Consider the following 288,358-nt stretch of genomic DNA (forward strand, 5'->3'; position numbering starts at 1 on the left):
GTTTGAAAGAGCTTTTTGTGATCTTTAAATTGCAAGAAACTTATAAGAAGTACTACGTCCATAGTCTGTCTTTAGCCACAAGCATAAATTGAAACAGAAATGTCCATCTGGGCCACTGTATCCAAGACACAAAACAGTGTCTGCTCTTATGGTTTGGGGGGTTTTTTAAGGATAAATTCTAAGTTTTTCGCATCAGTTTGCTGACAGACACAGTTAACTATATGTTTATGAGTACAGCATAAATACATTCTTTTTTCTATTAAATAACCTCAGAAAAAGCACTTACCTCCTCTTTAAAATGGGGAAACTTTATGCAAAGGTGCACTGGAGCCTACAGTAAATGACAAGTTTAATCTTTAGCTGTATTAGACATGTTGATTGCCATGTTTTGGTTAAGTATTTTCTTTAGGATACTAATTGCATACCATCTGTTACCCCAATAATCCACAATCAAACTTCCATCCGACTCAGTTGTTTGGTGTTGGCTAAACTTCAGTTCAATTTTCCAAAAACTTGGAACATAAAACCACAGATGTTTAAGTTACATCTTTGTGAACAGCGTGAGGTAGCTTTCAAGCAGACATAATATAAGAGAATTTGTGTAGCAGAAGTCACAAGGAGAGAGAGCGAGAGCCTTGACAGTCAGGAATGGGCTGTGGGATGCGGAATGAGAGGTGGTATAATCAATCCTGGGGGATCAACCTAATGGACTGAAATCTTCTGTTTCCTGATATTAACTGCAATCAGTAATCAACCTGCACAGCAATTTTTGACCTTATAAAAACATGTTTCAATGAAGAATCTGTTAGACAAGTATGATAAACACTACCAATCTTGAAAATAAAATAAATTAAAAAAAAAAAAAAACAGATTTAAAATACCAGAAAACAAAAAAACCCAAAAGAAAATCTTGCTCATTAACCGAGAATACAAATGAAGTAAGAAATTAATGTCAGAGTTAATTTCTGTTCTTAGCACATGAAGGCCTGAAACTGAGTATGGATGGAGGGGAACCATGGAAAATCAGCTGCCACATTTTTTAATGTGTGACTGGATTCATTTTCCCATGGCTTTTCCAGCACCACCTTGGAATCTATACCTTTTTTTTTATTAATTCCCACAATATAGGTACTGGCGGAAGCATGCAGGAAAAGGTACGCCTCTGAAAGCATGTGAGCTGTGAAGTAATCACCCAAATACGCCTTGTTAACTCGAGTCCAGTTGACACTCACTGGGCTTTTATGCAAGCTAAAAATATTTCTCCTTTTCTTTCATCTCCCCTCCTTTTTATTCTGCACGTGAGAGCTTTACTGGGTGCTGCTGGTCCATCGCCTAACTGAGCCCTACAGCCGCCCTCCTGTAAAGTAGTGGGATGCCAAACATCCCCTGATTTACAGCTTGGAGCACACGCTATGCGTTTGCTCCTATGGGCTATAAAAGGCAAATGAGAGCGAGATGTCCAGATCCCACTTGCTATATTAACCTAAATTCTTTCCAATAGAGTAGAGTGGTTGCATGAACTGACTATTACCACATGCTGAAAAGAGGAAAACCTTCCAGGCCCCAACAGAGAGCTCACGTGAAGGGCGGCTGAAGGGAAGGGTCTGATAAAATCAGCTGCTGACCTTCTCATGCATACTAGGGCAGTCAATAACATGCCTTTTCTCCTACACAACCCTGCTCCACAGCCTTGTCTGGCCTCAGACTCTTTTACTCTCTGAAATATGACAAATATCACAAGAAACTCAGTGTCGGGATGTGAGGATTTTCTATTTTGCTTTTGTTTATCATTTCTAACCTAATTTTTGAGGGTTTTGGACTGATATTCTGAAAAATCAGATCATCTCAAGATGCCACCTTGAGACTTTCTGATAATATTTAAATTGAGATGTAAATGATGAATCCAAAAAACCCAGTGCAATCTGGCAAGAAATCAAAGAGGCATGTAATGTTTAGAACTAAACCTAAACAAGACCGAGAAGAATACAAACTCCAAGCTTTACTAAGTCTTAGCCTAAATAAAGAGTCGGGATTGCCAAGTTATTGCAATTCATCATCAGAGGAACACGACTGTCTCTGTCAGATTCTGCAGCAACATTTCACTCATGACCGAAGTTCTGGTCTGGCTGACAGCGTCATCCATCGACCCATGCTGCTAACACGGCTCAGGATCAGGAGACTAGCAGAGCCAATAGAAATCCAAGGTAACATGAAAGGGGATGAATCTATCAAGTTCACATACTTCTCTGAATTCCAGGACCTTTTGACCAGTGTGAGCATGTCCTTGTTGAGGTTGGCTCCAGGACCCTCAACTGCCTTTACCCCAGTCATTCCTCTCAGGATTAGCTTTGCTATGATTTGGCGCTGATTCTCACTGGCCTCTGGAATGCGACGGATGACGGATCTATTTTCCTACATTGTTTCACCTGCTCTAAATGGAACCACATGCTGCACAAGACCGCCTCTCCTTTGTCTGTAATTGGAAGCACATGCACTCTGAAGTCAAAAGTAAAGCGAAGCCGACACAGCCGACAAGGCTCCCTTCCTCTGCTCCCGCCCCACATCCCCTCCCTTTGGGTCTCGGGTGCCACTTTTTGGTCCAGGCCAAGTGGGAGAGCACTTATTGAACTAACTGACCTGACATTACACGTCAGACTCAGTTCAGTGGGACGACTGTATCACATGTCCTTTGTGGCACTCGAACCTAAGACTTAAATGTGAGTGACAGTTACGAGTTTGCTGAGGAGGGAGACCTTGACATTGGGTCTGACATGTTTTCAGAACACAAGCAGCATACTGTACTATTCATTGGCTACGGTCTGTGATGTCTAAACGGGACAGGCCATGGATGCAAGAAACAAGCATCATCAGCTCTTACATAATGTCTTTGTGTCAGAACAGGATTGCATAAGAGAGGAATTTATGATATTTGCTGAAATCAAAAGTCACAATGATGCAGCATATCTATCACAAATGTAAGGGGACAAAAATAGCACTCTGTATTGCACATAAAGCTCTTTGGCAAGTCTAAAGCCAGGTTTTTTTTAATGATTTAAAAATAAATAGCTCCAACACAAGGAATAGACAAATATATATAGATTCAAATTATTGGCACCTTTGCAAAAACATGAAGGTTTAAAAATGAAGGTTTAAATATTTTCCTCCTTCACACAAAATCACAAAGGTCTGCAGACAGCACTGTGACTATTCCAACTTCAGTTGGATGTTTAACACTAAGTTGAAAGAACTGCTTTCACACCTCACCATCTCAGGTTGAGATTTGCCTCCAATATTTGGAATATTACAGGAGAACATAAGGCCTTGACAGGGATTTTTAAAAAAGAATCAAAGACCAGGTAGCTGTTCGCCCGGCCCCCCATTTTAGAGTTTAAAACTTAACATAATAAAAAACTTTGAAATTCTAGATTGATCTTAAAACTGGCTGTATACACTTCAGGTTAAACTCGGGGGTATGTAATTGGCCTCACTGCCCTGAAAGCTGGTACGACCCCCCCCCCCTTCTGCAACCAAAACAGTAATTTGCACCCTGTTGCATGTACTGGGCTTGTTTAGCAACTTTGGTGCCAAGATTAGTGCAAACCTCTCAATTTAAATGAATAAGATTGTTAGAACTGATAGCTGGCTTTAATGATTTTGTCTCTTTGTAGATCTCAAAGAAGCTGCAGAGGCCTTGAGGGCGGGAAGACATACCTCTCATTTTTCATGGCTATTACAGAGGGAAAGATTTTAGACAAAAGTACTGTGAGAGTGCACAAGATTTTTGCTGCTGTTGCCACAATTGAAGCTAACGCTGTGCAGCAGTGACATCTACTGGTAAAAAGGATGAATTACAAATACAATTTCAAATAGGTGGCAAAGTAATATTTTTTTTGTCTGAATAATAATTCAGCAGTGCCAAAACAGTGCATAATATTTAATCGAATATGGCTGTTTACTGCATTTGTCCTTTAAGATAAGGGAGACTTTGAAAGGAGACAAGTCTAATGGACCATTTTACTAATAAATCACTGTCTTCGTTTTTATTGAGGATCACAAAAAAACAGTCAAAGAAAGAAAAGGAATTAAAAATTCTAAGGTTTTATATATCAGGACAAGTGTGAGGACCTCAGTTAAAGAAGACGTTTTTGCAGCTTCCTGGAACATTCAGGAGTTCATTAACACAGTGCCAAGGTGGAAAACAGCAGGAATGACTTTAAGCAACCAACTGCTGCTCTCCATCAGTCTTGTAGGGTTATAAGGTGATTTTCAAACAATTTGAAGTCCATCATTCTACAGTGAGAAAGATTATTCACACTTGAAGAACATTCAGAACAATTGCAAATGTTGCCAGGAGCAGACAGCTGAGCAAATTCACCCCAAGGTCAGACCATGCAATGCAACGAATGAAACGAAATGAAGCTGCAAAAAAAAAAGAAAAATATCAAAGGCTACATCTCAGTTTCTACAGGCTTGCTCTCCCTGGTGGCCCTATACACATCTTAAGATATCCTTTCTTCATGAATTTGTTTATAACATACTGTACTATGTCCATCGTCTATGCCGTGAGCCAAAATAGTTGTAACAACGAACCAATGTTTGGTCCTGTGCAGCTGCTCAGTGGCTATGAGAACAAAAAATGGTCAAATTAAATATACTTAAAAAACACTTGATTTTCAAGTGTGCCATTGATGCTGTTGCTATCCTCTACTGCCCTGCTGTGCAAAGCACAAAGAAAATGAAGAGGCTGTTGCAGCAAAATTAAATTAACACTGTTAGGTCCAGGGTTAGGTCTGATGCTAGCCTTATGCGATTTAGAGAAATTTAAAAAATGACATTTTTGGAATAAATGTCAATAGTTTCTGTGTGTCACTTAGTGCTCTATGATTGCCAAGGCAAAAAGGATATATTTTGATACCACAAGGTTAGACTTTAGGCATGTTAGAGTTGCAGTTGGGTTGCAGTTTAGAAGTTGCGATTATGATTTGTCAGAGGTATTTCTTTTAATATTCACAATATATCAAAAATGCATTTTGAATTTCTCTTTGATATTTGGGCTGATTGGGGCCCAATGAATGTAAAAACAAAGAATTACCAGATTTTTTTTTCACCTTATTTTTGTTTTTAAGAAAAATAAGAGCCACAAATGAGGATACTCATTTAAAATTTTGATAGAACAGTGGCAGTATAATGTCCTCGTCAGTGGATATCAGGCCCCAAAATTGAGTATTTTGGTCTAAATAACCCAAAATGTGATGTCCACATATGTGGATGCCAGGTCCTAGGCGGATAATATTTCCTTTTTTAAACAAGCAAGTAGGTGTGAGTAATTATGCTATGAAGTGAAAGGCAGACGCCAGTGTTTACTAAAAAATGTAAGCTTGAGAAAGAACAGCTGCTATTTCATGGTGGGCCAGATGCACAGATGATATGATTAAGGACCTGCTCTCAATCACGTACCTCTCACTGTTCACACAGAGTCAGATCTCTATCTGTGCGTGATACATATACATGATTACCTCAACACAAAGACGGGAGCAATTTTGTTCAAACCTTTTTGTTGTGTTTGATGTTGGTGTTCTGTTGAGTGGGACGTTTCACTCAGCTTGTTCACTTATATTACCAAATACAGACTACGGTATTTTTTTTCTCCTGTCTCTCATGGTGCCTAGTCTTGTAGGTGGCCTTGCTTTTAATTGTCAGTGCTGAGATTTCTCTGACTGAAATTCTAGTCTCAGAACAATTTAAGTACTGAATAGATTTTTTTTATTTGATTTCGTTCATCTTAAAGTTAAAAAATGCAAGGTAATTAGTCTGTGACGTAACACAAAGGACACATTTTTCAATAGACAGAGTTCGAAAGTTCAGTAAATACTAGAACTTATCATTTTTGCCCTTTGTAATTTGGAAGAAATAACTCTTTAGCAGAGCTTGTGTAACAAAGTATTTCAGCTAACACTGCATGTCACAGAGAACCACATCTGCTTCTTTGGGATGTTTTATATGTGAATGAAGGCTATTATGTATATGACAATATATGAGAAAAATGGAATATATGATAAAAAAAAAAATTATTCATATGTGAGTCAGTCCTATATGCTGCAGATATATGTCCCTTGATTACTTATTAGGGAAGTTCTGTTTTTTTCTTTTTCACGCACAGCTTATATTTTCTAATTTCTGCACCGGGAGCAGAACATGATATGTGATCAGTGGAGAGGCTCAAACTGTTTGCATGCAGTAGAAGAGGGGACAGTGAACCCAGCCTGCTCTTCTTTACCTCTCCTCATGCGATCTCAGCACAGCCAATTATCAAGATGAACTTGCAATTGATCTTATTGCACAAAGGCCCACGGCAGTTAGCAAATCTTATTCTATTTCTTCATGTCTGGAATATTTACTAAGAACACTTTTAATCCCTCAAGTCTGAAACCTATTGATTACAGGAGGCAGATACGTTCCAGCAAAGACCACAATCAATAAACACAGCTGTGTGCGGACGATATAAAAGTCTTTAATTGTTGATAATTCAATCAGAAAATTGTGGATTTGTTGCACAGAGGCAGTCACATTTTTTTAATCTTCAGCATCATTGATAGATTAGGTTTAGAAAGGAGTGATGAGTAAATATTATTTTTGCGTGAAAGACAGACATGATAAATATCCCATAAAATGGTTTTTAAGCATAGAACATCATTGAACAACCCAAGAACCTCACTTATTACCTCTTGATTCATAAAATTTTACAGTGGTCAAAACCATGAAGTGACATTGGTGGGGGGGTGGAGGGTTTTCTATGACTACTTTAGGTCTTTTCTAGTGTTGGAATAAATAAATTATTTAACAGCTACTTTGACTCCAGGTGGTGTCCAGAATTTTCAGCATCATTATACAACTAAACCGTAAGAATTTTATTTAATACACAAAAGGAATAGTATTACAGTTTGAAGAAAGGCATTTCATTCCTTTCTTGCTTGTATCAACAGACGTGTCCTTTTAAATCTTACTTTTGATGTTACGTGTTAAATGGTGACCTTTAAAGATAGGCTGTTTCCAAAGTTTACGCTAAGCTAACAGGTTGCTGGTAGCTAGCTTTGCTTAGCATTTAACATCCATAGCAGTTCCTCCCCCCAAAAATCTTCTATAAGCACAGCCCACCCCTACTACATTCAACACGCTGTACTGCAGCAACTACAGCAGCATTTTAATGTAGAGGACATCAGACGGTTATATTCATCCACATTCTGCCCCCTTGTCCCTGTTAAGCTAACTGAATAGGGCAAAGGCAGTGACATTCATCATATACAGGAGGAACAACCATAAAGGGCAACGTGAGGCTGATAGAAGAGGGAGAGGCAGGCAGCACAACACGCTGTAAAAGCCAAAGGCCACCGGTGGGGACAGCAGTAGGGAAAAAATGTAGACATCAAAGAAAAGGGACAGCAAAAATGCAACGTCTCAGGTGGGTTTGCTGATCAAATTTATGATCTGGCACTGTAGGCACACTTCAGCTCCTTTTATTATTTGCCATTAACTACAAAGTACATGAAGCAGCTCTTTGTATCTGCAGTATAATCTGTCTCTACAACAGGTGAACAATGCACACACTGCAACAATGTGAGTAGACAAATGGCTCGCAATTAAAAGACACTACACGAAATCCCTTGGTATCAGCTCGACTGATAACTGGCGACGCAGCTTGGCAGCTAGTGGGCGTCAATGTGAAGCGCCACCCGCAAGAAAAACTGATCAAACAGTAAACAGTAAGCTTGTGTGCTGGCAGGGTGAAACAAGTCCTCATTTTTATGAGGCTGGTCAGTTGAGGCTGTCAGAGCTACACAGACAGGCGTATAAAGAGCTTTGTGTAGCTCAGACAGAACATCTCTTGAATCTCAAGTGTTTAAAGTTGGCCTATTTCCACCCTCCCCTAAAGTCTTGGTCAGTGGAAGATGTTGTACATTCATTAGAGGAGAGAACTGTCAAGAGTCTGGCTGACAAATGACCTTAGACCTTAATGCTCGACCAGCTGTAATGTGTTTTTTCTTTTCTGGGAACATCGTAGTGCTTGATGAGGTTTTACTGTTAAAGTATAAGGCTGATTATATTGTGTATTTTTTTCTCGAGGTCAACAAACTTCACAAATGGACCGATCCCAACAACGAATTGATCTACTAATACACCATCTATTAGAATTCATTTGTTCCTGCAATGCCCAAGTTCTTTAAAAAGAAATCTCTTAACAATATGGTGGAGAAACACATAGACCCTGCCTACACTTGATTATAAATTGCACCTTCTGCGATCAAATTACACACGGACAGTGCTAAAGATAAAGAACAATCAATATCATGCAATCTGATCCACTTACTCAAAGCGCTTTCTGTGTTGGTTTGAGCCACATATTTATTGTAAGGTCAATGCTTTCATTTTCTGAATTGCCTAAAACAAGAAACAACCTGGAAAATTGTTATGAAGCATTATCCTTGTTGCAGACAGAACATTTCCTTCATTTTTTCTCACAAATTACAATATCAATAGCCGGAATAACTCTTACACAAATATTAGTTTTCGTTCTCTTTGCTAACCTAAAGTAAATCTGGCACTTGAGTGGGAATGAAACATCTGTGTTCAACAGTAGCAAAGACAGCTGGAGACACATGATTGTCACAGATTCGCAGATATAAAACAGCAACGTGTCTCTGTAGTCCAATCTTGATCCAATCGCCTGAGAAGCATTTTAGCATTAAGTGTGAACAGGGTCGCAGAGTTTATCTCAACCTTAGAGTGGACTGAGCAAAGCCTAAGTTAGACACAAGAATCTTTGATTTCATTTTTTTTTCCATTAGGACTTGTTGACAGTCTAAAAAAATACATAATAACACATTTCATATAAAGATAACAAAAAGCAAACAAACATAAAACAACTATGCTTATACAGTATAAAGGAGAATTATAATAAATTCAATGGAGTTGCTACAACAGCAGTTTCACAAAAGAGAAAAGAATTCACTTTTTTGGGCGGCTGTCTCTATTCTTCACATTTTTTTGTTATTTTTATTTTTTTTTTGCAAATGAATATGAAATATTAAGACGTGTTTTTTTTCTCTTTTTTCAGTTGAGTGTAACATACATGGATGTTGTGAGATTTGAAGAAACTGTGTCAGTTCTACATCTGGAGCGAAATTATTATAAGAATTATGTGAATGAGCCAAAGGCAGTATAAACAGGGGGAACAGGAAAATACAATCCTGCAGACAATTGAGAAGGACGCAAAGAGAGAGAGAGAGACGGGTGGACGGGGAGAGCTCCTCTAAGTATCATGACTCATATGTTGTGGTTACATAATCAGTCTGGGGCCAAGATAAGTGATAACATCAGGTACGACCTGCCTGCTGCACTCGGGACATTTAGGAACATCATCTGTGAAACCCTCGACTTGACTCATCGCTGTTATTAACATTTAGAGCCATTGTTAAAATCAGTGTCATTTCAGACTTTTCTGTTGCAGCAGCAGGACCCTGATTGCAATCAGCACTATTTTCAACAACACTGAGATGTTCCATTATTATACATTAACAGGAATGTGCTTGCTGCTTTTGTGTGTGTGTGTGTGTGTGTGTGTGTGTGTGTGTGTGTGTGTGTGTGTGTGTGTGTGTGTGTGTGTGTGTGTGTGTGTGTGTGTGTGAAACTCTGGTTTATCTCTGTCTCTCTATAACTCTATCCCTGCCACACAATGAATCATTGATGGCGTTTTAGAGAAATAACTGAGCAGTGATTATTATTGCAGAGGGCTGTTGGGAGTGTGTCAGCCCCCACCCAGTTATTTAGTAAGTTGGCTGGATCATCTGTCTCCTCCTGAGAAAGAGAAATTTCCAGTGAATTGACCGAGAAATCCAGATGACTGTCGATAAGTCCGGTGCCGCTGTCCATAGCTGCTAGTCCCAGATTGAGTGCTTTCCTAGTATTTGCAAAGTAAAGGGCGATGATACAATCCACTTGCAGGCCTCTGATGTGCACCTCTGTTTCACTTTGCCACCCATTACTCTGTGAGGGAACATCCCCCCAGCCCCTGTAGGCCGTCCACATCTTCGTAGAGTACTAGTGCCTGAGACTTTATTCAGTCTGTGGTGGAGCAGAATCAGAGGGCTTACATGCTCTTTGCTTGTAATGTGACAAGGTATAGCGGTGACTGTTTGTACGTAAATTAATATGCAGGATCCTGTCGAGATGAGAGAAAAAAATGGAGTCAGCGGCCTTCACATGAGTCTTTTGCACTGAATAAGCAATGTTAAAAGCCGAACAAACAGGCTTCATATTTCAGGTACCTCTTGTGCGTTTCCTTGAATGGTTGCTAGTCTGCAAGAAGGAAGAAACAACTGAGTCAGTGTTCAGATATTTATAGGACAATTATTTGACAAAATTTTTTTTATTCTTCTCTGGTGTTTTTGTCTCACAGTCAAGACTGTGTTGAAAAACACCCACACACTCCACCCAGCAGTTTGAACATCTTGGCTTCAATAAAAACAAGAGCCAATACTTCTCATGCCAGAGGATACAAAACTGAATCAATCCATTATTATATTTAACCTCAATGAGCACAAGGACATGTATGCGAGAAGGAAGCCCTCAGGGCCGCAAAACGCAAGAGCGATGTGAGTTTACTCTAAACTCTTAATTCAGGAGGCATGGCAGTTTATCACTTATATTTCTCCATCAGAAAGTCATTTACATACATAAAGACGTTTTACTTTGTAAACAGAGAAAATGAATAACATTTAAAATATGCACAAAAATGTGGCTCTCTGTAAAGCCCATGTTGATTAAAAATACAATTTTTGGACAGAATAATTGTCGTCAACTATATTTAACTTTGCAAATATCAGTACCCTGTTGGGTATAGCAAAGTAAATGTTTCTCATTAATATTCAGTAAAAATAAAGGTCAAATAAAACCGAAGACGCTGCTGGCAACGTGGTTCCACGTGGTGGCGTGGTTTCATGTGGTGAGATGCCTGAGAGGCTGCCAGATGTCAGCGGTATAACAGTTCACTGTTCGCCACACCGAGTTCTGCTTCTAAATGTGAGAGATTCGTGTACGTAATGCGTGCTGCAGTTCACCTTTACGTGTAGCTTTGGACTGGCTGGCAGCCACAGTCGTTAGGTCTGCTGGCAAACCTACATACACACCACCATAGTTCCTGAGAGGAGAGAGGAGGAGAGGTTTTAAAGACCAAGTAGCAATTAAAAACCATAGATGGCATTGATTTTTGTTTTAGTGGATGTTTTTAATAGCATTACCAGTATCCCATCAAACTTACAGACCTCTAAATGAAATTCATTTATCATTTTATTCATTTATTTTTTGAGTTATTGTTCATTTACTTGTTTAAACCTTGCACTTTATTATGAGAATACTGCAAAACAAACTATTTGACATTTTTGCGATCAAAAATTTCAAGTATATTTCATTTCAAGTATAGCCGTCTTAGCAAAGTGCACTCAAGGGCGCTGCAAAGTACCTTCTTTTCTCATCTTCTGCTGAGGGATCTTCTGTCCTGATTGAGAGAATGGGCACAGGTCAGGTCATATGGGAGCAGAGAGGAAATAAAAAAAAATCACAAATATACAAAATAGAGAGAAAGTGCAAACATTGTTCTTTTGCTTAGCCTCAGAAATCTTCAGTATGCTGCTCAAGCCCTGTAGGGAATACTTCTCTGTCAGGAACTTCTATAGACCAAACCTCCAGTTTTATTTCAGGCCTGCTGAACAACAAACTTAAAGTGGTCTCAGGTTTGATGTGGTGGCTGAGCATTAAGATCAAACATGGTAACAACATGAAGCCGATGTGAAGGTTTATTCACTGTGTGCACTATCCCTATGCAAGCCAAGCTGTATCACACTTTTCAGTTTTGTGAGTATATTATTCCCTTAACAGTGTGTCTTGCTCTGTGAGTGTGTGTGCATGAGCTTTTGTGTGGTAGTTTGCTGTGTAGTACAGACATAGATAGCTGTGATTAGCTTCACTGAGTCAATGCTTTACTGTCAGCTCTCATGGGTCCTGTGCTGGCTGTTCAGATGGCTATGAAGGGGAATACACACACTTACACACACAAACACAAACTACAATAAAGCACAAACACACATACACAGTGTTTCCAGGAAATGCTTTGGAAAAAGCTGCCCCTCCCAAAGCTTTTTACTGTATTCTAGATAGCAAAGAAAAGTATATCTTCTGTATTTCAATTAGAATTTAAAAAAAAAAAAAAAAACAAAGAACAGAACACAAAACTATTTGGGAGCCAAAATAAATTATTTTTAACCAAAAGTATATACAACAAAAGCAGAGTGGTTCGTCTGAAATTAAAATATTTCTGTCACTGTCAACTGGGACAATCCACTACGCAGGAGTATTAGGGCCACATTAGAGGGAAAAATCATTTTAAGAATAAAGTCGTAATTCTATTTTGAGAAAAAAAGTCCAGATTACAGTTATTGTTTGACGACAAACTGTCAAATGTGCTATAAACCTCTACAAAATGCCTTGTGTAAATGACCTAATGAAACAAACTGATCAGCTGTCTTGTGATACAACGTGCATCCTCTTTATTGCACAACGGTGTAACCAACCATACTTTACATTATGCTGCCTAAGATTTTGTTAACTGTTCATCTTTGACTGTAGGAGGAACCCACACAAAAACAGGGAGAACATGTGAAGTCAACACAAAAGGCTCCAGCCAGATGGCAGAGTCAATCTCAGGACCTTATTGTTGTGAGACAACATTGCTAACTACCACACCACTGTGGTGCCCAACTTCACATGTCACATGTAAATCTCCAAAGGTTGATTCTGTTCATCTGGACGTAGCGTTTTCAGTGGGAGACACGCTTTGTCACTCATCCAAGTGACTTCTTCAGTCTCAGCTGACTGCAGGGTTCCCTAATCTTATAAACAGTCAGCTGAGACTGAAGAAGTCACTTGGATGAGTGACAAAACGTGTCTCCCACTGAAAACGTTACGTCCAGATGAACAGAATCAACCTTTGGAAATTTTCTTACCTGTAAGATTGAGCATGCATCAAGACACGTAAATTAAAAAATGTTAACAATGATGATCTTTACTGTCAAACCCTTGCATATTTACCATTGTTAAATGACCCTAAGTGTCAGTGTTAATATACAGCATTGAGGTATAAAGCTAATTTTGTACAGTGTAAAATTTGATGCAAACCTTCAAGGCCTGGAGCCTGCAGAGTTTTAGAAATACTTTAAATAATTAGAAAATGGCTTAAGTACTTACACATCTTTGGAGGCTTCTGCTGGCCCTGAGAACAGATGACAAGCCAGAAGTTAATTTCATTCCATTATGAAATGTACAAGTGGTCAAAGCAGGTGTGTTTCACCAAACTGATAATTAATTTCTTTGCATTTACGATCAGTGAACTGCACAGCAGGTTTTTAATCTACAGTCACTGAATTTGAACTACACACTCACTGAGCACTTTATTAGGAACACCTATGCACCAGCGTCATTCATACATCATTCTCCAATCTGTCAGTCTTGCTGCAAGAGTGCAGTGCAATGTCTCAAGGGTAAAAATCCATGCACCCAATGTGCTACAATGTATTGATTCCTTTATGCTCCCATAAAATATGACAGAACACCACATCACAAACATTGTCTCACACTGGTCTCATGGCAAGTCTGGTGGACCTGAGAGTATCTCAAGTCAGCAGATCTGCATTCAGCATAATACTGCTAATATGTCCAGTAGCACAAAGGGAGCATGAATGTGCAGCTGACGATTCTACAAGAGTGATGTAATGCAAATATGTCATTCGAGGAATCCACGCCACAAAGAATAGAGGCTGTTTTGTGAGCAAAACAAGGCCTTGCCTAGTATACTGGCAACTATATTTTTAGATACTTCAATGTGCATAAATAATGCCTACACTACTTCTGTATCTGCCACACTTATCAGACTTACCTTACAAAAATTCAACACTTTATTGGCTTCTTTAATTGCTAGGGTGACGAAAGTGAACCGTTAACTGGCAATATTTTCGGAAGGTGTAGAACGAACCCCTCCCAGCGTAATTATCACGTGCGGTTTCGACAAACGTGAAATTCAACCAGGCATTACAATTGTTATTTGTTGAAGCTGAATGAACTGTTAACCAAAACCACAACTTCTGCCAACTATATTCAAAATGCTTTTGTTGCTTAAACTCAAGTAAACACTGCTGACTACCTAACTGCAATTCCCCTCAGTCACAGCAGATACATTTCCTGTACTGAGAAATGTTGCTGCTGAACAACAGGATGGACCCAATTTAGTGCACCCTGCAGTGACTATGATACAGGATTTACAGAGACGTGGTAATTTTCGGAAATGCTTGAAAAACACACACACACACACACACACACACACACACACACACACACACACACACACACACACACTCAACTCATATCTGTCCATTAAAATAAAAAGCTGCACGATACAGAAGGCACTTAGCTTCATGCAAGGTGAGACAGTTTATTTGTTTGTTTGCTAGTTTTTAAAGGCAACAAAATCCACCTAATTAAAATGTCTAATGTTCAATAATGAACTCAATAAATACAATTTCTTTATAATGTTAATAATTGCACATTTTAATTAGGTGGATTTAATTATCCCAGCCTTTATTTTAAACTAGATTTAGTCTAGTCTAAATTTTGCAAATGAGACAACCTTTTAAGGGACAAGAGACGTTTTTATTTAAAGTCGTTATTTGTTATCAGATGCTTTTAATTTTTTCACTGCATTTCAAAAGGTAATATTTGATATTCATTTCTAATGCCTTAGAACATTTTTCAGCAGCTAACATTTTACAGATCACACATTAAACCTTATACGCAATGTACAACGTTTAAGTACTGGGACAATAACATATATCCAGGAAATGATAGGATATCTCAGAAACACCTGGTTGGAAGTGTGTTAAATCTGGGATACAAGGATCAACTGATTAGAATCTGGTGGTCAAAGATCCTCACTCAACATATTTTTGACTTCCACTCAAATTCATGTGCAAATTGTGACAAATAGAAATGCCTAATATGATCAAATAGAGGTGATGACCGGTGAACTTCTGTGACCTTATAATGTTCTGTAAAAATGCTTTTCTGGCCATTACTCAGGACCATAATTCAGCAACAGAAGATGAGATATTGGCCTTATTTCACATTTAGTCGGATACTGAATTGGTGACACTAATCTTTGGTGCTCACAATAATATTCACAACATCACTGCAAGCTGGTGTTTTATTTATTTACTTACTGAAATCTTTTTGTGGAGGTAGTTGCACACCACCTCAAAGACTTAGTGACCAAAGTTATAACTAATGCTGGATTTATTCATTCATTTTTTTATAACGGCAAATACACAGCATGAACATTCCCAATTTAACAGCATTTACAGCCTATGTTTGAGATGCCTGTGATTCTCATAGCCTTTAAATGAGCTGTTCCAGAAACCAGTTTGGGATGATCTGAGCTTTGTGACATGGCACGTTTACCGGTTGATAACAACCATCGTGATGACTTGATCTACAAAGAGGAACATATTGTAAAACACTTTGTGCTTTGCCAAACTGCAGGCAGTCAACTGAGCTTGATTTGAATTGTAATAACATCATAATGCATTCTGCAGGAGGATAATCGGACTTTTTTCTTGAATGTACAGTCGCACTTTGACAACAGCGGTGGAACAAAAGCCTCAGTTGCGTCCTCCAATTGCTTTTTCATGTTATACCTTATTTTATAAGAGTAGAAATGTACCTTGAAAAGAACACCACAAGAATCACTTGCAATAGTAGAAAATTGGATAATCTACATTACACACAAATAGGCAACAGCACATTTTATCCTCGTAGAGGGAATGCTGACATGACACAGGGGCCTATTCAGTGGCCTGACAAAAGCTCATTCATATCCAAGGCAGCACATCAGGGTGCATAAGACTAGGGACAGGCAATGTGATATAGAACCACTAAAGCCGTCATTTTGAGTTTTGTAAGCAAAATAACAGCTGCACATCAGAGTTCTTAAACTTTATACCTGAAAATGTGCATTTGTAGGTTTGACGTTGTCCCTCACTAAAATCAAAGCAAAGCAAAGTTAATTTTATTGAACTTAATGTTCTCTGTGATGAATACTTGCAGGCTAACGTTCCAGTTACAGGTATATGTGTGTATATATGCAACTTATCACTAACAGAACAAATTATAGGGACAAAATAATTGTTCATAGATTGAAATAATAGGAAATGTAAACAAGAAATGCTTTTATCTTTATTTACAGAAAGCGAAACACTTGATTCTGACCTGGTGTCAGCCTCTATGGACAAATGAGTACAGCCACTAGTCGAAATTGCTAGTGTACTGATTAGGTACCTGCAAACACACACGCACATTTGCAGAAGCACAAACACACACCGTGCTTTAATAGGTAGTGGTGGGTGAGGTCATCCTGCAGATACTTCAGGAAAATAGTTACCTCAATTTGACTCTGGAGCCCAGAGATTTACTTCGCGAAACTTGAAACATGTCTAAAATCAGCCTACATCGACTAAGAAAGGTGTTTTATGAGGAAAATAACAAACGGAAAAGCACGATAGCCCAGTGAGAGTTGGTAAAATCACGCGATACAGGATTTTTTTTTTCCATTCAAATATGTCCTCCAGGCTTTATGAATGAACCTGGCTGTTGATTAGGCATTTTTAGTGCCGCCTGCTTATAGGGCACAACCAACATCAGTCAAGCGGGAAGACAAAGATGGATGGATGTCAGTGAAATTGCTTGTCTTCCATCCTCAGTGAACCCTTTCAAACAAGCACTAAGATGCTAAGAGAGAAGCTGCTCACTTAGATGTTAACGCCACATTTATGGTGTCAGGAGCCGCGATCTGCATCAAAGCGGCGCATTCTTCAGACCCAGGTGCCTCAGACGTGGGAGATCCTTCGTGATCGATCTGCCACCCATGGCTTCGAGAGACCACCATGGGCATACACACACACAACCCCGCCCCCAAACAAACACACACACACATTCTTTTAAACGCAAGGGCAACCCCGACACACTTCATTGACATTCAAGACATCTTCTCCCATCGCTGCAGATACAGTGGCAACTCTTTCTTTCAAACCCCTCCAACCCCCTCGCCCACCTCACACACACACACGCTCACCCAGTATCGCACACACAAACGGATGTACACAGAGATTCCTGAAACACTCACCCCCTCCTGTGGTGCTGGTGGCTGAGGAATTGCCACAACCCATTTTGCATCGATGCAGCCACCGTCCAAGCTGAGCGGACACGTTTAATGAGTGGATGGACGGGGAGGACAGGAGGGGAATGTACAACACATTGGGAGAAGAGGGGAAAGTGGGCAGGAGAGGTGACAGAGGCACAAAGGGAGGGAAGGTCAAAGGAAATGCCTAGCAGGGACCTCCATTGGTTGTATCCCCCCCTGTCTTCAACCCTTGCGCCTGCCTAATGCGATGCAATGAAGAGCTCAGAGTGAAGTGACAGCATGGCGAGAGAGGCTTTTATACACACACACCACACTCACTGACAAGAGAGAACGAGGGAGAGGGGGGAATGAGGGGGGAGAGAGAGAGAAAGATGCTTTACCCTCACATGATTTGCTCTTTTCCTCCACCCTGACAAGGTTGCCCGGGAAACCAGGGGAAAAGGGGCGGAGGGTGGAGTGAGAGCCAACCAATAAGGAGCTTCCTTTATATATAAAGGTGTAAAATAAAAAACTGGAATACATTGAATGGCATCAATATATCAGCATGTTTGTGTGGCATACTGTAAAATTCCCAAAGTGCTCTGTGTATGCTAAAATATAGAGAAGCAATACTTGTGCTTTTTTTACAGAGGCGACACACACGTTCATGCTCACTCGTGACCTAAAGCTTATATACTTGAGCTGCTGGCAATCAGTGAGAATGAGAATATGGAAAAACCTTGGACAGTGAACAAGTGGACCCACAAAGGGTCGTGCATAGGCCTCTTTATAGCCCCGAGTGATTCTCAGAGCATCTCTGTTCTTCATTTCACTCACGATGTATGCGCTTAAAATGCAAGAACAGTCACATGAGTAGAGTATGATGGCAAGAAGCATTACATTAGCACTCTGCACCAGTCAAACCAATTCACACTTTCTGTTAGCGGTGTTATCTATATTATAATGGGAGTCGAGATGTTTAAAATTCAAATGAGAAGTTCCCAGAGGAAAAAAAAAGACATCATGAATTCCCTTTCTGTTTTATGCTAGATGGACTCATTTCCAAAGGCCCTTAAACAGGCCTGAGATGCTTCTTATGTGTAGATGAATTGATGTGTGAGACTAATTTTATTCAAATTTCTCATATACAATTACAGGTGTCTAGAACAATAAGAAGACTTTGTGTGGAGTAAAGTCAGTCTTAAACTGTTGTGCACAATCCATTGCAATCTGAAGTAAAATACATTATAGGAAAAATGCTTTTTTGCCTCATGCTTGCTTTTCATGTGCGCTGTGAGAGGACTGATGACACTGCCATCTGTCAGTTCATTGTAAAACTGGCAGCTGGTTAGCTTAACACACTGACTGAAAACGGGAGGAAACAACTATACTGGGGCTCTATCCAAAAGTGGGCTGCAAAAATCAGCTTTGGACCTGATTCACCTCCTTACACAGCAAGAGCTGATGGCGTTTGTGAGGACGCAGGGCGTAAGAGATCCCGGGGAAGTCAGCGGTCACTTGGAATGGTTTGCTGCTACCACAATGAAGGAGTGCAGAATGCCACGGAGCCCCCCCACAGCAGCTTCCACCTGCTTGGATGTACTTCCAAGCTTTGGTGAGCTACTATCAGTTGCAGCTCAGATTGTGCTAATGAACAACTTTTCTCTCTAAAAGATCATCTTTCTGTACCTGTCACTGTTAGCCACCCACACAGAGAATCATAAAAAAGTGACCTTGAGTGGTAAAGCATCTGCATGAAATTCACCACATCCAGTCTTTGTGGCACACAAGAGCAGGACAGAAGGCACATTTTAAACGTCTGGGGGTGAACTGTCAGAAAAGGTCTCAACACAATCTGATCAAGAGATCATCATGGATGGTTGACCTTAGGCCATGTAAATAAGTAAGCATTGTCTAGTTATATTGCAGTGTTCAAGATCAAAAGTCACAAAATAAGACATAACAATTAAAACAGTATAAACTGATTAAACTAATTAAAGGTGATTGCGGGCAGGTGGGTCCTAATCTCCTCTTGTCTTTAACTTAGATCTAGGTGCAGCCAGCAAGCTGATCTCAGAGACCTAGCAATTGCATGTGGATGATGTAGAAGAAATAAATAAATCCAAATCCAGGACATCTGATTATGAAGCGTTCTAAATGTGATAACCAAAACTGAACCCTAAATTTTACCAGCATGAAGAAGATCAAATCGGCGTCACAATGGACCTTATAGAGGACCCGGTGAGTAGTTTCGTAGTAACATTGAGAACCGATTCAGGAATAATTTCCTCAGGCAAAGCAATAATGAATTACATTAATCGAGGTGTGAGAAACAAAAGAATAAACGGCCATTTCCAAATCACACTGAGACACAATATATGTGTCAATCAGTGAGACACAATATATATTAACACCCAGGCGTTAGCTAAGCAATCTGCTTTCTTAACAGCTGTTTTAAATGTATATGAAAGGATCTATATGACTAGTCTGTGGGATTATATGGTTACTGGGCAGAGGTACGAGTTGAAAGCAGAAGATCTTCTGGATAAAAATGTGTCAGTATTTCAAAAGATGTCTGTCATCCCCTTTGTGTTCGTAGAAGAAGTTCTAAAAGTTTTGGTGCTCGTCTGACTTTTGCTTTGGCACCTTGACAAGGTTTATAACTGCATTATCTGTGAGAGAGGTTGACAGAGGGATAGTGATCACATTTACCTCATGAACATGAGTGTAATTATTTTATATCAACAAGACTGAGATATTCTCAGTCTATTTTGCATTTACACTTTGTACTTAGCACTATTTAGGAACTGTTAGAAGGCTAACATGCTAAAATTAGAATGACTTAGTATGACTTTTAAGGTATGTTTTGACTAGGTGGGCTTTACTTTAGCCCTAGAAAAGCAAAAATTATTAACTGTACGCCAGATAATCAGTGGCAATGCAGCTTGCTCCTTTCAGGGTGGTCTTTGGTTAGCTGAATCACTCTTTCATTTAAAAGAGGCTATCCAGACATTATCCATTGCTGTTTTACCAGACTTCAAGCATAGTTCATTATCAAAGTTAGAGCTGAAAAGCTATGTCTGATTTACAGCCACAACTACACCAATTAAACAAGGCAAGTCCACTGGGGAGCGAAGAATGATCTCCCACTCAGGCTGCCTGGAAGCTTGATGAAGAGGCTGTGCTTGTCACAGCTTGCCTAGATTATCGAGGCACAACACAACATGACATGGCCATCCTAACAAGTCAACAAGACAGTTATTCACATTGGAAAAAAATGTAAAATACTACATGAGTGCATATTACATGCTGTCTTCTTACTGTGCCACAGCCTAATATAGCTGGATTTGTTTTAGGTTTTTAAGTTTTAGGGCTGATGTTAATACAGATTTTTACAGAGAGAAAAAAAATAGTGAGTACTCTCATATTCATTATATCAAAGTTATATAAAGGTTTAACTTTGCAAAGGTTTATTTCTCAAACTACCTGTTAGGACAAAACAGTACATATGTTTTAGTTGTTTTTGTTTTACTTTGTATAGCCTTTTGCAGTAAGTGAGATTTAATTAGAGAGCCAGAAACTCAGCACATCACATGCTCAGCCAATTTGTCAGTTGCGATTGATGCAAATCAAGACAAGAGCTTCTGGTCCTGATTACTTACCAGACTAAAATGTAATTTTAAAAGGTTTGTGCAACTTATCACCATCCATCGGTCTACATCCATTTATCTCTCAATAAATACTAACTGCTGCCTCATATCAATCAATCTTTTTGTTTTGTGCTTGTTTTTTGTTGTTTCACAAAGTAAAGGAACATTTTATTTTGTCATGAGTGGAGTGAGCTTTTCCAGGGTAATAGTGCCACTAAATGGATTGATGAGTATAAATTTTATAGAAATGTTATGTTATCTATACCCAGCTGAGCATCTATGGAAGACATTGGTCCAATAAATCAGACAGTGCCTTCTCCCAACACTTAAACAGGACTCCAGTAGAATTCAGTGGCGCACTAATGTTTTTCTACTGGCACATGATGATCCATCCAGAGGTTGGTGGATGGGATAGGTATCAGATTAGTACTTTGTTCCTATCCTCTAAGTTCGAGCATAATGAATTGGGATACATTATTTATGTTTTGTTTTGTTTTTTCTTTGGGGTTTTTTTTTTTCTTTTTTGGAAATGAAAAAAATATCCACTATGAAAAATGTCTGAACCCTTTTGTGTTGACTGTCAAATCAATTTTTATAGCCTATAGCACATTTAAACAACAGTAAATAGAGAGGAACATTTAGAATTCTGAAAAACCAAATTTCAAAATACATGAAAAACTGAAATGTGTGTTTGTTTTATTAAACTCATTAAAATGTGTTCAGAATTTGTCAATTAAGGAGGCTTTATCTCATACAACATGACACTGTTCTCCACTCCGTAAGCTTTATAGCTTTAAATCGTGGCTGTCAATATTGGTATCGGCAGTAGTGGCCCTTTATTTACTTGATATTGCATCTAAAAAGTGTAGTACTCCACAGCACTACATTCCGTCACCTCACGAAGAAACTTTGTGTTTTTCCTTTAATTAAATTTGAAAAATTTGAAAAATCAATGCTGCAATTCTTTATGTGACCACACGGGGTCACTGTTGACATTAAAATCTCCTAGGATACATGGCCATTATTGCCGACTCTTTGCCGTAAATAATTCAGAGGACAAAATCAACTTAAACACTGAACTATATATATAGATATATATAGATATACATATATATATCTCTATATGTCTTTAAACAACTTCAGAGTTTGAGAATGTTTACTCTTACTGGTCACCGGCTGTTAGATGACATCATGACTGGGCCTGCTACCAATTGCATACGGCTTCTCTTTCGCGCAGTAGTTTCTGGGAAATTGAGTCCGTACTCTAAATAATTCAAGCCCTCGTTCCCTTCTCCTGCACAGCTAACAAGATGCCGGCCGTACATCACAAACTGCTCCTGGAGGACGCTTTACAGGACAGTCCTCAGGTAGGCCTGCGTCTCTTTTCTCATGTTTGCGTACCCAGCTGTCTCATTAAAGGCGTTACGAGCGCCGAAGTTAGCTTAGCCCAGACAGTATCCAGTACCCGTTGTAGTCTGTTTCCACTGGTCGATGACAGTTCTCAATTGACACATTGTTACAAGAATTGTAATCCCCCTGTGAGCAGTAGCTGCACTTTCCAGTCATTACTACAGCATGTCACGGTTATCTGTTTTTTGTGTCTCTGTTGTATTTACAAAGCTACCGCCCTTCTTAGGGATTCCATCTCTCTGCCAGAGATGATTTATCTGCTGTACATCTAGACCTGTGTCAGTCACAGCCATAAAGGTCCACCAGACTCGGTGTCCTGCAATCGTTTTATTTTCTAATGCCGTCAAGTTATTTTGATCTAAATTCTGTTCTGTAGCCCTTCTGGGCCTGATTCCCAGGATGTGGGAGGGGTTTCCATTATCGGACTCCCCTGGAATCAGTCAACAGTCTGCAAACAGGGCAGTGTTACTGCAAAAATAAGATGCCAAATTTTTACAGGGTACAAAACGCTTACACTGTGTACAAGTTATTCACCAAGTTCGGCATTCATTTTCATGCATGACCGTGGGTGATGAATTCCGTCCTTGCTACAGCTAATGCATCCTGTTTTCTGTAGTCTGTTGCATCACTCTCTCCTAAAGAGGGCTGACCTCTTCGGAGGTTCTGCTTAAGTGTAGCCCACGCTGGAGGGTCACCGTCTGCTTAGTGGTTTGCTTCCTCAAAACAAGAAATGGACCTGGCATCTTTGTACAGTAACACACATACAGCCAAACGTCATGATGTCTTGTTGGTGTGAAATGAATCATGGTCCTTTTATTGGATAAGTCGGTTTGAGTGAACTATAAACAGACTTCACTCTCTGGGTGTGTTCCGTTCTGCTTGAACTGCCCTACCTTGCTGCACCTGTTTATGGAAAACACTTCACCAGACAGGATTTTGTCTGTTTGCATATCCACCCTGCAGTAAAACACGTATGCCTTTTAGTTTAACTAGTTTTAAGTTTTTAAGTTAAGTTTTGCTTGAGTATAATCCGGCTACCCACATTTCTTGAGCTCAGTGACTTGTGTAGATTTTTATCTGACTTAAGGTTAAGACCAGTATTTATCATCGGAAGTACTTGTTTATTTACAGTATATCTGTTCTTCAAAGTTTATTTTTCTTCTTTTTTTTTTCTCATTGGTCAGAAAACAGTTTTAAAAGTTTCCATTACAATATTCCAGGATGCTGGGCTTTCATATGGGGTTTCATGCAAATCCACCACAACAAAAAAGCCACAGTGATATTTTTCACCTTGTGAAGTAACTGAGATCAGTTATCAGAATATTTAAGTTCTGTAAGTTAGTGGGATAATTGTTGGATAAGGTTTTTCACTTCGTGTTCAGCTATTCATGCCATTATAGTCATCAGAAGAGTCTGTAATGTTTTTGTTTTTTCCCCGTACCCACAGACTCGCTCTTTGCTCAGTGTGTTTGAGGAAGATGTGGGAATGCTTACAGACTACACCAACCAGCTGCTACAATCAATGCAGCGGGTGTTCGGAGCACAGGTACCAAAACAAATTACTGTCAGGCGCATGCTTGCACTCCTTTCCATTTGCTGTTTGGAACAGAGCCACATGTTCAAACACATAATAGGAGATCAAATCAAATCAAATCACTTTTTATTGTCACATCACATGTGCAGGCACACTGGCACAGCACATGCGAGTGAAATTCTTGTGTGCGAGCCCCACAAGCAACAGAGATGTGCAAACACAACAACACAAACGAGCAAAATTTCCCCCCCCCTTATGTTTGTAGATGAACATGAGTTCTAATTTAACTTGCTGATTCTGGGGTTTTGCATCACTGAACAGCAGCAGAGTGTTGTGTTTGATTTGATTTAGGATGCCATTTGAGCTGTTTTTGATGAGAAACGTACCAAACTGCAACACCATACTCTCAGCCCCACACAGAAAATTTGTCTCCTGTAGAAATGGAGGAGAAAACATTTGATGTACAAGTTTGTTTTTGACCTATATTTACATTGTGGTTTAAACGCTGTGTTATTAATGTAACCCTGGTTCTCTGAGGTATCTCATTATTGAAGGTGCCCTCTGGTGTTTTTGCCAGCTTTTCAACAGATATTGAATCACATTGCACCCAAAAAACGTTTTTGTTTTTTGTTTTTTTTTTAAATGTTCTCAGTAGGTGAAAAAAAATGCATGATGTTTGAGCTTGAAGGAGTAATCAGTCCTTTTTAACATGTATTTATTTTCCTTCTTTCGTTCCACCACAGAGTGAGATGGGACTGGCCACAGAGCAGCTCTCAAAGCAACTTTTGGAATACGAAAAGAAAGTAAGTAGGGTTCATATGCTTACTTAATCGTGTGATTCCACAAAAAAGACAGCAGTCTGTGTTATGAGTAGTATCTATGTGGGCTATAGAGACTTTTTTATCATTTTGAAATGAACTTTCTGTCTGTGTGTGAGTTTGCATGTGTCCTTCCTCCTGTGTGCAGCAAAAAAACCCCACAAATCTGTTAATTCATTTAGAGAAACATATGTGGATAGTTGACCTTTGTTGGTAGACTTTGTTCTGGATTGCAGGGTGAATGTGAACACTTTAAAAAAACAAAAACAGCAGTGATCTGTAACTGCAGAACTTTCTTAGCACTCTTATGATTAAAACTCAGCATCTTGACATTAACTACTGGCTTTATTACCATCTTTGACCTTGTCTGTGTTTTCTACCATGACCCTGATGACCGAGAACCTACACAGATATCTTTGGCCTTGTTTAATGAAAGGGATGTGCCAGAAATCCTGGCAGAACAGGGCGGTTATTTAAAATGTGTCTCACAGCGAGAAGATTCTGGGTTTGAACCCCAGCTGGGGTCTTTCTAAGCGCAGTCTGCATGTTCTCCTTGTGTCTTCAAGGCTAAGGCTTTCTCTCAAAATCAAAAGACATATGTGTTAGGTGAATTGGCGATTCGATGTAAGGTAGCTAAAGTGCTTAGAGTGTTTTAATGTTTGGTTAAATGTGGCTTGTGGTCTAAAGCACTTTGAGTGCTCTATAGGAGCAGAAAAGTGCAATATAAATGCCAGCCCATTCCATTTCCTACACATTAAATAAATCTATGGCAAATTTCACAGTTTCATGGTCTAAACTCACTGCTCTTTCTTTTTTTTCTGTCTAGAATTTTGCCCTTGGAAGAGGTGATGAGGAGGTAATCACCACGCTGCAAAACTTCGCCAAAACTGTAGGGGAGGTAAGGCCCGTGCTTGCAGTTTTCTTGCTCTATGAGTATTTTTACGCGGGGTGTGTGCGTGCACAGCAAAAGAGTGAGATGATGAACTATCCCGGAGTCTGTAGTTGCTTTTTTATCATGTTACAAAGGGTATTGCACCTGCGTTCCCCTAGCATGGCAGAGAAAATGAGCTCAATGAAAAGGGCAGAGGACTTTTAAGACTGTGCGACCGGAACTGATTGATCAGTGTATCTCACTGGATGGAGGAATACAGGGAAACAGCAGTGGGCGGGTGGATGGATGAGTAGATGATGGAGTGGTGTGCCGGCTCACGTATATAGACAAAACAGATGGGCCTGTCACTGTCAGCCATGGGGGTCCACAAGCCTTGCCCAGTCAGCACTCATGACACACACCCATATGCTCAGAGGACACACGTTGATTGTTTGCTTGACCTTTTACCTTGTCATGCACAGGAAACAAATTTCACACTGAGATTAGGCTTAAACTGCACCTAATCTTGTGAACTTTAGAACTTGCTAAATCGTCATGTGGCTTGTTGATAACCACAGGGAATAATAGCTGAATTTGTCTGATATGCAGCCCTGTTTCCAGTATCAGAGTAAACACTAAGCTTTATTATTCTCTTTATGAAATGTACTCTTCCACAGTATGGCTTTATTATGATGTAGGGGGAGGCATTGTCTGCCACAATGCCCCTATTTCACTGAAAATGCAATTTTCCAGCTTGCTGGCAAGAAATTTTACTGTAAATATTAAACCGAAATCCCTCAAGATGTTTGGGGGAGGCTCATCTTCTGTTTGTGTCCTTGCACGGCGCCTCATATGTGTAATCTGTTTTGTATCGTCCAGCTGAATGCACTCCACTCCGAGCTAGCTAACCAGATGGCTGACAGCATGGTCTTCCCCTTGATCCAGTTCCGAGAGAAAGACCTCACAGGTAGCTTCTGACAGACTTGGATTTTTTTAAAAAGCCCTCCTCATAAAAACATAAGCAAAACCTAGGTGATAATGCATTTTTAAATACCTGTTGTAGATGTAGCTCTAATAATATTTGTCAATTTTGCAGAGATAAGCACACTGAAGGAAATATTTGCCATTGGAACTGATGGTAAGCACATTCTTTTGCCAGTCTGAGAAAAGAAAATGACAGGAAATAGTTACTATCTGATGCTCACGGTCTTTCCTCTGTTCTGTGCAGAGCATGAGGCGGCTATGGTCAAGTACAGTCGATTGCCCAAGAAGAAGGAAAATGAGAAGGTAGAGTAACTGCCAAGTGCTTTCTTAGCTTCTCTTTCTCATTGATCACAAGCTGTAAAACGAGCACGCAACACTGTAATGCTCTCATTAATGCAGTGGGAGTCTTTTAAAAGCATTTGAAGTACAAATGGATTAAACTAAATAATCCTCTGCTGCCGTGCCTCCTCGTGGGAGTATGACTGTAACCACAATACAGTGTATGCATTATAATGGGTGCAAAGATGAGACTCTTTTTGCTATGCTGAACATATCAACGTGTTTTCTTGGATGTACAAGATTGTGCTGCTGTGCTGCTTATTTGCATGTCCCTCTCCTGTCTGAATAGTTGAAGGCGGACTTGGTGAAGGAGGTGGCTTACACCAGAAGAAAGCAGCACCAGGCCTCACTGCAGTATTATTGTGCCCTCAATGCCCTGCAGTATCGCAAGAGAGTAGCTATGCTTGAACCAATGCTAGGCTACACTCAGGCACAGGTACTCACTGTCATCATATCAGCATTCAAATTAAGTGCTTAAAAAAGAGGGAAATGATTCCTCATTAGACCAGATTTAGCTTTAAAGAGATGTACAATTTCATCCTTTTAAATAAATGCCCAATCTATGGGCATGTGAGCTGCAACATGCATGTGCAGTATGGTACAAAGTGGCTCAGTGTTATCTTTGATTTTGCAGATCAGCTTCTTTAAGAAAGGCTTTGAGCTGGTGTCAAAGAAGATGGACTGTTTTCTCGCTTCTGTTTCCAACATGACACAAAGGTAAGTCCAATCCCATTCACAACTGTTTTGGTTTTGGGTGGTGAGGTGATGAAATATGGCTTTGGAGCAAGTATTATGGGGTATTGATGCTTGTGTGTGACTGGAAAAAGACATAATGTTACTATGATTTTTTTTTTTTTTTTTTTTTTGTGTGTGTGTGTGTGTGTGTGCTCTACATCAGCGGTCCCCAACCCCCGGGCCTGTCCGTGAGTCATTTGGTACCGGGCCGCGAGAGTGAGACTCGGGTGTGAAGTGTATGGTTTTCAGGGTTTTTATCGGCTTTTAGTGTTATTTTGTTATCGTTTTTTTTTCATTAATTCGGTTTTCCTGGGTCTTTTCACGTGTGTTATGAATAAATCTTCTTTTTTTCGGTACCGGTATTGGTTTTATTTTGTTGTATTTATCCGCGACACCTTAAAGGTCGGTCCGTGAAAATATTGTCGGCCACAAACCGGTCTGTGGCGCAAAAAAGGTTGGGGACCGCTGCTCTACATAATAGTATTGAATGATTTTTTTTTAATGTCTTTGTATTTAAATGCTCTGTAGGGGGGGGGAGAAAAAAAAATTCTGGAGCGAGTTTAGATTGATTTCGGTTTTCCATCTCAGCATCCAGGCCCAGCTGGACTCAGAGGCGGAGGCCATGCGAGTGTCCCACAGGGAGCTTCTGTCTGTGGAAGACACTGTCTACATGCCAGATAAGGACACAGAGCCTGTCAATCGCACGCTTATCCAGAAGGCTGGCTACCTCAACATTCGGAAGTAAGATTAATTACACTCATTATGGCCCTATCTGAAAATCTAAGGACACTTCCTACTTACTACCAAGTCAATATGTTAAAGGATGCCATGAAAGGAAACAAACTGAAGTGGCATTTCCAATTTTGTCAGGAAATTAAATGCAGTTCAGTAGATGGTGCCATTGATCCACAGTGGCTCCGGGAGATTTCGAATGCCTAAATTACCAAACACAACCAGGAAATGATTTTTTTGCTTCTCTCTCTCTCAGCAAATACATTTAAAAATAAGCCAAACACAGTAAACAGTAAGTCTGTCACAGCAGACAAGGTATGTCCGGTAACATGTTGACAGTGTGCGTTGTCAGCTTATACTAGACTAGATGTATGGCAAAGGAAACTTCCTTAATGGCTTCAAGGGATAAAACTGCTGCGTAGCTCGCATTGTGATTTAGTGAAATGTCAAAGCTGTCAAACTCTGTCTCTCCCTCATATACATCCAAAGTCTGACAAATGTCTGTGACACCGGAGAAAAGGTTTCCACAGAATGCCATTCTGTTTAATGACACACACTGCCAACAGCCTCAAACACTTGTCAAATAGAGCTGAGGCCAGAAAACATTTTCTGTTTCAAATGGTTTCTCAGTATTAAGGGTCTGAGTCACCCAGGGCAAAACGAGCCATACACTTAAGTATTTATCAAAGGACATTTATTTGGGAATATTTGTTGAACAGAGCGTACAAAATTGAAGGTTTACAGATGCGCAGTTGAAATGAGTCACGCATGTATAGATCAGAAATGGGGTGACTCAGAGTTGAGTTACATCCTAGCTTCGTTATAATTGCATATACAACATTAATAGCCAAAACAAATTTAGAGCCAAAATAAAACAACCCAAAAATAAAAAAAAGAAGACAACTCAGGATCTACTTGTGGAATCAAATGATGAGCGGGGGAAAATTGTTGGTGTGAAAATGTTATTAAAATAGTTAATCATGGTTTCAACAATGGATGTGCAGTTCGTGTTTTAGATTCTCAATAAAAATTCTTCACATTACCGAAGACGAGACATTAAGTGCAAGCTAAAAAGATGACCTCTGTACAATTACCCGAACTCTAAGGAATATAGCAGACCACAGCAGATACGTGCAGTTTTGTTCTAATCAGTTATTGCTTTTAAGTGCTTTTTTTGGAGATGGATAAGAAGATTTCTGCCTATTAAAAACAAAAAATGTAAACAGTAAAAAGAAAAAAATACCAAAATGACAGGAAAATTGAGTTCTGTGAAACTTTCAGGTAACAGCATTCATGAATATATAATAATAATCAGTAATGAACATTATCCTGTTTGTATTACCACAGCAATATTCCATAAAATGAATGGATGAAGTATTTAAGTGTCTATCATGTAGGAGATGTTATCTTTCTGTGAGCTTTGCATAAATGTGTTTTACGAGTCATTATTAAAATGTGAGCTCAGGTGGGCTGTAAGCGACTCATAATTAAAGCTTTATCAACAGCTTTAAGCTGCATGGATTAAAAATTAAAACAAGGTGAATCTTTATTATTCAGAGAAGGTTACCCGCCTGTCAGATCTTAGCTCAAGTAATGCCAGGAATTAAGTAGTAGGTGCCCTGTTTGTGTGCTCATATATCTGGTTATTAAATATTACTAATGTTTCAATGCAGGAAATAGCACCAGCTAATAGATGAGCACACAGTGTCTTTTTTTAAATCAGAAATCTGTCATGTTTTCTAGTTTTCCAAAGGTATGCAAAATCACTATCCATCATGATGGCTTTTGAGCAGTGATTCTAATCATCGGGTGTGTTTTGAGGGCCCACTGTTTGTGCTGTATAATATGAGCTCGTGCAAGGCTTCTGTCTGGCTGCTGAATACACATCCTCCATTGTTTGTAAGTGGGAAACTTGTCTGTAAACATCTATAGATCTGCTGCTACAAGCATAACATCTGTTTATTTCTTTCAGAGTAGACAACAGGCGATACAGACAACAACTACACGTATAGCATATTTATATTTATATATGCGGTGGTGCAAGATGTTGGAATAAAATATGGAATAAATAGGGGATGAATGGATAAAGTTAACCTACCGCTGCACGTGCATCTCAGTTATAATAACATTATGAATTGCAGACTAGTTTCAGTGTTCAATATATTTTCCAGGAGACGTTTTTACAGGACTAGTTCATCTATATGTGTTTTTAAAGCGGCTCATATAAATTTGTCCTGTGGCAAATATTACTGTAGCCATACAACCACTGGGAGTTGTTGCACTGAATCATGTCTTGCCTTTGTCTTTGTACAGATGGGATAGAGGTCCTCTGGGGCCTATATGTTGACATATATCATTGATTTGTGAAGGCTGTTTAATAACGAGCTGTGTTTGCTCTTTCATACAGATAAGTCTGACACACTAATTTTACTTCTAGAATGTAAGGTCACTAAAAAGACTAGGAGATCCCTCTGAGGCGCAGATTAAGAGACTAATCTCAGAGGTCACTGGGTCATTATGACCTTTGAGAAATTACCAGATGGAGAGACCTGCTGTAAAGAAAAAATAAAAATCGTCCACTTTGTTGTTCAAATCACCTCGAAGCTAATTGCATACATGCATACAAATAGTATCCATTATCTTACTTTACACTTACGATCTGGATCTACATTTATGGCTTTGATTCAAACGCTGTTTCTTCTGTTTCTTCTTTTTCTTCCCCAGTAAAACAGGCCTAGTGACCACAGCCTGGGATCGTCTGTATTTCTTCACCCAGGGAGGGAATCTCATGTGCCAGCCGCGGGGGGCTGTAGCAGGAGGCATGGTGCTGGACCTGGATAACAGCTCTGTCATGGCGGTGGATTGTGAGGACAGACGTTACTGTTTTCAGATAACTTCCCCTTCAGGAAAAACGTATGTACTTTTTTTTTTTTTTTAGTTTCTCCATGCTCAGCAGTGAGAATAATACATAAACATTGTGTCTCTGCAGGTCAATGATTCTACAAGCCGAGAGCAAAAAAGAGTATGAAGAAGTGAGTGAAGGGGCAGCTCAAACAGCTCCATTTGACCTTCGTTTTTGTTTTACATCCACTTCACGAAGCTATCCGCTGCTACGAGTATCTGTCATAGAACAATGGAGAGACTGTCAAGACTCATTTGTGTGTTTTCGTATTAAGTTTTGTGCTGTGACTGGCCTGTCACAGCTGGTATCAGTCAAGGGATTTCACGCTGTGCCTGAGCTAGATGAAGCCTTAATGTAGTAATTTCTGTTTCTTTCTCAGTGGATTTGCACTGTGAACAACATCTCCAGACAGATCTACCTGACTGACAACCCAGAGGTAAAAATTTCATACTAACCAGCACAGATACACACTGTTTAAATTTAAAAAAATAAAAATAAGATAAAAGACGATTAACCAGTCATTTAAGGATAACATTTTAAGACATTAACACACATCCAGTTAACACATTAACTGGCGAATGTTTAATCTATTTAAGTAACATAACAAGTAAAGATTAACAAACCTTTACTCTGTCACGCCCTCACAGTATCTCAGTTGTCTTTGCCTTGAGAGGTATTCAGTCCCAGAATCTTGTATATTTGCTTTGCAAATGTTTATTCTTCACATTCTCTAATAATGAAATAACTGCATCCAAAACTGCCCTCACTCTTATGCGCTTACTTTTCATCCGTGGTAATCGTTTGGGGGGTTTCACATAGATTTCAGACACCGTTAACAGGTGCGCTGTTATAGACCTGGAAATTATGGTTTTATCACCTCAAGAGCAAGATTTCAGGATTTCTAGTGAATAGCTGTTGGACTGAGTGAGGTTTTTTGTTTGTTTGTTTTTTCCGAGTTTGAGAATTTTTGAGTGGGCTGGATAGAATTACCAGAAGAGCTGGTAATGAAGTTTAGCGCGCCAGGCAGCAGATGGAGAATGATTTTCGACGCAGCTTCTCTTGTTTATCTAATTGTTAAAGTTGTGCAATTTGCCTCCGTTCTCTCTCCCAACTCAAGTGTTCGTGGAGAGCTGCGTGACCTCACCCTCATTTGTCTCGTCAGTGATGTGACTTTTGTTAATTGTTTGGTGGATTTTTCTTAATTAGAGTGAAACCTCTTAGTACAGTGAATAAACCTGCTCTCCAGTATATCATTTACGTAAAACATTCTCGACAGAATTTGGTCAGGTTTTCTTTTCAGATTTACTAAAGCAGGATTTCTAATTATTATTCTGTGATTGGTTTCTTTTTCCAGTTAGCATTCCACATTACTGTAAATAATTACATCCCTCAAATCCTAGACGTAATTATATATGAACTAAACAACAAATAGAAACCAGGAAACCATCTGCTGTTTTTTAGGGATGCCACTAAATAAACTGCTTATGGTACACAGAGCAAACATGAGGTTGAGAAAATACACTGAAGACAATGAAACAAGTACTTGGAAAGTACTTGTTTTTAGGATCATTTATATTCCCTAAATGACTCAAACTACGAGTATGTGAGATACTGAAAAGTCCCTGATTTCTTTGATATTAGGCTGTGGCTATCCGACTGAACCAAACCGCCATCCAGGCAGTGACTCCCATCACCAGCTTTGAGAAGAGACAAGACGGCTCACCCAACCCCGACAGGTCAGGCATGTAGCTTATGTGAGAGTGTGTTCAGAATCCTACATTCAGTACTGCATAACAATCCAAAGCTTGTAATGTAATGTTTCGTGTCATGGTGAAAGGGCAAACAAACAAACAAACAAACATGCAATTTTCTTAGTTCTGTGCTACAAAAGCTCCTGCAAATGAAGTCGGGTAACGTTAAAAAATAAAAAAGTGCCACTGAGCTTTGGAAATGTGGCCAAAGCCAAACATCTTATGCATCCCTGTAAATACCCTTTGTTGAACAGGGTTCTTTCCCTCAGATTAAGCTTTGTGTTTTCTTTTAAACGGAGGAGGGTGGGTTTTGTTTGCTGTAATCTTTCCTTCTGTTCATGTTTTTAAAGCAAGTTTAAGAATTGGTGGAAGACCAGAAATACACTTTGAAGTCTGCCTTAAGTAGTTATCTTTCATTGTTAGGATTTTCAGTGTGAAATCCTCTCTTGAGGATTGTAGATTTTTGCCCCCTCACTGACACTCCATGAATCATTTCACGGCTGCTGCTGACTGAAGTATTAGGTTCACATTTTTCCAATCTGTCTTATCCTTTATTGGTGGGGGTGGGTGGGTGTGTTCTTGGTTTATTCATTAGAACTCATCTTTATTTTGTCTAATTTCTGCAGAGCTAAGCCAGGAGGTGTTCATACTACCAGCAGTGGTTCTCAGAAAACAGGAGTTGCCCCAGAACCAGAGGACCTAATAGCCCCAGGGACACCCATTCAGTTTGACATCATGCTGCCTGCGTCCGAATTTCAGGACCAGAACAGAACTGGGGGGAGGTGAGAGCCCAGCTGAGACAGGAAGTTTGTGTGGGTGCTTGTTTGTGTTTTTGCAAAAGACAGGGGCGAGTTACTGGTGGGCGATGACACTAATTTCCTAAATGTTGGTCTCATTGTGGTTCTCACGTCATTTCCAGGAAGCAAATAGCTTCGTAATTGTGTAGCGCAGTGCTTTAATTGTTTTTTTCTTGCTGGTGTTTGCTCCCATCCCGACAGACGCACAAACCCATTTGGAGAAACAGAAGACGACTGTTCGACAGATACTGATGGTAACAATTTCCTGTTCTAAGTGCACTTTAATAGTCCACTCTCTTTTAAGTACTTTTTAAGTTCACCTTAACCTCAGTGTGTGGTTGTCATCGGTCAACTTCTTTGTTCACTGTCCTTGTGCTTTTTTTCTGCTGACATATTTAGCTTGCGCATGATGTTTGTCTGTCTCTGCAGACTCCCTGCTTCAGCAGGTATTCGCTGTGCGCTTCCTGGGCTCCATGGCGGTTCGCTGCGGCGACAATCAGGAAGTGATCTACGAGGCCATGAGGCAGGTGCTGGCTGCCCGAGCCATTCACAACATCTTCAGGACCACAGAGGCCCACCTCATGGTCACCAGCAGTAGCCTCAGGTAGACTTTCAGCACAATTTTAATAAGTTTTACATCAATATGAACCTGCTGGAGACAGATATGGGGACTTGTTTTGAGGCACTTGGAAATATCTCGTTGATATAGAAACAAAGTTCTTTTCAGTGGTGCAGGTACATGTGCAAAAAGGTCAAAAAAAATATTCATAGTGTTTTTCTTTCAACTCATGGTTACCTTGATTCTTCCAATAGTTTCATTTTTATTTTATAAAATAAAATAATACTTTAATTTTAGTTTTTATTACACCTCAGCTGCAAAAGGTTGACAATGTATTGTTGTTAATCTGCTGTGTGGGCAGCCAGACGGGCAGTGTGGACACCCAATTTTGTGAACACGAAAAGTCAAGAGCGCAACGATGTAGGATTGTCAAGTTGATAGTAAAAATCCATTTCAAATCGCAGGTCAGGTTTTCTGAAAATCTTGTAAACACATAAAACAGAAAGATGCGACCTAGGTCTGTGCATCTACTGGGAGGCTGAGGCTAAGCTGAGTGTTTTTTATATTTACATTTACTGCATTAAAGCCTGAGTGACATAGTCTGGTTTGGACCTTGATCACAGCTACGTCTGTTTCCTGTAGCCAAGCACGCCATGCAAAGCACTTATGGAGAACTTGAAGTTCGTTCATCTTGTGTACGCAAATCCAAGTTGTCTGTAGCACCAAGGCAGCACAAGTCATTTACATAACTTTAAATGTATTGAAGTTAAGTGAGAGCCATTGAAAAAATAACAAACAAACAAAAGAATGTCAAGATGCCACAGGAACACAATCTTAAAGTTGGCAAGTTGCCGTAGGTCATTGCCTGAGGTAAACGACAAAAAGAAGCTTGAAGCAGGAACCCTGTGAAGCATGAATATTGGCAGCATAGAACAAACTTTGTGATGTTGAATTGCTACGTAACCCACGGTTTCTTTTTTTAACACTCTCAGAATAGAAATCCTGAGTATGACTTCAGTGTTTTTGTGGTTTGTTTTGTTTTCCTGAACAGGTTGATAGACCCACAGACTCAAGTTACAAGACTAAGTGTAAGTATCACAACAGGTATCACAGCTGCTCTTTTATTGAGCTCTGTCAGGTTTTCTGTATTTGAACTTCTTTAAAAGACACTTCTCAGTTTTTATTTTATTTATTCTCAGTTCCAGCTTGGAGAAGTGTGTCAATTCGCAGCCCACCAGGAGAATGGGAGGCTGATGGGATTTGTGGTTGAAAGCAGAGACTGGAGCGATGGAGACGAGGAGGGAGAACCATCGTTTAGCGCCTTCGTCTTTGAGAGCAACACGGAGGGCGAAAAGGTTCACAACCCAGAACCAACAACTCGGTTTCAAGTAGAAGAACATGTTAAATGTAATATAATATCAACACACTATATGTGATTGTCTATTCACAGATATGTTACACCATAAACCTGGCAAAGGAGATTACAGAAGCTAAGAAGGTAACGTCTTAAAAAATGTAAAACTTTAGATCTTTTTGCTTTGAGCTTTAAAAACAACCAATATATGTTTTGATTAAGATTATTTTTTCTTGCTATCAAACATCAAACCATGATCCTGAGTAACTGTAGCCAACAAAGCTGATGAAAGTTGGGGAAAAAATGGTATAAAATAAATTAAGGATATTGTTCCTCAGCAAATCTGTTTAACATTTTTAAGGACCCGGAAGCTCTGGCCCAGCTAATGAAGAACATGCCTCTAACTAATGATGGCAAGTTCCTGCTGCTTGAGCCTGAGACGGGTGACACGACCGAAGGAGCAGGACAAGAAGATCTGGAGTCTGAAGCCTAGTTCCGGTTAGATTATTCTCCCACCTAACCACCCCCAAAAAAGATGAGCCAGTCAAAACCAGGGCCACAGTTCTGCTTTTGCCCCAGAGGTTTCATTCTGATGCCCAGCCCTAACTCTGGTACTGTGACATCAATATTAGATAGGCCACATCCACCAACCCTCAGTAACTACATCTCTCTCTCTCTCTCTTTTGCTGTGCTAAAATCTTAAGATGTTGACATGGGTTTGACCACACACACACACACACACACACACACACACACACACACACACACACACACACACACACACACATTAAAAAGAAAAATTGAAAAAAGAACTTATTTTCGCCCGTGCTCAGACTGCAACATGAGTCTTTGCATGTGGAGTTTGTCTTTGCACCACTGTAGGTGGTGCGCACATCAAAAGGGACACCACATAGATACTGGATGCGTTTTCATCGTCTCCTAAAATCCCGAGCCATTTAACAGAGTGGTGACTCATTTTCTTTCAGTTTAGGTTTACATTTATTTTTAGGTTTACATAGTTTGAAGTGGTTTTTTGTGTTTGGAGAATTTAATCCCTTTACCTTACTTTGCTTGTTAACACGTATGTGAGGCTCTTACGCAAATACTTTGGCATTCATTCCTTGATTATTTATGAAAGAAAACGTTACTGCACTTTGAGGTTTGTGTTTGTGTAACACCATCAAATTACCACAGAATGTAATAATTGATAGGATTGGAGACTTTTATGATAGTGTAGGATAGTTGAAATGACATCAGCTCCTTTTATCCTTAGAACAGCCACTCTTGCCTAGTTTAATATTTTTATCCTTTTAGCCTCGTAATGTGTGTCTCAAAGCAGGGTACACACTTGGCAAAACATTTTCTTCTCGGCTCTCTTGCCACTGTGAAGTTAGACTTGGCACCCTGGCTATCTTAAGCCTTCCCACTAAACTGAATTACTTTTATGCTCGACATTTTCCTCGGCTACCTATGTAAACAAGTTCTAAGATGATTTGTATGTCAGCGGGAAACGGCCCAGAAACGACTTCACGCTCGTTTCCCCAAAAGCCCGTGTAAATATGATCTGTCTATGTATGTTTAACCAGAGTCAATATGCTAGGATCTATTGCAGTGCATGATTAAATAATGGCATTCAATCTAGTTCCCTCTGCAGAAGATTAAAGCTTATACTATGAGCACTGAGCCGTAACGCTAAAAGAGAATCAACTCAACTGTCACAGTCCACAGTGCACTTGTGTGTGGGGGGGGAAAGCAATTTGCTCTTCTTTACATATGAATGCTAATCAGAGCAGAACAACTAATGGTAACGCAACCTGTGAAATTCATCGCCCCCTCTGGATGCCGCCGCAGTTTTGTTCATTTTCAGTCCGTTTGAGCTGCGACACAAATCTTGATGGACAGCGGCAGCCTATGCAGTGTCAGTGTGTGACCGTGTTTAGAAAAGGCAAAGGTGAAAAGAAACTGGCTGGAAGTAGAACTTGAAAGTTGCAGCGTGGTGACCAGTGCAGTCAGTTTGTGCCAGAATCGCCGTGCCAGAAGCAGAAACATGTCACACATTTTATTTAGAACTTGGAGCTGCACTAACAAAAATTGTTCGACTGCTCATCACCCTACGCATCGGAATTACAAGTTTGATTTGCAAAGAGAATTTCTTTTTGTTTTCTTAGAGGAAGTTTAAAAAAAGACCATCCTGGTTTACTTAACCGACAAGGTAGATCTTGTTTGTATACAAAAATCAACACCCATGTAGCAGATGGTAATTGACAGACTAATGCTTCCTTTCATTCAGGTCAGAAATCTCTAAATTGAACATTTTAAACTCGAGCTGGCGACGTTCCACACTGATGTCAGGCGTAAATACTCAGCTTCTTACAGCAGGCAGCATTTTAATATTTATGTCATGGATACATTCGAGAAGAGGAAGATATAAAAAGTCTGTTAAGAACATTATATACAAACTAGTGTCCAATCAAGTACATGTTTAAGATGGCTTATGACACTTACTAACCCAGGCAACGTGTAAATAGGACCAAAGGCAGATTAGAGCTTCCCAGCTTCCAGGATCTATACCCCGCCCCCGCTATCTCATAATCATGAGATTCTCTCATAATTTAAACCCATCTAAATAAAAGTGGGCTGCACCAAACAAAAATGTTAATTGGGTTAAATATACCAACCAAATGAAGAAGTGCATGTTTGGATTCACTGGGAGAGAGATAATTGATTAGTTGGTGTGGATGTTTATGGCATGTATTGATTCAGGCAGTAAACTGGTAATGAGGATTACAGATCACCTGTCAGAAATGTGCAGTAGTCAGAAGCACATTCAAGCTCACCAGAGCATTAGAAGAGCGAGTCTCGCACTTCCAAGGGAACAACTGCTATCTGGGCAATTTGTCAGAATAGCTTTTTTTTTTTTTTTTTCCCCCTTTTTCTTTTAATGGCTGAGTTCCCAGAGTTGACTCATGAACTCGTGGTGCCGCTTGTAGCCAGAAGAATACACACGTAAACACCGACTCTGTTCCAGGAAACCAAGCACATTTCCCTAAACGTCGACTAACTTTGTGGCCTGATTGGAAACTCCAAACTGGCAGGCTGTTTGATGCGGCATAGATAAAGCAGTTTATCCAATATCCTCCTTTCTCAGGGGACGGCAGAGGCACTTTAATTACACCTTTACTAAAATTGTGCTTAGTGCAGTGGCCAACAGTGAGTAGTTTGGGGTTTGATGATTCACATATAAGCGGGTGCCTGTGCTTTTGCTGAGCAGTGGCTTAATTGGTGAGATTTGCTCTAAATGCTTCTACCCAGTCACAAAAAGAAATCTTAGTGTATAGAGGCTGATGCAGCCCATTACGCTCATTACAGCTGTGCTGCATAGTCTTGACATATTCTCTTGTAAGTAATGCACAGTCAGTAAAAATGTGGGTTATGAAGTTGTAGAAAATAAATTTCTGTAATATAGCAAGGATGGCATTTTCTCCCTTTTTCCTGTCTTTTTGTAAAAGGCTGAAGTTGCCACTACCCGTACAGCTTTGCACTTAATTTGTCCTAATTTTCTAGAACTGTGTAAACATGCATCCTTTAATAAACATGAGTCATTTTTCTTACTTGTGTAAATGTTGTATTTTCTTTATCCCACAAAAGAACTTTAAAAAGTATAACACAGAGACACACACATCCAGAGAATAGAGATTTTATTTAGAAAAGCATCTGCTGTAGCATGTACATTTACCTGACACTTATAGTTTTTAAAAATATACACAGCTGTGTGCACACCTCAGCAAGTGATGTATTACAATAGTGTCATCTCAGTCTTGCTCACACTCTCTCTCTCTCTTTCTCACACACACACGCAGGCAGGCAGCACAGATTTATTCAAAAGCTGTTTTTAATTATTCAAGTACATATTAAATTCTGCACACTGATTCAGGACGAATGCCTAAAAACTTTTGAGTGTCACAGCTATGTCCTATAATATACTGCAGGCAGGATTTAAAAGTATTTTGGTCATGAAATGAAGGTGTAAAAAAATAATTACAGACATATTAAACCCACTTTTTAGAAGAAAGGATTCCTTTAAGATCATGAGTCTTTGTAGTAGTTGTTGAAGTTGATGCGAAGCAGGAAATCTTCTAAATGTGGTTGATAGCCTCTGTTCACCAGCTTGGTCACCACTGAGAGAAGAAAGGAAGAGACATTTTTTTTAATGCTTTACACTCAATGAAACCAGTTTTTCAGCAAAGTCAAAAATACTAAGACTGCACAGACTAACTTATTTATTGATGCCTCACGTGAACCCCTAACAAACCTCTTTGAGCTTAGAAGGAAGATAAACAAGCTGAACTTTCATTCATACAGACAAAACAACATTCCCTGGCCTTACCTTTGAAAAGAAAGTGAGAGTAATACTTGAAGGTATTGTACGACTGCTGCATGGCAATGAAGCTTGGGTGCACTGCCTCCCCCTGCTGTTTGTCCCAGGGCTGTGCAATTAGCTGGGCCCGAAACTTGAGGATCAGGCTGAAGATGCTGTGGATGATGTTCATGACCGGAGCTGCTTTCTCCGTCAGCAAACCCCTGGAGAGGCGACGAGTGCAAAGTTTAAGAGACATGACAAGAAACTTCGGAATGACTTTCAGATGGGCTGAAGTTCGACAAATACGAGTGTGATACTGACAACCTCTCCTAATGAGATTAAATCTTTCATGGAGTTCGAGTTAGCCTCAGATTCAGCTGGAATTTTAATTAACTTGTTACGTGGAGGTTTAATTAATTTTAGATGAAATTATGGGAGCTAAATGCTACTTTGACATGCTTTGCCCGTACAGAGCCTCAAGAAATGTTGTTAATCTGCTGAACTGCAGCTGTGATCACTCAAAAGGCTGATTTTTGTTGTTGAAAAATGTATTTCATTCAGAATTTTTGATCTTGTTTTAAATTATTTCTTGACCTCTTAAAATAAATAAATTCGCCCAAAAACTAGTACCTAATCTATGCATAGTCAACAGAAAAATCAAACGGCAATAATTACTTAAGCGGCATTTCCCCATTTGCAGTTCCAGCACTCACCTGAAGATGGCTCTGTTGAGGTAGTCTGCATGTGTACGGTGGATGGCATCTAGGTCGTTGGCAGTGGCCAATTTGGCTGTGAACTCACTCCAGGACACTTGCAGGATTTGATTAGCGATGTATCCCTGTATCACCTTGACAAAATGCTGCATCTCGTGTCTGTACAGCTGCAGCTGACGGAACTGCACCGAGCGACCTGCGCCTTTCACCAGCGCTGAGAGACACAAAGGCCATCAGAACAAGTTATGCTCAGTGCTGCAAGGACCTAGAACATAAACATCTGCTGGTTACAGACTCTGACACGCAAGGATTTGTGGCTGGTATCAAATCAATGCAATAATCAAAGCCTCCAGGCTCTCTGTATTCTCTTAGTGTAACAAAAGGCTATTACAGCTGACTTTGGGCTCTGGGAACTTGTAGCAATCATCTTTTTTTGTTGTTTTGTTTTGACTTTTTGACAAAAAGTCAATATATATAAATCATTACAGAAAATAACTGATAGCTGAAACTACATTTATGAAACAGACTTTGGTGGATTGTATTTCCTGCATGTGGGACATTCACCCAGTTTACAGATGAAAACTACTAAAGGATCTGCCTGAGTCATAATATTATTTCTGTATTATTAATATTAATTCATTTAGGGGTTTTTTTTTATCCATCCTATCAGGACCTCCATTTATGTAGTCTACACTGACTTTAACTGATCAATATCACCTAACCCAGGGATGCACACGGTTTTACAACAATCCCACAGGTCTGAGGTTTGCTTTGTATAAATAAATAAAAAAATCTCAACATTCTCTTCCATGTATATTTTATAAACCACAGCAGCACAACAGGGGAGATTCTGAACTCTTGCTTCTCAGAGGTAACCTGGAGTTCAAGCTGGGTTCTGAATCAGCAGCTCTGTCCTCTCACCTGTTCTCTTGAGGTGAAACCAGACATCACGGAGGCTCCACACCATGTGTTTGAGCTGCAGCAGGAACGAAAACAGGCGGTTGTACTTGTTCATGCAGCTGTCTGTGATGATGATATTCAACGGCCAGTCGACCTGGGAGATGTTGCGAGAAAAAAAAGAAGAAAAAAATGTAACTGCTGTAAGGAAGAACGGCACGTGGAGCTTTGAGTGTGAAGGAAAAAGGAGCTGAGAAAAACAGGTAAAGAGAGAGTGATGGATGATGTGGGGGAGGAGAGGAAAAAGGTGTGAGTGCAGAGACGTTGACAGAGGAGGTGAGAGGATTGTGAAGTTAAGCCAGAGTGGTGAGAGAGAGGAGTTAGAGGTAGAAGAAAAATTGGGTGGAGAAATGTGCGGAAACAAAGCGAGATTGACGAGGAGGGGAAGTGGGCCAGGACAGTTAAGACTGAGATCCACCAAAAACAGGAAGAGTCTGAGAGCCAAAGGAGGGAACGAACACTCAGGGCAATATGTGCAGCATTAGTCATTGTGCATGTCACCTAAAAGACGCGACTCCAATCGATCTATGAAGTTGAACCATTTAAGTGTGTGATAAGCTCATTTTCCACACCCAAAGCAGTTTGTCAAAACATGACAGGCTGTCACAGTCAAGCTGCCACTCAGGCTGAGACAAGCACACCCATGCAAGGGTACTCGCTCATTTACCCCATTAAAACACTCAGCCTCACCTTGTAGCGCAGCTCCAAGCAGTTAAGAGAGTCCGGGGCATGTGGGTGGAAGGTCTCGGGGAGGAAGCGAAGTGCGAAGGTGAAGTTTCCAGCCAAAGGCGTGTCCCCGTGTAAGCTATACTGCAGGGCCTTGCTGAGGATGGAATTCAGGACTAAGGGAGTTAGGAGCTCGCCTGGGGTTTGGCCACTGGCCAGCTGGGTGGGAGATGGGGGAAAGAAGAAAAAAAAGTAATGTGTTGTTGGGGCGCATGTTCATATTTAGAAAGAGCTGATTGACTCATTTAGGGTAAAAAGGAGTGATAATAAGTGAAATCTGCATTTAAGCTGGATAAACAAAACCTTCTGTCTCGTGAGCGTCAAGAGACAGGTGTACCTGATCATTTCATCAGAAAGGCAAGAAGGTGTTAGCAAAGGCTGTGCTTGTTAATTCCTGGCAGGAAGAGGTTGAAGTAAAGAGTCTAGAAATATCACACTGATGCTTCGTGTGCTTCAAAACAAGCAAACAGGGATGGAATTGGATACAAATTGCTTACAAGGTTAAAAGTTAAACCTGCTTCTCTTTATGAACGAGCCCTAAAAGCTCTAAACAGAAAAGCACAACAGCATCACCGCTGTGATATTCTTGAGATTGATGAAATATTAAATATTTTGCAAACCTAATTTTGTATTCGGATGTTTGAAAATGGTTCGCAGTACTGCACGGCCACCTTTATAAAGATTTGTACAACTTTGCTCACAGCAGATGAGCAGAACTTCAGCATTAGTGTTCAAGGTAAATCCTAATAGACGCTCCACTTTTGTGCAGAATCGTCTTTTTCATTTAAGTCCATTAGAGATCTTAACAAGCTCCCGACCAATTTGAAAAATGTAGGTTTTTAATATCTCTTCTCATCATCCAAAAAACTGTCCACACGAATCACCGAGCGCTCATCTTTTTAAAACCTTTTACAGCTTTTTCAGCCACGTAAGTACTGAGAGCATAGTCTGGCTTTGAATGTAAAGTGGACATGAAGATTTTATAATGTGTATGTGTTTTGTTGGTGGTGTGGTGCTGGACAGTTTTTAAGATTTCATGAATATAATATTATTTTGTTGTGCTTTTATTTAACGTTTATAGTTTATTTGTTATTGTGTCCACCTGTCCAGAGACTGCAGATGAACAAACACCAACTCCTAAAAAGAAATCTGGCTCTTTAACTGCTAAATACTCCAATAAATGTACTATCCACTTGCTATGTTAGCATGCAGTTAGCAAACAGTGGTATTTTAGACATTTTTAAAATAGAAAAAGCTCCCTCCAACCCCCATATATACATGTAGTCACCAAGTCTATTACTAATATCAAAATATTGATCTGATGCAGCTTTTTGGAAATTGGGTTATTGCAATTTACATGAGCGATGTTGTGAGATTATATGTGACAGAACCACAGTGCACACACAGGCTCCAGGGTACTAAATCACATTTGCAGGAGGACATACGAACCCTTAGAAACTGACCCTCTGGGTAATGAGGCAAGAAACGACTGCTATCTAACTGTGGCGTATACATTCTAAAACTGTGTTTAGAGTTATAAATGACCGGGGAATTTTCAAGGTTACCCGTGCCTGCTTTTTACAAGCAGACAACATTTAATACATGCAGCATAAATAAAACAAAATAAAAATAAAAATTCCCAAATGGAGACCGGGCATTTGACCTTGCTCTGAGATTCTCTTTCCTGTCCGCTGCTAGAATTCAACACCAGAGAGAAAGAGACAACCAGCCCATTTCAAATAAAGACAACAAAAAGATATGAAGCACAAAAGAGCGTCACCTTCTCAAACAGCAGATCGCTGAGGGACTGCGCAAATTCGCCGTCCTCCATCAGCAGGAAGTGGCGCAGCGCCTCGAAGTGTCTTTCCACACCGAGCTCCACAAAAAAGTAGTCCACCACGGCCTTGTTCACTAAAGATACACTGGGAATGGAAGGTGAGGAAAGGAATGACTAAGTTAAGTTGAGAAAAGTTTGTGCTGACTTGCAAATTTCATACAGGTTGTAGACAGTACAGGCATCAACCCTACTGAAGCTCGGAGAATATACCAGCATATTATTTTTCACCCCGTGGATGGCTTTCTATGTGGCATTACTTTAAATCGTCTCTCAGCAATTCACATTTATAAAACAGTCTGATTGTGAGAAGGTTCTCTTTCACTCAGAAGTTAGCAAGGAAGAGTCGAAAATAGATTTCTGTCAAACTCCACTGCATTGTCTATGCATGGAATAAAAATGTGTTAATAAAAATTACGAGCTAACACTAAATATTCGGCACTCTTTCTGTGTGCAGTGAGGGATGAGAAAGCCATTTCTTTTACACACAAAGGCTTGACTGCATGGGGTGCAGGAACACTGCAGGTGAAGACTGACAAGCTTGTCTGGAGTTCTGATGGAATCTTAAAATGGATGAAAGGCAATAAGAATTTAAACTATTCCTGCAGCTCCGAATATATACTCGACTACAGCTTAAGTGGCCTGAATAGAATCTATGAAAACTCACACTTGCATTTCTCTAAACATTGTATTTGGCTTTAAACACAGACACTCGGTACTCACTTGTTAAGGATGTTATTACCATTTTCTAACACAAACTCTTTTTTTTCCAGACACTCACTGTGTGATGAGCGGTGCAGTCACAGAGTGTTTTATAAGGACTGGCAGGGAAACCATCTCGCTGAGTTGGACAGCTGTGGTGTCTGTGGCTCTGTGGAGTGTGGGGTCCACAGGAAGGCCCCAGGGGCCCCGAGTTACCTGCTTCAGCAGCTGACACGTAGGGGAAGAAGCTGTGAGAGAGAGATGACAGGCATGCCGCTGAGGAAATATCACTCTGACGACTGCAAACAACAGTGCCGTGCCTCAAAGTGTAAAAAAAGACCCAGAGTCATTTAAGTAGGTGAAAATGGACTCAAGCAAAATGTATTTTTCAAACATTTAACCCTCTCAAGGCAGGCGTTGCTGATTTGCAACAGTTAAAAACTAAGAACCTGATTACCCCACATACATATTTTATGAGTTTTTTTTACTCAGAAGTACCACTGCAGGACTTGGTTGTGCATTAGCAACAAAAAGTTTAATTTGAGCCTGAGAGGGTTAAGCTGTTATGAACCAAATGATTAATCAACTTATTGAGAACCAAAGCCTATAAATGAATATTGCTTATACTTGTTTGTTACAGCCACTGAGCTACTACCTTAACTCTTTACCTATTGAAAGCCTCCTAGCAGTAACCTTTATATCTGTTTTCTGAACTGAGCTGTTTCTCTCATATTTCAGGCCTGCTTATGGACCAAAATGAGAAATCCAGAAACTATTCTAGTGGTCGTCAAACCACATTTTTATTGATATATACAGAGGTGTCAAAACCCATCATTAAGGATCCTGGGGAGGACATCAAATCTTCTTTATAGGGGTAAAGAGTTCAAGGTGCTCTGTAATGCTCATTTCCAGCTCCATATTAATAATATTGAAGTTGGTATCTTATACTGTGCCTCTGTCATCTTCTGAGAGAAACCTTAAGGCTGCTCTTTCAAAGAGCCTATTTTCTTCTGCCCGTTTGGCCATTACAAAGTTGGAAAAGCAGGTGAGTGGGGCTTCCACGGTCACAACCACCAGCTCCATCCCTCTGTGACATCACAAAGGTCCAGGAGTAGAAAAATGTGTCAGTAACTGAGTGTTGAAAGTTGTCTGAAGTTTAGCTTTTAGGCTTACTGGGATTATTTGCACATATGCTGACCTTATTATTTGAAACTTTTGGGAGTAACCATTTATTTGTACATATAGGATTAAAATGAAGGAAAAGTAAATTGGGTCTAATTAAAAATTATTCAGAATATATACAATTACCATCACTTTGATTTTCTTGAAAAGCTATAGCATTTACTGCAAGTTGATCCTGTCATTTTGGGGGTTTTCCGTAGCCTCATATCTTTCATAAAACTTCCTAAATTATTGCTCCTGACTTTGCTCAGTGGTGTGGAACACGTATTTGTCTGAGTAGATTTCCATGACTGATTTCACAGTAACTCCAGAAACAGGGATGAATAATAGCAGCATGACTGAATGTTGAACACAGAGTGAACAAGACAGGATATTACTCCACCGAGCCACGAGGCATCCCACCCGAGCATAAAGCAGACCTTTATGAAATATTACTGCTTTTTATGCAAACCTTTGCTTGCTGATGGAGCAAATATTCAACAGCCTCTGGATTTGCAACAGTCCTGAACATGTAAAAATAATTGTTTTAATTTACATCAAGTATGTACCACAAGACTAGGCTGTTACACATTTTCACTTCTTTGCAATTTGAAATGATGTTTTAAAAAGATGTGCCCAAGGCCTACTTGGCGTAGGCTGCAGCTATTTTAATTTCTACAAGAACAGATTAGCCTTAAAGTGCTTCATGTGCTGAGTTTCATCTCATTTTCAGCAAAAAGAAAAACATAGCAGTTTTAAAGGAATTATTTGTGGTTCGTTAATGGCACAAATTAATATAAATAGTATTAAAAATGGAGAGTAAAAAAAGCTCTCTTATAAAATGAAAAGACAAAAGTACATTCATTATTATAAATTGTTGATATTTACAGCACTTCTGTGAGTGCCGTTCATGTAAAATTTTGAAACGAACCTTTTTCAGCTACTCGCTAAGTATAGACAGATAGGCAGGCAGATTAGATACACAGATAGATAAGCTTATTATTTGAATGCACTGAAAATGCATTTGAAAAGGTTTTATAAAACAAAATCCTACAAGCCATAAATTGAAAATATTCTCTTGGGCACAAAAACATCAATGAGCCATTTAAATAGGAACAAACTGTTTCCGTTTTGCTGCTGTGCTGGATTTTGAATGCCAAGTACAAACTGATCAATTACACCATATGCACCTACATTATGTTACCTCTTATCCACAACACACAAAGGAGATGCCACGAGATGTGGCCAGAAATACTGTTCCACCCCACCCCTCCACCCCCACCCCTATACAAGTCGCACTTCACTTTGCCCTCAATAAACAAGTCCCAAAGGAGCCGTTCATTTCGAGCCCTTGATATTTTCAACTAACCCATTAGGTTGTAGCAGTCCTCATACTGTTCCACCTGGTATTGGGCAGCCAAAGCCAAGAGGTATTCCTGCTCGGACTTTTCTCCAGGGGACAACCCTAAACAGGTTGTCCAGGACCCCATGCCCTCAGCCAGCTGCTCACTGGGGCATTCTGACACAAAACCTAAGGAGAAGTGTAGACTAATTACTTTTTACAAAGAAAGAACATAATTTGCAGTGACGTCTCAATTTACACTACATGAAAAACACTTTACACTTCCAGCTTTTCACACCTTCATGCAAAGAGTCAGGTGACACAAATTTTGCCGTTACAATAAAACGGTGATTATGCTAAGCTTCACATGAAAATGCTAATGTGAAAACAGGGTTAACAGGGGTAATACACTTCAGATATACTACTTAATACCCCACTACAAGCCCCGAGACAACAACGTGGATACAAGGAATAATAATTTTGCAAATGAACACTAAAGAGCTTGGGTTCAATTTTATATCCTCAGAGTTTGTAACATCTTAAAAATTACTGAGTGTAACATGTGGTTAATTACATGAAAGTCACAACAGAATGTGTATGTGTATAACACAGGCTTTGTTTCGTACCTTTGTTGTATTCATTGCCCTTTACTTTCTGCTGATTTCCAGTTTCTTTGTCCTTCACCACACATCCAACACCAAGTGAAGAATCTGACGAGTGTCCATAAGTACTGCCTGGCAATGGGGCAGGTTGTGGCTCAGTCCCCAACACCACACAGCCTATCCCCAGTGTCGAATCAGACGAGTGTCCATAGCTGCTGCCTGGCAGCGGTGATGGAAGCGGTTCACTTTGAGAAACAACACATCCAACACCTAAATTTGAGTCTGAAGAATGGCCGTGGGCACTGCCGGGCAGAGGAGACCGCTTGGGCTCATCTCCTGAAACTACACACCCAACACCTAACGCTGAGTCTGATGAGTGTCCGTAAGAGCTTCCAGGCAAAGGCGACAAGGAAGGTTCTGCTCCAGATACCAGACAACCTGGCTGAAGGGTGCTGTCTGAAGCGTGCCCGTGCTTACTCCAACGAGGTTTTGCTTCGGGAACGTTGGACACAAACTCACCAACCTTTATATTTGCGTCAGAGGAATGACCGTGGATGCTGGGAGCAGGGAGTGGTACAACAATCTCCGATACATTTTCTCCAACTTGAATATGAGCATCTGAACTGTGCCCGTGAACACTGGGCGAAGGTAGAGGGGAAACTACATCTGGAATGAGTTCCCCAACTTTTATGTGGGCATCTGAGACGTGGCCGTGGACATTTGGAGTAGGAAGAGGAGCGACAAACTCTGAAACGTTTTCCCCAATTTTGACGTGAGCATCGGAAGCGTGACCATGGACGTTAGGAGAAGGTACAGGAGCATCGACTTCTGAAACATGACCTCCAATTTTGATGTGTGAATCTGATGCATGGCCGTGGATGTTCTGCGAGGGAAGTGCAGCAGTTACCTCTGATACATACTGTCCAATCTTTATGTGAGCATCAGAGGAATGTCCATGGATGGTGGGTGAAGTTTGACTGACATCTGAATGAGGACTGGAGAGAGGCCTGTGAAAGTCTGGCAAAGGAATATTTTTTCCATCTTTATTGTGTGTGTCTGAGCTTTGCTCTTTAGCGCCCGTCTCCTGTGGCTCCACGCCACCATCATCAGAAAGACTTGTCAGGACTTTGTGATCACCTTGGTCACCTTGCACAGTTGTAGTGGAAAGAGCCTTGTTAACCACGTCATCTTTGGATTGTCTGTCTTCTGGTTTACTTTCGAGAATCCCTGTTTCTGCATCCTGTTGGAGTATAGGTGTAGATTCCTTTTGTTCGTTGCCTGTATTTGAGCCACTCTCATCCACCTGCTGTGCTGAGGCTTGTGAAGGTTGCGCGCACACACTGCTCTTTTCAGACTCCTCTGGGGTGTGCAGGCCTAGAGAGCTGGACTGAGAGGCTCCGGCTAGCAGGCTAGTTTTGGTTACAGTTTCCTGGATTTGAGGAATTTTCTCTTCAGAGGAGATGTGAAAGGAGTGGTTTTGGATCATGTCAGGCAGGACTACAGGTCCCCAGCGGGGCCTGGGCTGGACTGACGCTTGGCCAGTGATACCCTCAAGTGGACTAAAGGGGGCACTGAAGTCATAGTCTACTAGTGGAGCTGTAGGACAGGCTTTGGGTAGGTCAGAGCCAATCTCCTGTAGAGCCATATCTACCTGCTGACTCTGAGACTTCGGAGACTTGGGAAGAAAGTCACCGATGTCAATTTCCTCAGAGATGAGGGCAGGGTCCGCTGTAACCTGTGCAATCTTTGGCGAAGGCAGATCGTGTGGTGGTGATACAGCTTCAGATTCTTGAGCCTTTGTTGTCTGCTGCTCTGACAGCTCCTGGGTGGGAAATTCCTGTCAAGATATGTTAACAATTCAATATTATGTTTCTGGAACACACATCAAGTGACATGAAGTGAAAAAAGACTGGATGTTCAAAAACTAGCTTGTTGTTTGTCGTGGAGGAATCTGTTGTGCTGAGGGAGCAGGTGACATTACTTCCAAATAAGGTCTCTCCTGACCCAAGGGATATTTTTCCAGTATGGCCTGGAAACAAATCACAAAAGGTTCGGTTACAAAGTTTTGGTTATATGTCTTTGTTTTCTATTCATTTGTAACAAACCTGAGTTTTTTGCCCGTCATCCCTGAAAAAGTGAGCACGAGCTTCATCGAGTCTCATTCGCTGCACTCTCCACATGGCTCGTCTCTCTCTGCGAGCTGCTTCCTCCGATAGACGGCTGTACTGAGCGATCAGCTCCTTCCTAGAATTAAATAAATGGAAAAAAGAATGTTAAAGTAGCTGAAGGTCTTATCCTCAGTCGCTTACTGAAGTCTGCAATAAATGCTTGTATAAATGGCCCTGCCATTCCCGAACTGACCATTAAGTGATTTTTTTTATATTTGTGCTAACGTTTTATTCATATTTGTGCATGACTGTGATGTATCCAAAATGTTTGCCCCACCTGAGCTTGTGGTTTAGAGGGACTCTGAGAGTACTGGTAACCTGTGTGCTTATAATACGTGTTGGCTTTAATTAGAACTAAATTCCTCAACAAACTACAGGCAATTAATCAGTAAGACCTGCAAAAACATGAAACCTGTGCTTTCCTTGACAAAAGCCTTATTTATCCACACATGAAAAGAATTTAGTTTTTTGCCTAGCACAGCAAGAACTGCACTACTTTTTTATTCTTCATCCTGCAGCTGAAACACAATAATTTCCCTTGTGGGATCAAAAAAGTATCCGTTTATCTATCTATCTATCTATGGACAGTTAGAAGGTATTTATATTTTGAATAATGCAAAGGTTGCACCAAGGGAGAAGTAAGGATGTGAACTGTTTGGAGGAAAAGCTGTAGATGACAGGTGTTTTTTTTTTAAGCTATGGTACCCTCTGATCTCGGCCATGTCATTGTAGTAAATAAAAGCTTAGTGTTCACATTATTTGCTCATGGTGCTGAATCAGTTATGGAAATTTGGCACATTAAAACACGGGACACAGAACTGATGTCCCATCATGTTTGCCTGAGTAGGTTGATATAGTTTTTTCAAATAAAATCTTAACAGCTGTAAAGGCAGTCAGACCTAGCTCTCTGCTCCAGCTGCTCCTCCAAAGCTTGAAGTCTCTTTTCTCTGTCCCTCAGCTCTCTGGCAAAGCTGAAGTCATCCTCCTCCTGCTTCTTCTTGGCTGCACTTCTCCACTGGCACCACACGCACATACATCATTACTGTTTATCACATGGTCTTTTCTTACTATCTGAGGATCACATGCAATACCTGACAATACACAGTTTAATCTAGGCACTCCTATTCACACACTTTTTTTTACCCTCTCTCTCTCTTTCATGTCTTACTACCTCTTGCTCCTGCTCCAGGTGCTGTTTCAGTTCCTCAAAACGCTCCCTCTTCTTGGCCTCCTCAGCCAGACGTTGTGACACCTGGCGCCCTACAGGAGGCGGGGGAGATAACAGTGAGCTGTTTACCCCTCCACACACACAGAAAAGTACATAACATTCTTGTCTGCCTCTCGCACACACTTAAACAAGACAACATCACCATCTGCCCCATATAAACAAACTCAAATATGCCCGTGCCAAGACACGCAAAGCGCATCAGGCTGAACACTCCCCCCCCCACCCAGCCACCACTGCCCCCCAACAGTGCCACACATCCTCTGAAGTAATAAATGATGTGAAGAGTGAGAGCTAAACTGTGCAAGTGATGATTAGATTTCACAACCCATGGTACTGGAAAGTATTCAAAGCCTTCCTCACTGCAATTGCCCCATGCATCTCCTCTGCTCTCCCGAGGGGTGGGAATGGAGCTGAAGGAAGCTCTCGCATTTAGCAATCAACAAGCGAATCAGGCTTATACTTAGAGTTGAGCCATTTGTTAAAGGTATACCCAGCAGGATGTGGGTTATGCATGTACGTCACGCAGTATATAAAATTCTACTTACAGTGTATGTATATGTGTGTGTGTGTGTGTGTGTGTGTGTGTATATAAATGTTACACTGACCGCGGATGCTCTCCAGGGTTTTGGCTGCTGACTCTCTGACCTGATTGATCAGCTCCTGGCGTGCCTGCTCTGCCCTCAGGGCCTAACAATAGACAGAAAAAAAAATATCATCATTAACAAAGATCTATGTCCCTGCCCTGTCTCTCACCTCTCCTCCCCCTCCTCAGCTAGAGGCTCACACAAGATCCGCCATACAAGCCAGGTTGTTACACTAAATCAAGTACAAGCTCGAGACTTCATCCACATCATTTTAATGACTGGCTGCTGAAATCCTCTGTACTTGAAGAGCAGTGCCACTTTGATGGATTGTGTAATGTAAAAAAAAAAAAAAAAGCGGAAAAAAAAAGTTCTCCTTTCTCTTTGACTTACAGGACAAGACCTGTAATCAAACACTGTATATAAAAGATGGACACACCCTCTGGATCTAAAAAGCATAGAAGGAATTTCTGTAAAAAGATCATTGTCTGGATATGAATTTGCTGAATCACAGAACAAGATTTTAAGCAGTGGAAGCGTCCTGGTTTCTGTTTTTCAGTCTGATTACTACTAACCAATCCTGGCTTTCTTGGCATGCAGGCTAACAGTCAGCAAAAACTTTGGACTGTATTTGCTTAACTGCAATCCTGAAACCATCAACTGCTATTTGACAGTAATCACAGTTTCCATAAGTTTAGTAAAACTAAATTACATTTTTTTTTAGTTTATTAGTGTAATCTGCCTAAGGAGGATGTATTAAGACTGAGTCAACTGCCTTCCCAAACTGTTGTGTTTGTATTGAAATATCTATTAAATTTACTCCAGCTGGTAGTGTAAGACTGCACACCTTTGGACCAAGAGTCGCAAGTTCAACTCCCGCCCGGCAGTGGTATCTAGTAAGGGTCCTGGCTATTCCCCCCATGCTAAAACCAAGCCCTGAAATGGTGCAGCCATGTCTGCAGCCTGTCTGCTTGGAACATTTCACTACATGTTGTACTCTGTATGATAGCGTATGTGACGAATAAAGGTTCTTTGTTGTTGTTGTCCAGAAATGGAAACCAAACTGAATTGAAACAAAAGGTAAATAAAGACTGAAATGAATTAATGAAACAAAAATACAAAACTAAACTGTGTTCACAGATTAATGTGAAAGAACCCTAAATCTGCATATACTGTTCATTTGGGAATAGACAGCCCCATGTAGTCCAGTGTAACTATTGTGTAAGTCTGCAGTATCCTCATTTTTTAGTCAGATACAACCCCCTGTTGTTGTATTCCGTTTCAAAAACCTAGCGAGACAACTGCCAAAACGCCAAACTTAGGCTTTAAATGCTAGTCCACAAACCAATGGATGGCATCTTGGTGGCTATGTCCATATAAATATGGACTACATATAGTCTATGGTAATGATTTGTCTTGTTAAAGTTCCTTTTTCACTGCCTCGACTCTAGGCTATATAGCTGAAAAGCTCTCATAAATGTAACTGATGATTTTGAGCAATGAGAAAATCTCAGACTCAGAAAAAAAGAAGAAGAAAAACACATCACAGACATCTAAGATGCACAAGAATATCCATGTGTGTCATTACTTGTTCCTCCCTGCTGATAGCACTGTGCTTTGCAATTCTCTCCATGCGTCCACGATACACTGCACAGTCTCTCTCAATCTCCTCCACCTCCTGGAGAGAGAAGGTGACAGCGATGCGGGGTACTGGCAGCTCTGACCAGCAGATGTAGTGCTGTGGACACACAGTTGACAGAATCTTAGTATCATAAAAAGAGGGAAAAAAAATTTCACGGATCAATTCGGATGACTCATTTGGTGGATTTTGACATATTTTATAACCCCAGAGTTTCTTTCATATTAAAATATGTGTTACCAGCTGTCTGAAAATGTAACTCATTTTTACAGCTACCAGCACAACACAAACTAGCAATGAATTTAGGATGATGTTGAAGACCGGTATGGGAATGAATTTGAAATAGAAGCTATGCAATGACCTGGTTATGGTGGTGCTGCTTCTAATTAAAAAAAAAAAATCAAAGTGTTCATTATTCCATCATACAAATCTGTTATACTGTGTTTAACGAAGAAAGCATAATGCAGACACTGTAACTGGCCTTGTTCCCGTTTATGATCTTATGACTAGGGGTGGGTTTTTATAATCGATTCATCGATTAAAATCGATTCTGGCTTGGATAACGTAAAATCGATTCATTAAAATCCTGAATCGATTTTTTAATATAAATTTATTTTGTCCGAAATGCCAGAATCTCTGGTGACATCTCACAAAATTTCAAGAACCACCAAACAGTAAATGAGAGCAGGTACAGGGATTCTGCACATAGACTTAAACACACAGCGCGACCCGCGGATCAGAATCAGTTAGATGTCGCCTTTCTCACAGTCGGGGCTGAAAGCCGACAGCTCGCTGATCCGGGTCCGCGCTTTGTGTTCACGCCCTTTATGCGCTGATTCTAAAGCTGTTAGTTTGATCTCTCTCCAAACAATATTGACCGAACCAGCAGCAAAAGAAGATCCAAACGCTTCACATAAACATCGTCATGAATTCACTCTGTTTTGCTTCCATTGCGATGCGCAGCTCTCTCTCTCTCCCTCTCTCCCTCCCCCCTCCCCTCCCCTCTCTCGAACAGTTTCGCTTTCTTCATTATTCGCTTGCTTGTTACGCACCAGTCTACCGTAGTTTACAGCGCTGTCGGCCGCTGTTTTTTTCCCTTTTACATTCTTCCGAAAAGAAAGCCTCATTTCTGCTGTTCAATACTGAACAAATTTAAACTTTTTAATATTATTCAAAATGCAAAATGCTTAGCCGTGTGTCTAATAAAACCGCTGTAACGTCAGAGGTAATGTTCATTAATTAATGGTTTTCTTTCGTTTTTGATGTACTGCAGAATATTTTTATAAAATCCCAGGCCAGGAAAACCTTCATGTTTTTCTGTGTTTTATCCTCAGCTACTTTGACACAAAGGCATCTGCTGTGATGCTCACACCTTGGATAAAGTCTTGCGAGTGTCAGCTTCCTTTTTATAGATACAAAAATATGTAAATGTTCTGATCTGAATTATACTTCTGACTGTCAAAATTTCCCAGATTTAAATCGAATCGAATCGAATTAAATCGAATCGTGGATCGAATCGATTTGGGACCTTGTGAATCGGAATTGAATCGATTCTAGAAATCAGTGACGATACCCAGCCCTACTTATGACTGCATGGGATTAAATCAGAGTCAAACCTTCAGAAACTGTATTAATTACTGCCAAAATTGAAAAACTAAAATGGATATCAAAAGATCCCCTGGCCCCAAGACTTCAGAAATGAATAATTACATTGCCTGTGACATAAGACACTTCACAAAATATGGAGAGTTGTTTTTTTGGGTTTTTTTGTTTTTTTATCTAAATCACACCGTGCCTCTTGTGCGTTTGATTGTTTCATGTAATTATGTTACCATGAATCAGTTTTTGTACTTCTATTCAAATATGTATGGTTTCCTTTGTGCGCTTGTTTTGCATATCGGTTTTATGCTGTACATTGCATTACGCATTTCATTCAGAAGATAACGGTAACAAAGTATTTCTTTAATTAAAGACATGGATTCATGTGCCATATCAGCTAGTAAGCACATTAATGCCCATCACTTCACTCTTGTGTTTTTAATCCATAAATTCTTCCTAGGTATTGATAACTACCCTGCAGGCTAGAAAGACTCAAGCATCAGGGGAAAGAACAGAGAGAGGAAAAGTTACAGAATGCCAATTAGAAACAAAGGTCCTACAGCTTAGGTCATGGAGGTCAGACTGTAAAAAACATCATGCTGGGCAATCAGCAGGTAGGGAAGTTATGCAAAATACATTTTCATGAAAACTTCACCACTTTACTGATTTTTCCCCTGGTTTGCTATATAAGTGATTCATTTACTTACAATTTTTTGGTCAAATGTGAAAACTTTCTACATTCTCTTGTTATGATACTAAAGTGAATGAATTTGAAGCTTCAACTCCTGGTTGACAAGAGGCGGACCAATTTACTGGCAGGCTAATCTTTTTCAATTTATCAGGATGTGTATTTATGATGGTTAATAAATGTAAGGAAGAGAAAGAACAACCACCCTTCAACCATGTTGACGGTGCATAGTTTGTCCACCAAAGAACACTCTGTCAGTGTACATACGACTAATGAAAACCATTGGAGAATATTTTTGACAACCAGCTGAGTGATTTAAAAAGTAATATTTCATGATACCTAGGACACCAATAGCAATATTATTCTTTCCAAAGCAGGAGTCAAACATGAGTATGGAAGATGAAAAATCTGCCTGACAATAACAGGAAATGTATCACAATTCTGATGACAGCATATTAATAAAGTTTCAAAGAGACCACGTTCCCATCTGTTGCAGTAATGATTGTTTTTTCCACTATTTCTGGCCAGTATGGAGTTTCAAGTGAATAGAATTTGTACTGTGGCATTTATAATCAAGCACATACAGCCAGTTCAATTGATATCAACAGCAATAACAGAGGAAAAATGGCTAGGTACTTTTAACCATTTCTCAACATGTTTTCTGTATTTACAAGACTCAAAAATTCTATACTGGGCAAATTAAGAAGGCTATCTACGTTATATGTATGTATATCTACATAAATGTGGATCTGTGAATGTGCAAAACAAACCTGTGGGCAGCAGATTTTGAGGAAGTTGATAGTCTTTCCACACACATACACATCATTGGCAATGTGTCTCAAGAAGACTGGCACACAATCCTCCACATCCTTTGAGATCAGAGTGTAGCCTTGGACCCAGAAGTGTTTGTCTGCAGGAATTCAAAGATGTCTATTACATGTTGTCCTACAATTTAGAGTAAGTAGTTTTCGTGGTCCATTATGCCTCTTATAACAGCACATCGTACCCGGCACTGAAACATCTTAAAAGCAATGGTGGTGGAGTAATACCCAGCCCATGCTGGGGCTGAAACTTTTCCTTATTAGTATGACTTACGGGGCATGGCAAAACTCTGGCTGCTTGAATTAACTCTTGGAAATTGTTAGCTCTTAGCTCAGTGATCCTCAGCAAAAAGTATAAGAGAACATGAATGCACGAGGCTTCCAGAGCTCTTTACAGAAAGCCCGCGGCTTGCCAAGAAAGCTTAGCTGCTGATTGCTTCCTTGGCCGATGGAGTTCGAGGAGAACAATGACATTTGTGTGTCCTCCAAAAAAGCAAGAGTGTGAAGTGCAGAGGTTCGCTGCAGGAGTTGATGAGGTGTAGCCGATGAGCAAATGGACCTGTTAGTCAGACAAAGCTGAGGTGGTGGTCTGACCTTGAATGGGGTGTTGCATGACGTACAATATTTGGACAGTCTTGATTCATGTAGCAGTATATATATGGAGTAACTGTCAAAATGGAAATAAAAAGAAATGTATACAAAAATGTTTACAAAAAACGAATAAACTAAAATGGGATGCTTTCACGTACAATTCTGCCTGGCTAACAATTTAAAAACCAGAGAACCAAAAATCAGCAAAATCCAAAAGTTGATACCATCAAACGGCAAACATTTTTTTCTTACCCGAATAATTAAATTATCAGCCAATTAACAAAAATATTTAGTGGTTAATCATCTGTTCAACTGACTAATCAATCACTCAGTGACTGGACTGACACACATATCTTCATACACGTCACTACCAAGCACAATCTCATACACACACTCACGCACACCTTCATGCACCAACGTACTTTTTGCACAATACTCACTCTTTTGCACATCTATTGCACTTTTGCGTCCTCACTGTCTTGTGTCTGTATCGTTGCGCTCTGTCTGGTGTTGCACTGTCTTTGTTATGTTTTTTTGCAATTTTTGCACATTGCACTTTATGTAGTCCTGCGTTGATTGTCTGTTATACATCATATGTAGCACCATGGTTTGGAGGAACGTTGTCTCGTTTCACTGTTTACTGTACCACTGCATGGTTGGCATGGTTGCCACTTGACTAATATTCAATTATTCTCAAATGATTCGGTGAGATTTGAACCCTGGCCTTTTTCTTTCTTTTTTTTTTTTTTTTATTGTTTTTTTTCTGATCCTTTAAGGACTACACCCAGGACTGTTAACAATAAAAAAATAATATATAGCTGTTCATCTTCTGATAATAGCAACAACAATCAAATGACAGATAAGCTACAACAACATTTGTATATAGTAAACAGCTATTGTAATGTTTATTTTTCAAGTTTTGATATTAATGAAATTAAAGCCATTACACAATACAGATAAGATGACCACAGATGAAAAATTAGACATGACAATGAAAAGCAGTGTGAGCAAAGCAACATACAGAGACACACAAAGTCCCTCAGATCCTGCAGAGTACAAACGAGTCTATTTTGGCCTCAAAGCCTCTTTGGTCTCTTCTGGTCTCCCCAAGGGATCAAGTCATTAATAAAGTCATTAATTTTTCTGGAAGCAAAAAATAAATTCAGCAGGTCCATGTGTGTCCATGGCAATTAAACCAGAACCAGAATAGTTGTACCAGCTAAAAAGAATAAAGGACCACTACTTATTTGTATGGCTTACTGAGTGAAGATATCTCTGATTCTTCCAGCTGGGGTATCTGATTCAGTTTCCCACTGATTATCGTGCAATAACGTCATGACAGCTTTTATAGACACAAGGACAAATCCTACTAGGCAACAAACGCTGTAATAAAATCTATTTTTTTCTGCTCAACTATGTATCTGGCAGGTTTTTCATTTTCAGAGCCTGGAGACCGAAGCCAAGGTTTTGATACGGCGACATGTGTGTATATGTGTGTGCAAGTACTGTGTCTCCTCACCTCTGTAGCTAAGGTATTCCTCATTGACCTGGATCATGAACTCTCCATAAACATCACGAAACACGCCACTGTACACCCAGTCAGACACAAACCTAAGTGAGGCACAGAAAAACAAAACAAAATAGTGGTGTCACTCTTAGACAGATTTATCAACCATTTAGCTATATCACTAAAATAATATAGGATATATTTTGCTGTTTTCAGGATGCCTGTCTGCACGGGGCGCATAGAAACTGACCGTGTATAAGGTTCACAGCTGCTCTTCAGCAACGAAAGAAGAACAGGGTAGTTCTCGTTGCTGCAGTTATTCTGTGCTTCATTGTACAGGTAGGACAGCAGTTTAACACCCTGAGGAGAGCCACACGGCACTAAGCTGACAACTCATCTGATAGGCTAAACACAACTGTGATAGAAGACATATTGCAGTTTGCAGATAAAAGAGCACTCACCACAGGGAAGGTGGCCTGGCCTGCACCCAAAGGCCCATCCACACAGCACAGTTCTGACAGGTATCTTAGATTAAAAGAAAGCAAAGCATTTTTGATTTGCTGATATTTACATCAAGGTCCTCTTTGAAAGGATATGGCTGTACTGTCAACTAAGTGAGGTGGAGGTTCAAAATGACAAAGTTAACACCAGAAAACCAGCGTGTAAAAAGCATTTGACCTCACCTGAGTTGGCGACCCACTTTGCGGAAGAGAAAGCCAATGGTCAGCAGGCTAAGAGTGGGTGGCGTACTAAGAACGCAAGCCCTGTAGTAATGCAGATACTTCCTCAAGCCACCGGTAAAAGCCTAAGAGATGGAATATATGTTCACAGATTAAAATGCATGTGGACTTCTTTCTGTGTTGGATTTTGTTGCCTGCTATGGACTGCTTCATTTAGGGCACTTTAATTTTTTTCTTTCCCTGTTTTTATATATTATATAATATTTTTAGACGTATTTATTTATTTTGCTGCGTACGCAAATAAGATGCTCATGTGTTTGTCTCAAAGTGCCCATTCAGGAAGATTATTTCCAATTTCTGAACACAACACTATTAACAACAGTACAATGCAAGCAGAGAACTTAGAGGAAATAATTTGCAGCGTTAGTGGTATTAACGATGCTTATGCAAACATACCTGGAAGACTAAGCCCTTCTTGTCAGCACTCTGCAGAGAAAAGCGGCTGAGCCTCAAATAATAGGTGCCGTACTGGGCCAATTCCCCCAAGAGACGAGACACGCTCTCTGGAGAGGCTCCTGACACACACACACCGGGCCTGACGTCAAACTGAACACTCTAAGAAGGGAAACGCATATTGACAGATGGTGGACAAAACACAATAAATAACTGTACAGTCTAATAAAATCCAATAAAACAGCCCGGCAGCAAAGACTGTCTTTAGTGCATTCGATATTGAATTTTGCCAAGGCTGTAGAAGAGTCACGTCCATGGTGATTTTTGAAGGCACGGCTTCTGCTGGTATTATTTTAGACTGCATCACATAATCTGCTGTGTGTTATTTTTGTTATTTTTTTCTTTCACATTGATTTTTTTTATAGAGATATTTACAGTACTTCAAGACAGCACACATCTGGGGGCCTTGATCCACAGCCTTGATTGCACTTGCAGTAAAGAAAACACCTATGTAACTATAGAAACAAAATTTGACCTCAAGGCAACCCAATGAAGGAGGCAGGACTCACTTAGATAACAATATACACATACACATATATACAATATATTCTTTATATAGTTTCAAAAAACCAAAAGTGGGCGAGGGTGATGATTATTTATTTGGTTTGCCAATTTTATGAGAATACATTTAATTTCCTTGCACTGCCATATGCCCCTAATGCATTCTGCCGTCATTTATAGCCATCCTTGTTTCTCTCCTCTGCTCCGGCTTCACTGTGTGTAAAACCACTCACCATAAGCACAGAGCAGGGCAATGAAGCAAAGTAAAGATTGCATTACTCGAGTTGAAGACAACTCGCCACATTACTGCAACTGCACAAAAAGCTTCCCAGCAAATGTTAATCTGCGTAAAACAACAGGGGCAAATGACTGAGATTTGTCGTTATAACAAAGAAGGAAGTGGGAAAAGCTATGTCTGCCCCGTACCCCCTGGGGCCCCACCAGCAGCAGTCAGCCAAAGGGAAACACTGATGTTAATCATAAAAATATGCCGGAGAGTCAAGATAAGGAATTGAGAAGTAAACAAGATAAGTAGGATGCACTTTATGTTGTAAAAATAAGTATAATCTTCCGACAAAAAATAAGAATTTAATGGGAAACAATAAACTACCAGCAGAGCTCCCCTGGGTTTTTGTGTTCAGAATTAGGAATATTTTATTTTATTTCATGATCATTTAATCAGGCAGCTGACTTAAGCATACACTTCACACTGTTACATTTTATGAGTCAGTACAGCTTGTTTATATGCACGAATTTCCCATTATATCACATTCCAGCTTCTCCTTTTAATCTGTTTTTCTATTTGTAGCATGTCACGGCGCTTTTAGTTACTTTTATCACTTCTGCCTGACAGACTACTAAAAAACAAAAAAAAACAAAAAACAAATAAAGTGCATTTTAGAGACTAATAAAAGATAACGAACTGCACCTGGTTGAGAGGAAAAGTAGTAGAAGCCACTCCAATCAGGACGTTAAGGAGATCAGACACCAGTTGCTTCTGGGAGTCCAGGGGTAAGGGGAGGACAGGAGACGGTGTGCTCGTGCTCACCACCCTCATTTCACCCTCCCAAAGCCGATAGAGCTGATCAAAGGCCTCCCTGCCTCCCTCTGTTAGATAGAAAGACTCCCTTTTTCCAGGTGGGCTAGTGAGACAAACGAGGCATTCAGTTCAGTTTTCCAGAGGGAAGAAAAATACAAAACCCAAAAAAACTAAGCAAGTGGGCCTCTCCAATACCTTGATGACTCTGTAGTTAATAGTGTATGTGTCATTATGTCATTTTCTAAACTAAAGGCTTTGGTTTTATTCAGGATACTCTTGAATTCAGTATCTACCAGCTAAAGTGGATTTCTGTTCATTTATATGTCACAGATTTTGTTGTCATTTAACATTTAGATGTTTATTTATATTAAACCTCACAACCCAAACACAGACTGGTTTATTTTTTTCAAAAATGCTTTTTTTCCACATTTTCATTAGTTTGGCATCTTCGGTCTTACAAAAACGTAAGCAAGCTTCTATGATTCAATCTATCATTATTTATATTTTTTTCAGCTTTTTCTGGCATTTTATAGACCCATCAATTATTTCAAAAAGGCAGAACAATAAAACTATGAAAAGAATCAGTAGTTGCTCTCATATTATAGTGAGGAACTAGATTTACAACTGTTAGTGGGTTACAGCTGTTTTTTTTTTAAATACGAAAAGAAGTTTGGCATGCTTACAGCATAATCAAATTGACACATCACTTACCAGCCAACAGACTCCCAGCAGCGGCGTCTTCCAGGCTCAAATGTGCGTAGAGCCTCCCAGATATCAAAGTCTGGAATGGGGCTAGGCTCTGACTGAGAGTCTGGGGTCAGGTTGGAGGCTGACTGGAAGCCCTCATCTTCACACTGATCTAAACAAGGAGGCACCTGCAGAGAACAACAAAGAGAGAGTGCATAAAGCAATGCAAAGATAAATTATTTAAATCAAACACTGTGCAAATATGAATACGCTGAGCTGCTGAAGTGGACATATGATAAAACAGCCTAAGCTAAACTAAATATATTACTTAAGGATATAATATGGTGTCTTACTCGTATCGCCAACCCTGTTACATCAATATTACTGGGGATTGGAGGCAGATCTAGTCTTATGTCCATGTCTGAGGTGCGAGTGTGCTGGAGTGCTCCAAACAGGGTCAGCCTGGTCTCCTTTTCAAATCTTTCTTCTGCTTCTAGTTTTGTTCTCAAAGTTAGCAGTCCTGTGCCAGGTGGAGCATCCATCAGCCTCTGAGTTCCATACAGACTCTCCAAAGTCCCCCATTCCTCCCCACACACCAGACCCCATGCCCGGGCCTCCAGCCTCTGCAAGTCCTCACTTTGGTAGCTCCATGGTTGAGGCATCCGCAGCACAGGCCTCTCTCTTCTCATATAGTCCCTGCTGAACGAGGTAGGGGGAGGAGGTGCCGACCCAGCAAGGTTCACAAGAAGGTCAAGGACTGCATCCACTTCCTTCAAACCAGAGTATTCTCCCTCCGGCAGCCTCCCGAGCTGCTCTTCCAGCCTTTCTGCTTCCTCTCGACAGCCAGCCACACGTAAATCAAAACATATCATCAAGACTTTATTTCTCGGTGGTGTATTAGCTGTGGCACTCAGTCCTGGTGCAGGTCCTTTGGTGCCATCTTGAAACAGGTTAGACAGGAGGGCACCGTAGGCACGTTTTTTAAGAGCCCTGTGGAAACTTTCTCTTGAGACTCCTCCCAGTGCTCTGCGCTTCCATGACACCCCAGAAAGGCTGCAGTCACACAGGGCACTCAGCAGTTCAGTGATGCTGCTGCTGGTACAGCTGGGCATCATGCAGTTGTTAAGGCTTGGGTTCATGGTAGCTCTCTTGCCTCAGCCTGTATGAGTAAAACAAACAAGTTTTAGGTGATTGCTTTTAGAACAACTGTAACTATAACAGACGTTTTCCTAACAACACATAGACATCAGACAATAACTCAGTCCAACCAACACTGGTAGACATATTACTGTTGAATACTTCCTTTATAAACCACAGTATACGTACGTGTGTGCGTATGTATCCTATACATAGTGCGCTTACTCTGGCTGTTTTTATATGTATACTGTGTCAGCTAACTAGCATCACCGTTAGCCTTATTAGCTAACGTTTGAGATATCAAACGGCATGTTTTTGTTTCTTTAGCAAGCCCTGTGCTGTTCCGAGCTAAAACTATATTTCCTTCTTGTAGTTTTCTATCTTCTTGGTATAGTATTATATGTATTAATTCACCTGAAAATTTGAACCTTGCATCCACCTCCAGCGACTCCTCCCGTGCATGCTACCGTTTGTTGTGACCAATGTACCTCTGCATCGATTAGCCTTCCAGCTACGTTTAAGCGCAATAACAGTCGGACCAATTATATATTTATTTCGATTTTGTTTTTGTTTTTTACTTCAGCTACAAATTAATATGCAGTGTTGCTGCACTTAGGAGCTAAAAGCAAGCTAGGCGCCTCATTCATCTTCCATCGTCCGCCGCAAGGAAACAAGAAACAGTAGATCTGCCTCCCCCTGTCTCTGATTGGACAATCAAGTTCTCCTCTGCAAACGACTGGCTAATGATACTGCAGAGGGCAGACTGATTGGTCCGTTTTGTTCGTCTGTCAGGGGATGAGAAAAGTGTCATTTGTAACCGCGCTTTTGCTGCATTCAGGTGTTACACGAAAAATGTACTTTTGTCTACTATGACAGGACACTTTTAAGTAATTGACGATAATTATTAATGAACAGAACTCTTAAAATGACAAAAAAGAGATATCCAGAGAAAACACTTTCAAAGCTACTGCAGCCAGTACTGCAGTTCTGCTTGTTTGAGAGTAAAATCGTTTATAAATAGACCATTTCAATGATTTATCAGCAAAACACCTAAGCGGTTTCCACTACTTATGGGTGAATACATTCTAATTACAGACCTGATGGTTGAATATGGTCTCCTCTTTTCGCTGATCAGATTCCTGAAAAAGTTGACAGGCACTCATGCAGCCTCCAACAAATATGCATTCCTAGTGTGAATGCAGTTAATGACCTGGGTCAAAACTGATAGGTTCAGTTTCCCAGAAATGGATCAGGCCTACTAACCATACCCCCGTCCCCAATGGAGGTCTTTGCTGAATTTATCTTTAAGTCTAAGACTAGGAGTAATCCCTGTCGGAAAAACCTGCCGATAGTTCTTGTTTTGCAGTACAGTCCAAGGATCACCTGCAGCTAAAGTTGTTTTAGATTTAAGTGGGCTTTGTCCCTCATGTTTGAGAAAAGAGTACCCCTTTAATGACCAGCATGAGCAGTAATCAGAAGAATTACATGTACTCGTGACTGTTATTTTCCTTTAATTATATTTTTCTTGCACACATATCTGACAAATGAAGTGGGAGGCGCTCTGTATGTACACCTAATTAAGTCGTTATAATTACATTTAAAAAAGCATGTAGTGATATTGATGGCTTTTTTTTAATTATTGCCTATAATAACTTGTATATCACACAATTAAAAACATTTTGAGGGTCTTTTTTATGTGTGTGATTTTTAAACATCAGTAAATCAGTTTTCTTGAGATACTGCCGCCCCTCACTACTCGTTAGACTCAATAGTTAAGTAGACTACAACCAATTTAAACTCAGACTAAGCTTAATAAAATCCCACATGTGAAAATCCAAGCTAACTCAACGAGATATTTTAATATGCTCACAGGATATGAGCTTAGAGAACCCTGGAGTCAGAAACTGCCTGCGCGGTTTTAAATTATTCATCAGAACAACTGTTTAGAATGACACCACACCATCATTGTTTTTATTTGCTCCAAGTTCTCCTCCTCCTCCTCCTCCTCCGTCCCTAAGGCAGAGAGAATCAAAGCCAAATCTCGTTAGGAGGTTTCAAACGTGGAGGTGAGACTTAACCTGCAGAAGGAGAGGCTGGCTGCATTGTGTGAAGAAGCATCCTATGCGGGAGAACAGAAGCCAGGAATCGTGCAGATTTTAACCCAATTTCTTGAAACCCGGCACAGAGGCTGACTGAAAAATAATTATTCTTAGTGTGCAGTATCATTGATTTCTAGACAGTGAAGGGCATGGTTATTTAGAAATCTTATCACAAGCGCTGTGCGCGGCAAATAATGTTGAATCCCAAAATGATGTAAGGCGCGTGTCCTAATAGGAATATAAAGTACTGTATCGCCTTTGATTTCTCACAAGTGATCAAGGATAGTGTACAAAATGCAGTGCTTGCGATAATCAAGTGTAATCACTCTTGCTTTGGCAGCAGCCCTTGAAGTTGCTCTATCTGTTGCTGCATCAGTGATCCGCCCGGTTCGAAGATGGCCCGTGCAGGCTCCTAGTCTGTCTTTGATATCTCCACCCCTGCGTCTGGGTTTGTTAAGCAGTCCGATGAGGCAATTTTGCCTTTCATCTTTCTTTTTTCCAATTTCATTCTTAGCTGTCAGTACTTAATTAATGTTTTTTGCCGCAATTTTTCCAACCTTCACCGCCGATGACAGAGATGCGGCGAGGCTATTTATATTATCAACTCATTTCATGAAGCCAGACCTTGGCTTCTAGTTTGTATTCCGAGCCTTGTGACAGGAACCTGATGTGGCATTTGGGGGAAAAAAGCATCAGCCATCATAGGATACACTGCATATGAAGACTGATGATATCAACTGATGTTATCAACAAAGTCGTTTGGGGTCATAATATGAAGGAATATGTGTGATAAGGGGGAAAAAACTGTCAGCTTTTGACACTTGGTCCTCTTCTTCATAAATAGGGCTATGGTGGTTTTAATTTTCAGAAACCCCACCATTACTCTTGCCTGTGCATGTTGTCTTCATAAGGTCATGCAGGAATACCAAAGACTTGCACAAAAGAGAGTTTCCTTCAGCAGTGGAAAAAGCTATTCTATCATCCAAGGTGATTGTTTCTCATGCATTATTCGTGAGAGGTGGGTGTCAAATTGAAGCAAATCAATATGCTGAAGGTGAAAGAAACACAGCAGATATGAAGAGCGTATATGTCTCTGAGTTTATTAACGGAGGAGTGTATGATGAAACCTGTAACCCTCCGTCCACACACAACTTTTGTAAAATTAAGTTCATCCAGTACAACCAGATCAGGTACAAGATCAAGAATCTTCTGAGCTGCCTCGGATGTGAAGGAAAACGTTGGCTTCCGTTAATGGTCCTGTACTGAAAATGGAGCGTCCCAGTTTCTTTTATCATCACAGCACATTCACAAGTTTCAAAATGGGGGGAAAAAAAAGGTCTCGACAACTGCACAAACAGGTTTTTTTTTTTTCACTTTTGTTATTTTTGTCCCAGGACTCAATGCATAGGATTATACAGTTAGAATACAGTATTTCAACGCGTTTTACAAAGATTTATATGATATAGGAAACGAGAAATAAAAATAATAACTGCACAGCAGTAAGAACGGTCATTTGTCGAGTATAGATAGTCATTTATCGTACACACTGTGGAACAGCTGAGAAACACAGGGCAAAAAATGAACACAACTGGAACAATTTTGCGCATATCCATCTACATAAGGATAACCTTTTGGCTTCAGACTAATTTAGGAATGCCAGACATTTTCAAGGGAAACCCAAATCACATTGGCCACTGTTTTACATTTAATCAGTTTGGCTTTTTTTTTTCTTTTTTTGCCTTACCCACCAAAGTCCTACTAAGCACACACCACAGACACCCAAAGGAAATGCACACGTCAAAATTGCAACCATAAAATAAATCTTACTGAAACATCTTCAGCCTATTGGCACGCAAATGGCTGCAGCAGGGCATCTAGCATTTGAGACAGCACACATAAGATCACAAGTCCAAATACATTGCTGTGTCTATATCACTATCATCATCATAGTCACCTAGGTTACCAGTAGAATAACTTAGAAACAATATATGTAATATCCTATATAAGGCACATTTTTGGTGAAAGAAAGGCTCTGAAAGAAGCTTCTTGCATCAACTCTGTCAGTAAGAAAGGACTCAGCAGTAAACAACACCGGAGACAAGGATGGAGCCTGCAGTTGGCATGCAATTAAGATCAAAAGCCTCCCCTGCTGATTCCATTATACAGAGTGCCACTCTGCACTGCGCTGAGTGGGCAGTGCCAAGTGCTGTTGGTCGGGATGCCAGGGTGCCATGCTGAGACAGCAGGCAGGCAAGCTCGAGGTCTGTGCACACCTCTCTCTAGCGAAGGCAGGAATCATTAACATTCTTGGGGCTGTGGAGAGCTTCATGCGCCGTCAAATCCACACACCCATGATCAGATACAGCGAGTACAATTAAATCATCTGTCAACAGCAAGGCCTACAATTTAGGGACGGCGTCTAATGGCCCAAGAAATAACCAACCTACCCTGGCGACACCTCGGTTCTGACACTGACATATCAATAACCCAATTAATATAACAATTATGTACACGACTGAACCAAACAACCCCCCTCCCTCCCCCGACATCATACAGAGGCTAAATCCACGATAATTGTTCAGAGCATGCCATTTAAGTACCGACTGAATCTCATCTAAATTATTAACATCAGCGACAGGCTATTTCATAGCTGTAGAGGCAGAATTCGTGATGACTATTTGGAACATTACAAGGGTAATACTAAAAATATGGTACAAAAATCATAAACATGAGCAATGCATAAAACAATTTGAATAGTCTTCTAACATATTGCTGAACTGCTACTTTAGTAAGCAAATGCAACTGTTGATTGTGGCTCATGGTATACTGACATTATTGCAGGGCTAATATGAGTGACACGAATCTGTGGCAGGAAAAATGGTTGCTTCTTGCTGATACATATATGTATATAAAAATAAAACAATATAGCAAAGGAAAAAAAACTTAAACACAGTCTTTAACTATAATATCTTTAAAACGTATTAAATGTCCTTCTGTGCTTTAGTTGAAGTGGAATGTTTCATGGCACTGTACAATAAAGGGAGACAGACTGTGCTATTATCGATTTCCACGAGCACAACAGGCAATCCAGCCGGAACCAAATCCGAGTCGAAAGAAAAAGAATATAACTCAAATGTTTCTGAAACGCCTGGTGATCTGTCATTCATATGAGCCTGTACATTGCTAGATTAACCAGCGTCCTTTTGAGGACCCTTTGGTCTCTGTCATAAAGCTCATTGAGAGCACAGGCTCCAGTGTGTTACTGAGTATGGGGGAATTAAAACGACAAAGCAGGCGTCCTGTCACCCTCGCGCCTGACAGTAGGCATCCCGTGTGTGCACGCACAATTTCACACATTCGCACACGTGCAATCCACCCAAACGCACACTTAAATTCAGCAGCACACACTCTTTTTTGTTTTTTCCACAAGTACTTCACACAGGCATCTACGCATACACAGGCTAATAAAAACACTATCCGCACCACAAGGTGATCCATTTAAAAAGATATTTTTTCTTATAAAGCTTTCCGCATAAAGACTGCACGATAAAAAAAATATATAATACAACTCTTAAAACCATTTTTTTTTTTTACACAGAGTGAAATTGAACATCTGATTATCTCCTATGCCAGTGCTCCACAGAGGGGCTTAAATCTCAGAGAGAGTTCTGCCGCACTGCATTGTGGGAGCAATATTCAGTGAAGCATGAATGAGTGCGCAGACCTTTAAGGTTTGGCAAGTGAGCTTTAAGGCGTACCTATGACAGTGTAACCCACCATTTTCTTCCTGTCTTCTCTCTTGCTGCATTTCATTAGTCTGTTACTTCACACAGAACAGAAAATTACCCCAGTACCAAGTTGTACAATAAACACGCCCATTTCTCACATTTCCTAATTTCTGGAATTTATTCACTAAAAAAAAAAAAAAAGAAAGAAATAAGCCCCTGTAGTCACTGGCGATATTCCCCCTTCCCTTGGTTCCTCCCTCCACTTAGTGGGTTAGAGATCAGTCACTTTGTTTTCCAGGGCGGCTGCTATCTGCTGGAGCCGCAGGGCTAGCTGTTTACTCTGGGCAGCTGGGTCCTCTTCCAGAGAAGCGATGATCTGGGAAAAAAAAAAAAAAAAAAAAGGAAGGTAAGAAGGACAGTAAAAAAAAAAAAGTGAGATGTCGGGTATAATAGGTGTAGAGGATAGAGAGGAGACAAAGAGTTGGACAGAGGATGGCATAAGGGTAATGTCGGAAAAGCAAAGAAACAAGGAGGAGGGGGATGGACAGAGAAGAAGCACAGGAAGAAGAAGAAGGGTGGAGAGTGGGAGGAGAAGATGGTGTTATTCGACATCAGCAATCGCGTCATATAAGCTGTTATTCTTTGCGAGTCCCACTTAGGGGAGACTGACAGCCCCATTTGTTTATCCAACTTGTTCATTAGGTTTTGTTTATCCCCTTTTCGTGACCTCAAGTGGCAATGCACAATGGACTCTTAAAAATCAATTCCCAGAGCAATTTTCCAATTCACATCCCACAGAAATGCTTTCAATTAAAATTTCATACAATCACTCTTCTGGCATATCAAGAGTGAAGAGAGAGAGAAAAAAAAGGAGAACCAATAATATAGTGGGCAGTAGTGCATTCAGTGGAATAGCCTCCTTCGGGTGTGATAGGAAAAAGAAGGGCCTCTTACCCCATCATAGTATTTGCTGGCGTACTGGTAAAGCTGATGGAGAGCCACGTGTGTGTTCAGTTTGTCTGTGTGAGACTGAAAAACATAAACAGAAATTTAAAGGTTAAAGTGGAAATCCAACCAAACCACGAACCTGGACCCAGCTGAATAAACTACACCCAGGCTTTAAAAACTGTGGCGGAGCAAATGAGAATTACTGCACACACATAAATAAGCCTCTGAACAATGCTGATATGTAATGCCACCGGGCATTAAAGTTATAATCCTAAAGATTTTCATAAACTCAAATCCTGTTTTTCATATTATAATATAAAGAAAGTCAATTATTGACATGCTTTTTGGTTAAAACCATTTGAGTTAATTCGGCAACAGTGCAAACAAATACACCAGTTCCTCTTTTGTTGTTTTCAGCAGCATGTAGTTGCAAAGTGCACCCTTGGCGCAGTAAGTAAAAAATACAATTTTCATACAGTCCTTCCTGTGGAAAATGTTATGTGGATGCCACATCAATGCAATATGATTCAATTATGACTTTCTCCATTGGTTTCCTGTGTCACCCTATCCTATCTGCTGACAATTAAAGACAAAAACACCCAAAATAAATGGAACAAAAAAAATATTTTAACATTATGGACTTGAAAGTGGACTATGAATCTCTCACAGTTGACATGCCAGTACAAAAGAGGCTTTAATAATAATAATAATAATAATAATGGATTGCATTTATAAAGCGCTTTTTGAGAACCTCAAAGCGCTGTACAATTCCACTATTCATTCACTCTCACATTCACACACTGGTGGAGGCAAGCTACAGTTGTAGCCACAGCTGCCCTGGGGCAGACTAACAGAGGCGAGGCTGCCATATTGCGCCATCGGCCCATCACCAGTAGGCGGTAGGTGAAGTGTCTTGGCCAAGGACACAACGACCAAGACTGTCCGAGCCAGGGCTCGAACCTTCCGATTACAAGACAAACTGCCAACTCTTGAGCCACGATCTTGGCACGATCGTGGCTCAAGAGTTGGCAGTTCGTCTTTAGAAAGGAAATACCTTTTTCTTAACTTATTATATCAATAACTAAGTCCCCGGGGGCATTTGGTTAAAAAAAACAAAACCAAAAAACCCAACAATCTTAAATGTGTTCAATACCCACACTCGAGGGATGTTAAAAAGCATGTTTTAGACTGAAACCTTATGGAATGCAACATTAACAGCAAGACAAGTATTTATCCCAGAGCTGTAAAAGCATTAAATGCTGCATTGTCCACATGATTGTGCTGTGTGCAATGGAGGGTTTTGCAGTTTAGGTGAATGGAGAAAAGTTGTTTTTTTTCCATCTCTTATATAGTTTAATGCAATTTACAGATTTAGTTTTATGACTGTTGTGAGTGATCTCTGCACTATAGACACTGCACTTATTAACTGCACATGTTACAGTGACAATGAAGATATTCTACTCTATTGTGTTCTATTCAAAAATGACAGATGTATTCCTTACCCGTGACACCTCTGCCAAGTGAGTGTTCATGTCCTGGTCGCTGACAGATACCATCTGCCTGATGCCCTTGTAGTAACTAAACACACAGACACACACATAAAGAGTAGACAAGAGGTGGTAATTGATCCATTATGTTAACTGATATTTAAAAAAAGGTATTACAGTCTCCAATAATAACAGATGGAAAGTGCTGCCAGTACTTACTCATCTACCATCTTCTTATAGGTGGAGATCTCCTTTGCATAGAGTAGTTTGTTACTTGGCGAGTCCTAAAGGGGGAGGGATACAACTCAGTGAAAATGGCACTTTAAATTAACGTGCCTATAACCTTTTCACATAATCAAATTTGTTCTCATCTTCTGTCCATCTTTTCACCCATCTTCCTTTTTTCCTCCTCACTCCTCCACCTCATATTCTCCCACCCCTCCCTCCTCTTGTCCATTCGTTTCCACTCACCCGGCTGAGTTTGTGCTCACTCTTGGTGCAAGCATCCATAAAAGTCTGGGCGATGACAGAGAGTGAGGCGTCCACCACTTCAGACACGTGGACGTCAAAGATGAAGTGGGGATTCTTGAGGATGTTCACCCAGAACCGCAGAGGCAGGCTGCACGGGTATTAAAAAGAGGGGCAAGAAATCAGTCTATCATCACTGGTTGTTATCGGTATTATTGTTTCAGAACAGGGGGGGGGGGGGTGTCTCATCAACCGCATTACATCCATGAATTAATTTAAGTCAGGGAGGCATTTCATTTCATGTGTGAGAGCACTTGCCTGAGGTGCAATTGAGTGCAGTACAAGATAATAACAGCGATGGAGAAAAGCCTTTCGTGTCGGTGTCAGTTTATTCAGAACAATACCCTTGACTGTCAGTTTATATTACTGTTTCACACGATGCTGACCTCTGTGAGAACTATTGCTGTTCACGGAAAATTAAATGAAAAAGAAAAAAAATGATCTCTGAAGACTTTTAACAACTAAAGGGATCTGCACAAAGCAACATCCAATGACGCTTGTCTACTCTAACAAACAATGATTAGAAATGATAAAGCAGCTGACCTCTGAGGTTCCTCTGCAGCCTAACAACTTAAAGCCCAGACTACATAATGCAATGCTCGAACGGTCTTGCTAATTTCCCCCCTGAATGGAAAAACAAACTCCACAGACTTTCTTCCAAACTCATATCAGCTTTTACATTCAAAAGAACAACCAAATACAATAGTTTAGGAAAAAACACTCCTCCCCAATCGGTGAGAACGTCTTCTGCCATCTGAGAGAAGAAATGCACCGCATAAAATTCATACTGGTTTGGTAATATCTCCAGGGAAGGCTGCCGTGAGAATACAATGGAAGCATAAAAATAGCAATGTTGTCATAATCACAGAATTAAATTAGCTTGGGACATAATTACCATGTTTGTTTGTTGTTATGCCTCATACACACATTCATATTTAGTACATGGCCCTCAGTTGATTTGATAAACAGAACGGGCGGATGCAGAGTGTGGTGTGGAGTGTAGTAAGTAATTAAATCGCTCATCTTCTGTCCTTGTGTGGCTGCTCTCTTGCCGGCCTTGCGTCAATCACCGGCATCTACATGCAACACGTCGTCTTGTATGCTTGAGCCTTAGCCGACGTGACACTAATTTATGCACTTAAATGTCACATGGGAGCAGGGGGATTGCAAATGCAAACTAAGTAAGTTGAAATTGGGCATTTGTATTCTGTCCATTCTGGGATAAGTAAGTTTTATTTCTTGGAGAGTTACAGTGTCTCAGGCAGTGGGATTTCTGTTGGTGGGAATGAAATCGGATAGCTGTGTTTGTGTGGACTGGTTGTGAAATTGTATACCACAGTCGTATCTAAATGAGAGGTCCTTGTATTTCATTCAAGATGCATTTTTTCATACTATGCCATACTTCTGCACCACTATAGTTAAGACGAAATTATCCTAGAAAGCTGCTCTTACTATTTTACATTTTCGGGAGTTATAGCTACTCATTGGTTTTCTGATTTAAATGAAAAAACAACAACCTGTATCTAATGGAAAGCATTAAGATTAACTGAATCAGCCAATCAGTTTAGTGCTCAGATGGTTCCGGTCTGAAGAGGAAAGAGGGGGAAAGCAAATACTTTCCCCCTCTCCCGGCAAAAATGGCAATAATACATGAACAGTCCAAATTTGGGAGAAAATATTGATTCAATTTTTTTATAATTAAACTGAAGATGAAAAGATTTCCCATAGTCCACTAATACAACATGTTACTTTAAACATTTAGGTAAAAGGTACTGTCAAAATGTATGAAACTATCTGCATAATTTCCTGTTCTATTAAGGAGGAGGGAACAAGATGTAGTAATTATACACATTTGGTTGAAATACCGTTAATAGCAAGTGGGGAAAAATGCCTCTCAGGGAAGGAAACATCAACAACAATGAACTAGCTGCTAATGACCATCTAACATCCCTTAATGGCAAAGGCTGATATCTATATTGACTACATGGAGCATAGAGCCACAGAGGAGCACTCTGTGATCGCCACCCTTTTCCATGCTCTGATTGCAAGGATTGGAAAACTTCTTTAGGACCTAAACCTATTTGATCAGTGTGTTACGTCCAAAATATTATACAGATAAAACCCTTGAGAATGACCCCAAATCCACTTTTTAAATTGTCCTCTAGTAAATAAAAAAAATAAATCCCAGGCACAGATTCTTCTGTTACTCTAAATCTTAGACAATAAATTGCTGCAGTGGAAAAACTGTGATATATTCTCTGATACTGATGCATAAAGTAGGTCATAGAAAAAAATCCTGGCAAATAAAAACAAGATTTTTATTTTACATTGCAACACTTGGAGTGGGTTCCTGTGTTTAAAAGAGCTTAAATTTGCTTTTCAGGTGAGAATAAAGTTTAAGTGGCTATCTCCTGTACTTATAAAGTTATGCGGGCCCATAAAATCTGGGGAAAAATAGTACTTTATATGTACTTTAGGGGACAGTAACACAGAAATAGTTATTGTCTGATGCTTATTCTGAGGGAGTCATGTGGACTGATTGATTTCATGGAATGAGGCCGGAAACAAATACTTTTGTACTTTTGATACTTGGAGTACATCCACATACTAACATACAGCATACAAAAAGGAACTCTGAGAGTGATCATTAGTGTACGCAGTCGACCTGTTGTTTTACCTATTCGTCTTCCAGATATGGATAGTCTCCTCATCCACATTGTTGTGTTTCAGCGCTTGCTCATCCAGGAAGTCGAAGAAATATTTGACAGCTGGTGGGACCACTGCCCCAGAGCACAGCACGCTGCGGAAGAAGTCATCCACAAACTGCTGCAGTGTTCCCTGAAAGGGGCCACAAATAATGTGAGACAGGGCAGAGACACAGAGCGCAGCCAGAAATACCAGAGGCACAACTATTTGCAAGGAGAGTATAGCTATTCAAGTTTTTACTGTGCATTTTCGGCTCTTTCCAAAATAGCTTTAACTTGGAAAAACCTTGGTTTGTAAAGCAGAATTTTACTGTTTAGTCAGTGTAACAGTGCCCTATTTACTGTAATAATTGCATAAATGTTTTTTTCTTGTACCTTTACGGAAAGGAGTCTTGTTAGATAGATCTCTGTAATGGCTTTGGTCATCGACTTGTCCTTTATGCTTCCTCGTTTAGATTTGGTCTCATCCAGTTCGTCTGTTGGCCTCACCAAGTGAAACACTTTATCATCTTCCAATAAAGCATTTCCTATTGGAGGAAAACACTGGTGTAAACTTTCTTTTGACAATTCTGCTTCTTATTTATTCATGCACATGCTTACAGAAAACATTCAGACGATTAAAATTAAAACATGAGAGGGTGTGTCTACTGAATTTGAATGAGACTATCCAAGAAGAAATGCTAAACCATCAAATACTCTCAAATGTACATAAAAAAGCTGAAGATAAAAGGACATACTATTTCTGCATAATCTCAAAGCGTGTTATACATAAAACAACATGTATTAGCATGTTAATTGGTCGTGGGAATATGGACAAAAACCCTGGAGAAACAAAACAAAGGCAGGAACTCTCAAGTACACATTTCATCTGTGTCCTTCTGGGTTCAACACGTGTGTGTTTATGTGCACGGCATGCGTGTACTTAGAGATACGTACGCTCCTCGTGGTTTTCCTGATTCTGGTCATAGTTCTGTTGCGTGTGCTGCACTTTGGACAAAACTAATGTGGCGTTATCCCGCACCTGGAATGTACAGTCAATCATTTTGTTAGATGACAACACACACAACGATGCAAACTTAACACACCTTTGAATTTAATAGCTACTGTGACTGTGGTCAGCAGTGCCTTTTAGCACCCAGATCTAATTCCTAATCAATGCGAATGAGCGGACACGAACAGTGAGTCTTTATTGGGATATTTACAGACCATTTTCTTTGGCGTCAACCTATTATTGACCCCACAAATACTGTGATAGCGCTACCCTGACACAGCCAATGAATCTATAGGAGCAGGTCTGTTGTCTAAGAACAACAGCGAGACAGCAGGTAGGATGAAAGAAACTCGAGCACCTTTAAAAGAGGCGGATTTAAGTGGCTGAAAAGCAGAACAGGTAGGGGATATTCACGAGTGACCTTTATTTTCTGTGGATCAATACAGTGCCAAGAAGATTTAGTGGCATTCTGTCATCACTGAGAGCCAACAAGACCAAACAAAGAGAAAGCTATGGGACTCGCAGGTAAGAAATTAAATTTTGTAGGTGATAAAAACAAAAAGTGAAGAATTTTATTACAGTGCTATTGTATAGCATATTCTTTGGGCCAACATTATCGTAAATGATCTATCTTGAACACCTATACACTCCATGAAAGTTAATGATGAAATCTTTAAGCAGCACTTTAAGGATAAAAGCTTTTTTTCTCTTAGCTTTTACACAGCTTAGTAGTTACTGGCATAGAAAGGAGAGTGAAAACTCTGTGATGGTTGTTGGACTTGAACTAAAGAGTCATATAAAAAGATAAAAGGAAGCTTCCAATGTTATCCTTGAGAACATATCGCACATTTACTTTCTCTTGCTATGGTATTTCATACATATTTTATAAAAAAGAAATCTTAATCTTGTTTCCTCAGGTAGGGTCACATGTGAGCTGTTGCATGACTGCAATTTTATATGGTTTGACAAAACAACACATTACAATGTGGCTTTGTAAGCAGAAAGCTGTGTCCTTGCCATACATCTTGCTAATTTTTTTTTATTGCAGAAAATACTTGGAAGAAAAAACTAAAATGGCTTAATGTAGGATTGCATAGAAAGACATAACCAAGAGAAGAGACTTCTAGTATGCAAAGATACAAGTATCAGCAATTTATTTTTACCTAAAGGTAAGTTTAAATGCTTATATATAAATAAGTATTTATAGGTATACTTATTTATACTGAGAGATTAGGTATAAATTGGTGGTAAAAAAGTAAGGTAAATAAACATTTTGTTATTGTGGAAAAAAAAGAAAAGAAATACATTTAGAAACTCTACATATAAATTACATTATACATTCGAACTGAATGCACATTAAATGGTCATTGATTTACATCAGATACTGAACCCCAGTCATTTGGTTTTGTAATTTCAATTCTTATTACTGCATAGTAAATTTTTGCAGTACTCACGTTGTAGTGTGCCAGAGTATTGATGCGTTTCCACCTGCCTTCTTTCTGGGAGGTCAAGTCCAGATCCGACAAAATCTGGCCCGTTGAGCCAGGGCGCCACTCTGTGATGAAGGCAGGATGAGACCGTTATTCAAAACGCAAGTTATCTCTGCTGTGGGAGTAAAACATTTCAAATAAAATACTTTTTTATATTATTTCAATTACTTTTATCCTGGGATGCGGCTGTCCTGTGGTTACACTGTAATAATGTGATCTTTAACGAATGCAGCTATCTGCTCAGTTATCTCTTGGGATTTAATGATGCATTTATTAAATTCGCCTGTTAGCTATATGGCTGAACTCGGGTGAAGAAGTCACATGTCAGTAGTTTCTGCATAATTGAAACATAATAGAAAAGTTTGCACCCAAACACATTCTGCATAACTGAGCCCACCACCGTCTGCATTTCATTTACAACTAAAACCAAATACAAGGCAGTTAGCCTGAAAGAAAATAGATCTCTGCTTATCTAAAATGTATAAAGGAATGAGATCTACAGCGTGCGTGGGAATAAAAAAATGACTTTGAAGTTAGAAAATGTCTGTGGAGCTTTAGCCTTTCAAGTCACTCCCCAAGGTTTCTGATTACAGTAGCGAGCATAGCTTTGTTTAGGGATGAACGATTTCTTCATGTTGCTGACAATGAATAAATTCTAAGCTAAGTTGGTTTCTTTTACTCCACAAACTGAAATAAAAAGCTGTTTTATTAAAATAATAAAATATACTGAATACATGTGAAATGAAATAATTATTCACCCTCTCAGATAACTCACTTCTCATTTAATTATGAATTAATTTCACTTAAGACTGAAATAACAGTTACATTATTTATCATTACTAGACGTTCCTGCTTTAGTTCATCTGCTTTTTTTTAGGTGGCCGTCATTTACTCACCCAGGGTGACGCTGTCGACTTTGGGCCGCTGGGAGTATGGCAGGTTCCTGTACACCTGCTCGATGATCTTCTCTTTCACCTGCGAGATGGTGTCACAGTTCAGCACCTTGACGGGCGTAACATCCGGCCCCTCGCCTTGAACCAGCACTTGCAAGGTCTGACAAACAGAATCGCACATTAATACCTCACGCTGATAACGCGCACCTACGTTAATAAAATACAAACATGCAGAAATATTCAAACATGGTCAGAGCACCCAGGCACCCACCCACGCCAAGTTCTATTTGGATGTTGTTGTCACAGCAACAGGGCTTTATAAGCACACAAGCACACACACACAGACACACATTGGTGACACCTGACAGGACTTTTGGCCAGCTAATGACCAAAGCTCAGCAGGAGCCAACTGACCCGCCTCGCCTCTCACATCCAATTCTGTTAGAAATAACTGACCATTCAACGCTTTCAAATGTGAGCCAGGGAATACACTCACAATGGCAACCCTATCAGCCCAGCTGCATATAAAGTGCATAAGAGTAGCACGCTGTAAATTTAAGCCAGTAGGAAGCAATGCATCTGCTTTTGAAATCTGTCAAGCGTTTTTTTTTTTTCCTCCTCCCTATGTAATTCAATCACAGAAAGCAATCCATCACAGAAGGAGACGTGTAACTCACGCTAATTTGATAATTGTCCTCGACAACGCCATTACCCATGGGTCTTTTTATTTGTGCTGACTTTAACAAAAAACAGCTGGGTTCATATTAGCTTCCATTACCGAGACACAATATCAAAACGAGACACACGGGCATTTCCTGACTCCTGAAAGCTGCCCAAATGGACGGAGAGCAGGTGTAGGCTGCGAGGTTGAGGGGAGGTTGTGGAGGTGGCTTGTACTCCATACTTGTTCCCACTTGTAGGACTTTAACCTAAGCCACACATTTCCCTGCTACGCTGGATTGTGTTGGCTGTGTCGTTTCTGAGCTGAGAACATTGACACTGAAAATGGATGTCACACAAAAGCGGGCAGTCGCCTCAGGGCTTTTTTTTTTTGTGTGGTGGTGGTGGTGGTGGTGGGGGGGGGGTGTGTGGTTACCACGGCAACTGCACAGTGTGTATGTATTGCTCACCAGGCACAAAACACCATGCAATCTTGAAGCAGAGTGTGCAGTTTTTATGACGCTGAGTTTCTGAATTTCTATGACTGACTGTGAGGGGTGCTCTGTGTGTGTTTGTGCATGTGCGTGTGTGTCTCTGTGTGTGTGTGTGAGAGAGAGTGAGTGAGTGTGTGTGCGTCGATCTCACCAGGACAGAGTACTCAACGTCGTCACCCAACAGGCCTGTGTCATTGAGGGTGTATTTGGCTTTCTTCACTCTGACATCCACGGGGCCTTTCTCAATCTGGTGCTTGATGGCTTTGAACAGTTTGTACAAGGGCTCGCCTGCAGAGTCCTGTTACACACACACACACACACACACACACACACACACACACACACACACACACAAAACCATTTAGCTTGACACAGCTGTTGTAAAGCAGCTAATTGTTGTGATTAGCAGCTTAAAAGTCAAATAAATTGGCACTTTCAACACGAGCACTAATGAAAGAAATGCAGAAATCCATAAAGCCCACAGTTTAATATTGAAGCATGTGATCATACTTTTTTTTAAAATAACTGATAAAGTATATTCACTCCTTAAAAAAATGTATTGAACAACATCTATATTTTTCAGACCACCAGTCTATACCATAAAGTTCACTGTAACACGGAACAGCTACTAAAATCAAAACATATCAGAGCTGCAACCAGAAAATATTCAAATCAAATCAATCTCCTGTCAGTCACTGCATCATTTCCAGTGACCCAAAACTTGCATTACCTTCAAAAACTGGTAAAGGCAGATTGACATCCAGTTACACAGCATCCGCTCCACCACTGTCTCTGACCTGAAAAACATATTTGTTGAGTTATTTTTACTCTTATTATGAAAATAAAATGTATTTATTTAGTGTAAAATACTGAATATCAAGAGACACGGCATGAAACAGACACCAGTATAAATAAAGGTATTGGGCCACACCTTTTAATCTTTGAATTCAGGTGTTTTTCCAGTTCCAATAAAATCAAGCCATGCAGTCATGTGTGTGAAAGAAAGAGTTCACTAAAATCAAGCATGGCACTGTAAGAGCATGCCACCTTTTCAATAAGTCACTTTGTGAAATTTCTTCCCTCTTTGACATTGCATGCAGTAATAAATGATAATATTGTAAAGTGGAAGCATTTAGGAACCACAGCAACTTAGCCACAATGTGGCAGACCGGAGCAGGGCTGCTGACTGCTAAGGTGCACGCTGACTCAATAACTGCAGACTTCCAAAATTCCTCTGGCATTAACATCAGCAAACCCTGTGCACAGCGAGCTTCCTGGCAGGATTTCCATGGTTGAGCGCCTCCTGTAGGTGTATCATGTATGCAGCCCAGTACTTTTGTCTATATAGTGTTTGTTGATAAGGGGAAAGTCTACACTACAGAGCCTCTGAAGTTGCATAAGGTGAGCTTATATATAGTGGTGTGGAAAAAGTGTTTGCCCCTTTCCTGATTTCCTATTTTTTTGTATGTTTGTCACACTAAAATGGTTCACATCACCAACCAAATTTAAATATTAGACAAACACGAGCAAACACAAAATGCAGTTTCTAAATGAAGAGGTTTATTATTAAGGGGAAAAAATTCCTGGGGCTGTTTTGCTGCCTCGGGACTTGGAGGACTTGCTGTGGTAAATGGAACCCAGAATTCTGCTATCCAGCAAAACATCCTGAAGGAGAATGTCCAGCCATCTGTTGGTGCCCTCAAGCCGAAGACAACTTGGGTTCTGCAGCAGGACAATGATCCAAAACACACCAGCAAGCCCACATGTGCATGGCTTAAGAAAAACAAAATGAAGACTTTGGAGTGGCCTAGTCAACGTCCTGACCTGAATCTGATTGAGATGCTGTGGCATGACCTTAAAAAGGTCATGCCACAGCAAGGTTGGCCCAACCTTGCTGTTAAGGTTGGCCCAACCAGTTATTAGGTTTAGGGGGCAATCACTTTTTCACGCAGGGCCATGTAGAGGTTTGGACCCCCCCCCCCAAATTATAAACACCTTAATTTAGAAACTGCATTTTGTGTTTATTTGTGTTACGTTTTTGTAGTATTTAATTTTGTTCAATGATGTGAAACATTTAAGTGCGACAAACGTATAAAAACTAGGAAATCAGGAAGGGGGCCAAGACTACTTCTTAGCGCAATATGAAAAGACCTTCTGACATTTATCATTTATTTACAGAATAAATAAAGGCTTTGATAAAAAGCATAGTATAAATAACTTGCATAACCATTATTATATTTTTTTAAATCATCTTGTGGGACTTTATGGGCCTCGAATTATATACAGCTTATCAGTGTCAAGATATTTTTATTCAGAACTCATGTCATTGGTCATTTGACAGATATCCCATCAAAATGTCAACTATCCACTGGTGATGCTCGCTGATGCACATAGCATGCCTAATTAGATATCTTGTATATAAGGAGGTCTGTTTTGGCACAATGGGCTAATCAGCATAATGAGCTTCTCCATTGGGGGATAATTAAGATGTGTACTTGCATAACAGTCAGTCACAGCGTGCCTAGGCACAGGGAATAGTTCAGATCACAAAACTGCCCCTCAGAAACGATAAGCAACTGTGCCGTCAGACAAGTGTGTCCTGCTGAGGGAGGGGAAGCAGCAGTCAATGGATCACTTGACCTTGACATGATCATTAAAAAGATCAAAGAACACCAAAATCTGGAAGCTTCGTTTCTTAAGGCTATTTACTTCAATCAGATTAATAAGCTGAATGTTTATGGACTCAAATTTCACAAAGAAATTCTGAAATTTTGCCCAGGAAGAATATAGCGAACGATTACTATTAAAACAATCAAATCAGTGACAGAAAATAACTCACCAGTATGTGGTCAGTTTTTAAAAATACTAATTATTGTTAGCAAAACAATAATTACTTATAATTTCACACCAACCCAAATTTTACAACCAGTCTCCACTTAGCTGGAAAGTCTAACTAATAAAATAGAATCTGGGTTAGGGTTACGCTGGCTCAAGCACTAAAGCTGATCTTTTTAGTTACAATCAGCAGGGATAAGAAGGTGAAGATGACAAAGACGAGATGAAAGAGAAGAAAGAAAATTGTCCAGCACATTTTACTTGGATTCCAATGAGGAAAAACAAAAAAAAGAGGAAAAAACAGAAGGATGAGCAGATGGAAGAAGACTGGAATAGATGGAGCAGCAGTCTGGCTCTTGATAATGGACTACAGTAAGTCTTTACAAAATTCAACAGAAAACATGGCAACAGAATGAAACAGTCCGCTGCATTCTGAACTGAATCCCAGTCTGCATCAACTGGTTCATATCAGTGCCAGAGTTGAGCGACTCTGCTTCAAAACTGCAGAAAGAGGACATTTTACAATCTCAGAGCAATTACTGCTAAACAAATCTAAGAGTCCACCCAGAAGAGTGGCACCGAGAGGCTAGACTGAGGCAGCAGCACACAGAGCTAAGTAGGTTAGCATGCAAAAAGCAGGTGTTTACTGTTACAGTTTTGACCTAGAAAGATCTAGAAAGAGGATATGAATGTTTGCACCAGATTTCAAGGCACTGAATGGGAAGCAAGCACCAAAACATTTTGGATTCATGCTATGTAAAAATGTTGTGCTAATTAAGCCTGAAAGCAATACAGGAGAACCATTAATAAGCAACAGAGAGTTGGACCACACTCACCTGCGCAGCATTAGTTTGGGGTTCTTGCTGTTGACATATTCCTCCATCAGCTCCAACAACAGTGTTCTCATAATGTCGGTGTAATATTCCAGCTTCCCATGCAGAGCTACTGTTAACAGGGAGGCAAAGTAAACCTTGGCCCTGGCGTTAAAGTCATGACTGCGCTCCAGGGTACGGATAAACTGCAAAAACACAAAAATCACACACATACACACACAGAAACAGGAGGCAAATGATGAGGTGAATTAATCATCGTGATGAAGCACACACAGAAGCAAATCCAACATAATATGCTTTTAAATTATCAAAAGACCAATGCTAGTGAAAATTATAATTATCAAGGTAAATTTAGTTCTGCCCTGTAAAATACTGTGGCTTAGAAATGATACCAATTAGTGGAAGAAGAATCACCCCACAAGTGCAGTTAGCACCTCAGAGGCTGTTTCTGTGCCAGCAATATTGGATTAACAGGAATCTTCACACGTCTCCCTCTGCTATGTCCTCTGCCTCTCGCTTGTATTACTGTAGATATGCCGCAAAACTGTAACACACTACAGTGCTCAATTCAAAGGAAGGGGGCGGCTTAAAGTTACAATAGATCCTTAATCTGTGAGGTATTCAGCCCATTTTAAAAACACCATCAATATAGTATCATACAAACATTTAGCTAAGTAGCTCAAGGTAATGGCTGGAGCTGACCTTCTCTTTTTCTTTTTTTCTTTTTCAAAAAAACAAAAACAAAAAACCCCACACACATATTATCAGAAATGCTAGTGAAAAAGAAAACCTCCCCTGCATTTATCCTGCTGCCTTTCAAGACTATTTTCTCCCGTCCTATTACCACAGCCACCTTGTGACTCCTTGTGCCACAAACCTCCACTGTCGTCTAAATACATATAAAAGAGCTGTATTGGTGCATTCAGTGATTTACCTCTTTCATTACACAAGGCCACTTTAGTTCATTCAGAAACAACTCCACAACTACATTTGTGATTTTCTCAGTAAATCAGCTTATGCCTAGAGAGTTTATGCAGTGGTGCAAATCTGGCAAGCTCAGAGGAAATTGTTGCAATGCTGCCACTTTTGCAAGTCAACTCCATTTATGGTATACAGTATGCTACATCTCATGAATTAATAGGCCAATCTTTATATCTGTCTGTCTGTTCTTCACCCTTCTCGACATCTGTTCACCCACTGTGCTTGAAACTTGATGCATAAGGACTCTGGTATTGATGGTGCTCTGATGGGTTTGGATTCACTTGGATGAGCAGTTGAAATAATGCAGTTTAGAAATAAGCCTCCAGTGACTGACATTTATATAACATATGAAGTAACATTAGTGATTACGTGTCTAAATTTAGACTGACTGATGTTTCATAAGAGTCTAAATCTGTGCTAGCTGCAAGCTGAGAGTCTTTACTGTGAGCTAAATGTTAAAGTCATAATGCCAAAATGATCCAAGCTGCATGATATTTAGCAGGTATAATAGTCTCACATTACTATCATCTCATGTAATGTTAATTAGCATTTGCCATTTAGCACTAAAAACAAACTACAGCTGAGGTTGATAGGAATGTCAATATTTTTTAAGTACTTCTTATTGTGTTAGCCCAAATTAGTTGAAATATTCTTTCTGAGCTGACTGTAGTTCAAGAGGAAAAGTCACTGGAACACCCAAGTTTTTCCAAATTATCCTGTGGGGTACAGTAATGTCTGTGCAGTCTCTCAAGCAACCGGCATCATTTCACTCAGACAAGCAAATCCCAGACTGCTGGTGGTATTATTAGAGAAGTTAGAGGGATCACCAAAGCCATCCATCATCCTAGAATCATAAATGTCTTTGTAAAACTTGATAGTGATCTATTTGAAGTGTACCAACTGACTCTGACATCCTCAGAGTCCTGGTCCCAGTGAAGCTAAAAAGAAAGCTTTGAAAATCTAGATGTATCCAGCATTGTTCAGTGTTTGGAGGTTTGATTTTGCACAGTTTTAAAGGACTGCAAACTCTCTGTAAGCAGGCATTATCGGTCCGAGCTCACAGCTGACAATTTGATGATGCGTGTGCAGTATAATTACATTAATGAGGAATGTCTTGGAGTTCAGGAGGTTGGAGAACTGGTTGAGAGACTGAATCACGGTGGCCTTGCGAGCCTCTGGTATATCTAGCTTCCCTGTGATCATCACATCATTGGCACCGTCCTTAGAGGGCAGGAAGAAGACTCGGTCTGTGTACGTCTTGTAGTCCAGGAAAGGGATTCGTCCCTCATTCAGGTCATTGGTGTGGTCCTCCATCTCAATCATTAGGTCTGCGAGAAAGAAACAAAAAACACCACATGGTTTCTTTTTAATAAGCAACTCTTGTCACTTTCACACTGCTCGTCTGACTCAATTACGATGCTGCAAGAGGCAGAAAATGGAGAGCATTGCCAGGAAAATGATTTCAACAGTGAAATATTGTTTTCTATTAATGTTACTGCAAAACTGCTTCTAATAATGATGATAAGATGACATTGAGTGGGAGAATTTATGCATTTAATCAGAGCTATGAACCAATTCATTACTTTACAGCTTCTTAGAAACACGGATCCTTAGAGGGACATTAGCAATATTGTGACGCTTCTGCACAGCTGCACAGCTTATACCTGTGAATTCCTTCTTGCAGCGGTCTCGTACACTCTCCTCCAGGTTCTCAAGCTGGTGTTTCACCTTCTCATACTCCCTCTCTGCCTGCTGACTCTTCCTCCTGAAAAGATTAAACACACACACAAAGAAAACGCATCATGAAAATAAGGTCAAACAGATGAATGTTAACTTGTTGCAAAGAGGTTCTTTTCTTTTGGCCATTAACTTAGCTGCAAGGTATCTATTAGTTCTTATTACGCAGTCGCTGTTGGTGCGCTCCTAATAATTTCTTATGAATATGAACATATTTCTTGGAACAGACACAAACAAACAAAGTCGTTTTTTTAAAAAAACAAACAAACTAGCAAACACAATGCAGAAAAAGCTGGGACTGACTGGAGAAGTATCTATACTCTTAAAAAAACACAATCAATTGTGTGCTCCTGCTGCATAAAGTTAACCTAAAATAGCTCAATTCACCTGTAGCAGTAGACAGAGATAGTGATGATGAGCAGCATGGGCACAATGACAGCAGGGATGATGATGTAGAGCGGGAAATCATTCTTCGTCTCGTATTGCACCGAGTCGACCACCCACTCCCCTTTCCCAAACTTGATCTGTAGAAAGAAAAAATCTTATTATTTGCACAAGCTCTCCACATTTTAGCCAAAGTCAAAAGCAAAGACCGGACGATACCGGGGAGGAAGTAGAAAGATTAAATCTAAATGTGAATAGTTTAGATTCCAACCGTCAACTCGGCTAAAGCAGCTCTAGGACCTTAAAAGTATTTTTAAAGTATGTATGTTCAGGTTGGTAGGGTTGCATAAAGAGGATAATTACATAAACGTACCAAGTCTGACACTTTATCAACAGCAGCAGATACCAATATAGAAAAAGCTGGATTACATGTATAGTCTAGCGGTGTCACTTCTTTAAGCAGTCGCTGACATATAACAATAAGAATTACCCAGGGAGAGGTATGGTATTCATCATAGTTGTGGCTTACCTATAATTACAGGCAATTATAGAGCCTGTAGCTACATGAAAATTGTTCAACCAGTGGAAAAAAAATTGGATCTCAAATTGTATAGACGATTTGCCGGGAGAAGAACAGTAAAGGTTCATGATGCATGCTCTCATCTTCAAGTCTGTGTATGGATCTGCAATGGTCCATTTACTCAAGTACTTTGCTGAAGTACACAGTTGAGGTACATGTACAAGGGATAAAGACCATGGGCACGAAAGATTTCTTTGCTCAGTTTTAATGCTGTATTTTACTCCACTATCCATTACCGTAATCTAATAGCCTGAGTAGTACCCAGTGTCCTCTGCCTTCATTCGTATCATTTCCTTATTTATTACAAACCAGACAATATCATTTTTTTAAAAAGAAAGAAAAGAGCCTACTAATTTGTCTATGATTCAAATAAATGGCTAAAAAGAAGCTTGCTTGTGTGTAACGCATGACATAGAGCAGTATAATTATAATAAACGATTACATAGAATCCAAAAGGAGCCTTTATCCATTACAGACCATTATTTTGAGTACTTAAAGTTCATTCTTGAGATATCTTTAAAACTTTAACATACTAAGATTTTGAGGCGAGTACTTTTATTTATGAAGCAGTGATCTTACAGTGTTGCATTAAAACGTTCACTGAAATAAGTGATCATCAGCCAGGACTCATCTGTTAGTGTGCTCTGACCATTAGCTCCAGATTCTCCGACCCCGTCTCTCTGTGCTGATGTTTGGAGCGAGTAGGAGCACGAGGCGTGGTGGAAGGTGGTTCCAAGAACAGCTTATCATCCTGAAGGGTGTTGACCACACACTGAACGTCGCCTACGAAGGCTTGTGCTTCTTTAGTTGTCATCGCTTTGGAGAATCCCCGACCCTGCAGGGGGAAGAGTGAATGCGAGGCTCTAAGGGCAGTGACTGAAGTACATGGGAGAGAAATTAATTAGACAGATCCTACGATGAGCACTGAAAACATTATCGGCAGCATTTTATGAGTAATGGGTAGGAAGTGTGCTGTACGACAGCTCCTTACTGCTCCAATATGAGCTAAAAGTAATTAAAAAGATAAAGATTGGAGTTATTGTAAGCACCTCACTCTCAGTAATTTCTTGAGATTTTGCAGCACACTTGTGGATCTACAGACATTTAATTATTCTAATATCGGCTGGAAGAAGGTGAAACCAGCTTAAATTAATCAGCGCCTGAGTAACTGAAAAGGTTTTACATGTTTTGCATATGACTTTCCCCACAAGTGAGTTTATCAACAGAAACTTTGAGGTGGTATACTCTGGGAGCTCAAAACAGCCATAAAAATAAGCTATAAGAAAAATCGATTCATTTTCTGGCTCAGGCTTCTCAGTCGTTTTTGTTTGTTGCATATCTTTGCCTTTTGTGACAATGCTCTATTGCACTTGTCAAACAAAACAAGCAATGTGAAAGTGTCACCTTGGACTTTTTAAAAAGAAGAAGTGGCACCCTTGAGAGGTAAAAATAATGCTACAAAACACGTGAGAAAATAAATCCATGATGATGAAAAGATTAAAAGTGAAAGAAACCGGGTTTTTATTTACTAGCTCATCTACATACTGTCTGATATCGAGAGCACAAAGTGTCAGATTAGCTATCGTAAAGATGAACATTCGTTATACTGTGGCTAAAACAATAATGTGTAGTCGTGGGTAGACTTGGAGGGCTTTTCAACCATTTGGCTTAACACCACTTAAAACTTAAGGTTATGTATATAACCCCGGTTCTCTGAGTAGCATGAGTGAGTGTCTCACTATGGGAACGCCTCCTGCGTGACCTCATCAGAAGCTCAAATACCATTACGCCAGCCCTTACAGGCTGGCTAGGTGACGCCCATGTCAGGAGGGGCCAGTGCCTCCCTATATAATAGGCTGACATAGCGTCAGATGTCATTCAAAACAAGCCCACCTCTTCCTCGCTTCCATAGCAAGGAGGGCGGTCTGGTGAGACACTCACTCATGCTACTCAGAGAACCGGGGTTAAATACATAACCTTAAGTTCTCTTTCATAGCATTCGTTTCATGTCTCACTATGGGAGAAATACTGACTCCCGGATTGCCAGACATGCCTGTTAAGAAGACAACTGTCCCCAACAGCACTTCACAGGGGAGAGGCCCCCACCCGGGAAGAACCTGCACTGAGGACTGAATGTGCTAGGTTAGGTGCTGTCACATCTAACCTGTAAAACCTAGCAAATGTATGAGGCGAGGTCCAGCATGCAGCTGCACACACCTCCTGAATAGAAACTCCCCCAAAGAGAGCCCATGAGGTTGCCAGACCTCTAGTGGAATGCGCACGTAAGCCAGCAGGGGGCTGAAGGCCCCCGCTAGTATAGGCCAAGGCAATTGCTCCCACTATCCAATGGGAGAGGCGCTGTTTAGACACAGGCTTTCCCATATGCGGTTTAGCCCAGGACACGAACAGCTGGTCACTTTGTCTGACACTCTGGGTTCGGTCCATGTAAATGCGCAGGGCACGGACTGGACACAAGGTATGCAGCCGCTGTTGCTCCTCTGAGGAGAAAGGCGGTGGGCAAAAGGCCGGCAGTTCTATAGGGGAACATGCGCCGACAACCTTCGGGACAAAGGCAGGGTTGAGCCGCATACAGACCCTCGTATTATCCGAGGAGAACTGAATGCATGACTGATGCACCGAGAGAGCGTGGATCTCTCCCACACGTTTAGCAGAAGCTAAAGCAATTAAAAGAGCAGTCTTCAAGGACAGAAATTTTAACCCAACCTGTTCCAGGGGTTCAAATGGGCAACAGGAGAGCGCAGCCAATACTGTGGGAAGGTCCCACGATGGAGCCAACGGCCTAGACGAAGGCAATTTACGGCGTGCACCCTTCATGAAACGGCATATTAAGGGATGCTGGCCAACAGTCTTTCCCTCAAAACCAATATGGCAGGCTGAAATTGCTGCCAAATACACATTGATGGTGGAGAAGGCTTTACCCTTATCAATCAGGGCCTGAAGAAATGACAGAATCACAGCCACCGAGCACTGAAAAGAGATGGCCTGTGATTCTAAGCACCAGCTTTCAAACACACGCCACTTGTGCTCATATAGCGTCCGAGTAGACGATGCTCTAGAACACTGAATAGTGTCGATAACACTATGAGGGAGCCCCACCGTGTTCAGGTTAAACCACTCACGGGCCAAGCCCATAGAGCTAGCCTCTCTGGGTGGGGGTGGAATATCTCCCCCTGTGCCTGAGACAGGAGGTCTCTGCGTAGTGGTAACGGCCAAGGGGGGCCGCACAGCTGCTGAAAAATCTCCGCCAGCCAGTGTTTCCCTGGCCAGTGCGGGGCTATCAGGACCATATAGTGACTTCTCTCCCTCACTCTGGCCAGAGTTGGAGAAATGAGGGCCACTGGGGGAAAAGCATAGAGGAGGGTTCTCGGCCACTCGTGAGCTAGAGCATCCACCCCGAGTGGAGCTCTCTGATCGTGCAGCGAGTAAAACAGGGGACACTGAGCATTCTCCCTGGATGCATAAACGTCCACGGTCGCCTGACCGAATCGCAGCCAGATCTGCTTCACCACCTCCGGGTGAAGCTTCCAGTCCCCATACAACGGGTTGCCCCTGGAGAGAAGATCTGCTCCAAAGTTCAAGATCCCCGGCACGTGAGTTGCTCTCAGTGACAGCAGGTGGACACTGCTCCAGACTATCAGTCTGTGTGCCAGCGTGTGTAACTTGGGGGACCCCAGACCCCCCTGTCTGTTGATGTAGGCCACAACGGTGGAATTGTCCGACCTCACTAAAACATGATGACCTCTCAGCCAAGGGAGAAAGTGTTTTAGCGACAGGTGAACCGCCAGCAGTTCCAGACAGTTTATGTGGGCGGAGCGCATGTGAGGGCCCCATTCCCCATTCACTGTTCTGCCCTCGTGGGTGGCCCCCCAGCCGGAAAGAGAGGCATCTGTGGAAATCACCTTCCTGGCTGAAACTGCCCCCATGGCAACGCCCTGAGACAAGAAACCTGGCCTCTTCCACTCGCGGAGAGCGAGTGAACAGTCTGCAGAGACTCTCACGCGACGGTGGCCGTCTCGGTGAGGGTCCAGTCCCCACGAGCCCACCCAGCGCTGAAAGCCTCTCATGTGCAGGCGTCCCAGTGTTATCGCCACTAGAGAAGAAGCCATCAGACCGAGCAGCCTCTGGCACTGTTTGAGGGTCACTGTGTTGCCTCTGCGAAAAAGTGCAAGGGATGACTGTATGGCCGCAGTTCTCTCCGGGGACAGAAAAGCCCTCACCCGAAGGGAGTCTAGGCTGAGCCCTATGAAAGTAATGCATTGAGTTGGCGTCAATGTGCTCTTTTCCACGTTTATCTGGAAACCCAAACTCTCCAGATGGTGTATGAGAGCATTTGTGTGACAAGTCGCTCCCTGGCGGGTTGGGGCTGCCACCAGCCAATCGTCGATGTACGTGGCCACCCGAATGCCCTTTTTCCTGAGCGGGGCCACTGCTGCCTCGGTGCATTTCACAAACACCCTTGGGCTCAGTGAGAGACCAAAAGGCAGGACTACAAACTCGTATGCCATCCCCTGGAAAGCAAATCTCAGATACTTTCGGTGTGGGGGATATATGGGGATGTGGAAATAAGCATCCCTCATGTCGATTGATGTGAACCAGTCGCCCGCTCGTACAAACCGTAGCAGCGAGGCATGCGTCAACATCCTGAACTTGTATGTCCTCAAATGCCGGTTCAGGGCACGGAGATCCAGAATGGCTCTCATCCCCCTCCCCCCTTTCTTTGGCACAAGGAAATACCTTGAATAAAATCCGCTGTGCATTTCCTCGGGAGGGACAACTCTTATAGCTCCTTTGTCTCTCAAGGTGGAAATTTCCTCCAGGAGAAAACTGGCAGACTCGCCCGGAGCACGAGAGTAAACAATTTCTTTGAATTGTGGTGGAGCGACACTGAATTGCAGCCTGTAGCCCTTTTTCAATGTCCTCAGCACCCATGCTGACTGAGTGCAGGTGGCCCAGCTCTTCATGTGGAGAGACAGAGCGCTCACTGGCCACTCCACCGAATATGGCGTTTTGGCGCCCCCTTGTGGTCGCAGCGCGAAACACACGCCATTTCGGCGTCCCGTCACCTCTGTCACAGGCGAGCGAGGTGACGGGCTCATCTGCATCATCACAGCTGTGGAAACGCGAGTCTCCACGGGCGGCGTTATGGCAGACGGTGCTCCGTTTTTCAGCATGTTTGATTTTCTCATGTGTTTTGCAACACTCGACAGCGCCCTCGGCAAATTGCCTGGATGCGCGTGTCGGGGCTTTTTTAATACAGAATGCATGAGGGAAGTGCTCGTGTGGAACATGTCCCGTTGAACTTGCTCTGGAACGGAGCTGGGAGGCGGCAGGGCGGCCCATGAAGGGGGGAAACTGGGTTCGCTCCCGCCTAGAGGAGAGGCTGTCAGGCCGGCCGCTTCTTCCTCCTCACGATCGCGGCAGCGGGGGGAGGAGGAGGGGCCACTTGAGGTCTGGCCTGGGGAGACTGCTTCCGAGTCCATGGATTCTTAGTGGCCCCGGCAGCCTGGGGGGCTGCCTGCGTCTTAGGCACTTTGGGAATCCTGAAAGCGGGGACCGGGCGAGACGCTGCCTGCGCGAATGACTGGCGCGGCGCTGCTGGGGTGGCGTGCTGGGCCCTCCTCGGCAGGCAGAGTTTCAGAGCCTCATCATCTGTGAATCCCAGGAAGGCGGCAGGTCCTGATGGAATACATGGAAAGGTTCTCAGAGCATGTGCTGACGAACTGACCGGAGTCTTCACTAAAATCTTCAACCTTTCCCTGTCATCAAACACCGTCCCGCCCTGCCTCAAAACCTCCACCATCATCCCCATCGCCAAGAAGACAGCTGTGGCCAGCCCAAATGACTACAGGCCTGTTGCACTTACGCCTGTAGTGATGAAGTGCTTTGAGAGACTGGTCTGTCAGCACATCAGGGCCGGTCTGCCTCCCACTCTGGACCCCCACCAATTTGCCTACAGGAAAAATCGTTCCACCGAGGACGCTATCACCATAGCGCTCCACACTGCGCTGAGTCACCTGGAGCACCGAGGAAGCTATGTGAGAATGCTCTTTCTGGACTTCAGCTCAGCATTCAATCATATCATCCCGGAGATCCTGGTCCAGAAACTGTCTCACCTGGGACTCTCCACCCCCATCTGCCTCTGGATCAAGGACTTCCTGACAAATAGACCACAGTCTGTCAGACTCGGCCCCCACCGGTCCAGCACCATCACACTCAGCACCGGGTCTCCACAAGGATGTGTTTTGAGTCCCCTCCTGTTTACGCTCTACACATCCGACTGCTCCCCTACCCATCTCTCAAACACCATCATAAAGTTCGCGGATGACACCACAGTGGTTGGACTCATCTCAAGGGGGGAGGAGTCGGACTACAGAGATGAGGTCAACAGACTGACTGAGTGGTGTTCAGTTAACAACCTCCAACTGAACACCACGAAAACTAAAGAACTTATCTTGGACTTCAGGAAGGGCAGAGCAGACCCGGCCCCACTTTACATTCACGGGAGCTGTGTGGAGAGGGTACACTCCATGAGGTTTCTGGGCGTGCAGATATCTGATGACCTCTCCTGGACTGCAAATACTACAGCGGTGGTTAAAAAGGCCCAGCAGCGTCTCCACTTTCTGAGAGTGCTCAGGAGGAACAACCTGGAGGAGAGGCTGCTGGTGACATTTTACAGAGCCACCATAGAGAGCATCCTAACGTACAGCATAACAACATGGTATGCAGGGTGCTCAGCTGCAGACAGGAAAGTACTGCAGAGGGTCATCAACACAGCCCAGAAGATCACTGGCTGCTCTCTGCCCAGCCTGGAGGTCACTGCAAACTCTCGGTACCTCAGCAGAGCTGGCAATATCATCAAGGACCACTCTCACCCCAGCAACCAACTGTTTGAACTATTACCGTCAGGCCGACGGTACAGGTCACATAAAACCAGGACAAACAGATTCAGGGATAGCTTCTTTCCCAGAGCTATCACCGTAGTAAATAAGCACAAAAACAATTGAACCTATTCCATACCGTCACTGTCATTATATTATGCTGCTATTCATACTGTCATTATATTAATGCTGCTATCCTGTATATATTGTACATACTATTGTTTGAGTACTTACGATTGTTTTTTTTGTACTTTTTATATTTTACATTTATATTTATTATTGAAACTTGCACCAAGGGAGTGGCACTCCAATTTCGTTGTACTCTGTACAATGACAATAAAGGCTATTCTATTCTCTCTCTCTTTTTCTCCTCACATCTCTTCTGCATGGATGTAACAGCCGCACCGAAGAGACCGTGAGGGACGACAGGGGTGTCGAGGAGTTCCTCTTTTTCCTTAGTCGTCAGGTTGGTGAGCCCGAGCCAGCGTGCTCGCTCCTGAAGAACCATGAGGCCCATGGCTCTCCCAGTAGCCTGTATGGCTACCTTGTGGAGGCGGAGGACGTGGTCAGTTATAACGCAGATTTCATCCCACACTGTGGTATCTGTGTTAGCTGTCATGTCCTCTTCTAGCTCAGCTTGGTAAGCCATTAGCATAGAAGAGGCGTTGTGGGCTCTTACTGACAGAGCCGCTGCCTTGTAGCACTTATCTGTAAGGCTAGACAGGAAGCGGTCTGTTTTGGAGGAGAGAGATGGGGCCGATGAGGACAGACACGTCTTCGGGTGAAGATGGCTCGCCACCAACGGCTCCACTTGTGGCATCCGGCGGAGGCCGATAGACTCCATCCCCTCACAATCCAGCAGGGAGCTCCCCTTGATGGGGTGTTTCTCGCTGTAAGGTTTTGCTTTCCACGTCACCGCTATCTCATCGAGTAGCTCAGGAAAAACAGGCAACACATGCTTCCCCGTCTTTTTCGCCTTCGGCAATTTCTTACCGTCAAAACGAGACTTTACAACCTCCGTTTGTATGGCGGGCCACAGGATGTTGAGCCTAGCGGCTGCGCGCTTGCACATGTCCTGCATGTCGAGATCCAGGGGAGACGGCGGTGTCGGTTTTTCAACCTCGCCGGTAGCCGAGGGCTTTGCAGCCCAGCTGATGCTAGCCAAGGAGGTGGAATCGTCCTCCTCGTTAGCATCTCCTCCCCAGGTGACTTCAGCATCGCGGAAAAACACACGATCTCCGTGTGCCTCCAGCGACGGGAAAGCGGTCGCGATGGGCTGAGGGTCTGCCTCTGCCCAGCTCGGCCCTGGCGTTGCGGCCAAATCATCGGGCATCTCAGTTTCTCCTTGCGCCGCAGCAGCCTCACACAGCAAAGGGTCACCGCCCGACAGGTTAGCCCGGCGAGCTAGCCTGCGGCGGAGTAGTTTGCGTGGGACAGCCGCGCAGTGGATACAGTCGTGTGCAGGTGTCAGGTCAGCCTGAGCGTGAGATAAGCCCAGGCATGCCGCACACACGGGGTGTGTATCCCAGGCAGAAATCTTCTTGCCGCAAGGACAAAGTTTTGCAACTTCGTTGGCCGTCGTAGCCATGGTTAGCTAGAGGGTTGCGCACGTTAGCGAGACTGACACTGAGTGCGGAGAATATTGCTATTCCTCGCTAGCGTGGGGTGAAAAGTGTTGCTACTTTTCTACAGGTATTGCTACCTAATGTGTAAAACCGCTAGCGTCGAAGGGTATTGCTACCTGATGGTGAAGCTAGGGGTACCTTTATTAGCAGAGTGTTGCTACTTCGCTTTCGGAAAGTATTGCTACTTCCCTGGGTGAAAGTATTGCTACTTGGCACCCGCACTAGCCACAGAACAGTATTGCTACTGCTTGTATGCTAGTGGACAACTGAAAGCTGGGAACAAAGCGCCCGGCGACCGAGTTGTTCACTCGAATCTGTGGACAGTTTAGCTTTAGCACCCAATAGCACAGTTGTCTACAGGCTTCTGTGAGAAGCGAGAAGAGGTTTTTGAATGACATCTGACGCTATGTCAGCCTATTATATAGGGAGGCACTGGCCCCTCCTGACATGGGCGTCACCTAGCCAGCCTGTAAGGGCTGGCGTAATGGTATTTGAGCTTCTGATGAGGTCACGCAGGAGGCGTTCCCATAGTGAGACACGAAACGAATGCTATGAAAGAGAACAAAGCTTTGTTTAATTGGGGCCCCTGCCCAAAAAACACTGCATGATTTCAGATAAGTGTTACGAAACTACTTTTTGTGTAAACACTTGCACGTGCGTTTTCTGGTGTTAATCTTTTTGTGACCCTGCAGTGTTTGTCATAAAACAGTTTTACAGCATTACACTAAAAGCGTGTTTATTATATCATAAAATGAACATTTTTTAAAAAAAATCTTTTTTGCTTCCAAGCCAAAGCGTTCACTGAGCTCAAATGACAAATGTGCAGCAAATGCAACTCAGCATCTTTTCCATTTTTATCCTCAAGTCAGATAATAAGACAGTTTGTCTTAATTAGGACACACAGCAGACACCGACTCTTCAGGGAAAAAAGGGAAAACATAGTACTGCAACTGCATTAAAGTGACCTCGTGGTTGTACTCACAGTAACGATAATCATGCTGTTCGCAGTGATGATCTTGTTTTGTAGATTATTGAAGCTGGGGTTAGGGTGGTAGTGAAAGGGCTTCAGCTCCTTCTCCCAGTTGTCCAGCTTGATGACTGTTTTCAAGTGCTGGTTTAAGGAGCCATTTACTGTTGGAGACTGAAACTGGATGACTGTGTCGTTCTTCTCATGGGCAAGCTGAGTTGGATAGAAGGACAGTAAAGCGTTTTACAAATACAAGCATGACAAAAAATGCAGGAAATTACAGCATGGAAAATATGGAGCAGCACTAAAAATAATAATGCAAACACTGGGCGTTACTGGAGTGAATATAATACATGGTAATAGACTGTGGGGGGGAAGAAAAAGCTTGTTTTGGTACAATGGGGAAGGTAAAATGATGTGCGTCTTTTCAGTCATTCTATTAAAATCTCAATCTTCAATCATAGAATGAGGCCTCTGATGAATCATAACTCACACTGAGTCACTCCTCCACTGCCTTTCTATGTTTGTTTGTGATTAACTGGACTGATGGTGATATTTCTGTCACTCTCATTGTTTCGACACTACGTGCATGACAGCTAAACTCCACGGTTCTACAAGTAGGTAAAGTTTTCCAACAGAACAAAGCAAAGGCGTCAAAATGTCATTATTAACACATAACAGAAAGACTGAGAACACACATTTTAAGTTTTCAGACATAATAGTACCGGTAATTCCTATGTTTTGGTATCTAGTGTGCAGTGTAACAATGTACAATATCCTGTGATTGGGACTCACCCTCTTTCTAAACATGTCAATAGGTGGTTAGGAAACATCTGGACTGTAATCAGGGTGTCATTGTAAATTCAAGTGCCAAACTTCAGAAAATAAGGCTAATAATTAAGTTAATAAAAGGTGTTAATTTGATATTTGTTATTTTTTCTGAAATATTTTGTCTTTTAAATAGTGATTCACACAGGGCTAAAATTGGTTTAGAAGTAGAATACAATAGAAATACGTGTAAAACTACCAATTTTAGACACACTCACACCTTTCCGCAGGGACCGGGTTCTCTAATGCTTATTGTGAGCAGCTGAAAGAAGAAGCACGTCACAGAAGTCTCTGGCATAATATCAAAACCAGAATTTCTTCAAATTCTCCCCTTCACCTTTTAAAAATCTTGCAAATTGCCCATTTGAAGGCATTTTGAATGTATATTTACACTCACTACTATAACATGCCAAATCTGTCCGTATACTCCTCCTACACAATCAGGATTCAGCATCCACATGTGGCACACAGCTACATGTTATCTGGATTAGATTTGACAACATTATGTTGCCTAGCAGCCACCTACAATCAAACTGCAAATGACCAACTTTTTGCATATATGCAAATATAAAACTTCATAAAAGCATTGTATCATTTTCATTTGACAGCAGTAGCATCTAATTTGCATCCACTTAATTTGACTATTATGGCATCTATTATGACAACATTACATTGCCTGGCAACCACCTGACCTGAACTACAATTACATTTATATAGTAGAGGAAAAGTAAAGAACTCCAGGGGACCCACAAAAATAGTTTACTCTATTTAGAGACTGTATCAAAAATTTAATGTTGAATAAATCACTGCATTAATGTACCTGAAACAATGAGATCTGAAGGTATGTGAATTAGTCCAGTCTTCAAAATAACTTTTGAATGTTATTAACATTATATAGATTTCTATTTGATGGAACAAATATAAATCCATACCAATCTTTCACTACACATTTAACATCGTGGGAAGGTGTCTGGCTGACTGTAGCACACTTTTGTTTTTTAGACAATGGAGGTCCCATAATCATACATACACATAAATGCATTTTGCTGTATATAAACATTAAATCAGTCCCATATTTATCTTCTAGATAAACAAGTTCTACCAACCCCTTTTTAAAGGAACTTTTCTCAGTGTGATTAGGTACATCACTTTGCCAACAGCACAAACAATACTGTACCATAGGTATGTGCTGGAACTTTAACATGATCCATCCATTAAAACGTTATTTTTGTTGCTTCCATTAGGTGTGCAACAGTCACATTTGGTATAAGTAAACATTTCGAAGCAACTATTTAGTAGGATTTTCTGCGGTCCAATCAACTGCGATTTAGAAGTCTATAAAAATCCATCTAGGTTGTAACTACAAACATATGCTGCACAGACTCAAGGACTCACAGGAAGTTTAAAATCCAAAATAAGAACTAGTTGGTCTTTACAGAGAATAAAACCACACACAATAAATAAAGTTCAGGTCAGCAACTTGACCTAGAAATCTACATGTTTTTAAATATATGTCAGCAGCCATAATGGGTCCTCATATTTGGGTCTGGCTCAGAGATGGACTTAAACCAAGAGAAGCTTGTGAGGCTGACCAACCAAGGTCTTTGAGATAACACTTTACATCTACTGCTAGTTTGTGGCAGCCAGAAAATTATTTTTCTGTCCCTTGGTAGCAGGGCCAGGGGACTTCGCTGGGACGGGAGTAAAATCGTGAAGAGTGAAAAGGGCACATAATCTTCAGTAACCCTGATTCTGGTTTAAAATCATTTCCTTTAAATTAAATGAACAAAACTGCTACTTCTTAAGACTGCCCAGTACACTGGAGGGCAGATGGTGGCAAGCTGTGTGCAGGTCCTTAAAGTTCCCTGGCACAGTCAGTCCTACCTGATTGAGCTGGACGAGGGCCATAGTTACATTCTGGGTGAGGGTGAAACATTGGTGGTAATATCTGCAATCCTACAGGTTTTAGGGATTTATGGCTCAGGAAGTGACATGAAGTATTATAAAATCTCACTGATCAGTGGCAGCAAGGAGGAGTGGACATGTGTGTTTTGTTTATTGTTGTGTGTTCGTTTAATTGCAATGCTTCACAGAGTTTGAATGAATCAAAACTAGAGTTGGGGTTCATGAGAAGTGGGGGAATTGAAGAGTGGTGGTACTGTGAGAGAGGGAAAACATGGGAGAAAAAGCAACATTTAGGAGAAAGGGTAAGAAGATCTAAGATAATGACTGTCAGAGATGCATCAGTGCATTGACTCAGATGAAGATACGGAAAATGAACAGGAACCTCTGAAGCCGACCAGTTGCCTCCCTGGACCTTCATGATTGCAGTCTGGATTATGTCAAATCCGGAGCCGGTTACCACAATGTTCCTCCCTCCACTAAAACACACAAACAAACATATCTATTCACACCAAAAACACAGGAAAATACATATTAATCAAATGTATTCCCAGCCAAACAAAGACGAGAGCACAAGCTCACAGGACGACAGACAGTTCTTAAAATGCACCTGGGGTAATTTTCACTGGAGATGAAAACAAACTGTCGTCTGTTGTTTTAGTCAGTGTACCTAATCGTGTGTCAGAATTGCAGCAGAAAAAGCAAGGGAACCATCAAATGCATCAATTTTCAGCAATTATCAAGCAGTTTGTTACAACACCAAAAGCAGCAATGGTTCAGCCAGTTTCAGCCAATCACTATTAAATGCACGCACGCACACTCAGCAACTCTTGGAGGAAAAAATCCTAGATCCTAGTTTTAAACACAAGAAGTTTAATGACATTATTAAGGTTTCCCAAAGCTTCAGACAGAAATCTGCAGGGCAAAGAACAAGGCAGGTAAGTTTCTAAGTGTTCAGTTTTCTACATACAGAACAATCCTATTTGCCTGTGTCACTAATGTCAACTTAGAAGCTTTTTTCTTTTTATTTTAAAGCACATATTCAAAAGTAAAAGTCAGCCTGTGTCTTATTCTCTTATTTTTGGCCATCAAGACAGTAATCAGAATGGCATTTTCACACTTCTGAGGTTTACAGGTTGGGGAAATTTGGACTCGCAAAATAACAGAGTTAGTCAAGTCAGAGAGGGAGAGTTTCTTATCCAACTATGAATTTTTGATCATACCTACTCAGTAAGACCATATGTATGTACAGAATGCATTTAGTACTTGGTCATATTGGTCTTATTAGGTAGATATTTCAGATACTTCAGAGTGAATATGAAAAGTAGATCCTTGGAACTCCCTTCAGCAAAAAAAAAAAAAAAAAAAAAAAGGTAAAAATACAACATGTAACAAACAGATAGAGTGAATGTCACAAACACCATGACTGCATACTGCTGTGTTAAACTGACCAGACAAAGCTTGCTTTGGGCTGGTGATCCTGCACAGTGGGGTTTTCAACAAACCGAAAGCTAGCCGGGATGCTTTTTATGGTTCTCTTTCCATACTTCATTACGACGTCGAGAGGGTCAGAGGGCACTTTATCCACGCGGTATTCTCCTGTCCTGCAGGTGATATTTTCTCCAAAGTGCTCCCTGCCAAGACAAGGACATACCTCAGTACTCGCTGTCTGAAGGAGTGGGGGTGGCACAAGGTCACTGTGCAGTGGAAGCCAACATGGCAGCAGGCTGACAGCTTGTTAAAATCTGTCTTTGCTGCTTCTCTTGCTCGTTATTTTTCCGTTACCTCTGCCTAAAATGTCACCGCGAATCGGTTTTGACAGAGCACTGGTGGTCACAACAGTACAGGAAAATTGTAAGAGAAAAAACTCCCTCCTCATTGTGACACTAAAGTTTAGGTCAATTCAATTTTTTGCTTCAAGAATATACACATATATTAAAAAAAATCAATTTATGGACTTCAAAATGTGCGCAAAGCAGAATTTGCATAGAATTAAATGTCTGAATAACAAGTAGCTCTATTAACTAAAGAGGCTGAATTGAAAAAGTTTGGTCTGAATGAGAATTATTGAAAAAAAGAAATCCTTACACACTGCAGTTCACCCCTCCGATGGTAACCTGGACATCTTCCTTACTGCCAGCATTCAGAAATAGTCCAGAGATTGTAATGAGGGTTCCCCCTGCTTTAGGACCTCTATTTGGCATCACCTCCTCAGGCATCGGGTCCTAATGAAGGGGAGAGGGTGTCACCAAATACCACCTTAATACACACTCATATTTCAAGTACACACTAACTACTGGCAGATGCTGGCACACACTAGAATAACACACACAGATACAGCTCCATGTCAGAAACATTGCTTCTCAGCCTGATCTAACCCGACCCACTCTTTCAGAAACATTCAGACACACAAACTCCCACAAGCACCACATCTGCCTCAATTTGCTGAGCAAACAGTTAGGAGGAGCACTCCCCTGTGGGGAAGCTTTAGCAGAGCCAGAGATATGAAAAGCCAGTTAAATAGCTACGCTGTAGCCTCTTAGAGTATTAAAGTGACAAAGGGAACTGCTGCACAGCATCTGGTTAAAGAGGAATGCCTGCACATTTTGACTTACTGTACAGTAAATTACCACAGCAATGTGCATCTAGGTGCCTAATTTACTGTTACATTTAGCATGTTTGGTCAGTCTTCTTAACTGTCATGCCCTTGGTATGTTTTGATAAGAGTTTCTCTGGAGCTAATAAATGGAAAACATAAAACAGTCCATAAAACAACAAAATCAGCTGAAAGCTTTTGGATGAGTTTAATTTCTCAATAAAAAGTTGTACAACTCAACAGAGGACGTGCAGCTGAGGACAGTGTATACGTGTGTGTTTGTGAGTGTGTTTGTGTGTATATGCATTTACCCTGTAGGTGAAGGAAACAGAGGAGGTTCCTCTCTTCCCTCCATTCACCTCGATCTCAACCTGTCCCCAGTCAGCTTTATCAGCAGGTCCAATCTCACACACAACTCTGATCAGAACAACAGAAAAAATAAATTAATAAATAAACAAAAATAAATGCTGGGACTTGACCTGGAAACTCAAAACTGGGTAAAGAATTATTTACTATTTACATATTAAGGCAAGTTTCAACTGTTTTATGATGGTAATGTCCACTCTACTGCTAACAAGTCATATTTTTAAAATGACTTTTTTTGTAGTGAGAAACAGAATTTTACGCTTTCGGTTCGGTACGCATATGTATCGAACAATACAAAATTTGTAATTTATTTTATCAACTTTCCTTCTGACGATGCTGTCTGTGTTGAGCGCTCAGTGAATCTGCGCTCGACTACTCCGCCTAGGCTGCACTGTCGAGCGCAGATCCACTGACACAGACAGCATCGTCAGAAGGAAGAGCGCAGGGCAAGCTAGCGAGACAGAAGTGGACCTCCCCACCCTCATTCAGATCTGGCGTTTGGAATTATTTTGGTTTTCATGTGATCAAAGGAGCTTGCAAAGAAAAGCGTCTGGACTTCTTTAAGTTGCTTGAAGACGTTTCACCTCTCATCCGAGAAGCTTCTTCAGTTCTAAGGTCAAATGGTGGAGAGTCCCAGATATAAACCTAGTGGGAGGGACCCCCCACAGAGGGACAAAAGGACCCCCTGATGATCCTCTAATCGCCTGAGCCAAGGTGGGAAACTGGGCGTGGGTCCCAATCAGCCAGAGTTTCGGGTGTGTTCATTGTGAAACCTGGCCCCACCTTATCATGCGAATTCCTGAGGTCAGATGGCCCAGGATGTGAGTGGGCGTTAAGGCGTCTGGGAAGGGATCTCAAAACTGGATTATAGATGGCAGAGAGTTGGTGTCGTAAACCCCCGCCTCTGTTCAAAGATGGTCGCTCACAGTGGACATAGATGGCTTCTTTTCACTCCTCTTTCAAACCATCTGTCCTCTCTGTCCAAAATGTGAACATTGGCATCCTCGAAAGAGCGTCCTTTATCCTTAAGATGCAGATGGACTGCTGAGTCTTGTCCTGTGGAGGTGGCTCTTCTGTGTTGTGCCATGCGCTTGTGAAGTGGCTGTTTGGTCTCTCCAATGTAGAGGTCTGAGCATTCCTCGCTGCACTGTATAGCATACACCACATTGTTAAGTTTGTGTTTTGGCGTTTTGTCTTTCGGGTGAACCAGTTTCTGTCTGAGCGTGTTGCTGGGTCTGAAATACACTGGGATGTCATGCTTGGAGAAAACTCTCCTGAGTTTCTCTGATACGCCGGCTACATAGGGGATGACAATGTTGTTGCGTCTGTCCTCCCTCGCTGGTGTCTGATCTTCTTTTCTGTGCCTCTTTGCTGACTTTAAGAACGCCCATTTAGGATAGCCGCACGTTTTGAGTGCTTCCTTTACATGTGTGTGTTCCTTCTTTTTCCCTTCAGGCTTAGAGGGAACATGTTCTGCCCGGTGGTGTAGGGTCCTGATTACTCCAAGTTTGTGTTCCAAAGGGTGATGGGAGTCAAAGAGGAGGTACTGGTCCGTGTGTGTGGGCTTCCGGTAAACTTCGATGTTGAGTTTGCCGTTCTCTTCAATGTGCACAGCGCAGTCCAGGAAAGGCAGACAGTTGTCCTTTGTGTCTTCCCTGGTGAACTTGATGTTCTTATCCACAGCGTTAATGTGCGCAGTGAAGGATTCCACTTCTTGTGTCTTGGAATCTTGTCTTGGAAAGAAGTCCAGACGCTTTTCTTTGCAAGCTCCTTTGACTACGATGACCTGGATGACTGAGAACCTTCACAGACGTTTTCATGTGATGTATGACCCTGAAGGTAAGCGCGTCATGGACTAAAGTAAAACAGTATGTTGGATGTGCCATGCAATGCTCAATTACATGGGTGGGAACTAGTGTGTTAGCTCAGTTAGCTCGTTAACATGTTGGCCGTCTAGCCCCATGCAGGGGTAGCTCGTTAACGGAGATTTGCCGTGTTGTGGCGTTAACGTCATTTCAACGAGATTAACGCTGACAGCACTAGTGGGAACACAACGAATATGACTGCACATTTACGCCGACATCATCCTAGTGCAAAGACAAGTGGAAGCAGACAAAAACAACAAGCATGCATGCTACAAACTTTACCCGAGTCATTTAGACAGCCGTTAGCACATGATTCTCCTTATGGGGACCTGATATGTTTAATATTGTGGCGAGCTCAGACAAGGAGGAGACGGAGGTATCGTTTGGTCTTGCTTCCCGTGAGCTAGCCAGGGAGCACAGCCGTTTATTGACATCTGCAGAAGAACACTGCGCTAGCTAACTGCTCAGCGTGGCAACCGCACAGCAACAACAACACACAGAGCGCCCTCTGACCCCGGAAGGACACACCGTCGCAGCGTCACCCGTCACTATGGCAACATAAACAAAACATTACTGTACAAACAGAACCCCGAACAGCGCTGACCCGCTACATAGCCCCCACCTAAGGGGTCAGTCGTCCCCGACGACCCCATTACCCCACACAAAGTCCTGCAAATGTCCAGGTGCCTTCTTTTGGCGCACCGGCCGGTCACGACCGGGGGCCCGTTCTTCGTACGTCGCTTACTACATCCAAGATCAAATGACACATCCAAGACCAAATCATCGCGCTAACCGTGAGCTCGCTAATCCGGTTCTCCGAACACACCTGCTGTTGACGATTAGTACAGCTGGATGAAGTAATGTGAGATCACTGGGTGTCGTAAAAGGGGCTACGCATCGATAGTAGAAACATTGATCGGCAACCCTCTGATTGGTCGGCGAAAATGTCGAAGGAGCGCGCTCGGTATTTTTCGGCAGCAGAGCAAGAACTCTTGAGTGAGGGATTTCAGGAGTTTCAGAGTTTAATTAAAACGCAAGGGAACACTGCAAAGGCTGCAAAAGCAAGGAGAGAGGGCTGGCAGAAAGTTGCTGACAAATTAAACTCGTAAGTAATTTAATAATAATATTAATAATAATAATAATAATGGAGTTGATTTATATAGCGCTTTTCAAGGCACCCAAAGCGCATGACAATGCCACTATTCATTCACTCTCACATTCACACACTGGTGGAGGCAGCTACGGTTGTAGCCACAGCTGCCCTGGGGCAGACTGACAGAAGCGAGGCTGCCATATCGCGCCATCGGCCCCTCTGGCCAACACCAGTAGGCGGTAGGGTAGATTTATCATATCACACTATATTATCCAATATTATATTACATTATATTATATCATGTTATATTATATCCCCTTTCACATTAGAGCCACAACAGGACCCACTAGAACATGGGAACAAGTAAAAGTGAAATATGAGAATATGCTACAGAATGGTAATATTTATCACTTATATTGCTTTTAGTCTCTTGCAAAGAAACCCTGAAATAATCTGTTTGTTTGTTCATAACAGCAACCAAGAAAAGGGCAGAGCAAAAAAAGACAGGTGGTGGTCCTGCACCCCCTCGTCAACAAGTTGGTTAAGTAAATAATATCCTCACGGGAAAATCGATATCTCTCTATGAGCACACTGTCGCGCTGAGCTAAAGGATCCTGTCTGTCCCGCAATATACGCTGGATTCTGAGGACTCTCCTTATCAATCTTGCACCTTCCGCAATGGGTTGCTCGCGTAAACGGACAGGACATGGCTGCGACAGGCTTCCCAAATCCACCTTCGCTTTTATAGCCGTGGTCTCTCATCTTGCTTACACGAAGTAATTTACTATTACTACTCTGAAATATGACTTACATCTGTAATAATCACATACATGTAATAGAATGTTAATAGTACATTTCCCTTTTTTAGGAAATGACCTGTATGTATCTGTGTGAAATCAATAAAAGGATCAAGTGCTGCATTATCTTTGGTTACATTGATGTTATTTATTTATGGTGAAACAGTGGTGGAATATCGCTGTTGCTTTCGTATAAATGAAGCGGACATACCTGCGTGGCCGCGATCTAATCCTGTTTACATAAAGTAAACCTGCTCCCGAGCAGGTTTACGCTTACGGCTCTGTTGCTATGACAGCAAGTCCCGGATGAGCTTCGGGGAACCGAACGATCCAAGATCACGCGAAATCGTCAACAATCAAATCCAGCTAACTTACTTAGCGAGGTACGGCGGGGGAAAAGTCACTCGGGTCAGAACATGGGGTGCCACCATCATCCCACTTCTGACACCAATGTGGCGAGCTCAGACAACGAGGAGACGGAAGTGTCGTTTGGTCTTGCTTCCCGTGAGCTAGCCAGGGAGCACAGCCGTTTATTGACATCTGCAGAAGAACACTGCCGCTAAGTAACTGCTCAGCGCGGCAACCGCACAGCAACAACAACAACAACAACACACAGGGCGCCCTCTGACCCCGGAAGGACACACCGTCGCAGCGAGAGGGCGTCACCCGTCACTATGGCAGCATAAACAAAACATAACTGTACAAACAGAACCCCGAACAGCCCTGACCCGCTACAATATGCTGCTGAGAATATAGCCCAGAAGAAGCGTATAGTATAGCTTTTATTTTGGAAAGAGCCATTTCTCTGTAATAAACTCTCTTTTCCAAAGATGAGTGTTTCCTCAATCAGATACAGGTGTTACCGCGCCAGATCCGCGGCCCCGAACCGTAGTAAGGAAACCTCTGGCAGTTACTTGAAGGTTCTGTAACTGACTCGTAGCCGGCAACAGCTTACTATACAGGTCAACTCCGCTAGCAAAAAGATCGAAGGAGGCGTAGGAAACTGCTTCACCGAACTTTATTTCTTCTCTAAGGCACGAACACCGCGTACAATGGGCTGAAACAGTTTACTCACAGCGAGCATCGCCGACACAACTCTGGCTGTCGAGGGAGTTATATTCCTTTTATTTATTTTCTTTTCGTCTCTTCTGTAGCTAACCATTACTTTCCCCCTTCTCCGCTCTCTCTCTTCACACACACACCAGGCAGTCCCGCTACACACATCCCGAATACATTTCCCATCAGGCTTCATCCTTAAAGGGCCATGCCTGTAACACAGGTCTTGCAAAATCGCTAGCCCGACGTCCCGGGGCTAGCGATTTTTCCAGTCGGGCTACCAAAATCTATCTCTGCCCTGCCCGTCGGGCTATTGTAGGAAGGAAAAATATATGTCAATGCTTTTGCATTCTTTCGGAAATGTAGCTGGGTAATTATGTCACTGGCATCGGTGAGCCACTGTCAATATGTGACATATTAAAATCGCGTTTGAATTTGCGCTTGTTTTTTGCTTTCACTTTGCAAATGTCCAGGTGCCTTCTTTTGGCGCACCGGCCGACCGGCCGGGGAAAAGTCACTCGGGTCAGAACATGGGGTGCCACTATCATCCCACTTCTGACACCAATGTGGCGAGCTCAGACAACGAGGAGACGGAGGTGTCGTTTGGTCTTGCTAGCCAGGGAGCACAGCCGTTTATTGACATCTGCAGAAGAACACTGCCGCTAGCTAACTGCTCAGCGCAGCAACCGCACAGCAACAACAACAACAACACCAACACACAGGGCGCCCTCTGACCCTGGAAGGACACACCGTCGCAGCGAGAGGGCGTCACCCGTCACTATGGCAACATAAACAAAACATAACTGTACAAACAGAACCCCGAACAGCCCTGACCCGCTACAATATGCTGCTGAGAATATAGCCCAGAAGAAGCGTATAGTATAGCTTTTATTTTGGAAAGAGCCATTTCTCTGTAATAAACTCTTTTCCAAAGATGAGTGATTCCTCAATCAGATACAGGGCTTGCAAAATCGCTAGCCCGACGTCCCGGGGCTAGCGATTTTTCCAGTCGGGCTACCAAAATCTATCTCTGCCCTGCCCGTCGGGCTATTGTAGGAAGGAAAAATATATGTCAATGCTTTTGCATTCTTTCAGAAATGTAGCTGGGTAATTATGTCATTGGCATCGGTGAGCCACTGTCAATATGTGACATATTGAAATCGCGTTTGAATTTGCGCTTGTTTTTTTGCTTTCACTTTGCAATCGCACGAACTGTGTATAGAGAGTGACAGCACTGATTGATGAGTGATGATAATTTGCGCACCAATTCCTCTGACATCATCTTATCAATCGTTAGCTTACTATGCAAACATGACAAGTGAAATCTCCCGCAGCAAGCTTAAACATGTGAGAGGTTGATCACGCAGAGAATTGCTGACCGTTATGTGTGTAAAAGCAGCAGGATATATATTTTAGTTCTGCTGAGCCAAATAAGACAGGTCAGGGTGAAGAAGTGACAGCCAAAGAAAAGCTTACCACAAAACGGAAAAGTTATGACAAATCAGACTATAAGGCAAAAAGAAAGTGCAGCTTTATGGTTTCTTGGACAAAAGAATTTCTGTGGCTGCAATATGACGAGCTATATAACCGGGGCTGCACATAAGTGGTCCGCAGGTGCGCATTCGCTGTCAAAAAAACAAAAAAAAAACAAAAAAAAAAACGCGCACAAGATATGAAGTTGCAACGCGTGCTTGCATACATAAGATTTTCTGGAGGAGGACAGACATTTGTTTAAAACTCTTAAAGATGTCGAAGAAGCTCCTTTAAGCAATTACTTTAGTGTTCCTCTACCTCCAAAGAAATGTCAGAAGGAGTCCGAACCACAAAAGAAGCGCGTATTCTCGGAAAAGTGGTTGCAGGAGGTGAGCTGGTTTCAAACAAATGATGAAAGCACAGAGATGTGGTGCGGAATGTGCCGTGAAAATCCCACTCTAGCGGACAAAAACAGTGCTTTTTATATGGACGCAAACGCGCGTTGCAACTTCTTATCTGGTGCGCGTCTTTTATTTTGACAGCGAATGCGCACATGCGGACCACTTATGTGCACCCGTGTAAATAACATAATGTTCTGCCGGGTGTGTTGTTGGTTTTCTCTCGATTTCTGAGTCGACAAGCGCCTTTGTTACTGGGACCAGTCATTTTAAGAAAGGCCCCCATTAGAAATGCAAGAAATGCATTATTGCTCAGTCTGCAATATCTTTCCCAGAACAAACACCAATTGCAAATAACATACTAAAAATAAACCTGAAAAATCTGTTTAGAACAGCGTACTATGTTGCAAAGAGTGAACTACCACTGGCAAAATTTAGCAGTCTTTGCAAACTTCAAAAAGCAAATGGCCTCGATCTTGGTTCCACATGCCTCTTACCCGTGACTTCAGTGGAAATTTCAAATTCAGGATCTGACACAGACTGATTCATGTCCTACACAGTTCTTACAAGTTCATAGAAATTTCTGTTCAATTAGAACCAAGTATTTGAGTTGATGATTGTAATTTTTATACAATGTTGTAATTTGTTTTTCAACAATTTTTTGATTAATGTTTTGTTTCCTTTACAATATTATACTTTAATGTATAATATTGTAAAGGAAACAAAACAGGAAACAAAACATCAATCAAAAAATTGCTCTCTTTTTTATTCGGGCCACTTACATTTATTTTGGGCTACCAAAAACTGAAGAGTCCCTGCCCGAAGGGCTACCAGGGATTTTGAAATTTTGAGAGCCCTGAGATATATTTATTTTTTAAATTACTTTTGTTTCAGCGACATTAAATGGAAAAACTGTACTTTTGAGTTAAAATATATATTTATAATTTTAATAAATGACAAATTAAAAAGGCATGAACATTTTTTTGTATCGAAAAAATATCGAACCGTGACACCAAAGTATCGAACCGAACCGAACCGTGAATTTTGTGTATCGTTGCACCCCTAATAAATTCATTTGTTTTCTTGTAACTCGTACTTGTTATTTCAAAGTTTGTGTTAAGCGCAGGAGCTTCATTGATGATTCTGTTATTTTCAAGTTTTCTTCTTTTTTAAATTTTTCTAATTCTTCTGATAATAATGTTGAGCTCCTTGCTGCCACCATTAATGAACACTACCTTGCCATTCTCAGTCAGGTCACTCCTTACAAAACTGGTAATAACTCTGAACTTGTGGCCTTGGACATTCCTTTTAAAAAGCAGAGTAGCTGTGGAAGTCCATGGGTTGGGTGGTCCATGGTAAATATTTCAGAGAATTTCTTCACTTTTATAATAAGGCAATAAAAAAGCTAGATCCTCTTATTTTAATAATAAACTGTAATAGAATAATCCAAGGGTATTATTTGAAACCGTCAACAGCACCTTTGCATGTTCTGTTACTTTCTGATTGTGATTGTTTTTTCAGTCATTTTGTAAATAAGATGATGGTCCTGAACTTCAAAAGCTCCTCGGGTTCCTCCGCCTGTAACAATGGTGCTCGGTGTCCTGAATCATTTACTTCTTGACTAGATGACTTGACTGCAGTAAAAGGCAAGATGAAACCCTCATCATGCTCATGGTGACCATACAGTTAGTTCCTCCTTCTGTCCTGTCTGGGACTCTCACAAGCATTGGTCCATCATTGCTTCATTAATAGCTCATTGAGGTAATCCTACTTTAAACATGCTGTTGTAACTTCTTTACAGAATAAGTCCAATTTTGATGCCAGCTCTATTGGTAATTTTGAATGATTAAAATGATTTTAGAAAGCCAGTTCAAATCTTTACTATGCAAATGACAGATTTTTGACCCTTTTCAGTCTGGCTTTAAAAAGCAGCACACCACTGGACCCCTATCTTTATCCATAAAGGTCTTTCAGTGGATTCTGCTGCAGGGGTTTGTTCTGTAATCATTTTACTTCATCTAAGTGTAACCTTTGATACCATTGACCATAACATTTTACTTAATAGGTTCTAGGTTTTGGGTTATATTTCTGGTGCTGTGTTGGTTTTCCTCCTTCTTATCAGACAGGATTTTCTCTATTAGGATGAGCAGGTTCATGTGTGGGGTTCCACAGGGTTCAGTCCAGGTCCACAGGGTTCATATTATATTATTTCCTTTCTTTGGCATCGTCCAATCTTTTACTGACATTTCTTATCATGTCTATGCAGATGACAGTCAGCTGTATGTGCCTTTTAGGTCTCATCATTTAGACAGGGTGTCCACCCTACACAACTATTGAACCTGGATTTGCCATTTAAGAGAACAAACTGGAAACACTGGAGAAGTCTGATTTTGTAATCTTTAGACCATCACTGACATAGTTAACAACTAAAACTCTTGTTTTAGTTTAGTAGATAAGGCAACAGTTAAAAAACTGCAGTCAGTTGTTTTTGTTTGTTCACATTCAGGTTCAACTGTTTAATTATTTGTTTGACTAAGCAGCTATGAGTGTAGCGTGATTTCTTCAGACAGTTTCTCTGCTTCTGTCCCTGTAGGGATTTTCTTTTATGAATGTCAATGTCTGGAGTTTAACAGAAACCATGTGATAAACAGTTCTGAGGGAAAATGCAGAGCTGATGAAATGGTCATCATTCATAGCACGCCTCCAACAGGAAGGTCATGACCAAACAACCAGCAGCTCCAACTAAGATGTGAAAGAGTGAAATAACACAATGCAAACTCTGCCCAGATTTTAGGCAAATGAGGAACAACCTGCTGCACAAACACGCAGGACAACTAACAGCAGGAGCACAGAGGCATTTAGCACCAAGAGTGGATGATTTAAGGGAGAAACACTTCCATCTGGTCTCATAAATCCTATTTTATGTCTCATCATGCAGATGGTGGGGCAAGATTTTGTCATAAATGTGGCTCCATCCTGCCAGGTGTCAACAGTTCTGGCCAGCGGCTGTGGGGCAATGATGTGGCCGTTTTCTCTTTTATAGACCATTTGTATGAAGTGAGCACTTTTTAAACACAGCTGTTATTGAAGTACAGTTTGCTTGACTTGACCTAAAGTTCATTCAATGTTTTTCACAGCGCTCAGTCCATTTAACACCTGAGGTAGAAGGATGAGGTAGTGCCTGAAGCATGAATAGACCACCAGAAGAAGTTGTGTGTGACACTATCAAATCACTGACATATACAGTACTTACAGGGAGTGCAGAATTATTAGGCAAATGAGTATTTTGTCCACATCATCCTCTTCATGCATCTTGTCTTACTCCAAGCTGTATAGGCTCGAAAGCCTACTACCAATTAAGCATATTAGGTGATGTGCATCTCTGTAATGAGAAGGGGTGTGGTCTAATGACATCAACACCCTATATCAGGTGTGCATAATTATTAGGCAACGTCCTTTCCTTTGGCAAAATGGGTCAAAAGAAGGACTTGACAGGCACAGAAAAGTCAAAAATAGTGAGATATCTTGCAGAGGGATGCAGCAGTCTCAAAATTGCAAAGCTTCTGAAGCGTGATCATCGAACAATCAAGCGTTTCATTCAAAATAGTCAACAGGGTCGCAAGAAGCGTGTGGAAAAACCAAGGCGCAAAATAACTGCCCATGAACTGAGAAAAGTCAAGCGTGCAGCTGCCAAGATGCCACTTGCCACCAGTTTGGCCATATTTCAGAGCTGCAACATCACTGGAGTGCCCAAAAGCACAAGGTGTGCAATACTCAGAGACATGGCCAAGGTAAGAAAGGCTGAAAGACGACCACCACTGAACAAGACACAAGCTGAAACGTCAAGACTGGGCCAAGAAATATCTCAAGACTGGTTTTTCTAAGGTTTTATGGACTGATGTAATGAGAGTGAGTCTTGATGGGCCAGATGGATGGGCCCGTGGCTGGATTGGTAAAGGGCAGAGAGCTCCAGTCCGACTCAGACGCCAGCAAGGTGGAGGTGGAGTACTGGTTTGGGCTGGTATCATCAAAGATGAGCTTGTGGGGCCTTTTCGGGTTGAGGATGGAGTCAAGCTCAACTCCCAGTCCTACTGCCAGTTCCTGGAAGACACCTTCTTCAAGCAGTGGTACAGGAAGAAGTCTGCATCCTTCAAGCAAAACATGATTTTCATGCAGGACAACGCTCCATCACACGCGTCCAAGTACTCCACAGCGTGGCTGGCAAGAAAGGGTATAAAAGAAGAAAAACTAATGACATGGCCACCTTGTTCACCTGATCTGAACCCCATTGAGAACCTGTGGTCCATCATCAAATGTGAGATTTACAAGGAGGGAAAACAGTACACCTCTCTGAACAGTGTCTGGGAGGCTGTGGTTGCTGCTGCACGTAATGTTGATGGTGAACAGATCAAAACACTGACAGAATCCATGGATGGCAGGCTTTTGAGTGTCCTTGCAAAGAAAGGTGGCTATATTGGTCGCTGATTTGTTTTTGTTTTGTTTTTGAATGTCAGAAATGTATATTTGTGAATGTGGAGATGTTATATTGGTTTCACTGGTAAAAATAAATAATTGACATGGGTATATATTTGTTTTTTGTTAAGTTGCCTAATAATTATGCACAGTAATAGTCACCTGCACACACAGATATCCCCCTAAAATAGCTAAAACTAAAAACAAACTAAAAACTACTTCCAAAAACATTCAGCTTTGATATTAATGAGTTTTTTAGGTTCATTGAGAACATGGTTGTTGTTCAATAATAACATTCCTCAAAAATACAACTTGCCTAATAATTCTGCACTGCCTGTACAGTGCTTTGATGAACACATGTATCTCAAAGGATGTGTGCAACATTAGGGCAAAAAAAAAGAAGACCCTCTCAATCAGCAGCCATGTGCAAGTGCTTGAGTGCCATTCAGTGGTGTAGTAGCAGCAGAAAGCAAATAAGTTCAGTACATTTATTTAAGTGCAGAACTTAAGTAAAATTTCCATGTACTTGTATTTTACTAAAGTGTTTCAATATTCTGCTGTTATACCTCACTATATTTTACATGCAAATATTATAGCTTTAATTTCACTTTAATCTGCGCCTTATGTTCCTATCCAGAAAATAACTTAAATATATTCAAATGATATGCTTAAAAACCAAAACATCATTAAAAGGCTGATTGGCCCACTCTTTATTTAGACTGACCCTGGCTTGAACGGTTATAAAAAGTTTACTGAACAATCAATCTGTAACGTGACTTTTTTACATTGTTGTCTTGCACATTTGTGAAAAGAAAAGGAAAAAAAGTGAATACTTCTACTACTGACATTTCCCTCTGGAAACTGTGACTGTCTCTAAATCAAACTGTGTCTGGAGACTCAGATCAATACAGTTGTAGAATGAGCTACCGTATTTCCCGGACTACAAAGCGCACCTGAATATTAGCCGCACAAGCTAAAATCAGGGGAAAATCCTGTTTTGTACATACATTAGCCGCACCTGACTAAAAGCCGCAGGTGTTTCAATGTTGACTCATCATATGTAAGAGAATATGCACAAAGGGAATTGTCAGGAAAGAGATGGCTGTTTGGAGACACACCCCTTTTATTAATATTTTGAAAAACAAGTTATGGGTACATATTTGCACATGTAGTACATAACAGTAACCTACAGCACACCAGAAAAATAGATTCGGCCTACCTTTTAGGCTCAGGTGCAGTGACACGGCTTTAACAAGAAGAAAAGTCAGTCATTCACCATCTTTCTCTTCTTCCTGCGCACTAAAACCACCAAAGTCCTCTTCTCCAATGTCGGAAACGAACAGGCTCAGGATGGCTTCGTCATCCACTCTCCGCTTCTCTCCTTCGTTGTCACTTTCAAAACCAAAGAAATCCTCGTTGTCAGTGTCAGAGTCGAACACCCTCAGAAGGGCCGTGGCGGTGTCCTCCTCTCCATCATGCAGCAGTCCAGCCCTTCAAAATCCGTTGGTGATCGTGGATGTTTTCGCACTTTTCCACGCTGTCAGAATCCACCGGTGGAGTTGGGCATAACTTGCTTTTCGCAAGTTTATCGCCGCTCGTCATCCACGCCTCCCGCTGAATGCGTAGCGCTACTTTGAAGTTTGTTTTTCGCGCTACTTCGTACGGCACTACGTTGCCTGGTGGACGGACATGTGACTAACATACCACTCTTGAACCCCGATCCTTCCGCCAGGCAACGTAGTGCGGAACAAACAAAACAAATCGTCTTACGATATCACAAAAATCATGGAAAATCCATAGAAAAGCCGCACCTGACTAAAAGCCGCAGGGTTCAAAGCTTGTGCAAAAAGGAGCGGCTTATAGCCCGACAATTACGGTAATTAAAACCTGTAGTCAGGTTATCCTGAGCAAAAGGAAAGTATTCCTAACACAGTTAAGTATACAACATTTAAAAAGAGACTTGATAAAACCTGTCCATATGCCATTTGAATGGCCTCCAGGTGGGTTACATTTCCTGTGCATAGTGCACAACTGCATGTGGGCAACTTTACCTTTTGGAGACGGAGTATTTTTCTGGCTCATGAATGCAGGGCTTCCCAGCCACCGTGATGCTTTTAATGTCTCCCTGATCGATGCCGAGGTTGGAACCGCTGATGGTGATGGAGATGCCTCCCAGCACGGGGCCGAAAAGAGGGCTGATCTGGATGTGGAGATGCAATAGGAGGGTGTTTATAGGAAGAAGGGATTGGAAATGGATTTAACCAGATTATTTGTGCAATAAGAACATACAAGAGATTTACACAGTCTGTTTAACCACTATTGAGCTGACTTAAGTATTTAACATTCAAGGCCAAGTGGAGAATTACATCAATACTGTATGAGTCACATCTGTATGCATGTCTGCATGTATTTGAACATGACCCATATTGTATTTGTAGGTCAGAAAATTTGACTAAAATATAAAAGCAGATGTTCTGGTAAATACAAAACAAAAACAAACATTTTTGTGACGAGATAAATTGAACATTTTATAGTAAAATATGAAATTTGAATATTTTTCCTGTAATTTTTTAATTTAAAAAATGTGAATTCAACTTCAAATAAAATACACTAATGCGAGACACACACAGTGTGCAGCATTCCTGCAAGGCTGTACTTAAAGAGATAATGGTGCTTCACACTGCACTGTAACATTAACATGCTCACAATGACAAAGCTAGCATGCTAATGTATAACAGGTATGATGTTTACTGCACTGTGTCCCTTATCATATGTTTAACCTGAACATGGGCACAAGTGTCTATGAATAATAAAACCATAAAGGTCAACACTGCAGACTCTCAACGTCTTCAGAAAATCTCACTGGAATCCTTTGTATAGTTGTTAAGTTGAAGCTCAACAACATACAAAGTCATGGTGATTTATCTGCAGTATCTCTGTCTGTCAGGCTGCAGCCGGTTAGGTGATAGCCTCTGTCAGAATGATATAAACACAATTACTGATGGATTTTTATCAATGACAAAGAGGCACGAACAATTAGGTGAACAAACAAAGAATTGATCCGATCGACATGTGCTAAGGAACAGCGCCGCACACTCTCAAGGAGAAACACACTCCCAACTCCTCTGTGGAAGAAAAATACACGGCCAGTGAAGACCTCAGTCCAATCACCACAGTCAATGTGTTTTTACATCCAATCACAAGATTTTAAAGAAGGTACAGTTTCCATTTCAAAGGTAAACATGAAGTCATGACAGCACTGTGACGACTCACATTGGTGATCTCAGGGTCAGGACACTCGGTGTTGCTGGGGAGAGGATCGCAGAGCTTCTCATACACACACGCCAGCTTCTTGCTGCACCACACACACTTGTACTTTGGGTCGGCGTTCTTACAAAGACTACAGTCGTTCCTCTCAACGGCACAGTTGTACAGTGTGACTGTAGAGATAATAGTGAGGAAACAAAAACAATATTATGTTATTGTACATTCAAAGAGCATATTCTTGCATCCTCAATGAAAAATTGATGGACAATCTAATTTCAAGTGACTCCTGCAGTAACATACATTTATCTGAATCCTTCATGTACAAAGCTGTTAGATTGTGCAGTAATGTTTTGTAATTTTCAAGTGCAGATTAAAGGTAGCTTCCTTAAATCCAGCTGAAGCCCCACAGTGGGACTTGCCGTGTACACACAGGGCATTAAAATGAAATCTCCTCATTAATATGTGAAGACACACCGTTCACCGTGCTGTCCATCTTCTCGCCAGACTCCTTGTCCTTCACGTAGAACAGAACATTGGTCTCCGGTGACTTATCATAGAAAAACTAAGAAATTGGAAGAAAATGAATTATTAATACAGAATCCTGTGATTAATGGCACTTAAGCTCTTCTCTGCAAACAGTGTGGGCTGCTGCTCCCCCACGCCAAGGGAAAATAAGAAAGAAAAAAGAATATATACCCAGTCTGGCAGATTTTCAGCTACAGAAATCAATGTTGGAAAAGAACATAGCTGGAGGCTAAGCACTGTTTGAGCTTCCCAATCACAAAGTTCACAATGTGGAGATGGTGTTTAACTCTCCAGCGAGGGGAGCATGTCCATTAGAGGGAGCTAGAGAATATCAAAGGGAATGTGAAAAAAGGCTAAAGGTTGACTTCTTTTATAAATGTGGAACATAAATACAGCTGTTCACAAACAGAAAGTCTTCACACAGTTTTTTTGCTGCAGAATATATACATTCACTCTTTCAGTGTATTTCTAGGTTGTACTTTGAATACTAGGACCACAAACCAGTCACAGTGCAAAGACCTGTGTTGAGTGTGTTGCATCAAGACAAATGTCAAACGAGGGGTCATGCTCACATTGAAGCCACTGAATGTGTAGAATGGTCCCCCCTCAAACGAGACATCTTCTTCCTTTGTCATCAGCTCACTGCCAATGGTGAAATGATGACCCTGCAGAACCACACAAACAAACACAAAAATGCTGATGTGTATTCATGCTGATCATACTTTTACAGTACTGTTCTCTGATGCTCTTCTTTGTATAGAGCATGGAAACAATTGCAGTTTCTCTGATCCTACTCAAGTGTGTAAAATCAAATCAGCAACACTGAACATATACACACAACAACCAAAAGGGAAACAGCCCAGAAAGCTGTGTGATTACAAAACCTTCACACAGGGCTTAAAAATGTAGATTTTCACAGCTGTAAAAGATCAGCTGTCAAAACCTTGATTGATGAAACATGAATGGATCCCCGGGAACCTGCACCAATAAAGTCCATCAGAACTCACACATTCAAAGAAAATGATCAAGATGTATGTTGTGACAACTAAGTGAACTGTTACAGCTTATATTGCTGTCTGATAGTAAGAATTGGGATTTGTAATGTTATTCATGTGGAAAGATACTCTGCATAATCATGACAAAAACAAAAATACTGACGGTCCCCAGTGCCACCCCTTAACTTCCTTGATTTGCCTATGGTAAGTTTAAACATCCAAGGAGACGTCCGTCTTGAGTTATTGTATTCACAAGATTTTTTGAGTAATTCTGTTCACAAAGTTGGGTGTCCTCACACCTGTTCGCTACGGTTGAATGGTAAAAAGTAAGTTTTAAGCCCTCTTCCAGCAGAACACTCCAGCCTTAACCCTCTCAAGGCAGGCGTTGCCGATTTGCAACAGTTAAAAACTAACAACCTGATTACCCCACATACATATTTTATGGGGTTTTTTTTTTACTCAGAAGTACCACTGCAGGACTTGGTTGTGCATTAGCAACAAAAAGTTTAATTTGAGCCTGAGAGGGTTAAAGGGGAACTATTATCATTACTTCAAATTCCAAAATCGAACTTTACCAGAGTAGCTTTGCATGATTCACAGACAAAATAATCCTTATTTATCTTATATTGGACTTTGGTGTGGCCCCCAAAGTTCATTCACTGTCTAAAGGAGCCATTTTTGCTTCCTTTCAATCTCTTTAAGTTAACTTTTTTTTTTTTTTTTGCAACATTTAAACAGTTGGTAAGAGTGCGGTATCATCACTTACAGATCACTAACAGATGCAAGAGTAGAAAAAACTGAAACAAGTTTGGCTCATTCTCCTTTCTTTTAGCCTAAAAATGAACCTGTTGTGTTTTTCCTTTTTTCTGTCAAAGGGATATCCACAAACAGAAAGAGAGTGTTTCTTTCCCTGGAACTCAGATGCATGTTGGGGGTGGAGTGGGGCCAGTTTACCTGGTAATGTTTCAGATTTATGCCTTCAAAGCTGATTCGAGTCTTGTAGCCCACAGGGATGAGCACAGGATCTGGATTCTCGAACCGAGGACAGTTTGCGCTCTGAAACAGAATGAAAACAAATTAGATACTTTAATAATTTACATTTTAAACATGCTAACCACTTAACGGACACCCTCATCTGTGGCGACAGATAACTATATCGCTGAAACATCCGCTGACTTGGAATCTGATATCCTCCACCCTGCAACGTTTGTCATGCAAGATGGTGGCAGCTGATAGTGGGATTTGTGTATTTATTAATTTTTCAGGAGGAGTTTGGACCACTCAGGCGGTGAATCACATGTAAAGTTTAGATGTGTCCTTTAAAACTTGTGGTATAGTCGTTCTCCACATCTATCACACACATACATGACAGAAAAGAGTCCTTGACCTGTCACTGAACTCACAGCTCTAGAAAGAACTAACCTGACGGTGCTTGATGATGTGGGAACCAACCACGCTGTTGTCCGCATCGCTGCAGGTGTGGTCCTGCGTGTTCCACTGACATCCCCACTGACTGCTTACACATGACATGCACCTGAAAACACAGAAATATGGACCAACTTGGATAAGGAAATACTTTCACATGCACAATCAGGGTAGAGCATGCACACACAAAAGCACACACAAACAACATCTAAAACATGCAAACTCATCAGAGAGCGTCCGGCACAAAAATCTATGTTGCTGACAATGAAATGGATCTCTGCAACTTCACATAAGCAAAGCTCGTTCATCACACGTTCCTCTGTGTGAAAGAAATGCAGAAAAAAATGAGGGGAAAAAAACAGCCAGGATCGACTTTCTTTTTTTGATTAATGAAAAGGAAACTGAGGCAATTTCCTCGGCTTGGTAATAGAAGCAGGAGCGAAAATGCAAGAGGTGCATTCAAAACCACCATGCATCACAATTTACAAACAGAGCCTTGATCTCTCATCTGCTCATGCACGGTGATACATTTACATCAAGGTTGTCAGATGATGCTGTGTTCCATGTCACTGTGTATTTTCACTGAGTGACAGAGCAGAACTGAAAGATTAACAGCCTGACTCACGGTGTGTTTTCAGATTTCCTCACTGTGGCAGCACAGTTGTAGAACATGAATTCCCGCGTGGCCAACTCCACAGTCTCATTCACAAAGATCCTGATAGCCACGGCCACAAAGTCTGAAGATACAGTAAAACAGTGGTTAAAATGTGATACACTAGCTGTTTATGTGAATACAAGTTTTATCATATAAAAGATGTGAAGTATGCTTGTACATTTAAAGACAAAAAACAGAGCGATTAAATATTTTGATAAATCTCCTCAGAATCAGTTCAGTGATTATTTAACTGCCTGAACTGCATATTAGTGTATAAAAGCCAAAACTTGAGCTGTATTTAAAAAAAGTTCCATGTTTTGTTTTATAAAGGACTTTTTTTATGGGACTCACTTTGTTTTGGGCAAGATGTTTGCTGACTACTGATACAAAAAACTATAAACTGAAATAATAAAGCTTAAATTAGATTAGTGTGTTGATTTCGTGCAATTTTCTGGTGCAAATTTGTTGGACACTGTAAGTTCTTCAACAAAATGATGGAGAATTTGCCAGCTGACATTAACTTAACCTCATGTTTTTTTCAGCCCATTTCCCACCTTGGCCAGTTAGTAATGCAGCGTTAACCATCATGGAGAAGCACAGACATTAGACCTTAAAGACGACAGAAACATGGCAGGGTAATTAAAGAGACCATACCTTGGCCCTCAGGTGTTTTCGGTATAAGCCCAGGCTGGGGCAGATCACAGGAGACCTCACCAGAGTCTGACATGATGCCGTTACTCTGGAAAGACTCAATCTTGCATTGCAGACGGTCAGAGTGTCCAATGGTAGGAAGGGAGGGAATATTGATGTTCACCTGGACAGACAAAAACATACTGACTGGAAACTGTGGCTTCTTAGCCCGTAACATCTCACTGAATTTGTATCTCTGTGTAACCAAAGTTATAATAAAGAAACTGTTTCTCTTTTTAAAGAAAGAAACTGAGAAAGAGAAAGGAGTGACATGCTGCTGATGGGAATTCATGTGTGAGTCAGACGGGCAGGAACACAGAAGAAGTAAAAAATGGGAGAATAGGAAGAGGCTCTCCATCTTCAGACAATCAGCCATGCAGGTTATAATAAGACAGTTTGGATTTTTCTGGGTGGATCAATACAGAGCTGGAAGACCTAGAGCTCGAGGTCTTTGATTCCCAGTTTATTACTCAGTCTCTGCATGTAAGTGGAGTTAGGTACTGCAGAGAAAAGAGGGACAATAAAAGAGAACAAAGGAAGTCAGAGACAGTTTGAGTGAGGAACAAACAGAGCTGTACCTTGCCGGTCTTTCTGCAGGAAAGGTTTGAAGGAGAGAAGGATACAATCTTGACACACTGCTGCTTGGGGCTCCACAACCAGCCATTCTTCTCCTCTGCCCGTCGGCACTCAGACCTCCTGGTACACCTTCAGACGAAGGATGAGAAAATCCCATCAGCCTGAGCTGCACATGCCATGAATGCTTTCACAAAAAGTCAGTTTGTAAATAACAACTCAATGCCTACGTGACTTCCAGCAGGGTCTGTGCACAAAATAAAGATTTATGTATCAAAAAGAAAAACATGCAAGGTCCTCAATGGTAACTACATTAGTAGGGTCATTTTAACTTATATATATATATATATATATATATAACCTTTAAGCAAAGTACTAAAAAAATACTCCTTTGTTCAAGCTTCCCAGCTGTGATCATCTAAGGTATTTGGTTAATAGGACATAATTTTAATGAAGCTATTCATATTATGTGATGATGCAAGAAATGAAACTGTTAAAGACAAAAAATGACTTTGCAATCAGACAAAATACACAGGAGCGATAAAAACATGTGACTTCTTTTTGATAAAATCAATCTAGCACTAAATGCAGCAAAGACTAAAATACATACTCTGAAGGAAATACAAACTAACATAGAGATGAACTGATATTGTGCACATAAACAGAAGTACAGGATATAATGCAACATCAAATTTGCACTGTAAATCACGCGGACTGAATTTTTTTCATAAATGAGAAGCAAACGAACTAAGCACTGCTTCAAATCATTTGGAGCAATTGAAGGAAAAGAAAAATTGCAGAATTATCCTATTCAAATGCTCAAATCATCGAATCGTTTGCCTGAGAAATGACTGAATTGATTAATTCTTTATGAAAAGTTGTTGATTCATATTCTGTCAATTGACTTATCAACTGATAAATAGATTTCAGCTCTAATACTAAATAGCATGCACAATGTTGCACAGTAAGAGCATCGGATATATCAGATAGTTCCAGAGGGACAGAGTTTGCTTCTTTTTCCTAGTCATGATCACATCGCTGTAAAACACATGATACATGCGCACTTTTCTACCCTCCAGACCCTGATAAATATAGACTGATGAGAGTAAATTGCACAGCCTGCCTTCGCCGTGTGGGGCTGACAAACAGCTTTAATTCCTTACGGCTGCACGGACAACAGGAGATGGAATATAAACACTGAGGGGTACTAAAAGTGTCTGCAATAAAACACTGAACAAATATCCTGCTGTGTTTTACAGATGGAATTGCATGTGTGGGTGTTTGTGTTAGTCTGTTGCTGTGTGCATGCATTTGTAAATGCATGTAAGAATGTACGTGTGTGTGTGTGTGTGTGTGTGTGTGTGTGTGTGTGTGTGTGATCCTTACCTGCCCTCCAAAACACACCAGCCACAGTAAGGGTCCCTCAGTCCCACGCATGATTGGCAGTCTTTCATTTCGAGGCACGTCTGCACTGGCACCTTGGTGATCTGGATTATTACAACGTGAAATATGATCAAAGGTGCACCTTACGGGAGACACTGGACAAAAATAACAAGTATTTAAAGTGTAGCTGTAAATGTTCCTTAGTATGTTGCAGGTGTGCAGAGTGGGAGCGAGTGGGGTCTCTCCTGTCTTCTCCCCATGTTTAATTACTTAGTTTATTCAACACAAAGCACTGAATGTTTACTGTAACCAGGGTGAAATTGTTTTCTTTTTTACATGTAAAAGCCAATCCATTAGATCTTATTTCAAGACATCAGTATTTTTCCGATAAAATCTGAATGTTTAACAGCATCAACATTAGAAACTCTTCCCCCTCTGCAGAAACAGATGTGAGTCAATATAATGAAAGCAAAACTTCTGAAATCGCAAACTTAAAAAAGCAATGGAGCAAATAATTTTGATTATTATATATTTATTTATTTTTTATAAAATGCTAATACTCGTGCTGTGATTGGTCAGCTGTGTGGATGTAAGAACAAAGCCATGATTCTGTATAGATCTGTTTATCTATTCTTAATGCAGCTAGCGTTGCTACTTTTGATTGTGATCTGTGAAGTCCATGTCTTCCCTTCTAAAAATACCATCTCAATATTTAAATGGTATTGTATGTGCCCGCTCTCTAAGACAGTGAGCTTTCCTCTCCACATTAGACTGAGGCTGCTCAGCAGAGCTATTAACACTTTGTTTTATATTATAAGACATTTTGAAAGCAACATCTCTCATTTTAATCAAGGCAGCTTTCTACAGTGGCACCATACAGGCTTTTCTCCGTGCATAACCACAGCATAGTTTTTGGGTTTGGATCAATTTTTTCTCTTTTAAATGAATACAGTCATTGTGGAGCTCAGTCTTAGCACCAGCAAGTACTCTGCCAGAATTTTAATGTATAATAAGTGTTAAATATACACACACACCCTTTTCTCTGTGGTAATGTAGAGGTGGCTCTGGCTTTGGTCAAGGAAAAGGTTCTTGTTGACCTTCTCTCCTATGTTGTTGCCAACATAGGAGTACGGCTCGTTGCCATATTCACCTGGTCTCAGGTGTACCTGGACAAAATAAACAAAAGACAAAAGGTAAGAGAAATTTGAGGTTTTAAATTCACTTGATACACCTTCCCTCAGATAAAAGTTTAAACTGAGGAAAAAAATATCCAACAAAAAAAAACCACAAGAGAACTCAACCTTGAAGACCTCTCCGTTGGCGCTGCCCAAAAAGGCGATCGTGTGGTCATTCTCCACAGCAACAGTTACAGCAGTCAGATGGACCGACATGGTCAACGCTGCATCTGCCTTTAAGGCAAATGCTGGCTTGCTTGCCAGAGGCGAAAGCAAATGTTCTGCACCACACTTGAAGTTTCCCAATGCATCCTTCTGTAAAGGGAAAGGATAACAAGAAGGGACGATCAGACATTGCTTGCTTTTCACTCCAATAACATTAACTGTCTTTGCAGTACTGTTCGTATCCTACTTAAACTTTATAACAGAGATGGGAAATGTGCTTTGAACACTCGACCATTTTAATCTACAATCTAAAATTGACTTTGTTTGACTGATCATTTCTTTGATTACAATAATGAATTAAAATAATGAATAAAAATTACAAGTAAGTATTTGCTTTAGAGTTGGAAGTCTGAGACGAGAACAATAGGAAAACTCGTGTTAACGATCACTTAACAAGAAACTACTAATACATGCAAGTAAAAAATGTAAAATAACCAGTTAAGTTGGGCCATAACTAAAAAAGTCTTTGGCATATTAAAATTGTTCATGGAATACTTCAAGTATTTCTGAGTAGGTACTGATCTCGGTATTAAGCTCAGTCTCTCTAAAGTAAATACCCTACAGCTGCAGACCCTATGGTGGGAGCTGGAGATGTGAAACAGCTAAAATATCAACCAGTGGTGCAGGGTAGCAGCGGTCTTGACATGTCAGAGGCAGCAAAGGGAAAATTTTAAAACATGAATAGACCGCCAAATTTGACAAGTGTATTTAGTACATGGAGAGAGGAGAGTGAGCCATATTAAAGTTCGGCCTATAACTTGAACAAAGGCGTAATTTTGGTGGTTTTATTTTTCTACACCACAAAGGCTGGTTCTAAATCAAACAATCAATAAGTGATTGAAGTTAAACTTTAAGCTTTAACTCAAGGCATTTTAGCAAATCTTTGCCAAAACTTCTTTGAGAATTTGAGCCATTTTTATACACAGTCCCCCTTTTTTAGAGGTTTAAAACCAACTGGATATTCGACTGACAAGTAGTTCCAGGTGAGGCCAGTTCCCTTGTTACTTCATGACAAATGAAGTGGACGTAATATTTGAAGGTGGTTTGAAGTGTCGAATTTACATTTTATAGCTTTTCTTTCTAATTGTAAATAAAAATCCCCAAATACATGTCAGTGCAAGTGAGATAGGCTAGCATTCAGCTGAAAAAATAAACCAGAATCTGGTGACCTGTCCACAGTGTACCCTGCCTCCCACCCTAAGACAGCTGGGATAGGCTCCAGACGCCCCTCACAACCCTGAAAAAGGATAAGCGGAAGCGAATAGATGGTTGGACAGAAATAATAAAAACTTCAGGAATAAAAAAAAATTAAAAATCTGGTACTTTCTTAGAAAATAAGGAATGAAATGGCCAGCTCAGCAACACATAAAGACCTGAGAAAAATTATTTCCATAGATAAGAAAAATGGCTTCATAACATCTAAGTCAAAAACACCCAGGGGTGGTAGACATATCACAACACCTCCATGAATGGGAATAGAACAAGGTTCAAACTATCGGTTACACTCAATAACAAGAGGATCAGATTAAACTTTGCCAAAGAAAATCTGAAAGAACCTTTACAGTTCTGAAATAAAAAAATCTTTGGATAGGTGAAACCAAGGGGGGCTCCTTTGCCTCCCTCCTGCTGTGTGCCCAGCCTGGAGGCTGCGGTCTGTGACCGGCTCCCGGTGCAGACAGCTCCCTGTTATAGTGTTTCCTCACTTGGCTCTTGCGAGCCCAGCCCAATTTTTACTCTTTAAGTGTGCGCGTGTGTGTATGTGTGTGTGTGTGTGTGTGTGGGGGGGGGGGGGGGGGGGGGAGATATGTGTGTATTCACATCATTTATGTTAATGAGAGTGTGGGGAGTGAGTTGGAGGGTGGGGTGGGCTGCTTTTAACTATGTAAAGCACTTTGTGCTACATTTTTTTTGTATGAAAAGTGCTTTATAAATAAAGATTGATTGATTGATTGAAGATAAACAGCATGTCTGTGAAGGTTCTCAGTCATCCATGTCATCGTAGTCTAAGGGGCTTGGAAAGAAAAGTGTCTGGACTTCTTTAAGTTGCTTGAAGACGTTTCACCTCTCATCCGAGAAGCTTCTTCAGTTCTAGGGTCAAATGGTGGAGAGTCCCAGATTTAAAGAGAAGTGAAAGAAGCCATCTATGTCCACTGTGGACAGCCATCTTTGAACAGAGGCGGTGGCTTACGACACCAACTGTCTGCTATCTATAATCAAGTTTTGAGATCCCTTCACGGCCACTTGCATCCTGGGCCATTTGACCTCAAGAAATCACATGATAGGGTGGGGCTAGGTTTCACAATGAGCTTATCCGAAACCTTGGCTGATTAGGACCTACACCCCTTTTTTTACACCTTGGCTTGTGTGATTAGGAAAAGAATATATTGTCCCTTTTGGGGGAATCCTCCCACAGGGCTTAAATCTGGAACTTTCCACCATTTGACCCTAGAACTGAAGGAGCTTCGCGGATGAGAGGTGAAACGTCTTCAAGCAACTTAAAGTCCAGACGCTTTTCTTTCCAACCTTCTTAGACCAAGATTAACAGCCTGAACCAGAATGATGGGTAGAGAAAAATATGGAGGGGTGAGAAGCAGCTCATGATCAGATTGGGCATATATAGCTGCCACTGAAACTGGGTCACTACTGTCTGATTACTGTGACTGCTGATCGAAACAGAAACAGAAGGATGAAATGTGAAGTGTACAGGGCTATACTCTCTGCTTAGATTCAGACAAATGCTAAACAAAAAACCCCAAAAAATACTGAAGCCCCCTAATTAAAGTAGAAAGTCTGCACTTTAGCCACGTCTTGATTGTGTGATTTAAAATCCACTGTGGTGGTGTACAGAGACTACAAGAATTGTGTCTTTCACAAATTCTCATTGGACACTGTTGCATTGTAAAGGAAGTGTATGAGCCTTGTTTTTTAAGACTTGGTCAGATTACAAGTTATCCAGGGAACGAATTAAATGTTGAGATTTTATAATAAAAAGTGATAACTGCATTAAAGATTATACTAATCTGAGTTTTTCAAAACATTCTTTTAAATTAGAGTCAGCTGACAAAGAAGCACTTACAGAAATTTTTGAAGTGCATGCTGTGTAGGTTTGAGATGAGTAGGGTACGTCCACAGCAGGAACCCCAGAAATCTCCCCAGAGTCACTGTAGCATGCACTGATTATATCCATCAGCTGCTGATTGATGGAGTTCAGCGGGTACATGCAGAGAGCAGAGTCGCTTTCGTCGTCATCTGGATGAGCCACCATGAAGAGGACTTTTGTGAATGAGGTGACCGTCCCATAATTACCAGATTGAGACATGACCCGTGCCAGCTCTTTTCCTGGAAAAGTCACATATGCAGCTTGGACTTTGTTGTACCGGTTGTTTGTACCGCAGGTTAACTGGAGCTCTGTGTACGAATAGTAATGTTGGTCATTTTCACAAAGACGAGACACAAAAGTCAAGTTTTTGTTATCTGTGCCATCGAGAGTCCGAGAAAAGAGGAAATACACAAAACCATCCTCTTTGAAGGCATGTTGGAAGTCGTGTAAGTACTTGAGGACAAATGGCGCCGTCTGTACCGCTGATGCCTCAATGATGTTCTCAAACACAACCCAGTCCTGGTAGTCCTCAAGGATTCGTGTGCTGATTAGTTTTGTACTGTCCAGGTTTCCATAGCCCTTTCCAACAAGGAACACTTTGAAGGTCCGGCCATTTTTTGTGTAGTTGGACATGACGCTCACCACGTTCACATTATCCTCTATGCTAGCCACGTAAGTCCTCTCTCCTTTGTTGTCATTGTAATACAACTCTTGTTCTACATTAGACAGGTTGAGGAGGGAACATATGCCTCTGTACCGACTGCCACATACTATTAGTGAACCATTGGATGGGTGGACCAGCAGAAGTTTGTTGCTGTTGGGCATGAGCACTGTGTCCTGACAGCCTGAAGCAGGAGGTGTACATGTTTTGGCATCTTTTTTTGGGCCCGTCTCAGTGCGGGCCTCCTTCTGGAGGGACGGGCTCAGCTGGAAGATATTGTTGACTGCTCCCAGGTAGATGCGACCAGTCTGTGGGTCCTGGACCACATTGTTAATCAGGGTTTCAGAGATGAATTCCACAGTGGGGATTTTTCCACTCCCCCCTTGGGCTTGAGAGACTGACAGCCAGAAGAGGAAGAGAAGGATGGAGACCCAGCTTGCCATCTCTGGAAGGAACAGAAAGGAAGAAGTGTTTTATTATTAATGAAGTTAAATGGAACTTTAAATGCACATTAACTATCAGCAACATGACACATCAACAAAGGGTTTGTGTGTAGTTAATATAACCCCACATACATACACATATACTCATACATAAAACTGAAGGTAAATCAGTTGTCTTTACACTGGTTCTAAGCAACAAGCCTGCTTCACTGGGAGGGGCTGAGGGTCAGTTTGAGGTCAGGACTGTGTGCAGGCCAGTCAAGTTCTTCTACATCAAACTCCGTCATCCATGTCTGTATGAACCTTGCTTTGTGCACTGGCACACAGTGTGCACTGGCACATTGGAATAGGAAACACCCACTGACTGTGACTGCGACTGCGGAATATTTAGTAGCGAGAAAATTTCACGACTGGACTTGCTGCACAGGTGACGTCCTATCAGGGTACCACACTGCAATTCCCTGAGTTCCTGAGAGTGACAAATTCTTTCACAAATGTTTGTAGAAGCAGTCTACATGCCTAGCTTCTTGATTATATTCAACTGGAAGTGATTGGAACACCTGGATTCAATGATTTGGATGGGTGAGTGAATACTTTTGGCAATATAGTGTATTTTTAGAAAATCTGCACATGGAGACATTAATAGGGTTGCACTAGGCTATACACCTGAAGTTATAGCCTAGTGTATATACAAAAGTAACAGGAAGTAATTTGAATGAACTGGGATTTTAAGGTGTACAACACATGAAGCATATCCCACTTTAGAGTCACAGATTTAAGTTATGGGGCTAAAACAATTTAAAAACTGCCTCGAGATGACAGCGCATGGCGTAGGTGTTTGTGTCTGACTCAACTCCCTGATCCAGTTATATTACGGGGGGGAGGGGGTTGAATTCAATTGACTTATCTCAAGCCATCACTGGTGAAAAAAATAAAACTGGTTTGTGTAGGGGTAAAAAAGACAAGGATAACAACTAGATCTCAACCCATAACACAATAAACAACTCTTTAAAAAGCTTGGATCACATCCAACTTCATTTACACTTGCTTTTTTTCCCGCCCTAACAGCTGCACAATGTGTTTAGGAAGTACACTGTTTTGTCTCAGGAAATATGATCACACAACATCCTTGTAAACTACAGACAGCTTCATGTACCGGCTAACAGCAGGTGCCTGCGGAGCCTTCGTTCACTGCTGTTTGCGCAGGCTGTGGTAAATATGGAACTGCAGGTGGCTTTGAAGCAGCCATTGCCCACACAGCAAATGTTAGTGTATGTTTGCATGTGGTTTCAGTCTTGCACACACTCAGTAGTATCCTCCTCCTCATATCATCTTGCCAGTCAAGTTCACAGACACATTTGTCAAAGTCACTTGCCAAAACTGTGTTTTATTATGTCAACCTGCCTTTGCTCACTGGACTAAGTGGGAAGACCACTGATTGGACATTTGCCGGGGGGGGGGGGGGGGGGGGGGGGGGGGGGGGGGGGGGCGCGCGCGCATGGCCGTTAATTTCACTGGCAACACTCATTTTCATTTAAGTAGACAATTCGATTTCTTGATTTTTTAGCCCCCCCCCCCCATTTACTGCCTCAAACTATCCACCCCCCCTTAACCCATTTCATTACATAAATGTATTGTGCCCTTTTCAATTCATAGTCTTAAATATTTCCATTAAAATGGGAATGGTGCAATAAAATCCCTCTCTCTGCTTATTCAGGACAGAAATGTGTGCGGCAGCTTTTTTTACAGCTTTAATTAAGGAGGGGCGGTAAGTGTTATGCCAAGATTTAACTGAGAGGAAAAGACCAAAAAAACAGAAAAGAAATCTTGAGTTTACGTGCACAGTACAGAGTGGACAAAATAAAGGGTATATTATGTAAACTATTATTTCAGCTCTAAAGTAACACAACTTCAATTTCAAAGGACATATCCATCGGCAATTACAAGCCCGTGTCAGCTTTAAGCGGCAGCACAATAACGCTTGTGCTTGAGTTTTCAGGGAAGCTTCACAGAAACTGCACGAGTTGCAAAACAGCTTCACAGCCTCAAAATGTTGACATCAAAAGCAAAACAGAGACAACTTTCACTGACAAAGTGAGGTGGCAAACTGCAAAAATGTCCACAGAGAAAAACTAAAAGGAAAAAATGGTATTAAAGGAAAAAAATCACCATAGGATGAAATCAGCAGCTCTGTGATCTGTAAACAAAAACTGTACTCTGAGCAAATTTAGGGTGACATTGCATGTAGTATGTAAGTTGGTATACTAATTTTATCATATAAAGGTGCCATCTGACTATTATTATGTTTTGACTAGACAGATTCAGGTAGTCTAACAAGCTACATGACCTTTAATGTGCATTTTTTCTGCTTAAGAACATACCTGTCAAAAACACTGTCAGCACACTCCTGTACATACAATTACACCTACTGCATATCTGCACACCTACAGAATGAAATTAAACAGCTGTTTGTATACTGCCACAATGTACAATTCCCACTTTTTAATGGATTGTCTACAGACATGGTGTAGATAGATGACTCTGTGTCTTTCACTAAAAACTATAATATCCCCTTTACTATCAATTTACCCTGATATGACATACCACACAGAAAAAAAGTGGATTATGTCAGTAGTATCCTGTGACAAAAAAAATTACTTGATTTCTTTTAACTCCCAATAAAACTTTCTCAGACCACAAATTCAAGGACAATCATCTCTGGACACTCATTTAGGTTTCAGAAAACTCCAGAATCACTTACAACTGCAACTTCAAAGGGTGCTTTTCCTATTCATGCAAATCCTATGGCCAGTCCCTGATCAGACAAAAAAATGTGTCACACAAATTTCCCTCAGATGTTGCATTGTGGGTCAGTGCAAACGAATTTCTTAACATATTTCAAAAGAGCCTGTTCTCTCCTAAGATGTCTCCTTCTGTCACTCTGTCACTTTTTATCCTTTTTTTTCATGGGCTTAATCCTTAACGCTGGAATTAAAGAGGCTTCAAAGAGCTGAGCAGATACAGACGCCTGGTGGGGGTGGCACAGGTGGAATGAGGCCCATTTCTCCCCAGACCAACCCACCTCTTTTTTCAACATGTCTGCTGTGAGAGAACATGACAACTGGGCATATCATCCAACACGCGGCTATTCTGAATAAATAAAAGCCTGCTAAATTTAGAGGCTGCGTGCTGCATCAGCCTACAGCTAATGAAGCCTCCAATGGCCTGGAATAAATAATAATGAAACACATCATGCACTAATGAAGCTGGCACATCTGAAAAATATGATCTGGTGAAAGTCAATTTTCAAATTCAAACAGCCTGAAGCCAGCACTGAATTGACCTTAAATTAGGCATTTCACCTCATTCCTTTTCACGTGATTGTTTGTGGTTACGGAAAGAAAAAAAATCTTTGAGCTTTAGAACTTCTTTAACTCTTCACACGAATGCTTAAATGGGCCAATTCTGGTCTTTAGCAGTTTTTACAATTATGTAAGTACAGCTTCAGGTTAACTACGAAACATATTATAATGTGTTATTTATTTAACAAGAATAAATAATGACACAGTCTAGAGTGTTGTGTTGTGTCTCAACACACAGGCTATTTTTCTGACAGGTAAAGTTTAGCTGAAACAGCAAATTTATAACAGAATGGCTGAAAAAGAAAAAAATTAAATTACGAAAACCTGATTGCTGTGTTGGGGCCTTAAGAGAGCTGTGCATAAATGAATGCCCACAACTGAAGCAACGTTTTAGAAGCTTCTCTACTTTTAGAAGACTAGTGGGAAAAGATTCCTTCATAGTGATGTGACAGAGTCATACAGAAAATGATTACTTTGGGTCCTTCGTGCTAAAGTCTTTTCTAAAAGCTACTGAACCATGGGGTGCACTTTTTTTCATGACTGTTTATAGTAGGTTGTATTTACTTTAAACACATGTAAAACTGTATCATTCTTCTTAACTATGCATATATTTACAAAGCTTGTAGAAACCTTGAGATGAAAAATTAATTCAGTCCCACCACAGGGTAGTCACCTCACTGTCACTCAGCAGTTTAACAGGTAGTTTGCACCTAGTTAAAACTAATGCTGTCTGTTACAGCGGTGCTTGAAAATTCTTCATGAATAAATCATTCAGAGAGGTTATAATGTTCAGTTTTTAGTATTCAGCTTTCATTCTTTTGGATTTGCTGATTTGTGTTGTTCTTGAATTTTAACACATTATAAAGAAAAATGCTGCAGTTATCCACCCTCTGATCTAAAAAAAAAGAATGGCATTGTAGCACAAATGTAGTAATTTTAATGCAAATGCTGTGAAAATATGAGCTACCAGTAGGTCTTGGGGCAGATCTCCAGAGAGCAATTTCTAGCACTCGGTATGTAAAACTAAGTGAAAATGAAACTAGGCAACAACAGAAAACTAAAGGAGCGGTGCAACTAATGCTTTTTTCCATTGTGGAAGAAAGTAGGAAGTACACATTTTGTTATTTGTTATAAATGAGATGTACAAACCTCAAATACCTAAACGCTCTGAACATTTTAAGGCTCAACAGTATCTGTAAGTTGTGTTGTCCAGTCCTTACAATATTAACTGGCATAAAGACCTGTGAAAACTGTTTTGTTCTCCTCAGACAAACTATATCAGTAGTGTTGTCAATAAACCGCATTTCCTAAACAGTACTTGTTTAAGCTAAGTTGACTACTCACCTCACCATAACGACACCAAACTGAAGATTCAGCTCAGAGTTGAATGAGCCATACGAACACGATGTGCTACACCGCTCTGATATGTAGTCTCCAATTCAAATGTACTCCTTCGGTTTGAGAGAAGCGAAGTAGGACAGCTAAACTGTTGAGGTATGGCATGCACAGGCTTGCCTGTAGCACATAGGTGTGGCTTTTTTGTTTCCTTGCTTATCATTTCACACATGCGCAAACACACACCTTTTATTGACAAATACAGAACCATTTCTTCCACCCTTCCTCCATAAGGTAGGCCATGTCTGGACAGGAGAAGCAGCTTTCAACAGAGAAAAAAAATGAAAGATATTAAATTGAAAAATGGAAGGTGTGTGCACCCTACACACACACAAATCCACAGGCTTAGAGATACATGTGCAAGCCCCAATACATGAAACCAGCTCAGCTTGAAGTGCTGACGAGGTAATCCTGCTCAGACCACACAAAGACACTCTTCTCTTCAAACTGCCATGCTGTGTTTCTTTGACACAGGGGCACTAAAACCCAGCATGGCAGTCAACATGCCTCTTGGCCAATCCTAAGGAGGAAGTCTGCAAGTGTGTCGTGGTAAGGGAGCAAAAGATCAGGAAGGAGATAGCAGAATTGAAATTCTGGAGAAATATGTCTCTGATGATTAGATTAGATCAGATGCACAAACGGTTACATAACTGCTGACCCGGCAAGTTTTGAAGCGGCATGAGTCCCCTCGCCCTTAAACAGACACCCTACCCAGAAAATCTAACAGGATATCACCCCATACTGCGATCATTCATATTCAGCACTTTCTTTACTGGAGAGCTGCCTTTGACAGCTCTGACACTGATGTGAAACCACTTTCCCTGTTATACACTGATATAAGTGAAGTACGATTAAATTAGCAGCCTGTCCCCAGAGAAGTCGACCCCGGGTAAAGAGAGGTGGACGCGGGGTTAATGCTCTGATTCAAACCTTACCATGTCTCTAACAACATGTAGCATGCTGAAAAAGCATGATAAAATGAGCCCAAGGAGATACAACAACCCAGGTTGAGAGCCATGACAAGGAACTGGAACTGAGGGGTGGATCCTTGTCCTTTATTTTCCTGCCACCACCAAGGAAACCACAGGCAGAACAGAAGCATTGTTAAAAGATGAAACATGAAGCGGGAGAGTGTGGAGAACTCTTTCTCTGCATGTCTTCCATTCCCCCACCACTTCCTTTTTTGACATGCAAAAAGTCTTGTCCCATGCTCGGAGTAAAATTGTTTCACAAGTTGTAAAGGAGGGCTGGTGTGACGATGGTAATCCAATTTCCATATGAACAATTACCCTGCCGTCAGGGCTGGCAGTTCATTTATTTCAATTTGACTGACTGGGAAAACCATGCTCACCAAAAGCAGCCAGCCCAGCCATTGTATTCAGGGCACCAGGCACAGAGGGGGTGGGGTTGATGGGGCTGGTCCATTTTAGCGGGATCCAGCTGCTCTGGCCTAAATTTGCTAACACCTTTAAAGTTGGCCCATGACCCAAGAGTGTGTGTATCACACGTTGCTCTCTTATTAGACCGTATGTGCCCCAATTCTCACATCTCTGGGTTTCTGCCTGTGTGTACGTGTGTGTCTACATGCATCTGTCCTCTTGTGTATGTTTGTCTGTTATGATGTATGACCATGAGTCAGCCGGTGCGAGCATAACCTGCGTGCACACATGCACACGATCCTTTTAGGCCCAGCAGTTTTCCTCATTAGGACTGATAGACTGTTTGTGTGTCTGTTTACCGCTCCGTCACCATTTTCAAGGCTCCTGCTATCTCCCTTCTGCCAGCTGGACACTTGAGCAGCAAGAGCGCAAAACCACAGGCTTGCACACACAAACTACTTGAGCAGAGTACACATTTAAATGTGCTTGTGTTCAGTGACACATACACACACACACTCACTCACTCACTACCAGGCTTCTCTGCCTCATACTGCCCGGCAGCTGACCTCTGTGTCTCTTGTAATCTCTCAATCTCTGTTTGTCTCTCAAACAAACACAGAAATTCAACCTCTTCTGTCTGGCCAACAGCAGCTTGGGCTAATCTCCCAATGCTAACTGGCCTCCCCAACCCCAGCTGGATGCTGCAACTCTCCAGTGGGACAGAGTGGCTGTTTGCAGTGTGGACACAGCTGGCAGATGCGGGAAACTTGATTAAACAGCCTGGCCTGGCAGAGAAAAGGTACTTTCAGGAGCCAGTGCCTCTTCCGACTGCCATTGCGGCCACATCCAGACATTTACTAATGCATACTAACAGCTGTAGGGTGCAGACAAGCATACCCGAACCCAAAACAAATGCAATTTTTGGGAAATAATAAACCTATATTTTAATATTAAAAAGTTTAGCACTGTGTAACATCCTCTATTCTTTTAATTACAGTCTGGAAACATATGGGAACTGAGACCAGTTGCTGGATTTTTGGGAGAGGACTCTTATCCCATTCCTGTCTGATATGGAATTCTCGATACTCGAGTCCTGGGTCGTCTTTTTCGTGTTGTTTGTTTCATGATAGTCCAAATGTTGTCAACTGGTCAAATGTCTGGACTCCAGGAGGGCCAATTCAGCTCCTGGACAGTTCCACTATGTAGCCATGATCTTATAATAGAGACATGTGTCATTCAGCATTGTCTTGCTGAAATATGCAAGGTCAAAAGTCAATGGGTGCTTGTGTTGCTCTAATCTGCTTATACACCTTTCATACACCGTGATGTACAGGCTGCCAGTTCCACTAATGTACCCCCCATACCATCAGAGATGCAGGCTTTTGAGGCATCAAGCTGGATGTTCCCTCTCCGTTTTAGTCTAGAGGACATTACATCCATTTTTTTCCCCAAAAAGACATTAAACTTTCCACTTTGCCTCAATCCATTTTAATTTAGTTTTGTCCCATTGAAGATGTTTCTAGTTCATGTTCATTTATGGTTTCTTCTTTGCGTGACAAAACTTTAGCCTAAAATCGTGGATGGCACAGTGAACTATGTTTGTAGACAATGGTTTCTGGAAGTGTTTCCGAGCCCATGCAGTGATTTCCATGATACAAACGTGCCTGTTTGTAATTCAGTGCTCCCTGGGAGTCCAAAGATCACAGAATTGTTCCACAATTTATAGATGCAGATTTTTGCAAAACATCTGCTCATCTTTACTTCTGAGAAATTCTGCCTCTCTAAGATGCTCTTTTTATACACAATCATGTTACTGACCTGTTGCCAGTTAACCTAATTAGATGCAAAACCTTCCTCCAGATGCTGGTTTTTTTCCCCCACATGGTACATTTTCTCAGTTTACCAGCTTGGTGCTTTCTGTGTGAATAATATATGGGGTTGCAAATCATTCCATATTGTTTTTATTTAAACTTTATAAAGCGTCCCAACTGTACTGTATCGTGCATTGTATTTCTACACCCACAGTTGAAACTCTAAAATATTTTCATTATCCGTCAGTCAATTAATATTCTAGTCTTGTTTTTATTGACATAGTTTTGATGAATAATATACCAACAGATCAGAAAACGAGTCCAATGTTTCGTCAGTCTACTACACAAACAATCCACTCACTGTGTCAGCGCTGACCCTCATTTCCTTTTGACTCAACAACTGCTTAGCTGCGGGGAATTTTTTATTTCACCATCTTCTGTCAGAGGCCAGACTCCTTTTTTCAGAACAGGTAATAACTCGGTGTATTGCTCAAGGGCATTTCAGCGCGTCGGAAGCTTGCTCTCACACACAGAAAGTTAAATCCCTGCTTCCGTGGGTTGAAGGGCAGCTTCTCTAATCCGTGCACCACCCTGAGGTGATCCCCTGGTCCAGGACCACAATCACCTTGCACTTACATATAAAGAACAGCTCACACTCACATACTGACACACATACAGTGACAATTAAGAAGTCAGGCAGGCAGACTGACTGCTGGGAAGGAATCCATTACACAGCTTATTGGTTATAATGATTTCACTTCCCCAGCATAAACGCCAATGAGCCATGAAGGTATCTTGTAATGTGGTTTAGTCTCAGTGCCCAGCTTTCGTTTTGTTTCAAGGAGAACACTGATCTTATAGTCTCTGATTTGCTTGCCTTCCCATGTATAGGAACAAGAAACCTGTGTAGTAGTGGACATTAAGATATAACTTTACGGTTGAACGCTAATAAACCCACAATCTAGGACTTATGTCTGTGTGGTGTTAGCACAAATGCTAAAGCCTCATGGTTACCCAGTGAAACATCAAAATGCACTTTATTAAAAGATATGTATATTAAAAAGAAAACTTGTTTATACCATTTATGAATATGCCATTTTCTGTTAACTTCATTGATAAATAAGGTACTTAACAGCTGTCTCTCTGTTCATTTAGTGTATTCAATATAACCCTTTCCTACACAGCCTTTAAGTTGCTGACCAGCTCAGTACAATGACATGCCTTGGTTGAGACATGGAATTTTTAGGTTTTGTGGTTCTTTTTCCCATCACCATCCCCCAAAAGGGACAACCCACACCACAGGTTAAATACCTGAGACTCTCCACCAACTGCATATTGAACTCCAGACCTAAAGTAGTCCAGCTGCCTTCTTTTTTCAGCCTCTCAAGACTACACGAACCGTATGACTGCGAATCTACACATACATAATACTGTGAATGCTGGTGCAACTGCTCACTGACTAAATGTCTGGGCATTATCAGACTTATTTCATAAGCGATGAGCAATAGAAGATGTTCCTTACTGATTTTATCTGGTAGCAGACGCCATAGTGAGAAGACAGGCAAACAGCCTTAGTGTAAATGTGTGTGAATTAAACATTCAGTGGTTCAGGAGTGGAAACCAACTCGTGTAAATTAATAGATGATACTCTGAGTTTCAGTTTGAGTCAGAACTGGGATGGAATAATTTAAAAACTCTCCACGTAATGATGCGCCTTTTTATCTAGCCACTCTGCCTTTCACTTTCTCTCCCTGATTTTCCCCCCCTCTACATGTGTACTAATAAAAGGCTGATTAAAAACGCAATAACCCATGCAGGGAGATCAGGGAGATCGGCTTTCTTTGCCCACCCAATTACAGAAACCAGTTTCCTTGCTTACATGACATTAAAGAAATTATGAAAGCTGACAGTGAAGACAAGACATGAGGAATCTTTCCACAAGGCGTTTATGTTTGCCAAGAAATAGTTCAGCTGAGCAGTTTCCACCAAACCACATGAGTGGTTTCTGTTTCTGTGTGTAAGCATTTAAGAAGAAAAAAAGATACAACATGGTAACTTTTGCATTTTAGAAGTGCCAGTAGGTGTATTTCTCCCTCTGCACGAGTTTGATGCAATCTTCTTAACTCACTCTTAGAAAGAAAACAAATGCGTATTCCCAAAAATGCAATCCTTTAAACAGAGACATGGTAGCGTATGAATAGAGCACAAGCTCTAGTAACTTCAGCAAAGAAAGCAGAATGGAAAGGAAGGAGGACCGGAACAGAGGGAGGGCAATCACACACGTTACTGACTGAGTCTCAATAGCCCCTTTGTGCGAGCTGGCAGGTGCCTGTCACTTGTCAGGATGAGTCAGAGTGTGGATGGTGACTTGAGCATTGTGATGGTGGGGATATAAGCGTTGGCTGAGGCCCAGTAAGATTCTAGCTCTTAGTAATGACTAACAGCTATCAGGTAATGGCCCAAAGATTAGCAAGCGCTGTTCAGCATATGGAGAAAAGGTCACGTTTAGAGCTTAAAAGGTAATGGCTAAATTAGCTGCAAGAAATACCTCATAAAATTAAATAGCTTTCAGTGAGGAGTAGTACTTTCCGCTGGTGGTGCAAAAGGAAATAGACTGGGCTACTTTTTAATTAGTCCGAAGAAGGGAACTAATCACAGGAAGGGTAGTCTCTGATAAACTGTGTGTGCCTCGACACAAAACCTCAACTCATAACACAAGGGCACCATCTAACAGCCTCTTTTTCTCACGAATGAAACACACGCACAAACACATTTGCTTGGACTAGTTCTGCTCCTTCTTCTTAGTATGGTGCAGTGATTTGGAAAAAAATTACATGCGATACTTGAGAGACTGCAAGAGCAATTTGATTTGCAATATGATTTAAAAAAAACAAAAAAACAAAAAACAAAAACCAAGCACCAGTTCTAATAGATTTAAAACAGGCCCATCTATCCTTTCACTGACACCTTCTCCACAAGAAACTCCTCCAGCTCATCCAGGGGGACACCGAGCCAGTTCCCGAGCTAGTCAATAGATATAATCTCTCTAGTGTGTCCTGATTCTGCCCAGGCCTCTTTCCGGCAGGACATGGCTCTGGTGCTTAATGAGGTTTGTGAAACACCGTGCTTAGGAGGTGAGGCGTTTCGGGCACCTCATTAAAGATATCATCAAAATATTACTTGCTCTTATCTTTTAATGCAAGAAGGGGAACCACAACACATAAAAAGCTTGCAACATTTATCAGTTTCTTAAATGTGCATATGACAATCACACATACAGCAGCTATTACACAACATGACCGCGTTAAAAAACGTAACTTTACCATTTGTCATATTCATCGTTTCAAATTACAATTTCCGATTTAAAATCAATTTGTCATTGAGATCAACTCCTCAATGCATGCACTTCCACCGAATGTTCTTGATGCTATTGAAACCACTCCACGACACTCATTCCTCAATCCGCCAACCCCTGTAATCTTCATCCATCATCTATCAGAGCTGCTGCAGCCAGAGGGGAGAGAGCTGCTAAGCAGGGCTTGACTAATGGCTAAACAAACACCATTATCAGGCCGCAGTGGCCGAACGCTGAGCTACAGGAGCCCCAGAGCAGCTGAGGCTCTTTAATACTTAATCCCCGCTGCCCTGCTCTGCTAGCTTCTGTTTTAAGCAATGGGCAGCTCTGAAGGTCCACTAATGGTGGAATAAGCACAGAAACATAAGGGACTATGGGCTAGAATAAAAATGAGCGTGACACCTACGCGCACGCACAATCACTTACTGCAAATGTCACAAATAGACTGAGAGGGGGTAAAGACGAGTGTGGCCCACTCGTCTTGGCCAATTCCCTCTCTAAAAAAGGCTCAGGGAGAAGTTAATGAGCCTGTTACTGCCCCACAGCTCCCACGATAAGGCTGCTGATTGCACCACATGTTTGGGGCAAGAGGATGGCGCGTGTATTTGCATGCACAAGTTCATGTGTGTCTGTCACCCGACCCAAAACGGTCATCTGCTGATCGTACGTTCAGAAGTAGGGAAAGCACACTTTTGCACACAAACCACCACACTCTTGAGGCATGATCTATCCCACTCACTCTCACTCGCTTGCCTACATACACCAAGTCACACCCTGACCACACTATCCTCACAAACACACACACACACACACACACACACACACACACACGCAAGCACACACGCACACAATCAAGTGTGACTGAGCGAGCAGGCCACTCAATGAGAGTGGGTGATTAGGCCCTCTGAGAGTGGGTCTGACCTTTCCCTGCACATCAAGTCAAGTGCACATGTGTGTTTTTATGAGTCAGTGTCTATAAGCTCTCGGGCCTGCGCCACTTCACATCAAATGTCACCGACTTAAATGAGATGACCACACAGACAGGACAATTGAGGAAAGGAGACACAGAAAGATATGAAGGACAGCTCCACAGGTAGACTGGGATGCTCACTAATTGGAAAGTTGGTGGTTCAGTACCGAGCTCCTCAAGTTTGCATGTCAGAAGGTCCTTCGGCAAGATAATGAACTTCAGAAGTACACCTAATGTATCACTGGTGTGCGAGTATGTGGTAAAAAATGTACCGTAGCTACAGGATACGTAATCTATGACTGGGTGAAGTGGCTAATTATATGAAATTACTTTATGGCAGTTGAAAGAGACCCCCCAAAAAGCACTATATAAATGCAGTCCATTTTTGACATTAAATGAGAGGACAAAAACATAAATAAAAAAAAAACATTTAAAAAAAGAGGGGATTTTTTTTAGGCTGTGAGACAAAGATTAAAAAAAAAAAAAAAAAGAGGAATAACTTAAAAAGGAAGGAAGAGAGAAGAACTGAAAGAAAGAGAGTGCCCTGTCACCAATCAATCTGCTGTCTTGGGCTCTTTCTCTACTGCTTCGCATGAGAAGCAGCAAAGCTGAGGTATTTTTATATTCATGGTTAGTTTTGGGAATTTTGCACAGGCCCTTGTGGGTACACAAACCTCCCTCGTTTGACTGTGGTAATGGTTGAGTCTGCACTTCCGTGTTCTCAAAGCTCAGACAGACAGCCAGACGGTCTGAGTCAGGTCTCTGGGGAGGCCATGAGCAGGGGGCAAGTGAGGTTTTGTTTTGCTGAGAGCAGCAGTTAGTTAGCCAAATTATATTTTTTATAACTTCTTCTGAATTGTGCTCTAAAGCGCATGTGTGTACACAACAGACTGTGTTCCAGTTTTTTCAGTTTTCTGAGGGGATCATATACAGGTTAACATTGGATCATATATATATATAATTTCTAACTTCGGCAGGACTGTGATAAACTGAACATCTTTGGATTTTTGGCTGTTGGCTAGACAAAGCAATCTACATCACTTTGGGTTCTTAGGCTTCTTAAGTTTTATGGTCCAAACAGTTAATTAAATAATCACTTCTGAATTAATTGAAGAAAGAAAATAATTGTTAGCTGGAGCCACAAATATTACTGCATAACATTCAGTGAGGCAGGAAGTATGAAGGGACAGTTAGAGGTTTCAAGCAAACCCCAAGTTACCCCAACTGATCTGGAAGTAAACAAATATAAAATAATTAACCACATCTTCAGTCCAGTTTATAATTTCCCAACTCAACTTTGACTCACGATAGCAGAGTAAATTTCTTCCTTTGCAGTGAGGAATCATTCATGCTCCAGTACATTATTCACTTTCAATTTTACCTCCCAAATAAGGTGGCTTTGCTAACCGTTTTCAATTTGTCTGGTCCTCTCAATGCTTCTTCCTATTCAGTCTGACAAATTTGACTGATGTCATCATCTACCCAGATCTCAGTAAATGAACTGGTAAGTACAACAGTGTCATACCCAATAGAAATCACATCAACAGCTATGAAAAGACCCAGGTTGTGAATTGCTTGAATCGGTCTTTAATAGCGGGTTAAGGTATTTGATGCTGGTGGGATGACAGAGTCTCAGTCTTGTCTTGCCCTTTTTCTCTCTTCTTTCTCTTCCTGCCATCACAGTTGATCTGAGAGGAGATAGTGATCATCCACTGCTGATGGGCCAGATGATGATGTGTGTGTGTGTGTGTGTGTGTGTGTGTGTGTGTGTGTGTGTGTGTGTGTGGTGCAATGCCCAGGTTAATTAAGTTTGAAATCATAGAGATGATCAGTGCTACTTTCATTCAGAGCCCCGCCCCCCCTCCCGAACACACACACACACCCTCCCGTTGCTGTGTCCCTGCTACTACCAGAGCGTTAAGTCTATCTGAGAAGTAGAGGGGTGTTTGTTTGCCCAACTGTGAGAGAAAGACTGTAATTTTGTATGTGACTCTGAAGGAGAAAGATAAACAATTAAGGAATGGGAGTGAGCTGGTGGTGCTGAAGCAATTAAACAACAAACTAATTAGAAAATATAGGTTTCCTTCTTTTTGTTCACTTGAAACTTCGGTTTAAGGATACGCAGTGTTACAAGCCACTGAGGCACTTTTTGTTTTTGGATACAAATACAGACTTAATTTCAATGGAAAACTCATTTTAATTATTAACCTTTTAACATTAAAGCAATTAGCACATCATTTAAGCCAGTCATACAATAAGAATGCTGAACTCTAAATGCTAAACAACTGCTGCATCCATCCATCAGGATATGGTGGGGTGGTGGGGCTGGAGCCTAGCCCAGGTGCCATAGGGCGAGAGGTGGGATACAACCTGGACAGGTCGCCTGTTTGTCGCAGGGCTAACGCAGACAGCCATTCACACCATCCACTCCTACCGGCAATTTAGAATCACCAGTTAACCTAAACCCCCCTAACTTTGGACTGTGGGTGGACCCTGGAGTACACAGAGAGAATCCAGAGATGGGGAGAACATGCACACTTCAGACAGAAAGGCCCCATTCAGATGGTGGAGTCGAATCCAGTTTGCTGTGAGGCGACAGTGCTAACCCCGTGCCACAATGCTGCCCCTGCTTATCACCCTGAGCACACCAGGTCTCTCAATTGCTGAATGACAGGCTGCATTTTTTTCTGGTTTATATCACTGCAAATTATAAGTATGAGGTTCTGGACTCGTGGTCACACAGTAAATTGAACACATCACATGGGGCAATTGAAAATTTGGATAAACTGGGAGAAACGACAAACAAAACAATCAAATAATTAACTGGATTTTCAGGAGATTAACTGATCATGAAAACAGTGATTTGCATTCCCAGTGGCCTGTTGCGTACACATGCACTTGTATTTCTTTTCACTGCAGATCAATTAGGATCAAATCGCTCTGACAAAAAGTATAATTTTTCATATTTCTACAACAGCGATGTGGCACTAATCCTCTTCCGAGGTTAAGCCAAATTTTTCAAACAGAAACTAAAGAGTGCCAGTGTTTTTATTGTGAATGATTAAAGTGCTCACTAAAAGAAGCTGGACCTTGACCAACTGGAAAGATAATGGATAAGAAACAATATATATTTAATACTTGTGAAATTATTCATTCTGCAACAGTCCGACTCATTAGTTTACCAAATGATATACTTTTACTTGTAAAAGTAACAAATGTAATGCAGTTCCCTTAAAAATTTAACTGTGAATACTGTCAAAGGGTTTAGGGTTTAACATAGAGCTGTTATTGAAGCATTTTTAGTATTTGAGTGATGGTACATTGTTGTATTATTGTTTTTGTTTTTTTACTTAAAGTATTTGTATATGTCTTCCACCGCTGCTGAAGGTTTAGGTGTAATGCGATCCATATCTGTGGTTTCTCACCTGATTATATTTCATTTTGGAATCTTTTTCTTCATGATTAATTGCTCAGACCTCGTGTGATTGCCATTTCTAATCAAATGCAGAGGCACAAAGGTCAGAGGGAATTAGTCCCCCACCGTCTAAAAATAAGCTGCTTTAATCAACTTGCAGATGGCCTGATAAGCAGCAAGGTGGCATTATGGGCCAGTCGTGTGGCGTAGCTGAGGCATGTCAGCGATAACATCTGCACCTCATCTCTAAAGGTGTCACTGCGTCTTTCATGTCAGATGAGAGCGCTGACATTCTGTCACATCCAGACAGTGTGTGGGTGTGGGGGGTCCTTGCAGGTTTCTGCTGGTGGGGGGCTAACAAAGATGCATACAGCAGCCTCACATAAAAAGGTACAGACACCTCTGCACACGTGCTCGGATGCACCGGCCATGACAAGTGTTGGGCATGAGATAGCACTGATGTCTGCCAGTGGAAGCCTGCATTTCAGACTCGTTATCTCCTGAGCCTTCTGCCGATAATTACAGCCGTCCCTTCTTTCAGACTCGGTCACACCAAAGCTGCCAGTCTGCGCAGCTCAAGCCAGAGGAATTATCACCCAGGCCATCGCGAGAGGGAGCACAGCAAGGTCAGGCCCCGTGTTCAATTTCACTTTTGATTCCAGTCCACCTTTCTTTCTCCTCTACCACTTATCCACTCCTCCCTCCCGACCTCCCCACGCTGTCGTCGTTGAATTTCACTTCAGGGCTAACCTCTATTTCCAGGACAACCACTGCTTTGACACTCATTCATTTCCAATCCTGCAGAGTGGTCAGCTGAATGGAAATTGACGATTCAATTTTTGGAAAGAAACTCAACAGTCCTTTTGGAATTGACTCTCCCCTCCTGCATGGGTGCCCATTCTGCCACCCCCTCTGCCTTCCCCACCTCATCGCCACTACCACTGCTCGCTATCTTCGTCCTGGTCTGCTGAGTACAGCCAATTTCTCCGCTTGTATGGAGGCGTGGGCGAGATGGCTACCACAGCTTTAAAAAAAAACAAAAAAAACCCAAAAAAAAACAGCTCACACAGACCTCTCTCAGACACCTTTCCTCCGTGTTCTCTCATCACTAAACTGCCATCAAGCAAGCAAACATTTAAAACCAGAGGGTTTATTCTCAGCATTGCTCCCAGCTGGATGTTGGGTGGCAATTTAAAAATGATCTATGCAAATGTAATTTCGCTGTGTGTCATCCAACACAGCCAATTAATGAGTGAGCTTCCACAACCCAACTATAAATTAACAAGGCTAGATATAACAGCTAGATTAATGTGTTTTTCTGGCACTTGCCTAATTGCTAGAAGGCTCCGGTGGGGCTAGTGCTCGCTGCCTCGTTTCTACATGTGATAGAGTAGGTTTAGACAGAGAGGGATAAACTCCTGCGTCAACTCTATTTATCATTTACATGAACTTTGTTGTCTCTTCTATCGTTGTTTTCTCTTTTTTAAAGTGAGGAAAGTGCACATAAAAAGAGTCGGGGAGTTGTGTTTTTGTCCTCGGGGAACTTATATTCACTTGAGCAGAAATTACTAGTATCATTTGTTAGACTGAGCTCAGTCTGAAGGACGTCATTAGCTTTAGTCAGACTTAGAAATGTATTAATGGAAAACAAATCCATAAGTGGTCAGAGGGGCACATGTGCAGTGATGGCAAATCTGGTAATGAGAGATGAGCGTTCAAGGCGGAGTGAAAAGTCAGAGCAAGAGGTAAGGGAAAACGGAGGGAGTGGGTAACCGCTTTGTTTCGGCCAGAGGAAGGAAAGAAGAGCGTGAGAGCGAGGAAGACAGAAAACAAGCTCAAGGATCCAAACAGAACATCACCAACAAGGAGTTCTTTTTGTTTTGCCCTTCTTAACCAATTGTTCTCTTCGCCAAGGGTGAGAACGCTAATCCGCTGTGAAACGGGGAGTTGTGAGGATTTACTCTAAGTATCCTTATTAGTGGGAATTCACTGATATGGGGGTGGGGGGGAGCTGAAGTCGGGGGTAGTGGGGGTTACGGTGAAAAAGAAGAGGGCAGAGCGAAGAGGGAGGAAGAGCAGCAGGGATGTAGTGTGTCTTCTGAATACACTGTAGGTGCCATATGAATGTTTAATGCGGGGCTTAATGGTACGGGAGGGAAGCAGGGAGGAGTGGAGAATATAAAGAGTGTGAGGGAAAAGAAGCGGAATCTCAGAGGAGGTTACTGAGCTCCCCATATCACAACACTCCTGATAAGTGCCAGCCGCCCAGGATCAAACCTAATTCTTCACACCTTCAACTCCACCACAGAGCCCCTTTCAGCTGCAGAAGATGGTGACAAAGCACAGACTTGCCTTTGTCATGTGAAAACAAACAGAGATGGGCCTGATATGAAGACAAAAATGGATAAAGGATCTTTCCAGGTGATAAATTTCTTAATTACTTTTGTTAAAGACATACCCTGCTGGAAGCTTGGCCATGCTACATCATTTTAATTACACGAGCAAGGGCCTAATTAGTTGTATCTGTTATACCAGAGGCTAACGTGCACCCAATTAGACCCAAATCAAAAGGATCGTACAGTCAGATGAGGGGACTCTCCGCGTCTTTGTTCTTGCACAGTATTATTTAAATAACAGAGGAAAGTAAAGAGGGTGCTTAACTGCCCAAGTTGCTGATGTCACGATCAGCCCATCTATCTTTAAAATAATTAAAGACATGCTCCCTGTGTGAGCAGCTGGCTGCCTGGCATGCCAGTGTCCCCGTCTCTTTGTCTCGCTTGCCGATAACAAAATTGGTGAAAAAAATATATATTTGTGCAACAATAAAGGCTAAACAACACAGCTTACAGTTGCGGCATTTTATGCAACAGTTTGTGGATTAACACTGGCAAAGTACAGCCTGCAGAGTGAGATCCACCAGCTGGCACCCACAAACAACCGCAAAAGAAGAAGAAGAAAAGATGACCGTTTGAAGCCTAATAATTGTAGCACAAATCGTTTTGCTTTTCCTGCAAAGCAGGGATGACATCAATTGATCATTTACAGAAGGCGTACGTGCCAGTACTGCTTTCGTTCTGTGGTAACTAACTGTCAAAAAGGTCCTCAGGGAAGATAGGATATAACCTAGTAAGAAACATTTGACATGAGGAGTGCAGAGCTTAAATGATTAATATACAAATGGTTTCTCTAATGACTTGATGCGCGCACACACACACACACACACACACACACACACACACACACACACACACACACACACACGTGGGTAAAACAGAATGAGAAGTTCAACCACTTTGGAAGTAAATCTACATCAAAGTCTTTTCTTCATTCCCAAAAGAACAGCCTCCCCTCTCCGCAGAGGGGCAACTGATCCCAGAAACTTCCCCAGCTATTGCAAAAAAAAAAAAAAAAGTTTAACATTCAGCACGGCAAGGTTTCTTTCCCTCCCGTGTATGAATTTTCCGCATTTCAGAGCGCACATAATGGTCTCCTGGGGCATTGCTACTGCAGAGTCAAAGGGAGACGGTATTGTTGTGATTCATTTCTGCACGTTCCCCTGTTAGCTGCTAACAACTTTGTAGGTCTACTCTACTCTGCATTTGCTCCCATAAGTCAATGAAAAGCAACTGGAGTGCATCACGAAATTAGCCACGGTTAAATGGACTCCTGTAGTGTTTTTTTTCCTCTTTTTTCACAGCTGCTATTAAACAGTGTTGCCAATTTTCAGCTAACAGTTGAGCAGCACTGGTGGGTTGTAGGGGCAGGAGGTGGTTGTAGGGGCGAGGAACCAACGGGGTAATATCATCCGAGAGGCTAGACAATTAATAATGCTCATTTTAAATGTTAATAGTGCACAGTGAAGCAGCAGTTTGTTTTTCTGGTTACCTGTTTCTTTAATTTGTTGTGTTACTGTAATTATTAGAGAAATCACATTCCGCGTATAATTAAGATCAATGTGCACAATAATGTCAGAACTGCACACAACCTAAGAAAAAGAAAAAAACCTGAGATAAAAATCTTGACATGAAAGGAAACTATTTCCGAGTTTAGTGAATAAATTGCACTTTTACAAACAGTGATATAAAATTGCCCCCTAAAGCTGGAATGAAGCTCGAGACCGATGCGTAACTGTGTGACAGATCCCCTAAGTGAAGACAAATACATATCTTCACAAAAAGTATTATTTTTTGAATCCACGCACGCTCGTTTTGGAGACTCATTTAGATTCTGTACACTACATGGATTTAATAGATTCAGAGGAAAGATTTCTACAAAAGGCTGTAGGCAAGAAACATAACTTCAGCAACTGTGAATGTGGGTTTTTTTTGTCACAACCTGGTTTTTATATTTATTATTGGAAAGCAATCCGACACATTACAGAATCCTTTTCATGAAAAAAAACGATGTTTTTGTAGACCTTTCCACATGCAGCAGTTGAAAAATTTTATGAACAGCCCAAAATTAATGAAACAAAACCCGACATGTATGAAAGGGGCTTTTTGAGTTTGGAGAGGCGCATGTAGTCCCTCCAAGCACACAGACTGCATCTTGTGTGCTTTATGTGCTGTTTATTGACCAGTGCTGAATTGGCAATCATGCAAAAGACCAATCTACTTTGTGTCCCACATGCAGAGAAAGCCTTTTGGTCTATGCAAAATTACATTTGCAGATCATCTAATTAGGGTGGGCATTTGAACTTTCCTCATATTAGGTGCAAGATTTATTTGGACAGAAGAGTGTGACACAGAGACTAAAAGCAATTGTCTTACTTGAAACATGTGACATTTGGCAACACTGGGATTACAGCATGAACGGTAATCAGCAGGAGCTTTTCTTGGTACCCACGTAAACGTCAGACTCATAAAGACAACTTGTCTGAATTAATGCCGTTTTTTTTATTACTCAAGCAAAGTGAAGTATGCACAGTTATCAAGGGGTACAAAATAATTAAGTAGCTGTAGAGATGCACATATGAAAGCGCAAAGAAAGTAATGCTAATAATAAGTGGCATCTGGTGGAGCCAGTCCATTTCCTTGATTGGTTCTATTCTACCTCTGCAGGAGACATGCTGGGCTTGAGGCCTGGCAATCCACATCCTGAATAGCCCCTGACAAGTCACATCTGAGTGGTAGGAGTGGAAGGAGGAATGAGGTGGTGGTGGGGGTGGTGTTGGGGTGTAACTGCTGATTGTTACCATGGCAATGGCAGACCAAGGATCAGGAGGTTAGATCGCACGGCGTGCAGCCCTTGATAGCTGCGTGAGGACACACGTGGGAGATATTCCAGAGGTTTATAATCACTGTCAGCCAGGAGCTCAAGTGGTCTATGCACACAAATGTGTATTTACGTCTGCCTATGCGTGTGTACTTGTGTGTTTGTGTGTACAAAAGTGTGTTCCAATCTTCCTGGGAAACTCATCTGGCCTAAGCTTTCAAATCCTAAAATCCTACCTACCAGCTTTCTCATGAGTGACAATCTTCTCTTACTGGTCCCTTGTGGGTTCTTACTTTTTGGCTAAAGAATAAAATAAAATAAAAAAAACATTTTTAAGAAAGCAGGTTTTATGATTCTAACAAGACACGCTCTATGTCGCGATTATAAAAACAGACAGCTATTCTGCTGCACAATGATCCAACATCGCCTGTGCTCTCTTATTTCCCAATCAATAACTAGTATGTACACCAACAGCAGCTCTCAGTTATGCAATAGGCATTAAGGATCTAATCAATGCCAGCTTGCTTTAAAAAAAATCTAATCATTATTTCGCTGTGGTATGCTCATTGAGTCGCTCCAATCATCAACTTAAACAGTGAATTTTCATTAGGAGGCACTTAATAAAGACGGGCACGTTTAGAGTTTCTCTCTGGGTGGGTTGCGTCGATTAGGCTGAGTTAATCTCTATCACAATAAATAACATTGATTACAAATGCTAAATGCTGAGGGAAGGGTGTTAAAATTAAAGTGCAAAGGAGGATGGGGTTTAGAGATGACAAGAGCAGTGGAAATGAATAATAGGAGATTGGCTCGGATTTATATGTACGAGAGGGCGTGAGGGAGACAGAGAATAAGAGATTGACTGTGTGTGTGTTTGCGCAGCAGGAAACTAAGCAGGGTAGTCACAGTCATTCCTTTAGCAATATCGGATTCTCAGTGAGTCAGAGTGTCAGACCACTAACAGACACGATGGGGTTTTCTGGCGGGACACATGCATACATGAAGAAACAGCACTGGCTCACATTTCCCTGGCAGAGGTGAACATTAAAAAAGCCCCAAAAAATATAAAAAACAAATCAAACTGAACCCGTAATGACAGCGTCGCTGCTGAAAATAATCTGTGGTGCACACTTTGGGTGAAGAAGCATTTTCTCAGCAGACACAGTTCAACCGAGGGTCACAGTAGCAGAGACGAATGGTTTTCAGCTAAATCCAATCCTGAGCTGCTACAATGACTTCTTGACAGCAGGGAAAGTACCAGAATTATACTTGGGCTCTGCACAAATGAGACGTTTAGTTTTACTTCTGTCTATAAAAAGGAGGGAAAATGATGTTAGCATGCAGCTCTCGTCTAATTTATCTGCTCATACCGAACATAAGTTACTTTTCCATTAATATCACTCAGTTTTAAATGTACAGTTATTCAGCACAAGTGGGGGAAAAACAGAATCTTCTCCAGAGCTATGACCTTGCGCGGCTTAATAGATCTTTTCGACATTTGCTACCTCGGCATGCTGTCTGGATCTGTTTACAATGCAGCATGCCCAACATTACAAATCGGGGATTGCCTGGTTGTTGTCAGGGATTATCGGCCTGGTCTTTGGGTTTTTCATTAAACTACTATATCAGGAAACAACAACACAGGGAGAGAAAAAATAGCATCAGCCTTTTAGTAGAAAAGAGCATCACGCTCAAGAGACACATTTAAGCAAATAAAGTTTCTTTTCCTTTTTTTTTTTTAAAATGCCATTTAAAGTGCTGTGCTTCCTCATGAATAATTAATTGTTCTTTCAGAGTGTTTCTTCATACATTCTTATATAGTTCTATATTGTGTATTGTGTATTTTGTTGTACAGTTATTTTATTTTCAACTTTAATTTATATATTTTATCTTATTCTTCCCAGTTAAATTTACCCTTCATTCTAATTTGTGTTGTACAGTTATTTCATTTTTAACCTTAATTTATATTTTATTCCTTCCTAGTTAAATTTACCCTTTTTAATTTTTCATATTTATTTCCTATCTTATTCATAGCCTTTCCTTTTTTGTTTTCTTTAGGTCACGAGCAGTTGTCCAAGCATTTCACTACATATCGTACTGTGTATGACTGTGTACGTGACAAATAAAATTTGAATTTGAATTTGCACTGATGAAGACACGTGAGCTTTTTTTGTTTCTAAGAGTCACAATGACACTGTATATGGGGAAAGGATAAATCAAGCAACGGCCTATGACCACAAGTCAGACATCATATACAGAGTGTTTTGGGAGCTTTTTTGAAGCTGTAATATATTTAATATCTAAGCTCTTTATCCTATATAGAACTGCAGTGTGATTTTGTTTGACACCGTAGAGAGTGGAATCCTCTTACTTTCGTCTTTATGAGGTCAGCAGTGGAAATGGACAGAATTCAGACAGATGGGGCCCAAGGGAATGAGGCAGGAAAGGAGATAAAAAAGTGGGGAGGAGCATCAAAGCAAGCGGAGGATAAAGAACGCCATGGGTGGCTAGACAGAAATATGTAAAAATTTACAGGCAAAGATGACAGACAATTAGAGAAAAACTGGGAAATGGAGTGTACGAGAGATTAAAGGCTTCAGCGTGCTGAACAGTGCTTTCTCTATGGTGTCTAAAAGCCTCCCTCACACTATTTTCTGACATCCCAATTGGGAAAGGCTGTGTAAAGCTATTTTAGCAACTATCTAAAGACAACGACAAAAATAAATAAATAAATAAAAATATCACACTGACATTTATGCTCAACTCAGAAGCAACTGGGCAGGTAAGCAGAGGCATGATTTGAACTTTTCTCTCCTTCTTGACACAAGTACTTCAGTCCCATTTCGCATGTACAAATTACAGCCTTTCTCATATGACTGCCTGTGAGGAAGGATTTTCAAAAAGCACACACCATTTGAATGATTATCGCACCTTACCTCACTTTGTGGTGGCAGCTTTCTCATATTGCCTGCAAGTGTGGCTGTTTGCAACAGCAATAAACACTTTTACCTTCAGACTTGGTCAGTCTAAATGTCATACAAACAAGTCTGTTTGCCACGTACTCTGACCTCAAAGACACCGAAAGCTCTGTTTCAAACACCAGGAGGACAATTCAAGGAACCAAGGCTGCAGAATTGAAAAATGCGATACAGATTCAGAGTTCTTTTGTCCATGCTCCATATTTTCAATAACACAAGCGACACTCACAATATACCCTTTTAATGTAGTCATAACAAATATCATTAGGTATCATCCAGGTATTTCTGGACAGGTTAACATTTAGAGCTCTGCGTCCAGACACTATTGCTTTTAATCAATAATTCAATTACCAAAACAATCCACCGAGCTTCATCAGCTTCTGATCCAAATTTGAACTCTTTACCTCTTGAAAGCCCACTAGGAGTAAACCATAAAGCTCATTTGTGAACTGAGCGGTTTCTGTCATATTTCGGGCCTACCCATAGAACAAAATAACTGGGTTTGAATCAGGTGTTAGTGAGGGTGGTCTCTGAACAAACCGGGAAACTATGCTAATGCTCGTGAAACCACGTTGGTATTGATAAATTCTGAGGTGTTAACACATCTCATTAAGGGAAGCTCGAGAATTGCCATCTTAGAAAGTAGAGCGCCAGATATAAAAGCAAAGCAAAGTTTTCATGCTGCACTGCAACAGAGAAGTTTATTCCACAGCAATTTAAAAGCCTTATTTGAGCTGAGACTCAACTTTGCAACATGTTTTTAAAATTCAATCATACAGAGTCAACTGCTCAGTAAACAATTACCTGTAAACTACAAACTATTACCAATAGCAGAGGTAGCATTTCCAACATTAGGACTTTAACTTGCATGGTTTGGAACTCACATTTTGCACATTCAAGAAAGACGATTTCTTTACTTATATATGATTATAGGCATGTGGAGATGGCTAGGACAATCATGTTTGCTGTAAAGAGCAGAACAGTGTGCAGCATCAGCTGTGCAGTAATTTACTGCCCTGAAAATGAGTTTTTAGACTGCCACTCTCACTTTCACAGAGTAACTACAATGTTCTGCTCTGCAAGGTACTAATTTTGTTGACTTCCTCTTTGCTAAGGTGATTAAGGGGCAGATTCCCCATCATTCACAAAGAAAAGGAGTCCCGCTCCATCTCCACCTTATGTGCTGATGGACTCTACTTCATCCCTGTTTCTCATCTGCCCGTTATCTCTGCTTCCCCCTGAACACTGATGTGGGCAATCTTTTTCGTGCCTAGGCCATGGGGTGCTGTGTTTAAAAAAAAAAAGAAGAAAAAAAAAGACTAGTCTGAAAAAAAAACCGTGCTGTCTGAAGTGAAGCTTTGATAAAAAGTGTCTTTTTTTCCACTTCACTGCTCAGATCTGCAGGAACCCGTCTGCTCCAGAAGCTGTCCCGCGCTCCCACCTCCCCCTACTCTCGCTGCCGCTTTCTTTTAGAAATGAAGAAGGGCTAGTCGCCATCCTCGGGGCACAAACGCAGCTCTGACAACTATCTCCTCCCTGCGACAAGCAATCCCTCTCCGCAGGCCTGCCCAAAGAAAAGTGTTGATGCTAACAAAATGCGTGACAGCCACTCACTTATGTTAACAGCCACCGCACACAGAAGAGCAGCATCCCTTTGCTGCTCTTCTGGTTTTATATTCAATCACCCCACACCACCCTCACATCTAACATCTGAACTCTGCAGTCCCGTGGGTGAGGGAGGACAGCTGACAGTGAGCCAGACAGCTCCTCTCCGCCAGGGGTTTGAACTCTTTGTCCTGCAGGGAGGGAAGGGTGTGTCGGCTGGGATCATAAGGGTAAAGGAAATGCTGGCTAGGGGGTAGATTCTTTAGCAAAAGGGGAGAAATTGAGGGAACTAGGGAGATGGGGGCCATCAATATTCTGTCATGACTCCCTGTGAGAGCAACTTCTGCAGAAATGCTGAAATAACACCAGAAGTTTACTTCCTTGGTTTTTAATTCACAATGGAAAACACAACGTTTGCTTTATTTCCACTTAAAGACACACGTGAACAGCTGGGGAGTAATCAGTGTCACTATACCTCTGTGGATAGAATAATTAGAGGGAGGAGCAGTAACTGTATGTCATGTTTTACAGGACTCACTACAAGACCTCATCGTGTTATTCAAAAACAAGCAAATGGTTCTCCGAGGAGCAAACCCCATGAACAAATTTGAGAGCACAGATGAAAGGGTTTCAAGCAAGTCTGAAGTGGAGTTAATGACCTCTGTTTTTGGTAAACATCATTAAAAGAGTAAATTGTTCAAATTCAGATACTCTTTACTTTCCCTTCACTTTTTCCTTCTGGAAACACGACATGTTTGTTTCCTATCATTTATCATCTGCAGTATCTGAAGATTCTAGCTGACCTGTTAGTGCAGATATTTTAGACTTACATTTCATACTGGGAAAATAAATTGTCCAGCAAGCCTGTCAACACTGGTTAAAGGGCAATGGCAGCTCCCATAGACCATTACGCTTCAGCACTTTTAATGCATGCTAAGACGATGAGACGGGAAAATTAAAATCCATATCGGTTACTTTTAGTCTTCTCTGACCCGTGAAGGGGAGTACCATTTTAAAATATCACCCAGTAGGTGTACGTCATTAAAATGCATTACTGTTGTTCTAGCGCAACTTAAGACTGCTGAAAGATAAATGTATGAAAACTGAAAAAGAGAAAGCCAGGCAGTGACACAAAGCTGTCCATTTCTTTGAGGAGAAACTGCCTCGCAGGTGTCAGCGCTTGATTCACAGCGCATTCACATGCTTTCAAAATCCCCCCCATGCACTATTATTTAAAATGATGATCAAACATCTTTATTTCCTGGAGATCCCAATTCCCCTCCTTTTTTTTCTCATCGCTACAGTCCCTCCAATGAAATATTACAACAAAGCGCGGTATTTCTGGAGGGCGTTCAAACACAGGCTCAGTAAAGCCACGGGTGCATCTCTAATATCACATTTAAGCTAGCAAAGAGTGGGCTTTGAGGGCCTCCCTCAGTCGCAGCAGACACTACTGTAGTCGGCTTTTCCTTTTCTTTCTGGCAGTGATAGTGTGGGGCATTCCAAGCTTGCATTAAACAAGTCTCAGCTCTTTGCGAATGTTGATTGCAACGCAGTGCCTTCTGCTTACGAAGCCCGCAGAGACTAAGCCCTCTAAATAAAACATCACAGTAAAAACGCGCATGTCAATTGTTTTGATCAGCTCGAGCAGATGGTGGGCCAGCCAGCAAGATATCACACTTCCAACAAAAAGACTGGTTTTATTTAATTCATCTTGGACTGTTTATTGTTTGGCTTTGTTTACAGATTCAGAAAATTAAATCAAACACTAATTTCCTTATGTAGGCTCTACAACTAATGTTTATCGTCAGTGCTGGAAGTTGTAATCAACAAAAAGCAATAACACCCACTTTAAAAATGTCTAATTCCTTAAGTTGTCAACAGAATTTACTTTTAGGAATGAAAAAGTATTTTTTTTCTGCAGATAATTGGCCTGGACATTTTGTGCAGTACCAGTACTGTTAAGGATTTCACGGTGGAAGATGGTCAGGGTGGAGCTAATTTTAAATAATGTCAAGCAAGTTCCAATCTTGGGGTTGGTATAAACACAATAGTGTGAATGGTTTTCAATGAATTCTGATCAAACTTTGTAGGTTTGTGGCGCACCGAGCTCTTCAAGGTCAAATTCATGAAAATCCTTAAAGTGTGGAAACTATGATTTTTACAAGTGTTGTGTATTATCAACATATAGAAAGTATCGCTCAAAGACTTAAAATATAACGTTGCATTTGACCTCTGACCTCTCCTTCAAGGTCAACACATTGATTCTTTAAAAACTGTTTCTCACTGCCATTGTTTGTATTGACAACATATAGGTAACATATATGTGGATTGTAATATATGATCTTACTTTGGATCTCTGACCTTTTGCTTTAAAAGCTAATTGTATGATAACGAGTTGCCTTGGCAGAGGTTCATGCTCTTGCAATGCTTCTAGTTGTTTGTAGTAATTAATACAATGGAAAGTTGTATTAGGATAATATACAAAATTGTCCGTTTATTTATTTATTTTTTACTTAAATCCATTCATTCATATCTAATCATTCCTATATTCATAATTTCTCTGTAGACATTTGGGTTTACATTTTAAATGTTCTCTAGTGACCATCGAAAGCTTTGCTTCCAATAAACTATAATGTAAAAGCACCATGGACAACAACCTATAACCAGTTGTGAGAACATTATTAGCTACAACAGTTGACGACTGTTGCAGGATGTATTCTATACAGACTGTAAAACCTCGTTAGGCAAAGTTGTGATTTCAGACTGCGTATTTGTGCTTAATGAGAATAGGAAAACAATAGCTTTGGAAAAGCACCTACTGCACAAAAGATTTTCCAAGTCCAATTTCCTTCTTCCTATCTTGGCCCCCCACTTTCTCAGACAGCAATCGGAGGGCCAAAGCGGGTATTTGAACAGATCTACAGTAGAGCAGCGATATTTAAAAAAACATAGTTGGAAGGGAAAGTCAGAACTATCTGGTTCCCTTTGATCAGGAGGAATGGTGGATTAGAAAGGATTCTCCAGAAGTTTCCACTTAATCTGCATAAAATGTACCCACCAGTAGACGTTATAGCAAAAATCGAGATTACTTGACATGTCGGCGCCCCCACTACATCAGGCAGCATCTTCCCTGTCTTCGGCTAAATTACTCCAGAGTGATATGCCGCTAAACGCTGGTCAGTACTGCTGTCACTTTGCACAAAAAAAAAGTAAGTAAGTAAAATTATCTTTAGCCTCGGTCTCAGTCCTTTTCCAGTGATTGATGGTGTGGCACTGAAACTACCAGGTCAAGTTTACCGCTGTGTGTTAGGTGTGGATTTCTGAGAGAGAATCAGACAAAGAGTGACAAGGAAAACATTTCTCCAGGGGTGTTAACTATTGAGAACTGTGATGTTTTCTGCCTACAACAGCCCTCCGGCCTCCTTTGAACTTTAAGTGTCACATCTCCAGAAACAATTTGAGATTGCGGTGGGAATATGTTTGTGTGTATGTCTGTCCTCTGGGGGAAAGTATTATGTCTGCAGGGGTGGACTGATGAAAAAGGCATGCCGACTCAGTTTCGGAGTCGTCAATCACCTTCGCGTACAGTAAATGATTTTTCAACAAGCTCCGGGGTGATGGATAATCAGAACGAAAGGGTGGGCTGAGTGCTCCTCTCCTAGTTTTTCAATGGGCGGCAGGAAAAGGAAGAGAGGGTCCCTACATCACAGCGCTCTTGTTGTGCTGTGCACGTTTTTTCATTTGGGCGCTAACGTTAAATTTAACGCCCTGGGCCAAAGCTATGATGGATTCCCCCTTCTGGCAGCTTTCCCTTGTTTCAAAGGAACACTCAGGATGAGAGAAGGGGGAAGCGGTCGAGGTGTCTGGGGACAGAAGCCCCATGTCGAATAGCTGCCAAACGGAGGCTCTGCAGCTCTTCATCAGGGCCGGTGGTCCTGGAGGGGTGGCTGCTCCAGGCAAGTTCTAAAAACTGCGAGCTGGGCAACAGATCTGTGCAGCTGGGTTCCCGCTGCGGCATGAAGCATACAAAGCCATCAGCAAGAAGAATGTGGATCATAGACAAAAAAAAAAAAAAAGAGAGGAGAAATTCAAAGTGGAAACTGAGACGGAGCTAGTCAGAAACAGAGGAAAGTTGAGGGCATGTGCAGCTTCTGACTCGAGATGCTGAAACCCAGACTCTCTCCCCCCTCAGCATCCACCACACTGACCTGAAACCAAAAGCAGCCCTCCAAAGGCGCCGAAGGAATGCAAGACAAAACACCACAAATCTCTCTGCAATAATTCTTCTTGTCTCGTACCAGCTGTATAGCTCACACGGTGTGTCTCTATCTATTTTCATTCAGGCATAATTAAAACCCACTGTTTACTTTGTTTAGCATCAATTAAGATGATTCACCGTCTGGTGTGAAGACTTTGTGTTTCTTTGCTCAATGGCATTGTTGTCGCAGCATCTCAGTCTCGCTGTTGATCAGTCCAAGAAATGTATTTAAAACTGGGCCTGTAGTTTGTGCTGACACTTACTTTACATATTATGATGTCGGCCACAGTGCCTCTCCATCCATGTTCATATCTCATTTGCCAGCACCATACTCATTCTGTTGTCATCAAACCTCTTCAAAAATTTAGCACAATAGTAACACGGCTGCTCTCCCAAACAATGCATTAAACATAAAAGCTAAATTGAAAGAAGGTTTCCCACACAGGCTTTTGATGTTGACAGAATCCTCATGTAGGAATTACTGGCAGACAAACATTTTTAGAAAAGAATATTGACTTAATCTTTTCTTTTTTGGGTTGGAAAGGAAAAGCTTCCATAGTGCCAAAACTAGCAAAGACCTTGGCCAAATGTCCCAGACTAGTTAATGACAATAAGGCTTTTAATCAGCAACAAACTTGCAGGACTCCTGAGACTTTACATATGGTTGCTTCTGTGTTCTGCACACAGCACAAGCTAAACCTGCATGCTGTCTGTGCGATGTGTAAATTACTTAAAGTCCCCATTTTATAAGCTAATGCCCAACCAGTGCCAGTAGTTGTGCTGACCTCATTTGATATGTGACCACATTGAATATATTCATTTCACAGCAGCTCCATCCACCAATTTGTGCATATCGCACTTGTTGACTCTGATCCGCGAGCTCTTTGTTAACCGATTTATTGGTTAATTTATTGCACAGTGATGGGTTTTATTTTTTAAATTTTTTTATTATTGTGAGCACGAGCAATGTCGGCTTGTTTAATAACCAAAAAAAAAAAAAAACCCTCGAGACACATGATTACAGTATGTTCTCCATAGCAGTAACACCCTAGCTTAATATGCATATATGCAAGGCTGTCTTGTATAACGTGAAGTGTGACCTTAAGTTTTATCGCGGTAATCACGACCCTGTCCAGGATTTCCATTTAAGAATATCTGTCTCGTTATATTATGGAATGCAATCTGTGCACGGAGAGATAAAGTGGTACCAGGTCACACACTCAATATCTCATCATTATGTAACAACGGGGAGTGCAGCCATTGCTCTCCACACACTTGCCTACATGTGCGCGTGCGCACACACACACACACACACACACACACACACACACACACACACACTCTCTTTCTCCCTCCAGATTACAGTCAAACTGGCCCCCTTCACATCCATTTACAATCCCGACACACACAAAAAACAAACTGTAGCTGCTGCAGATGGGAATGTGGATTTGGTGAGTGTTGTTGGAAATCAGAGTGTCTATGTAATGCACGGTTGTTAGGGGGTTTTTTTTGGTTTTCTTTTTACACTGCCTTTCATTTCCCCCCTCCAATTCTTAGTGCATTTTGAATACTAGTGGACATTATTGGCAAAGTGACACGGCACTAATGATTTACAGCTATGGAAAGTAAATACACGAAGATACAATCAGAGCTAAAAAGGCCTCAGAGGTATTGTTCAGGGACATTCCTGTGTACAGCATGACTACAGTTTCATTTGAAAACATTATTTATGAGAACAATTTCCCAAACAGTGTCTGGGAGAAAACGGTAACGGCACTTAACATCCCTCTGCCTCTTGAGAAAGAAAATGTCATGCAAATGGATGATTTCTCATGTGCTCAAATCCTCCTCAGATGGTGCCCTGCAAATCACTTAATGCGGTGGGGAAATGGGCATTTTTGCCTCGACTTATTGCGCCTCAGCGATGGAGTACAAGATTGCCACTGTGTAATTCCACTTCTTGCTCAGTGCCAGCAAAATCCTCTCTCAAACATTTCAGCCATGATTTGGGGATAAAAAAAGGGGGGGGGGGAAAAAAAAACACAACCCCCTTCCCTCTGCGCTTTTCACCCATTTGTGGTGAAATTATTTTTAGGTTTAGGATTCCATGAGAATGAGAAACAGCAAGAAAGAGGAAGAAATGCTCCTTGCAGTGCCAGTGGATTATTGGCAGCTTGCTAAATCCCATCAGAAAGGATGGGGTAGAAACATATCACTCTGTGTTACATAGAAGAATAAGAGCTGCAGCAGCATTGTATAGCCTGCTGCAAGGGGCCTACTGTATTGCCCTCCTCATTTCTTCCCTCTGACTGCTGGGCCACTCCCGGGGAATTAACCCCACAGTCATTATGCTGGTGAGGGTCACTAGATCTGCGGCATGTGTGGAAACACCAGTCGTTCTTTGGCTTCAGTGCTCTGCCTTAGGCGTCCTGCCTGCCTCCACATTCTCTCAGACACACATGCGCAGCCCAAACTGAGCCGTACCACGAACACAGAGAATACCCACACACCCAGGCTTGCTGCCCAGTCACCAGTCAGCCTGCTTAATAAGGACAGCAAATAGTCCCTTCAGCACTAAAGGCACAATAACAGAAGCCATGATATTCTCTCTGTAGCTGGAGTTTAGCTGTCTCCATGTCCAAGCAGAGGGCTGAAGGTTCAGAAGGCTAAACACACACGCTTGATTTGAATTAGAGCTGGATTCATGAGGTGACAGGGCTTGTTTTCAGCCGCAGCCACTGGGGGAGAAGGCAGCCAGGCTATCTCCTAAACCAGCACCGCAGTGATGTGCCACAGGTGAAAATGCTGGTCCCAATAATGAGCGTGATGAGAGTAGGCAAGGCAAACAATGGCTTCAGGTAGTCGCTGTGAATGCTGGCAACAGTTTTTAATTGCCACTGCTCTCAGTTACGCTTGGCTGAAGGGAAATTGGGGGGGGGGGCAGGTGTCTGTTCTGTCGTGCTCAATCTGCAGCGTGCCCATCCTTTACACATCTGCTACGTTGAGACCTCCCCACCTTTAACGGGAACATCAAACAGATGGAAGAATTACCCACTTTAGCACCCGCCATGAAAGGGCATTCAATATACTGCCTGCCCATAGCAATTTTCCTCCCTTCTACTTCGACTAAGGTGGCAAGATGAGCAAACAGACATTCAGGCACACACTCAACCCCCCGGGGCATCATTATCCCAGACACAAGAGTTGCCGCCAAAAGTAATGGAGCTCTGGGTCTACCTGGCTCATGGCAGCTCCTACTTTCTTATATTGAAATGGAAGGAATGGGAGAGCTCTGAGCACTGTTTATAAAAAACTGCTGCCAGGGGCTTTACTGTGGGATTATGAGAATTGGCCAAAAATCAAAAATAACTAGGGAGGGGTGAAGGGGGAGTCCTGCACTTTCCCCCCCCCTGTGCTGGCTGGTTCTGTGCTGGGCTGGGCTAGACTGGGTTGGGTCAGGCTTTTACTGCCTGTCCCTAGAACACAGGGACCCTTTTTTCCCTCTGCCAATCAAAACCAGATGTGCCCAGACTCGTTTTAAGAATTCTGATCCCTTATTCGGGCCTACTTTCAGAGCAGAAAATTTGGCGAGGCACATATTCTCGCACACAGACAGAAATACACACACATATAATGGCAGGCACGCACACAAACACAGCGGGCTAAGACAATGTAATCACAGGGGCCCAAAAGGAATCCCAGAACAGAAATGGACTCCAATAACAAGCTTTTCAGCAGTGGACGCTCATCTCATTCACCAGTTCCCTAAGGACGTGTATGTAGTTTGAGAAGATTCAACGCGACATGACATAGATTTACGAGGTGTACACATAGGACTATTTTCTCGTTCCTATCAATGCCACGCCAAGGCCAATCAATTACAAACAAGTTTCTGCATGCAGAAATTCATCAACAGGTTACTCTAAGGCCTCTAAAGCAGAATCATCTCATAAAGTACTCTGCTACTGAGGCTTTAGCATGCCTGTGGGTGTATTTTAATATTTGAGTGTCACTGGAACGTTTTTCCCTCGAAACACAGTGTGAACACAAATTTATGCCCTCCAGCTACATAAAGCATTGCCGCTAATGATAACGGCGGCGGAGCGCAGACATCAGTTTGCACAGCAACTGTGCTGCTGATGTTTGTGTAAATGAATCCACAACTTCAAGGGGGTCACATGTTGTGTACATAACCAGTAGGAGCTGATGTGCAATTAACTATTCATTACATAAATCTGATTATGGAATTAGTCATCCACACAGGTTAGGCGAATAAGTATTACACAGTGCCTTAACCTCTATTCTCCTGTCTCGTGCGCTCCGGATCTGGTCTCCCCTCTCTGTATCTCTTTTGCAATGGATCCAACTCGGGCAACATTATCAGCGGATACCATCTGTTCCCTGCAGCAAGTATAAAATTGAGGTGCTTGAAAGTTGTCTGATATCGATCGGTGCCACATTAATTTTTATAATGCCACATACCGTGTGTCGACAATCATAATCACATCATCGAATCTGTGCACCTTGTCATTCCACTGCTCATGACTTGATGAAATGTGGGACTGTCTTTAACTCTAATGTCAGACTTGTATATGGCACACTTGTAATAACAAAAAAAAAAAAAAACAAATGGGAGAGATGCTTTTCATGTGTTGACTGGCAACCCATGATTTTTACCTGAATCTAAAAACCTAACAAAGTTTTTTGGTGCTCAAGTCCAACCAAAGTGATTTGATATCTTGGGGATTAAGCCTCCACCATTTTGCCTGCCAACTTCCATCATCTCCTTTGGGCTGCTCCCTTCAAGGGTGGCTACAGTAGATCATCTTCCTCCATCTCCATCCCTAGCACCATCCTATGTCACACCACCTCTCTACATGTCCTCCTTCACACCATCAATGAATCCTCTGTGGTCTTCCTCTTTTCCTCCTGCCTGCCAGCTCCATACTAACTATTCTTTGACTAATACATCCACTATCCCTCTTCTGCACATCTCCAAACCATTTCAGCCTTGTCTCTCTAACTTTGCCTCCAAACCACTCAACCTGAGCTGTCCCTCCGATGCACTCATGCACTATCGTTAATCTCTCCTATTGAAAATCTTCATCTTTCCTACCTCGAGTCTTTTTTCAGTGTTAGGGTTTCCAAACCATCATGGCATATACATCTAGTAAACCTTCCCTTTTACTTTTTGTGTTATAAATCAATCCTGATACTCATCTCCACCAGTTCCACCCTGCCTGCACTCTCTTCTTCACATCTGTTGCTTTAGAGGGTTCATACCATATATGTAAACTCATCTCCCTTCACTTCCTCTGCTCCGTACAGCTTCACTGTTACACCTGCCTCCATCTCATTCACATATATGTATTCTGTCTTGCTTCTACAGACATTCATTCCTCTTTTTTCCACTGCATACCTCCACCTCCCCAGGCTCTCACCTGCTCACTACTCTCGCTAAGAACCACCATGCAAACCTCATCATCCATGAAGATTCTTGCCTAACCTCATTATTCAACCTGCCCTTCCCTGATGTAATCCCAACCTCACTTTGAACACCTCACCACTGTCTGTCCTCATACATGTACTGCTCCACTTTCACATACTTCTGACACTCCTGACTTCCACACCTCCTCTCTTAGCACCCTATCATATTCTTTCTTGTCTAGATCCACAAAAGTCACAGTGCAGCTCCTTCTGACCTTCTCTATACTTCTCCATCAGCACTCTCAAAGCAAACATTGGATCTGTAGTGCCCTTTCCCGGCATAAAAATCTATGCTGCTGTTCACTGATCCTCACCTCTTTTCTTAACCTAGCTTCAGCGGCTCTGTCCCATATCTTCATGGCTCATCAACTTCATTTCTCTGTAGTTACTACAGCATCACCCTTGCTTTTGAAAATCAGTGCTAGTGATCTTCTTCTCTATTTCTCAGGCATCCTCTCACCACTCTCAACGACTGTGTTAAACAATCTGGTTAAAAATCCATTCCACTGTATTTTTTCTCAAAAAGTAAAAAATATTCAGAATGTAATTTTCAGAGACAGTCTTGGATGAATAACATGGTTACTAACAAAACGTTATTGATGAGATGCTAAATCTAGTTAGAAAATAACAAAGAATCTAAAACCATGCTACTCACCCACAGAGGCTTCATTGTTAAGCAAACTATGACAGTACTATACCAAAACACTAAAATACAGACAATTTTATTATTGACCATAACCGACAGTTTTTTCCCTACAGATCCTGAAAGAAATGCCCGAATTTTCATAACGCAGGTCAGTATAACTACCAGATTAATAAAAGATTACATTTTTGCACACAAGAGAACAGTTATGAACCCCAGAAGGTCATTTATAATGCCAGAGTGGACAGATTGATTTTGCCATTTTGCATTGCAAACTCAATGGCAGTCAAAACTGACAAAGGAAAGAGACAGTGATTCATCAATGCTAAATGCAGCTGTTGCAGTAAATGGCAAATCCCAAAGATCCTGGAGATGCACTAAAACATATTATCAGTAACTTGCTAAACAAAATTCTCTAGGCTGCAATTACACACTGTGAAACTGAACAATAAAATGAAAAACACCATGTCATTACCTAAAGTGCTGGTTCAAAAACAACTTTCTTTTTTTTTTTTACCAGACTTGAAGATGAAAGGTTAGGCAAACTTAATTATAAAATCTTTCTTTTTTGGACCATGACAATCCATAACAAATTTAATGAAAATTCCCTGAAACTGTCACAGACAAACAGACACACTGACCAACCATGCTTGCCATCTTTAAGCCGGACTGCAAGCAGGACAAATACAAGCACAAAAGCACTGGCAAAAATCCCGCAAATGCATTAAGCACAGCAGAGTCATTTATTTGTGTCTTGCAAATCCCTGAGGATTTCATCCATGGCAAGCTCAGCAACTGGAGTCAAAGGTGCCACGACGCAAACAATACACAGGCAAAGATCCAATCAAATGTGTCGCTTGTGTTCAAGTGGTTTCTTCATGTGTTAGACTATATGTATTTACACCTGTATGCACAGCAGGCGGCCTATAAATAAGATCCTTATTCACCTACTAGGAAGCTGTCTTCTTCTTTTAGGTTTACTACTGTCAAAATTAGAAGGTTATGTTTAACAAAGGTAAACTAAGCTGGGTAAGACCCTACATTGCACCGCTGCATTTCAAATTCATCTCAGTCTGCTGCCTTGTTTTTTGATTAAATCAAGCAGCAAGCCTGTTGCAGAGGGCATAAAAGTCACAGCCCAGATGAGGCAATCTCACTTCAAACAAACCAGATATGCTGCTGTGTCTTTGTCAGCAACTCATTTACACATAGACATTAGGGTTAAATGGAAACAGTGAGAAAATTTATCTATGCAAAGTCATCTGCATGAAGTCATCTTAGAAAAAGTGCTGTTTAGTAGCGAAAATATATCAAGCACTTTACAGCCACAAGCCTAAAGCACATTAGGACCTAGTCTTGGTGAGGTTACGCAGGGTAGCAAAGAGGATCGAGATTGGTTGCATGGGAGATGGGAGGGCATGACTCAAGAGACTAGTGTGTGCCCTACAGGCTCCTCTTTAGTGGATGGCCCATTGTGGTTGACTGTACAGATCGATAGATCGGGTCAATAGATCATTAAGCAATCCCTATGCTCCTGAAATAACACAGGGATCAGAGTGGAGATAAGAGGCTGGATCAATGCTGGATGCACGGAAAGATGGAGCAGCGTGTGGAGCCTGGAACATGGATGGACCATGTTGCAGTAGGGAACCTGCTGGATGTGCCATGTGCATCAATGGAAGTGGATGGTACAGCTCAATCATAAATTAAAAAAATAAATAACTTGTAACATGCTGTCTCAGGCAATGCAGATAGTTTTCTTTCCAGCCCAGCAGAAGAGATTAATTGTGGTGTTAAAAGCTTTCATGAGCCCTGGTTTGGACAGGAATACTATTAGAGAGGCGTGGGTAATGAAATGTTTCCCTCTTCTCTTGTAATAAGAGTTGTTGTTGTTCCAGACAGCATTTAGGCCAATGGCAAATTAATGGGCTTTTGTAATACACAATGAAAAGCTGCAGGAAATTATAAGACCATCACCAAGAGTCAAAGTTTCTTTTCTAATATTAAAATTATTTACTCTGGGTAGCTGTAATTAATTAATTAACAGTGGGAAGAAAATACTACTTATGCAACTTCTTGTGAATGTTGATTAGACTATGTTTTTACAGTGGAAATAAACAATAATTTCTATATGAAGCGTACCATAGCTCCAGTTTGACTACAGTCTATGAGTCGGGGTGAAAACACAATCCTCACTAACTAAAGTCTATCTTTAGTAGTTCCCGTCCTTATGAGAGCTGACAAATGTTAATGAGTTATCAGGTTCCTTTTCTGTTCCTTCAGTTGTCACACAGTGTGCTGAGCTGATTAAACCTAGTAACAACGATTGCACCTATATGCACAGTATATCAATGCAGAGATGAGCTAAATTATTTGTCCAGATGGAGGTTAATCAAAAACTGAGCAGGCAGTTTGTGCAGTAATAATTAGTAAGGTGGAAGTAATATCAATGTACCATTAAATCCACTCCAGGAAATCACATCAGCTCCCAAAAAGGATACAAGTCCCACCTGAATTTAAGTCAGAAAATATTTTTTGTCTTTTGTGATATTTGTGAACCAGGACAAGGGGAGTGTCTGCCAGCGTTTGGCGACTTCTGTGTCTGTGGAGGATGGCTACCTGGGAGAAGCTCCTCTACCAAACAGAGCAGCCAGGAGGATTTGGCAGTAACAAATGGATTGAGGCTTTAGGCAGGCAAATGGGAAAGCACAGCTGGATAGAAATCACAAAGGCTAATCCTTTCCTACTATGTCTAGCGTTGAGTTTATTGCCTTTTTAAAATTCACTAATACAGATTATTCTGTCTGTTTAACTCATTAACATCAGTAGCTATCTGGCAAACCGATTTAACGACGTACATTATTCCTAACGCCTCTAGGCGTAAGCTGTGTGGATCTAGCTTTAAAAGATGCTTTCTATCAGATAAAGATGTAATTATACAAAACAACATTGCACTGACTGAATGCCATCATAAAGTACTTAAATCGGATAGCAGCCTGTACTAATGCCTTTCTATACGGCAAATATCAGTGTAAGCTCATTCTTATGGCTGAGACCCATTCATAATCTAAGAGCTTCATTTAAAAGGTCAACACCTGGTGTTTATCGAATTCTGCCTTTTAAAAAAAAGAAAAAAAATGTTTCGGTCTTAGCAGCATCAAATTTCTTCAAAGATGATTTTGTAATATATCAGCATGTTTATTTAAAATGAAAGCAGAGAAGATCTGTGGCTTTGATCATTCAGTCTCATTATCTGTAAGCAAGACTAGTATTAAAATATATAGGGCAGGGGGTAAATCCAGGGACTGGTGTTTCCTGTCTCCTGCCTGATGCTGCCGTGGGCTCTTCCTGTCTGGGTGTCGAGGCCAGGACTGCCTGCTGGGAACCTTAGTAGCTCTGTGCAGAAGAGAGGGAGGGAAGAGAAAGAGTGGCACACAGCAGCACACACGCACACACAGACACATAAGCTCCACCCTAAAGAGGAACAGCATGCCAGCCCCGGTGGACATCTGTTTTCACAGGTGTGCTCACCCAATGTGATTAAGATTGGCGCTACACACCCACCGAGCAATGCTGCGCTGGTGCGCCAACACTGGGTGCTGGGGCATTAGCGTGAGACGCAAGGAACAGTTGTGTTGTTTAGGGGCAGATGGAAATGATGATGAGAGTTTAAAGAGGAGGAAGCAAGTGAAGGAGAAAACGAGAGGTATGGAGGAGGCAAGTTATGCGAGAAAGTTCATAAGGCTCATTTACTGCAAACAACTGTTTACAGACACTTCACTCAGGAAGACTGGTATTATTTGGAGAACATGCAGATTATCCTCTGCTGTTTGATACTCAAAAGAAAATGGAGAGATCACGTGAAAAGACTGGAGTAAGCCACACATGGGAATAGTATTTTTTTTTTTTTTTTTTTTTTTTTTTTTTTTTAAAATACCAGTACAATCCAAAATGTTCTTAGAGGGAAAATCCATTCATCTCAAGAAAAGTCCATAGGATATCCGGTTGTTCAGTGATGACGCGACGAATCCTACTTCCGGGTCTAAAGTAGTCTGCGTTTAATATGGCTTTTGTGTTGTTAACATGTTTAATGTTATGTATTTTCTTCTATTTAATCTCAAAAAGCTTCTAAAACAGTCAGTGATCACTGTTGACCTCCCTCGGCTTTTATTACCGCTAATCATTTATTTAAGCTCAGTTTTTAAAACCTTACGATGTAACTACAGCCCAGCCCATGCAGCAGTATATGAATGACTAACCTCGTATTGTGGATGGATTATCTCAGTTGTTCTCCTGGCTGAAGTTTGGTCCTTTTACAGCATCCTGCCATGCGATTACATTTGTTCCTGACCACCGAGAACACTCACATTAACTTTTATCGAGTGGAAAAAAAGTTAGCTTGTTTATATTATGCTAACATAGCTGTGTCGCTAGCGGTCACGTAGCACATCATTATATACCAGCTAGCCCAACTTCAGTAACCCTACAAACGTCACTGCTGTTTAGTTTTCTGTCTTCATTTATGCTGGAAGTGATAGCAGAGCTGTACGTTTTAATTTGTTTCCAAAACCCCGCAGTCAGGACATGCTATATTGTATTTAGATAGAAGCTAGCGAGCTAACTCCCTGCTAACTTCTAACTCCGTTAAATGTCATAAATTCCGTTTTCATGGATGCCTGGATGTTAAACTCAATTGTTACACCTGGTAGAGCAGAACGCTGATCATTTTATTAAAGATGAAAGACTTTAGACAGTTTTTCAACTCTCAGTAATCCCATAGTGATCGTTTGATATATGGACCTGCAGCGGAGTTTAGACCCAGACACGGCTAGTGACGTCAGACTGAACAACCGGATAGGTGGGCAGCAGTTTTGGCAGAACCAACACAGCTGGTATGCAATCGTACAATGCACCTGCTCCCATGGCAACCAGAAGAGGGATTGCTTTCCCTTACACCAGCAGGCCACTTCATGCTTTAATGTAAAGCGACAACTTGCCGGAATTAATTTGTGTGTTGTCGGGAAAAAAAGAGGTCCCCCAAACAGATTTAATTCAGAAAAATGGGGGGGGGAAAGCAATTTTCCTTATTTATGCGCCCCCATCCACTGCCACACCACTGCTGCCACCCCATAATTCTCCAGTGGTTTTTGAGAACTTTCAGCCATTTCAAGTGATCTCACTCCTGGAGTAGTACGAGGCAGCAACAAGAAAATCTTAAATGAATGAGAAAGCAATTCCATTTCACAGCAGCAAGAAACCAAGGAGGAGGAGGAGGGGTGGGAGAGTCAGTCACTAGCTCCTAAAGAGAAATAGAAGCCTTGGATAAAAGCTGCTCACCCCAAGATATCTATGAAAAAAAAAAAAAGAGGAGGAAGAGCACACAGACGACAGACTTAACACCAAATCATCCTGCTGTACGATTCAGAAGCTTACCTAATGCTGACAAGTGACAAGAAGAGTGCTATGCTGCATGTAGCTTATTAGCATTTGTGAATTTCACTTTGCTTGAGCTCCTGAACTTTTTACACTTCTATCTGTAACTAACAGAGCAAAACTATCTGTACAGCAGCAAACACGGAATAAATAATAACTAAGTGAATACTTATATGTCGTGTTCACAGCGGGTATCAACAGTTTTGAGCCTCGTTTTCAATACAAGTTGGTGATTTAGCAAAGATATAGTGTAAAACTGATACATGTGCACATATGTGAGTCAGTATGCAGAGTAAATGTTGCTTGATGTGATATCAAGCTGCAAAAAACATATTTCATTAGTTAGTCTGAGATATTTATGATAAGCCCTGATCACACAGCCAAGGTCTCGTCCCGATTCCATTATCCATCCAAATGTGTGCACTCCTCCCCTCCTCATTTCCAACCCTCCCACCAAGGAAGAAATGGCAGGCATCGCTCCCACAACTATGCCCGGCTCCAATCTGCTCTCGCTTCCCATCTCCTGGCGAGCATATCTCAGTGTGGGGTATGACTTCTCTCAAAAGCTAGATGTGAGAAATGTATATATTTGTAAGTGCTAATACTAAGCGGCACAGAATGTTGGGCCAGCACCAGACAGATGGTTCTGAGAAAGGCAGAAGATCAGAGAGATGCTCCCTCCCACCCTCGCTGTCCCCATTCCTCTATTTCTCAGAGAGAAGTCACTATCACAGCGCTGCATGGCACCGAGGAGCTTCAGTGTACAAAAGCGGCCTTAATTCCCCCAATGTTGGAATCGGCTCACTCTAACAAGGGTATCAAAGAACTTCATCAATGAAAGGATATTTAAAACTCAGCTCTCAAAAGCCTATCAACCCATGGGTGGAATACTATTGGGAGAGTTATTGGGGTGTAGGACAAATGGAGAGGCACACGATGTAAAAAATAAAACAACACAGAAAATAAAGAGGAATATAAATGATTTTATAGTCTCTTGTATTTGTAGAAGGATTACTAATGACATGGAAATTCTCGTATGTATCTGGTTTAAAGGCACAATTAGCCTTGCCCAGTATGTCCTTCACAAAGCACTGCCAAGGCAGATTAATTGATACAATCAGAGGCCAAGTGAGCTTAATTTACAAAGCCAGAAATCTCAGGAGCAAAAGTTATAAAGCAGCGAACAAAAGAATTGACTGTAAATGCACTGTCTGTGTGTCCATGTAGGAGGGGTTGTTTCACTTTTGCAACAGGAGGGATGTCAAGTCTTTATTTCTGTTGTACATTTGGCTCGCTATGACACCTCATAGGAGGCCAGGGTAAAATAAAGTGCAGAGCTTAACAGCTCTGGCACACCAGGGGAGACACGGCTACTCAGGAACTATAACGCAGACACACAAACAAATGGATTCACTTTCACGCATACAGACAGTAAGCCTCACAGATAAATTCAAAATCTCAAGACAAACTGAAAAATCCTCTTCTTTTGATTGAATGAGGATGGCAGTCTGTGTGGGCTACGTTAGCCATGCTTTCAAAACCCTAAATGGCTCAGACACATGTACAATAACAGAATGCCTGGCCCACTGCTTCTGTCTTTAACTATATCTTTCTATCTGAAACTCACAAGCGGAATTTGCGACAAATCACCCAAAGTGCAAAGAGCTCAGTTGGGGTGAAGTCAGCATCAGCAGGACTGCTTCCACGCAAAAAAAACATGTTGCTTGGTCTGGGAGGACGTTCATGCAGAAGCTGCCAATTAATCAATGGGATTTTTATTGTTCAGAAGGGATATAAAGCTCTCTTTGTCTGTCCATACTCTTCTGACCTTTATTGGGCCAATGAAGAAGGCAAACGCCACCAAGCCATCAGGGAAATGGAGTATCTGTTTTGCTCTTAACACACTGCTCACAGATTGCAGAGCTGGCATGGTGTAGCGGACACAGACTGTGTGCCGACCTGGGCGTGCTCCGCCCTACGCGACCTTGGTACATATGACTATGCCAACGTGCCAATGAGCGCTCCCACACTGTCCTCATCTTTAAAAAAGAAAAAGAAAAAAAAAAAAACCTTCTCCCTGAGGCAAGGCTGGAGCTTGGGCTTGAGACACAGAGTTCATTAACAGATAAACAGCGGAAGTGTGGGGGAAAAAGAGAGCAAGAGATGGGAATAAATGAGAAAATGACAACGGACGGAAGATATGGAGAGAGCTTGGCAGCCGTCCATGAAAACGACAGCTGGCAGCGACATCCTTCACAAACCTGGCGATGCAAGCGGTGTGATGGAAGCAACCTCCAGAGACATAGAAAAAGGAAGAGAGGAAGAAGGAGAGAGATTTGGGGGAGCGGGAGGGGGGACTGTGGCAGTAAATATCATGCTTTTCGTCTCCAGACTCCTGTGCTAATTAACACAGTTCCACATACAAGGCCCCCCCCCCCCGTTTGCCTCGCAGCCTGACCTCAGTCTTGAGCACTGACACAGAGGGCTGGCAAAGGCCTATGTTAAGTTGCATTTCCACAGCGTGGTGGAGGTTCTACTTTTGGTGCAAGGTACTTACCTATATTTCATTCTCCTAATCAAACATATGAGACTTTCAAGGTGGTCATCACAGTCGAGGACATCAAGTTATTGCATTAGTTGGTGCTTTAACAGCTCTCAAACTGACACTGAAACTGCAATATGATTCCTAACTGTTTTGTGGTGTGGTTCCTTCTTTAAGTCATGCAATGAGATGGAGGTTTTTTAAAAGTACAAAAACACAATGCATGAAAGTAAAGAAAGAAAATCCAAAGCATTTGTGTGACAGACACATGAGTAGGAATATATGACAGCCATGGCAGATAAATGGACAAAAATCGTAATTGCTGTTTCTTACTCATAACCTGAAAATTACGAGTATATACCAAAACCAGTTAAATCAATTAAAGGCAGAGTGAGTAATATACTGCCACTAGATGTCAGTAGATTGCAGTCACTTGCGTTCTTTTTTTAAATCTCTTCCAATTTAAGTGCATAATCCTAGCTAAAGTGTCTACTGTGTAACTCTGGCCGCCTTTCATCTGTAATGGGTGTGGGGTGTTGGCCCACTGAAGATAACATCTATTACCTCTGACGAGCCTGTAAAACCTTATGAGAGAAGTCTCATACATGATGATGACTCAGTGACTCAGCCCAATTATGTCCAATAACAGTGATACTAAGGCAGACCTTCCCAAAGCGCGGGATGAAAAGGGTGAAAAAAAAACCCAAAAAACCGCTTGGACACTGCTAGCACGGGCGCCTACAGAAACACAAAGCAGGAGATGAAGCATAGCTGAATATGTTTCCAAACCAACTTCATTCTAAGCCAAAGACTAGAAAATATGGTGAAGCATATCTTCCCTTTGGCTTCACCTGCACAAGTGCCAAGGTAGGTCTCCCCTACAGAACTGGTTTTCCCTTTGTCGGGAGCAGCACTGGGCTGTTTAAATCACGGACAAACAGTATCCCACATTCGTGATTTTTAGTTCACAAACACTTCTTGTAATGACTAACTACTGCTGACATTTTGGAGATATACATACTATACTATATACAGTAAAGTTACAGCGGGATACAAATGATATCAGGCTGATCCTGCCACGATTTGTTCCCCCGGTTCAAATCACGGACAAACAGTATCCCACAGCTGTTTATGTTTTTAAACCTATTTTGCACAGAGAGGCATTTTTTGAAAAATGTATTGATAGCAATGTTGAATATTATTACACAGGAAAAAAAACAACAACAACTACACGTAAAATAATCACATCGTGACGCCTCTGCCTTTGTAAATGGGGGGACAGTAACTGCGTGTGTATGTAAGCGTGTAAAACCTGCAGATAGTCAGATTAACAGTATTTTGTCTCTATCTGCCATTCTGCAATTCATCTCATGTAAACAATAACGTGGCACACAGCGTGACGTGAAAAAAGGTACATACCTTTGAGGTTGTGTGACAAACTCTGTATTCCTCGTCCACAGGTAAACGCAAAAAAGGAGTTTTAAAAAAATCTCAGTTTTCGGTGATTCAAAACGCCGTTTACGTGTGGACGAAACAGCTGCATTTTCAAAAATACCCGTGTAGGTGTTTTACGCTACGTAAAAGACTTAGTAGTTTATTTTATTACTACCTGTCATTTATTGCAGATTACTTGTATTTGCTTAATTGTTCACTAAATATTTGAGGTGTGAAATAAACCACAATGGAGCAAAATATGTGTGTGTGGTTGGAGGATGTGTGTGTGTGTGCGCGTGCGTGTGCGGGGCGCGAACATTTTTCTTGTAAAACAAAGGGGGGCCCAGCAAAAAAAAAGTTTGGGAACCACTGTACTAAGGTGAGCTGTCGAAAATATCCTGAACTTTTCTGTCAGTAGTCATTTCTGTTTTGGCTACGTTTACCTGTTTTTAGCTTCTGTTAGCTGCTGTTAGCCGCCGTTAGTGAAATTTTCTTTCAAACAGATCTAGCATTGTTGGACTGCACCAAGCAAAAAAAACTTCTTCTCATCTTATGATGTCAGAATAAAATCAAACTGTTTATCAGAGGGAAAGTGTGATTTTTAGGACACTTCGGTCCAACATTAGCTAGCGTACTGCTAGCTAATAACAAGCTGTTGTTGCCATTTAGCCGACTCGTGAGCTGTCCAAAGACAGGAGGGTCAAAGGGCTAATTTGCTGGATTAAGTAACTGTGACAGTATGTGAAATAAATAGGCATGTTTGTGTATGTTTTTGTGTGTTACAGCCCCAACTTCTATTCAGGAGAGGAGGAGTGAGGAGAGAAAGGAGGGAGGTGGAAATGAGGGAGGAGAGAGTGCAGTGATCTTTAAATTAAAAGGAACTTCTATTGCATAATGTATATGTGGTTGGTCTCTAGCGACATACATAAAATGCAATTATGTATCTTGGCCACTATATTCATGATGTTGAGGGAATACAGCATCTTTCAAAACCTGGTGCTCACTAATCCATTTGTGGATTAGTTCTAAATTTGTAAGACTGCTGGAAGACATAATTACACACTAATCAATTTATATTTATGAATACAACATTCCCTTGTCTATTAAATAACTTAAAATTTTACGTACTTTACCTTTAATGAGTAGAGTCCAGTTCAGCTGCACTATGCACTGGAAATGAGGCTTCAGTGTGTAAAAAGAAGTGCTGAGGGATTTTGAGAGAGGAAAAGAAATAAAAAGGTGAGACAAGGTCTGGTGGCCTTGTCTGAAGGTGAGCTGGATCCCCTGCCAGCCTGCAGCCCGACTCTTCTGGCAGAAAGGGAGGGGGGGACAAAGACAAATGAGGTAGAGTGTGGGGATGCTGATCAACAACCGACTCACTCACCGGCCGTCGCTCACCACATCCAGAGGGAGCAAGTGAGAGAGAGCGACGGAGAGACAGAGAGAAGTGAGGAGGCCAATGAGCCGGCACTGGTCCAGTCACAACACCATAGACACAAATCATGGTTCTGTACCATTAGCTCCAGACTGTCATAAATCAGACAAAGCCAGCCAGCAGGACCAGAGAGAAGGCCAAACAGAGAAGTCAAAAAGCCACAGCCACACAGGACTGATCAGACAACAAAGGAGGGGAACAAACAGCAACCTTTGGACAGAGGAAGCATTTATAACACCACAAGACAGAAGAAAGGCTCCATACACATAATAGAAGCACTGGTATTGAACCTGGCTTTGTTACTGCAGCCTGAAATGCATCCACAGTGCTATTTACAGTAATATTTATATTACAAAAAGTCACTCACAGTCAGTGCCAAGCCAGGTTTTTTTTTTAAATCTACTCTTTCATTAGAAATTTTCTTATGTTAATCAGGCTATGGTTATGCATCTTTGCTATAAATCTTTATTAAATGTCTAACCCCTGTAGAGGGGTTAAAGAAAATGAGGATAAAGAGTTGGGGGACAACATACGATAAAGATACATAGCTGCAACTAAAGTGGGACTAGCGCCTAAATTCACCATGAATCTGCCTTCTCTCAGGAATGCTTGTATTAACATGAGACACTAATGCATTTAAAGGTTTCAGATCATTTGGTAAATAAACAAGGAGTGAGCTGTACTGGCCAAGGTCAAAGTACCAGCATAATACACAGTCAGTGTCTATCATAAGTTACTGAAAACAAACAGAACCATAGAGCTTCTGCTTTTACATGTCATAAAAGCCTCCATTAATATTCATGATCCAAATTGTATAGTACACTTGATATTTAGTCATTAGGATTTTGTCACTGGAAATTGAGGTGCTCATTTAGAGCATGTGGGTTAGTGTTTTCATTTGGTAATGCCATTACTGGAGCAAAAGCTTCATTAGTATTTCTGCTTGTAATAACCTCGACAAGGGATTTCCTAACCCAGTTTTTCAACCACACCCATCCCAGGCACGCTGCCTTGGCATGCACCCTACTGGCAGACAAACAACACATCTGCCTTCCTGCTCGGAAACTTGCGCATACATATTGTATGAATCAACAGAAAAAATATGCGCTTTTTGTTTTGCTTGTGCATGTGGGTGAAATATGGACTGGGGTATAATATAGTGTGTGTGCAAAATTTCAATTTTTTGATTCCATGTAAGACTGTGTGTAGGAAGTGATGATCCAGATTGGCAAAAAAAAAAAAAAAAAAAAAAAAAAAAATGGCAGCAGAGAGCAACTCTTGGTTTTGCTGTAAGTTTTTGGTGAGCGTGTGCCAATCCCACCTCACACAACAGTGCACCACGGGGGGGCTGAACACTTTCTACAGTTGGATCCAATTAATTTCATCTCCACACGCCACCCATTTCGACATGCTAGGAGCATAAGAAGAGGAAGTGGAGGGTTGAAGGGAGTGGAGGTGTGCAGCGAGGCAAGTGGGAAATAACCGAGAAAAGGGAAGTGGAAGGATGGGCCAAGGTTGGGGAAACTTAGAATTCCCTGTATCTTCCGTTGAGTTTCTGCACAGGCAGACGAAAAATGCAATTACACGTGCCCTTTCAGCCTTTTCAGGCAAGTAGGGTGTGTGGATTTGTGTGTGTGTGTGTGTGTGTGTGTGTGTGTGTGTGTGTGTGTGTGTGTGTGTGTGTGTGTGTGTGTGGTGGGGTTTGTGCCCTGTGGCCACCAGCACTCCCATTTTCTATGCTAATAGACACTTGTTCTGCATTCTATCAGGCATTTGGTGGCACAGCTCTGAGTGAGGATCAGCAGAGGGTGAGTGCAGAGCGGGTGCGTAAGGAGCGGGGAGGGAGAGAGAGGAAGAGGGGGTTGTCGCCTTGTGTCTCCAGAGATAGTAGGAATAATGAAAAAGTCTGCTGGGACTTCAAAGCAAACGGCTGGTCATTTCCTGTGGTGATGGCTGATATGGGGCGTACATGTTCAGGCAACAAGCACACAGACACTTAGTCACACATTCCTGCTAGCAAAACCCTGCCAATGAACACCATCTCCTTTGATGGCATAGTGGAGCCCAAGCGAAAGGAGTGGAGTCTTTGGACAAGGAACAAATTCGAAAAGCTTTCGCATGTTGCTGTCAGAGCCATCTAAATGCTTTAGTCACAGCCTTGGGTCAAAACTTATGCAATGTGGGTGTAATGCCAGTAACCAGCTGCTTTTTTTGTTTGTGTGCGTGTTTGTTTGTTTTTTTAAACAATTTATAACACGTGCAGTGTTTTCAAGTTAAAACAGGCAATATTAAATTAGAAAATAAACTAGCAGTTGTTATAGGGCAGGGAGACATCAAAATCCATTCTCTTGGCAGATCAACCTCTGGGGCTTTGCTAAACAGCCTGTGTAAAAGAAAAAAAACAAAACAAGGTATATCCTTCAACATCTTTGTGTTCTCAATTAACTGGTAGTACTTTGGGTTGTTCGCCTGTTTTACACTCGTTCTGGGTTGACCATTCTCTACGTTGGCAGGTGGAAGCATAAGGTAGCTCAAATGTGACAGAGTGTCTCAAAAATGCAGAGGGAGCTGCGTTACTCCTTTTTTGGTCACTAAAAAGATCGACATGAGGAAAGACGTATGAGCAGAACAGCCAGAGCGGTATGTGAAGGGGAGAGAGCTGATAGTCCAACATGATATGCAAACATAAACAAGCCAGCAGTCACATCTGCCTCATCTGGTTTCTTATCACTGAATCTTTCACTATTATGAAAGCCGGTCTACTGACATACATTCACTCATGGCTGTAAGTCTTATGTGCGAGCAAGATACACCAAAAGAACAAATTGTAGAATTAAATTTTTTTACAAAACAAAACAGACAGACACGCACGCACGCACGCACGCACGCACGCGCACACACACACACACACACCTGGTTTCATTCAGGATGCCTGGAATTCTTTGCCTGCTTGGCTCACATTACTTCCTGAGCCCACATGCTGACTGCTGCACGACAGCAGATAAAATATGCCACTCAGCACAATACCTCATCTGCTCAACATGTAACTGGAAAAACGCAGTTTGATGAGTGATAGAAGTGAAGCTGAATTTACAGGAGAGCTCTGAGAGTGGATGGGTCTCAAGTGGGAGACTCCTGAGAACCCAGGTACTGTAATTTACAGCGTCTCCCCTTTCGTAGACCCTGGACTGCAGTACAGTCAAGGGTCAGTAGTACAGTAGAAGTGAGCTAAAGATGCAATGATACTGTAAATATTTCTAAATTGAGCTCTATTATATCCTATACCGAACTGGAGATTGTTATTCATGCTTTTATCTCTTCACGACTGGACTATTGCAATTCCCTGTTTACTTGTTTAAATAAAGGTTCTTTGGAGCGTCTGCAGATCGTTCAGAATGCTGCAGCAAGACTTTTGACGAAAGCTTCTAAATTTTCACATATAACACCGTTGCTCATGCAGTTACATTGGCTTCCTGTTGAATTTAGAGTCCAGTTTAAGATTTTGGTTTTAACTTTCAAGGCTCTTCAACAACAAGCACCACCATATATCATTGAACTTTTACAGCCCTATGCCCCTAGTAGGTCTCTGAGGTCGAGTAGTCAGGGCCTACTTGTCATTCAGTATACGAGACTGAAAACTAGGGGTGATAGAGCTTTTGCTACTGTGGCCGCCAGACTGTGGAATTCCCTTCCTCAGGACTTACGATCCGCTGATTCATTGATTACTTTTAAAAAACAGCTAAAAACACATCTTTTTAAAACTGCCTTTTGCTAACTTTGTTTGTATTTTGTCTTTTTAATCTGTTATATCTTGTAAAGCACTTTGTGATCTCTATCTAGAAATGTGCTATATAAATAAAATTTTACTTACTTTACTTACTTAAAATCTCTCACTCATTCTGAGAAACTGAGTCAGAGAAACAGACCAGAGACACACAGTGCAACGTGAGGAGCCAAAGAACCTTGATCTTATAAAAGTTATTAAATTTGTATTGTTTCATAAACAGACCAAAACCACAGGAGGGGGACGACGACTGAACAATACTAAAGTTTAAGAAAAAAGAAAGAAATCTTTATTGTTTTATTTTCTTTTGAGAACCCACAAAACAGAATGAGATGATTTCTGTTGCAAAGTAAAAACTATAAACCTTGGGATCAGTTTGCTCTACACACCATAATTCCTAAACGTCACCTTTCCTTTACATTTCCGAACGCACCCCTTCCAATTCCCCCATCCTATTCTCTTATCTCCCAGGTTTGACAGAGTGATGTCTTCAGCCAAAATCACCTTGTCTACTCCGGTTCCCCAGGAGATGAAGTGCCAGCGATGTAGACGATTCAATCAAGAGAAGTGAAAGAGCAGATCACAGACAATACGCCGCGGCCCCATTACCCCCAGTCCTCAGTTACCAGTAGCGACGCTTAGCTCAGGCCCCCACCTAATGGGCCATAATATCATTTTGCGCCATGTACCAGCTCTTTATACTAGCTCTAAACATAACTCTGTCGCCAGGGCACAATAAAAACAGATATATTTCTTTATTACTCCTCGCGAAGCATATCACCAGATCTGAGCTCCCCTACAAAGGAAACTAATATCTACAGGAACCCGCTCTTTTCCTTGGCTCATTTAGAGCAGACGCACAGTTGTTATTACATTGAGCTGCACTCTGCCGGCCTCACCTCCCCACGCCATTCACTCAGACTGTAATGGATGTTTTATTATAAAGAAATGAATACAATATCTTCGCCATAAATAGCCTACTTAAAAAGCCATTTTCTCTGCCTTGCAATATGTTTGAATGTCCATCACGCCTCAAGCAATGAGGTGCCACATGTTTAATTCAGACACGACGCAATTTGCGTGTTACTGTATACGTGGAAACAGCAGCTCCTCTGCCCTTTGCTCACCCTCACTGCTCTTTTTTTCCCACTCACGCAATAATCACACTCCACCCTTTCTTGCATACAGTCAATGTAAGTCTCCAGCAGGTTCATTCGTTTACAACACGGCAGGGAAAAGGAAATGTCACCTGGGCACCCCCCCCCCCCCCCTTTTTTTTAAGACATTCACTTTCTTCATCTCATGTAGTACATGCTGTGCTTGTAAGCCTCGAGTCAGATGAACAGAACTTCACGTTAGCAAGGGCAAGTTATTATCTGCTACTAGGAAAAAAACCTACACACAGGGCACGTTGTTGCCATCGCCCTGTACCCTATACATCTCATCGTGTCTGACCAGCCCATACACTGTGAGGATATGACAAGAGATGAGTGAACATTGGGGCACGAACATGTGTGTTTGTGTGTGGCAAGACGAAGCAGGAGAGGGAGTTGGGGAATCCAATCTCTCACACAGAGGAGCAGAGACAGGCGGGCAGATACGTTCCAAGCCTGGTATAACCCCAGCGGTATCCATGAATGAAATAACAGGATTACAGGGGTATTAGAAAACCTGCTGAGATGGTTGATAATGCTGTTTATGGTTGGGCGTCACACCGCTCGAAGGGAAAAGTCAAACTGTTTGACTAATGAAAATATGGACAAGCTCTTCACACATAGTCACCAAACAGCAAACTTAAGGAGAGAGGTCTTCCTCTCCATTAGCACCCATGGTTTGGTGTTGACGAGCATTAATGCAGATACCTGAAAATTTGAGTCTGTGGTATTATTACAGACAGACCTCTTAAAATAGGGACAGAAAACATAGGCCCCACTATCCTTACAACGAGAATGGGATTACTGTTGTGTCAACAGTCCCCAAAGATAATAGTAATTACTGCCCTAGCTACAGCGCCATCAGACTGAGGCAACTTCGCTAGCTGACAGCTTGGTCCTAATTACCAAGAACCACCAATTACGGGCTCCATTTCATTATTTATATAGCACAGCACACCCAAATAAAAGAGACTTCAGTGACTCTGAGCAGTCACATCGCTGGCAGCTGCAGAGGAGCATCCAGAGGATCAGCTGAATCATTCTCTCAGAGTTTTTTTTTCTTCTTCTTTCTTTCTTTTTTTCTAGATAATATACTAGTCAGCGTGCAAACGCAGCATGATTAGTATTGAAAGCTGTGTAAAAATAGAAAATTAAGCCAATAGGGGGCTGCCTTTCCTTCCTTTTTGTCATCCACCGGAAGTAATTTAGCTGTGAAGGAAGTGCATAACCGCCTCTTCTTTTCCTCACTTGCTGCTGCTCGCTTATCTGAACAATTCGAAAAGATTATCCCTTGAGCAATTTAACTACTGAAACAGTTTGCCTGTTGCATCTACATTTATTCCACCGTGAGGTTTGTTTAGTAAAAAAAGAATGTGCTCACCTGATGTTACACAAAAGATGTCTCAAAAAAAGAAAAAAACCCAACATAAAAACAAAATTCTTTATCTGGTGAGTGTATTCAACCATCCACACACACACAGCAAATTTCACAGATGTTTCCCATCATCCTCTGCTGCCAAGCAGCGCCCAGTGATGGCTGAGAGGAGGGGAGCGGGGGCTCAGTGCAGGGGTGTGAAATTCTGCTATTCCTGCTCCAGTGAATTCAGCAGAAACTTGGCAGATCATTGTGGAGATTTGTATGTCTGTGGATTTGACATGAAACTGTTTGAGAGGCTCATCTGGAATCTGTCTCTCAACTTGCCTCCCCTTAAAATGGGCTTGGTTCACAATACCTATATAAAGCCAGACAACCACATTTTGTAATCCTCCAGAGGATACAGATGCAATGATTAGGTCATATACAATCATCTGAAAGATAACAGTCTGTTGCTTAAAAACCTGCCTTTGAGTAAAAGCTCACAATCCTTAAAATAGACAAAGAGCATCTGCAGCATCTATACAGATTTCTGCAACTATATACCTTTGTTATTAAAAAAGAAAAATACTCCCACTCTTGTTGAAATTCAGTATTTTTCACAAAACGAACACAAATAGAAGTTCATAGTCAGCAAGCTGTAAAGAATGTAAAGCTATCGTGTTCCAAGAGAGCAAGTAGTCGCAAAGAAACCGAACAAAAAAAACAAGTAAGTATGTACAAAAGGAATCGGCCGTGGCGATCCAAAGCGCTTAGCATTTAGATGACAGCTGCACAGGGCAGGCCTTGTTTGCAGGGGCTGGAGTGGTGCGGTATATGTGGCCCGGAGGCCGGATCTGGTCCAACTGTGCCCTGGCAAGAAAACGCTCAGCCCAGTCAGCCTCGACAGCTTGGATATTCACAGGAGGCAGTGGAAATGGAGGGCTGCAGTACCATGTTGGAGTTGGGGCGAACTTGCAGGAGGAGGGGCAGGAGTGATGAGTCAGGGAGAAGGTATTTTATATTATTTTTGTACCACAAGGACACGACATTCGCCATTTTCCGTAGAGAAAACCCAACTTAGGCTGGTGATGAGGGGGTATGTTGGCTTCTGGTGATGCCTGGAGCACGTTAGCAGGCTTTTTAAACCATTTTTGCACAGCCTTAAAAGACGTTAGTATACACCTGCAATGCTGTGACTTTTTTTTTGGTAATGAAAATTTTCTAAAGGCTCGACCTGCTCTGTGCTGACCGCATAGGCCTGAAGATTTTTACCCTGCTATGACCTAATCATAGCAGTTGGCTTCAGATTACATGAAACATTGTCATCTGACAAACCACTGTGACAATTTCAATAGATCACAGGCCTTAAAGTTAGGATCATCACTTTGATTTAGCATGACAAATGAATTATTCACTCTCATTTCTGGGGATTCATACTTAAACTCAGAGTCATTTTGAGTATCATAGAAAGGACTTTTTATGTCGGACAGCTTTCTCCTCACTTGATTAACCTGAACCAACTTCAAAAGTGCCACGGCTTGGGTATCGCCATCAGCAATATTCTAAACGAGCGTGGAGCCTTTTTAGAAAACAATATCTTCTATGAGCCTCCTCTTTGAAATACTGCAAGTTAAATGGTCTTGTTTACTTATTTTTGCTATTATACTTCAAAAATAGCACATTTTACACAGTAAACAAGGAGCAAGTCAAGCATGCAAAACTAAGAGTGCAAAACTACTTTAGTAACGTTCAAAGTATCAAAATTTAATGCAGAAGGGGAAAAAAAGGGGGGGGGGGGCAGTGACACACAAGGGAGAAAGAAAAAAAAAACTAAGGGACCCACCCACAACATTGCAAAAGACAACAAAAAAAAAATAGAGAGATTTTTCAAGTGCATCCTAATTCATTCATCCCCCAAGTATGTCTTTGCTCCAGGGTTGTGACAAGGCAAAGCCTCATGGGAGAAATGACTGGCACCTCCTAATCCTTATGGATACCAAAAAGCATGTCATTACCATAACATTCACACCATCTTTTGGGATGTGAGACAAACTGAGTCAACAACAAAGGATCAAAACGAAAAACAGCAAAGAAAAATTAAAAAACAGAAAAGTGTGCCTGTTTAATGTGATCTATTTGGAGTCGCAACTGTAGCACTTTGATGAAAGCCACAGCTCCACCAAACTTCTAATCATTCAGCATAGGCCAAACAACCACCTGGTGTAGCCTATATTTCAAATGAGCCATATTTTGTTTATCTTTAACACCAGCGGGTAGGCTGGCAGGCATGCTGCAAGGGAAATTGGAGCACAAGAATTATGACCTAAGAAGAAGAAAAAAAACAGCTGATTAGGGAGAAGATGAGTGAGAAATGGAGTCATCTGTCACGTTAAGCACTCCACAGATGGACAAGTGTAACACCCTAAGAAACCTGCAAGTCCTGAGGCTTGGTGGCAGCTTTGGGATTTAAAGTAAATCCAGGAACGGTTTCAGAAGAAGTGATGAAATATGCCTCACGAGATCACATGTTCATATTGCTCACCCTTTCATTCACGTCATCAGACGAGTGGTAACAACGGTCCTTTTTCTGTGCTTAAATTAAATGTGAAAACATTTAGTTTTTCCAGCTGTCTACACAAAACTATTGTGAGTGTAGATAATTACTGGGGAGCTTCATTTAATGAAGCCTCGGAGCAGATCTAATCACTTGCGTTCTTTAATAAACAAGAATGGAAACCTACTGGTGTGCAAATAAAGATTTGACAGACTAGAACTTCTCCCAACTAGTAGGCTAAGACTTGACTTATAATTGGACCATTGTTTCCTGACACAACCCATTTACTCGTCAGCAATGTTCCGCTTCTATAAGCACGACAAGAAAGAAAAGATGTTTTCAATGGTGTACTGTGGCTAAGCACTGCCTGCATATCTCCCAGGTGAGATGGACAATTGCCTGCTGGGTAGCAGAGTCGTTGCCTTAGTGCCTTCTCTGTGTCCTGTACCTCCTGTCTGCTCAGACTTTACCATTGACCTCACTACCACTTCCTACCTCTGCTATTCTACCTCTGCTATTGACAGCCAAACAACCGGGAGTCAGGAAGGCCTTAACGAAGAGAAGTAGGAGGTTCAACTAATTAGAAATACCTCCATTCCATTACTTCATCCCCTCCTGTTCACTCAGAACACTGAGCTAAAGCTTGGCCAGAGCTGGGCCTGGAGGATTGTTTTTTCTTTTTTCTTTCTTCAGGCTGCTAGCCAATGGGGGACCGTGGTAATTGCCTAAATCCCACTGTGGCAAATGAGGACAGAGTGTGAGGGTCACGCAAGCCAAGAAAATGCTGGGATAAAGTGTGGGAATGAAAGTCTAGTAATAATAATAATAATCTTTTTAAAAAATACAGAGGCATAGGACACAGAGACAGAAACTTCAATCTTTATCTAAACATTCCACAGTAGAAGTTCTAACATTGCAGACCTGGTGATCCATAAAATAGGTAAAGAAATCTTCTTTGCACAAAATTAGCACAAGAGCGTAGGAGACTGGAAAGGAGTATTGTGCAGTGAGAAAATAAAATGACCTCGGGTGCTACTCACTAGGGAGAGGCCGACAGGGGTGCAACGACTGTCTTGGCTGTTGAAGCGAAACAGAGTAGGGTGCAGCAGTGACTGCACAGTCGGTGCTTGCTGGACACTTCAATCACAGGCTGCCGGAGCCCCGGGCAAACTTGGCCAATTAGCCGCACACCACCGCTGACCCCCAGCTTCATTAAGGGCCTGGGCTCTGGATAAAGGGAGAGAGGAGAGGAGGTGGAGAGGATTAGCAGGTGAGAGTGTAAACTGTCAGCAGGGGCCAGGTTTGAGGAGATACACACATGCATTTGCACAAACACGCACACCAAGAGGTGACGCTCAAGGTTACAGATAAACACAATCAGAGCACACCATACCACACGTGTACACATTGGCCGAATCACACTCCCGTGTCCCTGTGGGCTTACACCTGCAACAAAGGTGGTGATGGTGGGGTAGAGAGTCAGGGCTATAGAGGCCAGAGGGTGCAGCTCTCCCCCTCTTTCCCACACTACTGACTTGACAGCAACAGGTGTGGTGGCGAACAGACATGCAATTACCAAGTTGAGAATCTGCTCTTTGTGACAGAGACAACAACAAATAAGAGGTAGGATTGGAGTTCGAGGAGAGAAGGAGAGCGTAGTGTTAGAAGAAGAAAGAGGATACAGACAGACTACCCGGAGGTGAGAAAAAAGAAAGACAAAGAGAAAGAGAGATTTCCAGTTGTCTCTTTTCATTGGAAATCTCTCACCGGCAATGTGGGGGGGGGGGAAAGAAGATCAAAAACTAACACAGACAGTAACTATGACACACCTGTTGTTCTGCAGTGGAAATAAAAATTTACACACTTTGGTTGTCTGAAGAGGCATCGCATAAGTGTGCGCACAACACTGAGACAATTCAGAGAGGGTGGATGAGGCTTTCTGAGGTGCTTTGGGACAGGTTGTGCTCAATGAGCCCTGACAGAAAGACTGTTTGGTCATTTGTGTTTGCCTGCATTACAAATGTGTACATCCACATGGGACCTCTGTTTGCATCAGCCTTGCAATGAAAACCACAGCAGTGCTACAGATTGGGTGGGGGCGGGACAGCAGCTTCATACACGCTCCCCTTCATTTTCTCTGTTTTCCCTCTCAGATTACGGGCCTTCGATCAGTCTAAAGTAATGTTTGTGAGCTTTGCCGCTTGTGTAGCAATAACTGCTGTCGGAGAGCTTGCATGCTTGGGTGGAGAGAAGATACTGGCCCTTTATTTAAAACAAGCCAAGGATAAAAGATCAATGGCCCAATTCAAGCCATGAATTGGAGGGAAAAGTTCACAAAACATAGTGGGAGATTACGAGCAGGAGATATATGCGTAGATAGAGGGGGAAGCGGAGAGTGAAGGGGCATCTAGCTCATCTGGGTGCTAGTGGCTTATTGATTGTTTGAGACACAGAGCTCCCAGCCATTCATCACCAACCACTCTCAGGCCCTTAGATAACTCCTATGATAGTGCCCTGCTGCTGAGCAGCTGCAACTGGCCACATCTATTATCCTTCAAAGTAAGCCCCCTAGCCTGGGAACAGGCATGGAGGGGCTGCTGGGTGACAGGCTGAAGGGAGGGCTGAAATGGAAATGGAGGAGGCCTGTGGTTAGGAGCATGTGGTTGAGGCTACGGTATACAAAAGCAGACGCTAAGGTTGAAGGGCCAGGGCTTTATGAAAAATGGTGCTCTGACAGCCACAGCAAAGACGAGAAACTGTCTGTTTTCACCAAGAGAAGAGGAGAAAAAAAATGTGACAGCACTATTGTTTCCACTTCTTGGCCAAACAGTATTAGCAAAGCTGTTTTATAGCAGATAGTACACAAACCAACGAAGCGACAGGCAGCTCTAAAAACTGCTGAGTTGCTGTGTGGTTGTGTGTGTGTTTGTGTGTGTTGTGCGTGCAGGCAGACAGACAGACAATTCCCAGATTGGGCAGGTGGGGATCAGCCATAATGAGCCATGCAGGGGGAGAAAAGTGGAACTGAGGGCAAAAAAAAAAAAAAAGGAAAAAAAAGGAAGAAGGCCAAAGAGCAAGGGAGAAAGAGAGAGAGAGTGATGGAGACGGGCTCAGAGCCAGAGACAAGGCCCCAAAAGAGCAATTACAGGAGATCCAGAGAAGGTGTGGGCCCAGCCCGCAGGCATAGTTTCAAACGGCACAAAGCCCTGCCAGACATGTACTCACAAGGATTTACAAGCGTGCACACACACATTAATTTGCCTGCCTAAATTGAAGAAAAACTTGTTACAAGCTAACTAAACAGATGGACAAAATAGATGAGATGACGAATAAAACTCAAAATAGGAGGGAGGCAAGCGTGAGGTGGGAGGATTTTTAAACCGGGAGGGGCGGGGGTCATCTCGAGCCACACGTCACCGCGCCACATGTTTTCAATGCAACATTCTGCTCTGGTTGGTTGCAACCTGTTCCCTTAACAGCACAGCCTGAAAGCAAAGCTTAAAAACCCCAGGTCGGGTCACTGTGCGCAAAACTTTCCGGCTGATTGTGCTTTGTGCGGCGAGCGCGCTAAACAACACTGAAAAGTCTGGACAGCTTCACACCACGGTGCCTGTCACAGATACAAGTCCGAAATAGTTTCTGAAGGCAACCGTTTCTGCCTTCCCTCCTCCCCACCTCGCCCACCTCCACATCCACGGCTTAAAGGAGAACGACAAGTTGGAAAGAACAAGCGTGAATGATAGGAGAAAAAGAAGGAGAGAGAGATGTGCAAACAGATAAGGGGGAGGGGAAATTAAATTAAGAGAAAAGTTCTCGCGCAACGGCATGCACCATTGATTTCCTATTCTCTTGGAAACATTTAATGAGCTTAAATAGGAGCCTCATCTGACACTGCCACAGTGACTCGGAGGAGCCTCCCAGTGAGAGGAAATCGTTCAGCGGCTGTGACGGCTACCAGAGGGGGTGAAAGACGGAGACGAGACAAGGGAAGGAGGGGGGGGGGGGGGGTTAATGCCAAAACAAGAGACATGAGCAAGACAGATGTTGGATCATACTCAGTAAATGGTCCAGCGATAGCATTGCTTGCCTAGTTCTCAATGAGGTGGGAAAAATGAAAAGAGATTACTGGAAGACAGCCAGATGTTAGAAGATGTCAAAGGTGCTCTACATTCAACCAGCCTGCCTAGTTATTAGGTGCTTACTCACATCAGACCCTCATAAGAACCTAACAAAAACATACTGACTGACAGCTTATGCACTACCTCATTACTTCCTTTACAACCTCCCAACAAGGTATTGATCAGATGCAGCTGTGTGGTAGCCACAGAGTTGCGTCTTCTTTGTCCTAGCCTCGATCCTCCCTGTATTGGCAGATCTTTAGTCACTTCACAGGGCTCAGTCCAGAGGTGATTCACTGCTCATGCCCCAATGTGAAGCATCAGTAGCTGTGTTATGATGCTGTCTGCTGGTGCTGCATCCAGCCACGTTTTAGCGTGAAATCATTATAATATGCACTATAACTCATGGTATAGTGCTGTGGTACATATGAGTGCGTATAAATCAAACTGTGTAAATCCAAACTTTGTTTTTATGTAAATATTAAGTATACTCTATAACTGCCTCAAGTCTTTGTGGCATGGGTTCAACAAGGTCCTGGAAACATTCCTTTCAGATTTCCATTTTTACACAACAGCATCGTGGAGCTGCTGTGGATGTGTCAGCCGTACATTCATCCTCGGCTCCAGCACATCCCAAAAGTGCTGTACTGGATTGAGATTTGATGAATGATGAGGACATTGGACTACAAGAACTCAATGTCATGTTCAAAAACAGAAAGTTGATATGATTTGAGCTTTGTACACTGGCATGTTATCCTGCTGGTACACTGTTGTCATAAAGGATTGAACATCATCAACAATTATACTCAATCATGCTGTGGCATTTAAGCAAACCTCAGTTGTTCCTAGGGGCCCTAAAGGTACACATACAAGGCAGGACGGATCTACGCTTTTATGTTGTTTATGTCAGTTTCTGAATCTCCCATCCGAGTGTCACATAGAAGTGCATACTCATCAGACCGGCTAACATTCTATTGCCCGGTTTTGATAAACCCGTACAAACTATAGTCTCAGTTTCCTGTTGTCACCCGATGTGCTCTTCTGCTGCTGTAGCCCTAACGCTTCAAGGTTCAACATGTTGAGCATACAGAGATACTCTTATGCATACTTTGGTTGTTACCTATCAGTTCAAAACAGTCTGCCCATTTTCCCTTGACCTCTGGCCTCAATGAAGCTTTTTTGCCTACTACTGCTCACTGGATATTTTCCCTTTTTGGACCATTTCATGTAAACCATCGAAATGGTTGTGTGGGAAAATCCCAGTATATCAGCAGTTTCTGATGTGCTCAGATCAGCCCATCTGGCACCAACAACCATGCCAACCCTATTCCGATGCTCAGTCTGAGCTTCAGCAGGTTGTCTTGACCATGTCTATATGCCAAGTTGCTGCCATATGATTTTTTAGATGTTTCCATTAACAAGCATTTGAACAAGTGTACTCAATAAAGTGGCTGGCAAAAGGATATTCATACTAAAGTACATCTGGCAGTGTACTGTGGTACATGACCTTCAGATAGGCACTTTGTACCTTTATCACCCAAGTATCTTGCAGGCTGCCAGGAATTACTTTGTAACTTTGGCAGTTAAAATTGCAAAATAATTCTCATCTTTCAGGAACTATTTGAATGTTCTCTCTACCCGAAAATGGTTGAGGAGTTATGGTAATGTGAAGCGCACATGGTAACATCTAGGCGGAGCTGATTTTTTGTTTTCTGAGTTCAGTCAGCAGTGCCTTGTGAAGCCTTTGTGCTACCGTGAAACGCAGAATGTCCCTTTAAAGCTCTTCTTCTCTTCTTTGCGAAACCATTTGGATTTTGTCTCTAGCAGAAACAGTAATGGAGTTACAGTGATTTAAAGAGCGCTTGTAAAATGGAACCGGCGCCGGGCTGATGGTCATTTAAAAAAAAGAAAAAGAAAAAGAAGAAGCGTTATCATGCAATGGGACACCAGAATTCAGCCTGACCATTAACATGTTATCATAGGTTTCAAAATAAGGAGTTAAAAGGCTTATCACCAGAAAATGCATTAGAATACGTAAGGAATAAATTGATTAATAATCAAATATAATCTACAGACAATTTGTTCCAAGCCTAAATGGATTTTTTCTTGGTCTATAATTGAACCCAAGAGTTAATTTTTGTGTAAATGTCATGTAGGAAGGCTTTTCAGGAGTGTACTTCTGGTTGGTACAAAGCAGAGTTTAAGACAAATAATCTTTAATGTGCTTATAGTTACACAAACTTGTTCCTATTCAGTGTTTTTCTATTCACTGCAATAGCTCCGATTGATTAAGCATAAACAGCTTAGTGTTTTTACAGAAGCATCTGTTTTCTGGTACACAGTCCCTTACCAATCCACCTCAGCCAGATCAGTTCGTGACCCCATTTTTCTCCCCCAGCTACTGTTGGAGTAGCTGGTTTGTAACACCTCTGAGTATCTATCCAGACAGATGCACAGCACGCAGCAAAGCAGCCAGTGTGGGTGTTTTGCACAACTGGCAGCAGCGCTGAGGCCTTGTTTCACTGGGCTTTTATTTGTGACTTGAAACAGAAGTTGTCCTAAGAGACACCGTTTTTGTTTTGTTTTTTTTTCAAATGAAACTTGGGCTGAAACAATCATATGATGCCCTGGTGATTAATTATGGCAAAAAAAGAAAAACAACACACATGACAGCGACACTGTTTCTTTCTGTGGAATTCCAGAAATACGCAGGCGTTAACTCCCACACATACATACCAAGTGCAGGAAACTGGAAGTGACTAACGGCAACACAAGGGCAACAACTAAAAGAAGGCGTGTCTATAGCCTTTGACTGCCTTCTTGCTTCAATTTTTCGCTCAACTTAGTACCAGCAAGACTGAACCTTTCACCACCAGAAACTGTCTGAACTCTCTGCAGGGATCCATAGGTCATCACGTATAGGACAGTGTAGATCACTCTCTAAATCATTTACACTGGTCTATATATAGCCTGCAGAGAAAAAGGTCATTATTGAAACAGAAAGCTATATTTCATAATTGCACTACCACGCTTCTATCCCCTCAGTGAAATTGGCTCTCCAGAATATTTTCTCTCTCACTCCTTTCCATCTCTCTTTATCTCCTCTCTTGTCTGTTAGAGAGGGCGATTTTGACAGGCTGACTGTCTCTCCTGATGCAATAACCACCCTCCATTTGTATCTAAGGAGGGTGCATTAACTAGACAGCGTAATCAGCCTGCACAGGAAAGGGAGCAAGCCTCACCAACTGACTGCTTTTTACCACTCTAAGCTATAACAGCTTGCCATTAGGCCACAATTAGCACCGCTCGCTTGGGGAAAAATAACCCCTCAAAAGACCTTCGGGCGGCAGGGCGGATGCGAGAAAAAGGACTTTCGTTCAAGTCCATTGTTGTGATAAACACTCAGGAGAGATAATCTTATTTGATCATGCTTGATGGTGAAGGCAGTGGGACTTTAAAAGATTTTTAAAAAGTGCCTTATAGTGCCGTGGGACAATGCCAGAGCTCAAACTGATACTACTGACGTGTTACAATGGAAGATTCAGACCGGAAAACGAAAAGGCTTATCGTCAGCCACTTCAGACAGTGCATAATTCCTCTGAAAAGTCAGCAGGTAAAAATGAAAGAAAAAGAAAAAAGAAACTTCTGACAGCACTGCCTTGAGATAAGTGCATTCACTTCCAAAACTGGGAGGCAAATGCCCGTGTGGCAAAGGTGCACTCCAGGTGAATGTGTTCAACCAGTGGAGGATACAGTCGCACAGGGCTGCAAAGGCTGCATTCAGTAGGTAAAAACACATTCTCTCCCTTGGGGTTTTTGGAACAATAAAGAGAAAATGTGTGTCCCTGTGGTCATTTGCGGCATGTTGGCAGTGGGCAGACAGAGATAAGAGTTTGGATCGGTGGAGGCTGACACGCTGTGATTATCCCCCGCTGCTAGAATTGACCGTCCATCAATCCAGACAACCAAGAGGACTGGGGCTAGCCGACTCAGTGGTTGCCCGAGACTCGATTTTTTTTATGATTCAATGACTCGCAGGGGGGAAAAAAAAAAAAAAAAGTCAAATGTTTTTCAAATATGTTGTCATACTGAATCACTTTTTTTTTATTGGGATTCAGATTCACAAATACTCATCAAGTGCCGCAGTCTCAGAGGTATAATTACTAGCACATATGCTCTCACACCAAGTCTTAACACGTACTTAGACTACCACCTGACTTTCTATGGCTTCCTCTCAAGTTCCTGTCTGCCTTCCTGTCTCTCTGACCGCCTCCTCCCATCGCCTCACGCTGCGTGTTCTGGACCTGAAACCAACTCCAAAACAACAGAGTGAGCCACGGGAGAGATGGAGGACGGAACCGAGCAACGAGAACGAGAGAGGCATGGAAAGAGGGTGTGTGTCAAGAACCACATTCTTTCTGCTGAGTGCCATCTGGAAGTGGAAAGGTAGATAAACAATGACGTGAGACGCATCCCATCTCCTTCCTAAAGCCCGAACAGACACATGCTCGCCACAATGCATGAGTGCCGCTGCCACCGATCCTGCGTCGCGTGCCAAGCATTGTCAGGGATTGGGTCTTATCAATCGTTGGCCAGATACTGAGCAGAAGCACAAGGCGAACAAAGGGAAAGGGAGAGAACAAAAAAAAAATGGAGGGGAAATGCAAGCCACAATGAGAAACACAAATGAGAACATGGCCGGCAGCCATCCGTCCACGCGGTCTGGACCGACTCTATTTAATCTGGTCAAGTCTGCCCCAAAATCAAAGCAATCTCCCTCAGTGAGCCGACAGAGCAAGGAATCAGACAGCCAATCCCGCCCAAAAAGGAAGTTGGTGCGGTGCTGAATGAGGCAATATCAGACTATGCAGAATTGTGGTAGGAATGCAAACTATTACAGCTATAAAAGTCTTTGCTTTACTTAAAAAAAACAAAACAAAACAAAATCCCTCCATTTGCATTCACTCAACTTGCAAGTGGAGCTCCGGGGCAACGTTAGCTGCTGCTCCCTCTGCTTTTGAATTCGTCACCATATTTTTTTGCAGGCACCTTCTGGCATGCAATATATTACAGTAATAGTAGAAATCTTTATTATCCCTTATGGGGAACTTGCCCTTGTAGTAAGTCAGAGATAATAACAAAAACAATATACATACATTTCCAACACATAGAAGATGCAAACTGATGAAGAGCAACAGCTGGAGCAACAGCTGCAGGGATGCCCCCTGTGGGCGCTATGCCTCTTGGGACCACCCTGTCCTGTAAGAGTGCTTATCTTGACCCAAGTAAGACATACTAAGGCCACTGTGGGAATGACATTAAAAAAAAGTGCTGGGATGAAGAGACCTTGACAGCTATCCCTCAGGAGGGAGGAGAAGCTGCACCTGCATGTGCCTCGGCTCTGCTCCGTTAAGTTTCTGTCTCTCCAGACTCTACTGTGTGCGTGTGAGTAGGAAAACAGTGTCCTCTGCCCGGTTTTGTTGGCACTATCGCTGGGGAAAGTAGATGGAAAGTGAAGAACTGGGAGGAGGGCTGACAAATAAGTCACATCAGGTAACATTCACAAAATTGAAGGGCTGGAGAGGGGTGTAAAGAAAAATGCATTAAGGGAAGAAAGGGTGTCTGTCGGTTCTTATTGATTCATCGGCAAAAGTCTCCAGTCCTGATTAGAAACCACTGTATTCAATAGTCGGAGAAATTAGCAAAGAAATGTTCTGTTTGCTCCCAAACACCACTTACACATTCTGACTGAGGAGACAGTGAAACACAATCTCTTGTTTTTCTTTGAGTTGGGAGACTTTTTTTTTTTTTTTTTACTGCAATGGCTCTGATCAAAAAAGCAGGAGGAGTGAGGAAGAGGAAGAAGCCTGAAAGAACTGAAAGGCCTGGAAATGTGGGTCAGAGACATAACATATTAATACAGTGACCAACCAGAAAAGAAAAACAATTTAGAAGAGAGGAAAATAGATGAAGACCGAAAGAGATCCAAAATATGCACAGCAGAGACAATTTCTGTTTCAACAAACCCTGGCATGCAGGGAAGAAAAAACAAAACAGGAACTTCTCTGCAAGCAGCTTCAGAAAATAAAAAGAATATAATCACTTTAAAGTTATTTGGCCAAATGATCCTTCAGCTGTATTAAGACCTTGATAAATGCCTACTGTCTGGGCTGTTATTAAACACCACAGAGACTGGTTGGTCCCTGTGCCAGCCAAAACTAATTAAAGCCAGGCAGATGTGTCTGGACAGTGGTGTACCACACACCTACAATGTAACACATTTGCACACTTGTAAGCACACTTATACAAGCATGCATGCGCACGTGCACAATATCTAAATAGGCTGTTAAATGTGTCTACCCTGTAATCATTTCCAGCTCATGAGACTGTCATCCAGCTAACTACACCAGGTGAACGCAAAGCAACCTTAGCTTCAATTTCCAATTTTGGCATGTTCGACTTCGGAAACTTTTTTTTCTCCCCTTTTTTGTCAGGCAGCGGCCAGAAAGAGAAAAAGCCCCCCCGTGCCTTATTACCTTCTCCAGCACCAGGCAAGACATTTTTTCTGTATTCCCTACCTTTTCTGCTGCAGGTGATGATGAGAGAGCTAACAGCAACCAATTAATCTTTCATAGTGCACGTGTTCTTGCTTTTGTTAGGTCTGCTCTATGAGTTGTATGAGACTGCAGCTGTACAATAGAAGGCTGGTGACGCTTTCATCCTTCTCCTCCTCCTCTTCCTCCTCTCCACTTTTCATTCTCATACTTTGTGAGCAAACAGCTGGGCTTATTTTATTTATTTTTTTCCTTGCAAAAGCTATCATTACAGCAGCCTACAGGCATAAGAGCTGCACTCCAAACTGCTGATGGAAGCCTGGCTAGCCGAGTCAGAGGTAGTGATGAGATTGCACTGGGGATGTGCGCTTGGGGAGGAGAGGGGACGAGAGCGGAGGAGGGAGGTTGTATTGGGCTAGGGTGGAGCCATTAGATGATAAACACACAGTGCACGAGTACACATACAGAAGCGCATGACATGAAGCGATGCAAGCACCTGAGTTTCATCTTCATTTAGGCTGTCGGTCTCATCCCCTTGTAATCAAACCTATCTTAGGTCACATACACACATCAGCGATTCTTCTGCATGCTCAACACACACACACACACACACACACACACACACACACACACACACACTAGTGACTAATCACCCATCTGGAGCAGCCATTCGCAAGTCTGGATGACAAAGCGCCCATGCCCAAAAATATAGGTTAATGCCCTTCTCAACACAAGGCTTAGGCTGCATTACAACCAAACAGACAGGTTTAGGGAGGGGGTAGAGGTGGCTTATGAGCTCAGACATGCATGGACAGGGGAGGAAGCAAGTGACATCACAGATAAGGGTGATCTACTTGGGCTAACTGCTAGCAGGCACACGGAGCTGACAAGCCCGTACGTGCACTTGATTTCAACAATAGCTCACAGAGTCAAGGGCAGGGAGAGGGCAGAGACAAAACAGTAGGAAAAACCATTTCAGTGTGACTAGGCAGGTTTGTGAAGTGAAAAATCCGTTGTGGCTTACTCGTAGGGCATTGCTGAACATCCCCCCATCCCTGTCATCACTAAATATTAGCGTGTTAGCAGTGGCAGGTGTTAGCCATCCCCTCTCAGATCCATCCATGAGTTTGGGCTTATTCTCTGAATGCCTCAACCACTGTGGAAAGCCTTTTCCCCCAGCAGAGGCTGTCATGATCCAGGTAAGTCTCCTAGTTGTGTGAGGGGACTGATGCAACCAAAGCCAGGTTCAGAATGTGGGATAAGGTTGGATCAGAGCCAGGAGCCATTAGCAAGCAGTGTGTCTGACACAACGGGCAGAACCTGACATTTTCAAAGGCGTAGAAGGACTTGAACAGAGCCGTGGTGAGGAGTGCAAGGCAGCTGTTTCATTCAGGCCTGCTGATAACAACCCTCTGTCCAGATTGGCTAGTGCAAACGAAGTAAGGGGACCACAAGGCAGCACGAATACAAATCACTTCTTCGATAGTCTACACTGAGCTAAGCAAAAACTACTGAACTGGCATTCTCGCATTCATTTCTTAGCCGATCAAGCCTCTTGTGGTTCAACGTTTTCTGCAGGCAAGAATTTTAATGTCCCAGAATGCATTAAGACTAATATGCATCCTTACAAAGAAGCATGTGACAGTACGGTTAATAAGCAGAAAACTCTTTAGTTATCAGGGGGAGCCAGCAGTATGAACAGACAACGATCTCGCTAATGGCCCTAGCCATATCATTTACCATACAGCCCCTAGCAAGAAACACATAGACACAGGCTCTGGAGAAGGGACACTTTCATTACTCAAAAGATAACATCCTAACAATGACTTTTTTTTTTTGCTTACAACCCCCACTGACAATAAGTACACAATTAGCACATCAATTATGAGTGAGGAAAATAAAAACGCAGGTTATTTAATTCTCTTTTTCCACTCAGTGCTCAGATATAACTACCACACAAAGCTTGAGAGCAGTGTTACTAACAGATGGAGGAACAGGCACTTAACCCCAACAGCACAGACCTTTCATTCTGTTTTTTTTTTTTTTTTTGCAAAATTCTTGCCAATAATGTTCGCATTTCAATTATAAATCAGCGGAACAAACAAGTGATTTAAAATCCCTGGTGAGAAACCATCTGGCTTAGAGTGTTGCTTGATTTCAACAATCAGTCACAGATTCAAGTAGACTGTGCTCTGGCGGTATATACCTATTACACACTGACCATTGCAATCACAAAAAACAACAAGCCTTTACATCTGTGACTGAGGTTCACTCCCATTAAAAACCCATCACACCCACTACAACCATGCTACACTTACTGCGCGCAAAACCCATTGCTATAATTGGTTCCACTGCACCCTTTACCCACTCTGGACGGGGCCAACTGGCAAATTCAAACCACTCTGCAGTAACTGGAAAAGAACCATACCCTAGTTGTGTCTCAGAGACAATAAAGTGTGACAAACTGCTTCCAAACATGGGGAAGAACTGAAAACGCACAAATTGTTTCAGTCAGATAGGAAAGAAATAACAGACAAAACAGAAAAGAGACGGGGAGAAGCTCCATTGCCTGCTACGGAAGGCAAACAGTGATGACGGTGTGACTGCGGGCCGACGGCATCCCTCCGGAGAAGAGTGCACACTCCATCAGACCGCAAAAACAGGCAAGAGGGTCGCAACCATTACCTCGGACAGAGATGAAGAGGAACCCCGGAGCCTGGCATTCTCAGACTCACAGGACAGCCGAGAGAATGTTTGTGTGAAGGTGTTTTAACAGCTAGAGAAAGCTAAACAGAAAGCAAGCAGGGCAGTTTGAATGTGATTGTGTAAGGAAAGTGTGACCGAATGACGTATGAATACATGCACGAGGGGTGGTGACTGTGTTCGATCAAGGCTCAGCTAGAGCTTGAGAGAGCATCTTGGAGATGTTTGTCATACCAGAGCGAGGAGCATGTCTGTACGAGGACGAAACTGAGAGAAAACGCTAGCAGGACCCCGAGGCTCTGAACACAAGCACGCTGCCTTCTCGCTAAAATAGAACGCACTCAAGACAGACTCGCTGACTCTCCCAAACTTGTGCTTTAAGGGAAGGAAAAAGCATAAAAACACTCATTAGTATTAAATAGTACAAGAAATTGCAAATGAGAGCAGAGCCGAGGACTGGAAGATATTTATTAAAAAACATGATTTATAAGCAAAAAGTAAGTAATTATCCTCAGCCAAACACAATAGAAGCTCACAATCAGTCATAATTGTTGCTTGGTGTGACATGACTGCAGATAAAGGAAAACTATAATTGATATTCTGAACTGAGTTTTCCTAATTAAAACACTGATTATTCTGGTAAACAGACAATGACAACCAGAGGCGTGGCACTGCCCTTTAGAGGAGGCACTTGCACGGCGCTAAACCCAAGTTCCTTCGAGGCCCTGATTTTTTTTGGTTTTTTTGACAGTGCGCCGTTGTCCGGGGATTGGGGAACTTCATTGATATGTAAACACAAACACAAAAACGGGAGTGCAGTTTTTATACGACACAATCCCCTAACCGAGGCCTTTTATTTGTTTTCTCCAATAAATGTCAAGTTTTATTAACATATTGACCCTGAGAGACAGAGAGCGAGAGAATGGGAAAAGAGACAGTGTGTGGACGACTGTGATGTTATTTATATATATAAAATAAAAAAAAACTTTAAAAAAAATGCTCCAAATCCTTACCAAATCCTTGTGTAGGAAAAGTTTAGGATTGAAGGGCTTGTGGATTACAAAGGTTGGACACTGAACAATAGGGGCTTACTTAGAGCTGGTACTGGGCAAATAGGGGAGGCAGTTGAGGACAGCACACTTAATGGAAGTGACAGTCAGCAGATACGCACTGGTCCCCTTCATCCGCAATTGCACGCACTCCCTCCTTTGGCAGACCAGAAAAGAGAAGGGGAAGAAAAAGAAAGAGAGACAGAAGAAAGAAAGAAAAACACCACCCCATCTACTGATTACATACAATACAGTGGGAGAGAGGTAGGTGAGGTGAGGGGGGTAGAGTGGGGTGAAGTGAATAGACAGAGTGCTGCCAGGGCCTACTTTTAGATAGCGTGGTTATCAGGAAGAGAAGGAGCGCCAGAAACAAAGAGGAAGTTTGCTGCTGTTGTTTTATCTGGAAGCACATTAAACTGAGAGGCACACAGGGGACGAGACAGTAAGAGTAAAGAGAGAGGCCATTCAGAGCGAGGGAAGAAAGTGTCTAAAAATCAGGCAACCTTCAGACACATCCCGTCCCGTCCCTCTAACTCAAAGCTACACACATGTGCACACTTTGCCCTTGGCTCAAAGTCATCCCTAGTTCATGGTCGCTGGCTTTGATAGGAGACGGGGCCCTGGAACGAGTTACTAACGACCCAGAAAGCTGCTCGTCGGGCTATTGGTGCAGCCTGATATGAAGCGAGAGAGGTCGTCACTGGGATGGAAACTCAATGTGGCCTTTGATAAAACACTCAAAGAAGGATAAAAACAGAACTGGAATTAGGCAACCCATCAGGCCATGATGGAAAGTAGGCAAGATAGCGAGGGCCAGGCGATGGGAGCCGGGGGTAAATCCGTGCCCTTGTGGATTGCCCTTGACCCTGAGGCCTGCATTGAGAAACTGTTGAGCACAGCACCTGCCAGGTGTGGGCTTGGAGAAGGATGAGAGGCATGTCAATGAGAGGGTCCCCCCCTCCCGACTCCCCTGCTGCCAAACACAACACCCAGGCAGCCCGCTGGATCCAACTAATCAGAGAACTTAGCCGCTGACCTCTCCGCGGGCTCTATACCTTTTAATGAGATCCATGTCTTTGATTTGTCTAGCCGCCTGGAGAGAAAGACAGATCATGCATAAGCTCAGACAAACACACACACACACACACACACACATACAAACACATCAGCTTTGCTAACAGTTGGGCAGTTTCACATTGACACACAAAGACACAAGCGACGTTGAAATAATGAACGGTCTGTAATGCACTATGGCCAAGGGCTCTCGCGCGTGTGCGCCCATGCACAGAGGAAGCGGATACACAACGATGAACTAGAACAACCGCTGCCTGAGAACTAACGAAAGCCTGCCCAGCTAATCAGCACACACAGGAGCACACGGAACCACACAGACATAAGCCGAGCCCAGCTCAAGGACACGGCACCCACCTTGTTAAGGGAAGGCCAAGGGAGGTGCAGGTGAGATTGGATCCAGACATGCTTGCTCACAGATAGAATTGAATTATTGATCAGCCAACAGATTGTGTTATGAGGAATTCATGGATCCATGCTTGGCCTGCCCGGCTCCCCGAGGCTGAAAGACAGACTGTGTGTGGACTCACTATACATGTATACATTTGTGCATGTGTGCGGATGCGTGTGTGCTGGGCAAGCCTAGGGGGAGGAAGGCAGCCCTGGTCAAAGACCGAATTATTTTCCGTGGGCAGAGTGGGCAGTGTGAGCTCGCACTTAGACAAGACCGAGCAAACAGTGAATCGATCAAGCTGGCTGGGGTGATGCATACAGAAGGAAGGCCTCAATCCTTGCTGTGCCGAGAGGGCTTTAACTGCTCACACACTGAGTGGCTTTTTCATTGGCACTCAGGCAACAGCACAATCCTCAGCTCTTAATACTACCAATGGAAAGAGAGGAAATGGGATTTTTATTTGTCTGAGCACCAAGGGTGGTCTGCTGCTCCGAATAATACACTAAAATACAGGGTCTAGCTTAGGCTGTGCTCTGTTATCAGCATCAGAATTGGCCAACATGAGGTGCAAAAGGACTGTGTTCTATCACAAGGCTGTGGAGCAGGCATAAAATGAGGGACTGGACAGGGGTAGGATGTTTGGGGGTTTTTTGGTGGTGCATCTTTTTACAAAGCTTAAGCATCCTGAGTGTAAGAAATACACTTTTAATTATACCACATTTAATAATCTCACTGGTTTTCAGCGATGAGGACTCGTTTGTTTATATCTCATGTGAAGAACAGATGCATAGTTTGAACATGCTCAGGAGACACAATGTTTTGTTTTCTGTACATCTGAAGGTGGAAAGAGCCATAGTAACCCTGTGGGTACGTGACTTTGTTTTTTTCCATTACCAACTCTGTACTACTAATTAAACAAAGGACACAGAGGAATGCTCGATGACAGCTCACAGAAACAGGGAGTGGGAATGAAACAGAACAGAACCTGGGTAAAAATATAATAAGAAAAAAAAAACTGAGGCTAAGAGAGATGGAGAGACATGTCAACGGTTGTGTGCTGCTGATTTAAACAAGGACGGCTACAGAGCGATCCTTACTGAGATCTAGAGCGGTAGCTAAATGACTACTTGGGCCTGATCGCGGTAGCAGTCGGCACCAGTCTACAAATAAACAAGCGACCGCGACTCTTACACCCCACCTCACGTCCATCTGTTACAGGAATTTTACACTCTGCTCCTCCATATCCAAATGAAAGAGGACAGGAGTAGAAGGGGGGAAAAATCTTTCCTGGTGAGACTTGTGTGATTTGGGGAGCCAATCTGGCTGAATGTTTTTTGTAAACAGTGTGACTGCAGCTTGTTTTTGGAGAACGCACTAGAGAGCAGCATTAGGTTGTTTAAGTGTGTAACAAGGAAAGAGACAAGGGTCTTGGTAGTAAGGTTCTGTAACCCCAGCAGCAGATCTACTCTGGCTAATGACCGTAATTAAAGAACCCAGCTTCATTGAGGGACTTGACGTGGGATAAGCTCAGGAGGGATGTGGAATAGACGTAGTTACAGCAGATGGAAGTAACCACAGGACTGAGTTTAAAAACGCTCGGGCTGAACGTATCGGAGGCTGAGTGGTAGGTTAGTGTGTTATGAGGGCTTGTAAATATTTAGGCATTCTTACAAGGATATGTGGCTACCGCTCTCACCATCTACCATCACATGTCTGACTAACTGTATATTGCACAACAACAAATCAGGAAATGGATACCACTTCACGGGATATGCCGACACCAGCATAAAATAGCCAACAACATCCTTTTTTTTTTTTTTTGGCTGAATAAGTTCCGGGGGGGGGGGGGGGGGGCAAAACTGGGAAGTTTTGGGGCTGCCCAGATGAGTCAGTGAGGAATAATGCATGTCATCGTGGCTGCGTGAATAGGAGAGCGAGGCTGGGGGGCAAGCGAAGACACCCAAGACATAGAGCTATGATGACACTACCACAGATCTGCATTTCAGAAGACAGCTCCGAGCCCCAGGCAGGTTTGAAGCACCAGGATTAATAACCACGTGCACTACAGACACACCGACGAAGAGAAGACAAAGAAGAGAGCTGAAAAAAACTACGATCCGACGGGAGGGGGAGAAAAGTTATGGAGAGCAAGAGAACAGATAGAGACTGCTAATAAAGAGAACTAAGAGAGATGAGGGTGTTAACAGGAAATTGTAAACGTGATCGCAGTGGGTACTTCTAAACTGATCCAACGTATGGGTCACGGTTGGCTGAATGTGGAACAACTGAGGTTCCTGTATACATTCACCAAACCGACGGGAGGTGATGGTATACAGAGCCAGTGGGGGGAGCGCATACTGCTGCAGGTCTGATTTTAGTCCACCAGAATGCCTCAATGTGACAAGGTCAAAACCAAGGTAAAGACCTGACTCATGGTGATGCGCTCTAAAAATCCAAACTATTTAAAAGAAAAGTTCTTTTTTTTTTTTTATTTGTTTTGCTGCTTGTATTCTACTCATCTTCCCCCCCACAGAATTGCTTTGCTGCTGCACTGGGTAGCTAATTTCCCCAGGCAGATCAATAAAATTTAAAAAAAAAAAAGAAAAGAAAAAAGGATTACCTTAGAAAAATCACACCACAGACTATCACACACAGATTTGAATACCCAATGGTCACTACAAAAAAAAAAAAAGTCAGTCTCTAAGGTTACAGCAGTATCTTTGGCAGCATTTTTACCGCTGTTGCTGAGACCGCTACCACAGTAAAACGCTCTGTCAGTTTACAGATGAGAAGCAACAGAGCCAGTGGCATTTAACGAGATTCACAGCAACTTTCACAATTGCTGTATGAACAGATTTTAATAGGTCCCTCTTGGATCATAGGCAGCTGAAAGGCCAAGATACCCACCTCATTTAACAGAGACAAGGACATGATACTGACCAAAAAAGAATTTAATTTTCATAATACCATTTCAAAATGAAATGTAATAAAGGCAGATAACCTTGCTCCTACAGTATCCTCCATCACATCAGCCCTTTGTGAAAAAGGTTATGAATTTAGACCTAGACAGTGCAGAAGACGTATAGACATATATGCAATGGCCTGTATTTATGTAATGTTCTGGTGAGTATGCTACATTTTATAGGAAGATGCACAATGATATGTGGTCGCGCCATCATATTTTTTATTTTGTTCGTTTAGCACTATATCGTAATTTCAAACGACATAACCGCCAGCGGCAAGTAAGCGTTAAAGAAGGCCTGCAAGCTTCACACTAACAAGCACAGGTATTTGGAACATCTCCTCTTTCCATATTTTGACTGAAACAGACAACCGAGGGACAAACACCCAACCTCCAGCAGTGCTGCCACCCCCATGTCCACTTCCATCTGCCAGCAGGTTTTCAGCAGACGCCAGAGATAATAAGGGCAGCATATGGTTTCTCATACTATTTTAGTGCACATACCTTTGGATAAAATTTGGGAATTTATTCCACTATTGCATACTGATGTTTCTAAAATGTACAAACAAGAGTTGCTTGTGATCTGAAAAAACAGACAATAAAATGTGTATAGTATATTATTTATATATATATATATATATATATATATATATATATATATATATCGTATTTCCCGGACTACAAAGCGCACCTGAATATTAGCCGCACAAGCTAAAATCAGGGGAAAATCCTGTTTTGTACATACATTAGCCGCACCTGACTAAAAGCCGCAGGTGTTTCAATGTTGACTTATCATATGTAAGAGAATATGCACAAAGGGAATTGTCAGGAAAGAGATGGCTGTTTGGAGACACACCCCTTTTATTAATATTTTTGAAAAAAAAAGTTATGGGTACATATTTGCACATGTAGTACATAACAGTAACCTATAGCACACCAGGAAAATAGATTCGGCCTACCTTTTAGGCTCAGGTGCAGTGACACGGCTTTAACAAGAAGAAAAGTCAGTCATTCACCATCTTTCTCTTCTTCCTGCGCTCTAAAACCACCAAAGTCCTCTTCTCCAGTGTCGGATACTAACAGGCTCAGGATGGCTTCGTCATCCACTCTCCGCTTCTCTCCTTCGTTGTCACTTTCAAAACCAAAGAAATCCTCATTGTCAGTGTCAGAGTCGAACACCCTAAGAAGGGCCGTGGCGGTGTCCTCCTCTCCATCATGCAGCAGTCCAGCCCTTCAAAATCCGTTGGTGATCGTGGATGTTTTCACACTTTTCCACGCTGTCAGAATCCACCGGTGGAGTTGGGCATAACTTGCTTTTTGCAAGTTTATCGCCGCTCATCATCCACGACTCCCGCTGAATGCGTAGCGCTACTTTGAAGTTTGTTTTTCGCGCTACTTCGTACGGCACTACGTTGCCTGGCGGACGGACATGTGACTAACATACCACTCTTGAACCCCGATCCTTCCGCCAGGCAACGTAGTGCCGTACAACAGCGGAACAAACAAAACAAATCGTCTTACGATATCACAAAAATCATGGAAAATCCATAGAAAAGCCGCACCTGACTAAAAGCCGCAGGGTTCAAAGCTTGTGCAAAAAGTAGCGGCTTATAGCCCGACAATTACGGTATATATATATTAATTTTTTTATTTTTTCCTTCAAATACTTTTCATATTAAATCTATTAGTTTGGTATTAATGTCACTAGCTGGTGTTGCCAACACATTATGCAGTTGCGCATAATTGTAATAATGTTTTTTCTTAATGTGACAATATGACACATTCAACACACATACAGTTCCTAAATTCAATAATCACAGCTATTAATTAAAGTTATGAATTAAAATCAATTACATTATCTGCATAATTGTTAGACTTCACTTTTTATGCAGGCTTATGTAACAATCCTCTTAGTTTGTGCGAGAGAGTGGTGTGCAGTGGATGCACCTTACTTTAAATGTGTTGTCAGAAAGGAAAACTAAGTGACAGCATTGAGCAACTATGGCTAGGACATAAACAACTAGCCACTTTTTTTCTTCTCAACACAGCACAACTCCTGGACCACTCCCTGGTCACCTACAGTTTGGATTCCTGTAAGACCATTCTCTCTGTTCCCTCCCAAAACAAAAAAAAGCTCTTTAATCGGCTCCAAACGGTACAGAGTCGACACCCACACCAAGTCTGCTGACCACGTCACACGTATTCTCATCCAGCTTCATTGCATCCCCATTACTCAAGTGTATCTGGATCAAGACTCTGCTTCTCACTTTTAAAGCTCTCAATGACTTGGGACCCTCGTATCTTTCAAGCGTCCTTCACCCTTATACCCCTTCCTGTGCCCTACACTCGGCTTCAGCTGCTCTCCTGACTCCTACTTGCTTGGAAATTATCACCACGGGTGCCAGAGCCCTTGTGCTGTACCTCGTCATTGGAAATTATTACCACTTCACCCTCATCAGCTTGATTCGTTGACACAGGTTCAAATCACAGCTCAGAACCCAACTGTTTTCATCAGCATATCAGCTACAGCCGTCTTGTTCTACAATCATGTTATTCCTTGATTTTAAATCTCTCGTTATTGTTCTTGGTGTTGATTTTGTATTGTAAGATGACCTTGAGCACTTCCTAAGGTGAGCATATTTGAGATTTAACAATCAAAAAATAAAAAATTTATATATATATATATATATATATATATATATATATGAGTACTATTTTTAAGCTATAAAGTGTATTACATTACTTTATCTAAGTAGCAACTTTTCCACTGTTGGTAACAAAAAATATGTTTTTAAACATATGCCCAATTTCAAATTCTTTTAAAGCCCCAATTCATTAAGAAGTCTGTGTATTTTTTTTAAAGGCTCTCCAGGTGGGTTCCTTAGATTCAGACGGATCATTCATCTCTTTAACAAAGTTACACTGGCACACACCATTCCTCTAGGTCTTCCTCAGTTTGCCACATTACGGTCCCCCACGTCCCTCTCAGGTTGGTGTGACCTTCATCTGCAGCTGCTGCCAGTGCAGTGACCCCTTACGCATCTGACACCCACCGTTTCTGGCTGACACTCACATTCAGTTCTTCCTAATTAATCGCCCAGTGTACTTGATCAAAAAAACAAAAAGAAAAAACAAAGAAAAAAAAAAAAAAAAGAGGGCCTGCACTCAACCATATTAACATAAACCAGCAGGACGTCATTTTAGCTGTAAAGCAGAGGTGATAATTAAAAATGATCTTGGCAGGAGGAAATTGGTCAGTTTGAGGATTAACTGTGAAATGACTCACTTGGATAAAAATGAATTGTAGTCTCTGGTGCCTCGGCTAGGATTAAATGGCACTCCACATAGAGTAACTCGGACAGGAACAAAAAGTGCAGGGAAAATGCAGTACAGGTGGTATAAGTACAGTGGGGCAAAAAAGTATTTAGTCAGCCACCGATTGTGCAAGTTCCCCCACTTAAAATGATGACAGAGGTCAGTAATTTGCACCAGAGGTACACTTCAACTGTTAGAGACAGAATGTGAAAAAAAAATCCATGAATTCACATGGTAGGATTTGTAAAGAATTTATTCGTAAATCAGGGTGGAAAATAAGTATTTGGTCACCTCAAACAAGGAAAATCTCTGGCTCTCACAGACCTGTAACGTCTTCTGTAAGAAGCTTTTCTGTCCCCCACTCGTTACCTGTATGAATGGCACCTGTTTGAACTCATCATCTGTATAAAAGACACCTGTCCACAGCCTCAAACAGTCAGACTCCAAACTCCGCCATGGCCAAGACCAAAGAGCTTTCGAAGGACACCAGGAAAAGTATTGTAGACCTGCACCAGACTGGGAAGAGTGAATCTACAATAGGCAAGCAGCTTGGTGTGAAAAAATCAACTGTGGGAGCAATCATCAGAAAATGGAAGACATACAAGACCACTGATAATCTCCCTCGATCTGGGGCTCCACGCAAGATCTCATCCCGTGGGGTCAAAATGATCATGAGAACGGTGAGCAAAGATCCCAGAACCACACGGGGGGACCTGGTGAATGACCTGCAGAGAGCTGGGACCAAAGTAACAAAGGTCACCATCAGTAACACACTACAACGGCAGGGAATCAAATCCCGCAGTGCCAGACGTGTTCCGCTGCTGAAGCCAGTGCATGTCCAGGCCCGTCTGAAGTTTGCCAGAGAGCACATGGATGATACAGCAGAGGATTGGGAGAATGTCATGTGGTCAGATGAAACCAAAGTAGAACTTTTTGGTATAAACTCAACTCGTCGTGTTTGGAGGAAGAAGAATACTGAGTTGCATCCCAAGAACACCATACCTACTGTGAAGCATGGGGGTGGAAACATCATGCTATGGAGCTGTTTTTCTGCCAAGGGGACAGGACGACTGATCCGTGTTAAGGACAGAATGAATGGGGCCATGTATTGTGAGATTTTGAGCCAAAACCTCCTTCCATCAGTGAGAACTTTGAAGATGAAACGAGGCTGGGTCTTCCAACATGACAATGATCCAAAACACACCGCCCGGGCAACAAAGGAGTGGCTCCGTAAGAAGCATTTGAAAGTCCTGGAGTGGCCTAGCCAGTCTCCAGACCTCAACCCCATAGAAAATCTGTGGCGGGAGTTGAAAGTCCGTGTTGCTCGGCGACAGCCCCAAAACATCACTGCTCTCGAGAAGATCTGCATGCAGGAATGGGCCAAAATACCAGCTACTGTGTGTGCAAACCTGGTAAAGACCTATAGTAAACGTTTGACCTCTGTTATTGCCAACAAAGGTTATGTTATAAAGTATTGAGTTGTATTTTTGTTATTGACCAAATACTTATTTTCCACCCTGATTTACGAATAAATTCTTTACAAATCCTACCATATGGATTCATGGATTTTTTTTTCACATTCTGTCTCTCACAGTTGAAGTGTACCTCTGGTGCAAATTACTGACCTCTGTCATCATTTTAAGTGGGGGAACTTGCACAATCGGTGGCTGACTAAATACTTTTTTGCCCCACTGTAGCTCTACATAGTTTTTATTAGTCAGAGATTTCTGCAAACCTCTTTTAAACCTAGATCTCCTCGACAAAGATCTATCAATGGGCCGATAAATCCTGCACAGACGGCTCAATTTGTGCGGAATTAAGCATCGTCTCATCTTCGATGTGTTAAAAGTCTGAGAGATATGACTTGTCTTTTCATCGTAATGGCTAGGGAGGTGGGCCTTTCACGTTCCAGCTGACTGAAGCGGGCACGACCTAAAGTGTTTATTTTTTTCATAGCAATATGCACCAAAGCAAAAAATAAAAATGAAATTGCTGCTCACTTTTCTCCTGCCAATACAAAACCTGTGAAGTGAACACATTTGCTCAGATAAATCAAGGTGACCCACGAATCTCATCACTTGTGATAAATTTTCACATACCCTCCTCTGGGCTGTCAGGCAAAATGACTCCGTGGTTGTTAACCTTTGCCAGCGGCCTAAATAGGTGGGTTGGTTGACTTGCTTCCAGTAAGCAGGCACATCAGTAGCCTCTGTGATACTATGTGTCAGTTTCAACCAGTCAGCTCAGGTGCCACAGGGGAAGCTGGTGAGAGGAGGGAGAAACCGAGGCAAACATCTGTGTTTTCTATCCATCACGAGTTCAGCCTTCATCCATGCGATGACGCCGACAGCCAATACCACACTCGTTCCCAAAAAACGCCCTTTGAACAGCAGTGCAGATCATGATTTCCTCTGGGCTAACTTTTTCAAGTGTTCGCTTAGCTCTGAATACATCATCATCATCACTCTTCTCCTCCTCTGCTCTCTCGCCCTCAAAAGAAGATGGGATATCTCAGTTCTTCTGCAGAACATCCTGAACAAAACCACTTAAGTCAGTAATAAAAAGGAAGCTCCCTCCCTATGCAAATAATTTAGCTCCTTCAGGAATGCGAGTGTGTTTACAATATTCATCACATTCCTCTTATGCTCTGAGCACAGAGAGGGGAAAGAAGAGTCACAATGTTTAAAAGGTGGACGTGAGGACAGAGAAAGAGCAGAAAGGGCAGGAGTGGGGGGGAAACCAGTGAAAGTATGCAGCAGCACTGAGGAAAACATTTTCTCAAGAACCGACTGCATGGTATGTTCGGTTGTTGGCGTGGGCTAAAAGACAGCATGCTGACAAAGTGTCATGAATGTTATAGTGGTAAAAGTACACCCCACTGAGCTGTACATGACCACTTTATTTGTGAACTGCTCTGCAAGCAGACCAGCTTAAACCGTTGCAGGGAACTTTCTGTTGAGGGAGATGAGTGCTTTGTCTCGCCTTGGTTTCTTCCTCCACACAGCCCATCTCATAGCCTGCTGCTGAGGGAGTAGGGATGAAAATTACCACTGTCACACCTGGCAAGTTTGTTATGCTATTTTTAATTCTAAGTGGATGTGGCTGAGTCGCGAGGGTTTCATTTGAGTCGGAACGTCACATTGCTTTGGTATCGTGCTGATACAAAGCTGTGGAAAACATGATGGCATTAAAGATGCCACAGGTACTGGAGTACCTATAGATAAAAAGAACCCGTGAAATGACAGTGCATGCGCACCAACAGGTGTGATGAGATCTGAAGTGATATATAGGGATTGATTTGGACAATCAGTGACATGGACAACCAAAAGCTAGAATGTAATGTTTCTGATCATCAAAAACATTAACAATAGTTAAATTAGTTAAATAATTGTTAAATCGTTAACTTTGATTTAGCACATTTTTTTAAAGTTTCGTTTTAGTTTAGCTACACCCAGGCCTGAATACAGTAAGACCTGTTGAATCAGGTCACCTTACGAAGTGAAGTAGGGTAAAAGATCTCCAACAGCATGCCACGATCTAAGGAAACAGCTGAGGAACAAAGTCTGTGACATCTATCAGTCTGATAAGGGTTACAAAGGCGGTTCTACGACTTTGGGACTTCAGTAGACCACTGTGATAGCCATTATCCACAAACAGTGAAAACTTGGAACACTGGTGAAACTTCATAGGAATGGCCAGCCTACCAAAATTACTCCAAGACTGCATCAACAAGTCATCCAGGAAGTTACAAAAGAACCTTGAACACCACCTAAAGAACTCTGGTCCTCACTTGTCTCAGTTAAGGTCACAGTTCAGGATTCAACAATAAGAAACAGACTGGGCAAAACAGGGAGAGTTCCAAGGAGTAAATGCCTGCTGACCAAAAAGACCCCAAAAACGTAAAGACATTTGCCAAAACACATCTTAATAAGGAAGACTTTTGGGAACATATTCAGTGGACTGATGAGACAAAAATGTAACTTTTTGGAAGGTTTGTATTCCTCTGGTACAAAACTAACACATCACTTCATAAAAAGAACATCATACCAACAGTCAGGTGGTAGTGTGATGGCCTGGGGCTGCTTTCCTGCATCAGGAACAGGATGACTAGCCGTAATTGATGGAATCATGAATTCTGTCCTCCAGAGAATCCTGAAGGAGAATGTCATCAGTTTGTTCCCTCAAGGTTGGGTTATGCAAGTCTACCTCTGAATGGCTCAAAAAAAGAGAGAGATGCTTTTGGAGTGGGCTAGTGAAAGTACGGAACTAAATCAGAATGAGATGCTTTGGCATGACCTTAAAAAGGCTGCTAATGCTCAAAAACCCTCCAGTGTGGATGAATTAAAACAAGTCTTCAAAGAGAAGTGGACCAAAAGTCTTCGGCAGTGATGTCAAGGACTTATTGGCAGTTATTACCATTGCTTGACTGCAGTTCTTGCTGCCAAGGGTGGCACAACCACTTATTAGGTTTAGGGGGGATTTTTTTTTCCACAAAGTTCCAGTTAGGGTTAGATAACCTATTTCCCTTAATAAATGAAATAATCATTTATAAACTGCATTTTGTATTTACTGTGAAATATGCAAAAAGCTAAGAAATCAGCAAGGGGTCAAATACTTTTTCACAGTACTGTAATTGAGCTCCAAAGTGGTGTATGACTGTGCACGACATAGGCAAAAAAAGCCCTCCATGAATGGGTGAATGAGTGGTTAGTAAGACTGGAAAACCAGTTTGATGTCCATCTGTTTTAGAAAACAGTATTTGCAAAGGCTGGTGTCACGTGGTTTAGGCTGAAGTGGTCCTAGCTCACTGTTGTGTTTATGTGTATAAGCAGAGGAGGTTTATTGGTACTGGGACCAAATGCCATATATGACCTCCATAGTACAAACAACAGCAAATCAGGTCAAGATGGTGGTGTAACGGCAGGAATGCTGCTGAGAAGATAGTTTAGGACAAGGCTGTGGAATCCCAGGGCAGGGGTGGCAACTGTAAAACCCTGTGGTGATAAGATCAGAAATCCACCTCAGCATGACGTCCCTTCATCACGGGATAATCCTCGGACATAAAAAGACGAGCCTATCGCCAATCTGAAGGAAATCTCTAATGCCAAACTGACACACCCTTCAAACATTTACCCACACTCCCCTGAAACCTATTTGTACTTCTGTTAAGGGAGAGGAGCAAAGTACTCATGCATCCCACACCTATTTTATGACCAGTAAGTTTACAAAGTCCACTCGGAAACAAAAAATGTTGTGCAAACAATATCTGACAGTATGCCTTTCAAAAGTGAAAGTAAGCCTAGCAAATACGGCATTTAAATTATGAATCAGATGACATACTATATTTATTATGGTCAGAAAAAACAAGATTAACTAGCGGTAGTACACTGACATGAACCTTTTGCGATGAATATACACATGTCAAGTATCGGTTTAGGGGTGAATTTGTGGCAGATAGAGGAGAAATGGGATTGCCTGTTGCTTACAAAGATTATGGTTTCATTTTTTAAAATGAAAACGGCAGAAGTCAGTAATCCAGAGCAAAGGAAACATAAAACCCCCACAGTGGATTAGTTTAAATTCATTTGACCACAAAAATATTGCCAAACCGGTGTATATGTAGGAGACGACATGGTTTTGAGATATGAGAAAAAAATTGTGCAGCACTACGAAGTTACAGGATGAACTTTAGCACAACCAAAAACACGTAGGAGCTTTACAGCCGAGTGCTCACTGCCCAGTGATTCACTAGCTCTAGTTCTCAACTGGTCAGAGGTTATTTACCAGATCCAAAAATACACACAGTGGATTATATGGCAAAGTTTCATTTTGAAACCTAACTGCATATTTCCCATAAAAGTCAGGCAGGGGTGAGAGCGGGCTCACGGAAATGCTTGCTTTGCTTGTTGTTTTCCCCGCTTTCCTATTACAGCGTATGAGCTTGCATTCGGCTTTCGGGATTGTTTTGCAGAATCCTGAAACACTAGCATGACCTGAATGAGAAATGTCTTCCTATTCAGTTGTCCTGAAAAGAGCATCTATGATGAAGAAGCGTGGTACGCTTGTCTTCTTCACCCTTGCGGGGAGCAGGAGAAAACATTTATCACCGCTCTCCTCTGCGCAGATAAGGTGTCTCTATTTATTCAGAGCAGAGGAGATAAACACTGAATGAAGCAGTGTGGGACAGTGAGAGAAAGAAAGAAGAGAGAGAGATGGTGGCATAAAAGGGGGGGAAAGGACAAGGAAGCAGCTTGGTTCTCAATTGCCTGTGTGTGTGTCCATGTGAGCAGATGGCATTTATCCCTGTGCAGCCAGAGTATTGGGAGGCTGACCCCTGCTCTACAGTAACATCCCTCCAAGCCACCACTACTTACTACCACCTACAGCCACCTTTCTTGCTTTCATGTTTCCCCTCACACTACTAATCCATTCCCACTATGAGACTGCTTGTATAATGTTATTTAATGAGAATAATCCCCAGGGCGATGGAGCATCCTACATACAGTAGACCTCTCCACAAAGAGGGGTCAGAGGATGGCAAGGGCTGTTAATAAAAGCACTATTTAGAAAGGCAACAAGGCAGTACAGTGGTCTGTTGAGGTCTGCGCCAGGGACGGAGAGATACAGACTGACAGAACTACACAGGAGATTCAACAGGGACATGAATAGTGCTTCTGTCCTTCTTGTTTTCCACAAGAGAGACAAGACAGAAAGCAAAAAAAAGAAAAGAAAGACAAACAGAAGGCGTAGTTCACTACCACTTCTGTCCTCTCTCATGCTGATATACAGCCTAGTGTCCAGAGGTGAGGGACACAGTTCGCATGCCCATTTCTCTCTGAAGCTGCCTGTGGGGACAGACGTCTCGTAGCGCTGCTGAGGTGAAATGCATGGTTGCGAGACAAGAATGTCTCCCAGAGGTTTGTCTTTTAGAACAATCAGCTGTTGAGTTTGAGAAAAGTAGAGCAAGTTGGCACCCAGACAGCCATAACAACAACTATGCAACTACGGGCTGTAATGAGATTTTGAAAAGCCCTGTAAAAAGACGGCGTCAAGGACACTGTTTTAGAATGTTAAGAAAACCAAACAGCACCGTTTAACTCTCTTTGTAGTACATTTTTAAGCCACAAACGTTATAATAACTAAAACAATAACAAGCAAAGAACAGCGGCGTTACATCAGCGTAACGGCGTTCCTGGCACAAGGTTTACGCTCCCCTGCTCCGTCAATCGGGCGCATAATAAGATATCCAAACTTGGTTCCATACGCACCGGGGTCTGAAATTGACTCTGCGTTTATGAACTATGAAGCAAACAGTCCCAACCCCGCTTTAACGGGGATACACCAGCACCCCTCCTGGAACTCACCTTGAAAGGGGGAAAAGAGAGAGCGAAGACAGTGGCACAAACGCGAATACTCCAAATCCTGAAGAATCTACCCCCTCCTTCCTGGTTGAACGATACAAAAAAGGAGAAAGACGTCCGTAAGCAAGTTTACATTTTACTCGCCTCTCCTGTGAGGGGGGGCTTCAGAAAGGCACTATTCCGTAGTATAAAAAAGAAAAACAAAACCCGGACTGCTTGGTTACACGAATTGTCAATTCCCGCTGAAAGACGACGCGAACAACTCCTTCAACAAAAGAGTGTCTTTGCTTAGAATTTCGGGACTTTCTCCACGCCCAGGTGCCGAGTCACATGGTAGGTTAGTTTCCAGGTGTGAGTGTCTCGTAGCTGCAGATCAGTTGGCAAGCGACACACCTGTGGGATGCGCTCGTGCGCTCGCTCTGACAGTCATCTCGTCCGGAAACGCGGAGGTTGTACATAGGGATGGGGAAGTTAAAAAAAAAATACAGAAAAAAAGCAATGGGATGAAACGGGGAGAGAGAGGAAGAGAAAGAGAGAGAAGTGCGCACTGAACGGAGAACAGACGTCGCTCGGATCGCAAAAGGAAGTAGTCTGACCCCCCCCTCTCTCTCTCCTTCGCCTCCTCCTCCTTCTCCTCCTACTCCACTCAGCCGGCGAAGCTACTGTACGAGGAGACAACAGCCGGGAAGTAGCGGGGAGGGAAAACGGAGCAACTTGTATCGTCTGTTCTCTGACGCACCGAAATATTTCCGCGCGATGGTAGCGGTGTGGTAAGCCCCCCCTGCCGCCGTACTGTGGTTCCCAAATTGTGGTCCGGACTCCTCAGTCTGCGGGGGCGGTTCCAGGTCAATCCAGGCAGTGCTCGCAAAGAATTGTTAGGAATGTGTGGAAAACAGCCGATTAGGTTTCGGTTTCAACTGATCCCATTCTCACCCGGGTGTATGGTACACTACACAGGCACACGCACAGTTCTGTCTAGTTAGAGCTCGCCACGTTAAATCGCCTTTATTGGGACAGAATCTGTCAGCAGTTTTCCCGCCACATCACAAGTGAGGAAATTAGTTCCCCAAAAGCAACAGACAACTAACCACGTGGAAGCCACAGATGACTTAGATTTTATTTTTGTTTAAGCAGTTATATGCTGCTGATCTTTGCCACCAAAATAACATAATAAAGGCTTCCCCATCAGCATGCATGATAGGAAATGGTGGTTACAAGAAAACAACGCAATGTCTTGGTTATTTATTTATTAACTGTGGCGTCTCAGTAAACCATGACGGTGTGGCACTGAGCCGTTATAGATCCATAAAAGGACCCAGCAGCCGAGGCGGCTTAATGGAATATAGTTATCACTCACACTGTTTCATTAGCTTTCTTCCACTCCCGTCACAATACTATGTGGGCGTGGGGTGCATTTATGAAATACTGAGGTCAGGAATCCAAAATTCTTCCTGGAGCAACCCAACTCTTGAACCATAACATTTGTATTTTATTTATTCTTGGGTCTCAAAATAGATTCTCTAGACTCTATTAACTCAATTACAATTACAGCAGCTTTTGTTGAAGCATAGCCTAATATGTGTTTAACTGCAGGGCATGCACTCCTCAGGTTTGCACTCCACCTTCCCTCAAGCAGTTTGCAGGGTCTTTCAGCACCTTTAAATCAGTGCGCATTTAAAAGTACATCATTTCCATTCGTCCAGGATAATCAACAGGCATCGCTGTGGAAAGCTTCCACCACATATTGCATTGGAAAGGGTTTTCACTAGTTCTCGCAAGAACTGTTGACAAGGAGGCCTGTCATGTCTCCAAAGAAAGACACATTGCTGTTGAGCTGGCATTTGTTGATCCTGTGAGATTCCCCCAGCAAGTTTTCCCTGACATTGTCTGTCATGATTGGCAGCAGAAGCCTTCCTTTAAAGCGACCTGACAGTCACTGTAAATTAGCTGTCAGAATGCCGTAAACAATAGGTGCTTTACTGGTATATTTAAAGTGGATGAATTATGAATTATGTTAATTGCTCCTTTAACCCCGATAAACAACAAAACAGAGACATAAATAATCCACCAGCACTCCATACAAATGAATGCAGATTAATGTAGGGAGGCAATCCGGGGACTCTGTTTGGTTTAAAAATATTTCCAAAAGCAACCACTCGTCGTTTATTTATAATTCACCAAGCCCCCGTTTTGACTGTGAATTTACAAGAGCTGTATTAGTAGTCATTATACCACAAATTAGTGGTGTGATCGCTGTACCTCGACTGTGAATCGTTAATCACGAGAAGCATCGTCTTTGCAGCTCTTAAATCCAGATAGTGAAACAATCTCTCATTGGCCCGTGACTCTGTGCAACCTTTAAATCAGCAATATGTTTTCATCACTTAAAACAAAATACGAGTCAGAGTTTCTGCAGATTCTTCAGACATGCAAGCAGCAAGGAACTGAAAGTAGCATTGATTTCAGATATGGGCCATATGTGTTTTTAAGTGCTCTTTGAGCTTGATTGGCTCTTTTTCACTCAAGAGGTTATACCCAGTGTTTTTTTTGTTTTTTTTGCCTTGGAGCCTAATATCACATAACATTGCAATTTGGCGCACTGAGTTTTGTGACACTGTGTCATGCCTTGTTGTGTGGCTGCGTGTCAGCTCCGAGAGTGGTTTATGGGCATGCAAATGAGACTGTCTGTTGAACGAGGAGATGTGCTGCCTTCGCCCCAGAGCAAAAGAGTGGAGACAGCGTGGGGGTGTGAGTCAGTCCCTAAGTGCTGACACAGGCACAGAGCTGGCGAAGATGGGGGAGATGGCCTTCACAGGTCCTCACACTGACTGATGAGATCAAGAAGAAAGTAGGCCAAGCCAGACAAGTGTCAAGGAAACAGACACCCAGAGATGGAGTGAGAGAGACAAACACCTTCCAATCACACGTCGGACTGGGAGAGTGGAAAGTGGCGGGGGTAGAGCTGGCTTGTTTGGGGTCTGAGTTCAATATGTCCAAATCTGTTTGTCTAAAGAGTAATGAGGCTGCTGAGAGTCGTGGAACATGCTGGCCCAGGGGATCTCTGTAGAGTCCAAGTCAAGGCTTTCTAAATTCACTGAAGTGGAATAGAAGTTCACTTTGTTTTGCTAAGATAGCCTGACTGTGATGACATTTTGATCAATGCGCCCATACCTTCCTGCAGCTCGCCTTTATGTTGCTTGAATAGTGATGATATGTTATCACGCTGGTGTCAAACACCGCCATTTGTCACGCGGTGTCCCTCAGCTGGTCTTGGCAGTAAAACGTTTTACTATCAACATATTATACAATGTAATTTATGGTACAGCGTTTCGGCTGTCCATAGTGATATAGTGGTCATATTACATTCAAGGTTCAGAGTTCAAAGTCTGTTTGTCATGGGGACAGACTGCCCTCTGTTGGCTGCGGCTTATATTGTTTTTAATCAGTAATTTATAACCTGAAAATAGCAGGAGCATAACCTAAGTCAACCTATTGGGCAATGCTTTATATTGCACCATACAGTAGTTGCATGCTTATTTAAGAGGGTTTCTTTGCAGATATGGTCCAGGTGGCCTAATTCTGAAAACGGATGGGGTGGGGGGTTTGGTTAGTGCTTGTGAATTTGTTTGATTGTTTTAGCCATGGCAGTACTGTGAATTACACATCTTGTACTTGTCTTTGTGTACAAATCATACATGAAGACAAAAAAGAATCCGGTAAAACTCACAAATAGTTCATTATTACTAGTGTTGTCTCTGTTGTAGCTTTGTTTGTTTGACGTTTTTCCTACAATGGCATCATTTAGTTCATATATGCATATGCATGTCTCTTACCCACAGTAGTAATATAGGTGTGATATAATGAATGTAATGAATCCACATTGCACAGAAGGCACTGTGTCTTGTTTTTGGATTGTTTATTGTGTTTAAGGGAAACTGACTGCAGTGTGACTTATCACGCCGTTTCCTCCCATACAGATGGCATATGGAGTTCATATGGCTATATTCCTCACTAGAAACCACGAGAGTCCCACAGATGAAACTGTGTAAGTCTTTCACAGTTGGTAAATAACACAAAACAGTTGATCTTGGCTTTCACACAAAAATCCATGCAACCAATCATTTGTAATAGTGTCCTGGCCTTTTTTTTTGTAATGGCGCGTGAGCATCAGTGTGCGTGCATCGCAATCATCTCTTCAGTAAAGAATAAGGATGTTAAAACATCCTGTACGTTCACATAATTGTGCCCCGGTGCTCTCGCTGTGTAGGTGTATTGTCACTATCTTTCAGTTTTGCTATTCCCTTTATCACCAGGTGAAGGTTGGCAGACATACTGTTGTAGCAAGCGTAAAGACGCTTGCTAGCGTAAAGACGGAGAGACAACAGATGGAGCAGTTCACAGACACAGGATCTTGTCATGGTGGTGATTGATAAAGGTGTGAAGAGAGACTCGACTGGGAGACAGGGGAAGGGTTATTTAAAGCATAGGCTGCACTTTGATATGAATGGCTTCCTGACTTAGCAAAGTGCATCTCCAGCTGTCAGCGTGACTTACAAGTAATTAAAAAAGGGGCGAGCGTGCGAGTAAACCGAGCTGTGGCTACTGTTTGCAGGGCTCACAACCTTTGCAAAAAGCATGTGCGACAGGGAGACATCAGGTTTGGTATAAAAGGGATAGACAGGCTTATGGTGCTGTTCTGACTCAGTCTGGGAATAACCACAAGCTGGGAATAGCAGGGTGGCAGCAGTGTGTGGGTTGGTGTGAACAGTCTGCAAGCATGTGTGTGTGTGTGTTTTTATTTTGCATGTGTGTGTGTCAGAGAGACAGAAAAACACAATATTTAAAGGAGGCTGATGTGGTTGAATATATAGATATGTACAGTTAATGTGTATCATGTAAACTTACTGATCTACGGAAGTGAAACTGCAATGCTGAAGGTGTCTTTGCAGAACCTAAAAGGCATAGTAAGAAACATTTGTCTTGTGTTATCAGATGCCCCTTCAGACCAGCCGAACTGTCATTTTACCCAAGAAAAATGTCATTGTTTTCCTTCTCCTTCTGCTCATATCGCAATCTAATCACAGCTCGCTCAGCTCATCCTGTATGGTCCAGGTGGCCTCACTCTGAGAGCTAATAGAGGGAGTTTTAGCATTAATAAATGTCCTTAACCAGGCTGATGTGACACAGACCAGATTACACAATGGCCTCTTTACGTCCAGCCGTACTCTTGTAAGTAAACAAATGCATAAATCCACCGGTTGCACTTATATGTGTGTCCTGCCTGTTTCCTGTTGAGACTCTGATCAGAGAATCCAAGAGCTGCCTTGTCCTTGACAGCGTCTGGAAATGTGGGAATAAAAAGAGTAAGCTGCACTTTGTGAAAAAAGCTGGATAAGCCCGCTTGGTGCATACACAGAGTGGATTTGACTGGAAATCTTTCATTTTCTCAAACCAAAACAGCGTTTCTTAAAATACTACAAGCTGCTCTACATGGTGCAAGACAGATTAGATCATGACTTGAATGTGACAGCGATTTTTTTCCTCCTCTTTTATGAGCCTTGTGATTGGTGGTTCAGGAGGAAAATAGCTCTCAGCTTGTTGAAGGCTATGGGCTTTCCACTGAGCCCCTTTTGGATGCCATGTTTTTTATGTGGGCTGCCGAGCAGCCTGTGCTGAACGGTGGAAACAGCTAAGCCATCTGGTACACTCTATTTTCATCAGTCTGCCTACCAGCGGGGGAGAGCCACAGCCCAAAGGGACTTTCAGCTACTCTCACAGACTCCTATTTGTTCAACAGGTCAAGTTTAAGCCTTGCAGCGAGGGACCACCAAGCCAGATCTCATTTTATTACACAGTCCAGGTGATTATAAAACCCACACGTTGCTTGACTGGGCAGAGCTGGTGATAAAAGGGACTATACTAATACCAAAAAAAGCAATCAGGTGCCTCAGAGAATTAGAAGAGATTATTACTGTCACAGTTGTTAAGTGACCATAGCCCGGCGTGTCCTCAAATTCATTTAAAGCCAGGTTAAAAGGATCATCTTGTGAATTGAACTTTGTTCGTCTAATGTATTTCTTGGGATGAGAAAAGACAAATTTGAGCTTTGCAGGTGAGGATGAAACAGAGGCTGGCAGGATTCATTTGAGATTACTTGGCACAAACATGGTGTAATCCCCTTATCTGCGTACTTACCTGTCCCTGACAGTGATCCAAGCCTACCTCTATGAGCCTCATTGGCCTGACATTCTGGCAGTAGAAAAAATCCCTGTCTAATGTGTCAACCCAGGCAGCTTTAACACCTGGCACGCCAGTGCTTATCTGCTGAGCACCCAAAAGCACCTGCATTATCCTACTGAAGCTTCACAACAAGTGAAAAAGGCCTCTAATATCCACACAGTGAAATTACTGCGTCAGACACACAGCGTGCAAAGTACGCGCCATTATGAGGGGCTAATAACCTGATGAAAAATACACATACAGCATGAGATACACCTCATGATTTTCAGCACCCTGTCTTCCGGTGGTCGACACTGAGAGGGTTTCAAAACTGATGAAACAAAGAATAGTGTTGCTTCTTCAACTCATACTCAAGGGAGCTTCATTAAAACTCTGCACTTAAGCTTTTGAGCTATACTGATGATCAAATATGCCCAAGAATTAAGTCTTTATCCCCAAACCTGTGCTTTGTAGAGTGAATTTTGTGCATTAGTTTTGTCACGTAAATGGACTTAAAGTATTAAAACTGAAAAGTACTCAATGCAGTGCATCCCTTGTGAGTGTTAGTATCACATATTATATAATTTGATCATTGTTACTCATGCATTAATTTAAAAGAAGGATTTAAACCAGCGGCAGGTTGAGTTGGTACTTATTTTGAACTCTAACACTGCTAACAACAGTGCAGTTTACGTATTTAGAACTTTCTCAGGGATATAAATATTCAAAGCCCCATGCTTCCAGAGATGACAGTCTAAAATAGTCTCTGGATCAGTGGAAAATTAATGGCCCTTCTGCAAATATGGAATTTGTTTAAAGCAATATGAAAGGCAATCCATTACACACTCACATATCTTTACTTAAAAAAAACCCACAAGGGTGGTGATGGCGATGGGGAGGTGTTTAATCAATTTCCGGTCTGGTCATTTTTCATTCCTTCCACTTAGTTTTACCGAGGATCACCAGGGAGTGCATCGTTTCAACTGGAATTGGAAAAAGGAAATTAGGAAATTACTTTACCTTGAGTGCTCGACTTAGTTTTTATTTATTTATATATAACACTATAATGACTGCCAAATTTGTTCCCTCCTCCCATTTTAAATTTAATTTTTCGGCAGACGACGAGCAGGAGGATGCAGGTGAGAAACACCAGTTTCAGTGTGTTTCAGGGTGGGCCTTGAGCTTTGTTGAGCTTTGTTTAGCATCTATGTCTGCAGACTTCATTCACTTTCACTAGTTGTTTTGCTCGTTCATCCCCTCGTGATAATGTTAAACGTATTTGGACGGTAATAAATAACCGTGTGATGGTCAGGTGGCGTCAGTCAGGCCAACACAAACTGAAATCTGCGGTCTACATGCGATTTCAACTAACCAGTAGTTAATAGACATAGCATCTGAAGCCTACAGTATTTTACATGTATTTTGGAATTAGGAGATACACGCAGGCCTTCCTGTGTATTTAATTATTTATTATTATTTATTCGTATTATTTTTTCAGTAATGTAGGCCTTCGCTGAAACCTAAGCAGGCGTATTCGTGCCTATACTGACATCTGGTGGTGTTTTATAATAACGTTGTTGAACCCACTGGACGTTTGAAGCGTTGACTATCGAAGGAAGCTGCCAACCGTGGTAAAATGTTAATTTAAAAAACAATAAAAAAAACAGCTATTTGGTGTGTTATTTGCGTGTAAGCATTTTCTGGGCAGCGTGAAGCTCTAAATGAAGGACAGGGCGGGGCTGAAACGACAGTGGAGGATTGAATGTCCCATGATGCACTGCGGCTTGGTAACAATTTCTAAATAATTTTAAACAACCAATGGTGCATACTTCGGCAAACATCGGCGGTGGACAAGTGAACGATTGTGATTGTGATCAAGGGACCGTAAAATTATCAAAACAAAAACATGAACGATAGCACCATAACTAAGGATCGCATGCAGCGAAATGGCCCCTCTGCTTGTGCTGAGTGGAGGTTAGCTTTGCGCAGTGGCAGTATCGTAGCCTATGAGGTTTATCCGAGGCGCGATTATTGCTAGTTGAAAACTTTACCCAATACCCCGCCTTGACGACTTGAAATATAGTCGGCAATGGCAATTTTTGACGGTCTCTACGGAGACTTCTTTTATTGTACAACTTAAATGTTCTGAATTTTAAAGAAAATTAGTTAGTTATATTAAGTGTTTATAATCTTTAACTAGCTCATGTTGAAAGGTTAGCGAGCTATACTGTTGGTTTATTGTGATGATTTTGAGAATGCTCAGTTCCCGAGCCCACATTGATAGACGTACCGTAGACTACGTCATTTCCTTTTTTAAATCCATAGCGCTTAATTATCATATATATATCCGCTGCGCTTAAAAGTAAATTCTCTTAATTCATCTTTTTTTTAACATTTATATTTATATTTGACTTTATTCACACTGATAAGCCCCCTGGGTATTTAACCGCAGTTACATTCAACACTACCTTGCCAGCCCCGCCAGTTCATTGTTTAGGATAAGGGGAACGCTTCGGTGTGTTTTGCATCAGTATAATCCCAGCTTTCTCGTGTTTGTGTGTTTGTGTTCATTTGCGTGAGTTCGTGGTAAATGATATCGGCTACATTTCTACAGTTTTAGTCTTTTGAATTATAAACCACACCCACTCCTACAACCATGATAGAGACATGTAGGGCCCAGAGAGACTACCCTGTCGGCGGACTAGTTCTTCAGCTTTGCGCAGTGGCAGTATCGTAGCCTATGAGGTTTATCCGAGGCGCGATTATTGCTAGTTGAAAACTTTACCCAATACCCCGCCTTGACGACTTGAAATATAGTCGGCAATGGCAATTTTTGACGGTCTCTAAGGAGACTAGTTTTCTTGTTAAAAATGAATTCTAATTAAACACATTCACTACTGTTTTCTTACTATAAATGTGTGGAATACTTCGAGAAGCTAGCTGGTAGTTAAAAGTATGAAAATGGTTTTATTGTGGGCTACGGTGTTCGCGTTTAATAACGAAGAGTATGATGCCTTATTTATTCATATTTTGTTGAGCAAATGTGTGAATCGCAGTTTTAATTCGTACTTAATATCTTATGTTCTGTGTGTTGTATAAGTTTGCATCATTGGCTATCCTCTCAGTTTTTGAAATGGCACGGTTAAAACTTTCTGGCTGAATACAGGAGCCCTAAAGTGACGCACCGGGGCACGTCACTTCCGGTTACAAGTTATTTCCAGTACTTGTATTTATAATTTTTGTTGTTGCTATTTAGTTACTCAGGCGGTTTGCCCGTGATTTTACACGCATCGATAACAAGCCATCACGTGCATTCACACGTGATGATGTTGTTTTGGATTACAATGAGCGCTTTTTGTGTTTTGTTCATGATCAAAACATTGTCATTTGCAAGGATTTTTATGTATATTTTTTATTTTGGATATTCTGTGCAACTAATATTGTTTATAGCTATACATGCGTCTAATTACAGCTCTATAAATCGTGCATGTTAAAGCCACGCCCACGGTTAAAACCCTAACAGAAAGGTGTAGGGCCCAGAGAGACTACCCTGTCGGCGGACTAGATCTTCAGCTTTGCGCAGTGGCAGTATCGTAGCCTATGAGGTTTATCCGAGGCGCGATTATTGCTAGTTGAAAACTTTACCCAATACCCCGCCTTGACGACTTGAAATATAGTCGGCAATGGCAATTTTTGACGGTCTCTAAGGAGACTTATCTTCTTGTTAAAAATGAACTCGAATTAAACACATTCACCACTGTTGTGTTGCTATAAATGTGTGGAATACTTCGAGAATGGCACGGTTAAAACTTTCTGGGTGAATGCGGGAGCCCTAAAGTGACGTACCAGGGCACGTCACTTCCGGTTACAAGTTATCTCCAGTACTTGTATTTATAATTTTTGTTGGCGTGTTTTTGTTGTTGCTATTTAGTTACTCAGGCGGTTTGCCCGTGATTTTACACGCATTGATAACAAGCCATCACGTGCATTCACACGTGATGATGTTGTTTTGGATTACAATGAGCGCTTTTTGTGTTTTGTTCATGATCAAAACATTGTCATTTGCAAGGATTTTTATGTATATTTTTTATTTTGGATATTCTGTGCAACTAATATTGCTTATAGCTATATATACGTTTAATTACAGCTCTATAAATCGTGCATGTTAAAGCTACGCCCACGGTTAAAACCCTAACAGAAAGGTGTAGGGCCCAGAGAGACTACCCTGTCGGCGAAGTAGCTCCTCAGCTTTGCGCAGTGGCAGTATTGTAGCCTATGAGGTTTATCCGAGGCGCGATTATTGCTAGTTGAAAACTTTACCCAATACCCCGCCTTGACGACTTGAAATATAGTCGGCAATGGCAATTTTTGACGGTCTCTAAGGAGACTTATCTTCTGTTTAAAGTGAGATCTTGCTAGTTAGAAAGAGTTACATGAGGTCAGTGTAATTTTTTGAGTTGTGTATCATTAGCGTCTATATTGTAGTTTCCAGACTATGTTGCCATCTACGTTAGGGTACTATAAAGAAAGGACAGTGTGTTATTCTCACCCTTGCCTTCATATATTACTGAAGTCATAAAAGAGAAAATATTGCACTGTAAGGTTGTATAACCAGAGCTTGAAACAAACTTTTTTTTTCTTAACTCAATTTTACTTTTAAAATACATTAAAAAAAGTTAATTGGCTTGTAAAATACAATCAGAGCTTGAAAGCTAAAGATACATTTTTAAGGTCAGTTTTATTTAAAAAATATAGCCACTTATATTACCTTACTTAAACACAGACAGACTGCAGACAACAGCTTAACAGTCTGAATGGTCTGAATAGAGTGTGTGCGTTAGTGACCTGAGTGATGGGGTTTACTCAGACCATGGCTGGATAGTTTTTGTTGACAGTTGCTGTATGTCTTTACTGTTAACACTGGAAATCTTTTTCTTTTAGATATATTCATTGAGAACTCAAAACTCTGCTCTCTTGTAGTGACATACTGTAAATTCTTATACATGGATTTTTAATGCATTTTTAATCACCCGTGTGTACAATGCAGTGAAGCTACCAGACCAGCAGGGGTCACTATATAGTTATGCTGAACTGGAGGATGACAAAAGCCTAAAGCAGAACTTGTATTTGTTTGTATGTTTAAAGTCTTTAAACGAAAGGTCATCTATTTTTTAGCAGAAAAATGAAGAATTTATACATATGCTTTAAAAAAAAAAGTTTTTCAAATTTGATGGTGATTGCCGTATCATGGTCCCTTGTGCTCGGTAGTTGCTTGTAATTGAGATTCTTTTTCTCAAGTGAAAGTGACATTTGCGTAATCATGTTTCAGCACCCTGTAGAGACTTGTGATTGCAGTGATCTCTGATTAGAAGAAGGGTGGGTTTTAGTCAATCACAGGGGTGGAGGTTTTAATCAAGGCGGTGTTCTCGTTTGGCAGATGAGCTCCAAGCCACTCGTCAAGCCTGTAAACATTATTACACCCTTGTTGTCACGTGAAAGCACTTCCCTCTTTCCCCCTTTCATACTGTAAGTACATGAAACTGTGATACATTCATTTTTCTAACACTGCTAAATCAACGCAACATTGGCTGAGATTTATAACTTGTGTCAGCAGCTTTGGTAATACGTAAAAAAAAATTGCTTTAAGATGTTCGCAAATACATTTTCACTCACAGTACTGCAGTTAAATTATCAGCAATATTAAAAACAATGAAATGCATTGACTCATTTTGATTTGTGTCTGAGCAATCATAAGATTAGCCCGCATTTTATTTCTGTATCTTTAATTAATCAGATCTGTTGTAATGTGATTTACGTAATCTTGCTGCTTGTAGCGTCTCCATTTCTGTTAACCAGAGGGTGAAAAAAAAAGAACGCTTTCAGATAAGTAATACATTTGGTTTTGTTCATCAAAGGTGACACTCTGGCTTTGAAGAGTGATTCGTATTTCCATTAATGACCCAAGTCGGCTTTTGCATTTAATCTGCATTCAGTGTGACCCATGAATAGTTTGCTTTTACTGTCTGTTGTACACATCCACCGAGCATTGATCAGCCGGTGCCATACTCAATATTCCTCGTGACCTGGTTATGGCCCTGTGTTTTCTAACTCTTATTCTCTCAGTGGAATAATGTCCGATAATATTTTATTATTTTTATTTTTGTCATTTATTGTAATCTCTCAAACTCTGACCTTTCCGATTTCATATAACAGCTCTGTATGTGTCAGAAATGAAATGGAAGACTTTGGGTGTTTTTCATGTTAGCGACAGCTGCAGACATGCCGAACATAAACAAATAAATTGCACAGCATCACAAGGACTAGTTCCTAGGTAACCATGTGACAGTACCGACAATTGCTATGGAAACCAGCGTATCCCCACTCTCGGTGTCTTTCTCTCCATCACCCCACCTCCAATGTATCTCTCGGGTCTTTCAGGAAATGTGTGAGAATCTTTTTTGTATCCCTGTGAATTGCTTTTACTTTCCAGGTTGGACAATGGCGTAGACTCGGCATCACATCACAGAAGGTAATTTCCCCTCATAGAGATGTAGCATAAATTCAGGTACGCTTAAATACCACAGACTGTTTACAAGGAGGGGGAAAAACATGTTTCATAATAAATTGAGTTGACAAAGCTTCCTAAAATATCAGACCTACTTTTCTATATTACCGTGCAATTAACTGCTCTGCTTTCATGTCTTTCTTTTAACTTATATGATACTGTAATTTGCACAAAGCACACTGCAAATGAAGACATTTGTCAAGATCAGAGTAAACAAAAACTTGTTTTAATCATTTTCCTTAGATCTTTTGTTCAGCGGGCAATTTGCAATCTGCTTTGCATGAGGTCTTTTGTTTTGATCCTGTTTATCACAAATCCAGTTACAACTCCGGGCTCCAAATGGAAAATCAAGCTTCTCTTCAAAGACAGAGACATCACAGCCTATTCTATGTTTTAAAAAAAAAGCAGGTGCAAATCTAATAGAGATGCTTTGATTTGTGGCCAATTATGGACATCCTTGTTGCTTCACCTTTTTGTAAGGGCCCTTTTTCCTCGAAGCTACGTCCGCTATTCTTGGAAGAGAACCAGTAATGTAGCGATCGCACGAGTGAGCAGAAACCTCAAAAGTTATCAAGTTATTCAACACACCCAATTAAACTTGTTACAATCCTCCAATGCCATTTCCCTCTTAATCGCTGCGTGGCGTACAAGGGGTTGCCCCCAATTAGTTGCCTCATGTGACACCCTGACTCGGAAGACGGCTATTGTGATTGTATTTCAGCCTCAATTACGTTGAAAATTGTTCAGGCAGAGGTGAACGGTCTCCTCGGGTCTTTTATCTGCCTTTCTTTGTCCGTCTTCTTTCGTTTGATTGTGACAGGGTGTCGAAGGGTAGTCCATCGTGTTTGGAACTGAACGAGTCTTTAGCTGTAACAATCGTATCCGTGTTTTGTAATCACGCCATTCTAAAGAGATAAAGAAGCTATTTTTAACAACTGTATTTTTGAAATGTTTTAAATACGGCTGGATTTTCTTTCATCAAAATAGGTGTAGCATGATGTTAATGTTCCATGAATTTAATTTACAAATGTCTGAAATATAGTTTTGGGGATGCAAATGTGCAGAAATTTTACTTAAACTCATTCAAAATGATTTTTGTACCTGACTGCCAGTGAACTTTGAGGTCATTTTAGTTATATGAGGAGTAAATGGTTATAAAAAGTCATTTAATAGCAGATAATTTGAGGTTACAGTCTTAATGGTTTTCCATCTTAGTTTTATAGCATAGCCAGTACATAATGAAACATATTCGGTAGCATTAAACTGACGATTAGTCCTTTTAGCGAGGATGAAGGTAATAATTATGGTTGTTACACTGTAGAAACATCATGATTTCAAAGGTGAACTGCATATTTTCTTCTCAGTCAGTGCACATAAATAAGAAATGCGCTTGAAACGTAAGAACATTTACCTCTTGTGGTGATGTTTGTCAAAGTTAAAGTTAACAGAAGTTTGTTAATGCGAGGAAGAAGGAACACGTGAGGAAAAAAAATTGTGCAGCGTTAAAACTGAATTACTGTGCTGTTTTCACGATTCTTGTCCCAGAGTTTTGAGTTTTGGCATTTGTCTCTTGTTTGTTTTTAGATGCTCTCTTTATTCTTATTTTAGCTCATTGTTTCCCACCTTACCATGGTGGATAGGTTTGTGTGTCCCGTAGATCTTCAAATGGAAATTGATCCTGGGTGAGGAGCCAGATGAAGAGTGATCCACGAAGTGGTTGCTGTCTGTCATGGTGGTAATCCCTAAACTGGATGGTGGACTGAAGAGAGAAGAGCTGAAGGAGCCCCATCGAGCTCTGTTAACTCGTGGGACTCAAGAGGCAACTGACAGGTACAAGCAGGTTGGTGTGCAGCTCTGGCAGTAGCTGAAGCAAAGATTCAGGTGTGGGAGCAGTTAGGTGAGGTCATGTAACAAGACTTTTGGTTTGCCTGGAAGCAGTTCTGGCAAACCGTAAGTAACAAAGAAGGGAGAGTGGTGTTTTAGCCACACAGCGTATATTGCATGTGGAGTGCTGATGACTTTGACCGAGGATATAGTCAGTTGAAGAACGAATGTTTTGAGTACCTCCTCAATCCCACTGTCATGCCTTCCAAAGGGAGGAAATAGAGTCTAGGGACAGCTCTGTCTGATGACTCACCCATCACTGGGGTGAGGGCGCATGGGGCGGATGAGATCCGCTCTGAGTTCCTTAGGGCTCTCGATGTTGCGGGGCTACCTTGGTTGACAGTTCTCTGCAATGTTGCATGGAGATTTAGATACCTGCTACTCTTCCACATTGAATTATGATGGTTTGGGCATCTCACTAAGATACCTCCTGAAGACTTCCTGGATGAGGTGTTCTGGGCATGTCCCACTGGGAGGAGGCCCTGCGGCAGACCAAGGACAATCTAGAGAGATTGCGTCTCTTGGCTGGCCTGGGTATGCCTCAGTGTTACCCTGGATGAGCTGGAGGATGTGGCTGAGGAGAGGGAGGTCAGGGCTTTTCTTTTTAGGCTGTCCTTCATGACCTGGACCTGGAAATAAACACAAAATAAATGGACAGATGAATAGATGGATCGTTTATTGTTAGGATTTGATTATCATGTATCCCTATTTTAAGCAAGACACCTGTGTCTTTCCCCCTTTGAGTTCATTATGTCTAATCAAAGTTTGTTTAGCAAAAATGGGCAGATAGATGTGCTTATATATATATTATATACATATGTAAACATTACATATAATGAGCAGCAGTTATTACAATGATACCACTATTTAATACTGTTGATTTTATGATATGGTTTCTACAATACAAGCTTAACAGCAGAACAAAAATCAAAAATACTTTAGTGCAACAGGATATATTAATTGTGCTGTCAAACAAACCCCACAGTTGCCCCGGCTTGGACAGTCTCGGTTGTTGACCAGCGTCCGGCAGCCTCGCCTCTGTCAGTGTGCCCCAGGGTGGCTGTGGCTATAATGTAGCTTGCCATCACCAGTGTGTGAATGTGTGTGTGATGGGTGGATGACTGGTTGTGTAAAGCCCTTTGGGGTCCTTAGGGACTAAAAAAGCGCTATACAAATACAGGCCATTTACCATTTAATTACTTACACAATCTCAAGACAATTCCCTCAGTGCATAATAACATCCATCCATTCGCTTCCGCTTATCCTTTTCAGGGTCGCGGGGGGCGCTGGAGCCTATCCCAGCTGTCATAGGGCGAGAGGCAGGGTACACCCTGGACAGGTCGCCAGTCTGTCGCAGGGCTAACACACAAGGACAGACAACCATTCACACTCACATTCACACCTAGTGGCAATTTGGATTATCCAATTAACCTATCCCCACAAGTCTTGCATGTCTTTGGACGGTGGGAGGAAGCCGGAGTACCCGGAGAGAACCCACACAAACACGGGGAGAACATGCAAACTCCACACAGAAAGACCCCGGCCTGATGGTGGAATTGAACTCAGGACCTTCTTGCTGTGCGGCAACAGTGCTAACCACCGTGCTGCCTAATAACATTGTACTGGAAATTAACAGTATGTGTATGAAAAGTATGAAAGAACTGATGTAACAAGCTAGTAAGAAAGGTAAAGCTAAAGAATTTATCCAACTTCATGGAAGTGCATCATGGCTCAGTTAAATATACAGTCCAACTCACGAGTTAGCTTAGTGAGATCCAAATTTACATAATATCTACAAATGAAAACAGAAATGATCAGCAATAATATTACACAGGTTGAACGAAAACCAAACCATTTAAAATTTGTCTAACATAATTTAATTGTCGACGTTTCTATTTTAGAAACTCGTCACGGTCCAGTTCTCAGATGCCATGTCTTTAATTCTTCTCCTGTGTAAAACTGGTTCAACCCTTCTAATTTTCACAGCAGACTGAATGTGTGAATATTCACACAGTGGAACTGCAATGTAACCAGGATGTCCGTAACAGAACGTTTCAGTTTCTTGTTGTGCTATGAGGCTTCTTCTGTGTAGCCAGAATATCATTGGCAGATAGTTTCTAAATTTATGCTGTATAGGAATTGTTATTGAAGTCAGTGTATAGTATCATCATGTTTGCACGTTCATATAAACACGTAAGTGTACCGGTTGTCAAAAAAGGAAACCATAGCTGCTTCAGACTATTAGGTGCCGAGGCCTTGTAGCCTAGAGTAGCCTGCGGCTCTCAGAAATAACTTATCAAAAGGTACCAGTCTCCTGTGTTTCCCCAGGATCCAGGTGCTTTTAATTGGATTTCTTTGACAAGATTATTGCCTGCTCCCAGGCCAAACTTGGATAGTGTGTATTTTAACAAGCGTCCCTATATAGCCCCTTTAATCATGAGCAAACTTCACAAAGAACTTTCACTTGATTAAAAATTACAGTGTGACCAAGTGTTGACCCTACACCCACCCTTTCCAGTGTTGCAATTTGATGTAATCCTCTGTTTAGCCTAGTGTGACTTCAATAAGTTTTACACTATTAATCATATACATGTATATCTTTATTTAATACCACAACATGGAAGAAATTAGAGATGTGCCACTGCTGAATATTTCCAGAGTCAATTTGTAGAACTAGCTTTACAAGGGGATGAACTGAAATCCCCAACGTATAGTCTGTTATAAAAGCATTTTATTCCCATGAACCCAGCCCTCCAAGGTATTCTGACCTTCTTAAATGAAACAGAATTTAAGAAGAGCGTGTACTGAAGCCAGCGAGTTATACCAGCCAGCCATATAATCCCTTAGAAAAAGGCTCTTTTAAAATCCTATTATAATGGGAGAGTAGGTCCAAACCTGGTCAAAGCAATTAGTCAGAGGAAATGAGCAACATTAAATGTCTAAATGGGTACAAAAAATGATAAAGACAAAGAATAGGATCTTATCGTGCCAATTTGAATGTTTTATTGTTTTAAGTTTTAATTAATAGAGCTAAGCTACTTGGTGCTTTCACGAGGACCTTTATTATATAAGTTATTGTTCATAATTGCAAGATAGTTAATATCCAAAATTATTGTGATTTTACTTTCAACATGTGTGGCTTAATGGAAAAATGTCACCTGAAATGAATGCGTTTGAATTATTGGAAGGTAAGTCAGCGCAGCAGCAGAGGCCCAGTTTCAGTGATTCAGTAAAAGCTCATTTAGAAAGATTTACGCCAGTTTACTGCAGTGAAATCCAGTCAGTTGTAGTTAATTTAACCCGTTTGAATAGCCAGGAAAAAAAATAAATATCAAGAAATGTAAAATATAAATACAAAATTTAAAAATCAATAAAAATGGTCAACCCATGGGATATGATCTTTATCCACTGTTGTAGTGCTGTCTCTGATAGTATTCTTTCATGTTACTGCTGAGAGGCTTTTCAGCAGAGTGAGAGCAAAGTATGAAGTAAGATATAAGCTACTTTTCTCGAGGCTCAGCTGGGAAATTTTAACAAGGTGCAGGACTTTGAAGTTGGGACATCAGGTGGGAATTTATTAAGAGACAACTTCTATATCCACTGTGTCACGCTCTGCATGCTGTGTCTCATCTGTCTTTGTCTTACCACTTGTTATATAGCCAGCTAAAAATGGGTTCTGGTGTTGCTTGCACTATTATAGTGCCATATGTGTTTTTGGAACTCCACATGCTAAAATCTGAGTAGTAGCAAGAGTGAAAACTTCATAACTGAGAATAAGTTTCACTCAAGTCAGAGCTGTTGAAGCAAGTGGAAGTTACATTAATGTGTTGGGAATATTTGTGTTGGCCGATCAGTCAGTCTGCCACTTTGGTCTAGACAGAAAAACTTGGGTTGGTGTAACATGTTGGAAGACATTCATGCTCCCCAGAAGTTGAACCACTTGACTTTGATCAAAACCCCTTGGTGATATTTATAGTTGTGAGTATTCTGTTTGGGAACTATAGGATGAAGAAACATACTGATGTCTGCAAACACACCAAAATACAGAAAGCTTATTGAAACGAGCCAACCTAATTTAACTTGCAAAGCAAGGAAAGATGTTTGAAAGAATTGTTGTCCTTGCCAAATATTGGGTCGCTATTGTTGCCACTGCTGAGCCCACGGAGACTGTTTTAGACGGCTGGGTCATTAAAAAACAATTGGTGCCTTAGCCAGGGATGCACTTGCTTTATTTTACAAGAAACAGATACAAACATAGCTATTCAATGTAAATTTTGTCATTTTGTTTATTATGCTTTTTCATTTTGAGCTCAAAATATGTGCACTATTACAGCATAAATATGCAAGACACTGGGGTTATTATTTATTAAAGATATGATTAAAAGTTGTTTTTCTGTTATGTTTTTCTCTTTAATGCTACGATTTCCCCCTTCTATGTCATTTAGATGGATATACATTTCTATGAATATACATTTTTATACTGGGAAAGATTGAAATCACTCTATAATTATTAAAGAAAAAAAGTTTCAGTTATTTCTAATGGAAATATATAAACACTGTTATCACGCAAACAAACCAAAATACACTTAGCAAACAGGTTATGAACAAAGGCTAGAAGAGTATTTAGAAGTTTTTCCAGGATTTAAATCCAGGATGGGATTTGTGTAAAAGATCTTGATGCCCCGTCTTATCTTAAGGACCACATGGTATCATATTACCCTAATAGAGCACTTCACTCTCAGATTTCAGGCTTACTTGTGGTTCCTAGGATTTTTAAAAGTAGAATGGGAGACAGAGCCTTCATCTTCCAGGCCTCTCTTCTGTGGAACCAGCTTGGATTCTGGAGACAGACCCCCTGTCTACTTTTAATATTAGGCTTAAAAGTGTCCTTTTTGACAAAAGGAAAGTTTTGAGCTGGATCAGGTGACCCTGAATCGTCTCTTAGTTACATTGCAGTAGGTCTAGGCTGCTCGGGACTTCCTCATGAGTGTTTCTTCTTCATTCACCTTTTTCACTCTCTATGTCTTTATACACCACTCTGCACTCGATCGTTACTTATTATTAACCTCTGTCTCGCTTCCTCCCCTAATCCCCAACCAGTTAGATAGCCTGTGGTAGGACTTGACTTAAGCGGTCAAAGAAGTGCAGGAGACTGATGCTGTCCAGTGTAGCAACCGATTTATTCACCATTTTGTGACCCAAACAATATTTACAAAGAAACAAATAAGAAACCCAACTCCAAATTAACTCTGTTCAAATAAACATAACTGAACTTAAATCAACGGAAATTAAGGTCAAACTGCACACAGCTACACTGACCTGAACCTTTCTCTTCAAACACCTGAGTTCTTCTGCTTAAATAGTCCACTGAACCAAACAATTTCTCCTCTGGACTATTCCATTCAGCAGGTAGGTAAGATGAACATGGTTATATTCAAACCTCTGCTGCCACTCTTTACTAGCAACACAAACTCTATGGTGTAATCAATACATAGTACAACAATAAATCTATTTCTCCATAAACACTCTAAAATCAACTTTATTAAATTACAAGAATTCTTCCCCTTCTGCTCTTGGTCTCATCCTGTGACCTCAGATGAACCCAGAAGGTATAAAGCAGGAAGTAAAACTACATTTCCTCCTTTTGTTTCTGGAAGTCAGGTAGGTAAGGTAAGTTCTAAACAATACAAATTAACAGTTGAAATAAATAACATGTTAACTTAACAAACTTGTTGGAATTGATTTAAACCAACATGTTATATTATATAATCTGTAAAAGTGCAAAACATAAACAAACCCGAGATAGTAGATGTTTGCCTATTGCAGACTACATATGAAATATGGTTAAATCAAAACAAGAATGTTAACTAAGAATATGGACAAATGGTCTTCTCACCGACTTTGTCACATAGCCCCATGCTGGTTCTGCCAGAGGTTTCTTCCTGTTAAAAGCGAGTTTTTCCTTCCCACTGTCGCTAATTGCTTGCTCATAGGGGGTTTTCTGATTGTACAATATAAGTGCCTTGAGGTGACCGTTGTTCTAATTTGGCACCATATAAATAATATGTAATTGTAAATTGCATTTAATTTTTGCAGTGAGAATAATCAAACAGGAGCAAACAGAATACAGTCTTTAATATTCATATAGGCAGGATTTAGCCATTATTTTTAAAAGACAGATATTAGTATAACTAGCACTGCACTTGATACATAATTTTTCTTCTCCGTAAATTTAATTTCTGTTATTCTTGGCACTTAAATCACTATAATATTGAAACAGCATGCATAATTCATATTGTAGTAAAATGTTTAATATAGCACGGCAAGTACGCTCCCCACTGATGTTGTAGCGGTTGCCCCCATGAAACATAACAGTCATTAGAGCCACTGGAATTGCAATTCATCTCTCCGTCCGCACAAATCAAATTTAGAGGTCAGAATCAATTATGCTCCTTTATTGGCAGTTAAATGAGTCTCCTTAGGGTCCAGCTGGTTTTGAGAAAGTAGTCATACTTTTTTTTATACCCAGATTGTGTGATGCACTGGCAGACAGAAGCCTTTCGCTCAGAAATACAGAGGAGTGTTTTTTCTTTATTTTTTTGTCTTTTTTTAAGCGCCCCATCAGCTTTGTCACATTTAATTATCTGCACTCTGAGATGATTGACTAGAGCAATAACATAAAGGCTTCCTTGTCTGAATAGGATACTCTAAATTACTGTGGCAAAGAGTGGTGATTGCGCCAAGCAAAATGTGTGCAGTAGAAATCACTTTGCTAGATGTGACAAAGACAAGTTCAGGCAGGACCGTTGTTGTGAAAAGAAGATTGATATTTCCATGTGGAGTAATTTTGGCATGTTTTTCTCCCAGTAGATTTAATCTATATTTTATATTTATGAATATATAATTTATTTACTGCTAAAGAGACAGACAGTGAAAGTGGACTATATCCTTGTTTATCAACATAAACCTCATTGTTGCAGCAAGGGGCAGCGCAAATGTGATCCCCTTAAAGTGATTTTGAGTTTTAGTGTCCTTTTCTCTGAGTTATCGATTCTATTACTAGTTAGTTAATATAAACTAACATGTAGGTATTTTACAAACAGCTAACCAACCAACCAACCACATGACGTCATGTGGTTGGTTGGCACCTGACTACCTAGCTAATTTCCTCTGTCTGTATAACCCTCAGAGAGCACTAGGATCATCGGGCCAACTGCTCTTAGTGCAACCTAGGTCTCTGCTGAAGACCAGAGGAGGCCGTGCCTTTGCCGTTGCCGCACCCAGTTTATGGAATACTCTTCCTCTTCATATTCGCGCATCAGATTCCATTCAGTCTTTTAAATCACGTCTAAAAACGTATTTGTTTAACCTGGCATTCAAGGCTAATTAGGGTAAAATACATTTGGCTTTGCATTTAGATTATGTAATTATTTTATATTTTATTTATTTTATTTATATCTGTAATTTATATTTTATGTATTTTATATATATATTTTTAATCTGTATCATGATTTATTGAAAAGCACTTTGGTGTGCTATATAAATAAATTTTGATTTTTTTTGATTGATACTGATAGAAGGTGGCACTGCACATGTTCTCAAAACTTACATTTTAAGCACTTTTTTTCATAAATCCAGCTTCAGCTTCATGTCAGTTTTTGAGAACAGGACTTCATGATGTAAATTAATGTTTATGTCTGTCGTGTTTCATTTCCTTTTAAAGGCTTTTGGTGCACAGCACAGAGTATGTAGTAAATATGAGGGTATATGCAAGTGACAGGGTATACATTAAAATATGTTGTCTGTAGATTTTTGGGGGGGGGTTCAGGTGTAATACCACTTAAAGGGTCAAATGTGTAGAGCAGTTGCTTACCTGAAACCTGTGTGTAACAGCTGACCTATATGATGGCAGAACAAGAAAAGGAAGGCTTACTTACTGTGAGATGTTGATCCACATACATATTAATGCACATACTTGTTTTGACTGTTTTTCTCTTGGATGCTATGTGAGGCTGCCTTTGTGCAGCATAGAGGCTTCACTGTGTAAAAGCTCGAAACAATACAAACTCACGGGCTAGCTGTTAAAAAAAACAAAAACCTTGGCTGCCAGTAATAGCATGTAATAACCTCTCATGCTTCACATTCAGTTCTGTTACGTTTTGCTCTTTCTTCAAAATACTGGTATTATTGAGGACTCACTGAGGAGTTATAGGAGACAGCCAAAGCTTTGGCACTGCGCTCGCAGCTTTCAGCTGTCCATCTGTGCCAGTTACGCACTCATTCTGATAATATCGCCTCCTGGCATTCCAAATTGATTAATGCTGCTAGCAAACACTATCACAGCCACATCGTTAAATTTAGCACAATTTCCAGTTAATTGTGTGCTGCAGACCTTAGCAAATTAAGTTTGTGCGTTAATTTAAATACTCTCCTAAAATTTGCACCCTCAAAGGGAAAGGTCCTACAAATATATATGCATTAAGGCTAGCCACAAAACCACTTTTGTCCATGCCTTTCAGTTGTAAAAGTGGCATCGTGCCTCTTTAGTAAGGCAGTAGCTTTTTAGCATAAAAAAAATGGTTAATGAATGTGGCTCCAGGTCTCACACGCTATACAAAACTTGATCGACCAGTTACACAATATGTAAGATGACCTGCTAAACAAAATGAAATGTGTTTTACAGAGAATATAATTGGGACTCATTTTGAACAGTTCAGTAACTGGTCCTGTCTTCAAATGGAAACTTGTTTTTGCGCCCATAAAATTAGCTGAGAATAACATTCCACTGAATGCCTCCAACAGGTTTGCCATTTAACTCAGCCAACTGACTCAGCATGTCATGATCTTTTGTAAGTAAAAGAGTCATTGTTATTTGCGGCAACTTGAACTGTGGGGGTTGGAGACAAGTCAATGAAACTACTCGTTTTTGACATTTGCTGTACAAAGCTCTTCTGTGTCAATACCAGTAAGTCAAGCGCTGTCATAAAGAGGAAATGTTGACTTATGAGGAATGTCAATGAACCAGCAGGACCCCAAACTTCTACCTGTTTCCTGTGTGAGCAGTGAATATTTCCCAAAGAGCAGGCTGATCTTTGTTTCCCGTTAGGTCACAAATACCCACGCAGAAACCCGGGAGCTTTGGAGCGTCAGTGCATGGTCAACATCCATGACAAATCTCCTGTCAGATGGGTTCTCATTCCACCTACTAAACATGGAAGGGAAAACATTATCTTCGAGGCAAGATCTAGCTTTTTAAGAAGCAAACGTCAGTATAGACTCCAAAGCCAGACAGAAAACAAGAGAAAAAAGGGTCTAGACTATTTTGCCCCAATGAGAAATTATTAGAAACCTTAATAAGATTGCCACTAAGATTATTTTGATTAAGACAATGTCTTTGTTTACCAGTGTCTTTATATTAAAAATTATTATATCATGAAAAGAAATATTGTCTACCAGACGGTAATGAGCATAACAAACACTTCTGAAAGCTTGTGTAACAAATGCTAGCGATGAGTAAAACTAATGTGGATCAAATGAAACCCATGCAGTTGGTAATAGTATGACCAGTAATAGATGCAAACTGTGAATCAACAACACCATCTGGCCATAATTCTGCTTGTATTGTATATTACTGATGTGTTTTGAGGAAATCTTGTTGAACAAAACAACCTTAATGTAATCATTTTCAACACTAATGTCACTCAACATTTCCAGAATGAGTTCAGTAACATTTTTACCTTGGGTTTGTGAGTCGATCTTAAAAACTGTTGCGAGTACATGCTGGTGTTGCTTTTAAAAGAAAGGAAAGTATGCATTCATGTCAAAGTACAACCTTACTTCTTCCATAGGAATTAAGAGGCTAAGTCATCAAGAGCAGGCACGACCATTCCTATAAAAGCAGAAGCTTTAGTAGTTTACTGTTCTGGAGCATTCAGGTGTGTGTGTGTGTTAAAACAATGTTGCTAGCTCCCCAGGAGTGGGCATCCCAGCAGATTCACCATGCGGTGCTCAGAAAAAGTGCCACAAACTACATCTCAGACTCTACAGGCCTCCGCATGTTAAATGTTAAAGCTCACGACAGTACAGACACCATTATAGCTCATTAAGCTGGTGACCCATATCCCAAAGGCTACCACAGGGGTCCTCGGTTTGAGTCTGCCCCAGACCATGTCCTGTATGTCATCCCCCCCTGCTGTCTCAGTACTTTCCTATTTACTCTGTCCTGTCAAATAAAGGCTTAGAATACCAGAAATAAATTTTAAATATTCTCTTTAAAAAGAGCATAGCAGTTCGGCTTCAGTTTGCAAAGTTGCATCTGAACAAACTGCAGGACCTCTGGAACAATGTCCTTGGGTCGGATGACATCGAAGTGGTAATGTTTGGCTATAATGCACTTGTTTACCATATTTCTCAAAAGCCAAACAAAGCAAATCAGAAAAACCACCTCATACTAACTTTCAAGCATAGGGGTGGAGGGCTGATGATTGAGGTTGTTTTGCAGCTGCAGCACATGGGCACCTATTTTGCAGTCAAACGTGAGATCATAAGACTAATAGCTAAAGCTTGGCCAAACTTAGGTCATGCAATAGGACAATTAACCCACAGGAGCAAAACTACCACAGAGCGGCTGAATAATCAGAGGGTTGCAGTCCAAGCCTTAACCTGAGTGGAATACTGTGGCAGGACCTTAAGAGAGCAGTATGTAAATGAATGCCTGCAAACTTCAATGAAGTAAAGCATCAAAATTCATGATCAAAATTCATTCAGAACTTATCTTTTCACCTATTTTGTCTCCCATTTTTCCTTACGCTATTTCTTCCTTCCTGTCAAGTCTGATTTTGCAATGACCATTAAAAATGTGAGAAGCTGAGGGTCATACAGTGAACGATTACTTCAAATAATTGCTGCCAAAGGTTGTTCTACAAGCTGCTGAATCATGGTGTTCTCTAAGTTTTTCACAGTGTTGTACACAGACCTCGCTTTTTCCTATGACTGTAAAATACAGTGAAGTCAGTTTTGAAATGTGTTATTACTATTACAGATTGACAAAGGTACATATATGTTAATGCAAAGCGTTCAGTATAGAATAAAGTTATTAAGAGAATCTCATTCATTGGGAGAGACAATGTGTCTCCATGCCTGTATCATTTCACCGTTTGTGTGTGTGCAAGGACAGGGGCTAAACAAGCAGAGGACAGAGAGATGGAGTGAATGTAATTGAACATGAGATGATGACAACTGCTTCCATTACTGTCAATGCAGTAAACCTTAACAGTCTGTTAGTAGGTAGGTAAACTAGTGCTGGCCAGAGCAATAGCAGGCTACAATGGCATCTGCTTCAAATGAACAACCAATTAAAGATTACAGAGATGCAGGGAGGGAGAGAAGAGAAGACACCAGAGTAAGGGCTGTCATCAGTGGATGCCCAGAATAAGAAAGTAAGAGCTGACAGGGAAAAGTTGATGAAGGTGAATACTTTACAGCTGTCTCCTTGTTTTAGTTTTTGATCTGGCCTGGAGTTTTTGTAATCTGTGAACTATAACCTCTCTGCTCCACATTGCTAAATAAAAAAACACAAACAAACAAAAAAAGCCCCCACTCCAATCACTACAAGCAAGTTAATATCAAAGAAGCCAAGTTATGAAATCAACACAAAAATAAGCAGAAATGCATTTTTTCCTTGAAAAGGGAGCCTGTAATCCTCTTCTTTCCTTTGCATTCCTAACTCCCTGATCAGCATTAGAGATCTGTAATTACTGCGTTTTGTAGTACATGTACAGTTGTCTCTTAGGTTTAAGCCATAACAAACACCAAAATGTAAACATTATGTTGTAACATGTTACTTCTGAAGGATTTCAAAATAAAAAACACAGAGGTTAGTAAAAACAAATATGTCTGTTAGACTTTTTACAGCTATTGTCAATTTGAAATTAGTTTTAGGGACAAAATGTTTGCAAATGTGCAAATAATGGAACTGCTTTAGTTTTGTGCAGGACTACTTCTGATGAATGCACAACAACAGTTGTGATTTCAATGCACTTTATATTGTAAGGTAAATCCTACAATAATACATACAGAGAAAAAACCAACAATCATAAGACCCCCTATGAGCAAACACTTTGGCAACAGTGGGAAAGAAAAACTCCCTTTTAACAGGAAGAAACCTCCGGCAGAACCAGGCTCAGGGAGGGGCCATCTGCTGCGACTGGTTGGGAAGAGAGAAATAAGACAGGATAAAAGACATGCTGTGGAAGACAGCCAGAGGTTAATAACAAGTATGATTCAATGCAGAGAGGTCCAAGTCAGAGCTTAGAAATGAGGCCTGTGCCAGTGTGACAAAAACTGCAGTTCCTCTAGAGGCCACTTCAGGCCGCCTCAAAAAGCAAGTTAATCCCAGCAGACTCCAACGTTAAATTGCACATTCATTTAAAAGCATATCTATAGCCTAGTACAAAAATCAGTACACCGTTTTAGTCTGATCAAATTGTTGACAACTAGATTGACAGCTTCTTGACTTGTCACAGCAGCATATGTAAAAGGTTAAAGATGGGGTTTATTCAGTGTAAACAAGGTTAACTGACAACTTTATTTGATGTTGCCAAATCACAATGTCCCAGCTCTATGTCACCTGGCATTCCCAAACTTTATTTGAAACAGATGATAATTTGTTTTGTGAGCAAACTCAGACTACGTTAAAATGTCAAACTCCGAATTAGACATAAGCAGGAAAGTAATTAATTGATTTCAGTTTGAACACTCTTTCCAATGGCCTGCTGTGATTGGACTCAGTCAACCTTTTGTGTGAACAGGGCTGAAAGCAAATAGCTTTTGAGGAAATTAGTCAACATCTCATAAATCTTCACTAAAAATTGTGAAAAGGCAATTTAGCCAGTTGAGATCAACTGTCATCTTTATGATATGTTTTTTCTTTCTTTTTGTAAAGGAGCGCTTTAAATATCAGTATTAGTGCAGCCAAGTACTCACTGTACACTGATAAGAAAACAGGACTTTAATATCCGCAGCGAAATGAAACGCAGATTGAGGAGACTGGCTGTTGTGGTGATTGTTTCAGCAGCTCCTGCTTGAAAGCTTCCTCCAAATAGCAACAATTGATAATAGATAGAGTCTGACAAAGTGTAGGAAGTTGCTTCCTCACAATCTGGATTTCAGTCAAACATGGTCCGTGCTGTGACAACTGTGTTAAAGTCACTGGGTGAAATAAATTGCCTCCTCCAGAGACAGATTGCTAACTGTTAAATTTAGAACACATCACCACCCAGTCATCGCCTCCCTGTAGTGCAGCCAAAAAGCATGTCGTAATTTGTGATCACCTTAACTTTCCAGGAGCTGCAAGAGCAATTATCCTTTTTGACTTGAGCTTTTTAGGGAAACTTTATACATTTGTTTTGTACTTGTGGCTTCATTTTGACTGCAACATTTTTTGTTTTTGGGCAGTTTTTTGTTTGCTACCAGGGAATTTGCTGTACCAGTTGTAGGACCTGATGTTTGCTGCAGCTGCAGACGAACAAAACTGCTTCATATTTATAATTTTTTGTCTGTCTTTCCTTCACTGAAAAAATCCAAAAAATTAGACAAGCAATTGGTACATCAACAGCAGATCCAGGATATGTACTGTGTCCACCAAAAAACTGTTTAAACACCATGAAACAGTTTCAACCTATTAACAGCAAAGACCTGGAGGACATCTTAGGTCAACTGAACTCCTCCTCCTGCTGTTTAGATGTCCTGTCAACAAGTTTTTTCAAAAAGGTCTCAAAGACTTTAGAGTCAGACCTGTTACAGATCGTCAACTTTTCTTTATTATCAGGTGTGTTTCCAGAATCACTAAAAACTGCTGTAATCAAACCTATACTGAAAAAGGACAATTTTGACAAGACACAAATGAACAACTACAGGCCGATCTCAAATCTCCCGTTTTTAAGTAAGATCATTGAAAAAGCAGTTTCTCAACAGCTCAGTTACTTCTTAAAACAGAATAATTGCTACGATGCCTTCCAGTCAGGTTTTAGACAGAACCACAGCACTGAAACCGCTCTGACCAAAGTGTTTAATGACATATGTCTGAATACAGACAGTGGAAAAATGTCAGTCCTAGTTTTACTGGATCTCAGTGCAGCATTTGATACAGTTGACCACAACATATTACTCAAACGACTGGAGAACTGGACAGGTCTTTCAGGAACTGTACTAAACTGGTTCAAAACATACGTAGAAAACAGGAAATACTTTGTATCAATAGGTAACTTCACATCTGAGCAGACAAGTATCACATGTGGAGTTCCCCAAGGTTCCATCTTGGGACCCCTTCTGTTTAACATCTACATGCTCCCACTGGCACAGATTATAAACAACAACAAAATAAACTATCACAGCTATGCAGATGACACACAAATATATATCACAATGTCACCAGGAGACCGAGGCCCTGTACAGGCTCTTGGTAAATGCATTGAGGAAATCAATGACTGGTTGTGCCACAATTTTCTCCAGCTAAACAAAAACAAAACTGAGGTAATAGTCTTTGGCGCCAAAGAAAAACGATTACAGGTCACCAGAGAACTTCAATCTATACATCTAAAAACCACAAACCAGGCGAGAAATTTGGGTGTAGTGATGGATGCAGACCTAAACTTAGAAAAACACATTAAGACAATAACAAAGTCAGCTTACTATCACCTCAAGAATATATCAAGGATAAAAGATCTGATGTCTCAACAGGACCTGGAAAAACTAGTCCATGCATTCATCTTTAGTAGGCTTGATTACTGTAACAGCATCTTTACAGGTCTACCTAAAAAATCAGTCAGACAACTACAGCTCATTCAGAACTCTGCTGCTCGAGTCCTCACTAAGACCAAAAAAGTGGACCACATCAGTCCAGCTCTGAGATCCTTACACTGGCTGCCTGTCCGTCAGAGGATAGACTTTAAAGTTCTGATGCTGGCCTATAAAGCTCTGAATGGTTTAGGACCAAAATACATCAATGACCTCCTGACCCAGTATGAACCATCCAGATCCCTCAGGTCATCTGGATCCGGTCTTTTATCAGTTCCCAGAGTCAGAACCAGACACGGAGAAGCTGCATTCAGCTTTTATGCTCCTTATATCTGGAACAAACTCCCAGAAAGCCTCAGATCAGCTGAAACACTCAGTTCATTTAAATCCAGGTTGAAGACTCACCTGTTCTCAGCTGCATTTGAATAAAGCACCAAATCCACACTTTAAGCTTAAATTTCAAAACTTACATTTAACTACTGATTTTATCTACTGTTCTGATTTTATCTGTTTTGATTTTATATACTGTTGTTTGTTTGTTTGTTAATTAGTTAGTTAGTTTATTTGCTTGTTTTATTCAATTTTAAATCATGCTTTTTATTTGTTCTTGTTTCTAATGTCTCTGTAAAGCACTTTGAATCACCTTGTTGTTGAATTGTGCTATACAAATAAACTTGCCTTGCCTTGCCTTGCCTTATGTAATATGTAACAATGCTGTGTGTGAGAGGCAAATTGGGCCTTGTGTTAGCGTAGTTATTTTAGTAATATTGGCTAGCTGGGGAAGACCAGGATTTCTAACGATCTTTATTTTCATTGTTTGGTCAGGGAGATTCCAAGAAGAATATTTTAGCTGATACAAAAATGATTTGACAAGGTTTTATTCTGTTTGTTTTTAAAAGAATAATGATGATGTACAGTTGGTACACTACTACTCGCTTCTGTCAGTGCGCCCCAGGGTGGCTGTGGCTACAATGTAGCTTGCCATCACCAGTGTGTGAATGGGTGGATGACTGGATGTGTAAAGCGCTTTGGGGTCCTTAGGGACTTTTCTAGTCCCTAAGGACCCCAAAGCGCTATATAAATACAGACCATTTTACTTACATATCTGCTTAACCATTTATTGGGCAAGGAGCCTCCCCATGGCTCATTGTGAGGTTGTAGAACCACTTGCATTTCTCACAACTAATCAGCAAATACCAGGTTATGTGACAGATAGTGACATTATTGCATTTGACCAGTCAGTAATGGCCTGGAGCATGTCGAACTTCCGTGTTCTTCCAGAATTTGAGAAATTGGGTTTTTCACCCCTTCCCACTCCCACACTTGTGGTCATAACAGCAAACCTAACAGTGGTAAGATGATGAAACCCAGTGTTATTAGTTCAATAGTTGTTCTAGAAATTGAGATGGGTGTTGTTTGTGTTTTTAGAAATTACTGATTTTTTTTTTGGCATGTTACAGCAGTTTCACAAGTACCATGAAACAGTGACTGTACAGGGCTGCACTTTAGTATGTGTGTTATATTTGTAAAGACTTTTAGAGTGAATAAAGAAAGAACATGTTATTCGTGTAGTTTTTAGAAAACATGCGTTTTGGAAAAATGTCTATTGTAAACACGTGAGGAACCATATATGGAAATTTAATTGACCTTGCATTTGTGCTATAAAAATGAAACCTTTGAAAAAAGTCACACAAGTAAAAAAAGTCTTGTAATATGCTTCAATAACACCGACGTTTTCAAATTTCCATGTATGCTCCTTGTAATGGGTTAAGCTAGAATCTGCTAATATATTGGCCTGGTGAGGCATGTCTAATTCTAAATTCTTTATTATGGGTGCATTATGAACAGAATAATAAACACAAAACACTCAGCAGGGTCAGGGATTGTTTGGCGGCGATGCACATCTTTACCACATCCAATCGATATCTCAGTCAGATGGGAGCTTGTTCGGATGGATGAGAGCACATTATGCACAAAAATGTTCCATGTAAGAAAGCTGCCGTAGTGCTTAACATTTCTTAACATGTGGTTCAACTCTAAACACAGAAAAGTAACTTCTAGTTCCTGTTTGGGTCCTGACTTTAATTCCTGGGGGTATCTGGTCAAAACAGCCAACAAGCTAACTTTTCCAAGCACCAGTTCACTGATTCGAAAACCTTCCCAAACAAAACCGCAATGATTTCCCTACTCCATTCTTTTAACCTCCCTTCTGTTTGTCTTGGCTGACATCCACACAGCCATCTGAGCCACCAGCTCATGGAGACCAAGACTGACTCCCTCTGCATGTTGCCTGGGGTGGTTGTCTGCCATCCATGCTGACATGCACAGCACAGGCCAGCTCTAAAGGGTGGATGAATAATGGATGACTTAGATGTCGTCCATTATGTTTTTCATCTCGCCAACCAATGTGTATGGAGCTGTCTCTTTCTCCCCCTCTCTCTCCTTTGTCTTCAACTCCCCCATCAAGAACCAGTGTTTCCAAGGATACGTTCACGTCACTCTAACTAAAGGAAGAAACGTTTATGACTTTAGCTTAGGAGTTACCGATAAAGATGCAGCGTGTGCATTTATATTGAGGACAATCCCTGCAATATTTTTTTTCTATAAACTCTACAAACAGCGAGTCTGGTTTCAACTAACATAAAAATCTTGCTGTTGTGGAAGAAAGAAAGGAGCCAATAGCAGTTGCTAAGAAACTGCTGAGGTGATTGTGTCGGACAGTGATAATTATACTTCTGGAATGTGATCACTTGTGAATAATTTATCCAGCATGTGATGGAGAGACGAGCACGAGGAATGTTGCGTCCCCCATATGTGTCAGAACCAAAGTAAACACTGTGACGAGAAGTCTGCTAATGGAGCCTCTTGGAAGACCTCCGGCATAGCCAAATGAAAGAGAGCCTCGCCAGTGAATATGAAATAAATAAGTGTTATTATGATTTTGGCTGGAGGAATCCTCAGATGGGGAAAAAATGACATAGCCTACATTAGGACTCAGTGAGAAACAGAGAAGACATTGTAACAGCTTGTTACCGCAAAGAATACAATAGCTGTCCCAATTTGCCAAGTTAGGAGTGAATGGCTGCTTCGTTTTTGTTTAACAACATTTGAATAGTCTCCCTCCTTCAGTATACACATTGTTCAGGTTTACTTAACTTGGAATAATCAAGAGAATAAGTTACATTTCTAAATTGTTTTCCCCAGAAAAACGTGAATTGATAAGCATTATTAATTGATTTTTTTCCACTGTAGGGTGGTCCTGAGCAGCCACAGTCAATCCATTTGCTCTGGCTCACCATGAGTGTTTCTTTAGCATACCACACAGAGTTGGTTTACCTGAACCCTTTATAAATCTCCACTTACTGTGTGATAAGCACATTTCTGTTATTATAACATCTCTGCCAACTTGCTGCTGGTAACCATGAAAGGCTTTTAGTGTGAAGCAACAAAAGCAGGAAATGCTCTGTGTACATCGGTAGCAAAAACACCGCCTTAATAGAGCAGGAAGACATCAGAGAAAAGTAAAATATGGCTGATATTCAGCAGAGTTTTCGTTCATGCAGCGAGCAGACCACAATGATGCTACTGCACATCAGCCCCCAGTCAAGCCTGCACCAAGGAGGCAAACTGTTAATGCAAGAACTAAAGAGGTCAGAGTATAAAGGATGACACACACATCAGAACCCATGTGCATGCCTTTTTCCAAACATAAATATAGATTGTATAAACCTGGCACAAACTTTCTCACTTTCTTTCTTAGCAAGGACAGACAAGGATACTGGTCATGGAAAAGGATAGCTGCTCTAGCAGTGATGTGCTCGGTGTCTCGTCATTTTCCTTAATAACATTTTTTAACTTGTTTTTTTTTTTTTTTTTTGAACAAATTGTGACATTTTAAGAAGAATTGTGACAGATAAAAATTCTCTGGTCTGGTTGATGAAAGGGTTTTAAAAAGTTATTCACACAGGTATGAAAAACATTCTTGGGTGTTATTTATCAAGATTTAAACATTAAGCAAACTCAACTGGAATCACATTGTTAATCATAAGTTACCGAATCTCATCCTGAGCAAGTTCATGATAGCATTTTTTTCAGTGAAGCTTTGTCTGCTTTATGCCAATCAGTAGGGCATAATAAAATACAGAAATTATAAATGTGACCTACCTACATTTTTAGGAAAATGTAGAATGAAAAGCTAAGAAATGGCATTTTTTCTGGATAATTTTAGTTGCTCTGGAACAATGCTGGGACAAAAAAATCATCCGCTAAGGTCTCCAAGTTCTGGAAGTGAATTTCTTAATAATAGCAATATATAATGTAATCCTCTCAGAAAATTCTTGGTCAAGCAGTTTGATTTTTTGATTTTAAAAATAAATAAATAAATAAATAAAATGAAATAAAGGAAAATGGAAAAAGGCAAAGGTACAAGACTGTGTACATAATTACAGTCTACTCAACCTACTCATCCCATAGCCCAGTGCCATTCCCAGATTACAGTTAGAATTAATTTAATCCTTTCTGCTATCAGAATGTTTATATTTTTAATAATGGTATTGTATAATGGCATCTTGGTTTACGTTTTTGTAGTTTGTGTAATAAAGCATAGGGCAGCGATCCTTGTGATATGGTGTTTCGTTCCTGATGGCAATCATGCCTACACAGGCATCCTGCCGTTCATGGGTTTAAACATTTCCATGGTAACAGCTACCTCTACCACTTAGTGGTTGAGTAGTACTCTTCTTCAGCATCACAAATAAAATGGGTTCTTAATAAAACAAGGTTGATCTCATTCAGAAGCACATACCATCATTTGACAATGTTTTATTTTGTAGCAAGTCTGGGTTGGATGGTTGTTTTTTTAATTTCACCTAACTGTTGAGCTCCATTGCACATACTGCACAGAGAGCAAGAGGAAGATTGAAAGGGGTCCAGCAATTCAATTTTGCCAGGGGGCCCCCTACAGGATAATCCAGCCATGCAGCCAGTTGCTAAATTTAGCTTTTAAATGTCACTATCAGGATAGCAGCACTTAAAAGTTGCATGTCATTGTTGTTCCTGGCAGTTTAACAAACACCCTAACTTACAGTGGTTTAGGGTGTTTGTCTTTCCTGCAGATGTATTTGACAAAGATGGGATGTGACAGGGATCCTCTTTTACATCGTTTCATGTACTGTCAGCCAACAGCATGCTCTCAAATTTCATGACCAGAATCAAATCAGTTATTAATGTTTTTAATAAATTCAACATTTCAGGATCTCATTGTAGAGTACTCAGGCTCAGGCTTACCCTAAGATCTAATATATATATATATGTGTATATATATATTAGATCTTAGGGTAAGCCTGAGCCTGAGTACTCTACAATGAGATCCTGAAATGTTGAATTTATTTACTTATGCCTGTGTAGGCATGATTGCCGTCAGGAACGAAACACCATATATATATATATATATATATATATATATATATATATTAGGGCTGCCACAAACGATTGTTTTGATAGTTGACTAGTGACCGATTATTTTTGCAATTAGTCGACTAATCAGATCGTGCATCCACTGGACGTCCATTGTACAGCTTATTGCACCAGCAGCATCTGCTCTTATATAACTATCATTAGCTTACAGCTTTAAGTGTTTAAGGTATGTGCAAACTAAAAAATAAAGACAAGATGATAGTTTATTAAATTTTAATGAAATTTGCAGATTGTTTCGGTGAAGTTTAATAAACTCAGCCGTCTGCTCCTTGTTATCTAAAATATAACAGCACACCGGAGTAAATTCTCGAGCATCTCACACTTCTTATAATCAGTTGTCTGCTTGACGTTTATTCAGCTGTGTAAAAACAATAACTTTAATCTCAGCCAAACTAATTTACTCAGGAACAAATAAAATACTGAAAGAAAAAGCCAAACAATAACATTTTTAAGTTATCTGAGTGACTTATATATCATGTTTAACCCGAGTAGTGAAAGACAGCGGTGGGGTTGAAAACGATTTGCCGGGAGTTTGGTGTTCTCACCGGCTCTAGTGAGCCTTGAACCCTGGCTAGCTATCGAGCTGGTGGGTAACAGACGTCTCTGCTTTTGAAAATATGTGGTGTCTTGATAAACTGAGCAGATATTTCAAGTTTACACAGCTACATTCTCACCTGAAAATATGAAAGTTTATTTTGTGACCCAGAAAGAATAATAAGAGTAATATTAAAACTATCTGATCGAGAAATCACTCATCTTTGGAAAAGAGAGTTTATTACAGAGAAATTGCTCTTTCCAAAATAAAAGCTATACTATACGCTTCTTCTGGGCTATATTCTCAGCAGCACGTTAAAAATATCAGGTCCCCATAAGGAGAATCATGTGCTAACGGCTGTCTAAATGACTCGGGTAAAGTTTGTAGCATGCATGCTTGTTGTTCTTGTCTGCTTCCACTTGTCTTTGCACTAGAATGATGTCGGCGTAAATGTGCAGTCATATTCGTTGTATTCCCACTAGTACTGTCAGCGTTAATCTTGCTAAAATGACGTTAACGCCACAACACGGAAAATCTCGGTTAACGAGCTATTGCGGATCGCCCCGTGCGTGGGACTGGACGGCGTCAATGCGTTAATAAGCTAACTACGCTAACGCACTAGTACCCACCAATGTAATTGAGCATTGCGTGGCACATTCGACATACTGTTTTACTTTTGTCCATGACGCGCTTACCTTCAGGGTCATACTTCACATGAACACCAAAATAGTTCCAAAGGCCAGATCTGAATTAGGGTGGGGGAGGTTCAATTTCGGGTAGCGTTGAGGCAATTGCCATGTTGCAACGAACTTAGCTTCTGTCTCGCTAGCTTACTTACATAGTGATTGCTTCAAAGGGCAATCCTCTCAGAGATGCATGAAAAGCAAACCAATAATCTTCTATGATGAAAAGGGGAGACGAACTGTTTTCCACATCAGTTTTTCATCTGTGCCTCTTTTTTCCCCTGCTTGGATATTGATTTTAAAATGAGAGCACCTGTGGCGGTTTCCTTATTTCCTTGGGCTCCCACCCAAAAAAAATCAGAATTTCAGTGGGTTTTATTGTTCATGTACCTTCTGATTGGACTAATGTTCTGTGCGATCTGTATGATTTCTAATTAAGAAAGATTGTCAAAAACAAATCTGACATTCTGCTGTATGCATGTGATAAACTTTTATATATGTAATTTTGGGTCCTGACATTTATATTGATGCTAATTTCCACACACCTAAACACTGTTGTATGCTACATATACCCCAAATGGCAAAGACATTACCTAATGGCAGCAGCTTCTCACCACAGGACAGTGCGCCAAACCACAGCTCAGAAACTGCTCAAGAGCAGCTTTAGGAAAATGACAAAACAGGATTATTATAGCACCATCATTAAGTAAGAAATGTCCTTGTGCAATATTTCATGTTTGTGTTCTACCACAAGAAAATGGTGAGCATTAAAGCTGCTAAACATCTGCACAAACCATGGTAGTTTACTGGTTACTTTATAACTCAAAGCACTGCTGTACCCAAGTACAACCTTACAGAGCAGTTAGTTATGCTTTTGATAAAAACAAATATGCATCAGTTATGTCTTGATGCATGCTCAGTCATCCATGTAGGTAAATCCCAAAAGGTTGATTCTGTTCATCTGGACGACCAGATGAACAGAATCAATGCTTGTAGCTTTTGTTGGTTCTAAACTGTTCTCTGGTCGTTGCTTCCTCTACATGTGACGTTTTCATCTTTGATAGAGATGATGCTGATGATGGAAAGGACATGTCCTTGCTTAGATGGGGAGGTTGTTTCATGGAAATGCACACGCATTCACAATAATACAGAGTGATGCACACAGCCAACCTACGGACTGGATGGCTGTAATGGTGCCATATACACTGAGGCTAAAGACCATCCTCCATTCTCTTGTGTCTCAGCAGTAAGAGCTGGAGGACACATTTATGGTGATGACAGCACGGCTTCTCAGAGCAAGGTTTAACCTTACTTTGCATAGGATCGAGTGTCATATTGAGGAAAGGACATCTCTGTTTAATTGTTGTGTCTGTTTTAGTTAGTAAAACAGGGGTGGCTGTAGCTCAGGTGGCAGAGCAGGTCAGCCACTAATCAGAAGGTCGGTGGTTCGATCCCAGGCTGCCTCCTGGCTGCATGTCAAATATCCTTGGGCAAGATACTAACCCCATGTTTGCCTACTGGTGTTGGTCAGAGGGCCCGGTGGCGCCTTTGTCCGGCAGCCTCGCCTCTGTCAGTGCGCCCCAGGGCGGCTGTGGCTACAATGTAGCTTACCATCGCCTGTGTGTGAATGGGTGAATGACTGAATGTAGTGTAAAGCGCTTTGGGGTCCTATGGACTAGAAAAGCGCTATACAAATGCAGGCCATTTACCATTTAGTGGATGTTTCTTTTGTTTTTTAACAGACACAAATGTAAGTGGACACATCAGATTTAGGAAGATTTAGCAGGGGTGGAAGCAAAAAGGTTACCAATTTGAAACTAATCTTAAGTTAAAGCATATTATATATAAGGTTATATATAAGGTCACATGTATTTATCAAATTAGAAATCCTTTATTTGCTAGGTTAAATTTGCTGAATTTTAAACGGGGTAGTATAAATATTGTTCCATGCAATAATAGGTATATGTGTAATGTGGCAGCAGAAATCTTTTTTACTCTTTATCTAAGTTTAAAAAGCTGAAAATTTGTCCTTGTGTTTGTATTATGAGAGACGAAACTGACTCACTTTAAACCAAAAATGTCAGCTGGAACCTTCAAATGAACAGGCCATTATTTATAACCAAGTGCAACACAGTGACTCCAAGCTACGACCTCGTAATGGTATTTTATCAGTGGCAGCAAATGATAAGCATGGAGTATAGAGCTGATGGCTTCAGCACTGGCTTTGTCACTGTCCTGGTAGCTCACTCAAGATAATTAGCTGCTGGGAAGCGGAGTGTCTTGTCCCTTTTAAGCCTGTTTGTTGATCAAAGGCATTTGACGGACTTACTAATCCCCTCTGACGGTTAGAAAGGAACAGTGGCATCAAAGTGTGGAGTGGCAGCTGACTATACAAGGACTGGGAATCTGTTTATTATCACTTTAATTCATGTTTAAGATTTCCCTTTGTAAAATAGAGCTCTTATCGGAGGTGTGTTTAGTTAAGAATTCAGACCTGTTTTATATTTTTCTCATATGAAATCATTGGTTGCCTCGGTGAGGTAAAGGTCCCCCAATTTCACACAAATTTTGACACTAATGAAGGCATAAATATACAAATGTAGTTTCATTTTCAGGACTAAGTCATTTCATAAAACTACTTTACAGTATAGTTTAGGAGTTAATTAGTTATGCTTTGGCTGGTTCAGAGGAAGTGGGATTGGTGGAGGAACCGATCAAGGACCACAGGACTTACTGGGGTCGTTATTTTTAGACTTGGCTCACTTATTATTATTATAACTTAAAAATTACTTACAAAAAATGTATTATCAGTCATAGTTTAGGTGTCCACACTAATTGGTTTAGGTTTAAAAAAAAGACAGCTCGTTCACAACTTTAAATTTTTATTAGAAAATTTGGTATGAAAAGATCCACTAAATATAATATATAGTGTGCCTTCTGAAAGGTTAGGAAACTTTTACATGCACTAATTGCCTCAGCCGTAAAAGTTCACCTACATAAACATAAACCCAACTGTTGTGCATTGTCATATAATTTTGACAATGAGCCTGTTTAAGGCTAAAGTTTTGTTGCCACATTACACTGTCAAAATGACAGAAGCAGATTTTTCTAGAGAATGCAAATGATTCATTAACTAAACATAGAATGAAATGCGGAGGCCAGCATTCCCACTTTATTTATTTTAAATTCAAAGGACATAAATCTTCAGTATTGTACAAAAGGCAGCTTTGAAGCTCATTCTTACTTGTTCAGTCTCTATCTCTCCATCAGTTTCCCGGCTTTGTGATTTTGAACAGAGGCTTTTGAGCTGACAACTTAAATACGTATTGAAGGGAACAACAAATGCCATTTAAATTAGCAGCCTCTGTCTCCAGGGAGCTTCGCTCTATGGCTGCTGATAAAGCCATTTGGGAAATTAACTGAACGGCCAGAATTTTGTAAGAACAACATGCAGACTGCACCCATAGTACTTTGAAAGAGGAGAGTTTGTGTTTTTAGTCTTTGAAAAAACATACATTTAAATTCAAAGTGGTCAGTTTTAACAGAGCAGTCTTAGATCACTGGGGATGATTTAAGTTCCAGGCTCCCTTAATGACAATGATTTGCTCTGTGAAGCAAAAGATTAATTTTTGTAAGTGGATTTAAAAATGTAAATGAGTTCCCTAATAATTAGCCTCACAGTGTTTCTCTTCAGGCATTGTCAAAGACGATTTTAACTGACTGATGTTTGCTCTCCTTTAGAGCAAAGGTTCTCACCAAAATATTTATTGTTAATGTCATACATGTAAATTTTCATTAGCTTAACAAAATTCTGCATCACTATCCCGTCAAATCTGTCAATGTATTTGGGCAATTGACATTGAAGTTGTGGACATAGATCAAAAGTGTAATCCATGCAAAACCAAACATTAAATTACAACCTGGAACTGTTATTATAGATGTCATCTTACTGATGTCAGTGCTGAAACACACAATGTGATTTGATTTTTAAGGCTTTAGGTAATGTGTGGTAACTGTTTAAACATGCTTTAATTACACATATATTATCTCTGGCAAAACTCAAATATTGTCCATATTTACTATAACATTCAGAAATCCAACTTTGACAAATGCTACATTGTCTTAGTCGTTGGATTGCTCTATAGTGTGGCCAAGCACACTGCATAGCATATTCTGAAGACTCTGAAATATTAAACGGTTAAGTATGCAGTGTCATAGTGAGAAAAAAAATGGCATTTAGGTTAATATATTTCTGTCATATTTTGATTCTCTAAAGGATCCCCTTCACGAAAAACATGCAGGCATCGTCCTCCTATCGCAGCTCATAATTAATTAACCATTTACAATATGCTTTTAAAGTTCAGTGTCATGTTTGCTAAATAAGGAATCTGATGTATAAACGATAGAGCTAAACATGAGGAGCTGCAGTATGTCGCGCTCCAACAGTGTCATGACAGGACGAGAGGCTGGCAGCTGGACAGCTGTGCATCTCTAAGGCACAGCAGCATTAATTGTTTTGTCAGCCAGCACTCCCAGCAAAGCAAACAGAATCTGGCTGTCAGAAGAGCCCCTGCTGTACTTCCACCAGAGCAGTCAAGTGTAAGCAGGTTAAATATTACCTCACAGCCCAAGTCAGAACCTGATAAAAGATAAATTAATCCGTGATATTCACCAGAATTGCATATATCGAATCTAAACATTTCTGTACGGAGATTTACTTCTTTTTTCTTATTTGACTTATTTATGTTAATTGCAGGCTACGCTCCCAGAGTTAGGGGGGAGGCTTTACTGGAAACTTGTGTGGGGTAGAAGTAAATTCTAATGATGTTGATACGTGTACCATTAGTTCCAAGAAGAGGTCAAAGAAAGTCAGGCATTACATAATGCACCTCCAAGTCAAAGTAAATTAAATTTAAAAAAGCCCAAAGCTTGTTTCATCCCTGGGTATGCTTGGTCTAAACTTCACACCGATGTGCACATTAAACAGTCTGGTGAAATGAAATCACCTCGGTTGCTGGAACGTTGCTCAAACTCCGTATCTGCCAAAACACACAAGGGAGATCATTAAAAGTGAGAAGAGACTGAGTCCCACTTGCCAGCCACCTCACCAAACTCTGACACCATCTATTAGTTTGGCACAGTAGTGCTATCTCCATTTATTGCTCTATCTAAACACAAATGTCAGTAACTATGTGCTCTGACACAAACAAACGCTCAGTGGGCTGAACTACCATTCATTTCATACCATGGCTGCAAGGCGCCTCTGTCCAGTGTTATGCAGACAGTCTAATGAACTCACTTATAAAACTGGTATTTCAATAACATGTCTGTTCTCAGAAATAGGAGTACATTTAAGATCTGCTGCCTCTTAACAGGTTCACTGAGAAGTCTTTAAAACAAAGATAGTAAGTGAATATTGTCTTTAAAGGTTTCTGCTTCATACAGTGCTCTGCTTTTATCAAGAATTGGTAAAATTCAACAAAAATATTCTCCACTTTAGAATAGTCACCCTGAACACTGTCAGATAGATTGAACTCCATGAATGTGACTCACAGCTCTCCTTCTGCAATAAAAGTGTGTTAAGTTTGACCTTTGAGTCATTGAGATCTTTTACAGATATCGACTCTTTGCAGGAAGGCCTTCTGTGCTGCTGAAATCACAAAGCTCAAACTTGAGTTTCAGACTTGGTAATTTAACCACATCGTCACTGTGAACTGCTATTCAGCTGTGCACCTGTGTCAAAGACATTTCAGTCAGGTGATGAAGGTTGAGCAGGCAAAAACGGAGTCCTTCTAGTAATGTGTAAATGCACATGAAGTTTTAATATTCAATTTGTTCAAACAAAAGGTTATGTCAACCCTGTCTGAAATTCTGCTACCAGGTTTCTGTGCAGTTATTTAAAACGCTATACATGTAAAAGCCAGCCAATTGTTCAGTCATCATAATCATCATACTTCTGCTATCAGAATTTTAAAACAAAAGTCACAGCTCTATTTATAAAGACAGTATGGTTTGTACCTTTAATTTGCACAAAATACCACAAAATAATTTTCAAATGCAGATTTTTGTAGTTTGCACTAATATTTTCACATTTTGCACATAAAATAACATACAGGAAATTTAGTGCATCATGTGTGCAATTATGATAACTGTGTGGATTTTTTGATATTTTGGGGACTATTATGAAATATTTAACTCATTCACTGCCAGCCATTGGCAGTGAATGAGTTAAACCCATTGACTCATTCACTGCCATTGACGGCTATAGACGTCAATGGCAGTGAATGAGTTAATATAGGGAATTCTCATCTTATAGCTTAATAAGAAAAATGAAATTAACAGATTTCAGGAGAACTGTCTTCATAGCTGCTAGATTACATTACATGAAACGTGGCACATGCTTAACGTATCGCTGTCCAACTGCTATAACACATACCGCATGGCACAGATGGAGCAGTGAAACTGTGTAGGTGCAGCTCTCGCTGCTTTTTCCGTGACGACACACTAATGTGCGGCTAAAACCGTGGTCTTTCTTCCTTTGTCTTTTTCTCCCATCTCTTTAACATGAAGAGAAAGTAACGTAGTCTATACCAGGCGGGGAACAGATGGATCCTAGTAAACCTACAGAAACGGCAGTCATCCAACCTGCAACAATTATTGGACAAAAATGGATGGATATAAGCTCAACAGCCTGGGAACAACGGCAAGAATTTGTAACATTTGTCTGGCTCTGTTTGTACCTTTGGTTGTGATTCTTTATAGTTCTACCAATATTTCAGGCTACCACAAAATCCTTGATGTTTGGCCCAGTGGATCACCAGTGTGTATTTAACACTACACCACTGTAGACTGAGCCTATAGCTTGCTGAAGTCCCAGAGAATCAGAGAAGCCTGATGATAAATCGCCATCGTCCAAGGGTCACTGTCACTGTCCCTGCTGTACATGGGAGAAACCTCATGGGCTTCGTCAACCTAAAGGCACTGGAGGAAAAAAAAATCAAACGTAATTTACTCTTGCCATGGATCAATGAAGCCTATTTGGTGTTTCAGGAGCACTACTAGTGTTTGTCAAACTCTGCTCTTGTGTATCCAGTGTGGGGATATAAAAACATCTCTGGCAGAGATAATGTTGCAGCCAATCGGCATTCAACTAGACTATATTCTGTTTAAAGGAGAAATGTTCGTTTGAGTGCATATTGATCCAACTCTTGAGATCATTGTGTAAGGGTGTGCAGGCATTGCACTTCCATGTGCACATATACAGCCCCTTAAACTCTATATTAAATTAGAGAATGTTTGTTTGCAGAGATTCTGACCTTGGAATCTTTATGAGAAAAAGAATAACACAATGTCTGTAGCTTTCAGTAGAGCTGCTTCCTGCTGAAAAAATGGTCCCCATAAAATATCAACTGTGTGGTCTGTGACACAGATGTTAAGGAGCACAAGTGTAGCAAACACAACCCATATTTAGTTTGAATTTGATTAAATACTATAGAAACCCATCGATCCATCCATCCAAGCTTTGTGCTACTTATCTGGTTCCAGGTCATGTCCAAGCAGAGTAATCTCGCCTTGTCTCTAAAGGAGAACCTAGCCACCCTAATTTCTGCCATTTGTGTGAGCAGTGTCATTCTTTGGGTCACTACCCAGAGCTCATGACCTGGAGAATGTCAACATAATTTGTACAGTAAATTGGCAGGTTTGCTTTCACATTTAGCTCTCATCAATGCAACAGACTGGTACAGTGTACACGTGACAGCAGATGCCCCACCAATCCATCTGTTCCTTCCCTACTAAAGACCAAGAACAAGTGATACCAAGTGTGGTCAGAGGGAACGGTGGTGCCAGTATCCGGCAGCCTCGCCTCTGTCAGTGCGCCCCAGGGCAGCTGTGGCTACAATGTAGCTTGCCATCGTCAGTGTGTGAATGTGTGTGTGAATGGGTGAATGACTGAATGTAGTGTGAAGCGCTTTGGGGTCCTTAGGGACTAGAAAAGCGCTATACAAATGCAGGCCATTTACCAGGCCATTTTTACCTAAAACTCGTAACTTATTCCAGACCTCACTGAGTGCGCAGAGTATATTTTGTTTGTGAAATTGTGGATTAAGGATTCTGTAAAATTTTATCAAAATCTCACAACCAGAGGGTATAAAGAAACACTTATATACTGTCTTGCAAAGCACCATGAGTGTGTTGCTCAGCCACAACAATACTATGCGTACTTTAAATGCAGATTGATTGAAAAGCTGGGCCGAACAGAAACCCATCCATCCATGGGAAGTAAATCTCTTTTTAAATTCGGAATTCTGTCTGTTCCACCACAAGGACTGAGGTAAAGAACCAACAGTATCACCAACAGAAACGACAATATCCCACATTATCAGTTGTGCCACATATTCATAACACTGCCCCCTGCTGACAGCACACAGATACAACACCAAAAAAGCAGCCACGAGGGGAATTTAATATACATATTGTATATTAATGTACATATTGTGACACTGAAAACAGGTTAGAAGTTTAGAGACATGATATAATTTTACTCTTTTTCTTTTTTTTGCATTCCTGCACATCATAGCAGCATTTCTAGTCCCACTGACATTTTTCACGCCTGTCATTTGCTCATCAGTGTATTACCCTGTGCTTTTGGAGCAAAGGGCAACTGAAGTTAAACAACTTTCATAAATGAGGCCAGCTTGACATTGTTGGCAGAATGTCAGCAAAGGTCAAATATTCCTTTCTTAAATGCGAAGCAGGGAAGCGTCGGCAAGTATTAACATATTAATGATGTGCTGTTCTCTACAGAAATATGCCTAGTGGATAACTTAATTCTCTCACTAGTTAAAGGTCGGTCACATTGCAACTCGTCTGGATACATGAAAGAGAAAGAATGGCATAGAGGCTGGAGAGATGCAGTTCTTTGAAATCCTGGAAAATGTTTTTACCAGTTATTTATTTTTCTAATAAATTTGTAGTGTAGTGTATCAAGTGGAACAGTATTATGTGTTTTGTAATTTAGGAATGATCACTTAATATGCTTAATGAAACTCCATATAATATTCAACCTGTCCAATGTGGCATTTATTTACATTGCCTGCAGCACAGTCACTGGTCTGAGTAGTTTTTCGCACCCTGCTTCCATGGAAGCCAAAGCATGACATAAATTTTACATGAGCTGAAGCTAATCCGCGGCGGGCTGATTAGGTGCTAAAAAGGGAGTAATTCACCAGATAATGAATATAGCTTGATAAAAATGTTCTGCAAATGTCAATGATGATGCATAATCCCTCAATAACTGTCACATCCCCTCCTTCTTCTTTTACCCCATTGGCTTTCAAGTCTTCTTCCAGTAATTTAGTAAAAAAAAAAATGGATGCGTTAAATTGTACCAGTGATATATACACCCAAACATGTATGAAAACACATTTATCATACAATAATGCCTTTAGACAACAGCTGCATACTCCCATCAAGCTGCCACAAAGTGAAAAGAATGACTGAAGTGTTTTACAGTCAGCAGAACTGTGTACTTTTCAACTCACACAAACAGCTTGACATCTGTCATTCAGAGTAAGGTTTCAGCTTGCAGGTTTTTTGTTCTTTCGTGACGGCTTATAATAGCACATCTTGCAGTCCAAGAAATAACCAAGTGAATCCCTCTTTGAACAAAGAGGGTTTTCTAGCATTTTTCAAAGTACGATCCAACAAATCAGAGAGCTCAGTGAGGAGTGAGGTGAAGGAGGATTGCGGTGGGCTGAGAAAAAGGTCCAGGCTACACTCAGTTATCTTTCCAAACATGCGAGAACACCCACATTCCCACCCGAGCAACAGCGGCGCGGCCATTGTCTGCTAGAGGCGAGGCACTCAGGTGACGATGTGACAGTAGCTATTGTGTGCCAGTCCTGAGATGGGTACTTTATAATGAACTGGCAAAGCAAGTGGCAGCCTGTGGCACCACGGGGCTGTCAGCGTGCTCTGTCGGCATGCATTGGCAGTGCAGATGTGACATTTAGCTGGCCGTTGCCCTGCTGGTCCCCCCTTTTGAGCTGGAAGAGGAGATAATGACATGGCTCACTCTCCTGGTTAGAGCAGTACACTATGTGCCCAATGTCACTCATGACCTTTAGCATTTATGTCACAATATTTGTCATTCTCATTTATCACAGGCTCACCTTGACGAATTTTCCTCGCTCTCTTGTGGACGCAATCAACACAGTTCAATTCCTTGCTAAAGCTAGGAATCAATACTGAAATGTCAGCCTCTGCACTTTTGTCTCCGTGTGTTTTTCCGAGTGCCTCAATGCTGTGATGCACGTTATGCAAGATGAGTAAAATTGTAATCGGTGGCTCATGATTAAGCAAAGAATGGCGGATCAAATGGTCTGGGGATTCACTGAAGATGAGAGAGACGATAGAAACATCTGTCAGACTTTTCAGGTATCCTTCAATACTGTACGTCTAGATAAACAAGAAGCCAAGTCTGTGAACGTCCTGCTTCTGGAAAAAGAAAAGACATTAGTGAATGCAATATTCAGCTGCTGTTCTGGTTGGTTTGCATTAAAACAGAATGATGAAGTTTCACTTGAGTGGACAAGTGTTTATTGTCCTTACATGTTTACATCTCAAAGTGACAAGTAATTCACTAAAGTGTTAAAATGACACTGGGAAACCATGCCAGAAGTTCATTTGGATGTAAATATTTTGTGATTTTCCTAGCCTTCCATAATTATAAAATTAATTTGTGTTTTGGACTTTTAATTGGACAGAAAAAGCAGTGACATTTGAAAATGGGACCCATGGAAACTGAATTTTATTTATTTATTTATTTACATTTTACATTTTTGTCAGACTCCTAATTGGGAGACTAATTAATATTGGGATAATAGTAAACAAAACTATTATTTTCTATCAATTCTCCAACCAGTAAACATAAAATCCTCATCAAAGGCTCCTAATACTAGAGATTTAAAAACAAACAAGGAGCTACCGTGACCCAATTCATTTGCCTTTTTGCTGTGGAGCATGCATGCCGCAACGCTCCACAGCAAAAATGATGAACTGTGCCCCTTCAGTTGTCAGTTGGAGCCTACTCAGATCAGCCGGTAGATGAGTAGCTATTTCGACATGTGTGCTCCCTTGGCAGGCAGTGAAAGATAGAGAGGAGATGGAGGTGGGGTGGTGGTGATGGTGAGCAGGGTATGTACAAAATACCGGAAGAAAGTTTAGTTGCTGAGGCAGATAAGGAGCTCTACAAGCTGCGGGGTGGCTTTGAATCAGATTCAAGCCGTGCTATCAGAGAAGTCAAGCAGTTCATTATTACATGAAGTGCATATAAAACGGGGATTAAAGATGCGAAAATGGGCTCAAATGCTAATCCTCTTCAACAGGTGCAGGAGTGTTGATTACGGTAATGCCATGAGTGGTTCCCTGAGTGTTTCCTCACTACTGCTGCAGAAGCTAATGAAAATCATTATTTATTTATTATTTATTTTGGGGGGTTTTTTAGTCAATTTTCCAATATTAGGTAAATGGTTTCACAAGTCTTTCTATACAACGCACAAATCCCCAACAACCTAAGACTATCTCTAAAAGAAAGGTGCTGAAAGACAACGCTAAGATAAGATAAAACCGACTAGTGTTCACATAGAAAATGACAGGGACAGAAAGCCCCAATGGAGAAAACCTATTTCATCAAAGAACTGACAGTTCTGATGCTGCAGGAGTTCATCAAGTGCGGGAACAAAAGCTCAGGAGTCAGTGTGGATATTCCTAAATTGATCGCCTTTAAGACGTCTTCTTTTTTTGCTTTATTATATATTCAAGATTATTGAGAGGTGCTTACTGAAGGCCACGGGAGATACAGGGAAACCTTTCTGGCAAAAAAGAGCTCAAGCTCAACCAGGGCATCCTCTGCACTCTCTGGTTGTCATGGTAACTTATTAGACACTGCAAGAGCAGACAGATGCACATTTTTCAGTCCTATTGGCCTTTTTGAACAGTTATATGGTGTACGTCTCATCAGTATCTCTGCATGCATACTTTTGAGCATGGCATCTTCAAACATTAGCAACGATCTTCACTGAGAATCTATATGGATATACGTGCACAACCTCCTTTCCATAATGCAAAATGATAAGTTTCATGCAAGTTTGCTTTTTCCTTTAAGGACAGCCATGTAAATAAAGCTTGTATGTCTCAGACAAGCTGTTTCTACATTACCAATTCTGCCATTTCAGTGAGAGCACTTGCAGAGCACAACAGGAAAAATATTGCACAAGCTGCCAGATGGTGGCCTAACTGATGCATTCATGCCATAGGGCAGCGGCCGGTCCCCAACCTTTTTTGCGCCACGGACCGGTTTATGCCCGACAATATTTTCACGGACCGGCCTTTAAGGTGTCGCGGATAAATACAACAAAATAAAACTAGTACCGGTACCGAAAAAAAAGAAGATTTATTCATAACACACGTGAAAAGACCCAGGAAAACCGAGTTAATGATAAAAACGATAACAAAATAATGCTGAAAACCGATAAAAACCCTGAAAACCATACATTTCATACCTGAGCCTCAACTCTCGCGGCCCGGTACCAAACGACTCATGGACCGGTACCGGTCCGAGGCCCGGGGGTTGGGGACCGCTGCCATAGGGCATGTGGTTGCACCGTACAGCTGTACTTTGTCAGGAAGGGTGTTAAATACATTGAAAACTTCTGCCAACAGTTATGCTAATTAGTGCTAACCAGTTTTAAGTAGTATAATGTATCAAATGTACTAAAAAAAAAAGTTCGGAGAGCTTTCCTTGTGAAGCAGATTAAAATCAGCTGACGTGAGGCAGTGGTATGATGGTATGAGGTAAACTCACACCTCCACCTCTACAAACACAATGGCTGCACCTAATCTATGGGATTTATAGAACTCCCTCTCAACTTTGTCTGTTGCATTATCTCACGTTGGACAGCTGGCTAACGGCAGTGTGGTCGCCATGGAAACGTGCTCAGTTCCTGACAGAGAGAAATAAGACACAGAACAGTTTTTTACAACTCTGAGATATAAAAGAAGCAATGGAAAGAAACTTGTGAAGGGCACTTTCTTTTGTTTCTTCTATCAGCTGCCACCAGTGTTTGAAGATCCAGAACTGTGGGCAGATTGTTTTTTTTTTTCCGCTACCAAGAATGTCAGGCAACTTTAAACTAAATGTGACCCCTGGGTAGCATTATAACTGTTTTATATTGTATATTTTACCAATGACTAATTGTTTCACTGTTTGTTCGCCAGTGAACTCTGTGAAATCTGTGCCTCGCAAAAAGCCACAAGGCGATCTGCCCAGTTATTAGAAACAAAAATATACAAAAAAAAATTTTTTTTTCTTTATTTTACAACCAAGAAATTGGGGCTCGCACAGATGGTTCGTATTTGCTGTTGCCTTTGAACTCCTACTGAAACATTTCTTTTTCTCTCTCCCTCATTCTCTTCCTTTGTGTCAGTGGCAACAATTTGCAAACTAAGGATGATTTGCATTCCCGTGCAAAAACTCGTTTTTGATTCAAGCCCTTGTTACCTCGTTTAGTTTGCATAAAGTATTTTAATGAAACTGAGGTCCCTCATCACACACAGTCTGTAAGCATACTGTCAGTTCAGAAAGCGACTAAGACTGTCAGGGGAGTGATGCGACTTAATTATGGAGTGCTATCAATTTTCAGTAAATAACACCTTTTCTAAGCACCTATGCTAGATGTTATATTCTTTTGGTATTTAGTCTTGATAATAAAAGAGAAATTAATATGCATGTCACAGGAGCAACATTCACGGAGACACTGGGATCACAGTGATTAGTGGAAGGGTGTCCAAAGCAAAGAGGAATACTTATACTGAATGAAAACAGCCATGTTGTCTGCTAGATGTTAATAAACTGCTAATTTTGATTGAAGCAGAGCCATAGTGATTAAGAAGCCTAGAGAAGGGGAAAGGTTTTGGTCATGTGTAATATTAACAGTGTTGGGAAGGTTACTTTTAAAATGTATTCCACTACAGATTACAGAATACAAACAAAACACGCATTAAGAGGCTCTAATGTCTGTGTCTCAATCTCGCAGGCCATGTCACCCCTACTTGCGGCTCGCATAATGACATGAAGAAATATTTTAAAAAAATTATTCACAAAAATGATTTAATATGAAGGCAATACGCAGAGTGTTACAGCCATCGCCCTAAAGAATGTAGCCCCATTTCACCCCAGGTGAAGTTTAAACCAAGCATCAGAATGAAAGGTGATTTAAGTGACTTTAAAAATCTATGATAGTTAATACCTGATGTGCTGATATGATCTACTAGGATTTTCCTAATACAATTTGCACGGGCTCATCAAAATTGAACAACAGAAGTTTGGAAAAACATTGTCTGGTCTGAATGGGGCAATGCTGCATATACCAGTTGAAATAAAGTTTCAAATGTATATGTCAGCTGTCAGTTAAAAAAACAAAACAATAAAACTGCTTACAGTTTTTGGGTTTTTTTGTCCACATCTTCACTGCTGTCTCTGTATATGAATGTTTTATGAGTATTCCTTGCTGCGCAGCCGTATTCAGAGGGTTATGGTTTCGTTTCATCTGGTATTCACTTAGCCTTCATAACTCACCCAGTACTGCTAGATGTCCACACTGTCACAACGTTATACGTTCATATTGATTGTGACAGGCTTGCTGTCAACAAGCCAATTATGCAGTGTAGCATACAAGACTTTGAAAATGGAATGAATTGCATCCAAAACAGAGCTTCACTCTGGGTCCATGCCAAAATATTTCACCATATCCAATTATCTTTCTAACGTCTAGTGCAAATAATGAGCTGCGTTACAAGAAACGGAGATGCAAAACTTCTTCCTGGTTAAATTCCTGGTCATTAACTATATTATTATCTGGACCCTAAATCGAGAAAAGACCAAAATTAATGGCATTCCTTAAGAAAGGAATTACAGATAATATTGCATGCATGTTGCAGTATGTGATAAATCTTGAGGTAAATGAGTCGATAGCTACAATGGTTTGATGATTAAGTGGCAATAATTGTAATGGATAAAGTATGACAAATGCAACATATGAAAGTTTTTAGTTGACTAGTTTTATTGGTCTTTGGTAATATTAAATGTGTGGGAAATAATTATAAACAGTTTTTCTGCTTTATTGTTTTAAAATACTGTGTATACTAATCATGGGCTTAGGCTTCTGCTTTGTGTTTTTTAAAGCCAACATAGGTGGTTGAGTGTGGTTACAAAAAGAAGTCCAACAATGTAGAAGACAGAAAAAAGTAGCAATTTTTTTCTTGATGTCATATATTCTATATAAAAGGTGTTAGACAGGGAGTAACTGAAGTCTATATTTTGTTTAATGACCAACAAGGGGCAACTCTTGTGTTACAAATTGTCCTCCTTTTCTCCAGCACATAATTAAAAAACAAAAACAAAAATCATTACAGTGGTCTGATGCCTAAGCTTTTAGATCACTCTTTATAAAACTCATGAAGTAAATATATCCAACAGTTTGGTTTCTAATTTAAATGGTGAAAAAAAGATGATACAATATTAATGATAGTAAGCAAATGAGGGCCAGTGGTTTACAAAGTCTTGGAGACTAGTAACACATAAGCTTTTGTGACATTACCCAGATGTGCAGGACAGCTGCTTGGGAACTTCCGTAACAAACAGCCAGGCACAGGTGTCTGCCTCCTCTCAGAATCATCCTGGTAATATTCTCTCTGACTCGCTGCTATTCCCAGACTAATTGATGTCTGAAAAGCAAACCCATCAAGGTCCAAGAATAGATCTGACTTCCACCCACTCACCTCGCAAAGAATCCAAAGTGGCATCTGTCCAGTGCTTTTACTCTCCTGTCAGTGTATGGGTATGATGTATGACTAGAGAATAGTACACATGGATGAGTCACTAAAGCTTCTGTTTTTTCCTGTCACACAAGGGGTTAGGAAAATGTGTGATTGTGAAGAATCTGTGACTCCAAATGAAACAGAGCAATTTGTTTTTGTTTTTACTATTTTTTTTTTAAACTTTAGAAGCAAGACAGAAGCAAAACTTTGCTTCTTACTGTGAAAACGCATTGAGATTACATTGCAATTTGACAGGCAATCCATGTGTCTACAGGAGGGCTTTGTCTCTGAAAACAGATGTGTGTTTAGGGGCACAGGTGGACGGGATAACAAGTGCCTCCCTTGACCTGCCTGCTGGCATTTCAGGCTGTCTTCCTATAATGCGCTCACCCGCTAGGCTCTCACCACAGCCCTGTGAGCCTTTTGTCCCCCTCTCTTTTTTCCCCATTTGCACCCTGAGTTACAATGGTCAAAAATGGAGCACTCAAATTACAGTCTTGTGGAGCTTAAAATAGCCAGGATCTGTGTATGTGTGTGTCTCTGTGTTTGTGTGTGTGGAGGGAGTGTGGATGGTCCTCTCTTTGCGTCAGCCCTGCCATAGCAACTGGTCTTTGTTTGTGAGCGTCTCCCCTTCTTCTTCAAATGTTTCTTTTTATTAACATCAGAGAGTGTCCACACCAATACAGCACGCTGTATTCTGTTTGCGGTGCGTCACGTAATGATCAAGCATTATAATATGCGGTTTGAAGGAGCAAACACGCTCAAACAGTACAAAGGGGACAGCAGAGAGTGACACAAGTATTACATCCATCCTTTTATTTGTTCCTCCCCCTTCTGCTGTTCTCTACATGTGCGACGTGCTGCATGGTAACTCCATTTGCAGACCACTATGTTACAAATGAGGGTTGATTGAAAATTGAAATTCAGTATTAAAGCAGCCTATTGCCGGATTAGGAGAAGCACTACTTTAAAACAGTGACACGCAGACAAAACACAGCTCAAGTGTGTCAAGTATACAGATGTATTTCTGCTTCATCAGCCTGATCAGACATTTAGTGTATCACAAAAGAAATGTTAAGTCTTTAATTGTTTGCGTGCCTCCGCCGGGGTACTCAGATGTGATTTGCTGCACAGAGCATGGTGAATCCCAGTTGTTATTCTGTCTTCACTGCATTTTCAAACTCAAAAAGCTGAGCATTGGGGCAATGAAAAACAAGACAATTAGAAAACGGTGACCTGTTTACACGTCCTGTGGACAGAGTAGATTAACATAGGTCCTAGATCCAATCTCCCTTTTGCTTCTTAGCACTCTACAACCTGTGTTGAGGGACACACCTGACTCTGTAGCTGCTGAGTGCATCAATATGTTCACCAGTTTCTTGTGCTCGGCAGGTAGTGTTTAGTCGGTTCTTGGGGGAGGTTGGTTGTTTTCATTTTCCAAACTTTCAAAGCAGCTGCCCGGGAGTGAATCAAATAAGTGAAACTTTGAGCGTGGATAACAAAACAGGGAGCTGAGAGATCTGTAGGTCCTTTAAGGTAGAGGGAAGAGTGAGGTGGAGGTGGGGTAGAAGTGGTTGGGTGGGGCGTTCTGCTTTGATTTATCGCTACAAGCAATCCTGTTTACCTTCATATAGTCATTTTTTATTTCTTATTATGTTCGTTTAAATTTACAGGTGCTTCAAATTAACTTTTAGACGTTATTGTTTTTCACAGTACTAGGGACCTGTTGTTGTCACTGAGGGCTCAGTCTTGACTGTGGAGGTTGGCTGTAGAGCCAGCACTGAGCACAGGGGGAAAGCTCAAGCCTGTGGATCTTGTTGGTGCTGCTCAACATTCCTCTCCTTGCCTGTTGAAAGCCAAGGCCCATAGCTCCAAGTCTGGCTGGCTCCCTCAGGCCTGGCTTCAGGAAATGGCCCTGCTGTCCCACATCTGTCCTCTTTTGGCCACCTTATTTGACACTCTTCCAGTTTGGTGTGTGAGACACTAAACTACTTTCTACTGACATAAAGCAAACAATTCAAAGTCACAGGGTCGTATAGACTTCCAAGTGTATAGGCTTAACTGACACCTCATTAGGTACATCTGTTCAAGTGCTCGTTAACTCAAATATCTAATCTGCCAATCAAATTGGAGAAATTCTTTGCATTTAGACATGAACAAGATGACCTGCTGAAGTTCAACCTGAGCATTAGAATGGAGAATAAAGGTGATTTACATGACTTTGAATGTGAGATGGTTGATGGTGCCAACCCATCTGGCACCATCCACTCTACCAGCAGTTCAGACTGCTACTGGTGGTGTAATGGTAAACGGTAAATGGCCTGTATTTGTATAGCGCTTTACTAGTCCCTAAGGACCCCAAAGCGCTTTACACAACCAGTCATCCACCCATTCACACACACATTCACACACTGGTGATGGCAAGCTACATTGTAGCCACAGCCACCCTGGGGCGCACTGACAGAGGCGCCCCAGGGTGGGTAATGGTGTGGTAATGGTGTGAGAGATATTTTCTTGTCGCACTTTGGGCCTCTTACAGTTTTTGCTCGTTGCTTGAACACTATAAACCCATGCTTAGACTAAAGTAACACAACTTGAAGCTTTTGTTACCATACCTCAAACACATGTACCCATACCTTAAACAAAAGTGCTGCTTTGCACTCTGGTTGCAATTATGCAACACACTTACTCCTTTATGCAACACACATGGTCCTGCATACTACACTCTATTTCATACATAAGACACTTCGTTCAAAAATGAAATTTCAGGGTGCCATTTGGAAAACACATGTATCCAAAATACAAAACACATCAGGTAATTGCAACCACTCAAATATACACCTGAAGGCACTTACTTGCAAAACTGAACACCAATTAGCCAACCACAAAAAGCCCTCAGTTTAGCCATTTCAAGAACTTTGCAAGCATGGATGGAGGGAGAGCAAGAGGAAGAGGAGGAGGAGGTCAAAGAGGCCATGCACGGACCCATATTTCTGATGATATAAGAGCAACTTTGGTGGACCATGTCATCAACCACGGCCTGACTATGAGGGAAGCTGGGCAGAGAGTCCACCCACATCTAAGCCGCTTCACAGTGGCATCTGTAATAAGAACATTCCGACTAGAAAACAGGTCTGTCTTCATCTCACTGCCTTCTACTCCACTCAGATGGTTTTATAGTACTGTTCTACAGTATATCACCATATCAAGTGTACAGCGTACTGCAGGGTGCTAATGCTCCTTTTGCAGCCAAAGTGGTAGTTTCTGTGAAACATACCATGATTACTTATATTGAAGTACAGTGTTGTACAGTGGATGATACAGTATATACAGTAAAGTACTGTAAGAAAAATAAGCAAACCGATGACAATATGTGGTTGTATTTCTCTAGAATGACTCGAAGACCTTCTGGGGGAGGACGCCAACGCCTGTTCACACAACGGCAGGAACTTGCCGTTGTGGACCTAGTGAGGGCAGACAATGCCATCCGTCTCCACCAGCTACGAAAGCAAATACTTGCAGACAGGCAAGTGTTCAACAACATAAACCATGTGAGCATCACCACCATCAGACGCATCTTGGGAAAACACAGCATCACCATGAAGCAGCTCTACAGAGTCCCATTTGAGAGGAACAGTGACAGGGTCAAAGGACTTCGAGCTGAATATGTACCAATATGCCTTCTGAATGAACAATGGAAATCAAAGACTGCAGTGCTTTATATAAAGTAGACTAGTGTGTTCCCCCTGCTCTGTAAGTGTTTGCATATGATGCAAGTATGTGTCATTTTGTCAACAGAGTTACATTTTGACAAAGGAATGTTAGGTTTTGATAGCAGAGTTTAGGTTTTGAGAGTAGAGTTTCAATTTGGTGCAGATGTGAATGGTATATTTCCCAGTGTTGTGTCATGTTTACTTGTGTTTAGGGTTTTGGCACAATGAGCAAAGTTTTGCAAAATGTGTTCAGGCAACGGGCAAAAACTGTAATACCAACTGAGCATTGTTTAAATGACACAGTGTTGTTGCTGAAAATGTCCATTCCTTTATGAGCAGAGTAGATTGGTACATCCAACAGGATAATGTGCCATGTCACAAAGCTCAGATCATCTAAAACTGGTTTCTTGGACATGACAGTGAGTTCACTGTACTCAAATAGCCTCCACAGTCACCAGACCTCAAACCAGTAGAGCACCTTTGAGATGCAATGGAATGGGAGATTGACATATTGGTTGTGCAGCTGACAAATCAGAAGCAACTACATGGTGCTACCATGCCAATATCTCTGAGGAATGCTCCCAGCACATTGCTGGGACTCCATTGTGAAGAATTAATGGCACTTCTGAATTCAAAATGGGTTCAAACTGGGACTAGAATGGTCTACCTCAGAAAGAGTAAAATTACAAAAAGGTTGCAAATTTGTGTTTAGTCATATATCCAAACTAAAGACAATACCAGGGAAAATAAATAGGTAGGTGATGTTAGTTCTTCTGCACCCCCATGCTGAACTTGGTATAGTGACAGAAATTCTGGACTAACATTGTCAACAGCAGTTCAATACAGTGCATCTTGAGTGACAGTGGAGACGCGCCTGACCTATTGAAGTCGCCTGATGCAAGATTTGAATGGGGATTGAGATGCCTGGGAAGGGATCATAGGCACCTCAACCTCTACTGACATTTTTTTATACCTTGGCTCATCTGATGGCACACATGATTATTACTGGGTCAACGGTCCTCCTGAGGGACAACCCCCACTAGGGTTTAAATAACTGGAATGCTCCATCTTTTGGTTTTAGAGCTGAACAAAAAACACAAAAACAAAAAAAGAAACTTAAAGAAGTCCAGCCGCCTTATTTCTAAGCTCTTTTTACTACCATGACCTGGATGACCGAGAAACTACACAGACATGACACAAAATTTACTTTTGTACCAGCTGAAGTTTCAAAATAAAACACATCTAGCACTTAACAGATAACAGCACTGTCCAAATGTTCCTGCTTTTTATGATTTAGGATAACATCCTACAAGAAGTAACCGCTTCCTGTCAGAATTTGGAGAGTAAAATTTGATGAGTGAGTGATTAAGCATGTGGGTTAGGGTTATACCTAAAACGATATGATAATATGTACTCTTGGAAGGATATTTTCTTGTATAGATTTCTAAATTCTTGACAATCCTGTTTTCATCAATAGTTAAAAGAATGAGTCATTTCCCAGCAAAATTAGTGTTGATTCACTCTGTCAATAATATGCTTGATGTAATTTGGCTGTTACAGTTTTTGCTCGTTGCTTGAACACTATAAACCCATGCTTAGACTAAAGTAACACAACTTGAAGCTTTTGTTACCATACCCCAAACACATGTACCCATACCTTAAACAAAAGTGCTGCTTTGCACTCTGGTTGCAATTATGCAACACACTTACTCCTTTATGCAACACACATGGTCCTGCATACTACACTCTATTTCATACATAAGACACTTCGTTCAAAAATGAAATTTCAGGGTGCCATTTGGAAAACACATGTATCCAAAATACAAAACACATCGGGTAATTGCAACCACTCAAATATACACCTGAAGGCACTTACTTGCAAAACTGAACACCAATTAGCCAACCACAAAAAGCCCTCAGTTTAGCCAATTCAAGAACTTTGCAAGCATGGATGGAGGGAGAGCAAGAGGAAGAGGAGGAGGAGGTCAAAGAGGCCATGCACGGACCCATATTTCTGATGATATAAGAGCAACTTTGGTGGACCATGTCATCAACCACGGCCTGACTATGAGGGAAGCTGGGCAGAGAGTCCACCCACATCTAAGCCGCTTCACAGTGGCATCTGTAATAAGAAAATTCCGACTAGAAAACAGGTCTGTCTTCATCTCACTGCCTTCTACTCTACTCAGATGGTTTTCATAGTACTGTTCTACAGTTACCATATCAAGTGTACAGGGTATTGCAGGGTGCTAATGCTCCTTTTGCAGCCAAAGTGGTAGTTTCTGTGAAACATACCATGATTACTTATATTGAAGTACAGTGTTGTACAGTGGATGATACAGTATATACAGTGAAGTACTGTAAGAAAAATAAGCAAACCGATGACAATATGTGGTTGTATTTCTCTAGAATGACTCGAAGACCTTCTGGGGGAGGACGCCAACGCCTGTTCACACAACGGCAGGAACTTGCTGTTGTGGACCTAGTGAGGGCAGACAATGCCATCCGTCTCCACCAGCTACGACGGAAAATACTTGCAGACAGGCGAGTGTTCAGCAACATAGACCATGTGAGCATCACCACCATCAGACGCATCTTGGGTAAACACAGCATCACCATGAAGCAGCTCTACAGAGTCCCATTCGAGAGGAACAGTGACAGGGTCAAAGGACTTCGAGCTGAATATGTACGGGTACGTGTAACTGTCCCTTACATTTACAATAGAGTATTGGTGAAGTCCAGTAGCAGCTGAATATGTACCATATCAGTACCACATGGATCCATTCTGAGAGCTACACAGGTACCTGTGTGATGGGGTGAGGGTGCTGTATGTGTAGCACTGTAGTACAGTGATATGTTCCCCTTTTTTTCAGAGAATCTTGGCCATGGATGGAGCTGCACAGCCTCATGAATACATTTTCATTGATGAAGCTGGATTCGACCTGAGCAAAACAAGACGACGGGGTCGTAATGTAATTGGCCAAAGGGCAATTGTGCACGTCCCAGGGCAGCGCGGGGGAAATATCACATTGTGTGCCGCCATATGCCTTCGAGGGCTTCTGCACCATCATGCAATACTGGGTCCATACAATAGCCAACACATACTCACATTTCTAGATGCTCTCCATGATATAGTTGTACAGAACAGACCAGATCAGCCCAGGTTTGTGGTGATATGGGATAATGTCAGTTTCCATCGGGCTGCTCTGGTCCAGGCCTGGTTCTCCAACCAAAGTCAACTTGAAGTGGTATGCTTGCCCCCTTACTCACCATTTTTAAACCCTATAGAGGAATTTTTTTCGGCTTGGAGATGGCGTGTATATGACCGCCAACTACATGCCCGCATGCCTCTTCTGCAGGCAATGGAACAGGCCTGCGGCGACATTCAGGTGACAGCAATCCATGGATGGTTTTGACATGGAAGAGGATATTTTCCCCGGTGCCCAGCGGGAGAAGACATTGCTTGCGATGTTGATGAGGTCCTGTGGCCAGACCCCAACAGACGGCGGGATCCATGAGCCCACGTATGCACAATTGTCATGATTTTTTGTTTACAGTATAGTGTTTTTTCTATTACTGTATTATGGGGTTTTTTTTGTTTTGGTTTTTTTTGCTTTATCTGAATTCATGGTACTGCAATGTACAATATTGAGTAGGTCTATTTGCTTTTTTGGTTGTTTGCAAATGTGTCTCCTGAAAATATGCCTTCTGAATGAACAATGGAAATCAAAGACTGCAGTGCTTTATATAAAGTAGACTAGTGTGTTCCTCCTGCTCTGTAAGTGTTTGCATATGATGCAAGTATGTGTCATTTTGTCAACAGAGTTACATTTTGACAAAGGAATGTTAGGTTTTGATAGCAGAGTTTAGGTTTTGAGAGTAGAGTTTCAATTTGGTGCAGATGTGAATGGTATATTTCCCAGTGTTGTGTCATGTTTACTTGTGTTTAGGGTTTTGGCACAATGAGCAAAGTTTTGCAAAATGTGTTCAGGCAACGGGCAAAAACTGTAATTATAAAACATACAGGATGTTTTGAGTAATAACCACTGAAACCACTGTTTGTTTCAGAAAGTGATTAAGCAATGAGAGCGATGGTAGAGAAAATTACACCACTGTAGGCTGATTTACCATGTGGCAGTAATAATATTGCCCACTTTAACAAGCTTAATGGACAGCACTTAAGTCAACAGCAGTTAACTGCAACAGAAGAGGGGCCTTTTTTCGCTATGTTAATGCAATCAAATTAAATTACTTTCTATTTGTTAATTTCCGCCTGGTCGCTTGTTTTCTACGAAGCTGCAGGCAGCTGCGTGTCTTTATCTGTATGCTGTCAACACGCATCTGCCTTCTTCAGTGAACAGTCAAACTTCTTTTTCTTATCCATCGCTCAGGTGCATCTGTGCATGCGCATGTAGGCGTGTGTGTTTACATGCCAGTGCAGGGGAGAAAACAGAGCTCTTGCCAAACCCTCCTACGGTTTAATGATCAGTGCATGTTGTAATTGTTCTTTGAGATTTGCTGAGCATAAAAATAAAATCTGAACGTTCTGCGGCCTAGAGTAATCCAATATTATTATAACTGAGGACGCAGTTATTCCCCCGCACCTGTTTTTTTTTTTTTTTTTTGCCAAAATCAGTTATAATTTAGGAAAACTCATGAGGTGTGTCATAAAAGTTTTCTTTCACCATCATCCCAATTTCAAGTGGTTTGTCAGTCTGTGCACATTTTTTTTATACATGAGTGAAATTGTGTATCTTACAAATGTAAATAATAGTAGTAAAATGATGTTTGGAGCACTTTATTTTTTATGAACTACTTGATTCAAACACTGAAGGCTTTTGTATAAAAGTATTATTATTATAAGCTTAAATATTTCACGAGTAGCTATATAATATTAAAATGTATCTGAAACCTATACCTCAGATTATTATATAAACAGTATGTGTTAAGTGAACTGGACTTATAAGAATACAATACACTTGGACATCTTGGTGGTGGTGAATCAGAAAGAAACAAGAGCCCGAAAAGCACTGAGCTTTGTCAGCCTGCAGTGGATGCTCCTCTAAATGCAAAAGGCTTCCGAGTGTTCGGTCAGTGCCTGTGTGTAATGTCTGTCTTGTGTCATGTTGAATTAATGTTTTTTGTGATTCATGACAAATCAAATCGAAATCACCTTGTCTGCTTTTTGCAAGGCTTTTGAGAGGGCAAGAGAGTTTGTCTCTTTCTTCCTCCCACCAATTTCAAAGGGATGCACGTATACACACACACGCACGCGCACACACACACACACACACACACACACACACACACACACACACACAGGAAAGATAAAACACAGACCCTGATGTGCGTTAAGTCTGAAGAATTGACAGATGGAATCAAACAGTGAGTACAGATGAAAGACAAGGCACACAATGTCTGTTGGTTACTGTGTGTGTATGTATGTGTGCGCGCACAAGTGTGTGTGTGGATATGATCAAAGCTAATCTTGCCTTTTCTTAAGGCGATCTCTCAAAACACAGTGTCACTGTTTGCTCAGCATAGGCCTGGTTGTGAATACATAGCTACGACTGGAATTACAGAATTTTTTTCACATCCCAAGGAAAGAATGCAGGTCAGCACCAAGTCAAGACAGGAAGTAGCTGCAATCTTTTTTATTATCTTTTTTTTTCTCTACATGCCAAAAGGCCTTGATAGTGAAATGAAAACCCCTCCACCTTCGTTTGCTAGATTTTAATTGTGTCTCGTTTGAGAACCACTGGTGGAAGCCTTCAGGTCATGAAATGCCATCATTTCACTGCGCCATTTAACAGCACTCACAAAGGATTTATCAGATTTATAGTGAACGGGATAACATATTTCCAAATCAGATATGCATTTATTATCCTCTCAACCATGTAGCGTGATCTCAGGACACCTTGCAGGAGATTTAGTACAGCAGCTGAGAACCTCTGAGCACTGTCGTTTTCACATAAATATCGATAACTCAAATAACGTCACAGCACAAAAAAAGATGACTGATATTTGCTGAGACTTTGCACAGAGCTCATATCACATTTACATTCGTAACATTTTTCAATGCTGTGTTGCAGGTCTGCCGGGAGCAATGAGATCTATACTGCTAATAAATCTCTTGCCCATCTATCTTCCTTGTTGGGGGTCTCTCCTGGTTTCTTTGGAGTGATTATTTAAATGCAACAAAGCAAATTGGGGAAACTTAGATTAGCAGTGTGTGACTAGTATCAGAAGACCATTGACTGTGGGATTTAGATCAGCAAGGACATTGATAAATTGCATAACTACCAGAAGATAATTGGCCACTGAGCGCAAAACGTGATAAGAGTACAGCCTGTTTTAGCTCTGCAAGGATGAAGTAACTGGGATCTGTTCAGTTGCAGTAGTTATTTAGTGCACATCTAGTGGATATATTTTTTGGTACACAAAATTATGATCATGTTGTTTTAACACTTTTAGAATTTCCCCTTCTCGTACTCTGTGTTCCCTGTTGTTTCGTTTGAGCTATTAAAATTATATTGTTAGTTTTATAAATGGTCTTCGAGGTGATGAGTCACTCTTGTGCTGTCTCGTGCAGCCAAACCCAATGCAGTGCATGGAAAAACAAAGGTTTATGTATTAGAGGAGTCTGTTTCTTTTTACTGCATTATTTTCAGCCAGTCGCCAAGGACACCAGTAATCAAGGATTGCGCAGGCAGGACAAATGCAGAATGTCAGCAGATGTCCTTGGCTCTCTGCCCTTACTTGTAGTAGTTAATGCTTTTTCGTGACAGCATTAAGAATCACAAAATTAAAATCCATTGTTTTGTTTTTTTCCATCCCTCTTCTTCTCTGGAATTTGGAAAGATGGTAGATTGGTTGGGGTTTTTGTTCCTCACTCATGAAGAAAGTGTTCTTTTTCTAAATAACCACTTGGTAGACAGAACTTATTAAGTGCACTAAAGCAAATCTTATTAAGGTTAATAATATTTTTATTAAGATGGTTAAACACAGCAGACCAATGTACCAAGAGACTTTTGAGGTTATCCTAAGCAACGCTGATTCTTTTATGTAAACTCTCAAACTTCTTCCACAAATTTGTATAAAAGATTTCATGATAGTCTATCCAGTAGCGTATTTATTGAAATGTTTCAGTAAAGGCCAAAGTGGTCAAACCAGTCAAAACATTCCTACAGTCATGCTGCTAGCAGGCTAAATATTATTTCTGTCCACTCTATAGCTTTTTATGGTCCTTCTCACCCATCTAATTATTGTTGCAAACCAGGCCCCAAGCTTCCAGAGGACCTATATCCACACCACAAAGGAGAAAATGAGAACCAGTTCTTTGGGGGAAATGCCTCATTGATGCCAGAGGTCAGAAGAGAATGGACAGACTACATCAAGCTGGTGGGGAGGCAACAGTAACTCAAGCACTCATTACATCTAAGGTATGCAAAAGAACATCTTTGAAAACACAGCACATCGAACCTATAGCAGAAGAACACCAGACCAGATATCGCTCCCGTCAGGTAAGAACAAGGTTCACCAGAGTAGAAGATTAAAAATATATTATTTCGTCTGATAAGTCTTGAATCCCACTGGGACAGAATTTGGTGTAAACAACTTGAAACCATGACTCCATCCTGCCTTGTATTACCTGTTCAGGCTGATGGTGGTAATTCAATTGTTTGCAAGATATTTTCTTGGCCCAGTTTGGATATAGTTTCAAGTAAGCATGATTTAAACACCACAGCCCACCTCAGGATTGTTTCTGATCATATCCATCCCTTTATGCCTGCCATGCATTCAACTTCTGATGGGTGCTTCAAATAGAACAATATACTATGCCACAAAGCTCAAATGATCCACAGTGGTTCCTTGAACACGCCAGCGAGTTCATGAACTCCACAGTTACCAGAGCTCCACCAGTAGAGCACCTCTGGGATGTGGTGGAATGGGGGATTGACATGATGGATGTTCAGCTGATGAATCTGCAGCAACTGAATAATAGTATCATGGTAGTATTGACCGAAAATCTCTGAGGAATGTTTCCAGAATCTTGTTGAATCCATGCCATGAAGTTAAAAGGGGGTTCAACCCAGTGCTAGTAAGATGTACAGAATAAAGGGTGCTGAATACATGTGCCAAAACAAACAACCGTGTGAAAATACCTTGCGGGGCAGCTTAGGCCTGATGGCCACTGGGGTTGTAATGCACTGGCAGAATCCCTTAAGAATATGATGAATTGTAAAGGCATTTCCAGTCAGTCTGTTGTTTAGTCTGCAGAAATGGGAAGCTGTAAAACAAACGGTTTGTGAATAACAACTTCTCTCAGTGGTGAAACAAACTGTGCCTTCTATTAAAGGTTTTGCTTCATTTTGAACTGAGATCAATGCATTTACATATTGGTCATACTTGTTTCAGATAGAAGATAAAAGATACTGGGCAACAATGACATCGGTGCAAATACTTTTTCACACCACTGTATGAATTATTATGTTATTTTTAATCTTAGTCCATCCAAGAATCTAAATCACCTTCCTGTTCAAAGTTTTAGGAAACACTTGCAAGTCAAACAAAAGTACTTTCTATAGCTGCTTTGAAATTATGATTGCACACTTAGTTTACAGGAGGACTAGAAATGACATTTTATTGATTATGCCAACATTAAAAATGACAGTACATCCACATACTGGGTTTCTTTTATTGGAAAAAGCAACTGAACAGTTTATATTTATCCATCCATTGTGTAAGGCTACATGGCCTTCAACGAGTCACCGAGCAGATGGCAACTCCAATCAGGCTGCTTATGACTGACGGTCATGCCTGAAAACACACAGAGGTCAGCACTCATCTATAAAGCACATAGCTATCTATACAACACAGATAAGAAACATTCATGATAACATGAAAGCCTGAAATGTGCACTCACACCGCCTTGAAGCTTGTCAGTAGGGCAAAGAAAGCCTTGTGAGTAGATAGATGAATTATTCAGAGTAATATGGTGTATAGTCTTTCACACCATATTCCCCTGGCTGTTGAGCTACACTCACCTTCACCTACCGTAGCTGAAAGTGTTTCCTATGTAACCACCACTGAAGTGCCATAAAATATTTAAAAGCAACTATAGTACCCTGACTGACCTAACCTTCTGTTATCATAATATGAAATTTCTCTGTATTTTGCCACTTATATATTTCAGATTTGTGTCTGACCACAGCAACACTTTGTTAATGCTATCATTTTCTGTGCTCATTTTCCACATCAAACTGTAATTTATCTCACTGATCTTACGCAAAACATATGAAGCACATAAAATCGATTAAACAGATTTTTTGCATCATCATGCATTAGAATTCTCAAGCTCGGACTTAAGTGTGTGAATGTATTGGTACTGTCTTTTAATATTGTGAGTTTATTGAGGTCAGAGGTCATCTCATCAGTCATGGGTCGTGAGCTCCCCTCACATCCCCCAGGTCTCCTGATATTATGCAGAAGGACCTCTTTAAAAGCACAGCTATGCTAGTGTGCTCTTGAAGGCAATTCAATAACTATCTAATGACCGTGTGCAATCACATGAAAAGACCCTTATGCTGATTGACAATTAAAGTGATGATCATTATTCTCTTTCTAATCAGCAACAATTTCGGAGGAAAGACCTTTGGCCCATCCCATCCCACCCCCTTCCCCCTGCCATTTTCAGCTTCTCCAAATTCAGCTTGAAATCGAGGGTTTGTTGTTTATCAATTGTTTAATAAGTTATTGCAGTTCTTTACCTTTTCAGCCACCACAGGCCTATTTCTAATAAAAAGACTGTGGGCAGTTTTCAGGCATTGAGGAGAACACACAGGTTAAATTCACTCAGGGAAGACTGTCACATGGTGTTAAACCCAACCTATTAAAAGTCTGCCTAAGTTTCTATATGGTAGACTTATGGCTAAAAGTAATATTAAGACTAGACAAAGTAGTTATGTTAGAACAGTAAGCACCCTCTACATTAAAGAGAATTGTAACTCCTGGGGATCTAATTAATTCTTACCATTTATTTGGCCCTGTCCAAAAGTAAACACTTTGTGATGTAAGTATGTATAAGGATGTATAAAGACTTTTTTTCTTTACAAATATGAAGCCATAGGGGGTTTAAAGGGTTACATTTGAAGCAAGGCTCTGTTATTGTGATTACTTTGGTCCAAAATGCTGCTGTTAGACTCCTGGGTCTACCTTGCAATATAAAGCACCTTGAGGCGACTGTTGTTGTGATTTGGCACCGTATAAATAAACTGAACTGAATTGAATTAGTCTGAAACGTCAACATATTTCAACTATCTTGGCAACATTATGCTGGTTACTTGTGCAAGTTAGGATTCATTTCAAAATACTTTTGTTTACTTCTAAATGCTTTGATGGGATAGCCTAAATAAATAAATATAAATAAATATATATATAGGTTGCAGCTCTGAAAACCTGGAATAGCCTTCCCGTCTAGATCAGGTTGACTGCCTCACTAACAGTTTTCAAGTAGCAACTAAAACCTCTTCTCTTTCTTTAAACTTTTTATTATAGATTTAATTTACAGCTGTGTCTTTCTGTAGGTTAGTACTTTTAACTATGTTAAGTTATGATTTAATATGTGTTCCCTTATTGTTTTGTAATTTTGTTCTACTGACTTCTGTGCACCAATACCTGTGCTATATAAATAAACTGAGGACCTTTTTTTAGTGCAGAGGGTAAGGCCACACAGTGTGAGTAGGTTGGTGACAATCCTTTGTGTCACAAGTTTCTGTTGTCAATAAATATGTCCAGTAAAGGTGGCACTGTGGTCGCAGTGTTGTAGTTACAGAGGAACCTTTAGAGATTTGGTTCCCACAGCAACTGTGCAGCTGTCATGTGGCTGTCCCTATTAACTACCAACTTATTTTAAATCCTTCTTTAAATCCTTTAAATCATGATCTCTCTCCATTTCAGACACAGGGACAATATATAATTCAAACTCTCCTCACCTATCTTATTTATTGATCATTTTCATATACAGGGAGTGGTTTTGATACAATACAAGAGAAGACCACCAAATTAAACAAGCAAACTCTTGACCCCTCACTCCTGACACAGGTTCTAATTAAATAGTCATATTAAGACAAAAAATATATAAAACTTTGTATTCATTTTCTTTATTTAAATCCGTATCTAACACAAAAAAAGGTAAATCCATATATTCATTATGTCCAGTCCACAAAATTGGAACAAATGTTCTTCTTGTTGCTTTCATGCATGCTACAGGTAAATAAAGATGCTTTTTTTAATGTACTGTCTGTATGTGTAAGGCTATCTGTAAAATCTGAACATTGAGGGTTGAAGTGAGTAAAGACAAACTGGGGATGAGATGTTACAAGGTTGGGAAAGCCTGTGTTTTTGATGACGACTCTCCTATAATAAAAAGGTTTGTGCTCAATATAAAAACAACACTTCAATGCAGAGACCACTTTCAATCATCTAAACAGCTACCTGTTATAAACAGGATATAGTCATATGAAAACGTGAAAAAGAAAGTTTTCATAGGTCCTGTGAAAAACTAAGTACGCCTGTAGTCTTTCAGTAGGAGTTAAGAGGGTAAGTAGAAGCCAAATGCAGTTGGTTCAGTCATCATGAGCAAGTGTGAAAGCAAGCACTTAGGCGGTTTGCTGGTCTGGAGCATTCAAACATCTTTGAACACAATGCTGCAATCCTCCCAGGAGTGGGATAATCTCATCCCGAGTCAAACTGTGCAATACACAGGGAAATGGAAAGAAAACTGTGTTAAAGTTAAGTACAATTAGAAAAGAACTGACCACATGTCTCTTATTTGGAAGGGTTGCCAGGAAAAGGCCTCGTCTGCCTAAAAAGAAGTGCAGGTCAGCAGGTCAGGTTAGGTTTGCAATGCTGCGTCTGAGCAAACTACAAGACTGCTGGATCAATGTATTTTGGACAGATAAGATGAAAATGGAGATTTCTGGACATCATGCATAACTCCATATTTGAAAAAAACAAAAACAAATACAAAAACCAAACAAGCAAAGAAATGACTGTAGCATACGTACCAGCACAAACAAGTCATAACAACAGTCTTGCATGGTGGTGGAGGGGTAATGATTTGGGCTTGTTTTGGAGTATTTCTGTATACCAAAATATTCTAGACTCAAAATTGAGACCATCAGTCTGACAGCTAAAGCTTGGCTGAAATGATCCTAAGCACAGCAGCACATGTAGAACACAATGGTCCAGTCAAAGTGCTGACCTCAACCTGATTGAAATGCTGTTTGAGAACCTTAAGAGGAATATGCATAAAGCAAACCTCAGAGAACTGAAGGAGCGTTTTAAAGGAGAGTGGGACAAAGATCCTCCAAAATGATGTGAGAGACTGATAAAGTCATACAGAAACAGTTGATTCAGGTTTTTGTGCCAAAGGTTACTGAATCATGTGGCGTTTACTTATTGTAGTTTTCACAGGACTGTATGCTATATTTAATATACTACGAGAAAACAAAAATCATCAACAAAAAACTTTTTTTTTTTTAAAAGCCTAATCAGTTTTTGCTACAAATCAGAACTGAGGATGGTTGTGCGTTGCTTGTGGAAGATTTAAAATGACTTTTTACTATCCAATCTTGATAAAAGAGGTCATTTTCAAGAGTTAGATTTGCCTTTCCTTGCTGGGAGCATGCCAGGCCTGCAAGAGCCATGAATCTACTCCTGAGATGTGAGGAGCCAGACTTCCAGGTGTGTTAGATTGGACTCGGGTAGACATAACAAAAGCCTCTTGCCACAAAGATTTGCAGTTTAATGTTGCTGTTTTTAACATTTTTAACCTTTTTTTAAAAAAAAAACAACCCATTTTGGAGTTAATGCCAAAATGAGTTGTATTTCAGTTTATACTGCTGGATTGTTCCTCCCACACTTCTTCTCTGGTTTTAATTTGTAGCCCCACTTTGCTGAAGCTATCAGCAGATTTGGCATGGTACAGGAGCCTGAACTATAAAAGGCTTATTAGGCTTATTAGCAGAAAGTTCTTCAAGTACTTCACATAAAAATCGACACCTGAAGGACTTCCAGCCTACTTCTTGTCCTCAAATATGTCTCTAGTACCGTACATTGCATTAAAAAGAACTAAATTGCATTTTTCATTAAAACGTGAATTATTTGTTCTTACTAATCTTTACATAGCTGTTTCAATGACCTTTTCTTTTTTAACCTTCTCTAAGTTTATTGGTGCCCAAGAGTGGAGGGCAGGTCAGGATGAGATACTTCCAGTTCTTTACAGGAACTCTGAACTTGAAAACTGCACACGTCTCTGTGCTGAATGCTCTATAATTTGTGCTCTCCTTTCCCCCTTCTTTTTGTCTGATGTCAGACTCTCAGTCTTTGTTACTGTTAAAACCTGTCAGTGAATCCTTAAAAACTGCTAATTTACATCCTTGCTTTCATCAGTTATGCTACAGTAACTTCCATTTTTACAGCCCGCTGTCCTGATGCAGTGCTTCATTCCATTATCTATGCTGGAAAGAAAAAAAAATCCTTTGCAGCCACTGCTTCTAGCTGAGAGAATTAAACTGTGCTCCAAGAATCCCTACATTGTTTTCTCACTAATTATCCTGGACCAAATCAAGAGTGAAAGCATCAATCACTGGGAAAGACACAGTTGCTGTTGAGGTGAAATGCTATTAAACTTTGCACAAAAAAAACAACTTCATCTCGGGGGGCTTATTGCTGTAATGATGCATAATCTTCATTTACAAACACCAAAGCATTTCTTGTGTTTTATGACAGCAATAACGACTCCTCGTCTGTGACGGTGACCGCGACTGTGAAAAGCGCTTTATTTATTTCAATTTCTTTTTATCCCAGAGTAAGTTTTCACGTTGCCATTAATGCCGACAGTCACACAAGTCCCTTTTTAAAGCTTTAACACAAAACCTCATGCAAAATTTAAGATGGATCTCCAGTTTCATGAGTCTCTGTCAGCGTGACTGATGTTTTCTTTCCCCCACTGGGGCTTCAGAGTGAAGTATCACAATAGGTGACAGTGATCTGAGACTTTGTTGTTTACACACAGGTGGGGAGGAAAAAAGCAGAGGGACCATTGCCTGTTGCTAAATATTTTATGGAGCTGTCCTCTGTCATCTAAAAATTCCCTCAGCTTCTCCATACTTTGAATATGTTGAAAAAGAAAAGGGATTTTTAAGGACACTAAAAATAATTGATGCCTTATTATTTGCCCTCATAGCAAAATTTCAGGATAATCGCTACAGTTCTGGTACATCACAGACCTTTCAGACGCATGCCCTTATCATTTGAAGTATGTAAAGTAATTACTGGAGAGCTCAAATCCTTCAAAAGTAATTTTTTACATCCATAATAATGTCCAAAGTGTAAGCATTGAACAACAATCGCAGTGGTTTAATGATCTTGTTTGTTTTAGGGGGTAATAGCATCTTGACAATCTCTTTGAGTTTAATTAAAAAATATATTTTCATTCTTCCCCTGTGTCTGCTTTTTATCTGTACTCTTTTCCTGTTACTTCCTCTCATTTTCTGGACTCCCTGGGGGTAAAACAGCTGGTTAAATATTCAATAATTTCACTTACAAAACTATTACAGAAAAAAATAACTGAAATGATTTGTTGATTACACAAATCTTTGTTTTTCTCTCTCGATTAACAGGTATATGATAGAATATTTTCCTCCTAATGAATGTCATATCATTTCTGATATTCAATTTTGAATACTTACCAACAGCACTGTGAGATTTAACACAAATATGAATCATTAGAGGATGATGGTGAAGTAATGGTAGAGCTGAAAGAAAAAGCACCACAGCTGAAGTGAAGCTTGGAAGCGTGACGACAGTTGCAAGAGTTCAAAGTTTGCGCAGAAGGATTCAGAGAGAGCAAAACTATTTCAGTGCCATGACTGAAATACCAGGACTGATTTGTCACTTGTGCTGTTGGACATGGCATTGATTGAACATATGAGTGATTTACAGAAAAAACAAAACTCTTTGGAGGAGTGATTTAAAACCTGTCAGAGAGCCTTTCTGCTGCGTCAGTATGGCTAAAAAGATCAAGGTTGAAAATGCTTATTTTGAGGTTTTACTTCATCACGATCCCATAAAATATATCCACAAAATTATGGTCTTGCCCAAAGTTACATGATACACAGTGAAAGTTAATTTCTCTGCATGTAAATACGCATCTAACCTCCTTCCCCAACTCTGCAGATGTTAAATGTGCTGAGAGATACAGCTCAGGATAATAAGTATTCACCTTTTCAGTAGCATATTATTGTGTTCATAAGGTTTGTTGTTTCTGGAGGAGGAAAAGATGATTATCTTAATACCTTTCAGATGGCTGAGCAGTTTATGATTGAATCTTGTAATTTCTGATGTTAAGTGACACCCCATTGCTTTCAAGATGGGGTTTACAGCTTTGCAACAGGCAATGCTGCCTTCAAGGCAATTAAGAGAACACACTTTACTAACTGAGGGAAATCACATGGACAGCTACCCATTATGGGTTTGGCTAACAGAGAGCTGGGTTCTTTCTGTGTTTTTTGGCATTTTTTCCCTGCAGATTCTAATATGGCTTGGCAATCCTCTCAGATGGCAGCGCGGTCCCCGAACAGCAGCACCACTGCTAATGTTATGCTGACACTTGGACCCATCTCTTGCACTTAAACTGCTTCTGAGAACTCAGCCTTCGGGAATTACTGAACCTGGAGCCAACAGCTTGAATGGGTACAGCAGAGGCCCTTCACCATACTAATGACCCCTTGAGGGGATTTGGGGAGGAAAGAGGCGTCTGCGGCATCAAGATCCCATTTTCCTCTGGTCTGGGGATCATTGTGTCACTGCTGACTTCCAGAGTCACGCCTCTTCCTCCCCAGCCAATTCCAGCTGAACAGCCCACCTTAAAAGTTACCCTTTAAATGGCCACGTTTTCATTTTTCTTCATTAACCTTTTGAGTTAAAACCAAAACAAAAAAGAACTGCACCCCAATTTCATTTGAAGATTGACTGAGTCATCAGACGTTTTCTATTATAGCATCTATATAAATACCAGAGGACATGTAATGACTTGTAGAGATTTAAACAATTCCCTGTTTGTTGTCTGAACTTTATGTGGTGTGCTTAAGCAGTGCCCCTGCGAAGTGCTTGACAACAGCATACACTCACTTTATAGCCAGGAGACAAAGTAGCATCAGCTGCAGGAATCAGGTTTAGTGCCAGGCTGCATTTTGCATAAGAACCTGAACTCTGTTTTTCCAAAGAGAGAAAACTCTGCGTTTGAGGATGGCATTTCAAAGGGTGAAATAAGAAGAATCATGGAAAAGCATTTTTAAATAGTCATTTTCTTGCTCTCAGTCCTTATAATACAAAGCTAAGTTGAAATAACACTCCTCCACCCCCCACCCCACCCTTTTTTTTTTTGAAGATTGGAAATCACTGTATTAGTATCAAATAGCCTCTAGGTTTAATGGTGGACCGTGTAAGCTGATCCTCTACATTTACAGAGCGTCCTAAAAAGATTCAAAGAAATCTGGAGCTTGGCTGAAAGGAAGGAAACCGAAGCTAGACAGAATAACTCGTATCATTTGATTCTTGCAGTTGAAGCGAGAGGGACACTGAACAGAAAAGGAAACTGCACCAGATAAATTAAATTCCACATGTAAGAGGGTACAGGTATGATGGGGGTGATGAACGCCTCCATGCTGATTATTATTGAGCCCAGTTGCATGGAAGGCAATTAAGGCCAGGAGCTTGTCGTGAATACAACCTGACACCTCGCTACGGTCACTGACGCTCTCTGAGTACCGTCCAGTGGATAGAGACCTGGAAGTGAAAGCACCTTTGTCAAACCGCTGCAAGAAAAAAATGATTGATCTATTTACAGAATAAAAGACTGCAGTGCATTGGCTGGTTGACTGACATTGCAGGCATTATTTTGTAACCAAGTGCCACCAGCAAACTATCCAAAGAGCTTCCTTGCTTTGCATTTATTTATCCAGCAATTGTTATGCTTTTTTATTTTACTTTTTTTTTGTGATGGCATATTACTAGTTAACATCAGTTGCAACAAATGGCACATAAGATGGCATGCAGATGAATGCGGTGAAATAACCAGCGACACTTGCAAAGTCTATATCTCTCCCGTGCATACCACCTCCTCCTGGCTGAACATCATGCAGCCCAATCACCACACATCCTGCTTCAGGCGTCCACATAGGCTCATCCTCCCTTTCATAGGAGCTGGCAGTTATCACAGCTGCCTCCTCCGGCTGCATGTGGCCACGTGTCTGGGAGCAACACCCACCACTCTCAACAGCACAATACCCAAAGTGCTCAATAGGAGCACTTCTTGCTTACCCGGTCAACAGGCCAACGTGCAGCATCCACACGACGCGGCCATATGTTCATATCGTTCGACTCCCCGCTTTTGAGAAATCCTCCATCACTTCATCAGTGGTGTAACTGAGCGTTTCTGTCACTTTGCCTGTGGCGTGTTTGCCAGTATGACATTTTGACACTTTATCAACATAACTCAGAAAGCTGTTACGCTGTCCCCTGAATCACCTTTCACCGATGTCTGTGACCTGATTAATCCAACACTTCATGGGCGTATTGACCCAGTATGCACTGTACATGGGGACACACTTAAGCGCTGTGGCTGCCTTCACACAACAGGGACCAGCAAAGCTTAAAAGACAAGCAGAGTATCACAGAAACGGCACATTTTGCGACCGAGTTTTCAGTAACAAAATAATTTTGCCTTTACATATGACAATATATGCACACAACAAAACAAACACCTGTTACTTGTTTATTGTTTAGTGGCATAAAGCTGGGCTTGCCAAAATGTCCCTTGAACTGTAGTTTTGGTTGTCTGCTACTATCAAATATGAACGTGCCAAGAAATAGTTCAAAAATGATTCATATCCTCCTGAGGCCCGGAAAAATTGTTTTGATAATTGAAGTATTGTGGTTAAAAGAAAAACGTTACAGCATTTTTATTGCATGAACAATAAAACGAGGAACTGATGGAAACACATCTGAACACTGTTTGGAAGGCATTATTCTTTTTCCTTTATGTCAGAGACATCAAGATCATTTATTACTTTGATGGGCCGCCTCATCTTGAAGAATCTGTCTCAGCTTAGTGAACTGGCTATAACTAGGACCCAGTGTATCTGGATCCTAGACTGAGTCTTGCAATAAGCAGATATGTTCTGAACAGTGTTTCCACCCTTAAAACAACAAATGTTCTGGAGATGAGCACCTTCCTGTGGTTTGACATGTTTTTTCAGAAACCTGGTTGCCCGTGTTATATTTTATGTAAGCAGAGAGCCTCTAGGCTTGATGACTGTGGTTTGTCCTGTTTTCACATTTCAACCCATTTTCAACAGGGTTGAAAGTAAAGTTCTGATATTTAGATTTTCTTATACATAAGTGAACTATTAGAAACATGCATCAAATAATATGTCTAAACTGGAATTTATTTAAATTTCATCTTCTGTCCCTTGAAGTGGACATCAGATCTCGCTTGATCACAGAATGATATGACGGCTGAGTGAGGCACACAGGATTTCATTCAGAACTGTGGAAATTGAGTCAAGTTTTCGGGAGATGAGGTGGAGGAGGAGTGGGCATTAGAACAAGAAGGTGAAGGTTCAGACGGAGGGCATACCAGGTTTTGAGGAGCCTCACAGGACCAAAGTGACGACACCTAAAGTCCAGTATGGATAAGAAGTATTGTGTAAGCTAGAGCTCTGAAGATGTTTCTTGACCAATCCCACATGGAATCATATTTTTCACGGCAGCCTCTTTAACAGAGTTCCCACTTTCCAGTGGTCTTCCTTCTCTTCCTGCATATCAGTGACATGAAGATTATTTGAATCTGCCTCAACTTATTAAATAGGCTATAACTAGCACCCTATTTTCTGTCTGATGTAATCAGACCACCACATTTGGTGGTTATCCTGCTTTCATATTTCATGCTAAAAAAAACAATTTCAACCCAGTTTCAGTATGATATTAGTGCTACTTTCCTTTCAGAGATGAGCAACACCATCTGGTTTGTGAGCTCTAGCATGGTTTTGTAAAACCCGGTTGCCTAATTTTTGTTTGGTGGTTGTGTGTCCTGTTTCATCCTATGTGTGTGTTTGACTGTGTGTATGTGT

At 41.2% G+C, this 288,358-nt stretch overlaps 5 protein-coding genes and 4 non-coding genes across 9 annotated transcripts; 6 read left to right on the top strand and 3 right to left on the bottom strand.

Moving 5' to 3' along the window:
• Nucleotides 1–10,182: 10,182 nt before the first annotated feature.
• c25h12orf75 (chromosome 25 C12orf75 homolog) lies at nucleotides 10,183–17,656 on the bottom strand. The gene is made up of 6 exons (XM_085462341.1): nucleotides 17,279–17,656; nucleotides 13,297–13,321; nucleotides 11,516–11,551; nucleotides 11,115–11,194; nucleotides 10,323–10,353; nucleotides 10,183–10,216 (listed from the first exon to the last, which is right to left on the bottom strand). Exons 1-5 carry the CDS (start codon nucleotides 17,319–17,321, stop codon nucleotides 10,349–10,351), a joined length of 189 nt encoding a protein of 62 aa, XP_085318467.1. The 5' UTR covers nucleotides 17,322–17,656; the 3' UTR covers nucleotides 10,183–10,216; nucleotides 10,323–10,348.
• A 4,272-nt stretch (nucleotides 17,657–21,928) lies between these two features.
• appl2 (adaptor protein, phosphotyrosine interaction, PH domain and leucine zipper containing 2) lies at nucleotides 21,929–39,322 on the top strand. Its single transcript, XM_085462342.1, has 21 exons — nucleotides 21,929–22,292; nucleotides 23,783–23,881; nucleotides 24,613–24,672; nucleotides 25,514–25,585; nucleotides 26,438–26,525; nucleotides 26,655–26,696; nucleotides 26,787–26,845; nucleotides 27,171–27,317; nucleotides 27,516–27,598; nucleotides 28,205–28,357; nucleotides 31,073–31,261; nucleotides 31,338–31,380; nucleotides 31,630–31,686; nucleotides 32,892–32,986; nucleotides 33,628–33,783; nucleotides 34,000–34,052; nucleotides 34,228–34,402; nucleotides 35,409–35,445; nucleotides 35,557–35,712; nucleotides 35,808–35,855; nucleotides 36,073–39,322. Exons 1-21 carry the CDS (start codon nucleotides 22,236–22,238, stop codon nucleotides 36,202–36,204), a joined length of 2,001 nt encoding a protein of 666 aa, XP_085318468.1. The 5' UTR covers nucleotides 21,929–22,235; the 3' UTR covers nucleotides 36,205–39,322.
• A 70-nt stretch (nucleotides 39,323–39,392) lies between these two features.
• Nucleotides 39,393–64,184, bottom strand: tubgcp6 (tubulin gamma complex component 6). Its single transcript, XM_085462343.1, has 25 exons — nucleotides 63,902–64,184; nucleotides 62,704–63,509; nucleotides 62,375–62,538; nucleotides 61,553–61,766; nucleotides 60,067–60,225; nucleotides 59,614–59,735; nucleotides 59,392–59,455; nucleotides 59,181–59,290; nucleotides 58,943–59,034; nucleotides 56,782–56,921; nucleotides 53,674–53,823; nucleotides 52,110–52,191; nucleotides 51,448–51,536; nucleotides 51,176–51,291; nucleotides 50,214–50,352; nucleotides 50,090–50,137; nucleotides 48,133–49,945; nucleotides 47,534–47,695; nucleotides 45,083–45,251; nucleotides 44,248–44,389; nucleotides 42,432–42,626; nucleotides 41,706–41,838; nucleotides 40,785–40,998; nucleotides 40,099–40,292; nucleotides 39,393–39,889 (listed from the first exon to the last, which is right to left on the bottom strand). Exons 2-25 carry the CDS (start codon nucleotides 63,487–63,489, stop codon nucleotides 39,798–39,800), a joined length of 5,589 nt encoding a protein of 1,862 aa, XP_085318469.1. The 5' UTR covers nucleotides 63,490–63,509; nucleotides 63,902–64,184; the 3' UTR covers nucleotides 39,393–39,797.
• A 2,477-nt stretch (nucleotides 64,185–66,661) lies between these two features.
• Nucleotides 66,662–214,067, bottom strand: plxnb2b (plexin b2b). Its single transcript, XM_085462344.1, has 37 exons — nucleotides 213,414–214,067; nucleotides 184,924–185,110; nucleotides 127,188–128,317; nucleotides 124,013–124,201; nucleotides 123,746–123,877; nucleotides 122,715–122,815; nucleotides 121,334–121,460; nucleotides 120,720–120,879; nucleotides 120,036–120,147; nucleotides 119,408–119,519; nucleotides 118,940–119,041; nucleotides 117,563–117,655; nucleotides 116,940–117,027; nucleotides 116,472–116,638; nucleotides 115,250–115,398; nucleotides 101,989–102,094; nucleotides 101,170–101,306; nucleotides 100,533–100,715; nucleotides 99,467–99,560; nucleotides 96,367–96,564; nucleotides 87,510–87,695; nucleotides 86,284–86,420; nucleotides 85,824–85,924; nucleotides 85,258–85,487; nucleotides 83,182–83,363; nucleotides 80,241–80,307; nucleotides 79,662–79,808; nucleotides 78,360–78,516; nucleotides 77,428–77,528; nucleotides 75,919–76,003; nucleotides 75,358–75,509; nucleotides 74,955–75,115; nucleotides 72,221–72,368; nucleotides 71,969–72,033; nucleotides 71,765–71,840; nucleotides 70,269–70,343; nucleotides 66,662–69,690 (listed from the first exon to the last, which is right to left on the bottom strand). Exons 3-37 carry the CDS (start codon nucleotides 128,313–128,315, stop codon nucleotides 69,586–69,588), a joined length of 5,553 nt encoding a protein of 1,850 aa, XP_085318470.1. The 5' UTR covers nucleotides 128,316–128,317; nucleotides 184,924–185,110; nucleotides 213,414–214,067; the 3' UTR covers nucleotides 66,662–69,585.
• Nucleotides 214,068–221,606: 7,539 nt separating this feature from the next.
• Nucleotides 221,607–221,747, top strand: LOC146704891 (U4 spliceosomal RNA). The gene has a single exon (XR_014921801.1). It is a non-coding gene; the product is annotated as a U4 spliceosomal RNA (small nuclear RNA).
• A 593-nt stretch (nucleotides 221,748–222,340) lies between these two features.
• Nucleotides 222,341–222,481, top strand: LOC146704892 (U4 spliceosomal RNA). Its single transcript, XR_014921799.1, has one exon. It is a non-coding gene; the product is annotated as a U4 spliceosomal RNA (small nuclear RNA).
• A 719-nt stretch (nucleotides 222,482–223,200) lies between these two features.
• On the top strand, nucleotides 223,201–223,341 carry LOC146704893 (U4 spliceosomal RNA). Its single transcript, XR_014921800.1, has one exon. It is a non-coding gene; the product is annotated as a U4 spliceosomal RNA (small nuclear RNA).
• Nucleotides 223,342–223,875: 534 nt separating this feature from the next.
• LOC146704894 (U4 spliceosomal RNA) lies at nucleotides 223,876–224,016 on the top strand. Its single transcript, XR_014921803.1, has one exon. It is a non-coding gene; the product is annotated as a U4 spliceosomal RNA (small nuclear RNA).
• Nucleotides 224,017–270,438: 46,422 nt separating this feature from the next.
• LOC146704895 (uncharacterized) lies at nucleotides 270,439–273,720 on the top strand. The gene is made up of 3 exons (XM_085462345.1): nucleotides 270,439–271,312; nucleotides 271,569–271,851; nucleotides 272,033–273,720. The coding sequence occupies exons 1-3, from the start codon at nucleotides 271,107–271,109 to the stop codon at nucleotides 272,573–272,575; spliced, it is 1,032 nt and encodes a 343-aa protein (XP_085318471.1). The 5' UTR covers nucleotides 270,439–271,106; the 3' UTR covers nucleotides 272,576–273,720.
• Nucleotides 273,721–288,358: the final 14,638 nt, after the last annotated feature.

Source organism: Copadichromis virginalis, linkage group LG7 (genome assembly GCF_057382275.1).
Source record: "Copadichromis virginalis isolate Kocher_CV1m ecotype Utaka linkage group LG7, C_Virginalis_male_GT1.1, whole genome shotgun sequence".
Classification (NCBI taxonomy): Eukaryota; Metazoa; Chordata; class Actinopteri; order Cichliformes; family Cichlidae; genus Copadichromis; species Copadichromis virginalis.

Bases quoted from the DNA above. Each gene is read 5' to 3' on its own strand.
- plxnb2b (XM_085462344.1), bottom strand. From the start codon at position 128,315: ATGGCAAGCTGGGTCTCCATCCTTCTCTTCCTCTTCTGGCTGTCAGTC. The intron at 122,816-123,745 runs GTGTGTGTGTAT...GTAATAATCCAG, and splicing joins ACATTACCACAGAGAAAAGG to ATCACCAAGGTGCCAGTGCA. The intron at 116,639-116,939 runs GTGTGTCTTCAC...TTATCTCTACAG, and splicing joins GATGGACAGCACGGTGAACG to TCACACTGTACAACTGTGCC.
- tubgcp6 (XM_085462343.1), bottom strand. From the start codon at position 63,489: ATGAACCCAAGCCTTAACAACTGCATGATGCCCAGCTGTACCAGCAGC. The intron at 44,390-45,082 runs GTGAGTGTCTGG...TTCCATTCCCAG, and splicing joins ACTGCACCGCTCATCACACA to TGTATCTTTAGTGAACAAGG. The intron at 40,999-41,705 runs GTGAGAGGACAG...TGTGTCTCTCAG, and splicing joins GTTTCACCTCAAGAGAACAG to CGCTGGTGAAAGGCGCAGGT.
- appl2 (XM_085462342.1), top strand. From the start codon at position 22,236: ATGCCGGCCGTACATCACAAACTGCTCCTGGAGGACGCTTTACAGGAC. The intron at 35,713-35,807 runs GTTCACAACCCA...GTCTATTCACAG, and splicing joins GCAACACGGAGGGCGAAAAG to ATATGTTACACCATAAACCT. The intron at 35,856-36,072 runs GTAACGTCTTAA...AACATTTTTAAG, and splicing joins AGATTACAGAAGCTAAGAAG to GACCCGGAAGCTCTGGCCCA.
- c25h12orf75 (XM_085462341.1), bottom strand. From the start codon at position 17,321: ATGGGTTGTGGCAATTCCTCAGCCACCAGCACCACAGGAGGGG. The intron at 13,322-17,278 runs GTGAGTGTTTCA...ATCTGTTCTCAG, and splicing joins CACCAGCACCACAGGAGGGG to GGCCAGCAGAAGCCTCCAAA. The intron at 11,552-13,296 runs GTAAGTACTTAA...TCTCTCAATCAG, and splicing joins GCAGAAGCCTCCAAAGATGT to GACAGAAGATCCCTCAGCAG.
- LOC146704895 (XM_085462345.1), top strand. From the start codon at position 271,107: ATGGATGGAGGGAGAGCAAGAGGAAGAGGAGGAGGAGGTCAAAGAGGC. The intron at 271,313-271,568 runs GTCTGTCTTCAT...GTATTTCTCTAG, and splicing joins AAATTCCGACTAGAAAACAG to AATGACTCGAAGACCTTCTG. The intron at 271,852-272,032 runs GTACGTGTAACT...CCTTTTTTTCAG, and splicing joins TTCGAGCTGAATATGTACGG to AGAATCTTGGCCATGGATGG.